The 288,358-nt window shown below is 40.2% G+C and overlaps 4 protein-coding genes and 1 pseudogene across 12 annotated transcripts; 2 read left to right on the top strand and 3 right to left on the bottom strand.

The window, feature by feature from the left end:
• Nucleotides 61,431-99,739, top strand: GYG1 (glycogenin 1). Of its 2 annotated transcripts, XM_018049119.1 has the most exons (8): nucleotides 61,431-61,645; nucleotides 64,350-64,485; nucleotides 66,621-66,795; nucleotides 67,096-67,258; nucleotides 79,454-79,580; nucleotides 96,205-96,424; nucleotides 98,552-98,602; nucleotides 98,879-99,739. In XM_018049119.1, the coding sequence occupies exons 1-8, from the start codon at nucleotides 61,465-61,467 to the stop codon at nucleotides 99,050-99,052; spliced, it is 1,227 nt and encodes a 408-aa protein (XP_017904608.1). In that variant the 5' UTR covers nucleotides 61,431-61,464; the 3' UTR covers nucleotides 99,053-99,739. The 2 variants fall into 2 exon arrangements, with proteins under 2 accessions (XP_017904608.1, XP_017904613.1); XM_018049124.1 differs by lacking the exon at nucleotides 98,552-98,602 and having other exon boundaries at nucleotides 61,519-61,645.
• HLTF (helicase like transcription factor) lies at nucleotides 112,404-172,156 on the bottom strand. Of its 3 annotated transcripts, XR_001918158.1 has the most exons (26): nucleotides 171,932-172,156; nucleotides 170,599-170,806; nucleotides 161,461-161,627; nucleotides 158,512-158,645; nucleotides 157,886-157,983; nucleotides 156,051-156,125; nucleotides 155,695-155,886; nucleotides 152,571-152,666; nucleotides 146,900-146,975; nucleotides 145,566-145,656; nucleotides 143,601-143,683; nucleotides 143,471-143,515; nucleotides 142,523-142,612; nucleotides 135,471-135,568; nucleotides 131,049-131,192; nucleotides 129,551-129,689; nucleotides 128,679-128,814; nucleotides 127,000-127,179; nucleotides 122,910-123,034; nucleotides 122,260-122,438; nucleotides 120,981-121,106; nucleotides 120,563-120,675; nucleotides 119,824-120,004; nucleotides 116,759-116,839; nucleotides 113,419-114,776; nucleotides 112,404-113,301 (listed from the first exon to the last, which is right to left on the bottom strand). XR_001918158.1 is itself a non-coding variant. In XM_013965843.2 (25 exons), the coding sequence occupies exons 1-25, from the start codon at nucleotides 171,949-171,951 to the stop codon at nucleotides 114,624-114,626; spliced, it is 3,030 nt and encodes a 1,009-aa protein (XP_013821297.2). In that variant the 5' UTR covers nucleotides 171,952-172,156; the 3' UTR covers nucleotides 112,404-114,623. The 3 variants fall into 3 exon arrangements, 2 of the variants coding, with proteins under 2 accessions (XP_013821297.2, XP_013821302.2); XM_013965843.2 differs by having other exon boundaries at nucleotides 112,404-114,776; XM_013965848.2 differs by having other exon boundaries at nucleotides 112,404-114,776; nucleotides 142,523-142,609.
• On the top strand, nucleotides 197,950-240,331 carry HPS3 (HPS3, biogenesis of lysosomal organelles complex 2 subunit 1). 3 transcript variants are annotated; one of them, XR_001918157.1, is made up of 17 exons: nucleotides 197,950-198,284; nucleotides 206,693-207,184; nucleotides 207,986-208,157; nucleotides 208,257-208,342; nucleotides 211,700-211,892; nucleotides 214,858-214,939; nucleotides 217,442-217,596; nucleotides 219,248-219,356; nucleotides 223,244-223,425; nucleotides 224,496-224,676; nucleotides 225,855-226,088; nucleotides 227,055-227,240; nucleotides 227,574-227,762; nucleotides 229,234-229,341; nucleotides 233,107-233,282; nucleotides 234,308-234,398; nucleotides 239,016-240,331. XR_001918157.1 is itself a non-coding variant. In XM_013965835.2 (17 exons), the coding sequence occupies exons 1-17, from the start codon at nucleotides 198,068-198,070 to the stop codon at nucleotides 239,141-239,143; spliced, it is 3,012 nt and encodes a 1,003-aa protein (XP_013821289.2). In that variant the 5' UTR covers nucleotides 197,950-198,067; the 3' UTR covers nucleotides 239,144-240,331. The 3 variants fall into 3 exon arrangements, 1 of the variants encoding a protein (XP_013821289.2); XR_001918156.1 differs by having other exon boundaries at nucleotides 233,076-233,282; nucleotides 234,304-234,398; XM_013965835.2 differs by having other exon boundaries at nucleotides 233,076-233,282.
• Nucleotides 220,010-221,256, bottom strand: LOC102172764 (annotated as a pseudogene).
• CP (ceruloplasmin) lies at nucleotides 227,316-287,848 on the bottom strand. 4 transcript variants are annotated; one of them, XM_018049097.1, is made up of 20 exons: nucleotides 287,659-287,848; nucleotides 277,372-277,619; nucleotides 274,861-275,073; nucleotides 274,322-274,495; nucleotides 272,540-272,794; nucleotides 271,103-271,274; nucleotides 265,973-266,112; nucleotides 264,002-264,139; nucleotides 262,534-262,748; nucleotides 260,445-260,595; nucleotides 257,879-258,091; nucleotides 256,429-256,636; nucleotides 254,710-254,849; nucleotides 253,433-253,561; nucleotides 250,122-250,228; nucleotides 248,397-248,613; nucleotides 247,608-247,747; nucleotides 246,397-246,559; nucleotides 232,109-232,209; nucleotides 227,316-227,759 (listed from the first exon to the last, which is right to left on the bottom strand). In XM_018049097.1, exons 1-19 carry the CDS (start codon nucleotides 287,802-287,804, stop codon nucleotides 232,118-232,120), a joined length of 3,261 nt encoding a protein of 1,086 aa, XP_017904586.1. In that variant the 5' UTR covers nucleotides 287,805-287,848; the 3' UTR covers nucleotides 227,316-227,759; nucleotides 232,109-232,117. The 4 variants fall into 4 exon arrangements, with proteins under 4 accessions (XP_017904586.1, XP_017904592.1, XP_005675518.2 ...); XM_005675461.3 differs by lacking the exons at nucleotides 227,316-227,759; nucleotides 232,109-232,209 and adding an exon at nucleotides 241,352-241,488 and having other exon boundaries at nucleotides 287,659-287,833; XM_018049100.1 differs by lacking the exons at nucleotides 227,316-227,759; nucleotides 232,109-232,209 and adding an exon at nucleotides 245,940-246,019.

Here is a 288,358-nt window from a genome sequence, read left to right as displayed (position 1 = left end):
AAAATAAAAATGAAATCACCCAGAAACCACCCTCCATTAAAAGAATACCTTTACCATGAGGTATCATTGTGAATGTGTCATTCTAGACATTGCTGGATGCACATGTAGACAAATGATTTTGACTTAACAAATATGGATCACATTTTGCATCCCATTTCACAATCTACTTCTTTACTGACATATTCTGAGGTCACGAAAGTGTTCGTGCTTTCTGAAGCCATCCCTAACCTGTGTTTCAGCCACCAAAGCGCAAGATGCATAACAAGCAGAGGCGCAATTTTCCTCCAGAACCATCTCTCACCTGACTTTTCCAGCTGGCTTAAGCAAGTGGCCAATCAAAAAACATATTATTTTATTTTTTAGATGGTAGTTAAAATAATATATCTAAGCATATAGAAAATAAGCTAACATTAATATATTGAATATAACTGCATTCAACATATTGAGTTGTTTAATTGCTTAAGATCCACTACAATACTGGATTTAAACTTTGTGGATATGGCATTTTATCCCTGCTTTAATAAATATATATTTTTTATATTTTTTAATATTTATTTTTAATTATATCTATGTGAAAGATTTTCCCCCAAATTATGGGAGATATTTAACTTTCATGAGAAAAATTTTCAAATGTCACCAATCTGCACTTCTCTCAGAAGCAAAACATCACTTCTCCAGGCATGTGTAGCTTGTCCCCATGTTATAAACACAAGGAAAAGAACAGCATCTACTTAAGAGAAAGCCCTGATGATAGGAATGAAAGACAGCATGACCAGATTTAATGTTAAAGGAAAACTTAAAACTCCAGGATGGTACTTAAGCGAGCGTGATGGGAACGTACTGTTTCCTTATAATGATTTGAAATGGAAATTACAATTCAATCACAAATAAAAGTAAATTGTAGACAGTGAGGCGAACAAATCGGTTTCACTCGGATTCACGGTGATTATCAAATTAGCAGCTACTCATTCACCACTAACGTTTTCAGTCCTCTTGTTCCCCTGAACAACGCCGAACTGCAGCTTCGTGGTGACTGCAGTGGCCGTGGCTCATCAGGGCTGTGTTTTCGCTGTGCTTCTCCCTTCCCTGTTTTTCCTTCTTGTTGCTTGGCAAGGTAAGGGGCAGAGGAGAGAGCACGGGAGGAATGACAATGCATGTGTGCTCTTGTTTGAAAAGTTGTGCAACACCAGTTGAAGGCCTAACATCTGGCTGCCAGCCACCTCCTGACCCATCTCTTCTCATCAACACCACCCTAGCCACACTCATTTTCTTGCCGGTTCTCCATGCCAAGCACAAGGCTGCCTCAGGGCCTTGGCACCTGCTCATTCCTTTGGTAGAACACACTTCCCATGTACATCTGCAAAGTTTACTGCTTGGCTTCAACAGGGTCTAAGTTCAGATGCCTGCTCCCTGGAGGGGCTGGTCTTCCCTAATTGCCCCTTTCTAAAATAGCCCTTCCTGTCAATCTCTACTCCCTCATTCTGCTTTTTTTTTTTCTTCCCCAAACATTCATTACTACCCTACATGGCATTACACACCCATTTTATGTTTCTTTATTGAATGAACCCAGTATTATACGGGGAATTCTGATGGAGAAAGTCCAACATGAGTCTGGGAGGACATATATTGAGAAACTCACCAGGAGATTAAAATACATAGCCTGGTTAAGAACCACTGGTTTAATGGATATTATAGTTTTTGGAGTCAGATGGTCTGGGTTTAAATTCCAGCTTGGCAAGCAGGACATTACAACTGTAGTCCCCATGAGAAACATGGTAGCAATGATCCCCAACACCAAGGGTTGTACTCAAGATCATACCAGGAGCAGATTTAGGACAACCTCTTGAACTGGAAAGTGTGATTAAATAAATATGTTCTTATAACCTGTTCTCTGAAGGTGAACTACTTATATTTTAGAGAAAGAACATTCTTTAAAATAATAATGAAATTATGTTTAATTAGAAGTGCAGTCTAACTGAATCAGATTGTTCCTTTCTTGTAAACTCTAAATTTGTATATCCAATTTTATCCCCGGAGGCAGTGCAAAAGACAAATGAATAGAATTTGGCCAGTCCTCATAACTAATGCAAATAATTCCAAATTCTGAAATTCAAAATTGCTAGCAGTGACTTTACCTGCATTAGGCCATAGCGACTGCCATGAAGAGGGGATCTCCCCAACCCCCACCCCTACCCCAACTCCCCTGGGCTGAGCTGTGTCTGAAACGTCCCCGTTTGGGGGGTCACTCCGCAGGGAAAAGCGGCTCAGGGCGCGCTGGGTGCCCGGAACGCGCGCGCGGAGATGATGGTTGCATGGAGTAGGTGGAAGTGCTGTCTGCAAAGACTGGGAGATAGCACTTCCGGAAGCAGCAAGCGGAAATGGGGCCTTTTAGAAACATTTGGCTCTCATAGTCCACTGTGATCTCCAAAGCAGCTGGGTCCAGTGTCATGAAAAGCGATGGATGAATTGAGGAAGCTCCAACTCAAGTGGCCAGGCTGCAGCTCCCAAAAAGTCTCAGAACAAACCTCTCTGATTGGAATGAGTTCTCTGGAGAAATGATATAGGGTCCCCTTTTATGACAGAAGTCGCCAGCAAAACACTTAAGAACACACACGTGGGGACATTTTGTTATTCATTTTTATGTAACCAAGGAAATACCTTAAACATACTTGTTTTTATGAACACTGTTAGCCAGGTTTAGTTGGATCAAGAGTGACACCTAGTGGACAAGCTCTGGTAACCTCTATTTTCTGTTCCCTCTAAAGCAATTTCGTTTCTAAAATTATTCCACAGTAGAAGGAATGATGCTAAAGCTGAAACTCCAGTACTTTGACCACCTCATGGCGAAGAGTTGACTCATTTGAAAAGACTCTGATGCTGGGAGGGATTGGGGGCAGGAGGAGAAGGGGAAGACAGAGGATGAGATGGCTGGATGGCATCACCGACTCGATGGATGTGAGTCTGGGTGAACTCTGGGAGTTGGTGATGGACAGGGAGGCCTGCTGCTGTTGCTGCTAAGTCACGTCAGTCGTGTCCGACTCAGTGCGACCCCATAGACGGCAGCCCACTAGGCTCCCATCTCTGGGATTCTCCAGGCAAGAACACTGGAGTGGGTTGTCATTTCCTTCTCCAATGCATGAAAGTGAAAAGTGAAAGTGAAGTCGCTCAGTGGTGTCCGACTCTTCGCGACCCCATGGACTGCAGCCCACCAGGCTCCTCCGCCCATGGGATTTTCCAGGCAAGAGTCCTGGAGTGGGGTGCCATTGCCTTCTGGCGTGCTGCAATTCATGGGGTCGCAAAGAGTTGGACACAACTGAGCGACTGAACTGAACTGAACACCAAACTGTCGTAAAGCCAATGCCTTTGAAAACCTCACCCCAAATTATATAACTTTTATTCCTGTAAGAACAACAGCAAAAGGACACTGGGAGACTAAAAATAGTTTTGAAGCATTTGTGAGTGAGGAAACGGATAAGAAAAAGAAATAGTAAAAGATGTAAAGATGTATCTTTGTCTCACAACACAGTATGAAAATTTCCCATCAGATGGAAAGAGGAAATTTTTAATTTACTAGGAATCTGTGTGGAGAAGGCAATGGCACCCCACTCCAGCGTTCTTACCTGGAGAATCCCAGGGACGGCGGAGCCTGGTGGGCTACAATCCATGGGGTCGCGAAGAGTCGGACATGACTGAGCGACTTCACTCTCACTTTTCACTTTCTGGCACTGGAGAAGGAAATGGCAGCCCACTCCAGCGTTCTCGCCTGGAGAATCCCAGGGACAGCGGAGCCTGGTGGGCTGCCGTCTATAGGATCGCACAGAGTCGGACACGACTGACACGACTTAGCAGCAGCGGCAGCAGGAATCTGTGAGTAGGACTTTTTGGATTGGAAGCAGGTGAAAAACAGTAGCTACTGCCTCTGGAAGCCTGGCCTGGGGACTTTGGCCCCTTTACCTTGTGGGATCCAAATATCCACCCTTGCAGAATCTGAAAGGTTCAGCAATTCACATGTCCCAGCTTTCACAGAGCAGGGTCATCTGGTGGGCACCTTGGGCTTCTGTCCTCAGGCACTTTCACCACTTTTTTTTCTCAAATGTTTATCCTAAAATCAAGTAACACTGGGATCTCTCTGACCGTCCAGTGGTTAAGACTCCAGTTTTCCACTGCATGGGGCACAGGTTCGATTCCTGGTTGGGGAACTTTCCACATGATGCAAGGTATGGGCCAAAAAAAAATTTTTTTTAAGCAAAATAAAATCTGGGAACATTACCTAATAGTCAGTTACACCATAAGACAAAGCCACTGAACTGAAGGCTGCCCCTGGGAAATTCAAGATATGAGCTTGCTGTAACACACCCATTTTGATCATAAAAAATTTATTCTGCTTCCTAAATGTCCTCTGGGGTAATATCTTGCTCCTCTTCACCTCAGGAAGAACCATTTGCTACTATTCGGACAGAAGATTTTATCAGCCCCTCAGTAAAGCCACTGTGCCTCTCTACTGCTACCAGCTTCCCGTCAGTTCTCATCCTTGCCTAGCACAACTGCAGCTTCCTGGTTTCTCAGGCCTCCTCACCCACACGCCTCCCAATTACCTTCTCACAAGACTCAGGTGGCCCCAGCCCAGGGTTTCCCTCCCAGAGTGCTTCCACCCAGGACCTCCCTCCCAGTTGCATCACAGTGATTCCTCTGAAATTCCCCAAAAAGTGTTAGTCGCTCAGCCGTGTCTGACTCTTTGCAGCCCCATGGACTGTAGCCCACCAGGCTCCTCTGTCCACGGAATTCTCCAGGCAAGAAAACTGGAGTGGGGAGCCATTTCCCTCCTCCAGGGGAATCTTCCCAACCCGGGGATCAAACCCAGGTCTCCCACATTGCAGGTAGATTCTTTACCATCTGAGCCACACAGAGAAGCCCAGAAAATCCCTGAGTAAACATAAATTTGGAGGGAAATAGCTCCCACCTGAGCACCTCCTCCCCACCAGAAACACACACTTTTATTACTCCCATGCCTGGGCCATCGGTTTGCTCTAGCAGCTCTGTTGAGCCTAATGGTGTAACTCACTCCTGTTTGTTTAATTGGTTAAATCAGATAATGTGTTTGGGGCTGGGATACAGTGTGCTCACTTGTGTGTGTTTAACTGACACTCACCCCTGATGCTGAGACCCAGAAGCACAGTTTAAAAATTAGAAGTTTTCAAAGCCACATTGATGTCAACAACGGTTCATAGACTTCACAGCCAGCAAATACTTCAAATAGGTTTAATTATTGAAAACAACTGATCTTCAGGCCCAAGGAGGTATCACTTCCTTCAAGTTTCCCAAACCTGGCTGCACCCAAGTCATCAGAAAACCATCATGAAAAGAAAAAGCCCAGGGCCAGCCCATCTCAAATCTCCTGCACTAAAATGTCTAGGTAGGGACCTGGAATGTGTTTTCACAAGCCCTCAGCCAACCCCACATCACTTCAGTCTAGTGTTTGGAAGCTCTGCTTTGAATCACAGCTCAAACCTCACCTCATTTCAGAGAAGTCTAATTAAGCAAATTCTGCCAGTGTTTCCTGGTATAAAGTTGTGTATGTCATCTTGATTTTTGCCATATCCATGGACCACCTGTACTGCAATTTATATAAGATGTCTGTATCAATTGGCCTGCATTTTTGCATAAATAGATTTCAGGTTTTTTTAAGTTATATCACTACTAGGAAATCATGGCTTTGATGGATGTTAGTATATTTTTTCCTAATACACAATACTTGTACACCATTAAAAACTGTTTTAAAAATGCATTTGCCTGTAGGACTAAACTAAGTTTGTATTCCAATGGGTACACTTCAATACAGGAGAAAACACTGATAAAAAGAAGTAATTTCTGATTCTACCTTTCCTTCCAGGAGACTTTATTGTGGCCCCTGCTGCAACAGGGGGGCATATGAGAACAAACAACAGATTCCCTGACTTGCTAGCTCCTTGGGGAGCTAGCACACTGGTTCCTTCTATGGGGTGAGGGTAGAGGTGTGTCCAAGGGCCAGGGCGAGGGGTGACTTAGGTGTTTCACCCACCCCTTAGGTGGTGGTGGGATGGGGCATGCCCAGTACCCTGCTTTTGCTCCAGGCTTTTCAAAAGTGGCAGTTGGGGTTCCTTTGGTCTCTTTCCATCTTGTGTCCAAAATTTATCTCAACTATTGCATGTCTGCACTTATTTTTAATCTCATAAACTTTCTGTATATTTTGATGCTCAAGGAGAGGTGTGTCCAGGTGCAAGCATTGCAGCGCTGCAGCTAAGAGTCCCAGCCGGTCTCACCGTGACTCCAGAATTCCGGAGAATGCCAACCTCCAGGGATGCCATAAACGCATATACTACAGCGACACACGCAAACATCCGCTACAGAAGGCCCTGGTTTCTTCTCTCATTTTTCCTTCCTTCCTATCTTCTGTTTTTTATTTTTAGTGGCTGAAAACAAATAACATCCTTTTTTCCTTATTTTGAAAGCAAATGTTCAACATAAGAAAAATTAGAGGCAGACTGCTGCTACCCTCTGTTATCAGTCTCGCTTCACCCTGCGATGCAATTGGTCAAATACAGGGTGTGGGGGATGGGACGGGAGGTGTCACGAGCTGGGCGAAGCGCTGACACTCACCCAGGTTGAGGTTAAGAACCAGCCCATGAGCACTGCAGGGGGTAGAGTTGATCCAGTTGATAAGTGCTGCATGTTGTTCTCGACAGAACTGAATGCTCCCAGGCATTAGGGCACCGTTTCCTAGTGGTCAGCATGAAGGGCAGGAACATCAGCGATGACACAGTCCTCTCAGATTATGTGGGCCTGGGACCCCCAGGAGAATGGGTCTGCTATGTCTGTCTGGTTTACAAGCAGGACTGGCCGCTGAATGAGGCAAGCCCATTAGCAGCAGCAGTTATGGAGACCACTGTGGCAAATTCACACTGGAGTCTTTCCTCAAAAGGTGAAAAGTGTGGGACCCCATGACTGGCACGTGTCACCAGGCTGAATGGGATGGCTGTGTGCCCAAACTCTGCAGGCAGCTGTCTGGGCAGTAGAGGAGGAGATGGAAGCCTTCTGGGAATTTCCCAAGCGGAGTTTCGGTTCAGCGATGCATGTAGATTTCACCCCTTCCAGTTCCAAAGCCCTGAGCTGTGAGATTTAGGTTTAGGGTGACTTTTACTTCTGCCTGTTCTCTATAATTCTAGGAGGTTTATGTTTTGATCAAATCTGAACCCCATTTGGGACACTATTTTTGGTGCTATGAGAGGGCCATCAAAATTTTAATATAAGGATAGCAAACTGAGAATTTAATGAAGACAAAAAATCTGGTAAAACGACCAAGTTTACAGTATTCATTCGAATAGAGTATGAGAGAATCTTTAAGTGAGGTTGAAAAAGAAAAGGAAAAAAAAAAAGATGGATTGCCTCCACCTATTTGAGCCTAAGCCCAGATTTGTGTGGGGTGGCATCGTCACGGCTTGTGTTTTCACAGCTCCATCTCTCACCAAGACAACCAGAGGCTGGCATATCCATTAACACCCGCCCCCAACATGGTACATGTCAAGCTGGTTACTGGGTGCCAGTGTCCTGCTCTGGCTCCTTAAACGGCAATAGTGGGGGGAAAAAGCAATAGGGAGAGAGCCACTTCTCTGTTAAAGTGTGGCCACCTAGATAAGCTGCAGGGCTGGGTGAGAGGTTATCAGAAATCTGAAAATCTGTGCCTGTTAAATTCATCACTCCCCTCTAGTATGAGAAAAGCCCATCTGGAGTTGCTGAATGTTGTGTTCATTCTGCTGTTTGCTTTCAATTGGATAAAAATAAAAACAATGTGTGGATGGGAAAAATAAAAATAAGCAATATATGTAAACCTTTTTTTTTTTTTTTGGCTGCATACTGTGGCATGTAAAACTTCCCCAACCAGGGATTGAACCTGTACCCCCAGCAGTGAATGCATAAAGTCTTAACCACTGGACTGCCAGGGTTAAGGTAAACATTTTTAATGATCCACAATATCACCATGGCAAGACATCCACTTTTAACATTTTAGAATATACATTCAGCTCTTTCTAGAATGTGTGCCAGCGTGCAGTTCACAGATTGATGTGTCCTGAACTCACTGCTGTAAAGGAGTGAGTGGTGATTTTTCCTCCTTCATTCCCAAGCCAAGTCTATGTTTGGCAACTGAGCGTCCCAGGCTCAGCAGGTTATTACATTCTGGTAGCAGAGCTAGAAATAGAAGCTAGGAGTGATAGAAAGCTAACAGCTCACCCATCCTGAATGAGGCTGGTGCTGAGACGGGAAGCCTGAACCAGGGGAGAAGGCTCACAAGGGAGGAGGCCAGTGGCAGCGGGTCCCACAGACAGGGAAGACCCATGCCCCAGTCGCAGAGAGCCCTCGAGGAGTGACCTGGCTTCTGCAAAACAGGGACTGAACCCAGAATCTTTGGCCTTATCCTGCAACCTAAGGTCCTTGTAACCAGCTTGGCACAGAGCAAGTGAAGCTGCCCTCTTCGATAACAAGCACCTCAGTGGCTCCCGCAGGGGCCCTAACAGATGGGGCCCCGTGGTTTGCTGCACACAGTGTAAAACTCAAATGGGATTTCCAGCCAGTCCTGGTGGGTGGGAGGGGAACAATTTTATCTCTTTTAGAATTGTAAAAGCTCATTGACTAAAAGCACCAGGAATACACGTGGGACCTCTCAGTAAAGAGGAATTTGGAGAAGTTTCTTATAGGATTTGGGCATTTTATGGATATAATAGTTCCACCTTATGCATGGGGAATACAATCCAAGACCCCTGGTGGATGCCTGAAACCTCAGATAACATGAAGCCCTATATAGACTATGTTTTTTCTTATAATTACATAGCTATGATAAAGTTTAATTTATAAATTAGGTACAGTGAGAGAATATCTGAATTGCCAGCATCAATAACTGCTTTTGAGCTTTGGGGCCATTATTAAGTAAAATGCTTGAACGCAAGCACGATTACTAAGTGACTAATGGACAGGATACCCTGGACGAAAAGATGGTTCACATGATCTGCAGGGCCAAGCAGGATGGGGAGACATTGCATCATGCTACTCAGGACGGTGTGCAATTTAAAACTTATGAATTGTTTATGTCTGGAACTACTCTCATTTAATCTTTTTGGACATAGATCTACCTTGGTTAACTGAAACCACAGAAAACAAAACCACAGATAAGGGGGACTACTGTACTTTCAAGGAGAAATCAAGGAAGCAGAGAGAAAATCTGGATCATCAAAAAAGCAAGAGAGTTCCAGAAAAACATCTATTTCTGCTCTGCTGACTATGCCAAAGCCTTTGACTATGTGGATCACAACAAACTGTGGTGAATTCTTCAAGAGATGGGAATAGCAGATCATCCTACCTGCCACCTGAGAAATCTGTATGCAGGTTAAGAAGAAACAGAGTGGGACATGGAACAACAGACTGGTTCCAAACTGGGAAAGCAGTACATCAAGGCTGAATATTGTCACCCTGCTTATTTAACTTATATGTAGAGTGCATCATGAGAAATGCTGGACTGGATGAAGCACAAGCTAGAATCAAGATTGTCAAGAGAAATATCAATAACCTCAGAAATACAGATGACACTGCGCTCATGGCAGAAAGTGAAGAACTAAAGAGCCTCTTGATAAAAGTGAAAGAGGAGAGTGAAAATGTTGGCTTAAACCTCAACACTCAGAAAACTAAGATCGTGGCATTCAGTCCCACCAGCTCAGTTCAGTTCAGTTCAGTCACTCAGTCATATCTGACTCTATGCAACCCCATGAACCGCAGCACACCAGGCCTCCCTGTCCATCACCAACTCCTGCAGTCCACCCAGACCCATGTCTGTTGAGTCAGTGATGCCATCCAACCATCTCATCCTCTCTTGTCCCCTTCTCCTCCTGCCCTCAATCTTTCCGAGCATCAGGCTCTTTCCAATGAGTCAGCTCTTCGCATCAGGTGGCCAAAGTATTGGAGTTTCAGCTGCAACATCAGTCCTTCTAATGAACACCCAGGACTGATTTCCTTTAGGATGGACTGGTTGGATCTCCTTGCAGTCCTAGGGACTCTCAAGAGTCTTCTCCAACACCACAGTTCAAAAGCATCAATTCTTCGGTGCTAAGCTTTCTTTATAGTCCAACTCTCACATCCACACATGACCACTGGAAAAACCATAGCCTTGACTAGACGGACCTTTGTTGGCAAAGTAATGTCTCTGCTTTTTAATATGCTGTCTAGTTTGGTAATGACTTTCTTTCCAAGGAGTAAGTGTCTTTTAATTTCATGGCTGCAGTCACCATCTGCAGTGATTTTGGAGCCCAGAAAAATAAAGTCAGCCACTGTCTCTACTGTTTCCCCATCTATTTGCCATGAAGTGATGGGACTGGATGCCATGATCTTCGTTTTCTGAATGTTGAGCTTTAAGCCAACTTTTTCACTCTCCTCTTTCACTTTCATCAAGAGGCTTTTTAGTTCTTCTTCACTTTCTGCCATAAGGGTGGTGTCTTCTGCATATCTGAGGTTATTGATATTTTTCCCAGCAATCTTGATTCCAGCTTGTGTTTCTTCCAGTCCAGCATTTCTCATGATGTACTCTGCATAGAAGTTAAATAAGCAGGGTGACAATATACAGCCTTGATGTACTCCTTTTCCTATTTGGAACCAGTCTGTTGTTCCATGTCCAGTTCTAACTGTTGCTTCCTGACCTGCATACAGATTTCTCAGGAGGCAGGTCAGGTGGTCTGGTATTCCCATGTCTTTCAGAATTTTCCATAGTTTATTGTGATCCACACAGTCAGAGGCTTTGGCATAGTCAATAAAGCAGAAATAGATGTTTTTCTGGAACTCTTTTGCTTTTTCCATGATCCAGTGGATGCTGGCAATTTGATCTCTGGTTCCTCTGCCTTTTCTAAAACCAGCTTGAACATTTGGAAGTTCACGGTTCATGTATTGCTGAATCCTGGCTTGGAGAATTTTAAGCATTACTTTATGAGTATGTGAGATAAGTGCAATTGAGCAGTAGTTTGAGCATTCTTTGGCATTGCCTTTCTTTGGGATTGGAATGAAAACTGGCATTTTCCAGTCCTGTGGCCACTGCTGACTTTTCCAAATGCTGGCATATTGAGTGCAGCACTTTCACAGCATCATCTTTCAGGATTTGAAATAGCTCAGCTGGAATCCCATCACCTCCACTAGCTTTGTTCATAGTGATGCCTCCTAAGGCCCACTTGACTTCACATTCCAGGATGTCTGGCTCTAGGTGAGTGATCACACCATCATGATTATCTGGGTCGTGAAGATCTTTTTTGTACAGTTCTTCTATGTATTCTTGCCCCCTCTTCTTAATATCTTCTGCTTCTGTTAGGTCCCTACAATTTCTGTCTTTTATTGAGCCCATCTTTGCGTAAAATTTTCCTTGGTATGTCTAATCTTATTGAAGAGATCTCTAGTCTTTCCCATTCTATTGTTTTCCTCTATTTCTTTGCATTGATCGCTGAGGAAGGCTTTCTTATCTCTCCTTGATATTCTTTGGAACTCCGCATTCAAATGGGTATATCTTTCCTTTTCTCCTTTGCTTTTCGCTTTTCTTCTTTTCACAGCTAAGACCTCCTCAGACAGCCATTTTGCTTTTTTCCGTTTCTTTTTCTTGAGGATGGTCTTGATTCCTGTCTCCTGTACAATGTCACGAACCTCTGTCCATAGTTCATCAGGCACTCTGTCTATCAGATCTAGTCCCTTAAATCTATCTCTCACTTCCTGGCCCCATCACTTCATGGCAAATAGATGGGGAAACAATGGAAACAGTGAGAGACTTTATTTATTTGGACTCCAAAATCACTGCAGATGGTGACTGCAGCCATGAAATTAAAAGATGCTTGCTCCTTGGAAGAAAAAAAACCTTGACCAACCTAGACAGCATATTAAAAAGCAGACATTACCTTGCCAACAAAGGTCCATCTAGTCAAAACTATGGTTTTCCCAGTAGTCCTGAATGGATGTGAGAGTTGGACTATAAAGAAAGCTGAGAACCAAAGAATTAATGCTTTTGAACTGTGGTGTTGGAGAAGACTCTTGAGAGTCCCTTGGACTGCAAAGAGATCCAACCAGTACATCCTAAAGGAAATCAGTCCTGAATATTCATTGGAAGGACTGATGCTGAAGCTGAAACTCCAATACTTTGGCCACCTGATGTGAAGAACTGACTCCTTTGAAAAGCCCGTGATGATGGGAAAGATTGAAGGCGGGAGGAGAAGGGGACAACAGAGGATGAGATGGTTAGATGGCATCACCAACTCGATGGACAAGAGTTTGAGCAAGCTCTGGGAGTTGGTGATGGACAGAGAAGCCTGGCATGCTGCAGTCCATGGGGTCACAAAGAGTCAGAAGCTACTGAACTGAACTGAACTAAGAGTAACTTTGTCTTTATCTTCCAAACTTGATCAGAGTGGCCTTGTCTGAACATTGTTTATATTCTGTGAATATCATTAATATTTACTTGGGAACTTCATGATCAGCTGCCAGCATTGCCAATTTCTTTCTTTCCTGAACAAAAGCATGTATCATCTCTTAGGCCAAATTAATATTTGTTATGTATGTATGTATGTATATATATATATATATATAACAAATATAGGATTATACTACACATACTGTTTGATCATTTATATTACCTAATGATAAATCTATAACAGTCTTCCCTGACAGTATTCATCTGTATCACTTCAAATGGATGAACGGAGTTCCATTGTATAAATGAATCACATACGTTTAACTAATACCCTATTGCTGGCAATTGGAAGGTTTTCCTTTGTGTGTGTGTGGTGTGTGTGGGGGGGGGGTGTGTGTATGTGGTGTGTGTGTATGTGGTGTGTGTGTGTGTCTGTGTGTGTGTGGTATATGTGTGTCTGTGTGGTGTGTGTGTGTATGTGGTGTGTGTGTGTCTGTGTGTGTGTGGTTTGTGTGTGTCTGTATGTGTGTGTATGGATGTATGCACTAGGTCTGCTATGACAAAGTACCACAGACTTAAACAACAAAGTTTATTTTCTCACTGTTCCTGAGGCCAGAAACTCTAGACCAAGGTATCCACAGGGCTGGTTTCATTCTGAAACCTCTCTCCTTGGTTTACAGATGGCTGTCTTCCTCCAGCATCTTTATACAGTCTTCCCTCTGTGTTTGACTGTAACTGAATCTTCTCTTCTTATAAGAACCATTCATATTGGATTAGGGCCCACCCATGCAACCTCATTTTATTTTGATTTTCACTCTAAAGGCTCTATCTTCAAATATAATTACAGTCTGAGTTACTGGGCACCAGGACTTCAACAGATGCATTTGTGAGTTGGTGGGGGAAATTAAGGAGGAGACATAGTTCTACCCAGAATAGTGTGTGTGTGTGTTTGTGCGTGCTTATAATCAGAGCTGAAATGAACATCTCTATATCTAAGATTTTGTTTACATCAATAGTTATTTCCTTAGGGTAAGTTTTCAGAGATGGGATTGCTACATCAAAGTAAGATCACAGTTCTAAGGCCTTTGGTAATATTATCAAATTGCCCTTTAAAATTTATTACAAGGACTTCCCTGACAGTCCAGAGGTTAAGACTCTGCACTTCCACTACAAGGGGGCCTTGGTTTAATCCCTGGTAAGGGAACTGACTTTATTTTTTGGGCTCCAAAATCACTGCAGATGGTGACTGCAGCCATAAAATTAAAAGACGCTTACTCCTTGGAAGAAAAGTTATGACCAACCTAGATAGCCTGTTGAAAAGCAGAGACATTACTTTGCCAACAAAGGCCCATCTAGTCAAGGCTATGGTTTTTCCAGTGGTCAAGTATGGATGTGAGAGTTGGACTGTGAAGAAGGCTGAGCACCGAAGAATTGATGCTTTTGAACTGTGGTGTTGGAGAAGACTCTTGAGAGTCCCTTGGACTATAAAGAGATCCAACCAGTCCATTCTGAAGGAGATCAGCGCTGGGATTTCTTTGGAAGGAATGATGCTAAAGCTGAAACTCCAGTACTTTGGCCACCTCATGCGAAGAGTTGACTCATCAGAAAAGACTCTGGTGCTGGGAGGGATTGGGGCAGGAGGAGAAGGGGACGCAGAGGATGAGATGGCTGGATGGCATCACTGACTCGATGGATGTGAGTCTGAGTGAACTCTGGGAGTTGGTGATGGACAGGGAGGCCTGGCATGCTGCGGTTCATGGGGTCGCAAAGAGTTGGACACGACTGAGCAACTGAATGAGTGAAAGGCACTGAGATCTCACATGCCTGCCATGCATCATGCCAAAAAATAAATCTATTACAATGTACACTCTCACAAAGCAGTATAGGAGACTGATTTTAGCCCCATTTCCTTCAGTGTGCTTCATAACTTATCTACTCCATGTGAATTCAGATGGTCCAAACATGTTACTGAGACCAAGACTATCCATTTAATTGCTTTAGGAGGTAAGAGTTTTTCTAACTAGTTAAGTAAACCAAGCAAAGTCAGAACCCTGCCATTTCCATACACAAAGGACAACATATTAAAGTTTTTGTTTTTTTTTTTCTTTTTTTTTTCAGACATAGACTGGCGATTTAATTCTTACATGATAGTATACATGTTTCAATGCCATTCTCCCAAATCATCCCACCCTCTCCCTCTCCCTCTGAGTCCAAAAGTCCGTTATGCACATCTGTGTCTTTTTTCCTGTCTTGCATACAGGGTCGTCATTGCCATCTTCCTAAATTCCATATGTATGTGTTAGTATACTGTATTGGTGTTTTTCTTTCTGGCTTACTTCACTCTGTATAATCGGCTCCAGTTTCATCCATCTCATCAGAACTGATTCAAATGAATTCTTTTTTACGGCTGAGTAATACTCCATTGTGTATATGTACCTCAGCTTTCTTATCCATTCATCTGCTGATGGACATCTAGGTTGCTTCCATGTCCTGGCTATTATAAACAGTGCTGCGATGAACATTGGGGTACATGTGTCTCTTTCAATTCTGGTTTCCTTGGTGTGTATGCCCAGCAGTGGGATTGCTGGGTCATAAGGTAGTTCTATTTGCAATTTTTTAAGGAATCTCCACACTGTTCTCCATAGTGGCTGTACTAGTTTGCATTCCCACCAACAGTGTAGGAGGGTTCCCTTTTCTCCACACCCTCTCCAGCATTTATTGCTTGCAGATTTTTGGATCGCAGACATTCTGACTGGTGTGAAGTGGTACCTCATTGTGGTTTTGATTTGCATTTCTCTAATAATGAGTGATGTTGAGCATCTTTTCGTGTGTTTGTTAGCCATCTGTATGTCTTCTTTGGAGAAATGTCTATTTAGTTCTTTGGCCCATTTTTTGATTGGGTCGTTTATTTTTCTGGAATTGAGCTGCATAAGTTGTTTGTATATTTTTGAGATTAGTTGTTTGTCAGTTGCTTTATTTGCTATTATTTTCTCCCATTCAGAAGGCTGTCTTTTCACCTTGCTTATATTTTCCTTTGTTGTGCAGAAGCTTTTAATTTTAATTAGATCCCATTTGTTTATTTTCGCTTTTATTTCCAGAATTCTGGGAGGTGGATCATAGAGGATCCTGCTGTGATTTATGTCTGAGAGTGTTTTGCCTATGTTCTCCTCTAGGAGTTTTATAGTTTCTGATCTTACATTTAGATCTTTAATCCATTTTGAGTTTATTTTTGTGTGCGGTGTTAGAAAGTGATCTAGTTTCATTCTTTTACAAGTGGTTGGCCAGTTTTCCCAGCACCACTTGTTAAAGAGATTGTCTTTACTCCATTGTATATTCTTGCCTCCTTTGTCAAAGATAAGGTGTCCATATGTGTGTGGATTTATCATTCCAAGCATCTTTTCTGACCATAATGCATTAAGATTAGATCTCAATTACAGGAGAAAAACTATTAAAAATTCCAACATATGGAGGTTGAACAACACACTTCTGAATAACCAACAAATCACAGAAGAAATCAAAAAAGAAATCAAAATATGCATAGAAACTAATGAAAATGAAAACACAACAACCCAAAACCTGTGGGACACTATAAAAGCAGTGCTAAGAGGAAAGTTCATAGCAATACAGGCATACCTCAAGAAACAAGAAAAAAGTCAAATAAATAACCTAACTCTACATCTAAAGCAACTAGAAAAGGAAGAATTGGAGAACCCCAGAGTTAGTAGAAGGAAAGAAATCTTAAAAATTAGGGCAGAAATAAATGCAAAAGAAACAAAAGAGACCATAGCAAAAATCAAGAAAGCAAAAAGCTGGTTCTTTGAAAGGATAAATAAAATTGACAAACCATTAGCCAGACTCATCAAGAAGCAAAGAGAGAAAAATCAAATCAATAAAATTAGAAATGAAATGGAGAGATCACAACAGACAACACAGAAATACAAAGGATCATAAGAGACTACTATCAGCAGTTGTATGCCAATAAAATGGACAACGTGGAAGAAATGGACAAATTCTTAGAAAAGTACAATTTTCCAAAACTGAACCAGGAAGAAATAGAAAATCTTAACAGACCCATCACAAGCACGGAAATTGAAACTTTAATCAGAAATCTTCCAGCAAACAAAAGCCCAGGTCCAGACGGCTTCGCAGCTGAATTCTACCAAAAATTTCGAGAAGAGCTAACACCTATCCTCCTCAAACTCTTCTAGAAAATTGCAGAGGAAGGTAAACTTCCAAACTCATTCTATGAGGCCACCATCACCCTAATACCAAAACCTGACAAAGATGTCACAAAAAAAGAAAACTACAGGCCAATATCACTGATGAACATAGATGCAAAAATCCTCAACAAAATTCTAGTTTTTGTTTTTTTTTTAACTGACAGAAATAGTCCCTTGATTTTTATCTCAAGCATTTAAAAATCTATTTGTACTCTATGAATCTCAATAAATATCTATTGATTTTCTTTTAATCACCATCTGATTTGATGAGATATCTTTGGGTGGCAAGTGGTAAAAAACTCTAAATAGCTTAAGCAAGACATACTAATAATAAAGCAATATATTGACTCATGTAACTGAAAACCCTGGAACACAGTATAGCCACAAGTGAGGCTTCATCCTGCAATTAAATTCTGCCACCAGGACCCATCTCTGACTGACCGCCTTTGGACTGCTCAATGCCTAAGCTAACTGTGGTAGCTTCTGGCAGCTTCAGACTTTGTCATAATAGTCATAGATAAGTGCAGAAAAATCAGAAGGAAGTCATCATGGATGAAAGTGAAAGTGTTAGTCTCTCAGTCATGTCTGACTGTGACCTCATTGACTGCAGCCCACCAGGCTCCTCTATCCATGGAATTTTCCAGGCAAAAATACTGGAGTGGGGAGCCATTCCCTTCTCCAGGGGATCTTCCTGACCCTGGGATCGAACCTGGGTCTCCTGCACTGCAGGAGGATTCTTTACCATCTGAGCCAACAGGTGGGCAGTAAAGCAACAAATACCACCTTTCTGAGTCTCACAGAATTCCGAAGCATGTAGGAAAGCAGGAATCATCTGGTCCAAATATTTTTGAAAGGTTTTTTTTCTGGGACTGAGGGTCATGTTTTGTTTTGCTGGGTCAGAAAAGATCTTTAGCTTTCCTCAAACAATATCTTAGGGTGAAATCAAATATTTAAAACAGAATAAAACTGTGTTGTTCAGGTAGAAAAAGATGGGGACGCCCTACTTCCACCATGTTACCTCCCGTCTGCCCCTCCTCCTCCTTCCTGAGGTACCCCGTAGCAGCACACTACTGATACCTTTAAGACAGAAAAATGAGCCCCAGAGTGCATCCGTGGCTGACTCCAGGACCCACAGCCCATGAGTGACAGGGCCAGAGGAACTCAGGCTCTCTCCCCCGTCCACTCTGTCCCGCCTCTCCCCTCACCTCTGTTGCCTCCTCATTGCCATTTTGAGTATTGTGTTTAAACTCTATCCTTAATTTAGTACCTCTGCTCCTACCAAAAGATGGTAAACATAATTAAAAGGCTTATTTGACACTTCCCTGTTGGTCCAGTGGTTAAAATGCAGTGCTTCCAAAGCAGGGGGCAGGGGTTCAATCCCTGGTCAGGGATCCCACCTGCCTCGACGCCAAAAAACCAAAGACATAAAACACAAGCAATATTGTAACAAAATCAGTAAAGACTTTAAAAATGGTCCACATGAAAAAAATAATCTTTAAAAAAAAAGGCTTAATTGTCCACCATCAGCGTATACACACAGCCTTATGCCTCCAGCCATAATGGATCATTGAAACTGGCTCAGGACACAGCAGGTTCAAAGCTACATGGAGCCTCAGAGATTCTCATTAAGGTTTTTATTTCAAGTCAGCACACTTCAGTTCAGTCATTCAGTCGTGTCTGACTCTTTGTGACCCCATGAACTGCAGCACACCAGGCTTCCCTGTCCATTACCAACTCCCAGAGCTTTCTCAAACTCAGGGCCATCAAGTCGGTGATGCCATCCAACCATCTCATCCTCTGTTGTCCTCTTCTCCTCCCACCTTCAATCTTTTCAAGCATCAGGGTGTTTTCCAAGGAGTCAGTTCTTCTCATCAGGTAGCCAAAGTATCAGAGTTTCAGCTTCACCATCAGTCCTTCCAATAAATATTTAGGTCTGACTTCCTTTAGAATTGACTGAATAGATCTCCTTGCAATCCAGGGGACTCTCAAGAGTTTTCTCCAACACCACGGTTCAAAAGCATCAATTCTTCTGCATTCGGCTTTCTTTATAGTCCAACTCTCATATCTATACATACATTTGCCATGAAGTGATGGGACCAGTAAGAGAAGAGTGAAAAAGTTGGCTTAAAACTCAACATTCAGAAAACTAAGATCATGGCATCTAGTCCAATCGCTTCATGGCAAATAGATGGGGAAACAGTAACAGAATTTATTTTGGGGGGTTCCAAAATCATTGCAGATGGTGACTACAGCCATGAAATTAAAAGATGCTTGCTCCTTGGAAGAAAAGTTATGACCAACCTAGAACACATATTAAAAAGCAGAAACATCACTTTGCCAACAAAGGGCTATCTAGTCAAAGCTATGGTATTTCCAGTAGTCATGTGTGATATGAGAGTTGGACTATAAAGAACACAGAAGAATTGATGCTTTTGAACTGTGGTGTTGGAGAAGACTGTTAAGAGTCCCGTGGACTGCAATGAAATCTAACCAGTCCATCCTAAAGGATATCAGTCCTAAGTATTCATTTCAAGGACTGATGCTGAAGCTGAAACTCCAATATTTTGGCCACTTGATGTGAAGAACTGACTCCTTTGAAAAGCCCCTGATGCTGGGAAAGATTGAAGGTGGGAGGAGAAGGGGATGACAGAGGATGAGATGGTTGGATGGCATCACCCACTCAATGGACATGAGTTGAGTAAGCTCCAGGAGTTGGTGATGGACAGGGAAACCTGGCATGCTGCAGTCTGTGAGGTAGCAAAGAGTTGGACACGACTGAGCAACTGAACTGAACTGAACTGAACTGATGGGACTGGATGCCATGATCTTAGTTTTCTGAATGCTGAGTTTTAAGCCAACTTTTTCACTCTCCTCTTTCACTTTCGTCAAGAGGTTCTTTAGTTCTTCTTCACTTTCTGCCGTAAGAGTGGTGTCATCTGCATATCTGAGGTTACTAATATTTCTCCCAGCAATCTTGATTCCAGCTGTGCTTCATTCAGCTCAGCATTTCGCATGATATACTCTGCATATAAGTTAAATAAGCAGGGTGAAAGTATTCAGCCTTGACATACTCCTTTCCTGATATGGCACCAGTCTGTTGTTCCAGGTCCAGTTCTAAGGGTCCAGGTCCAGTTCAAGTCAGCACAACAGTCCTCAATCTAAGGACTTTGTGGGTCCCTCTCCAAACTCCCTTTAGGAATTATTGTGTTTAGAAGATATTTTTGGACAAAGCATAATCAGAGCAATAAAGTGAACCAAGGCTGGAGTCCTAGCAAGATCTGTCCTGTGAGAGAGAAAGTTTATTGGTTCCACTTGAAGGGATAGAAATGTTGTCTTTAGTGCACAAGTGAGAGTTTAAAAAAAAAATGAAAGAGAAATTTTAAAAGATGACCAAATTTATGCAAATGCCAAATACCTCCTAACTATTCTAAACTAAAATAAATAATTTAAATAAAATAATAACACCAATTGTGTCTGCTGAAAAAGAGGGATACCCCCCAAATCCCACCACCATCTTTTTTCTGAATTTATAGCCAAGAGAGCTCATCAGAATGGTCTCTCTCCACACCAATCCCCAATCTCTTTCTCCTAGTTTTATTTAAAGTTTTTCTCATGTAGAAGGCTTGGAGCATAGAGAAAGAGAACAAAAATAACACTCTGAAAAATGCATTAATAAATTTTCCAAATAGAACAAAATAAAAGGTTAAGAGTCCCTGGGGCCCTGGGTAATGGTCAGAACCACATATGTACAAGGCCTTGGGTTAGAGCCAGTGAGTAAATGTCACAAGAGAATGGGGGAAGGGGCAAGCCTCTCCCCTTGAAGAACCATTTTTGGAAGGACTCATTAAGTATAACTCTCCTCTTCTGTGAAGGAAAATAATTTCTACCAAAATTATGACTTCTAGCAAAACTCACACATAACTTTTTTCATTGTACAGTGGTATTCTGCAAGAGGGTAAAGCATCTGCCTGCAATGCAGGAGACCAGGGTTTGATCCCTGGGTCAGGAAGATCCTCTGGAGAAGGGAATGGCAACCCACTCCAGTATTCTTGCCTGGAGGATCCCATGGATGGAGAAGCCTGGTAGGCTACAGTCCATGGGGTTGCAAAGAGTCGGACACGACTGAGCGACTCCACTTTCTTTGTTAATTAGTTAAAACTAGAGACACTGAGTCTCTCCAAGTGTTCAGGTTATTTAAAAAAAAAAAAAAAACATTTCCCTGGGACATTTGAATTATAATGATACCAGACTACATATTAATGCAACCCTTTCAGATCTGAAATCATTCCTTGGATTAGTAATACAGAGATATATTAAATCCACCATAACTTGTTCATAGAATCTTGAATTCTAGTGCATAGGAGAGATGTTACTGTCAGGAGAAAAAATTCAGGTCAGGGAGGCTTTCAGTTTTTCCACCTTTGAGTTTGAATAACCAAAAAAGTTCATTCCCCTCTGAGCACCCACTTCACTGTTCACACCTCAGTATTTGTCTCCCAGTGTTGTAACTTGCTTTCCTCGTCCATCTTTCCCATCGCCCTCCGAGCTCAGCAAAGAAAAGGACTGTACCTTTCTCATTTAAGATTCTTTTTAAAAAAAATTATTTATTTGGCTGTGTCAGGTCTTAGTCGTGGCAAGTGAGATCTAGTTCCCTGACCAGAGATTCAACCCTGGCCCCCTGCATTGGGAGTGTGGGGTCTTAGTAGCCACAGGACCACCAGGAAATTCCCTGATTTAAGATTTTGAGAGGCCTCAAGCATTCAAAAACTGAGTAGACAGTAGATGTAATAGAAATGAGGGGCAGAAATTGATCCAATGAATTTTATCAATACTCCCTCCAAGCCTTGAATTGCAGCCCTTCCCCCCCACCCCCATGAATTAGTAAAAGCTTAAGTGTAAATCCCAAAGAAAGGCAGGGCCAGAAGATTCAGAAACTATGGCCAAGTAAGGATGAGGACTGTTTATGAAGGCTCTAGAAACACTGGGTGAAATTAATTTATCCCAACAACAATACCTTTTGCTTTTCTCCACCAATTTATTTAATGAAATGATAAGGAAGCAATTGCCGAGGCAAGGCAGCCAACGACAAATAGATTATACCAACAGAGGGCACTCTTTCCACAGATGTTGACCAACGATGCCTTCGTTTTTTGAACGTTTGCCCACAGCGGGGGCAACGGAGAAAGCCCAGCATTCTTTCCTAAGGAGCTCATCGTAATTCTTACAGCCAAGCAAGAAGGAAAAGGGAAAATACCAACGGTAAAATATTAGTAGAGAAGAATGCCAAAGGTGACTGCTCCATTGCACTCCGGAGGCAGAGCTTTATATGGCTCTCAAAGAACTATCCCTCCTCCTCACTGAAGCTTAATCAACAAAGGCAAAAGTGCCAAGAAGAAGCTGTACCAAGCCAATCCACATTCTGGACTGTATTTACCCTCCCCCTGTCATGCCTTTCACGTTTTTTATTTCCACTTGTTAGAACAAGTCATTTCATTCGAGGCTTAGACCAAACCAGGATGTCTGGGACATTTGCCAGGCCTGTAGTGATAAGAAATAGAGTTGCTGTATCTTTCAGGGGGAGAACATTTGTGCTTTCTCCCCATGGAGACTGCCCAGGCTTCTGAGCTGTGGAAGCAAATGAACTCTGTCTCTTCCTTCATCCTCCTCTGGGACAGTCACAGACTAACGCGCTGAACATTGGGAGAGAGCGAGAGAGCTGTGGTCCTCCTTCTCTGACGACTGCCATCACACATTATTGATCCAGAGACTGGGAAGTAAGTACCCTATCTCATTCTGTCTCAAAGCCCTTTATTCCCCCAAGGCCAGCTCTGTTTGGAGACTTCATTTTTGTCCTGGTCCAAAATACCCCTATCTAGAGTATGACTCTACAATTCCAACGCCATTGCTCTTGTGATGGCTCAGACCCCCATCATTCCCATAGGCATGTAGCAGTCTCCATCCCTGACCCATCCTTCACACTACATTGGAGTTTCCTTCCTGGAAGAGATCTGATCCCTGACTCCCTCAGCCTCACTGCCCACCATTCTTCCAGTTGCTTACTCCTGCCAGATTGGCCTGTGTTGTTCTTTGAATGTAACTGTGTTCCTGCCTCAGGACCTTTGCATGTGTGTTCCCTCTGTCTAGAACAGATGATCCAGGATTCATTCTCTGACTTCGTCCAGGATTCTACCCAAATATCAGGCCTTTCCTGACCTGCATCTGTACCAGCGCCTGCAGTATCCACTCTGCCCCTTACACTGCTTCACCTTTCATCATGGCACTCATCACTCTCTGACACTGTGTTCTACTGACACTGTGTTCTGTATCTGAGTGTTTATTTCTGTCAGTTCCATGGAGGGCAGAGACTTAGTTCCATCCTGTCCTGAATTGTATTAGCAGCACTTGGCACATTAGATGTTCCTAATAATTAATTAATGAATGAAAACATACCCTCCATACCCTGGTGCTCCTCATTTACTCCAGAATTAAACCAAATCCTATGGTGCGGCATTCCAGAATCAAGATCCAACTCTTCCCCCCTTTTCTGGTCTTATCTCCTATCATATAATTCTCACATGCAATGTACCCTGAACTCGAGCCAAACTTTGTAACACACCATCCACTTTCACTTCTGCCTACCTTAGCTTCTGCCTTCTGTTCCACCACTGTTCATTGAAATCTTCTGAATCTCTTAAAACCCTTCAACATGCTCTTCGCATGGTGAAAACTTCTCTTCTCCCTTCCATGCCCCCCATTGACAGCTCTGTCCTTTGATATCCGTTTGTATATCTCTTACATTGTATATCTCTTACATTAAATGATGTCTCCATTTAACTTTTTCCCCATCAGTAGACAAAGCATAAGACATGGATATTCACTTTTAACTCTCAAGGACATAAAGCAGGAATCTCAAGCTCAAATGCCCACAGAAGCGATGCACAAAGTAAATGAGGCACATGGGTGTGTCAGTCTGCTCAGGCTGCCAAAATAGAATAGCACAGACTCAAGGGCTTAAACAACAGATTCAGTTTCTTACAGGTCTGGAAACTAGAAGTCCAAGGTCAAGGTGCCTCCAAGTTGGTTGCTGGTGAAGCCCCTTTACCTGGCTTATAGATGTTGCCTTCATCCTTTGCCCACATGGAGAGAGGAGACAGCTCTCTGGTGTTTCTTCCTCTTCTTAGAAAAGAAAGCTAATCCCTTGGGATTAGGGCCCCCCCCTTATTTTTAACTTTATGTATTTGGCTGCAATGGCCCCTGGTTGTAGCACTCAGGATCTTCCATCTTCACTGTGGTATGTGGGACCTTCAGTTGCATCATGAGAACTCTTAGCTGCTGCATGTGGGACCTAGTTCCCTGACCAGGGATCAAACCTGGGGCCGCCACATTAGGAGTGTGAAGTCATAACCACAGGTTCTACCCTTATGATCTCATTTAACCTCATTGCCTTCTTAAAGGTCCCATTTCCAAATATAGTCACATTGGGCATATGAAATGAAAGTATCTCCTGCCATATCAATACACAAGAAATGTCACAGCCATCAGCGATTTCTCCAAATATGAATGAGGGCTCCCAAAACTGATTCAGCGGATGCCGCTGGTGATTGCAAAGGACCTGGGGGAATGCAAGAAGCAGGATGAACAAGGAAACAGGATTGGCCCCATATTGCTGAGGTGCATATGCAAGGAATGAATTCAGTAAGTCCAGAGGCTTGCATCTTCCCAAAGGTAGAATGTGAAATTCTTTAACTTGATACCTGATCTTTGATGTTAAGACTGCATCCCTTTGTTGGAAACTTGTATATAGCCTGATTTCCCTTCCTGCCTCCTTGGAGCAGTTTTCTCAGAGCTCCTGAGATCCTGTTTCCCTGGCTCGGAGTCCTAAACATTTCCACCAAATAAAATAACTCTCTACTTTCTGGTTGTGATTACATTTCTTAGTCAACAGGGGTTAGGCCTTCAACATATGAATTTGGGGGACACAGTGCAGTCCATCACAGTGGGTGAGGTGGGACTTAGGAGAACTAGAAAGTAGTTCCCATTCACACGACGGGGGGAGTCATGGCGGGTGGGGGGCGGGCAGGCAGGTAGGAGAGCCACTACTCAGCTTTAGCACATGATTCCAGGCCTGACATGCCAGTCTAATATTCCCAACCTATAGAATGTGAAAGAAGTGGGGTTCCCTGGTGGCCTGGTGGTTAGGATTCTGTGCTTTTACTGTTGGGGCCCAAGTTCAGTCCCTAGTCGGAAAACTGAGATCCCGTAAACTACATGGCCAAAAAAAAAAAAAAAAAGTAAAAGAAGCTGGAAATCTGGATAATTCTTAAGTGAACTGTCCTAATTTTAGGATGTCAGTAGCTAAATAAAGCATTGTAAACTAGGTGAAAACTACAAACACTGCCCACAAGCAGCTTCCAACCTGAGCACCAACATGTGGCAGTTTTCTGAATTCCCACAGAAGTACTGAGCCCACAGCTAAGCCGTGTTAAATGCTTTGTGAGGAAATAGTTCACTAACGTTGTTTGGAAAACTCTTACGTGTAAACGATAGGGTGGGTAAAACGTCTGACTTCTAACTCTTACACAAAGATGCCTACTCCTCTCTTCTTTCCCACCTTGTCTGTACACTAACAAGCTGTTTGCAGTCACTGCCTGCCAGTCCACTCCCATATCCCCTGCGGCTGCTGCTGCTGCTGCTGCTGAGTTGCTTCAGTCGTGTCCAACTCGGTGCGATCCCATAGACAGCAGCTCACCAGGCTCCCTCGTCCCTGGGATTCTCCAGGCAAGAACACTGGAGTGGGTTGCCATTTCCTTCTCCAATGCATGAAAGTGAAAAGTGAAAGTGAAGTCACTCAGTCGTGTCCAACTCTTGGAGATCCCATGGACTGCAGCCCACCAGGCTCCTCCATCCATGGGGTTCTCCAGGCAAGAGTACTGGAGTGGGGTGCCATTGCCTTCTCCCATATCCCCTGCTCAGCCTCACAAACCTGGGCAGACCCTTCCTCAACTCAGAGTCTGGTTCTGGTGCATGCAATTAATGGGGAATTGAGAGAAACTACAGTCAGTTCAGAAGCCACGGGAGTGATTAGAGAGCTGAAAACTAAAGAACAGGAAAAGTTAAAGGAACCAAGGTAATTCTGTTTAGAGGCAAGAGGGTTACAGGGTTAGCTAACAGCAATTTTCAAGTGTATAAAAGGCTTATAGTACCTAGGACAGTATGAGATCTTCTCCCTACTGAGAACAGAACAAACAGAAAACAGACTCCAGAGGCAGCATGGGGACTTGGAAGTGCCTTTCCTTACCTTTGTAAGGACTTTCGTATTTGAATAGCCGTTTACAATGGAAACACTCTTTTTTCCATTCCTTATCTCCCTTCTGGCTGTTACAGTTTGTGATTCTAAGAAAATTCTGTTAGAAAAGGTTGTTAATAATGAAAGAAAGAGCCATAAGGTAAAAGAACATTTTTCATTTCTCTAAGAAGCTTGCAATGTGATAGTGCTTAATGAAGAGCAATATTTCTGTGTTTACCCACGCAATCCACTTCAGACAGGAAGCATCCAAAACCCAAATGACTTTGAAAACAGGTTCAAGGTCACAGGGGGCGATAAACAGCCACATTTTCCCCATCGCATTCTTCCCAAGTTACACACTAAGATAGCTAGATTTTCTCCAGTAAATGAAGACTGTGAGGAAGCTATAAGTAAATAGATGTACAGAAACAACCAGAGAGCCTGTTCCTTTAAAAGTGCACTGTCATGGCCTCTCAGGGCAGAGAGGAGCTGCCCTCACAGGACAGCTGGACCTCCCCCAGGGCCTCTGGGATGACTTGCATTTTATTAATTTCCTAAGTGGAAGAAAGAACAAGGGTGAGCTTTTGTCTCTGCAAACTTTGGCAGAGCTAGCGCTCAGTCACCTGGCCTCCGAGGAAGTCCTCGGCAGGATGGCAACATTGATAAAGTCTTAGATGTTTCCTGCGGGCCTCCTTTCCCCCTGGAACCCAGAGCCCTCCTGACCTTGGACATATCCACCAGCATCGATTCCTTTCTGTCAGTTGCCCCCCTACCCCCCCACCCCCGCAGAGAAAATCCGACCCAGAGACCAGCCTAAGTTATCTGATTTCCTTACAGCCTCTCTCAGTATAAGAATTCCAACCAAAGCAATATGGTCTTATTCCTCTTTTGAATAATGCCAGGTGGTGCAGTAATAAAGAATCCACCTGCTAATGTAGGGGCCACAGGTTTGGCTCAGGGAGATTCCCTGGAGAAGGAAATGGCAACTCAATCCAGTATTCTCACCTGGGAAACTGCATGGACACAGGAGCCTGGAAGTCTACAGTCCATGGGGTCGCAGAATCAGACACACACTGAGCATACACACACACACACACACACACACACACACACACACACACTGTCCATAATTCACAGATATGAATTTGGAGGGTTTCCACCCAGCAGGTAAATACATACCCTTGCATTCCCTCTTCACTGCAGGTTTTATCTGCCTGGTCAGATTATTGTCCTCTCTCCTCTTACCACCGCTTCCCAAGATTTACTTCTATACCCTGATATTACCTAGTTATATATGTCTTCTTGTTGGACATGTAAAGGGCTTCAGTATCATATTTTGATATGCTGTCCATGAATAAGAATGATTGTCAACATTCAGTGGAAAAGATGTGTTTTCTGTTGCTCTGTTTCACATGGTAAGACTATATTTAAAGGGTCTGATAAGGGCGGAGTATCTGACAAAGGTCCATCTAATCAAAGCTATGGTTTTTCCAGTCGTCACGTATGGATGTGAGAGTTGGACAATAAAGAAAGCTGGATGCAGAAGAATTGATGCTTTTGAACTGTGGTGTGGGAAAAGACTCTTGAGAGTTCCTTGGACTGCAAGGAGATCCAACCTGTCCATCCTAAAGGAAATTAGTCCTAAACATTCATTGGAAGGACTGTTGTTGAAGCTGAAACTCCAGTACTTTGGCCATCTGATGCGAAGAACTGACTCATCTGAAAAGACCCTGATGCTAGGAAAGATTGAAGGCAGGAGGAAAAAGAGGCAACAGAAGATGAGATGGTTGGATGGCATCACCGACTTGATGGACATGAGTTTGAGCAAGCTCTGGGAGTTGGTGATGGACAGGGAAGCCTGGGGTGCTACAGTCCATGGGGTCGAAAGAGTCAGATATGACTGAGCAACTGAACTGAACTGATCTGATTTAATTTTAGGTGGTAAATTGTTCCTGGACATTTGGAATCAGGAGCAAATATCGCAGGAACTGGCAAGCTGACACACGTGAAGAAGGTTTTCTTGAGACTGTGAATTTGGGAATAGCTAAAGGGGCAGCTTTTTAAAAACATTGATTTGGCTGCACCTGGTCTTAGTTACGGCATGTAGGATCTAGTTCCCTGACCAGGGATAGAACCCGAGGCTCCTATGTTGGGAGTTCGAAGTCTTAGCCTCTGGACCACCAGGGAAGCCCCTAAGGGGGCAGCTTATCTTATCGCTACTACCTCTTATCGTGCCATTAAGTGCAGTGCTATAATGTTCTCAACTTACTTAAAGTATAAAAATTGGGGGATGAGGGCATTGAAACTATTTGTGAGTAAATATCAAATTACTTATTTGGAATTCTGTCACATAAATTTGGAGCCAGATAAACCTCGAGTCAAATCCCACATCTGCCATTTGCTGTGAGAATCTGGTCAAGAAATGTCATCTCTAAAATAAAGATTAAAATAGCAACCTCCAAGTTTTTTTGTAAAAATTAATTTCTATAAGATACATCATAGAACAGTTTTTAGCACATGTTAAACTTGTGATCAGTGGTAGCTGTTACTTTGAAAGGAGAGATCTGGACAAGATTACTTCTTAAATCCTCAGATTACACAGAAATTCATGGCCAAGTGTGAACCCAAGGTTTACTGGCCTGCTGGCAGGAGAGTTTTTTTCAATGACCCCCATCCCCACTTAATTTAATCCCCACTAATTTAATCTTTGTTGGTAGACTATAGGATATTTAGATCTATCTGGAGAAACTGGGTCACTCCCAGCCCAAACACAAAGGCAAACAGTATTAACCTCCTCACCAACCCACTTTAGAAAAGTAGCTGGCCCCTGTCCCCCATACAAATATGGCTAGAAAATTAAAATTAACGTTACTACCTGTTAAGGATATTTATGGACAATCAAAGGAAGCTGGGGGGCCACTTGATCATGGAGGGAGTCTTTGATCAGAAGCTGTGACCTCAGGTTATCAGAAGCATGACAACCTTGTTAAGCAGACTCTTAAGAACAACCCGGGCAGCTGAGGCTTCTAATAACATCTGCCAGGTTTGGGCCAAGTTCGGGCTAAGGTGAACTGACCCATTCAGGCAAGTTTGGGATTTGATGGCTGGTTTGTGAAGCAGAGGACCATTCATGGGACTGATGGCTCCATAAGAGCCCAGTAATGGAATTACAGGCCTAAGGTACACAGCTGGCAATTCTACTCTTTACAGATTACTTCAGGCAGCAATAAAGATAAAGTGCTTTATAATGTATTCATTCATTTCAATACAGTCAATGGTAACATTCGAAAGCGGTTCATGGCAAGAAAAGGCTTAGCTGCATTTGAAAACGAGAAATGTGTTTTCTTAAAGGGATTATTTCAGAGAACCAAATGAATGTGCATGAACTACTTCATTAAATCAGAAGTCAGTTTGGGAGATGATCTAATCTGCTCCTGGCAAAAGTTTGAATTGAAGCAATTGAAACAGTGGGAACAAATGAGCTACAGGTGTTCCTTGTTTTTGTTTGCGGTCTCATTTGGATTATTACGGGGTGCATCAGGTATATTTCCAATAGTTTGCAGTAAATCATTGTGATAAATTGATTTGGAGTTCCTAGAAAGCATCAGATGTGTATCTGATGGACAGTTTAAGAGAGAACACTTGGTTTCAGGGTTGTCTTCGCAGAAAGTCAACAGCATCCAGGTCCACCCTCTATTCCAAAGCTCTTCTCCTCTCCTCTCTCCCAGGAATAAGGTGAGTTACAAGGGAAGTGGGAGGGTGGACTCCTAAAGAAAGTTGAAAACTACTGAGACAGCCACCCAGAGAACAGGACTGTCCTAAGGGGGCTGTCCTGATGCTTCAAAAGGAAATGACCTTTGAAGGGCACAGAGCTGAATCCCGCATCCTTGGGATCCTGCCGATTGCCATGTAAAGTAGCATTTCTTCTAGGACGATCCCTGCTTAAAACTAACTCATCAGGAACTAACAGTGTTGTGTGTGTTCAGTCGCTAAGTCGTGTCCAACTCTTTGTAACTCCCAGGACTGTGTAGCCTGCCAGGCTCCTCTGTCCATGGAATTTTCCAGGCAAGGGTACTGAAGTGGGCCATTCCTGTCTCCAGGGGATCTTCCCGACCCAGGGATGGAACCCGTGTCTCCTGCATTGGCAGGCAGATGGATTCTTTACCACTGAACCACCAGGGTAGCCCAACACAGTGTTGTAGGACAATCAAATTTCAAAAACAAGCAAACTCATAGAAAATGAGGTCAGATTTGTGGTTAGGGGGTATTATGGGATGGAGGGAACGGAATTGAACGTAGGTGGTCCCAAGGGACAAAGTTCCAGTTTTAAGATAAATAAGTACTAGGAATGTAATGTACAACATAAAACACAGAATTAACACTGTGGTGTGTTATATATGAAAGTTAGGAGAATAATCCTAAGGATTCTCAAAATAAGAAAAAAAATTTTTTATTTCTTTAACTTTATACCTATATGAAATGATGGATATTTACTGAGCATAATGTAATAATCACTTCATGATGTAAGTCAAACCATTAAGCTGTACAACTTGTACAGTGCTGCATGAGTATATCTCAGTATTATATCTCAATAAAACAAGAATTAAAAAAGGAAAAAAACTATCTCATTATATTCCACCTCCTCTTCTCCCCAGATTAGCTCCTTGTTTCATTTATTCAATTAAAATATATTTATTAAGAACCTACTATGTGCCAGGCACTGAATTTACCTGGTATTTTACTGCATTAAAAAAAATAAAAATAGAAACATAGTCTGGCTCATATGCCCTTACATACTAAAAAGAAAACCCATAAACTAACTGAACAAAGGGCTAAGTACTTAACACATTTACTCAGCTGTGGAAGCATGCTACAAGGAAAGATCAAGCAGCATAAAGGGAAAATTTGAGGTTGAGCAATCAAGAAGGGCGCCTCTAATGAGGGCATATTTTAGCAGTTTCTGTAACTTAAGCCCTCCATCTCTGCACCTGCAAGAACTTCCAGAAAGAGTAATATTTTCATAATTAGAGGACTGGTTAAAAATTCCAGTGTTTTAGAAGACAACTTAAATGAGTGGAGAGGGCCAGGTAAAGACTGAAAATGAAGAAACAAATCAGGTAGAGACCTGGGAGAAGAGTGTTCAGGATGGAGGAATTGGCATGTCAATCCCTGAGGTGGGATTATGCTTACCTTGTTTCAAGGAACAGCATGGAGGTCTGTATGGCTAGGGAAAGGGAGCAAGGTGAGATGAGGAGCAAGGCACAGACTCTCAGCTCTTAGTCCCTTTCAGGTTGGAAACTGCAGGTGAACGACACTTACCTCTTATGCCTCTCCCCTCTCCTTGATCCAGCTGTATTCAGTTGTCTTATCTTTATATTAAATATAAAGAATTCCAGTTGAGCTATTTCAAATCCTAAAAGATGATGCTGTGAAAGTGCTGCACTCAATATGCCAGCAAATTTGGAGAACTCAGCAGCGGCCACCGGACTAAAAAAGGTCAGTTTTCATTCCAATGCCAAGGAGTGCTCAAACTACCACACAATTGTACTCATCTCACACACTAGAAAGTAATGCTCAAAATTCTCCAAGTCAGGCTTTAATAGTACATAAACTGTGAACTTCCAGATGTTCAAGCTAGATTTAGAAAAGGCAGGGGAATCAGAGATCAAATTGCCAACATCCGTTGAATCATCAAAAAAGCAAGAGAGTTCCAGAAAAACATCTACTTCTGCTTTATTGACTATACCAAAGCCTTTGACTGTGTGAATCACAACCAACTGTGGAAAATTCTTCAAGGGATGGGAATACCAGACCCCCTGACCTGCCTCTTTAGAAACCTATATGCAGGTCAGGAAGCAACAGTTAGAACTGGACATGGAACAACAGACTGGTTCCAAATTGGAAAAGGAGTACGTCAAGGCTGAATATTGTCATCCTGCTTATTTAACTTATATGCAGAGTGCATCATGAAAAATGCTGGACTGGATGAAGTCCAGCTGGATCAAGACTGTCAGGAGAAATATCAATAACCTCAGATATGCAGATGATACCACTCTTATGGCAGAAAGTGAAGAAGAAGAGTCTGTTGATGAAAGTGAAAGAGGAGAGTGAAAAAGTTGGCTTAAAACTCAACATTCAGAAAATGAAGATCATGGCATCCGGTCTCATCACTTCATGGCAAATAGATGGGGAAACAGTGGAAACAGTGAGAAACTTTATTTTTAGGGGGTTTCAAAATTACTGCAGATGGTGACTGCAGCCATGAAATTAAAAGACGCTTGCTCCTTGGAAGAAAGGCTATGACCAACCTAGACTGCATATTAAAAAGCAGAGACATTACTTTGCCGACAAAGGTCCGTCTAGCTAAAGCTATGGTTTTCCAGTAGTCCTGTATAGATGTGAGAGTTGGACGATTAATAAAGCTGAGTGCCGAAGAATTTATGCTTTTGAACTGTGGTTTTGGAGAAGGCTCTTGAGAGTCCCTTGGACAGCAAGGAGATCCAGCCAGTCCATTCTAAAGGAGATCAGCCCTGGGTGTTCTTTGGAAGGACTGATGCTGAAGCTGAAACTCCAATACTTTGGCCACCTGATGCAAAGAACTGACTCATTGGAAAAGACCTTGATGCTGGGAAAGAACGAAGGTGGGAGGAGAAGGGGACAACAGAGGATGAGATGGTTGGATGGCATCTCTAACTCGATGGACATGAGTTTGAGTAAGCTCTGGGAGTTGGTGATGGACAGGGAAGCCTGGTGTGCTGCAGTTGATGGGGTCGCCAAGAGTCAGACACAACTGAGCAACTGAACTGAACTGATATATATATAGTCTAATTTTTTTACAACGTTGTGTTAGTTTCTGCTGGTGCAAGGAAGTGAATCACTATATGTGCACATGTATCTCTTCCCTCCTGTATGTAGAATCTAGAAAAATAGTACAGATGAACCTAGTTCCAGGGCAGGAATGGAGATGCAAACATTAGAACACAGGTTGGGGGGCAGGGGGATGGGAAACAGAAAGGGGAAAGTAGGCTGAATTGGAAGATTAGATTCATTTATCTTTTCTAAAGAATAATTCTCTAAAAGCACCCCTCCCTGCTTCTCCCTCCCCTCCCAGCTAAATTCAGACTCCACTTACTTTCTACCTGGATTATTCAAGAGCCTCCTAACCAGCCTTCCAGCCTCTTGCAGCTTCTATTGCTCTAATCGCTTTAGGCTTCCAGATTAATCTTCCTAGAGCATTACTTTTGTCACTTCCTTTCCTCTTTCATAATAATAGCTTAGCATTACCCGAAGAATAAAGCAGAAGCTCTTCCGTCTGCTCCTCCCCACCCCTGCTTAGAAACTCCATCACTCTGTAACTCTGTTCCCAACTTCCCAATTCCAGTGACCTCCTCCCATCATGTCATACGCTGTGTCCTCACTCTCAACTCTTTTTGAAACCCAGTCTGAGACCCAATTTTGTCTGCTCTGAATGGCCCAACCCAAAACATGCTACCTCCACTCTCAAACAGCTGGGGCACTGTCCACTTATCTGTAAACCTCAGGACAAATTTCCTCCCCAGTGTGAGGTCCCAGGGACCTGGCAATGTCCTGGGAGTTAGCTCTAAAATGATGCACTGAAGGTCCTGCCCCACCCATCTACCGGCAAGCATAAGTGGATGCCACTTTTCCAGGCACCTTCAGATTTGGAGATGACATGGATCGTTCCTGCCACAGTTAGAATCTCTCTCTAAACCAGCTGTCCATAGATTAAAGCAAATAGGGTCAGGTGTACAGGCCTTCCCCTGACAGCTTGGCCCTGAGGAACCCTTTGCTTCTCTAGAAAACACTGCATCCCTCACACCCCAGCCAGACACCTTATAAATGTCAAGAAAAGCATGTCCAAATTAGATCTGTAGTTAGATCCACTTTCTCACATATCAGATTGGCAAAATTTTTTAAATATATTTTATATATCCATCCAATTTAGTGCTTAATATACAACAGTACATAAGGCCCATCGCCTCCTTCTTTGATCCTGGCTCACTGACTGAATCCACTGAGGATAGGAAGTACATCTTCTGCACCCATGCATCATGTGAATCCCATATACATACAAACCACAATCTGTTAATCAATATTAACAAAGAAATATTTCTGAGATGTCAGGCATTGAATTGGGTAGGAAAAATGAAATGCAATGACTATATTTTGTCCTCAAAGCCCTCCTTTTTCTGCAGGCAGAGGGAGCTTTTCAGGGCACGGTCATCTTTCTCTTACTAGGAAGGATGGTAAACTCAGCAGCATGGTCACAAAATCTTATTTTGTTCACCTCCTACATTCAGTAACTAGCTATCTAAGTAATCATATTCCTCATACATTTATATTAAGTACTAAATATATGTAATTATAAACTCTCCAGGGAAACATTACCAACATGGTGAAACCAAATGTAAAAAAAGTACACATCTACTTGGACTTCTAGCAGTTAAGCTAATAGATCTGAAGAGGTTTATAAAAGTGAGAATGAGGGATGAGGGACTTTATAAAAATGAGAATGAAAATAAGGGACTTTCCTGGTGATCCAGTGGTTAAGACTCTGTGCTTCCAATGCTAGGGGCATGGGTTCAGTCCCTGGTCAGGAAACACATGCCCCATGATGCAAAAAAAAGTGAGAATGAGAAGTTCATTTCTTCAATTTTCAGCACCAACATCAAAAACTGGGCCACAGCAATATTTTGCCCACACAGAAAGCTCCCATAGATGCCAATAAAAACAAAAACAAAGTTTAGAAAGCCTGCATTGTTATGGAGAAAATATAAAACCTCATTCTTAAATAGAAAGGCTTCTACAAGAAGCTAAAATAAAAATCCTTTTCACCTTTCTATGTCTGTTGGGCTTGCACAGAGTCACCCAAAGGAACTCAACTGTCAGGACAGTGCTATATGTTCATTCTTTGAAGTTAGTACTTGCCAGCTTCCTTGAAGTTCTGTCATTTAAAATAATAACAGTCACAATACAGTTAAAAAGAAGAGATGCATATAATCTGTATTCAATTCATATTTCACCTGGTTTTGGCAGAATGAAGCATGGAAAGTAGGGCAGGTGAGATTACGTGGCAAATTGCCAACTTCCATGGCCTCTCCTGATTCGCATTCTACCTACCTTTATCCCTACAGTCAGGCTGTCCTGGCCACACCATTCATGTGAAGCTTGGAACAAACCTTGCTCACAGTGAACGTAAGCAAAGGTCTCACCCGACGTGAAATGCTGAAGCCCTGATGTTCTTCATGCCTTCCCAGCGGCTGAAGCCTGTAATTCCATTGTTGTTATTGTTTAGTCACTAAGTCGTGTCTAGTTCTTTGCGACCCCATGGCCTGCAGGACGCCAGGCCTCCCTGTCTCTCACCATCTCCCTAAGTTTGCCCAAGTTCATGTTCATTGCATCGGTGAGGCCATCCAGTCATTATCATTGTATAATTACTACAGCTTTCTTCCTTCTCAGTAAACCTGCAAGAATGTTGAGGAAAGATAATGTTTTAAGCTATCATTTATATCTTAGCACAAAGATTTGAAATTCTCCCATATTTACAGGGCCAGGCAGGGCTGGGAGGGGCTGAAGCAATGGCTTCACTCACATCCAGTCAAATGGAGCTGTGTAATACTGGCCCAGTGCTACTAAGCATTCTGATTTTTCAACAGAAGATAGAAATCCAGATTTTTATGTGAAACCTCCCATTAAAAAAAAAAAAAAAACTTTGGCAACTACAATAAATTCCCTATATATGAACTTTCAAGTTGCAAACTTTAAAAAACAGGAATGTACATTCTATCAGCGTCAAGCATGAGTGAAATTGCAGCTTGTCCTCCTCTCCTGTTGCTGATGAAGCTTCAGCCCTACCATCTCGCACCTCCACTCCCTCCTCCAGTCAGTAACTCGTCTTGCCTGTTGGTTCAGTGCCAGCCCATTTTCCAGCTGTTGTACCGTACTACTGTGCTTTTCAAGGTTCTGTGCTGCAGGATTAAAAATGTTTTCCTTATTTTTTTGTGCTTGTTTTTTATATATCATTTGTGTGTTGTGCTGTGCTTGCTCAGTCACTTCAGTCGTATCCGACTTTTTGCGACCCCATGGACTATAGCCCGCCAGGCTCCTCTGTCCATGGGATTTCCCAGGCAAGAATACTGGAGTGGGTTGCCATGCCCTCCTCCAGGGGATCTTCCCAAACCAGGGATCGAGCCCTCATCTCCAGTGTCTCCTGCATTGCAGGCAGATTCTTTGCTGCTGAGCCACCAAGGAAGAATATTATTTGTGTGAAAAGTATTACAAACCTATTACAGTATAGTACTATATAGCCAATTGCATTACTTGGGTCCCTAGGCTAACTTTGTTAGAACCTACAAACAAACTGGAGTTATGAACACACTCTCGGAGCAGAACTCAATCTGAAGTAGAGGGCTTACTGTATTCTGATTTGTTCAAACATTGTACATATCAGACCAGACCCACCTGCAGGCCAGCAGTAAAACAGGCTTGCCTCAGTACAGGGCAGGAGAGAAGAGAAAAGTTCCATCCACCCAGTGACCAAGGCAGGGGCCAGGGGGAGGGGGAGGGGCACTTCCAGGAGAAACCAGAGGTTTGATGCTGTGTTGAGCCAAAGATGGGCTATATGGCAGCTTGCCTGGGTACCACCCTGCAGAGAGGAGGAAGAGACCAGATGGGAAGAGCAGCTTTGTCCACGCCTATCAACTTCTACTCCAGTCAGGCCCACACCATAATGTTCCTGGGCACATTTTATAAAATATAGATTATGGCAATGCTGATATAAACAAATATGGTCCAGGCTAAATTATATTTGGGGTTTTTCCTTCTGATTTTAAAAGAAACTAAAACATTTTCTTGGGCCCCTGAAAGTATCATGGGTCTTAGACTCTGGCCTTCTATGCCTGAAAGATAGAGCTGAGCTGCCTCCAGCTTAGGTTAAACACTGGTTACTCTTGGTTACTAAGTGTGTGTCACTGTGAATATGACAAATGGGTAGTCATGTTAGAAGGTAGCTATGTTCTTGCAGACATAAGCATGGGCCTTAAACATAGACCATATAGGTTCGAATGCCAGCTCTATCATTTACAATTTAAGTGATATTAAGCAAGTCATTTATTTTCTCTGTGACTTAATCTCCTTATCCATGCCACAGGAGTAATAACAGTACCAACCTGAGGATTGCTGCAAAGATTAAATGAGTTAATATATGTAAGAGGTTTAGAAAAGTACCTGACAAAGGAAATAAACAAATGCTAGATATGTCCTATTGTCCCCTGGTGACTCAGACGGTAAAGAATCCACCGGCAATGCAGGAGACCTGGGTTTGATCTCTGGATTGGGAAGATCCCCTGGAGACTGGAATGGCAACCCACTCCAGTATTCTTACCTGGAGAATCCCACGGTGGGCTACAGTCCAGGGGATTGCAAAGAGTCAAACACCATGACTGAGCAACTAACACTTTCACTTTTTTTCCATCATGACTATAACTGACTGACTTTAAGTTTCTGATAGTAACAAAATTATTGAGTTACCATAGAAAAGCTCTTGAAGAACCAAACATTCTCTGATCATTAAGGCAATAGCTTTATCATGATTTCCTAAAGGTAGCTTATTGATATAAAATTCAAGAGACAGAGGAATGACCATGCAAGCTTGATTCATGTGGTTTTTTTGGGGGGGAAGGGGCCATGTTTCATGGCACACAGGATATTAAGTTCCCTGACCAGGGATTAAACTCACATCCCTTGCAGTGGCAGTACACAGTCTTAATCACTGGACTACCAGGGGAGTCCTAGGCTTGGCTAAATTGTAATATGTTATCTGCCTTCTATCAGCTTCCCTCATTTATCTATGAAAGAAATTCAAAGTAGAGACTTAGGCTTAGAAATTTACCCATGAATTTGTCTTACATCCTGAAAAACTGTGATCTTTCAAGAAATATGCCTTGCATTCAAGTGCCTAGCAGCTTTCAAAGCACTTGAATATAAGACAATGGTAAAATGTCCATTCAAAGCATCTGAAAACCAGAGAATTTTAGAAAACTTCATGCCCTCGGGAAGACTCAGAGTATCAATCTCTACTATTGTGCTGGTATTATTATTATTAGTGATTTATGTTGTGATTCACAGACTTGTTGAGTGAGAAGGAACCTCTCAAGTTACCAATCAATTCCTCATTTGCTGAGGACACTAATGCAGAGAGAATTCAGTTGTTTCTTTGAGGACCCATTGGTTAGTCTCAGGCTCTTTCCCTGTCTCTTCTACCTCTGTCATCATTTTGCATGTATAGTTTATTCTGAATTCTTTTGGACAAATTCCTATCTATAATCCTAGAACTGCTGTAACTAAAGATAGTTGTAGACTTTTGTGCAAATTTTACATTTCTCTCTGGGTGGAAAACAAAAATAGTCAGTGCACAAAAATACTTGTTGAATGAATGAATGAAAATTCTTAAATCTTTTGTTTCATATCATCTTACAATCTCTTTGTTGAATTCCTAACCATTTTATAAAGTAGGAGGAGGAAATGGAGACCCTGGTGTATGATCATTTCAGCCTACATATAGTCCATATGGTTGAAACTACATGTGGTTCATGTATTGTGAAACCATGCAGTATTTCTATTTCCCAATGTTTAAAGATTATATTTAAATGAGTGTTGTTTGATTTCAAAAGAGCTGACAAAGATGTATCCAAAGCCACATGACGCTGTGACTCCTGAAGACAAGAATAAGGGCGGTCTTGTGAACTTGTGGGCTAAGCTGAGCCTGCATTCCTCTGCTTAACATAATGTACCCTTAACTGCTCAAAATTACCAAAAAATTATTATTCTCATCTAATCTGGAGGAAATGGCCTTTTAACTCTCTTCATCAGCCAAGGACAAACTCATTTTTCAAGATATATCTTTTATGGCATAAGTTTCCATTCCCAAAAAACAATCAGCAAGATATCTCTTGCAGATTTGTAAAATACTTTAAAATCGGTAATTCCCTCCCATAGCACTGTCAGCTTATTTGATAGTAAAGGTGCCAAAGAAAGGTAGAGGCATATTATGGGATTTTAGGTAACTCACATTATATTTGCTTGTCAAATCCAGTGAGCCGTGCTGTGTCCTTAATGTACAAGTAGGTGTCTGAATCTTTCTTTGGGCCAAAATAAACCAATGAATTACATCTAAAATAGCTGCTTTGTTAAAAATCAGAGTCATTTGTAAACAGAATGGTTATTTCCTTATGGCAGAGGAACAAAACCCCTTCCTAACCTATGCTCACATCTGACATTCAGCTCTATGGGCCCAAATGCAATTCTGGAACATAAGCCATGTCAGCATTAAGTGCTGAATACAGGTTAATATATTGGGTCTTTATAACTGGACTATTAAGTCCATTAACATTTAATGAAACAATTTTAACTTTACCCACAAGAACACTCACAATGAATTTCCATCAACTCCCTAAAGGCAAAACAATGTAAATTTGAAAGAAAAATAACTGTGGGGCTTTGCTAAGCACGGATGATTTCCACTGGACAGGTTAAGTCCTGGACTTCTGATTCAATGCAGTCCACATTTGATTTTTACTGCAAAGATAAACCCAAACTGGCAATTACCCTTGGGTTACCCTACCAAATAATCTCAGCATGAAAACTCTGATGTTTTTCTTACTACAATGTCACATATAGTGAATCAACTAATGTAATTTCACTAAAAGTCTTAGTAATCCATTTCAAAATTGTGCTGTGAAACATTATCTTTTAAAATATCATGTTAATTCCTTTCCCTTCATAACCATCTCCAAAATTACATTCACTTTGGTTTGAATGATTAATATCTAGAAACCAAAGTCCTTTATAGAGATCCAACTGTCACGCTGCCACAGAGAGATATATATGGAACACAAATAAAGTATTCAGTTGTGCTTTAGCCTGCTACCTACAATGCATGTATACACTAAACTTAGGTTCATTCTGAGCCTCTACTCTGAACCTTTTTATAAATATATTTTTTTCCCAAGGCCTATTTGGAAACTTCTAAGGTAGACAGAAGTGAATTTAGTCCTTTTATCAAGCTCTTAAAAAAAATAATAAACTAATCTAGTCTTCTTTTCCTAGGGTGATGCTACTACTTGGACTGTTCTATAGATTTAACAATCCGATATCCATGCTTGCCAAACTTGATCCCTTTGAAAACAGCTCTCCATCAATTAAAAATAAAGAAAAAGCTGCAAACACCCATGACTTGTAGTCATGTTTTTGGCAAACTTATTTAATAATCTAGTGATTAAAAAATAAGTCACTTTTTTAAAACATCTGTCTTGAAAAACCTCACATGGCAGCTTCAGTGATTTGAATACCTTTGAGAAACCTGAACATCTGAAGGAGTTAGTGGAACTGACGTGGTCGAGGCACTGAACATTTGACGAGGCAATTGTAGAGGTTGTAAATGCACCGCAGTAGGAAGCAGCTTTCCCTGGACTTCAAAGCAAACGGCAGTTAATTATCTAGCTTTCAGGGGCAGCCTGGACCTACCGTGACAGCTGTTAGGCGAGGATACACGGGCATCTCCACCACCGAACATCAGCTCGTGTCATTGTTCAGCTTGGATCTCATTGGGAAGAAATGCTTAAGGTCTCAGCTTGGCTCAATTCAAATTAGTTGAAGAGTTTTCCCAGATGGTTTCTCAGTACAAGCTTATTTCTCAGCCCAGAGCCTATGCTTCACCATCATCTCAGAGCTGCCATCAACTTGCTATTTGCATATGCTTAAGCTTCATTTTTAATGCCATACATGGGATACATCTATTTGAACTTTCTCCACCCCATCATTATTGTGAATTCAACCTGGAGGTCTTCAAACTTTGGTTAAAGAAAAAAATACTGCTTCTTTTTAATCTCTCTCTCTCTCTCTTCCATTCCTTCCCACACACTCCCCTCATTTTTTAACTGACAGACACGATTGACCGTTTCTACTTGGTGCCTAACAGGTGGGGTGCCTTGGGGTGTTCTCCATGGCTGGCCAAGTATAGTGGATCCAACCATTATTTGCCTTGCAGGACTCCTGATGGTCTGGCTTGGCCATGCGTTCCCAAAATATCCACTTCTATCTACAGCTACATCAGGCTCCAGGTCAACCATGAGAAATGCTCACAGCCACTGAGTTCACTCTTGGCCTTTCCTAATGCCACCTCCCAATCAGGGGTTGTGGTCACAGTTGTGTACTTTGCTGCATCTGGCATCTTTTTTAGATCCCAAACTCACCCTTCTTCAATAATATCAAGTGGTCCATAAGAAGAAGGGATCTACCCTCGAGGAGAGAAAGCAAAAAGGAAGTAAAGAATATATTCCTTTGATTAGATCCTCTCAGAGATAGGAGAGCACAGAATTTAAAGGTGGAGGTGGGGAATGAAAGGCAGAGTTATGAGGATCAAACAGCTAATTATGAGAGTCGAGAGAAGGAAAGCTTTTCTTAAAAAAAAAGAAAAAAATGAGGAAAGTTGAAGTTCCAAACTGTTCAATATGACCTAACCTTATTATTTCATTCCTTATAGAAAAGTTCTGTGTTTAATCATTCTAAGTTAGGGAAGTCTTGCTCTTAAACTTGAAAAAAAAAAAAAACTTGAACAAAAATCCTTCAGCAACTGCTGACATCACATTGGCATTTGCTTCAGTTGGCCCCATACTCTTTCTTGACACGTCCAAAATCCCAATGAGGCCTCGCTGATTTCCCACAATTGGTAGCTATGTGAGTATACGCTGAATCATCTGGGGACTTCAGAAACCCGGGACTCTTCTTCCACCTCCAGGAAATAAATATCGAATGCTTTCATCTTTCTAGTGTGCAAAATGTTTTCAAGCTGCCTGTAAGATGTGTGGTACAAGTGAGTCAACAAAACTATGATACGAACATATTATCTTTAAACATGTTTCTTTGCAGTTTTCAGTTCATCTTACAGGAAGTGCTGAGCAGAAATTGGCTTTGTGTCTTAACAGCCAAATTACACAAGAGGCATGAATCTTTAATGTTCTTGGTTTCCTTTCATGACTTTGCTTTCTTCATAAAACGGTTGAAATACCTCTGAAAAGCATGCTGGATAAATTCCCAAAGTGCCAGGCTGCTGGCCAAAAATACTCAAAGGTGAGAGGCCACAGCTGCTTCCTCCTTTCTAGGGGAAAGGATACAAAGGTGCAGGCCACTGGATACTGGACAAATACATGCTTACCAAGTGTCCTGGCTTTGTCTTCTGAGGAGATTCTGGGTAGACTATGTTTCAAGCAAACTGCTTTATATGGAGAATGCAGAGTTAGCCTGACCTAGGTTTTCTAGGCATGGTAGAAAGTGAAGTGCCTCAGCCGTGTCCGACTCTGCAACCACAGGGACTGTAGCCTACCAGGCTCCTCCATCCATGGGGTTTTCCAGGCAAGAGTACTGGAGTGGGTTGCCATTTCTTTCATCAATAAAGTATAAAAGCTGAGAATGGAAATATACTTTAAAAGTCATATGGTCCACAGATTTGATCCAAGAATATCTGATATAAAATTCTTATCAAGGGATCTTATATTTGAACACCATTGGGGCAGAGTATCTACTCTTTGTTAAAATAGTCTGTACACATATATACACTCAATGGAAATTCATATCAAATAAATGGATAATCTTCATAATATGTAAAAAGCTACTATACCTCACAAGAAAAATACCGATAGTCCAATAGAAAAATGGGCAGAGGATGTAGAAAGAAAAAGAAACATAAATGACTCAAATATAGAGAAGATATACTCAACGTTGCTCATAGTAAGAAAAATACAAATAAAAAATAAACTGAGATACAGCTTTTCAAGTATTTCATATATGTTATGAGTATAAATTGGTACAATTGCCTTGTGAAATACACTGTCAAGAGAATGGAAACTTAGGCCACAGACTGGGAGTATGAGTATAAATTGGTTGAATCCCAGTAGAGGGTAATTTAGTAATTAAAATAACAAATACATATATATGATTTTACTCACTATTTCAACACTCTTTCAACTTTTCATTCTTCACGGTTGCAGAATGATCTCTGTGTCTGGTTAGTCGCTACAACATTTTATATACATATATATATCGGAGAAGGCAATGGCAATCCACTCCGGTACTCTTGCCTGGAAAATCCCATAGACAGAGGAGCCTGATAGGCTGCAGTCCATGGGGTCGCGAAGAGTTGAAGATGACTGAGCTACTTCACTTTCAGTTTTCACTTTCATGCATTGGAGAAGGAAATGGCAACCCACTCCAGTGTTCTTGCTTGGAGAACCCCAGGGACAGGGGAGCCTGGTGGGCTGCCATCTATGGGGTCGCACAGAGTTGGACACGACTGAAGTGACTTAGCATAGCATATATACATATATATATATATATATATATATATAATTAAGTTGCTGATCTCTTAAGTTTAAGCCCATTTTAACAACCCTGTATGTTTTCTGCTTGCCCCCTACCAACATTTTCTTGTTTGGACATAATCTTTTATATAATTTTGTTTTGTGTACCCCTTAACTACTTATTGTGGATATAAATGATTGTACTACTTTTGTCTTTTAAGCTTTCTACCAGCTTTATTTATGGTTGACATACTACTTTTACTGTGCATTTGCTTTTTCCTTTTGTAATTCTCATCTTTCTAGTTGTAGCCTTTTCCTTTTTGCTTAGAGAAGACCCTTTAACATTCCTTGTAAAGCTAGTTTGGTGTGCTGAACTCTTTTAGCTTTTGTTTCTTTATGAAGCTTTTGATCTCTCCATCAACTCTGAATGAAAGCTTAAATCAGGGGTCCCCAACTCCCAGATTATGGAGTACCAGTCTGTGACCTGTTAGAAACTGGGCTGCACAGCAGGAGGTGAATGGTGGGGAAGCAAGTGAAGCTTCTTCTGTGTTTTCAGTCACTCCCCATCACTCACATTACTGTCTGAGCTCTGCCCCCAGTCAGATAAGTGATGGCATTAGATTCTCATAGGAGCATGAACCCTACTGTGCCTGAGTCATCCTGAAACCGTTCCCCCGCTATATGTGGAAAAATTATCTTCCACAAAACCAGACCCTGGTACCCAAAAGGTTGGGGACCACTGGCTTAATGTATTCTTAGTTGTAGGATTTCCCCTTTTTTCACTTTAAATATACTATACCAGTTGCTTGGGACCTGCAGAGCTTCTGCTGAAAAGTCAGCTCACAGACTTATGGGAGCTTCCTTGTATGTAATTTGTTACTTCTTCCTTGCTCCTTTTAATATTCTCTCTTTATCCTTTAATTGGGCTTCCAGGGTAGCTCAGTTGGTAAAGAATCTACCTGCAATGCAGGAGACTGGTTCAATTCCTGGGTCAGGAAGATCCGCTGGAAAAGGGATAGGCTACCCACTCCAGTATTCTTGGGCTTCCCTTGTGGCTCAACTGGTAAGGAATCTGCCTGCAATGTGGGAGACTTGGGTTCGATCCCTGGGTTGGGAAGATCCCCTGGAGAAGGGAAAATACCCACTCTAGTAATCTAGCCTGCAGAGTTCCATGGACTGTATAGGCCATGGGGTCGCAAAGAGTCTGACAAGACTGAATGACTTTCACGTTCACTTTCATCCTTTAACTGGGCTTCCCTCGTAGCTCAGTCGGCAGATAATCTGCCCGCAGTGCAGCAAACCTGGGTTCGATTCCTGAGTTGCCACTCCAGGCAACCCACTCCAGTATTCTTGCCTGGAGAATCCCATGGGTAGAGGAACCTGGCAGTCTACAGTCTGCAGTGTTTCAAGAGTCAGACACAGTCCAGCAACTAAATCACCACCATCCTTTAATTACAATGTATCTTGGTGCAGTTCTCTTTGGGTTGATCTTGCTTGAGACTTCTTGTGCTTCCTGGACTTGGATGTCAATGTCCTTTGCCAGGTTGGGAAACTTTTCAGCTATTATGTCTTCAAATATGTTCTCTGGCCCTTTCTCTCTCTCTTCTCTTTCAGAGATCCCTATAGTGTGAATGTTAGTGTGCTTGATATAGTCCCAGAGATCTCCTAATGTGTCCTCATTTCTCTTTACTCTTTTTCTCTTTTCGGTTCAGTTTCAGTAATTTCCACTACTCTGTCTTCCAGCTCACTGATCTGTTATTCTGTATCATCTATCCTACCATTGATTGCCTCTAGTGTATTTTTATATCAATTATTATATTATTCAGTTCTGTTTGATTCTTCTTTTAACTCTATTAAACTTCTCACTGTGTTCATCCATTCTTTTCCTGAGTTCTTTGAGCATCTTTACAATCATTTCCTTGAACTCTTTATCAGGTAAGTTGCCTATCTCCACTTAGTTCTTCTTCTGGGGTTTTTATCTTGTTTGTTCATTTGGAATATATTCTTCTGTCACCTCATTTTGCCTAATTTGCTGTTTTATTTCTATATATTCAGCAGGTTGGATACATTTCCCAACCTTGGAGAAGCTGCCTTTTTTAGAAGTCATCCTATGCATCCCAGAAGCACACTCCCCTCTGTCACTAGACTTTAGGCGTGTCCCTTATTTAGGCTGTGAGGGTTCTTCTGTTGTGGCAAGCTGACGACTATGGGCAGTCTGGAAGTTGTGGCAGGCCCTCAGTCCAGTTGGTTGCTAAGCCCCACCCTGTATGAAGGCTGGTGGGTGGGGCTGGATCCTGAGACAAACGTAAGCCCACTGGAGAGTGGAGCTAGGTCCAGGGTCTCTGACTGCAGGGCCGCGGGGTAGGTTTTGGCCCACTGGTGGGTGGGGCTGGGGCCCAGGTGGGACTAGAACTGGTGACTACCCCCTTGTGGGTAGAGCTGAGTCCCAGGCCTTCTGACTTCAGGGCCCTGGGGGTCAGGGTCTACTGCCATGTAAGACTGCAGACCAGGTGCTGGGCCCTCTGGTGGACAGGGCCGGGTCCCAGGGCAGCTGTAGGCTCAGGGGTCTTAGAGTGGCAGGCCTCGTGGTGGATGGGGGTGCGTGGTTCCTCAGCTTTACTAGTTGCCTGGTCTAAAGTGTCCCAGCACTGGTGCTGACAAGCTGGTGGGTGGGGCTGGGTCCCAGTGCTACGAAACTAGAGAGAAGATTCCGAGATGATGCTTGCCAGCACCAGCGTCCTCATGGTATAACATGCTCCCCGAAATGGCTGCCTCCACCATCTACATCCCCAGGATGAGCCCCAGCTTTTTGGTGCCTCTCCAAGAGGCTGTCCAATATCAGCACAAGGGTCTGACCAGGCTCTTTTTATTTTATTTTATTTTTACTTTATTTTACTTTACAATACTGTATTGGTTTTGCCATACATTGACATGAATCCACCACGGGTGTATACAAGCTCCCAATCCTGAATCCCCCTCCCAACTCCCACCCCATATCATCTCTCTGGATCATCCCCATGCACCAGCCCCAAGCATCCTGAATCCTGTATCGAACATAGACTGGCACTTCATTTCTTACATGATAGTATACATGTTTCAATGCCATTCTCCCGAATCATCCCACCCTCACTCTCTCCCTCAGAGTCCAAAGGTCCGTTCTATACATCTGTGTCTCTTTTGCTGTCTCGCATACAGGGTCATCATTACCTTCTTTCTAAATTCCGTATATATGTGTCAGTATACTGTATTGGTGTTTTTCTTTCTGGCTTACTTCACTCTGTATAATTGGCTCCAGTTTCATCCATCTCATTAGAACTGATTCAAATGTATTCTTTTTAATGACTAAGTAATACTCCATTGTGTATATGTACCACAGCTTTCCTATCCATTCATCTGCTGATGGACATCTAGGTTGTTTCCATGTCCTGGCTATTATAAACAGTGCTGCGATGAAGGCTCTTTTTAAATTGCTTCTTTCTACCTGGGTCCAAGTGTGACATGTACACCCTTTAAGTGTGCAATCTATTTCCCACAGCCCTCTGGTTCTCCTGAAAATAAGTCTTGCTGGCCTTCAAAGTCAAACATTCTGGGGGCTTGTCTTTCTGGTGCGGGACCCCCAGGCTATGGGACCCAATGTCGGGCTCAGACCACTTTATCTTTGGGAAGAAACTTTGCAATTTTAATTATCCTCCCATTTGTAGGTTACCTACCAGTGGTATGGGTCTTGACAGAATCATGGCTCCACCATCTCCTACCTATCTCATTGAGGTTCCTTCTTTATATATATTTTTTTCAACTGAGACAATTACCCAGTGGTGTATTTAGTTTTAGGGCTTCCCAGGTGCCATAGTAGTAAAGAATCTACTTGCCAATGAAGGAGACTCAAGACACTCAGGTTCTAGCCCTGGGTTGGGAAGATCTCCTAGAGTAGGAAATGACAACCCACTCCGGTATTGTTGCCTGGAAAATTCCATGGACAGAGGAGCCTGGTGGCCTACAGTCCACGGAGTAGCAAAGAGATACAACTGAGCACACACACACACACACACACACACACACACACACACACACACACTATTTATTTTAACCTTGAAAGCATGGACTCAATTTTCAATCTTCTTGAAACCAACAAAAGTATAAAGAAAATCCTATAAAGTCTTCATAAGAGAAAAATCAAATCTTAAATCAATGGGGATTCCTGTATTAACCTCTGCCTTCCATTTTTTCCTTATGTAAACTTCACCTTTAACATCAGCCATGTCTTGATTACTTGTCTTCCATTTAAGCCCTTAAACTTTTAAGCCTCCAATCCAAAAGACTCTGTGAGCAGGGAATACATGGTACTGTGTCCCAGGTGTGTCAGAAACACCCAGCTGTCCTTATCAGCTGAGCATATTTCTTGGAAACTGCAGGGCCTTCTGTGCAGTGAAACATTTTTCTCCTGACCTCAAAAAGTATCTAAACACCTTTTCTAGGTAAATACTATTTCTTTCAAAACCTATTTGTCTAGGTCTGTTGGCCAAATTTTGAGAACCGGTATCTTTGGTGAAAGCCATTCTTCTGCTTGCCCCTGGGGTGGGTATTGCCTTTCTCACAGACATCCCCTTGTGAGTTTCACTTAACAGTGGTCACACACTTTTTTCATGAATTTGATTCTAGCCTAACACACCAGAATCCTAAGCAGTATCACTTCAGGGCAGGTGGCTGGGCATCTTTTGCCTCATCTCCCTTTGGGAGAACCCACTGACTTCCAGAAAGGGCTGCCCTCAGTTGACACCAACTGAACATGCCAAGCAGCTCACATGCTGATTTTCTGATATGCCTGGGGAGGTTAGATACTGTCACCCCTCCTAAACTTTGGGCCAGGCCAGAAGCCGGGTGAGTCCTAATGGTGTACCATGGCAGAACAGTTTTTGGCTGTGGGATCCTGTTTGGCAAGGAGAGGTGTAGTATCAAATTCTGACACCAGCCTTTGGCTCGGTAACAGTCAAGGAAGATCCTGGGCTGCGGGAGGGATTTTCCTGATGCAAACTGGCCGCGAAAAATCTTCAGTTCAAGGTCAGTCTGTGCTGCATGGAGCCAGTTCACCCACACACCCTACAACGACTGATTGCAAGTCTTTCTGAAATACAGATGTTAGGAGACTGTGAGTCCTAAATCCTTCCCAATGAAGGTTAACATTTACTTGAGTAAATTTTTACAGCTGTTTAATTCCAAATCAAAAATTATCTCAATCATCCAACAGAACAAAATCTGAAATGTTTGGGGAAATGTTTATCTGGTCACAAAGAACTTGAAAGTCCATCAGAAGCAAAAGTGAAAGCAGCCAGCTGTATAATTTTAAGAGCCATGGCATACAAACCACTCCAGTATTGTAAAGTAATTAGCTTCCAGTTAAATTAATTAATTTTTTAAAAATAGAAGTGAGTATTTTCTAGCTCAAAGACCTTATTTTTCTGTACAAAATAATAGTAAGTCACTTTTTCTTGCCTTACTGGGAAAAAATTGTTTAAAATACATATTTTGGGGGAAAAAAACTTAAATAGTCCTTAAAAAGTTTTAGTACCAGGACTGAGGAAATGTTTGCTTCTACATAACTGCTACTGCTGCTAAGTCACTTCAGTCGTGTCCTACTCTGTGCAACCCCATAGACGGCAGCCACCACGCTCCCCTGTCCCTGGGATTCTCCAGGCAAGAACACTGGAGTGGGTTGCCATCTCCTTCTCCAATGCATGAAAGTGAAAAGTGAAAGGTGAAGTCGCTCAGTCGTGTCTGACTCTTAGCGACCCCATGGACTGCAGCCTACCAGGTTCCTCCATCCATGGGATTTTCCAGGCTTCTACATAAACACCTTTTCAATTTACAAATGACAACAATAGCGCTAGGTATTCATATTTCCAAGAATCATATGTTACTATCATTGCTCTATGTGCAAAATAGTGATACCTCAATCAATGCATCCTCTGAAAACGTGTTGCTTTAGTAGGCACTTTGTTTTAAAAAATCTTCAACAGTCATTTCAAGCCAAACCAGATGTACTCATATATGACAAAAATACCTCTGGACACAGAGTCTTCTTTACTGGCTCACAAAAGGCATAGACACACATTGAAAGTTAACAGTCTCTTAACCTCTCGGTTTCATCATTTTTGTTTACTAAATGGTGCTACTAGTCTTTTGCACAGGCTGCTAAAAAATTAAATGAGATCATATATGTAGGACTTCTTCTTTACTGTGCCTGATATTTATTAGCACTCAAAATAAGTGCCTTTCCTCCCTCAATCAGAATTTACTTTGCTCTCTAACTATAGGTGACATATCTGTCATCAAGAAGAATTTCAGACTCGTGGAGTTATTTCAGGATTTTAGGACTCTCCAAGAAATCATTAAGCCTTCATTCAAATGACCCTTCCCTGGAACCAGAAATATGCAACAGGATCTATTCTAGGAGCTGCTTGGGAATCATAAGGAGGGAAATCATGTATGCCCTTTAACACCAGCTCTTCCAGCCCCTTGGAGCTTGCTTTACTCTCACACTCACCCCTTCTCCTTCTCTGCCTGCCCGTGGGCTGGGAGCCTCCCTCAGGCTCTTTCTTGCATCCATCCATCTTCTTTTACTTTCTACCTTTATTTTTATTCTTAGAGATCTTAGACAGCTTCTTCAAAAATCCAGTGCCCATTCATTCCTCCACTTCCTTTACATCAAAAGCAGCAGCAGATGGTGGGGTGCTATTGACGTATTGTTTGTCTCCATTGGAAATGCGTATCTCTGAGGTCCTAAATTCTGAGGAATGCTTTGCTTCCCACTTACATGGCAGTGAAGCAGCACAGCTTAAGGAGACCCAGGTTTGCTACTCTCTATTAACGTGACCCTGAACAATTTCTTCTCTTCTCCACATCTCTGTTATGTCACTGGTCATATACATTCTGCATGAGCCAAAGAAAGTCATTTTCCTGATGGAAAAGAAAAAGACAAGACAAAAATCAGAAAATGAAACTTTTTGTTTTCAAACATTGTGCTCAATAATACATCCCTCACCCTCATCCTCACCTTAGAGGTTCAAGGTTGAGACTGAATCAGAGATACAATGAGTCTGAGGGATGAGGTATAGTTCAGTGATGTGAAGATGGCTCTGAGTTAGGTGGGGGTACTTGTTACAGCCTTTAATATTTTTAAAACTGGAAGCTTAGTTTTTTAAAAAAGAAGAATAAACCTGTTCTAGATTCCCAGAGTGGCCTTGTGAAAATGGCATGTATCCCGCTGGATTAACAATTGGCTATTTTGAGGATCAAAAGACACAATCCATGGGAGAAAACTTTCTATAATATATATTGTGACCTTGAGGTTTGGTAATGTTTTCTCTCTCCATGTTTTCTGCTCTTTGGGCAAAATCCCTGCAGTTGATAGAGCACTAAGACTTTGGATTGTAATGAACCTTGGGGTCATCTTTTCCAGTCCTTCTCAAATAAGGCCCCATGTGTACACATGCTGGACAAGCAGAAGTGAATGGTACTGCCATGCTTATAAAAAAGAAATTCTCCAGTGATACACATGGGGATTTATGTCCCCTTTTCTCTCAGTGAACTATGAATGGACATATGATCATCTTAAGACATAACTAATTTGTATAAAAACAATAACTTCTGTTCTTCATGATCATAGTATTTAAATTTGGCAATGACCTTTGAAAGTTAACTGCCATTCCTATAAAGTTAAATGTTTCTTTATAAAATTAAATATACCATACTATACAACCCAGTAATCCCACTCCTTTGAATATTCCTGGCAGCTTTATTCATAAAACCCAAGTAGAAGCAGCTCCAATGTCCACCGGCTGAATAATTACATTGTGGTATATAAACGCCAAAGAATCCTACTCAGCAATAGAACGGAATGAATCACTGATATTCAACCACATGAATAAATCTCAAAAGCATCATGCTAAGTAAAAGAAGCCAGACATAAGAGCCTACATACTGTATACATGCATTTCTATGAAATTCTAGAAAAAGTAAATCTATACAGATGGAAATCAGAGCTGTGTTTGGCAGGGGAGGAGAATGGAATTGACTACAAGATACAATGAGAAAGTTTTGGAGACAATTGTGGTGATAGTTATATGATTGTATATTTGTTGAAACTCATTGAATTGTATCCTTTTAAAAAGTGCAACAACTGTATGTAAATTATGCCATCATAAAGCATTTGAAAGAAAAGGTAACCACCAAAGAGATTCTCCTAATTTCAGCCTGATAATTAGCTAATTTAAATGACAATCCATCAACTAAAAGATCATAAATATGATAACTAGAAGTTGAAAGGTGAAAAATATTTGAAATATATTTGAGAAACTGGACAACCTTATCCCTCCCTTTTGACCATTACCATGTTGTTATTATATTACTGGTTAGAATAGATAATAAAACTAAGGCTGACAAATCAAGCCATTACTGTGTCTTTTTAAGATTTTAAACTAATTACAGGTTATTCCCATGTCTGGATCAGTTAAGCCTGTGTATGAAATTTTCATTTTACTGACAGATCACTGCAAAAAACTCCAGTCACCCAAATTGAGCTGAAATGTCCTCTTCCCTTCTCTACTCCCACTAGAAAACTCTGATCACTTTATTTACTAATTAATTCCACATTCTTTCCCCACTTCCAAAGGATCTCAGCAACTTCAGAAATAAATCAGGCAGGGTAATAATGGAGAAAAAAGGTTAAAGCATAAATAAATGCAGGGTGAAGAGCCAAGTAACTAATGGAAAGTTACAAATTTTGCTCTAAGTCTTTTGCTGCTGCTGCTGCCAAGTCACTTCAGTCGTGTCCGACTCTGCAACCCCATAGACGGCAGCCCACCAGGCTCCCCCGTCCCTGGGATTCTCCAGGCAAGAACACTGGAGTGGGTTGCCATTTCCATCTCCAATGCATGAAAGTGAAAAGTGAAAGTGAAGTCGCTCAGTCGTGTTCGACTCCTAGCGACCCCATGGACTGCAGCCAGTGGCCTAAAAAAAGAAAAAACGAATTAATATAACTCAAAATGTCTATTAGATAATGAAAAAAAATAAGTATTAAGGCATACAACACTCTTTCTGATACGAAGATCAAGGTGAAAATTTTCCCATGGAGCCTCTGAAAGGAAATTCTGTGACACCAAGAAACATCTACAAGAGCCCATAGGAGGGACCTATTAACGCTGGTGGTCCAGTGGTTAATATTAATAATCTGCCTTCCAAAGCAGGGGTCACAGGTTTGATCCCTGGTCTGGGAACTAAGATCCTACATGCCTCAGGACATCAAAGCCCACATGCAGCAACTATTGAGCACGTGTACCCTAGGGCCCATGATTAGAAACCAGATGAAGTCACAGCAGTGAGAGGCCTGTGCACTGCAACTAGAGAAAGCCCATGTGTAGCATCAAAAATAAATAAAATTTAAAAAAAAATAGAATCCATAGAATTGATGCTTTCGAACTGTGGTGTTGGAGAAGATTTTTGAGAGTCCCTTGAACAGCAAGGAGCTCAAACCAGTCAATCCTATGGGAAATCAACCCTGAATATTCATTGGAAGGACTGATGCTGAAGCTGAAGCTCCAATACTTTGGCCACCTGATGTGAAGAGTCAACTCACTGGAAAAGACCCTGAGCTGGGAAAGATTGAGGAAAGGAAGAAAAGGGGACAACAGAGGACAAGATATTTGGATGGGATCATTGACTCAACGGACATGAGTTTGAGCAAGCTCCAGGAGATGGTGAACGTCCGGGAAATGTGCTGCAGTCCACGGGGTTGCAAAGAGTCAGACGTGACTACGCAACTGAACAACAACATAGGAAAAGTCACAACAGTGAGTTTTTTTGTGACATCCTTAAAACTATGGGAAAAGTCGAGAAGATAATGCCATTCTAGGAGGGGAACATGGTAGCTGGGGCAGGGGGAAGGTAGCAGGCAAGACTTACTTTTCACCGTACACATATGTTTTTCAGTAGCACACACCTACACACATTGCCAGACAGAGATTAGTACACAGACTGGAGAGGCAAGCCACCTGGTTCAAATCCTAGCTGTACAAATTACTAGCTGCAAAATGTTGGGCAAGCTCTGTGCCTCACCTCTAAAGTAGGGAGTAGAGACTACCTCATCAGATTGCTGGGAAGATTAAATGATTTAATATGTATAAGAAGCTTAGCATCAAGTATGTGTCAGTCATTACTAACAATAAAGCCAAAGTGAAGTTTTGTCAAGGTTGTCCTGTGATGGGCCAAGATATTAGGGCATGTATGAAGTTAAATAATAATCAGATTTTAGCCAGGAATATCAAATTAGAGTATCTAGCAGATATGAAAATCAGCTGCCATGACTGTGGGATTTATATAGCTAACGAGCCTGAATTGTTTGAGTTTTGTTATATGTTTTAAAAGGCAATAGAATAGTAAGCATTGCTGAAAGAAATTAAAGATTTAAGTAAATGAAAAGACATCCTACGTTCATAGATCAGAAGGCTTAATTGTTGTCAATACTCCCCAAATTGAGCCACAAATTCAATGCAGGCTTATCAATATTCCAGCTTCCTTTACTGTAGAAATTAATAAATTGATCCTAAAATTTACATGAAAATGCAAAGATTTCAGAACAACCAAAACAATCTGAAAACAGAATAAAAACAGAGAACTCACCCTTCCCAATTCTAAATGTACTACAAAGCTGCAGAAATCAAGAAACCATGGAACTAGCATTAGGATAGACATATATGTCAATGGAACCGAACTGAGTCCAGAAATAGAACTCTCACACTTACAGTCAAATCATGGCATCTGGTCCCATCACTTCATGGGAAATAGATGGGGAAACAGTGGAAACAGTGTCAGACTTTATTTTTGGGGGCTCCAAAATCACTACAGATGGTGACTGCAGCCATGAAATTAAAAGACACTTACTCCTTGGAAGGAAAGTTATGACCAACCTAGATAGCATATTCAAAAGCAGAGACATTACTTGCCAACAAAGGTCCATCTAATCAAGGCTATGGTTTTTCCAGTGGTCACGTATGGATGTGAGAGTTAGACTGTGAAGAAGGCTGAGCACCGAAGAATTTATGCTTTTGAACTGTGGTGTTGAAGAAGACGCTTGAGAGTCCCTTGGACTGCAAGGAGATCCAACCAGTCCATTCTAAAGGAGATCAGCTCTGGGTGTTCTTTGGAAGGAATGATGCTAAAGCTGAAATTCCAGTACTTTGGCCACCTCATACGAAGAGTTGACTCATTGGAAAAGACTCTGATGCTGGGAGGGATTGGGGGCAGAAGGAGAAGGGGACGACAGAGGATGAGATGGCTGGATGGCATCACCAACTCGATGGACATGAGTCTGAGTGAACTCCGGGAGTTGGTATGGACAAGGAGGCCTGGCATGCTACAATTCATGGGGTCGCAAAGACTTGGACATGACTGAGTGACTGAACTAAACTAAACTGATTTTCAAAAGGTGCCGAGGCAACTCCAAAGAGAAACAATAGTATTTTCCACAGATGGTGCTGGGCCAACTCAATGTTCACACACAGAAGAAAGAAGTTGGACCTCCACTTAAGATCACACACAAAAAATAACTCAGAATGGATTACAGGCCTAAGAATTAAAACTATAAAGCTCTTAGAGGAAAACTTAGGGGTAAATCTTCATGACTTTGGATTAGGCAATGGTTTCTTAGATATGACACCAAAAGCAAAAACAAAAAAGAAAAAAAAAATAAAGTTGATTATGTAGAAATGTAAAACTATTTGCTACAAAATATACTAGCAAGAAAAGTCAACCCATAGAATGGGAGGATATATTTGCAAATTATATACATGTAACATATATCTGAAAAGGACTTGTATCTAGTAAAGACCTCTTTTTTCCCAGATTTTTTAATTGAAATATAGTTAGTTTACAATACTGTGTTAGTTTCCAATGTAGAGCAAAGTGATCCAGTTATTTATATATATATATAGTATACATGTATATACATATGTGTGATTCAGTTTCCTTTTCAGATTCTTTTCCACTATAGATAATTGCAAAGCATTCAGTATAGTTCCCTGTGCTATACAGTAGCTCCTGTTGTTTACCTATTTTATATACAGTAGTATGTATAAGTTGGGCTTCCCTGGTGGCTCAGCTGGTAAAGAATCCTCCTGCAAGTGGGAGACCTGCATTTGATCCCTGGGTTGGGAAGATCCCCTGGAGAAGGGAAAGGCTACCCACACCAGTATTCTGGCCTGGAGAATTCCACGGACTGTACAGTGCATGGGGTTGCAAAGAGTCGGACACGACTGAGTGACTTTCACAGTAGGTATAAGTTAATCCCAAACTCCTATCTTACAAAGAACTCTTACAACTCAAAAGGGTTTCCCTGGTGGCTAAGTAGTAAAGAATCTGCCTGCGAATTCAGGAGACTCAGGTTTGATCCCTTGGTCCGGAAGATCCCCTGGAGAAGTAAACAGCAACTGACTCCAGTATTCTTGCCTGGGAAAACCCTTGGACAGAGGAGCCTGGGGGGCTACAGTCCACAGGGTCAAAAAAGAGTCAGATGTGATTTAGTAACTAAACAAAAACAGTAACTTACAACTCAAAAATAAAAAAAAACAACTCCATTAAAGGATGGGTAAAGGGTTTGAATGGACATTTCTCCAAAGAAGATACTCAAATGGACAATACCACTCCAAACCCATTAGAATAGCCATAATAAAAAAATAAATAAATAACAAGTATTGGCTGAAAAGTAAAGAAATTAGAACTCTCCTACTAGTGGGAATGCAAAATGATACCTACCTATACTTTGGAAAAGTCTAGCAGTTCTTGAAATGTTAAACACAGAGTTACTAACTGATCTAGCAATTCTACTCTTGGTATATATCCAGGAGAAAGAAAAACATATTCACACAAAAGCTGAGAAATAAATGTTCATAGGAGCATTACCCATATAGCTAAAAAACAGAAATTGCTGAAATGCCCATCAACATGTTTATCCATTATATGAATAACTAAAACTGGTATATCCATATAATGAAATATTATTTGGCAATGAAAAGGAATGAAGTACTAATAATGCATGCCATAAGATTGAAGAATCACAAAAACATTTTGCTAAGTGAAGAAGCCAGTTATAAAAGACTACACATAGGCAAATCTCTGACTTCCCTGGTGGCTCAGACGGTAAAGCGTCTGCCTACAATGCGGGAGACCCAGGTTCAATCCCTGGGTCGGGAAGATCTCCTGGAGAAGGAAATGGCAACCCACTCTAGTATTCTTGCCTGCAGAATCCCATGGATGGAGAGGCCTGGTAGGCTACAGTCCATGGGGTCGCAAAGAGCTGGACACAACTGAGTGACTTCACTTCACTTCAGGCAAATCTCTACAGACAAGTCTATAGAAACAGAAGGTAGATTAGTAGCAGTTGACTGAGTGCTGAGGAAAGGGGAAAGAAGGAGGAATGATTGCAAGTGGTTATAGGTTTCCTTCGGGTGATGAAAATATTCTGTACTTAAATTGTGGTGATGTTTATACAACTCTGTGACTATACTAAAAACTAATTGTGTGCTTTTTTTTTTTTTTTCGGTCACACCTCATGGCACATGGGATCTTAGTTCCCAACCAGGGACGTAACCCATGCCGCCTACAGAGTCATAACCACCAAATGCCAGGGAAGCCCCTAATTGTTTACTTTAAATAGCTAGATTTCACAGTATGTGAATTATATCTCCATAAAGATATAATGATACTACTTTAATGGCAAAAGCAAAGAGGAACTAAAGAGCCTCTTGATGAGGGTAAGAGTGGAGAGTGAAAAAATCAGCTTAAAACTCAATATTTTTAAGGGGAAATGGTGGAAGTAGTGACAGATTTCCTTTCCTGGGGCTCCAAAATCACTGTGGGGTGACTGCAGCCATGAAATCAGAAGACAATTGCTTCTTGGCAGGAAAGCTATGACAAACCTAGAAAGTGTGCTAAAAAGTGAAGACATCACTGTGCTGACAAAGGTCCATATAATCAAAGCTATGGTCTTTCCAGTAGTCATGTACGGATGTAAGAGCTGGACCAAAAAGAAGGCTGAGAACCAAGAACTGATGCTTTTGAACTGTGGTCCTGGAGAAGACTGAGTCCCTTGGATAGCAAGGAGATCAAATCAATCAATCTTAAAGGAAATTAACCCTGAATACTCATCGGAAAGACTGATTGTGAAGCTCCAATATTTTGGCCACCTGATGTGAACAGCTCACTCATTAGAAAAGACCTTGATGCTGGAAAAGATGGAAGGAAGAGGGTGACAGAGGATGAGATGGTTGGATGGCATCACTGATTCAATGGACATAAATTTGGGCAAACTAAAAGAGATGGTGAAGGACAGGGAAGCCTGGTATGCTGCAATCCATGGGGTCACAGAGTCAGACATGACTTGGCAATTGAACAACGTAATGTAGCTGGTCACCAAGCTCTTGCAACTTGTGGAGTTGGAACTCCAACTCTTGAGTAAACAATGGACTCCTTTGGGCCTCCAAGAATAATATATGTTGAAACTAAGCTTCCAGTTAGATATGAACAGTGTTGTGGTCACTGGCAACAATTCCAGGTATGGATTTTATGTATTATCAATTAAGGGAAAACTTTTAGGCTGTCAGTTACCTAGTTAGTTCCTGTGTTTGGCCAGATGCAGTATATCTATTCCATGGACTGTCTGTGGGAACTTTTTGTGTCTTAGGACAGCACATTGCCCTTTGCTCTTGATTATATTTCCAGGTCAGTTGTTCCCACCATCAATTAGCATGTGTGCTCAAGGGAATGCAAACTGATTTTGGCATTATCTTAAACAAAACATAATCAGGAAGGTAAGTATCCTGCCAAAAAAAATTACATAATGCATTCCAAGGCCAACTAAAAATTAATTTGGACCAACCATACTGAGTATATGGATTTAGCAAAAGTTTAAATGGTTAATAGTTCTGGGTACTCTTGTAGAATACAGATTTTTTTTTTAACCTCAAATCGTTTTTTAGGAATCAGAAATTCTACAAGTTTAAATTTCACAGAAAAACAATAAACAAATGAAAGTCTCAAACATCTGTCTCGGTACATGTATTAAGGTAGTATTTGCAGGTAGTATCTATCTACTACCTGCAAAGTCTTATAAACCAGAATGTTTGAATACCTACTTGGTCCACAGCCTGGGACATCACCTGAGAGATCCACCCCAAACCACTGAGTCAGAATCTGCATTCAACAAAACCCCCAGGCAATTTGTGGTCACATTAAAATTTGAGATGCTTTGATCTCATAATTCATGAAGCTCAATGTGGAATAGCCTCAGGAAAACTGGTCAGTGGGTCACTATTAGTAATCTCAATTAAGAGAACATGCAAAAATAGATTGTAGCAACCTCAAAACGCCCCTATTTGACTCAATGTGGTAAAAGCTGCAAAGTCTCTGTTTCTGTGACTCTGTTTCATGTAAATGTTTTTCTCATATGAAACACAGGAAAGGAGGCTATGGTGACTGCTTTTACTGAAACACCGAGGGTTGGTGGGGGTGGGGGGGAGTGTGGAGCAGAGAGGAGCTGTTCCTAAGGAAAGCCTGCCAGTTCTAGTCGTCCACAGCGCTTCCTCTAGGCTTTGCCCTCCTGGCCCTAAAACCATACCATGTGTATGAATACTTAGACTTCAAGCAGCAGGTGGTTGAGTGTCATAAGGGTAGGAGGGTTCCTGGGTGAAAGAGGAAAACCTCACTCTCTCGACTCCACCTATCAGTATGGAAAAGAGCAATTCAAACCTGAACGCACCACTCTGTTTTCCCTTTCCCGGTGGATATGTGTGCTGTTATTTCAGTCGTGTCCAACTCTTGGCAACACCGTGGACTGTAGGGTGCGAGGCACCTCTGTCCATGGGCTATTCCAAGCAAGAATACTGGAGTGGGTTGCCATTTCCTCCTTCAAGGGATCTTCCTGGCCCAGGGATTGAACCTGCGTCTCTTAATGTCCTGCTTGGCTGGCGGGTTCTTTACCACTAGCGCCCCTTTCCTCTCCTCAGGTAGGTGCAACTCAACTGTAGCCTTTTATCTTCCTTGCGTGCTTGCTAAGTTGCTTCAGTTATGTCCAACTCTTTGGGATCCTATGGACAGTAGCCCACCAGGCTCCTCTGTCCATGGGATTCTCCAGGTAAGAATACTGGAATGGATTGCCATTTCCTCCTCTAGGGGATCTTCCTGACCCAGGGATTGAATCCTCGTCTCTTTTATCTCCTGCACTGGCAGGAGGGTTCTTTACAACTAGCACCACCTGGGAAGTCTTATCGTCCTTAAAGAGCTCCAACTCTTCTAAACTTGTAGGCTTTGAGTAAGTGGTAACCCACTTACTGCACCTTCTCCCCTCATTTCCACTTCCTTCAAAGAAACTCTAGAATGCCAAGTAATCAGGCGGTTTTCCGAAGTGAATGAGTGGTGTCAATTGCTATGGTCAGGATAGGGGAAAGGATTCAAGAGTCTCCCAGAGATGACATTTAAAATGCTGATTCCTGGGTTCTATTATTCAGATTCTGAATCAGGGGTCTGGACTTAGAACCAAAAATCTGCCTTTTTAACAAGTGTCCCCAAGTGATTCTGATGTAGGTCCAGGCCTACACTTGAATAAACAGTGATATAATTAGTTTGGGCTTCCCAGGTGGTACTAGTGGTAAAGGATCTGCCTGCCAATGCAGGAGACACCAGAGACTGGGGTTCGAATACTGTGTCAGGGAGATTCCCCGGTGTAGGAAATGGCAACCTGCTCCAGTATTCTTGCTTGGAAAATTCCATGGTCAGAGAAGCCTGGTGGGCTACAGCCTACAGGGCTGCAGAGAGTTGGTTTGAGAATAGCAATACCACCTTTACAAATAAATCACCTATTCTAAAGCATCTGTTTGGTTGTTTCAACTGATGTTGTCAACTTCCTGTTTGGTTTCCATTTAGCAGATACTGAGCAACTATTGTTTGCAGCAGAGAAGGCAATGGCACCCCACTCCACCAGTACTCTTGCCTGGAAAATCCCATGGATGGAGGAGCCTGGTAGGCTGCAGTCCATGGGGTCGCTAAGAGTCAGACACGACTGAGCAACTTCACTTTCACTTTTCACTTGCATGCATTGGAGAAGGAAATGGCAACCCGCTCCAGTGTTCTTGCCTGGAGAATCCCAGGGACAGGGGAGCCTGGTGGGCTGCCGTCTATGGGGTCGCACAGAGTCGGACACCACTGAAGCGACTTAGCAGCAGCAGCAGCATTGTTTGCAGAGAATTGTATCAATACTAGCTGCTGCTTTCCTGTGTGACTGGATGGAAGAGATGGGGAGAGAAGGGTATGATCACATTAGAGAACTATTTCTCAACTTCCCAGAAAAATGACAAACTCACCTTTTCATGATTTGTGAAACAGATTATCCTAAAAGACTGTATTACCCAACCCCAGTTAGCATAGTTTACTAACCTTTTGGGCACCAGTGTACCAGAGGTGTCACGGTCTTGCTTGCAAGGTCAGTTCAGTAACAAAACTGCCATGGTTCAAACCCTACTTTCTCCACTTGCATGATACGACCATAGACAACTGACTTTTCTGTGACTCAGCTTCTTCATCTGTAAAGATTATAGAACCTACTGCATTGAGTTAACGTTTGACAATTCAATGAAACACTGAAATATCTAATTGATTCAGAGGACTTTGAGAATCTAACGTACTGAAAATTTATTGTTTTTAGGTTAAGGCCACAAAACCGCTGTGAGAACACTGAGAAATGCTTCCGGAGGGTGATTTGGAATTCCAGGTGAAGAAAGTGCAGTTAAACTTTATGTTTCACACAAGCAATTCAGATGAATTATTCTAACTGGAGTGATCTGGGGTTTTTGTTTTGTAAAGTTCCCTAATCCTTGGCTTCTTTGGGAGTTTGTCCCTGGGATGCCACACTCTGCCGCTAAAGTCCCCCTCCAAATCCCCAGCTCACGGTCTCAGGCAGGTGCCCCGCAGGAGCCGTACCAGGACTAGAGCGGCCGCGGGAGGTGGACGCGGAGCCCAGTCGCTCCGTGGAAAGGCTGGGTGAGGACCGGGGACCCGCAGTCCCGGGGCCGCCTCCCCGCGAGGATGCCGGCGGGCGCGGGGAGCGTGCGCGACCACGTGACGGCCGCTATAAGAGCGCTCCGGGCGGACGCTCGTCTCCCGCCGCGCCTCCTCGCCGGCCGCGCTCGCTCCCCGCGCCCGGCGTCTCCGAGTCACGAACTTGCGGCTGCGGCGGCCGCCCGCGCCCCCGGCTGCACCATGACAGGTACGCGCCGCTCGCCGCTGCCGCAGCGCTTCTCCCCCCACACCCGGCCCTCCGCCCCGGGGGAGCTCCCGGCAGGACGAAGACCGCCGCGAAGTTGCAGGCTGGCCGCAGCCGGGCGTGTCGCTTCCTGCGTCAGCCGCTGCCCCGCCGCCCCGGGGGCCCGAGCGGCCGTCCCGACCCGGAGCGCAGCCGAGGGGCCCCCGCCGGGCAGCGCCTGGGCCCTCCGCCGAAGCCCCCGTTCCTGCTTCCGTCTCCTTGCCCTTCCTCCTGCGCGCACCGTGAAGGGCGGGCGGAGCAGCTGCGGCGGGCTGCGTAGGGGCGGGGAGCCGGCTCCTCGGGGGCGCCCGGCCCGAAGCCCGGAGCGCGGCGGGGTCGCGGGGCGCCGCCCCTACAGCCCGCCGGCTGGAACCTCTGGAAAGGGGCGGCTGCGAGGCGGGCACGCCGGCGGCCCCGGCCCGGCTCCTCGGCCGTCAGTCCCGGCGCTGGCCGCCTCGCCGAGCCTATTTTTAGGCCTTTGGGGCTGGGTTGCGGTAGGCACGAGCCCGGCGAGCGCCCCCGGGAAGCGGGACCCGCGTGGTGGAAAGGCGCCGGCCCACTTGTTGCAGGGTGTCCGGGCCACTCGGCGAGTCTGCCCCCGAGGACCGCAGACCGTGCTGTTGAGTCTAATAGTGGGGTTAGTACAGCCACTGAACTGCGGAAAGATTGCAGAAGTCACCCGGAGCCCGGCCATCTCTGGGAGGGTTTAGCCTCCTCCCCAGCTGTCATTGGTCTTTCCTTTGCTAGGTTTGCCTTGCAAACCTCAGTTCCTAAGGTTGTCCTGCCTCCCTCTTCCTTTGGGAAATCATCCATATCCTTGCTTCCTGAAAGCCTTGAATCCTACTTACCTGTAAACTTTTCTCCTTGATCTCCTGGTGTGTGTATGTGTGCTGAGTGGCTTCAGGCACGTCCTACTCTTTGGGACCCCATAGACTGTAGTCCCTCTTGTCCAGGGGTTCTCCAGGCAAAAATACTGGGGTGGGTTGCCATGCCTTCCTCCATGGTCCTGGAATCAGGACCAGCTTTGAGTTGAAACATCATTCATCATGCCCCAGGTTAAGCGCCCTCGCGGTGGGCTGATTAAAATATTGTTATCTTAAGACGGGTTGAAGAAAGGAGAACAGGCAGAGGTTGATGGATATGTCAAAGGATGGGGGCCCTGTTCTGAGCTTTCCTAGAGTGGCTGTTTGAGAAGCAGATGACCCTGGGGGAGGGCGGGGTGCAGGTAGAAACTCTAGACCTTCTACTACTTAACAGAGAATCCAAGGCTATATGTGAAGGTTGCCCTCAAATCTGCGGCTGGGGAGTGTGCTGGCCCACTGGACAGCCTACAATTTCCTCTTCTCACTGGAATTTGCCCTCAGGCACCACTGGAAAATGGGCAAAGTGAGGAAGAGGAAACCTAAGACAGAATCAGAGTGACTTTGTTACAGTGTCCCAACTGCCTACTTGGGCAACAGTGACCCACGTGAACCCCAGCAGCACTGGATCCTTTGTGTTTGGATGCCCACCAACCTGTTTTAATGTTAAAATCCCTTTCGAGAGGGAATGTGTCCCAGAATCATCCTGGGAAGGACTAAAGAAACCCTAAAGGCTTGGCTGGTGGCCTTGGGAGGGTTGGGCTTGTTCAGGAGGAAGAAAAATTCATATATTTGTAACTAAGTGATTATTGGAGATTGACTTTTGAATGTGCGGGTGTGTGTGAGAGAGAGGGATTCCCTGGTGGCCAGGTGGTAAAGAATCCACCTGCCAAGCAGGAGATGTGAGTTTGATCCCTGGGTCGGGACAGTCCCTGGAGGAGAAAATGGCAACCCACTCCAGTGTTCTTGCCTAAATTATATGAACAGAGGAGCCTGGTGGGCTACAGTCCAGGGGGTCACAAAGAGTCAGATGGGACTGAGCGACTGAGAACAAGCAAGAGTGTGAAAGAGAGGGTTGAGGGGCCCCAGGGTACTGGGTAGGATGTAGTGCTTGCTTCTCCAAGGGAAAGGAGGCAGGTTTGCTAGAGCTTGTGAGGTGGTCCCTAAATCCATTCAACACTGATGGGCCAGTATTCAGATGGAAGCATCAAGGAGGGAAGGCTTCTTGGGGGAAGTGATGTTTAAGAGAGACTCAGAGCGACTCTGGAGAGGTGGTTGGGTGACTGTGGAGTCTTTGCTCCAGGTTGAGGCAAGAGTTGAAAAAGCCTGAGGCTTGGCACATGTGAGCACCAGGATGAAGAATATGGCTTCTGCTTCAGATGCTCTCTGTTGAGGTTGTTGGCTGGATTTGTTCTTGACTGAGAATACTGTCTATGATAGCTTGTAGGACAAACAGAAAATGCACCTCTTGATCTCTTCTCTGCTACCTGGTAATTGCCCTCTGGGTGTTAAGCTACTGTGTAGTCTGAGAATTTAGCATGTCTGGACTTTAAATTAGATTTAATTTGTATAGCCTCTTGAAGGTTGCCAGTGATCTCCTGCTAAAGAATGGTACTGAGACACTCTTAAAGTGGTCACTGGGTTCTCTCTTCCATCCCCCATCCCCCCAAGAGGCTGTTCCTTTATTAATCGAGCAGGTTGATCATAGAGGAGTTGATTTTGCCCACGTATTGGTTGACCAGGGTCCTGGGGTCATGTTTTCTAGTTAGACTGATGTAATGAATACCTTCTGTTTTCCTTGTTTTAAGATCAGGCCTTTGTGACACTGACCACAAACGATTCCTATGCCAAAGGAGCCCTGGTCCTGGGCTTGTCTCTGAAACAGCACAGGACCACGAGGAAGCTGGTCGTACTCGTCACCCCACAGGTCTCGGACTCCATGAGGTGAGGACCTTGCTGCCGGGCTGTTGGCTGGGCTCTGACATCCCCTCCCCTGTTTCTGGCATCAGTGGACCTTAAGGCCAGACCCTTTCCAGAGGTTGAGTGCTGGTGGAGAACGATGAGAGCTGCTGAGTGAAGGATTCCTGGGTCTGAAACCTCGTGCTGGCTCTTGGGAGATGTTCCAGCCATGCTCCATTTGGGAGGTGGAGTTCTGGCCCTTGTGCTTACTGATCCCAACCAGGAGTTGGGCTCTCTCGTAGGCAGGTCCTCTCCGGGTGATCCAAGTGAGTGACTCAGTCCAGCCGTTCCCTCTGTGTCCTCCTGCTTCACCTGCATACCTTTCCGCCAAAGGGAGCAGGGGCTATTGTTCCTGTTTCCAGCCAAGCAAACCTCCCTTGCCTTTGAAAGAAAGTAGCAGTTTTCTCCCGGAGAAGGCAGTGGCACCCAACTCCAGTACTCTTGCCTGGAAAATCACATGGATGGAGGAGCCTGGTAGGCTGTAGTCCATGGGGTTGCTAAGAGTCGGACACGGCTGAGCGACTTCCCTTTCACTTTTCACTTTCTTGCATTGGAGAAGGAAATGGCAACCCACTCCAGTGTTCTTGCCCAGAGAATCCCAGGGACAGGGGAGCCTGGTAGGCTGCCGTCTATGGGGTCGCACAGAGTCGGACACGACTGAAGGGACTTAGCAGCAGCAGCAGTTTTCTCCACCACATCTGACATTAGTAACCTAATGATCTTTACTTAAAATTCAGTAGACGAGATATTTTCCAAAGGTCTTTCTGAATTAGGGGTTCTGCTAGGAGAGACCCTGAAGGGTACACACTGCTTGTTAATTGGGTTAGTTCATGTTACTTTTTTGGAATTAAATTTTGAAGTGTCTGAATCAACTGCCTTGATCCTCATGCTAACTTATTTAAGAGTATCTTGCCACACTAGCACCTCTGTATTGCGTTTATTTTTGCGTTCTTTTATCCCTTTTGAAGTTGAAAATGCCCCTTTTGTGACTCTTTTCAAAAAATGTAAGCACATGCCAAGGACCCCTGAAAAAGAGGCATTATATATGCATACATATATCTCACACAGTCTTGTTCCTAAAGGGTAATTTAGGAAAACCAAATTACCCCCAAACTGTCTCCTATGTGTATGTCCTAATCTGTAATCACTTTAGTGAGGATACTGTAAGAAAGTGGATGTAGTCTTGGAAACCAAGAAACCAAGACCCCTTTCCTGTGGTAAGTGGTACACCAACCATTTCTTTCAAAGAAATCAAGTTTACAGTGTGAACTGGAACATATTTTTGTACAGCTTTGGAGATTACTAGTACAATATCAGTTTTGTTCTCCGTGCTTAATATTGTTATAAACTTTCAGTGATGATCTGTCTTTATCCTGTGTTTTTTCTTGTGCTGAATTTAGTGTCTCACCTAAGAAGTACACCCCCACTTCTCTCACCTCTGGCTTGCTTTCTAAAGTAAGTCTTTAGTTAATTTTGGGCAGAGAGAAGTGTTGTACCTCACAAATAAAAGTGAGTCTCTCATGCCAGGGGTGCTAAGCATATAATAAATGCTGGTTATATTCGATGCAAAAGAATGGAAACCGAGTAATTGAGTCACTCAGCTTCTTTTATGACACACAGCTTCAGGCAGTTGTCAACTGCGTTAGCAAAAATTATTAATTAATTGTAGGCTTCAGTGCAGATATTGTATGCCTTAACTCAGCATCACTTGGAAATGTATTCAGTGGTCAGCAAGAATCAGTTCTAATAAAATATTATCATTAAAGACATCGGCTGTTGAAAAGATGTCTGACCAAACATTAGTTACATTTTTACAGGCTGTTTCACAATTTGCCTTGTAGTCAGTGGTACAATAAAACATACAGAACTTCTTCTATGATAGTGTTTAAGACAAGTAGTTCATCCTCACCATAAGCCTTAGCATTTTAGTGAAGTTAACTGCACATGCAAATTAGAAGTTTGTGCTGAAGTCAATTAGGACATACTTAAGAGACTGTAACATACCAAAGTAATAGATTGCTGTAGTTATCAATAAGCTAATAAGAATGCAGTCTTATGTTATATGGGTCACTTGTTCTGAAGAGATGCTAAGAGCTGTTTTCTGGATTTTATTTTGACAGGAAAACTTTAGAGACAGTCTTTGATGAAGTCATTGTGGTAGATGTCCTGGACAGTGGTGATTCTGCACATCTAACCTTAATGAAGAGGCCTGAGTTGGGTGTCACGTTGACTAAACTCCACTGCTGGTCACTTACACAGTATTCAAAATGTGTATTCATGGATGCAGATACTCTGGTGAGTGTGACTTTGATGGCTGGAGAGATGGATATAGTAACTGAAACCAGTTAGGCATGTGAAGAATGCCGTCAGGACTTGACAGTAAAGTTCAGATAAAACCGCTGTTGTGAAAAGTGTCAGGTGTTGAAGGAGAGTAGGACCAGGCTGCCTCACAGGTGTCATCTGAAGAGTTAAAGACCAGCAACAGATTGCGTCTTGTTTGTTGGATAACTTAAGGAGAACTTAGGAAGGGTTATGCTATAGAAGAACAGTTCTGAAATGCTTTCCCTTCTCCCCAACCCCTTGCCCTTGAATCAGGTCCTAGCCAATATTGACGATCTTTTTGAGAGAGAAGAATTGTCGGCGGCACCAGACCCAGGGTGGCCTGACTGCTTCAATTCTGGAGTCTTTGTTTATCAACCTTCAGTCGAAACGTACAATCAGCTGTTGCATCTTGCTTCCGAGCAAGGTAGCTTTGATGGTACGTATCTGTTTTCCTTGTATCAGATAAGCTGTGAATAACTTCTAGGGGCTGCTCTTCTCAGGGAGTTGCTACGTTTCCTTGTGTCTATACATGTGATATGACGAGCATTTTAAGTCGTGTTGTTCTGGGAAATAGTGCGTTTTGTGTGTGTGTATGCATCTTTTTCCTATAGGTACCTACGCTGTTTTACAGACTTGCCATTCATTGATCTTCCTGTGTCTAAATTGGAGTATGGTTAAAGCAGCCATGATTATTCAGGAATTCAAAAGACTACTAAACAAATGAAAGAGTTTAACAGCTGTCTTAAGCCTGAGTAAACTGAAGTGCAAGAACAGGAGGACCCAGAATTGTCTCCGTGGAAATCTGAGGGATAAATTTAGGCTCTCATTCTCAGAACATAGGCTCTGTGAGTAATCTTTGTCTCCAGATTTTCACTGTCTCTACGGCAGTGCATCAGATAGAGTGGTATCTGCAAAGCTAAAGCATAGAACCTTGGCAGTCACCATCCATTTTCCGTAAGGCGTATGTGTATCTATCTATAGTTGTCAATATATGTTTATATAGAAAGCTTATGACTGTGATTTAGAGCCTCAGATCCTTTGGAGAATTTTGGTTAAATTAATTAGTTAGGTATACTTCTATTTTAGGCCAGTCTCTAAAATAATAAATAATAACTCACTTTTGTTTTTAACAGCACAAACCACAAAACTAGGAGTTAGTATGCAAAAGCAGCTTTTTTGAAAATAAATGTTGATGGATCCTTTGAATTGAGAAAAGACCCAGTTGTATCTAGGTAGAAGGATTTGTACAAGGAGACCCCCTCTCAGCAGTGACTCTCTGTCAGATTCTTGACACTGTGGCAGAAGCTAGGGCCAGGAACATGGGGATAGGCCAGAGCCCTGAGCAGACCCCAGGCCCTACTTTCCACTCCAGGAGCAGGTATGAGATTTGCAGTGAGTAGATCTTTTGACACCAGCAGGAATGACCATCCTCAACTGACATAAAGTTCAGCCCTGGATGCAGATATGGGGGTTCATCTCCATTAACTAGTTGTAAAGTTAAAAATCACAATTTCAAGTTTAAAGTTTTTGAATTAAAAGTACATTTAGAAGTTCATGGGATTGCTGAATATAAGAGATTGGAATTTAAAACATTTTTGTGTGTGTTAGTCACTCAGTCATGTCCAACTCTTTGTGACCCGAGGAACCTTAGCCTGCCAGGCTCGTCTGTCCATGGAATTCTCCAAGCAAGAACACTGGAGTGGGTAGCCATTCCTTTTTCCAGAGGATCTTCCTGATCCAGGGATTGAACCCAGGTCTCCTGCATTGCAGACAGATTCTTTACCTTCCCCGCCAGGGAAGCCCAAAACATTTTTAGTTACATATAAAATTGAAATTGGGTTTTTGTTGTTGCTGTTCACAGAAATTGAATTGTTTAGTCGTTTGAGGATTTGGAGCAGCAGCTATTTGAAATGTCACTGAAAAGGAAGGAGAAATTTAAATCTCAGTCTTGTTTCACTATTTGACTAGTTTATATTCTATACCAGTAGTGCTAAACCTGGGATGATTTGGCCCCACCCCCTGGGGACTTTGGCAATGGAGACATTTTTAGTTGTCCCAAGTGAATGGGGAGACAGGACTGTCATCTAGTGAGTAGAAACCAGGGATGCGGCTAAACATCCTCCAACGCACGCCCCCACACCAAAGAATCATCCTGCTCAAGAGGTCAGTAGTGCCAAGGCTGAGAAATTCTGCTCAATGCCAAGTCATTATGTGCCCTTAAAACAGTGAGCAAAAGTATCTGAGCCGTAATAAGTGGCAGCCTCCGACAGGAAGTGCATTCTTACTTTAAGCAACCTTAAGTGAGAAGTAATGCGTTGAGTGCTCACTGTGGTTATGGCCAAATGTAACTTCTTCACTTCACTGACTTATTTTGTAGCTCCTGCTATTTTCCTTTCATATAAGGAATGAAAGTTATATTGGCATTTGAGTTCAAAACATGTATTTCTCTTGCACACACAAAAATAGTTACCTTTGCACAGAGGAAGATAGAGTATTTTTAGCCAAAGTCCACTGTTTGTCTTAACCTTTGCGTCAGATTGTGGCTTTCTTCACCTCCTCTCATTAAGTTTAAAGGAAGTAGCATAATCCTGCCAGAAATTTCATATAAATTCTCAGATCTAGTAAGTGAGTCGCATGCTACAGTAGATCTAGCTGCCTAAAATGCACGTGATTATAATTGCATAAAGAGAATCCACTTTCTAATTCTGAAGAACACTAGATTCTGTTGTTGCAAGATGAAAGTTTGGATGCTAAACAGTGTGCCGTGATAAACTACTGGGTTACAATTTCAGAATATAAAATGGTTTCATTAGCTGGTAGAAACCAACCTGGATCATGTATTTTTTCTGGAACCAAGAGGTACTAAAGGAATTGATGGTCCGTTGTTAAGAAGCAAGAACGTGTAAAGAGGGCTCAACTAGAAAGCACTTTCTGCTTTTTTCAGCTAGAATCTGAAACCGCAGGAGATTCTCTCTGTGCCTGGGAGCACATTCATTATTCAGCAGCAGGGTTTCCAGGAGCTGGCCTTTCTGGAGGGTGCTCCATTTACTGGCTCGTTGGTGGCAAAGGATTTGAATTTTTTCTGTGACTCGTAGAAATACCTAGTTGAAAGAGTTGAAAATTCAACTATGTAGATAGGAGCTTGTGGTTCTTCTTTTTTTAAGTGTCATTTATTTATTTATATTTTTGACTGTGTTAGGCCTTCACTGCTGCGTGGGCTTCTCTCTAGTTGTGAAGAGAGGGGGCTGCTCTCTGGTTGTGGTGAGAGGACGTCTCATTGCAGTGGATTGCAGTGGCTTTTCCTATTACCGAGCACAGGCGTCAGTAGTTGTGGTTCCTGGGCTTAGCTGAACCGAGGAACTGATGTCAGGCTCTCACTGCAGGCCCTGTCTTGTTTAGATGTCATGCCACAGGCTCTGAAGACGAGCACTTTCAGGCATTTCCTTTCACCTTACCATACATTTTCTAATACTCACAGCTATCTCCCCCAACCCCCAGCCCCCAGGTATACTGAACAGGGGTCTTCAGTCCCAGCGTTTTTACACTGATGCTAAAGAAAACCTGTTTGCAGATGACTATATCTCTGAATGTCTTGCAAGTTCTGCTTAATCTCCTCATACGTTCAACAAAAATTGATGGGGCCTGATGTCCACTGACAAGCCACGCGGGCTGCTGATGGCTGAGTATTTGCAGCTGCTTCTGCAGCCCTTCTAATGTGAAAGAATGTGGCTGTCAAGGCTTCTAATCACCAGTCCTCTAATCACACTGCACCCTTGCCTCTGACCACGAGGATATTCCTAATATGGCAAATCATGCTAGAGGCCTTGACATCTCTTTTCTTCCCCAGTGTCTATAGAGTGTTAGAAATTTCGAACTAGTGACTTCACACCTAATTCATGGCTGGCGTTTAATTTCCCACAATTAAGTGTCTAACTTCCTATGCTGTTAATATTTGTGGACTGTCTTGCACTTACTTCATAACCAACATTACATGTTTTCTGAAGAGTTGTACCATAACTGTTGCAAAACACGCATACAGTAACATTTTATAGACTCTGATAAGATAAGGTCAACTTCAGGACTTAACAGTGAGAAGGAAGAGAGGTGATGATTTCGTAGATACTAGTCAGCAGTTTTATCTCCACACATGAGAGTACAGTAAGGCTGATTCACTTGACTCTTCATTTGATTAAATTAATCTGGATGCAAGTTGAGATTTTTATTTCCTTTCCTCTCATGACTCCAGAGTATCCTAAATTAAGGATGCCTATACAGTTGAAATGGTTGGATGGCATCACTGACTCTATGGACATTAGTTTGAGTAAGCTCCGGGAGTTTGTGATAGACAGGGAATCCTAGCGAGCTGCAGTCCATGGGGTCACAAAGAGTTGGACACAACTGAGCAACTGAATTGAACTGATACAGTTGAAACGTTTAGTGCTTGACAGTTGCTATATATTCAATTTCGTTTCCATGTATTACCTTCAAAAACCTAAGTGAAAAATTAGAATTCATATTTTCCAATTTCAAGTATCCATCTTTTAAAAAAATGGAATTCATTAGTGTAATCTAAATACCCTAAACTTTTTTTAAAGTCATGAAATTTTGGTCTGTAGTTGAATTAAAAAATAGAACAGAGTAAATTGGTGTAGAATGTTAGGTATGGTTTTGCTTCAACAGAATCTAAAATCTGCTGTGAGTTCATTAAACTGTGTGTTCCCTATGCTGATTTTAAGGGGCCACTGAGACCCTTAAACTGAAATTTTTTTCTGTGCTTAGAAATGTAAACTGGGAGAATACGACGAAGTTTTTAAATAATTTTAAAAGAATTGGTTCTAAATTTTAAAGTGTAAAATTGACTCCAGTGCTACCTTCTCTAACCTTTGCGATTAGTTTGGATTCAAGCTGTCCAAAACAGGAGTGAAGGAGAGAGGTATTCCCAGATAGTACTTGTCTTCTGTAAACCAGAGATGCTCAGAAGTTCAGATGTGCCTCACCTGGTCCCCTGATGTGAAAGGTTCCACTTTGACAGGTGCTCATGGTAGGCTTTCCCCAGTTGCCCACAGACTAGGCTACTTGTGGCTATATAGGCCTTAAGCTGTGTTGTCAGTTGCTTTGAAAATTACCCTGTTCTCTTGTGTTTATATCATTCAGTAATTAAATTTTAATTGATAGTTTGGGTACTATCTTGAATAAAGATGAAAAGCAAAAGTCATATCATGTAGCAAAATAAATGAGTACACACAATTTTTAAGAGCTATTTTTATCGCACTGTACCTACCCATGAGTATTTTTTTTTTTAACTTAGCCATCTGTTTCTAGCCTTGTAACCAGCAGAGATCATGAACTCTTGAGAAATAGAGACGGAAGGAAGAACTAAAGTGTTCATGTGTGCAGGCTCTTAGGGGGGTCATTTTACTTCTTTTTCTTCCTTAACAGTTTTGTGAAGTAGTCATTTATTTATTCATTAATATATTAGTTCAGGAGATACTTATTGAAGGCCTGCTATATGGCGTGCTGGGCACCGGCATGGATCCAGTTTGGACAGCCGCTTGCCAGACAGTCTGGCAAGGTCTGAAGCAGACAGTCTTTCTTGACGCTGTGGCTGGGTTGTATGAGTATAGTTTTATGTCTTCTCTTCCAGTGGATCATCACATGCTGCAACATTCGTGAAAATATATCCTGGGAATGGAACAGGATGGAGGAAAATATTACTCTGACTCTATTACAGATTAATTACTTAAAATTCATTGCCCTGACTAGAGAAAGCAGTTGATATATTCCTCATTTTAGAAATGAGGATACTTAAGTCTTCTATCTCTGCAGCTACTGTTTTTCCCCTCTAAACCGTAATGTCTAGAAATATTTTTTTGATTGTTAAAATAGTGGATGTGTTTTATTTTATTAATGAGATATGGTTGATTTATAATATATGTAAGTTTCGGGTGTACAACATAGTGATTCACCATTTTTAAAGGTTACACTCCTCTCATAGTTATTACTAAATATTGGCCATATTCCTTGTGCTGGACAGTCTATCCATGTCGCTTATTTTATACATAGCAGTCGGTACCTCTTAACCCCCTGACCCCTATCTTGTCTCCACTTCCCTTTCCCCACTGGCAACCGTTAGTTTGTTTTCTGTGTCTATAAGTTACTTTGTCTTTTTTAATCAGCAGCACAGTTGATAGTCTCGAATTGTTTCATGGGTTTAGAAGTATTTTTGCAAATGATTAATTTTGTCTTCATTTCTGTAATCCATTCCTATAGTATTGAAAAAAAATCATTTGAGCTCCTCATCTGGGGAAGATACTAAGTTTAAGGGCTAGGAATAGATAAGTAAATAAAAGCTTGTACACTGTATATTTTATGAGACCTTACATTTAACACCTAATTACACAATTAATTATGTAATCATGAATCTGATAAATTCAGAGTGCTAAAAGAATCTAGACTTAGGAGGAGCTGCCTTAAATTGAGACAGTGAAATTTAAACCACAAATAAGTGTTCCCTTGCACCCGTGTAATTATTTAATAGCTTGATTATTTAAAATACTTTTTAAAGTGAGAAAAGCTGAACATGAAATGGTAAAATAAATCGATCGTTCTTGGTTTAAATGGATTGAGGCCGGCGAGATGCAGTGATGCTAAGACCAAAACTCAAAGTACCTGGATTCCCATGAGCCACCTGGGTTAATCCTTCGTAAACCTGATGGAAATATCCCCAAGAGCTGGAATACTCACAAACAGTAACTTAGTACCTTTGGCATGCTCTCTGTAGACAAGAGTGATAACACCTGCTGAGCATGTTATAGGAATTCAGTGTTAAGGACTGAGTCACATTTTCATTTCAGCATTTGTCTATCTCTCGCTTATGTTGTTCAGTCACTAAGTCGTGTCCAGCTCTTTGCGACCCCGTGGACTGTTGCCTGCCAGGCTTCTGTGTCCATGAGATTTTCCAGGCAAGAATACTGGAGTGGGCTGCCATTTCCTTCTCCAGGGAATCTTCCTGACCCAGGGATCAAACCTGCATCTCTTGTGGATTCTTTACCACTGAGCCACCAGGGGAGCCCATCCCTCTCCTATAATAGTAACCATATTTTGCTTTTAATTGTTTGCTTGGTTTATGCTCTTCTATTCCCTGATTAGGCTGAAAACCATCTGAAAGCTGGAACCGATTTTAGTCATCATTCTAGAATACCTATATGTAATTTATATAACCTCAGACATTTTCTATAGAAATGACATTTCTGAGAGTGACATTCTCTGATATAATAAAATTTAAAAAGGGTCATTCTCTAAAAGACCCTGCTGCTGCTGCTAAGTCACTTCAATCGTGTCCAACTCTGTGTGACCCCAGAGACGGCAGCCCACCAGGCTCCCCGGTCCCTGGATTCTCCAGGCAAGAACACTGGAGTGGGTTGCCATTTCCTTCTCCAATGCAGGAAAGTGAAAAGTGAAAGTGAAGTTGCTCAGTCGTGTCCGACTCTTCGAAACGCCATGAACTGCAGCCTGCCAGGCTCCTCCATCCGTGTGATTTTCCAGGCAAGAGTACTGGAGTGGGCTAAAAGACCCTAGACCAGTGCTTCTCAGATTTTAATATGCAAACAAAGCATCTAAGGATTCAAATGAGCATTCTGATTCTGTGGGATTGGGGACTTACTATTCCACAGTTCTGTCAAACTCTGAGGTGGAGAGATCTCTACTTCTGGATCCTTGTGTTGAGCAACATGGTTCTAGGGTAACGTTTCCTTGGGGCTGAGAAATTCAGGTTCATGTTTAAACCAAAATTCATTCTACTCTGCCCTGCTATTCTTAGTAGGCAAGCCAGCTGCCAACAAACTATGGGAAAGCACACACAATACTTAAACACTGAATAGTGCACACATTAGAAAACATAACAGCATGCAATTCCATTTCTGTCTCATACAATAATGGACACAGTTTCTGATAAGTGCTGTGATACGCTCATGTTTATCAGGTTCCTGACTCTGGTCAAAAGACCTGGAAATACTGAGTGGTTGTAACGTTATCACTAGCACTTGGCCAGCCTGGGGGAAGGAAGATACAGAATTCTGATGTTTGCTTTTGTTGCAGAACAGGTGCCATGCGTCTCTTGTTCCATTTCCTTTCTGTCTGTCTCTCACCTGTGTCACCACACCCATGCTTGCTGGATCACAGCTGCTGGCGTGTCTGCTAATCATGCTTGTTGGTTCTGAGCTGATTGAGATGAACAGTGTCTTAACCTGTCAAAAGAAATAAAGTTGCCTCTGGAAGCCTGACTAGAATGTACTGGACAAAAGTCCTGAGGTTTTCGTTGGGAAAATTCAGCAGCCTTCATTACATCCTTGTATGTCTTGTAGCACAGACCTGCTTAGATTTGCATTCTGCTTTAAAGTGTGCTCGAGTTTAGGGACTTCCAATGAAAGGATATTGATAGCACCAAACACAGATTTTTCTAGTGAAACTAAAACATAGCTTTGCATGATCTTGACATGTACAATTGTATATTTGGGAGAAGATGGTTTTTGTTGTGTTGTGTTAGTCACTCAGTCGTGCCCGACTCTTCACGACCTCATGGACTGCAGCCCTCCAGGCCCCTCTGTCCATGAGATTTTCCAGGCAAGGATACTGGAGTGGGTTGCCAGATGACTGAATTAAAAAATTATATAAGAAGCCATAGACTTCTAGGTGGTGTTTAATTCTCTTTTTAATCCACCACTTTTGACTGAAGGGTCACCCTTCATAGTACATAATGAAGTCAGTGGCCATGGAAGTCTCATGGTCTGTATGTTCTGTGCCCTGAGAGATAGGGCGCTTGTTGAGGGTGTAAGGACTAACCAGTTGAATGAGTACCATTGATTCACACGTTTGCTGCCCTGCCTCTTCCACTTCTTGCTTGTTTCCTGTTCTAGCAGTGCTTCTCAGCCCTGCCATGGCACATAGCTGAGGGACTGATGGTGTTTGGAGGGTACCTGAGAGTGAGCGGAAGCGGCCTTTTGTGGCTGGAGGCAGCTGGCCAGGGGCTCTGAGGAATCAACAGAACTCTCGACTCCTGTTTCCCAGGCTCGCGCTGTCAGACTGGGGAGTCCTGCTTTATGCTTAACTCTTCTGACCTTCATGGAATCGGATTTCTTGTCTGCATTACAGTGTCATCAGTAGTCATTTTAAGTGGAATTGCTTAATTTTAAAAGAAAAATCTTAAAATGTGGCAGGAAAAAGCAAGTAGTAGAAAAAGATACGTAGTATGATGCCTAGTTTTATAAAGTTCAAAAACAAGTGAAAATACATATATTGTCTGGAGATAACACACACATGTGCTAAAGGAAATCAAGATAATTACAAACAAATTTCATAATAAATAGTTCCTTCTGAAGTTGGGGGCAGTGAAATTGGGTAAGGGAACCCCCACAGATAATTTAAACAGTGTTGGTAATGTAAGAGTTTTTCAGTTGGATATTGGGTATATTTAGTGTTGTTGTATGCTTTATAACATACACATATATTTTTCTTTTGATATATTTCATACTGAAAATAAGTGAAAAATGGAAAGAAAAGGTCTTGGCACAATTCTCATTCTTTCCCAAATTGTATTATTAATATGCTAGAATTACCAAAATAATGTGACAATATTAAGGAAAAGTTGGAGTGAGGGAACATCGGTAACACCAATCCCCTCACACTACTACTGTTGTTGAATTTATTATCTTCTGGTAGCAATGTGTATGTTCTTGGGGCTTCCTCAGTGGTAAAGAATCTGCCTGCCAATACAGGAGACCCAGGAGATGAGGGTTCGATCCCCGGGTTGGGAAAATCCCCCAGAAAAGGAAATGGCAACCCACTCCAGTATTCTTGCCTGGAGAATTCCATGGACAGAGGAGCCTGACAGGCTACAGTCCATGGGGTCACAGAGAGTCTTACACAACTGAGCACACACACACACACGTATGTTCTTAGTTATAATGTGTCATTGTATTTTTTTTGTATATTTTTATATTATGCAGTATATTGATGGTCTTTATAACCACTGGTTTTAATGGCTGAATAATGTTCAGGGAGTGGTTAGTATCACAGTATACTAACCACTCTTCTATGGTGGAATATTCAAGTTGTTTCAGCTTTTCTGCCATTAATGTCCTTCTTCATGGTTCTTTTGTTCATTCTACAAATAACTTACCCATGTGTAAGGCATTCTGCTAGCTGCTAGAATTACAGTGATAAGCAGAAAGAGCCATAATCTCTGTCCTTGTGGAATCTAGAACCTAATGACTAACAGTTCAAATGCATTTTGCATTTTAGCCACATTAATCTTTGAACTTTAAAAAAACTTTTTTGAGTGAATTGTAGATTTACATGCAGCTTAAAAAAATGTATAGAGAGACCCCATATACACTTCATTCATGCTGTTTCCCCCAGTGGTAACATCTTATGTAATTGTAATTCTGCAACAGGAATTGATGCATTGACACAGTCCACCAACCTTGATTCTCTGTTGAGCTACTTGTCCCTTAAGTAATGGGGGCCTGTCAGAACTTTCTGATACAGAGAGATTGCTCCATGTGAGGTCACTCCAGACAGTTGCTCAATGATGCCTTTGATCCATAGAGTTGATCGAAGGCATTTGGAAAGGATGGGACACACAGAGGATAGGTAAGGTACATTTGGACTTTAAGCCTAATGCCCTGATCTTACTACTGAGCTCTGAATATTAAATACATCTCCAGATCTTTAAAGTCTTTTTCAGAACCAAGAAAAATCAAATAATAATGACAGCCAACTTGGGTATGTTTAGAAAGGAAACTATGTCTTAGTGCAAAGTGAACCAGGGAGGGAAGTAACTGTGCGGTTTACCAGCCTTGCACTTTGAAAGAGCAGGATTCTCCTTGCCTGTCACCCTCCCTCCCTCCTAAGCACGGATACACACACCTGTGAACACCTGCACACCTGAGCTGCTGTTCTGATTCATGGGAGACTCTGGTTCTGGGTGTTTCTTAGGCTCATGAGCCTAAGGTGAGATGCACATGGGCTATGTGGTTGAATGTATTTCGAAGTGGCTTAGTGACTGGTTACTTGTGTGTTTATGATTTAGGTCTTGTTCTTAGCTGTTGAGATTTTTATTGTTTTCTTTTAAATGAGTGGCATGGTCCTCACTATCTAAGAAAAGTGTGAGGTCCAGGAACCCCAAGGGTCTGAGCAATCATTGTGCTAAGTGTTTGTGGCTGCTGTTGACATTAGCCCAGTGAGAACTGACCTGCCTGGAGGTGTGGTTGGTGGCAGAAGGGTGCACCAGGGTGACATGGCCTGCTGTCCATCACTCTTCCATCAATGCTGGGGGCTTCAGAAGTAATTCTACTATCCCAGTTTGCTCTTTTTTGCTTTTGACTTTTTCTGTACCATTTCTCTTTCTTTAAAAAAAAAATTTGCTATCTGACCTTTAAAAATATTGTTATTTATTTGTTCATTTGTTTATTTTTGGCTGTGCTGCGTCCTTTTGCTGTGTGGGCTACTCTCCAGTTGTGATGTGTGGGCTGCTCATTGTGGTGGCTTCTCTTGTTGCAGGGCATGGGCTCTGGGGTGTTCAGACTTCAGTAGTCATGGCTCCCAGATTCTAGAGCACAGGCTTAGTAGTTGCACAAGCTTAGTTACTCCCCAGCATATGGGATCTTCCTGGATCAGGGTTGGAACCCGTGTCCCCAGCATTGGCAGGTGGATTTTTTTTGTTTAATCACTGAGCCACCAGAGAAACCCTGTCCCATTGCTCTTTAACCTAAAGTCTAAAATCTTTAACCGAGAACAGTCTAAAGTCCAAGCCTGGGGTGGTCTAGTTGTTGCCTACCTCTTGGAGACCCACCTGGTGCCAGGTGGCCCCCGCCCTCCTCTGCAGTGCACTTAGCCAGGCCGCCTTCCAGGTCTTCTTCCCATAGCTGCACGTTTTGCCCTCCTCGGGTCTGTGGTGCTGTGTGTTCTGCCCACCTTCTCTCCAGCAGCAGTTGTCAGCCCACCTGTGCATCCCTCGTACACCTGTGTATGTAGGCGGTTCTGGCTGGCATACAGCCTCCGCCTGGAGGCCTTCCACAGCCTGTCAGCCCAAGTCTCAAGCCACTGCCACTTGCCTCATAGCACTCAGAACTTTCCTCACTGCCCTCATCCCCATTTGTGATGGTGTGGATTCTTGATTTGCTGATAGTGGTGCTTCCCACCCTACCCAGACTGTCCTAGAGATGATGGCCCTGTCTCTGCTTACAGTTGATTCTCTAGTGCCTGGACTGGTGTCTGGCACATAGTAGCTTCTCAGTCAGTATTTGCTCAATTAATGAATTAGCTCAGGGAGATGACTACCCTCTAAAATGTACTTCGGAAGCCTGACATAGAATTTATTATTTTAAAAATGGAATTAGTGGGAATTTCCTGGCAGTCCAGGGGTTAGGACTCTGGGCTCTCACTTCTGAGGGCCTGGGTTCAATCCCTGGTCGGGGAACTAAAATCCCACCAGCCTTGAAGCACAGCCAGGAAAAAAAAAAAAAAAAAACAACAGAATTAGTACCTGTTTGTAAAGGTCCAGTTATATATTCCTGTAAAATTATTGACCTGTCCTTGAAGTCCGTGACTGTAATTTGTTTGTTTCTTTCAGGCGGGGACCAGGGTTTACTGAACACGTTTTTTAGCAGCTGGGCAACAACAGATATCAGAAAACACCTGCCATTTATTTATAACCTAAGCAGCATTTCTATATACTCCTACCTCCCAGCATTTAAAGCGTAAGTGCAAAGGGTTTAACTGTGGTGTGGGATGGTGAGGGCACGGGGTGTGGTTCACATTTGGGGTGGGGGGTGCCTCAGTGTCATTCTTGGGGCAAAAACAGGTGGAGACTTTGAGGAAAGTCCTTTCTCTCGTAAGAAACTTGGCTGTGATGGGGAGGGGCCTTGCTGGTATTCATCACTTTACGTTTGGAGGAACCCAGAGGGCACTTTGCTGTCCGTGGGAAAAGGTTCCCATTGGTTCCTGGGATGCCAGGGCCTCTGATGAATCATCTGTCTGTCATGGTCAAGAACACTTCTGCCTTGTACAAGCTGTTGAGCCTCAGCTCTCTAAAATGAGTGTGTGAACAGCTCCCGTGGTTGTGGTGGGGATGACATAAGGTGTGTGGTGTCCTGGTCAAGGGCAGGGCCTGTGGAGCTGGCCTCCCTCACTTCCCATCCTGGAGAAGCCACTTCCTGGATGGTTACTAGTTACTGAACTCGCAGCCTAGTAGGAGTTGGGCTTGTTACTGAACACTCATCCTCAGTGTCCTCCAAAGGTTATTGTGAGCACTAAGGGAGGTGGCTCGGTCAGTCAAGAGTCTTCCTGCAATGCAGGAGACCAGGGTTTGATCCCTGGGCTGGGAGGATTCCCTGGAGAAGGAAATGGCAACCCACTACAGTATTCTTTGCCTGGGAAATCCCTTGGACAGAGGCGCATGGAAGGCTGCACAGCCCATGGGGTCACAAAGAGTCAGACATGGCTGAGCCACTAAACCTGCCTAAGGGAGGCAGTCATGTGAAGAGCTAAGGGAGGCTGGCCTCCCTTTGTTGCTGTGGTTCAGTCACCAAGTCGTGTCTGACTCTTTGTGACCTCATGGACTGCAGCACACAGAGTTCCCTATCCCTCATCAACTCCAAGAGTTTGCCCAAGTTCATGTCCAGTGAATCAGTGATACCATCTAACCATCTCATCCTCTGTTGACCCTTCTCCTCCTGCCCTCAATCTTTCCCAGCGTCAGGGTCTTTTCCAATGAGTCAGTTCTTCACATCAGGTGGCCAAGGTACTGGAGTTTCAGCTTCAGCATCAGTCCTTCCAATGAATATTCAGGACTGATCTCCTTAAGGATGGACTAGTTGGATCTCCTTGCAGTCCAAGGGACCCCTCAAGAGTCTTCTCCAACACCACAGTTCAAAAGCATCAGTTCTTCGGCCTCCCATAGCATTTAGTAATAGCAGGTGATTTGTCCTCTATCTGGGAGGTGGTCTAGCAATGCAGGCGGTCTCTCAGCCTGAGGAGCAGCATGTGTGTTCTCTTTCTGCCATTTCCCTGCAGTGTGGGGAAGGCTCTTGGCTTCAGTCCACCATATGTAAAAGGAGGAGGGAAGTAGTAACCTCCCTGGTCAGGCTGTTGGGATAAAGCAGTTCATATACATAAAGTGCTCGGTGGACATTTGCTGTTTTTGCACTGTGCTCATTTCACCCTGTTCCCTGTGTGTTTCTAATTCAGCAGCTAATACAGCCCAGTTAACAGTGCTTGTCTCGCAGTGAGGGCCTGGGGCCTTCCTTTAGCCTCTGACTCATGCGTGTGCAACCAAGATGATGATTCAGGCTTCTTGAGCAGAGGCCAAGCTGTCAGGTTGATCCTGAGACACAGCCGTGAGCAGCGACACTCTCTGCAGAGTTGGGCTAGGCTCGTGATCTCTACATCCCGCATGGGCATTCCTGAGTGAGCAGAAAACAAAGGGTCTTTCACTCCTTGTGTTTCATTATCCAAAGTCCCCTCTAGATATCTCGCCCCTAGGTATTGAGCATGCCTGGCTTTTTGAGGCGGAAATGTTTCCTTTTGTGTTCTTTTCTGGGTAAACTCTGTCAGTGTTACCCAGCTAAAGATTACAAGTATTTTGTGTTCTTTCCTCCCTAACTGTTCTCTTGGAGTGTGTGTCTCTGACATATTGCAGCCTCTTCCTTTCTAGAACAAAACAGACGGCCTCTCAAACATACCAACTGTGGTCTGAGTAAAGCAAACAGAACACAATTCACTGTCAAGGGATGACAAATAGCAGATGCATTATCTTTGCCTCTAGTCCTCAGCCTTGAGACGTACAAGCCTGTCTTGCTTGGAAGTGTGGACTTGATTTTCTCTAGTTTTGCGTTTAGTTTCAGATGTACAGCAAAGTGATTATTTTTTTCAGATTATATTCCAATAAAGGTTATTACAAGATATTGAGTATAATTCCCTGTGCTTTCCACTATATCCTTGTTGATCTTTTTGATGTATAGCAGTTTGTATCTGGTCATCGTAAATTCCTAACTTGCTCCTTCCCCTCCCTTTTCCCCTTTGGTAACCATAAGTTTGTTTACTATGTCTGTGAGTCTGCTTCTGTTTTGGATATAAATTCATTTGTATAATTTTTAGATTCTATGTGTGAGTGATAACATAGAATATCTGTTTTTGTCTGACTTACTTCACTAAGTATAATATTTTCTTTGTGCCTGATTCTTTGTAACCCTTACTGCCTCATAACTAAGTGTTCCTACAAACCATGGGCACTTTGTGGTGGTTCACTCAGTCGTGTCTGACTCTGCAACCCCAAGGACTGCAGCACACTGGGCTTCCCTATCCTTCACTGTCTCTCAGAGTTTGCTAAAATGCATGTCCACTGAGTCAATAATGCCATCCAACCATCTCATCCTCTGTCATCCCCTTCTCCTCTTGCCTTCTATCTTTCCCAGCATCAGGGTCTTTTCCAGTGAGCCGGCTCTTCGAATCAGGTGGCCAAAGTATTAGAGCTTCAGCATCAGCATCAGTCCTTCCAATGAGTATTCAGGGTTGCTTTTCTTTAGGAGTGACTGGTTTGATCTTGCTGTCCAAGGGGCTCTCAAGAGTCTTCTTCAGCACTACAGTTTGAAAGCCCGCTAGAACTAAATTGCTCCATAAGAGGGCAGTTGCTTAATTTAATTGACTAGCTTCAGCTGAGCAAGCAAAGGTGAGCGTGCAAAAGAGACTCATTAGTGGTGTGAGCAGTTCTGCGCCCCTTTCCACTCAAGTCTGCTCGTCGAGCTTGTATCCTGAGATGACTGTACTGGGGAAACATGAATTTGACATCCTCCCAATTGGACTCGGTTCCCATATCATGTTGATGCAGAGTTTAAAGATTCATATTTTTCATGTAACATGGCCTTATTTCCACTATGGTTCATTCAGAGCGTCCCTCTGATTTTCATTTTCCTACCAATGTTGTACTTACTGTCCCTTTAGTGATAAGCCTGGTTTGCACAGACACTGCTTGCATTCATTTTATTTTGACGAAGAACAAAAAGCAGGTAGAGCTGAGTTAAGTTATTTGGGGAGAAAATAGACTTACTTGCTGGAATCTTGGCTGCCTCTCTCAGAATCCCAGTGGTTTTTATATCTTCTAAATGAATTTCCCAGCACAACAGTTTGGGATCTAAATTACCAAAATGGTTAGGATGATTTCTTCTTCCTCACTCTAGAAATGAGTGCTAATTTTGGACATCTGCTTGGTGTATTGCCATAACCGTAGTGTAGATGACGCACTGGGAGGTTAGGAGCAGGCCCATCACTAGCTCGCCGTCAGCTGGCATGTGACCTGATGGGAGTTAACACTGCCTCCATGCTGCTCTCCCTGGGGGGTGTCGGCTCCACAGTTTGGTAACGAGGCTTCTCAGAGAGATGCCTTGCCTTTCCCCATTGCTAGTTATTTAGGGATGTGGAAACCAGATCACAGAACTCATTTTCCCTTCCCTTTGCCAGAAAATTCTTTTGTTTTGTTTTGCAGATATCCGTCTCCAGAGACATTTTTCCTTACGTTTTTGTTACAACTGGGAAGGGCTAAAAAGGCAGGCAGTTACATTTTCTCTTTTGTTTTAAGTTAATATAAAATTGTGGCCCAAATCTTTGAAGCTTCCCTGGTAGCTCAGTGGTAAAGAATCCGCCTGCCAATCCAGGAGATGTGGGTTTGATCCCTGGAGAAGGAAATGGCAACCTACTCTAGTATTCTTGCCTGGAAAATCCCATGGAGCCTGGTGGGCTGTGAGTCCATGGGATTGCAAAGAGTCTGATACAACTTAGCAACTAAACAACAACACAGACAGTCCTGAACTCTTGGGCTGCCATCTCTACCGGACCAAGAACCCTGTGCACAGCTGGGAACTCAGAGTGAATTCAAAGCCCCACTGCTGGGCTGAGGATGACCTTGCTGGCCTCCAGGACCGGGTGGCTCTGTGGTGTGCTGGCCTTCCCCAGGACAGCACAGGTGGTGGCAGGTGGAATGAAACTAAGGAATGGTTTAGAGGCTTCATGGAAGAAGTCAAGAATTTGGCTCACCACTCCTAGCAACTGTGTGCCTTGAGAATGCCAAGACAGTATTTAGATGCCCCAGAATCTCACCACCTTGGATATCTTACAGCAGTGTAGCCTTTGCTCTTACATGAAGTTTCTGCAAAAGGACGACCTGACATGAATCAAAATTAACATGAATTTGAGCCACAGGGGTAGCATATCTAAAGCCTTTCTCTGCAAACTGTTTGGACAGAACAAAGCACAAAGGAAGCAGATGTACTAGTTTTACCACTTTGAATGGATTCTCAAACGTAGCTTCTGAAAAACCAAATTAATAGTATTTTCTATAACAGAAGATCCTGTTTAATACCGCATAACTTGAGAACCAAAATGCTTGGCTTAGAATTTTTCAATTAATTTGTAATATATGTGTTGAAAAACAAGCTCATAAATGTATTTCTTAATGAAATAATATTTCTGAAAGTGCCTCACATAATGTTTGGGAAATAGCAGGCTCCTAGTTAATATTCGTTTCTTTATGTTTTCTCCATCTGGAGGGCCTGTTTTATCCATATAGCATAGATTTTGGCTTGTACATAATACTGGGCGAAATCTCGTTAGTCTTTTTAAAATCAGCCATTTAGTTCCATTTTTACTTTCTGTTAAATCCACTGACTAAAAGCTGTTAATGTTATATTATGCTATATAAAATTGGCCTAAAGCAAAGATAAAGAACCCTATGGTATTGCTTCAAACTGCCATACATATTAATTGGTCGAATTGATTGACTAAAAAACTCGATTTGTCAAATAATTTCCAATTTAACTTACCCTTTTACTTGAGTTTAAATATGATCTAAGACCTGGCCTAGTGATCTAATCTCAGAAACTAGATCTACAGACCCAAAGTATTTCTTTCCATTAGTTTGCTGCTTTAGATGTTTCAGAGGATGTTCATATCCATTATTTCCTTCCCAGAAATGTAGCTTATTCAGTAAAACCTCTTCAAGCCTCTTTAGAGTCAGTATTTTCTGAAAGTGAAACTGAACCTTTGGTGTCCTCATTTCGGTTGTATACGCATATTTCTGATGTGGTTGTTTTTCCTTGATCCCTAAGAGACCCCTGGTTCCAGTTCTGCCTGGAACTGTTGTCATTGAAGATACAGACCATCTGTGTTCATTTCTTTCCACACTCCTCCATCTTCACCTAAAACCCTGAGGAGCTGTAGTTGGTATGGCTCTTATTTTTTCATCCATTTGTTGTCTTCTTACTGATTATCGAGCATGGAGCATATGGAGGGTGCCTGCCTTCTGCTCACAGAGGACCGGAAGAATGAATGAGGGCACCGTAATCTAATCAACCTGGCAAATGCTTAAGCATGCAGAGATTCCTGTACATCCCATGGTACAGTCCAGCATGGTTTGAGTGTTGGGGAGTCAAGTCTGTGGTTCCACGGACATCTTCTTTCTCCTTTCTGGATGTCAGGGTGCCTGCTGGGCCCCAGGTGCCCCATGTCTCAGCACAGCCATTGGGTCGTTCTGACTTCACCTCTGAGTGCCTGTCAGATGGTCTGTCCTCAGATCTTACTGCTGTGGCCCATTCTGCTACCTGGGTCCTCATCACAAAGCAGGAAGCTTCCAGAACGGTCCCATTGCAGCCTTCAGAGACTGCTCTGACAGTAGGCACAAAAGGGTCTGAGGAATAACGTCTCATGGGCCGGACTCTGGCTGAGAAATGCCATCTCACAGGAGAGGGAGCTCATGGGAGGGGAAGAACATGGGGACTGAGTGGAAGATTCAGGCTTCTCAGCGGTCTCAAGCTGGTGGGCTATAGACTGTATTTGTCCCACAGATATGTTTTGTCTTTCTAACATAATTTTATTTTTAAAAATTCTCTCAGTTATTAATGCTTAAAATTAGGGAATTTCACATGAATTGCAAATTTCTAAGTCCTTAAAAAAAAGTCAGATCTTTAGCAGGATGTGGAAGAAGAATGTCAAAGATATTGTTACCAGCGTGGGACCTAAGCAGCTGGAACAGAGGAACTGCCATTTCCCAAGATGGGAAAGACTGTGAGCAAAGTCAGTTATTAGGAGCAGGGACTGACCAGAGATGTATCTGGTGTGTTAAGTTTTGAGGCAAATATTAAACATCCTAGTGAAAATGTGGAAGAGGTGAGTAGGTACAGGAGTTGGGAGTTCAGGAGAGAGGTCGGGTAAGACATTGCCACAGGAGTGTCAGCATATAAGTGATATTTATAGCTGGGAGACAAGATGATATCAGCAAGAGAGTAGTTATGATACAGAAGAGTCCTTGATACCGAGCCCCAAGACGGGAAAATGTGGAGCAACAGGAACAAGAGACCGAGACCAGCAAGGCAGGAGAAAACCCTGCAAAGTGAGGTTTTGCACAAGCCAAACAAAGAAAACATTTCAGGAGAGGGGCAGTGATCCATCCATGTCAGGTGCTGTGGTAAGCAAGGTCAGAGGACCACTGAGAAGTGGTCCTGGACCTAGAACGTGGGGTCACCGGTGACTTTGGCAGGAACACGCCTGGTGGAGGGTGGAGGAGAAAACCTTATCACAGCAGAGCCAAGGGAAGGGAGAATTGGAACCCTTCTGAAGCATTTAATTAAAAGAGAGAAGAGAAAGGGACTCCTAATTGGATGGGAATGTTGGACCAAGAGACAGTGGTGGTGGTGGTTTTTTAAGATGGAAGCAGTTACAGCATGTTTGTGTGTTGATGGAAATGATCCAGGAGGGAGAGAGAGCACTGAAAAACCTGGAGGGAGACTTGCTGAGTGATGCCCTTGAGTAGGTGAAAAGGAATGTATCTGAGTGCACAAGTGGAGAGGTTGGCTTCAGACAAGGGGAGGACAGTTGCGTGGGCACGGATGCAGGTGGGTGGCTGTGTTTTTTTGATCGAGTGAATGAATGAGCAGTCAGCCAAAAGAGGCTGAGAGTGACACACTACCCCCAGGAGTCTCCTAGTGACCTTACCTCATGGGGCTCTCCCTGCTGCTTTCTGAAGAGCAGCCAACCAGGTAGGTGGCGGAGTTGACAAGGTCCAAGTTGAGGTTGTTTTTTTTTTAAATATTTGTTTGTTTATGGCTGCACTGGGTCTTCATTGCTGCGTGAGGTCTTGCTCTAGATTCAGTGAGCGGGAGCTGTTCTTCACTGTGGCGTGTGGGCTTCTCTTGTGGAGCACAGGCTCTAGGGTGCAGCGGGCTCAGTAGCTGCAGTGCTTGGGCTCAGTTGCTCCGCAGCATGTGGGGTCTTCAGGTATGGAACCTGTGTCCCCTGCATTGGCAGGTAGATTCTTAGCCCCTAAACCACCAGGGAAGTCCCAGGTTGAGCTTATTAAAGTCTGGGTTTGAGTACTGATGTTGTTGGCATTTCCAGGGCACAATTGGGAGGGTTATTTAATTTAGCTTGAAAGGCAAAGAAAGATTGGGTGGGTCCCTGGAGGCTGCAGTTGTTTGTTGCTGGGTAGCAACTGTCTTCTGGTGATGGGAAAAGCATTCACCCCATGACCCCCCCTCACCAGCTCCACTCTCTGCATGACCAGCCCACCCCATGGGCACTTGGCTTTGTAACTCTTGATCTAGATTGTGAGTGGGTAAGAGGAGGAAATTTTTGGTGAGAGAGGAGAGGTGGCTGATCGACTATGGGAATCGGTTTGGGTTTGTGTGTGAGAGGGAACCCAGGAAGATACGAAAGTAAGTAGCCACAGACCAGAGAGCATGAGTCACTGAAATGGTCCAAGGATGACTGGCACAGCGGCCACGTTTCCTAGGGAAGGATTGGGCTGGCAGTGCTGCGTGTCTCTTCTTGGAACCTGCGTGAACACTGCAGGCAAAGAGCTTCATGAGAATTGAAATTGCTCTTGTGTGCACCCGTCATGGGTTAGTTCCCATTCTGCTCTGACCAGTCCTGTCGTCTCATCCACACCTTACCGGCTGCATTTCTCAACTGCTAAACTGGTCGTGAAAATTCTATCTGATCTTTTGGTAACACCAGGTCACAGGGATTATTTTAACGGCTAACCTAAGCAGTATTATTGCTGGATTGGGTTCAAACTATGTCTTGTGATCTGGACGTCACTTTTGAGATTCTATCAAGTTAAAATTAGAACACTTATTTTAAGAGATGTGTGCAAGCTGAGACAAATCCCCAGTAGTGGGTCAGAATGAATGGCTCTCAGTAATTTAGAGACAATTGTGATATGTACCCAGTTTTTTTTTTCCTGGCTGGTAAAATTTGGTGGATAAATCGGGCAGTGAGTCAGTGATTCTTCTGGTTATCCTTGCACTGAACCGAGGTCAGTTGAACTTGATCTTCTGATATCAGCATGTCCCCTTCTTGTTCACTGCCTACTTTGCTTTTGACTAAAAAGCGACCTAAATTCTGACTGTCGTACCTCTTTGGCCTTTGGTAAGGGAGAGAGATACCACTAGAAAAATACTCTGGGTTTCTCTTCTCTAAGAAACACTCCTCCTCCAAATTTGCATTTAAGCTAAATTGTTCTTTTAAGCAGAAGTAATTTTCCCTTTTCTTATGACCTGTGCGCACTCTTATTTCATTTCACATGGTTATTTTGGACTTTTTATAAATGGCTGAAGAGTAAGTTGGTTAAAATAATAGAAAATAATTTTTAAAAACATTCCTCAGGGAACATGATTGTGACAAACATAATTACATGAAATCCATATCTAGATGAATGGAAATTCCAGATTCAAAAACTGAGACCTTTTGCTCATCTCTTTTGCGAACAGACTGTTTTATCATGAAAGTTAATAGAGCAGGCCGTTCAGGCTACTGTGTTTTGTAATTAAATACCATTCTGTTTGTGCAGTGAGACCATAGTTACATAAACTATGTAACTGACAAACCTCCATATGTGGTGGTCAGGGTTAGGCCTAATGAGGCCGCCCCTTTCGTGGAGCCCAGGGCAGCCTCAGGTCATCTCCAGGAACATCCTTTGGGTGACTACGTTTTGCATAACTGCTGAGTCTGTCTTCACTTCCTCCCACCTTTTTGTCTGAGCCCCATGATTCCCACTCAGCAGCTGCATCTCTCCCCACCCTCAAAGGGCCCAGGGCAAAACCTTAAGTGACTCACCAGGCCTGTTCTTCTCATAAAGCATCCTTGCTCTGAAACTTGTTTTTCTCCCATCCCTTTTCATTCCCACAGATCTGTCAGGTGGCACTGAGGTTAAAGTAATACCTCAGCACCTAAAAAACAAGTTCTGATTCCTGACTGTGCAGAAATAGGGCTGACTGTAGTATGAACCTGTGACATCAGAAGCGTCCACACCATGGGCTATAAGCCCAGCATCTTCCTCTCTCACGTATCTCTCTGCTGTCACCTTCTGAATCCTCGTGAACTCTTCCCAGTCTGCCCCCCAGTACCCTAGACCCAGTCATTTTTTTTTTCCAAGACACACCTCATATTGGGCATTTTGTGGCTTGTTTTGTTGCTGGAATTTGCATCGCTGTTGGGGGGGTATGTCACACTGGGCAGCCTACCACAGTTCTGTTCTGCTCACCTCTTGACTCAGCCCCCCCCCCCGCCTCCGCTTACCAGCACCCAAGGGATTCCTCACCTTTGAGCAGGAAGAGCAGTTCACCCCACATTTAGGACCCTTTAAGATCTCAGTTTCTACCTCTAACAGACTTATCAAGAACTCTCTTAAAACCAACACCGCTCTGTCTAGGAAAGGACCCTCTAGTGAATAGAATTTTTCACATTGTTAGGGTGGAATGTGAAGTCTTTGAGAAAAGAAGTCCTTCTCCTGGCCACAGAAGGCAATGGTGACTTAGCATTAAAGAAACACTCAGGCACCATGGATTCATGAAGGAAGAGCCCAGGCCTGAACCACAGTGAAATGCAGGGTATGGACCATCCCCAGTGGCATTCCTATTGACTAGGAGAAGGCCAAGGGCCACGTGGGCAGGAATCTAACAGGCATGAGCCGGGTGTCCAGGGAGATGGCAGAGGCCTCTGAGCCACCTCGGGGCACAGGCAGAGCCAAGGTACGCTTCTGCCTGCCACAGACAGTGGGCAGTCCTGTGGGTAGGGGGGTTTGCTGCTTCGCGGTGGCATTCTGCTATAGATGAGACCATTGTGCCTTCCTCTGCATGTGCTCTGGTGGCCCAGTTCATGGAGTGAGGTGCTGGGAAGGCCCCTAGACACTGTCAAGCAGAGTCCACTTGAGAGTCCCTAAGAAGCACCAACCATTTCTTGCTCTTTTTTCCCCTTTCCCCCTAAACTTTGTGCAGACTGCACCCTTCTGAGAACAGTTTTCAGACAGTGCTAAGTTGCTTGCTCTCTAGCTTTCTTTCCTGTTAATTACTTCCTGCTGCTATGTCCTTGACTATATTGGGGATATTTCCAGGGTTCATTTCCAGCTTTGATATTGACTGTCTCTTGTGTTAGTTGCTCAGTCATGTCTGACTCTTTGCAATCCCATGGACTGTAGCCCGCCAGGCTTCTCTGTCCATGGAATTCTCCAGGCAAGAATACTTGAGTGGGTACGCATTCCCTTCTCTAGGGGATCTTCCTGAGCTTGGGATCAGTCATGGGTCTTTTGCATTGCCGGCAGATCCTTTACCATCTGCGCCACCAGGGAAGCCCGACTGTCTGTAGGCAAGGGGTTAATCTGTGGAGTGATACTCTGAGATTATGTCCTTAATAATTCTGGGACTGTCTTACAGCCTGGCTGTGGTGGAAAACCTTGGCTCTGGAGCCAGACTGCTTTGCTGAAATCCTAGTCCTGTTATTCACCAGCCGCATGATTCTAGACAAGTTAGTTAATTTCTTCCTACCATGGTTTCCTCACAAAGTTGTTTTGGAAATTAACTGAGGTAAACCAGGCAAATGTTAACAGTGCTTGGCACATGTGAGTACTCAATGTGCACACTCAGTCACTTAGGTATGTCCAACTCTTTGCGACCCCATGGACGGTAGCCTGCCAGGCTCCTCTGCCCGTGGAATTTTCCAGGTAATACTCAAGGGAGTTGCCATTTCCTCTTCCAGGGGATCTTCCTGACCCAGGGATTGAACTTGCATCTCCTGAATTGGCAGGTGGATTCTTTACCACTGAGCCATCTAGGAAGCCCTGATAGAGGTTAGCTATTCTGATTACTATCGCTTAAGCATGTGTGAACTATGAGGAGAGTGGGCTGGAAAGGAATAAAGTTCATGCTGTATTCGTGTTTTAGTATTATTTTTCTTAGAGTTGCTGTCTCTCATGTAATGACTGTACATGACATTGAAATTAGGCTCAGCAGATCATGGGTTGAGATATTGGTTGATTAATAAAGGAGAAGCCGATAAGTGCTATTGCTTCAGGCAGGGAAGTCGGGGCAAGAGGGGTGGATATCAGAGGAGGTGGGAGGGGCCCCCCTCCCACGTGTGCTCTATTCTGGTTTAGGCTTAAGTGTTCCGCTAGGCTGAGGCAGTGCCTGTTGTCCCTGCCTGGCCCCCGCTGCCCCAGAACACAAGTATCAGGTCTCTGGGATGGGTTGCCCCCTCATCATTAGAACATTTGTTGAAGACACTTCACTTAATCCTGCTCATCTTTCTCAGGCCTTGACTGAGCCTCTTCCGAAAATCCCCACCTGCAGTAATTGCTTTGGAATGTCCATAGCACTTAATGTCAGCACTGCCCTGCTGGCTCTGCTATGTTGCCTGCTTGTGCTATTGTTTCTTATTTTTATGTGGATGACTCATCTCCATGTTTGGATAAAGGCTCTTGAGGCTGCACACTGACCATAGTAATGGTGCCTTACATGGAACTGTTGGTTATTTAATTGATCACCCTGGTGGTGGTTTAGTTGCTAAGTCATATCTGACTCTTGCGACCCCATGGACTGTAGCCTGCCAGGTTCCTCTGCTCATAGGATTCTCCAGGCAAGAATACTAGAGTGAGTTTCCATTTTCTTCTCCAGGGGATCTTCCAACACAGGGATCGAACCCAGGTCTCTTGCATTGAAGGCAGATTCATTACCTGCTGAGCTATGAGGGAAGCCTGTCTATGCACAAATTTGAGCATTATGATTTATCCCTTCGAGAATAACATTGAGAGTTCTTGTGTGTGATGTGCCCAAGTATGTGCATGCATGTAAAATATACCACATGTATAAAATAAAGAGTATGCTTGGGAATATCAAGGATCCATCATCAGAAGAAATGCCTTGAGGGGAGACAGTTATCCTTAGGAGGAATTAGACAGTAGGCTCTCTTGTTGTGCTTGGTTTTGGAGTAGCAGCATGATAGGATGGTAAGAACTTAGGCTTAAGAGAGGGACAAGACCCCATCACTGCCACTAAATAGCTGTATGACTCTAGACAACTCAGCTCTATGACCCTCCATTTAACACATTAGTAAAAATCTACCTGGCAGGACTATTATTATTCCCAAATGTGTCCTGAAAGAATTTGGACCCCAAACATAGTAAAATGTCAGATGATGTTGTTCAGTTGCTCAGTCGTGTCCAAGTCTTTGTGACCCCATGGACTGCAGCACCCTAGGCTTCCCTGTCCTTCACCATCTCCTGGAATTTGCTTGATACCATCCAACCATCTCATCGTTTGTCATCCCCTTCTCCTCCTGCCTTCAATCTTTCCCAGCATCAGGGTCTTTTCAAATGAGTCAGCTGTTCGCATCAGGTGGTCAAAGTATTGGACTTCCAGCATCAGTCCTTATAATGAATCTTCAGGACTGTTTTCCTTTAGGATTGACTGGCTGGATCTCCTTGCAATTCAAGGGACTCTCAAGAGTCTCCAACACCACAGCTCAGAAGCATCAGTTCTTTGGTGCTCAGCCTTCTTTATGATCCAACTCTCACATCATGACATGACTACTGGAAAAACAATAGCTTTGACTAGATGGACCTTTGTCAGCAAAATGTCAGATAATGAAAGCTATGTAACAGGTCTCTGACATTAAAAACAAAACAAAAAACCTTTAGGAGATAAGAAAGGTTACATGAATAGAGTTTGCATTGTTTTGATCTGCCCATCATGCTCAAGTACTTCGGCTGCCTGTAGGATAACTCCACTAAAATCTGACACTTGAACCCAACACCCAAAGATCTGTCCCATGTTACCTTTCCCTATCAGAGCTTCCTGAAAGTGAAAGTCACTCAGTCATGTCAAACTCTTTGCGACCCCATGGACTATGCAATCCATGGAATTCTCCAGGCCAGATTACTGGCGTGAGTAGCCTTTCCCTTCTCCAGGGCATCTTCCCAACCCAGGAATCTAACCCAGGTCTCCCACATTGCAGGTGGATTCTTTACCAACAGAGCCACCAGGGAAGCCCTCAGAATTTCCTCAGTTCAGTTCAGTCGCTCAGTCATGTCCGACTCTCTGCGACCCCATGAATCGCAGCACGCCAGGCCTCCCTGTCCATCACCAACTCCCGGAGTTCACTCAGACTCATGTCCGTCGAGTCGGTGATGCCATCTAGCCGTCTCATCCTCTGCCGTCCCGTCCCCTTCTCCTCCTGCCCTCAATCCCTCCCGGCATCAGAGTCTTTTCCAATGAGTCAACTCTTCGCATGAGGTGGCCAAAGTACTGGAGTTTCAGCTTTAGCATCATTCCTTCCAAAGAAATCCCAGGGCTGATCTCCTTCGGAATGGACTGGTTGGATCTCCTTGCAGTCCAAGGGACGCTCAAGAGTCTTCTCCAACACCACAGTTCAAAAGCATCAATTCTTCGGTGCTCAGCTTTCTTGACAGTCCAACTCTCACATCCATACATGACCACTGGAAAAACCATAGCCTTGACTAGACAGACCTTAATCAGCAAAGTAATGTCTCTGCTTTTGAATGTGCTATCTAGGTTGGTCGTAACTTTCCTTCCAGGGAGTAAGCTTCTGTTAATTTCATGGCTGCAGTCACCATCTGCAGTGATTTTGGAGCCCCCCAAAATAAAGTCTGACATTGTTTCCACTGTTTCCCCATCTATTTCCCATGAAGTGATGGGACCAGATGCCATGATCTTCGTTTTCTGATTGTTGAGCTTTAAGCCAACTTTTTCACTCTCCTCTTTCACTTTCATCAAGAGGCTTTTTAGTTCTTCTTCACTTTCTGCCATAAGGGTGGTGTCATCTGCATATCTGAGGTTATTGATATTTCTCCCAGCAATTTTGATTCCAGATTGTGCTTCTTCCAGCCCAGCATTTCTCATGATGTACTCTGCATATAAGTTAAATAAGCAGAGTGACAATATACAGCCTTGACGTACTGCTTTTCCTATTTGGAACCAGTCTGTTGTTCCATGTCCAGTTCTAACTGTTGCTTCCTGACCTGCATACTGGTTTCCTGCTTGTGTCTAATTGGAGGACACTCAGTCTGGCATACACATGCTATGCGGCCCCTGCCTAGAAGACCTGTATTAGCACCTGCTACCCAATGCCTGTCTGCTGTACAGGTTTTTAAGTCATATCCTCTATCTCATCATCACCTGCCTCACTGACCTTAGCTGTCAGTGACCTCTTTGCCTCTGAACTCCTAGGGTACTTGCCATTCCCATCTTCCTTTTGGCACTTGTATTCACCTTTATCATTATTTTGTTTTACATATATATAGATTATATACATAGGACAGACAGAATAGGACAATTCTTAACTCTTACTTTTCTTATATTATGATATATAGTGTGTGTGTATTGTGAAATATAGTATATACACAAGAGGATATACAGAAATGTTCAGTTTTAAGAGACATCCACCACCCAAGTTCAGAAGTGGAGTAAAACCAGCATCTTAGAAGCCCCTTTTTGTCTCTTTCCTATCACGGTTTCCTCTCTCTTCTCAAGATAACCAATATCATGAAATTTATATTGATTATGGTTTTCTGCTCTTTAAACAGTACTTTTTTTTGTTTGTCCTTATGTAAGTAGATTCATATGTATGTATCCATATTTACATACATATGAATACATACATGTAGTCATATTTCTATTTGAATTTGTATAGTTTGTTCATATTTTTAAAAATCAGTCATCTATTGGCTACAGGATGTGTATAGCTACAGTTCATTTGTTTTGGTTGCTGTATTGTATTCTGTGATGTCAGTATACCAGAAGTTGTCCTTAAAAAAAAACTGAATGGATAAGTAACCGTCAAATTTCAGTGACATTCAACAGTCAGCAATGTATTTCTTGCTCATATAGTGACTAGATTGGGACAGCTCTGATTGTCTCAGCTGAGTTAGGAGCCAGGCCTCAGGTTTGAGCCACATCTGTTGCGATCGTCTCATTCTTCTGGAACATTCTTCTGCTGGCAGAAGTTGTAGCTTCTCAGGGAGGCTGAACAGAAACAAGCAATGCTTCTAGAAGGCACATTGTCCCTTCTGCCCACATTTCATCAGTGAAAGCAAATCATGCAAACACACCAATATCAGGGAGGCAGGAAAGAGACTGGGCAAAAAAGTGAACGTCTGCAGAACAGTAAACTAACCTGATGTGTGGCCATTCTGGTTGTTTCCAGTTAATGACTATTTCAGGCAGTGCTGTGGCTGTGAACATTTTGATTATGTCTCCTGTTGTGCACATGTAGGTGTTTCTCTAGGGTTCATGCCTAGGAGGTGAGCTTCCTTCTGGGTTGTAAAGCATGAGCATTTTCCGCTTTACCAGGTAATATCAAATGGTCTTCCAAGTGCTTGTACCTTTTCTATCCTTGCATGTGTGCTCAGCCGTTTCAGTTGTGCTGACTCTGTGCAACCCATGGACTGTAGCCCACCAGGCTCCTCTGTTCGTGGGATTCTCCAGGCAAGAATACTGGAGTGGGTTGCCACGCCCTCCTCCAGGGGATTTTCCCAACCCAGGTATTGAACCCACATCTCCTGCGTCTCCTGCATTGCAGGCAGATTCTTTACCACTGAGCCACCGGCTCTATCCTTGGTGGATTGGTATTTGGTTCTTACACTGATCCACTGTTACTTAGGGGTTTTTGTGTATATTTAACATACAATTGAGGACTTACCCGGTGGCTCAGTGGTAGAGAATCTACCTAGAGTAAGAGCTGCAGGAGACTGGGTTCAGTCGCTGGGTCAGGAAAATCCCCTGGAGGAGGGCTTGGCAACCCACTCCAGTATTCCTGCCTGGAGAATCCCATGAGCAGAGGAGACTGCTCCAGTCTGTAGGGTTGCAAAGAGTTGGACAAGACTGAAGCAACTTAGCACTCAGGCACAATGTACAGTTGAATAATTTTAGAAGTAAGTCTTAAGTTTTTTCAGTGAGCTCAACGTTTCTTTTCCAACCACGACTAAAGGATGGAAGGTGCCCTGTCAGTGCTCAGAATTCACTGTTTCATCTTGTGTTCACTTGGCAGATTTGGTGCAAATGCCAAAGTTGTGCATTTCCTAGGACGAACCAAACCATGGAATTATACTTATGATCCTCAGACAAAAAGTATTCAGAGTGAGTCCCACGATCCCAATATGACTCACCCAGAGTTCCTCAGCCTGTGGTGGAACATCTTCACTACCAGCGTGTTACCTGTGCTTCAGCAGTTTGGCCTTGTCAAAGACACCCGCTCATATATACATGTGGTAGGTCCTCTGTTTTTCCTTCAGGTAATTTGGTGTTTTGTTTTTAAAAACCTGGTATACTAGTAGAGACAGACTTTTTAGTGGTATTTTGAACAGAGAGATAAGTAAGCCTTTGCGGAAAGAAAACAGTGTTCATCTTAGAGGGGAGAAATATTATCAGCAAAGATTAAAGCCGAAAGTAGATTTTGTGGCAGATTTCATTAGACTTGGGAGCACAAGAAAGGTTTTTAGAGATTTAGAGTGATAGATGTATCTGTATATATATCCATATGTTATAACTATAAAATTCTTAGTCCATTGTCCTAAGACTGTAAGATTATTCCTAAAGTAGTGGTTTACAAAAACAAAAAATGCCCCAGTTCATGTTTTAGAAGCTGCAGAAATTTTAAATATACCTATTTTAGTTTTGCCATTTGTGTAGAAGAATATTTTTCAAGTGAAAATTACAAGAACAGGAACATACAATAAATACTTTTCTGGGATTATTTTGAGTTGCTTTGTTTTATTCCTCTGGTTATATAGGATTTTAGAAAACCTCTTTATGAGAAAAAGATTGCTTAGTAACATTTACAGTTACCTCCTGCTTAGCATCTTTTCTGACTTTAAAAGTCTTCTCTGAGGTTTGTTCTTTTGGAAGAGCTGGAGGAGGATGGGAAAATAAACTTTTATGTTATATTAAGATATAAAGAATAAAACTAAATCAGTGAATTATAATCAAGTCTAAAAGATCAGTTAATTACCTTGAGACTATAAAGTTAGATTTTAGTCATTTCACTTATGAGCACTGGTGCGGAAATATAAAAAGGAGAAAGTGAAAAACAACACATCTTACACTATTTGCTTTATATGGACCATGAAATAATATTTATACAGTACTTGGAATATTGCCTTGTACGTAGGAAGTGCTTACGAAAAGTTACCTATTCTTCTTTAACCCTTACAACCACTCTGGCAAGTAAGTAGTATTTTTGTTACTATCCCCTTCTTATATATTAAAATTAACTGAGACTTAAAGAAGTCACACAACCTCTCTTAGTTATGTAACAGACCAGGCAGTGGCAGAACTGGGACTCACATCCAGGTCTGAGAAACTGTTGTCCTTGTGAAGAGCATTGTGAGAGGGGGACTCTGCGAGAGGCTGCCTGTGTCATTCCTGTGGCAGGTGGAAGGCAGAGGCAGGACTAATCCAGGGCAAGGACAGGTGTTGCCACAGCTATAATAGAGTCCCGTGGAATCTACCCAAATACCTTGGAATTCTAGAATATTTAAATTCATACATATATACTCATACTTACACATATAGCAGCAGAAATAGGTAATCACATGTTATGTTCTCCCATTTTCTCTGTTAAAAGCTATACCTGTATGTATTCATTTGCCTTCCTTTTTCTCTACTAATGGTTGTAGTCCTGTCGCACCTGAGAGCTTTATGAAGGATAGCCTTAAATGTTCTCTTATGCTACCACTGAAGTTAATTGCCCGTGTGGTGTGTGCTCAGTGGTGTCCAGCTCTTTGTGACCCCATGGACTGTAGCCCACCAGGCTCCTCTGCCTTTGGAATTTTCCAGGCAAGAACACTGGAGTGGGGTGCCATTTCCTATCCCAGGGGATATTCCTGACGCAGGGATTGAACCTGCGTCTCTTGTGTCTGCTTAATTGGCAGGCGGATTCTTTACCACTAGTCCACCTGGAAAGCCTGAAGTTAATTCCCCACCTGTATGTAATGAGAATTGAGCTTAATGCAGAGAAGGCTTGCTCCATTCCCACACAGTTACCTTGTTCCTTCCACACAAGCCAGGGACTGAGGGTTATGAACCAAGGGAAGTAAAGATGGGAAATGAAGATTCATTCAAAGCTAAGCAGATTAACAGAAGCTACAGGAATAGATGCAACTTGGCAATAAACTTGAACAGGAAGATAAGTTTGGTGTAGAGTCTCAAACCATTTAGCTCACTTTTATAATGTGACGGCTATCTATGTGGTGCGGCTCTCTGCTTAGGTTCTTAGCTTCTGAGGTACCATTTTGTTTAAGTTCTCAACCTTTCTGAGCCCACACAGATCAGGAACTTATCATGAGACTTCTGTTCCCTTGTCCATCCATCTTACGCTTTCTAATGAACTGTTGCAGCTTTCAGACTTGGTCTATACACTGGCTTTCTCTTGTGGCTTCTGTAGAAAGGTATGCAGAACTTAAACATTAACCCTACCCAGTTAATTTGTTCCCCCAATGTTTTCACCAAGTCAAGAAGTCTTCATTTTGTTAGGAAAAAAAAAAATCATATGATCCTTGTATTTCTGTGTCTTTGTTTGTTTTGTTTCACGTAATACTTTTTGGTTTTTGCTACTTTGCATGATGATTCATCCTGGTTTTACTCACCTTCCTCAATTTATTGCATTCTTACAATGGTCCAACTTTAAGCTCTAAAGGAGCCTCTACTTATTCTCTCCTTTCTAGGAAAATGTCTCAGGAGCTGTATCACAGCTGTCCCTTGGGGAGATCCCAGCTCCGGCACAGCCTTTTGTATCCTCAGAAGAACGGAAGGAGCGGTGGGAACAAGGCCAGGCTGACTACATGGGAGCAGATTCCTTTGACAACATCAAGAGGAAACTTGACACTTACCTCCAGTAGAAACACTGCCGTTTTCCGTGGACACCTCCACTTCAGAGGCACTTGTTTCTGATACTTGGTACCTAGAGCTGGGTTAAGAAAGGTCTGTTACAGTTGCTAGAGGCTTTCACTAAAATTCATCAGATGTGGGGTTTTTTGCAAGACAACTGGTGAGAACTGGGCAAAAGTTGTTTAAGTAGCAATTCTGTTATGTGAACAACGGTTCTGCTTTTTAACCCTGAGCTTATATTTCACAAATTCTCAATTAAGCTGATTGCCAATGTATATGATAGGGGAAACTCAATCTGCAGTTGTTAAGATAGCTGTATCAACTCTTAAAATGTGCCAAGCCGGGCTTCAAATCAGTCTCCTTTCAGAATGGGACACACACGGTTCATGTCTCTTGCTTGCTTGCTGAGCCCCTCACTAGACCTGCATTCTAGAGTCACCCAGAGGCTGCCAGAGTGATTGTAATTCTGCTTTCAGATAAAGCCAGCCTGTGATAGCACTGCTGAGTGATTCATAAGCATATCGACAAATGGTGTGAACCCATTTCCTAGTCTTAGTGTCTGAAGACGTTCACCAGTTTTCTGTGTACAGTAAGGCGGCATGCTAAAATGCTTTGTTCCGTTCTGTATATCTGAAAACAGCAGTGTGATGGTTCCCTGCAATGGCACCCTGTATGAAAAATAAAGACTTATTGCCATATCTTGGTTGTTTCATTAAGGACGCCCACTCCTCATGGGGAAACAAAAGTATCGGGATTTTTCATAATTTGTAGAATTTGTATTTTAAAAACCAGTGTAAAACTTGACACTGAAATATATGCTTTAGAAGTTGTTTTCTAGATACCTAGGGAAATCTACATCTAGTGTTCTCCTGTGATGGTGATGTACCTGATATGATAGATGGAGGAAAGGAAGATCAAGTTTCTCTCTTCTGTCACTCACATTTCACCTCTATATTAAGTGGGTACTCAAATTTTAGAATATTGTAACCTTAATGAACCTAGGTTCATTGTCAGTCTCTAAACATACTCAATAATCTTTCAGGACTATTAGAATCGGTATCAGACCCAGTGTCTTGTAGCATTTTTATCCGTGGCTTAAAATGATAGAAGTACCAATATAAAACATACTTATTAAATGTGCAGGTGATTCCAGGTTGCACGGATGGCAAGCTAGTGAAGGGCATGATTTAAATGACCTTTTAAATCTGAAGTGAGTAATCACAAATTATTTTGTTGAAGAAAACAAGAGAGAAGACCGTGACAAGACGAAACTTTAGAGGTTTAATTGGCCAGAAGCTGCAGTGGCTTTTAACCTTCAAGCTCAGGAATAAAGATTCCTCTATTTCCACAGTAAGGATGTGAATGAATGTTGGAGTATGGAAACCTGGAGGCAAGACTGGATTGGGGGACCACCTTGGATACTGGCTACCAGAAGAGCTTAAAAAGAGCCTGAGGATTTACCCCAAAGTGTAAACTGTTAAATAACAAATGATTTCTGAAGGTAAAATAAGCTAGCTAGTTGGACTGGTGGAAAGTGAGTTGCTGTGATCTTCAAATACGTGAAGCACTACCAAAAGATTTAAGTGCTTCCGCATGTCAGATGCAGCCATGCAAAGACCCCTCAAGATCCTCCCAGTCCAAAAATCTCTGCATTGAGGGGTATGAGAATCTCTTCCAATGAGAATCCACTGCATAGAAAAGTCTGGCAAAACTGAAATTAAATTCATTACAGTGCAGTTTACAAGTCATACAAACAAGTATTTCTGGACAATCTATTTGTATCTAATATTAAAAACCTTTAGTTGAAGGATAATTGCTTTACAATATTGTGGGTTTCTGCCATACATCAACATGAATCAGCCATAGGTATACATATGTCCCTTTCCTCTTGAATGTCCCTCCCCAACCCCCTCCCCCATCCCACCCCTCTAGGTTGTTACCGAGCCCGTTTGAGTCACATAGCAAAGTCCCACTGGCTATCTATTTCACATATGGTAGTGTGTGTTTCCATGCTAGTCCCTCCATTCATCCCACCCTCTCCCTTCCTGCCCCTGCCGTCCCCTGTCCATAAGTCTGTTCCTTATGTCTGCGTCTCCGTTGCTGTCCTGTAAGTAGGTTCATCAGTAGCATCTTTTTAGATTCCATATATATATGTTAATATACGACATTTGTTTTTCTGACTTACTTCGGTCTGTATAAGACTCTAGGTTCATCCACCTCATTAGAATTGAGTCAAATGTGTTCCTTTTTATGGCTAAGTAATCCATGTACCACTGCTTCTTTATTTATTAATATGTTGATGGACATCTAGGTTGCTTCCATGTCCTAGCTATTGTAAATAGTGCTGCAGTGGACATTGGGGTACATGTGTCTTTTTCAGTTATGGTTTCCTCACGGTAATGCCCAGTAGAGGGATTGCTGGGTCATATGGTAGTTTTATTTCTATTTTTTAAAGGAATTTGTGCCTAATTTTAAAGTTGGTCTCAGCCCTACATTGCTTTCAGAGTCTCAGTGGTTATAAAAAGGTCTAATTTCAAGGAAACACTTGAGCTTATTCCAGAAATTACATCTACCAAAGCATTTATTCAGTCATCTTATTTTCACATCAAACACAATTTGGGTTGACATGTACATTTATACAACACAACTCTGAATAATTCATTCAATAAGCACTTACTAAGTACTGACCATAGCACCCATGTGACGGACAGTAGATACATAGGAATGTATAAGACAGACATATTTCCTTATATTCTAGTAGCAAACAGACTGAAAGAAACTAACATATATACTTGCAAATTATGTTAAATAAAATACACTGACAAATACACTTACACCCGAGCAAGTCCAGCCCTAAGGTCTTCAGGAAAAACCTCCTACAAGATGCTGATCAAGCCAGAAAGAGAGGCTCTCCAGAAGCCAAAAGGGAGTGAGAAGAAGACTATTCCGTTCAGAGGAAATTCTGGGAACGGTAGAACTGGGTGGAAATAAAGGCTTTCAAGACAGGATGGAGAGGAATGTATTGGCTTCATTGATGAACGTTTGGGCTTTGGATTTTAAAATCAATAATGTAATTTATTACATTACTAATAATGTAATTTATTAATAAATGTAATTTATTAATGTAATTTATATGTAATGTTTTATTAATGGGAACTTACATACCAAGGTTCCCTGATGGCTCAGACAGTAAAGCGTCTGCCCGCAATGCAGGAGACCCGGGTTCAATCCCTGGGTCAGGAAGATCCCATGGAGAAGGAAATGGCAACCCACTCCAGTACTCTTGCCTGGAAAATTCCATGGACTGGGGAGCCTGATAGGCTGCAGTCCATGGGGTCGCAAAGAGTTGGACATAACTGAGCAACTTTACTTTCACTTTCACATACCAAGGTAAGCAGAATAGTATAAATAATTCCCATCACCTACTTTCAACAGTTCTTTCATCTATGTCCCTATATCCCCATGAACTCTTCCCCTACCAAACTATTTGGAAGGAAATCCTAGATTTAAAAATTTCACATGAAATATACCTGCTGTCTTTAAAACATAGGGACTTCATAAAATGCTCACACCAAGAAACTTAATTCCAAATTTCCTCCATTATTTTGTGTTTTATTTCCACTTGATCTTATCAGGATCCAAGTGATAGCTTAAGGTGAAGGATGTCAGATTCTTGATCTCCGAAGAAGACTTGAGCTTCAGGACCAGGGGACCAGATTTGATCACTCAAGAGCTTTTGTGTAGCAGAGTTTTATGAGAGTATAAAAAGGGACAGAGGAAGCTTCTGACATCATAAGGGGGACAGAGAGCCCCCCACTCGCTAGTCTTATCAAGGCCTTACATACTTTTACCAGACCCATTCCCACAACATACATCTTAAATTAACAAGATTAGAACTAACAATAGAAAGGTCTCACCAGACCCACTCCCACAATATACCTAAGATAACAAGATTAGTGAGAAAGGTCTCCTTAAGGAGAAACATGTCCTTCAGTTCAGTCGCTCAGTCATGTCTGACTCTTTGTGACCCTATGAATCACAGCACGCCAGGCCTCCCTGTCCATCACCAACTCCCAAAGTCCACCCAGACCCACGTCTATTGAGTCAGTGATGCCATCCAACCATCTTATCCTCTGTCGTCCCCTTCTCCTCCTGCCCACAATCCCTCCCAGCATCAAAGTCTTTTCCAATGAATCAACTCTTCGCATGAGGTAGCCAAAGTACTGGAGTTTCAGCTTTAGCATCATTCCTTCCAAAGAAATCCCAGGATTGATCCTCAGAATGGACTGGTTGGATCTCCTTGCAGTCCAAGGGACGCTCGAGGGTCTTCTCCAACACCACAGTTCAAAAGCATCAATGCTTTGGCGCTCAGCCTTCTTCACAGTCCAACTCTCACATCCATACATGACTACTGGAAAAACCATAGCCTTGACTAGACGGACCTTAGTCGGCAAAGTAATGTCTCTACTTTTGAATGTGCTATCTAGGTTGGTCAACACTTTTCTTCCAAGGAGTAAGCGTCTTTTAATTTCACGGCTGCAGTCACCATTTGCAGTGATTTTGGAGCCCAAAAAATTAAAGTCTGACACTGTTTCCACTGTTTTCCCATCTATTTCCCATGAAGTGATCGGACCAGATGCTATGATCTTCATTTTCTGAATGTTGAGCTTCAAGCCAACTTTTTCACTCTCCTCTTTCACTTTCATCAAGAGGCTTTTTAGTTCCTCTTCACTTTCTGCCATAAGGATGGTGTCATCTGCATATCTGAGGTTATTGATATTTCTCCCAGCAATCTTGATTCCAGCTTGTGTTTCTTCCAGCCCAGCATTTCTCATGATGTACTCTGCATAGAAGTTAAATAAGCAGGGTGACAATATACAGCCTTGATGTACTCCTTTTCCTATTTGGAACCAGTCTGTTGTTCCATGTCCAGTTCTAACTGTTGCTTCCTGACCTGCATACAGATTTCTCAAGAGGCAGGTTAGGTGGTCTGGTATTCCCATCTCTCTCAGAATTTTCCACAGTTTATTGTGATCCACACAGTCAAAGGCTTTGGCATAGTCAATAAAGCAGAAATAGATGTTTTTCTGGAACTCTCTTGCTTTTTCCATGATCCAGCAGATGTTGGCAATTTGATCTCTGGTTCCTCTGCCTTTTCTAAAACGAGCTTGAATATCAGGAAGTTCACGGTTCACGTATTGCTGAAGCCTGGCTTGGAGAATTTTGAGCATTACTTTACTAGCATGTGAGATGAGTGCAAACATGTCCTTACATTGTTTATATTGACTAAGACAAAGCAATGTAGGAAAAAAGTTTGTCCTTTTCTCCTCCTTGAGAACTCCAGACCCCTATCTCCTCCTCCAGAGCCCCAGACCCCTTTCTCCTCCTCGGGGACCCCAGACTTCCTATCAACCTGCCTTGGAATTGACTCTATCACAAGTAAGGCCCTTATAGTGCACCTGGTTGATATCTCTGATTCAACTGTGTTTCCTTACACTCCCTTCTTGTTTTGTTGTTGCCTTGCAATCTACTGAAGAAACCAGATTATTTGTCCTTTAGTCTCGCCCACGTTCTACACTTTACTGATGGCAGTTTGTTTCCTTGTATTCTGTATTTCTTATAAACTGATTCAGAGGACCAGTCAGATTAAGGTGTGATTTAATCTCATTATGATATTAACTGCCATTAATAATCATTGCCTAGATACATTATCTCACTGGGGTTACAAAATGGTAATACTCTCACTTACTAGCTGAAATATTTCTATATGCTTCCATTCATCAACAATCTGGTTATCCTGAGTTTTTCCTATTAAAGAGGCAAGATAAATGCTTGATTCCTTCCCTTTACTCACTAGTCAGTATATAAAATATGCAACTGGTTTCATAGCATCCTCCAAAGGTGGTTTTGAGGGGGTTGGTTCTAGCATCATTATGAATTAATTAATTTTCATATAGTTTGTTTCAGTCCAATGCCAGTCATCTTAAAGAAGGTCTAATTGTCTTACCTTTGTGATTTACATGTTAAGAACACTACTTCTGAAGCTGGTGGAAAACAGCTTAAATGAGAACAAGAGTTGATTAGAAGGCTAATTAGTTTACTATGGTTAGCCTTACTAACTAAGGCTAATTAGTTTACTATAGTTTAGAGACAGTGGTATTTCAACACACCTTCCACCAGGCTGAAGGCATAAAGCTGCTGACGGATTGGATATGAAGAGAGAGGAAGGAGTAAATAAAAACTGGAGGCTTAAGCCTGCAGTGCGGGAGACCTGAGTTTGATCCCTGGGTTGCGAAGATCACCTGGAGAAGGAAATGGCAGCCCACTCCAGTATCCTTGCCTGGAAAATCTCATGGACAGAGGAGCCTGGTGGGCTGCAGTCCATGGGGTCACAAGGAGTAGGGCATGACTGAGCGACTAACACACACTTACTTAGAAGCTTAAGCAACCGAGTCTCCAACCTGGCTGCTCCTGAAAGACACTGGAGTTGTAAGTACAGTCTCTTGGGCTTATCACTATAGATTATGATTCAGTAGACCTTGGTTGAGGTTGAGGCCATAATATTTCTATTCTAAGTCCTATCAAGCAGTGACCATGACCCAAGGGACATTTGAGAACCTTTTGATACATTAAGAAGGTATTTACACTAAATACAACAGGGAGTCAGAGTTTTCAGAAGAGGCATGGTGCAATGTTGTTACATAGCAGGGGATTCAACTTCTATTTAGTAAAGGCTTTCCAGAAGACAAACTTGGCCCCTTGAGTGAAATAGGCAATATTATCATAAATAACATCTATAAATGAATTGTATAATGTTTACCTCTCTAATGCCACTGAAATGTAGGGAATTAAGCTAAGGAATACTTGGTTTCCCCTTAAATAAAAGTCTGCCATAGTCTGCTTTTTTTCTATTACAAATGGATTATTAACATTTTTACACTTGGGTATGTTATGTGATGGGCTTCCCTGCTGGCTCAGCCTTTGATAATTTATTTCTCTGAGTTTCTGATGCTGAAATTTAATCTTCTTTAAGTGAAAACAATCTGTAAGAAAGCAATGAGGAAAGATGGTATTTACTAGGTACTTATAGCTCAATTCTCATATCAGCCCTATAATGTATATATAGATTACTCATTTCTCTGGTAATCAGAGAATAAGAAAGGTTAAAGATTTTGATTCAGATCTGTGTATGTTCTAAATCTAAAGCTATGCTCTGCATTAAACAAATGATCAATACAGACAATGAGATCAGGGAAATGGACCAAGAGATCAAGAGTATTCTCTGTATATACCCAGAAATACAAATGCCAGAAACAAATAATGGAAAAGCTTTCATTTTGCTTTCTATGAAGATAAGGACAATGGCCTTGAAATAGGACTTGGAAAATACTTTTTACAAAAAGGCATTCCTAAATAGGCTGCCTGAAATTGTAATATAAAAATGAATGGGTAAGAAAATTCAAGGATAGAGTTAAGTCATGAATTTTGGCTTGGACACAATTCAGCTTCACAATGTATAGACTTTGTATCTTAAAAGCCTATATAGAATTATCCTGTTTTCACAGTTGTTTTATTGGCCCAGAAGAGGGAAAACTTCTATGATAGGACTATATGATACTGTGGTGTATTCAGGGTCAGCATCCTTTTAGAGATAAGGGCTTCGCAGAAGGAACCCTGGGGCCCGGTGTCACCCCTTCCAACCACCCTGGAAGGAACCCCAAACACTAGACCATCCAACACTTGCTAAAAGGTCATCCTTGTGTCTCCTTTACCTCCTCCAAGGTAATTCCCAGCCATCCCCACCCTTTCCCATTCACAACATGGATGCTCAGCCCCATCTAGGTGCAGGGAGTCAGTTACTGCCCTCAGGCTTATCTTTTCTGTCTCCTGCCCACCTACCCTCAACGCTTATCCTCAGCATTCCTTTCAGGGCAGTTGGTTCCTTCTTTTGTCCATACCCTCCACCTAGGCTCCCTTTCAGACTGTCCTCTACCTCAGCTCCCACCCCACCATCAGTCATGCAGGTCTGTCTGCCAGAAATAGGAAGATCTGTAATCCATTGCTCAAAGGAGATGGGACTTCCTAGCCATCCCCTCCCAGTGCGCTGGACCCTCCCAGCCCAAGTGGTTGTGGGTCTTTCCTGTGCTGCAGAAACCCCTCCTTTACCCACCTCTGTTCATCCACAGCAGGACATTACACCTGGAGTTGAGCTTTTCCTGGTGCTTATGAGACTGAATCAAGATCCAGAGAAGGCAGGGGACCTTGATCTTGAGAGTTATGAAGAATGAAGACATGCAGGTTTTTTTTTTTTCTTCCTCCAAGTTCAGATGTTCTTTTTTTCTTCAGATTTATTGGGATATGATTGACATGTAGCACTGGGTAAGCTTAAGGCGTATAGCATAGTGATCTGATTGAACATACCTCATAAATTGATTAGTAAGTGTAGTGAACATTATCTCCTACAGATACAAAACTGAAGAAACAGAAAAAAGATACATCCTGTTTTCCTTGTGATGAGAACTCTTACAATTTACTCTTGTGACAGCTTTCATACACAACATATGGTGTTATTAATTAGGCTTGTTGTATATTGCATCCCTAATACAGGCTACTCTTGCATACAGGAAGTCCTTCTTGGGATCTGACCACATTCCCTTAAGAGTACTTTATCCACTCTGCCAGTATTTGAGCTCTTGTCCTATAGGGGCTATGTTTTTTACTGAGGCAACAGAGTAATGGTTAAGAGCACAGACTCTGGAGCCAAGTTGTTGGATTCAACCCCTGACTACACCCCACTTAACTAGCTTACTGGCAATTTCCCTTCCAAGTGTCTTGCTTTCCATTAATAGTTCCAGAATCAAATATGGAGTTAATAGAAACCTGCTGATGGCCAATGTATGTGGCCATCGACAGTACCTATCTCTTGGTATTGTTTTGAGGATTAAATGAATTAATCAGGTCAGGTGCCCTTGGACTAGTGCCTGGCACAGAGTAAGGTGTTACATAAGGGATTCATTGTTACTATTAAGGTGGATATGTTTTATCTCCAGTGCCCAGCAGTAGTGCTTCTAAAGGTCTTTTAAGTAAGGACTGACTTCCAATCCTCAGTGTTGAGTACTAGCAGGTGGGATTAGGGGAGGCCACTGGACAGGCTGCTGGCAATGAAGGGGCACAGTCATCCCTGTTTTCTCTCTAGATTATAACTGGTGGACTAGATGGAGTATTTTTCTTTAAATAAACTTTTTATTTTGGAATAATTGTAGATTGACCACAAAGCTGCAAAGACACTACAGAGAGTTCCCGAGGAACCCCTCACAATCTCCCCGCTCCCTGTGGGCATCTTGTGTTATAAAGGTGTTTGTCACAACTCGGGAGGCAATGTCAGTCTGTTTCTGTGACCTACCCCCTCGCCCACCCTGTCTTCTGATTTCACCTGTTCCCTAACCCCTTCGTTTCAGGATCCCCCCCAGGATGCCGAGTCACACTTAGTTTTCACATCTCCTCAGCAACCTCTGGTCTGTGGAGGCTTTTCAGACTTTTCTTATCTCCTGTGACTTTGATGATTTTGAAGAGTGCAGGTTGGGTATTCTGTGAACTGTTTCTGTTTGGTTTTGTCTCATAGACTGGAACTTGGAGAAGGAAATGGCAACCCACACCAGTATTCTTGCCTAGAGAATCCTGTGGATGGAGGAGCTTGGTGGGCTGCTGTCCATAGGGTCGCACAGAGTCGGACACGACTGAAGAGACTTAGCATGCATAGCACTTAGCATACACCTATACTAAGCCACTCAACTCTTGTGATTTACTTATTCTGTGTTCACTTTTAAGTTTCCTTCTATAATGTCCAGTCTACCAGCTACCACTTCTCACTACTGTTTGCCCAGAACAAAAATAGGAAAAGAGTTAAATGTGCAGTAATAGGGCTTTTGAACACTAGGTCCTTTTCTATTAAGTATATGGATTTATTGAACTCTGTTATTTTAGGTGGTTAGAAGCCTTTTTTGGTTTCTCTGCTCCTAGTTGGGAGGAACAGAAACCTAGTCTTCAGATAACTAATACTGCCTTATTATTGTGACCATGTAATATGCAATCCAAATAATTTGGAACTCTCCACCTGTATCACAAGATCACAAGACTCAAATCCTTTTTTTAAAATAAAATTGAGAATATCAAAGCATCTTAACTAGAGAGTGAGAAGAATTAAACATACCATCTAGTATAAACTTTTTGAGTTTACTTATTCCCTTTGGTTCCCTATTTTTTTACACTGCATAAGAGAAAAGCTCTAAACTTAAAAGGCTTACATAATTTATTTTTGGTTGTGCTGGGTCTTTGTTGCTGCACATGGGCTTTCTCTAGTTGCAGAAAGTGGGGGCTACTCTCTAGTTGTGATGCGCAGGCTTCTCACTGCAATGGTTTTAAAAATCCTATGATGTACTATTAGGGAATAGCCCTTCCCTACCCTAACAAAAAGGGTAAATTAGTTTAAACATTCAGGAAACTGTATCCTAGTTAATTTTATCTGCCTTTCTAAGACACCATTGACAGAATGCTGAAAAGATGGCAAACGTACTGAAAACATCTCAAAACATTAGTCCTATCTCTGCTTTAGCAAATGGCCCACATATTTTAACAACATACAATCTCTCTGATGACCTTTAATATCACATCTATCACATTAAATACCCTCTTGGAATACTAGACTGGGTTTCAACTGTGCAAAGACATGCCCTAGAATTTATCTACCAATTTAAGAAATCATTTTGACATTTGCTGTTCTTCTAAGTGACGTCCCAGTGTAGCCTAGTATTATATCTTGGTTCAGATTAATAGAGGTGTCCTGTTCCATACACATTTGAATCATATACATTAAAATCATATTTTCATGTAAAAATTAATTTTCATATTTAAAGGTAGAAGCAGGTTTAAATCTGTCAGAAAATTCTTGATCAAGAAGGTTGAACAGGGAGCTGGAAGAGATTTTTTTAAAATCCCATCTTAAACTTTGGAAGATCTGACTGGGAATAAGAAATCATCTGCCCTTTCAAAAGCAGCATATTATTACGGCTTCATCTAGAAGACTGTTCTCCCTTATTCAGTTCAGTTCAGTTCAGTCGCTCAGTCATGTCCGACTCTTCGCGACCCTATGAACTGCAGCATGCCAGGCCTCCCTGTCCATCACCAACTCCCAGAGTTCACTCAGACTCACATCCATTGAGTCAGTGATGCCATCCAGCCATCTCATCCTCCGTTGTCCCCTTCTCCTCCTGCCCCCAATCCCTCCCAGCATCAGAGTCTTTTCCAATGAGTCAACTCTTCACGTGAGGTGGCCAAAGTACTGGAATTTCAGCTTTAGCATCATTCCTTCCAAAGAAATCCCAGGGCTGATCTCCTTCAGAATGGACTGGTTGGATCTCCTTGCAGTCCAAAGGACTCTCAAGAGTCTTCTCCAACACCACAGATCAAAGGCATCAATTCTTCGGCGCTCAGCTTTCTTCACAGTCCAACTCTCACATCCATACATTACCACACAGTAAGTATAAATATATTAACATGGAAGAAAACATTATGTCTGCTAACAGGGTTTCTAATCAACAGAGTTTCTCCCTCTGAAGTAGACATTACTGCAGGGAAGCCTCCCAACCATTATTCACAGCTATCAGTATCTTGGGATCTTTTTATTTAGAAGTACCATAAAAATGAGGTACTGAATTCCAGAATGTAGAACTTGTAAGGAAGGTTATACATACTTATTGGTGAATCAAATGAAGGGAAAGCTGTTGTATTTCGCCTTTTGCAAATATTTTCAAGTTTAACATGCTGCTGCTGCTGCTAAGTCACTTCAGTCTTGTCTGACTCTGTGTGACCCCATGGACTACAGCCTACCAGACTCCTCTGCCCATGGGATTTTCCAAGAGTACTGGAGTGGGTTGCCATTGCTGTCTCCACAAGTTTAATATAGTTGAAAACCTAAGATTAGGCATTTGAATTCTTATTAATAAGCCAAACATATCATTGTCCTCATGTTTTTGATGAATCTTCTTTCCAAATACTAATGAACAGACCTTTGTTAAGTACTATACAGAAAAGGAATAAAAAACACACCAGTGAGTGGGAATGCAAACTACTACAGCCACCATGGAGAACAGTGTTTCCATAAGGAGATGCCTTAAAAACTGGAAAAAGAACTGCCATACAACCCAGCAATCCCACTGCTGGGCATAAACACCAAGGAAACCAGAATTTAAAGAGACATGTGTACCCCAATGTTCATCAAAGCACTGTTTACAATAAGCCAGGGCCTGGAAGCAACCCAGACATCCATCGGCAAGACGAATGGATAAGAAAGCTGTGGTAAACATATACACAATGAATTATTCAGCTATTAAAAGGAATGCATTTGAATCAGTTCTAATGAGGTGGATGAAAGTGGAGCCTATTACATAGAGTAAAGTAAGTCAGAAAGAAAAACACCAACGCATATTAATTAATGTATATATATGGAATTTAGAAAGATGGTAACGATGACCCTATATGCGAGACAGCAAAAGAGACACAGATGTAAAGAACAAACTTTTGGACTCTGTGGGAGAAGGCGAGAGGGCGGGATGATTTAAGAGATTAGCACTGAAACATGTATATTACCATATGTAAAATAGATCACCAGTCCAGGTTTGATGCATGGGACAGGGTGTTCAGGGCCGGTGCACTGGGATGACCCTGAGGGATAGGATGGGAGGGTAGTGGGCGCAGGGGGGTTCAGGATGAGGAACATATGTACACCCATGGCTGATTCATGTCAATGTACGACAAAAACCACTACAATATTGTAATTAGCCTCCAATTAAAATTAATTAATTTAAAAAAATACACCAGTGAATGCCTTTTGATATCCCCCAAAAGAAAATATGCATTACCTGAGTATAATTTTATTGGTACTTAACTGGTTTTAAACATAAGATGATTATTTTCTTGATATTCCCAATCCTGGAGCTATAATAAGCTATAATCCATAGTGGTATCTAGTATACCACTATACATAGCTGTTATCAGAGCTCCTTTTTTTCTGCCTGATGGGAAAATAAAAATAATTGAAACCAATGCTTTAGATCAAGACACTTAAAATTTTAAAATATATACAATGAGTTCTAAACAAGAAAGTCAGTTAAATTGAAATTTAGTAAAATTAAAAAAGGGTAGGAATATGAGTCAATTTTTCTCAGCTACTTATAGTACTTTTTATGTACTGTCAATAAAAAATAATTATATAAAATAGACATCTTAACAGAAATATGAGATTTATAAAGATTAAATATTCTTTAAAGAAAAAGTACTCATTAAAATATGGCACTGAGAAAGTAATAATTTTTGAAACTTTTATTAATTTTGAATTTAAAACAAAATCCAGTTTGAACCACAAGTGGAAACACAGTATTTTCAAGATATTTCTAAAGCTATTACTCTACATAATAATGAAACAGTGTTAACAGCATAAACATAATGTGAATTTTTCATTCCAGTAGTTTATATATTTTCATAGGATGAATTTGTTTTTTATTTAACACCACTTAACAGAACTGTACAAAACCAAAAAGGTATTTTTTAAATGACTTGTCACATGAATATGTTTAAAAACAGAAGTCTGTAAATGTTTGGGTAAAGAAGCAGTCTTCACTTTACAATGAGTTTGTAAGGTTTTGCCTTTGTAAGCAAGGAGAGTAGAGTTGTGTTTTTTGCTGCAAATTCTTTTTATACTTAATCTTACAGGAGTATTGGTATACTGAGAACCCATATACCTATCATGTTTTATGAGATCCTGATCAACTTGATTTTTTGTGCTAGTTCTTCTCTATCACTCCTTATGCTAGTGGACCAACCTCAAATTATAATTCCATTCTCATCGTTGCAGCAAGGTCTATTGGTCCTTTTCATCACCTGCTGCTGGAGAGAAAAAGGCCTGGGAAGATTCTTGCTGTCTAATCCACTGTTCCCTTAGAGCAAAGAATAGGGCTCAGAGAAGGGAAGGATTTAGCTGGTGATAAAATATGTGTTAAATCTAAGATATGTGCCCTAGAATACAACCCTGCCTCCAATCTCCTCTTATCTTTCAGTCAAGTTACTTCCAACACTGTAAGTAAAATATAAGGTGTTCTTAAATTTGTGTCATCAAACATGAAGCTTCTCCTGTTATAGTGATCAATTTCTTCCTTCTTTGGATTAAAAATAAAGTTTCCCTTAAGGAAAAAACACCACTTATTACCTCGTGTTCTTAAATTTGTGTCATCAAACATGAAGCTTCTCCTGTTATAGTGATCAATTTCTTCCTTCTTTGCATTAAAAATAAAGTTTCCCTTAAGGAAAAAACACCACTTACTACCTAACCTGATTGATAAAGTTATAGTTTGTTTTAAATGTGACTAAAAGAGTTATCAAGAATTCTGTGGCAGCTACTGTTTCATTATTAACAAAAAAGTAGGAAAATGATGACTGATTCTGTAGGTAGGTGTAAGGGTAAATTATTCAAGTTCCAAAATCAAACTCTGATTCTAAACATAATATCAAAGAAAATTCTCCATTTAGGGATTAAGATGTCTTTAAAAGTTGAAAGAATTTTGGAGGTCATCCAGCCCAACTTCCATCCAGATATCATGCCTCTCACATACAGTAGTCTTCTGAATTATAAAAATTTATAAAGTTTTTTTTAAAAGCACATAAATAATATTATCTATATATAGAAATATCTATTCAGCAATTCCATAATTTAAATAGTCAAATCAAATTGGGCAAAACTGGTTCCTTCTCATCCCCACAGACTGTATTTACACACTAACACATCAAGTTACATTTAAATAAAAAGAATAATACCACCTGACTAAATGGAGAAATTGTGCTCTAACACAAACCCTAATTTTTTTCATGAACATAGACTTGTAAGTCACTTATTTGAATTTTATCTCAATGATACTGTGAAAAGAAAAATAAACAAAGAAACCAACACACACACACATATATGAACAAAACCAAACAAAAACCAGGTAACCTGCTAACCTGGACTTTGGTCTCTCATTTAATGTTCTGGAATGCATATGTGGTTTTCAAAGGTCCAATAAAATCAATCTCTTGTATAGTCTGTGTACATATTAATCGTTTACAAGGACTGTGAATCCATAGCATCACAAATGGGAGGCTTTGGTGACTAACCAAATGTGTCAACATAGAAAATAACTCTCTATTTGGTCAAAAGTATAAAAGGTTTGACTTTTTTGGAAATATGAAAAAGCTGAGTACTTGGGAGAGACATGAAAATACTCAGCATAGATAATATGAAAAGTTGAATAAAAGTAACTTTTTCTCCTCCAAAAATTATTTTAGGCCACGGCATATAACAGAACTTATTGCTATTTGAAGTATCATTAAAAATAGGTTCATATATAGAAGGCGATTAGTAATACCTCTTCACTAATATAAAATATGCCCCTTTTAGAAGACATACTCTAGACATCATTTCTAGAACTGCACTTTTCTCATTTCTAAAACTTGTGTATGTATCTGATTAAACTGAGCTTACCAAATTCCACAAATTTATAAATCAATTAAAGTTCTTATTTCGTTGATTTTAGCTTGTTTCATTTCACTCGCGTTTGTTTTCTTAGTTCCAAAGGCTCCAGCTGCAAGTTCTCTCTTTGTGTTTTGTATTTTCAGCATGTTTTCTTCAACAGAATCCTTCACAATGAACTGTAAAAAGAAAAACAAAGTTAAATTGGTTAGGTACTTTATAGGTCACAATACTTAAAATTTTTTAATTTAAAAAATGAGACCTAATGAAAATAATGCTCTACTCTAAAGGAATCTGCTTCCTTATAGTATTATGTAGCTGTCAAAAATGATCAATAATAATCTATTAGAAACTGTTTCACTATCCCTTTTTTTCTCAATATACAATAGTAATATTAGAATATGGTATGATAGCTAGAGAGGAATGCCATTTTTCCTTATCACTCAGTATATTTCTCCTGTATAAAGAATATAGCTGTAAGGACATGTTATAACTCTATCATCAGATAAGAGCAACATATAAAAAAGCAAACTTTATGGACAATGCTGTAGCTGGAATATTAGCAGAATAAATTCAGCATATTTAAAAAGCCAAGTAAGATTTTCCCAGAAAGAATACACCTTCATCTGGTGTAATTCAGAAAATTGAAAGAAAAAATGTGATCATCTCAATAAATATCAAAGAAGAATGTGATAAAGTTCAACATTTATTCCTCATTAAAAACTTTAATTTTAAAAAGAATCCTCATTAACCTAGAAATAAATGTCCTCAATCTTATTAAGGACATCTACTAGAAACTTACCAAGAACACCATACTTAATGTAAAACAATAAAACTATTTCCAACAAAGTTAGGAACAAGTCAAGAATGATTACTATCATTACTACTATTTAACACTGATAAGAGGTCCCAATTACTGTAATAACAAATTGTGTTATAAAATGTTACTAAATTCTTATATGGGAACACTCCTTATTTATAAAGAATACAGTTTTCAAATTAATCATAAATTCAGTAAATCCCAAACAAGATTTCTTAAATGGGATTTGGTAATCCAAATCCAAAGTTCAATTCATGACTAAATAATAAAAACCAACACAATTTTCAAAAAGATGGGTAATGAGAACACTATGCTCTATTAGATATCAAGGCATACTTTATAAAACCATAGAAATTATTAATGTAACATTGTCCTGGGAATAGGAAAAGAGATCAATGAAATGGAACAGAGCCCGGAAAGAGACCCATGTAATATATATGAATTTATGAAGAAGTGACATTTCAAATTGGTAGGAAAAAAAAGATAGACTTAAAAATGATAATGTAACAAACGATTCTTCATTTGAAAACAATAAAGTTAGATCCATATTATGAATCATAAACAAAAAGTAAAATATTTCAAAAGAATCAGAACTACAGGAGACTTTTTGGGGTAACATTTTCCAAATTTTGAATATGACCATTTTTACTGATATTTTTATAAAACACTACTTCCAGTGGTGGATCAGACCGTAAAGAATCCACCTGCAATGCAGAAGACCTGGGTTCGATCCCGGGGTTGGGAAGATCCCCTGTAGGAGGGCATGGCAACCCACTCCAGTATTCTTGCCTGGAATATCCCCATGGACAGAGTAGCCTGGTGGACTACAGTCCATGAGGTTGCCAAGAGTCAGACACAACTGAGAGACCAAGCACAGCACCCCTCCAGTTTACAAAACTTACAGAAGATTCATTTTTAAAATTTGAAGATAAAAGTCTTCTGTTCTAAGCAAGACCTCAAAAATCCAGGAGATATCAAGAAAATGACTGACATATTTTAAATCATAAAAATTTCTAAACTTTCATGATGAAAAAACACAAAGTTCAAAGATAAACAAGAGCCTGGGATAAAAATTTTCAATACATATAACAAAACATTTAAAATCAGAATTTATAAAGTCCTTTATACTATAAAACTATATTTGTTCTTTATGAAAACTTGGCAAAAGATATAAGGAAGCAATTTACATAAAAAAATTAACAAGACCAGAATAAAGATGACCCTCATAGTTTGCTCTGCATAATTCTATTTCAATCTTTTATAACAATAAAGTCACGCACTATTTATGTAGTTTTTAAAATCCTACAACCTAATTTCAAAATAAGTATCTTAAAAACTCACTTTTGTGATAATAACTTCTTGCTTCTGGCCAAGTCTATGGCATCTGTCAAAGCACTGATCTTCAGCAGCTGGATTCCAGGCCTAGTAAGAACATGAATTGTATCACTACCACCCTAATCTGTATGTGTTCTATACAAGTCCTTTTGTTGCAGCACTATTCATTCACCTTTTACCAACTCAAATCTTTCTGAATGAATTCAGATAATGACATATTAATAAATGTTCTAGGGATGAAACAATCCACACACACCCCTGACTGCCTTCCCCAATCACTACTATGAGAGGCAGGTGTTCTCTCCCCTGTCATTTTACTCCACTGCCTCCAGTATCTAATTGAGGGCCTGAAAAATAGAAATCACACAGTATAAATGACTGTTGAGTAGTCAAATAGTATCTTTCCAGTTTCTTCTCAACCCACTTTCAAGTCAAAGTATATCTGCTTAACAGAGGAAGGTTATACACTCTCCAAAATAATTTACATCAGAAAAGATAGGTGAGCCCATTTAATGAAAAAGTTTTCTCCCTTTTTGCTGGTCTTTGGTTCTTTTTCTTTCATTTTCCTCTACTCATTATATAAAAGTATAAAAAAAGATTTCAGGAGTGGTCAAAAGTCCTAAAAATTATTTAAGACTTTGAAATATAATTTTCTGTATATATACTTGAAATCAGTTTGACTTCAAAACTGATCTAAGAAAGTAACGTTAGCTAATTAACATAAGCATTATCATAGGGACTCTCTTATGGTAAAGAATACAACAATGAAGCACTCAAAAGGGAAGACTAAGCAAGAAGGATATAGAGCTTTTCAGCCTAGAAGATAGGAGTCAAGTGGTTTTGAAATAGTATCATGAATTGTCAGGGTGGGATCATTAAATTTTAAACTAAACTATGGAATGATTCTTGAAGCTGAAAATAGGGTTTTTGGAGAAAAGGAAAATTTATACAACAAAGTACCAATGAAAAACAGAAACAAAATCATAAATGAGTAAGTAATGGCAAGTTCACAGTACAATTTATACTTAAGAAGTTATTTTCTTCTTTTTAAAGTTCCCTTGAGATCTAGAGAAGAGGAGATTTTTTAAACTATTAACTTGCTATAATATGATTTTGGGATTGTTTTTTGGTATAGAAGTTAGATTTAAAGGACTTATGTAGCTTATGATTTTCTAAAACTGAGAGTCATATTCTGTGAATATTTTGTAGTTTGCAAGTGGATACACTTTGAAAGCATTATACTAAGAGGCCAGATAAAATGTTCCTTTCTGCTATCTGTATTCTGTCAGGAACCTCACGGTGAGATGGCAGTATATATCAAGTATGACTAAGATGTATAATAAAATTTATTTCATGGTAATAGAAAACCAATAGCTCCCATTCTCATAGGCAGTGATGAAGGAAGCAATTAACTTTATCAAAAGCTCATAATGAAATATCATAATTTATCTTATCTTTTATACAATACTCCATAAAGAGGTAAAAGATTTTCATGAGCAATTTTTTTTTCCACTGAATCTTATTTTTTGAGGACCTGGCTTTTGTCTTAAAGTTAGAAACAATATCTGAAAACTTAAAATGTTCAATGAAAAACAATCAACCTACTATGAAACTACTAACATTCTGTAAGTTTTCTAAAAGTATAACTGTTCAACTGGTCAACTTTATAATAAGAATTAAATTACTGTATTTGGTATTAACAACCTCTTTCTTATCAAGTACTAAGATTATAACAAAAAAAAAATAATTTGGGAATCTGTTCCAAAAATCAGCTTGTTGAATTATTATCTGTAGTTACAATGCATAGTTTTTATAATAACCATAATACCAGAACTTCAGCAGATATTTAAAACTTCATCCACAGAACTAAGGCAAGAAAATACAATAGACACTGCCATCCCCATGGTATTAACATGAAATCCATGAATGCCTGAGTATGGCTTATGGCTGTGATATTACTGGAAAGGTTACCCTCAGGTGAGGAAAAAAAAAAAAACCTTGGTAACAGGTATATGCTTCAACTAGATTGTCTATCCAGAATAATTCAAAATTTGTATCTTAGTAAAATTTCTTTATGTTATGAATTTTCTGAGTTTCAGGCAGTAAGCTAAAACTACAAACCTTAATTAAGTCTGTGGTTACACAGAAATAGAACAGGGTTTCCTCTAGGTAAAACAGAACACAATACAAATTAGAAACTGAATTAGTTCAGAGGGTTTCCAGTCCAAAAAAGCCCTTTGTACCATCAAGAAAAAGTGCTCCTGTGGGGATGCAACTCTAAGTCACACAGTTTGATGAGTCAAGTTCAGAGTGAATTTTAGCTCCCACTCTATCCCTAGGCCTGTTTCACACACAGTGACTGCACTGTATCAGACATTAAAATTTACCTAAAACATCCCATTAATGTTAGCTGTTTCTAAATTGTGATGCTGGACCACCTGCACCTTTATAAAAATGCAGTTTCCTGGGTCTCCTCTAGGAACTCCTAAATTTGAGGACAGAGGTCAAGTTGTATTTCTTAATTCTTATGCACATGAAAGCTTGAGACTATTAGTACCATGAGGGTGGCTACTTTGTCTATTCTGTTTATAGCCAGATTCCACATCTGGAAGATTCCCTGATACAAAATAGGATCTCATTATTCATGGGCCAAATCAATGAAAACACTTCCCTAAAGCATTAGAAATAACAGAAATAGATTCTGCATATAGAAGAACAGTAGAAAAGCACAGCACAATACTTATGAACATGGACTCAGATCCTGATTTGTGTATTACTAGCTGTGTGACAGGGCAAGTTATTTCACATCTCGGTTTCAGTTTCCTCACCTGTAAAATAGGGATAAGTAACAAGATCTACTCACAGAGATGTTGTGAGAATTTCAGTTGATAAATGTAAAGCACTTAAAGAGAAAGCCCTCAAAACACATTTCCTAAATTGTTATCTATTTCTAAAGTTTGCCTAAGAATTTTCACAATCAGTTACAACTATAAAGGTCTTTTAAAAAAATAAACAAAAAACTATTTGGTAAAGAGGTAGTAACAGATCAAAAAGTCTATAAAATTACTTACTGGATCCATTAAAAAAACTCGAGATGCTGCAGAAAGATTCAAACCAACTCCACCTGCTTTTAAGGACAGAAGCATTATAGTTGGAGACCCTGCTTCAGTGTTTTGAAAACACTGAATTGATTCAACTCTTTTTTTCTGGGCCATGGAACCATCCAAACGAGTAAATACAAATCCAGAGGCTCTAATGGAGGGGACAAAAGAAAGTAAGTTACTACACTATAAAAACATGTTAAGTAATTGTAATCTTTTCATTAAACCAATTTTTTCACTCATTTCTTCTGACAAATTATACCAATCATCTACTAGTAAGTCAGGCTCTACAGTCAACATTTTTTCCTATAAATTCAGGACTTAAACTTAAAAATTCTAAGTTCTCAGGAATATTCTTTATTGTTACAGTTATTTTGTGTGTTGTGTTAGTCGCTCAGTCGTGCCTCTTTGCGACCCCATGGACTGCAATCCACCAGGTTCCTCCGTCCATGAGATTTTCCAGGCAAGGATACTGGAGTGGGTTGCCATTTCCTTCTCCAGGGGATCTTCCCAACCCAGGGATGGAACACGGGTCTCCTGCACTGCAGGCAAATTCTTTACTGACTGAGCTACAAGGGAAGCCCTGTTATTTTAGATAGATGAAATAAATAAAACTGCGAAAACAGAAATAATGTCATTTTTTTGCTATTCAAATTAAAACATTTATATAAAATCCTTTTGCTCAAAGTGAAAACACTGTTTAACTTACCTGAGGGGAGTTTCTATTAAAGACAAAAATGTTGTAAACTGAGAAACAACTAAACTTTTTATGTTGGGGTTCTTCTTTCTTAAATCAATCAATGCATGCATTAGAGCATTAATCTGAAAAAAATTAGGACACCCATTAGGTTCCATTTTGAATGAGAAGAGAAAGGTTCTGACATATTACCTCCCCAAAATGCAAATGTAAAAGACCACTAATTTTTTTAAAAAATTGAGACTATCATATTTTTCATAATCTGAACCCTTTCTCTCTCCCCTTAAATTCACCATTAGATATAAACAAAAAGCCAGTAACCACCAACAAAGTATAATACTCGTGACAAGATTAAAAGCAGAATTATTATTTTAAAATATGATTATTTATATAAACATAAATATTCAAATATTTGCACATGTATATTTACCTTCGAACTGGATGTCCATTCCATATTAGACTTTTTCTCAGTGTTGCATGCCAATTCTTCTGGAGGACATTCTATTAAACCGTCTCCATGTATATCACTTCTGCACAAAGGGCACTTAGCATGAGGCTATATAAGAAAGAACAAAGTACGAGTGACACTTAACAAAAGGAACAGAAATATAAATTTGCCTAAAATGTTTAAAAGGCAAGGTAAATTCCATATCCCTAATAGCATTTTATTAAACCTTTTATTAGATTCATCCATTTGAGATAAATCTGTACATGCTGAACTTCAGGCAGATATAATGTTCTAATGCAGAAGTGGGATTGGTAAGAGAGCTAAAGTAGGTAATCCTGACTAGCAGCAAGAGCTTGAAACAATAAATATTATTTTCAGCCAAATAAAGAAACTAGGAATAACAGTTTCTTGAGCTAATTAAAATTCAGCATATTAACTGAAACTACTCTTTAGAAGAAAACCAATTCCTTCTTAATAGCTTATAAAGTAGTTCAGATGTGTTAAGTCCTAGCAGGTTCATTCAAAGCAGTTGTCTGTTGTGTCTATTTTGTACCAAGGCATACCAATAAGACTATCTCTAAAATAACTACATACCAAGTGCCATTATAATAAAAAAGATTCTCAAACTATGTACAATCAAGACGTGCATTTTCCCCTATATGTATATTACCTCTCCACAAAAATGTTTAAAAAAATTGTACCTTAAAAGGGCTGCTTAAAGGATTATTCCACTTCACACAAATTTAGACCTACCTAGCCATAACAGTCCAATAGCCATGGCATGGCAACTAAGCTGTTGAAATATGGCAAAGACAAACTGAGATGTGCTTTAAGTGTACAATACCACTGAATCTTGAAGTTCTAAGTTTAAAAAAAATCATGTAAGGCATCTCATTAATAATTTTTAAATTTTAGATATACTGGATAAATAAAAATGCATTATAAAAATTGATCTGTTTTACTAGAAAATTTTAAATTACCTTTGTGTCTCACATTATAAGTCTATTTCTTAGAAATGACCTGAAGAGTCAGTAGAATTAAAACACTGACTATGAAATATACCTCCAAAGCTATGTCTTTTTATATGACAAAAGCTTAGTTACATGAAATATAAACAGTGATAAAATTAACTATAAAAGGTGCACTAACAAACCCAAGTGAGAAACTCCTTATAGTCTTTGTTGGGCTTGGGTTTTCATTATACTCAACACTGAAACTCCACACCATCAAACACTGAATTTGTACTAGGCATAAAACTCACCTGCTCATTCTGAATGACTTGACAAATACAAGGTTTACAGAAGACATGTGCACAATGTGTTATGACAGGAGCCATTAAAGAGTCCAAGCAAATTGCACATTCTTCATCAGAACCTGAGCTCAGAATTAACTTCATCTTCTTTATTAACTTCTTCCGTAGTTCTTCAGGTGTATCATTCCCTAGGGAAAAGGCTGAATAATTAATTTCAGAGGAAGACTTGTAATACGACTAGACAATCTTAATCTTCCTTATATAGGGAAAAGTTTTGCTTGGGTAGTTCTTAGTCTTTTATTTTTTTATCATAGGTAAGAAGCATGATTTAAATTTGAAATTTTAAGAAAAATTCAGAAGTTCCACATAACATACCTTACACAGAAACAATATTATAACACAATCTGCAGGTACTGCCATAGAATAAAAAGCTGATGCGATTTGATCCTTTCTTCTAAGACTATCATTGGAAATCCTGGAAAACCTCATTAATATTCCACTTCATTGTTAAAGAGATTTTTGAGTATATTTCTAGTTGAGTCCTATACTAAAAATCAATGTTCATTTGACAAACCAAATTTAGGCCACATGAATAATTTCTTATTTTGACTTAAATATCTCTAATAAATACAATGTGTAAACCAATCACATTTACCTACCTGAGGGACCACTGGAAGACACTGCATTTGCAAGAAGGTGTGTATGACAACAAATCTGCCGCAATCTAAGCAAAAGACCCAGGACATCTGCATAGTGTGCAAGGACAGTGCCTTCATTAAAATACCTAGAGGTGAAAATGTTAAATACTATGAAGGCCTCTAAACAATAGTATTTCCTATTCTAAAACAGCACACACACACACAAAATAACATTGTTCTCTTCTTCCCTAGAAATCACTTCAAAACAAGAATGGAAAACAGAAAAGTAAACTCTTACCTTTAATGAAACCACGAGAGATTTACACCAATAAAGCAAAGTATATGAGAAATGGCTGCAAACTACAAGTAATGTCAAACAGGAAAATAATGAGAGATATGACTGCAGATCTCAAGCAGACCTGCCAGAGCACAACTCTTCAAAATAGACAGCATGCCCTAAGGAGAAAGCCACCATCTCTTACATGCAGAAACAAAAACAGGGTGTGTGGCTCATGGCTTGAACATCCCAGGACAAGTTTATACCAGGACAAAGGGAAGACAAACTGAATAAGGAAACACACTGACCTACTGTGTTTTTTCTTTTAGAAAATACTACAAGCACAGCATTCCATATCATAGGGAACCCTAAAGCTTCCAATCTCCGTGGAAAGAACTCACATGTAACACCCTGATATATTTCCTACCAGTCAAGCATACAGCTATGATTCCTGTCCCTTTGTATGATGAATCTCTTGCAAACAGCTAGTCCAGAAAGAACTCAATACATTCATATAAGAGTAATAATCAGCACAGATCAAGGAAGAAAACAAATAGCATCAAAAGAAAACTCACCAGAAAAAAGTTTCCACAGAACAAATTAAAAATTATGGCCAAGAACTCTGCCATAATACCACTCAATAAAACAGTTAGTTCCTCCTAAAAAAAACACCAATAGCTTAAGGCAGAGACAAACCTTTGAAAAGGTATGGCAAAACAAAACAGAGATCAAAAATGAGCTGGTACAGCTAAAGAGTGAGAAAGAGAAAAGTGAACTATCAGAGAAAGCCACAGGAAACCCAGCATAAAAGAGACTGTGTGGGTGTCTGCTCAGTCGCTTCAGTTACGTCTGACTCTTCGCAACCATATGGACTATAGCCCACCAGGCTCCTCTTCCATGGGATTCTCCAGGCAAGAATACTGGAGTGGGTTACCATGTCCTCCTCCAGGGATTCTTCCCCATATAGGTATCAAACCCCTGTCTCCTGCATTGCAGGTGGATTCTTTACCACTGAGCCACTGGACTAGCCACTGATAAAAACACAGGAAAGAATGTGGGAAACAGGATTGAGAAAAGCAAAATTAAACAGAAAAATATAAAAGATTAGAGTAAAATGATACCTATGAAAAAACAAAGACTATCCAACCTACACAGAGAAATAAAATAATGGAGCAGAAAGCAATATTTAAGAAAACTTTCCCAAAGTGGGGTACAGGGGAATCCCGGAGTCTACAGATTTAAATGGTACCACCTGTTCCAGGGAAAAAATAATCAACAGAGAGAGGTCCTGGTGAAATTGCTTGACTTTAAAGAAAAGAATAAAAATAAAATCAAGGTTTTCAAGGGAAAGATTCAATATAAAATATAGAAAAAAAGACAATAAAGTTTCTGAAGGAAGAATGAGTGATCCAAAAATTATATACCAAGGCAATCTGATATTTTAGTATTAAAGCAATAGAAGAAATATAGCCTAATGGTTGAGAGGACAGACTCCAGAGCTAAACTATCTGAATTCAAAACCTGACTCTGTCAGTTTAACTGTGAAACCTTGGGCAGGTTTCTCAATCTGTGCCTTGAGCTTCCTCAGTTGTAACAGTGGCATAATATATACCTAATAGGATTGCTATATTAAAAAAGTTACCATATGCAAAGCATTTACAACAGTGCTGAACTACAATGAATGATATATATGTGCTAATATTGTTAGTAAGGGTAGTAGTATGGCAACAAATGCTTCTCAGTACTCAAGAATGCAGGCTTCCCAGGTGGCACAGTAGTAAAGAATTCACCCACCAACGCAGGAAATGGATACCCACTCCAGTATTCTTGCCTGGGCAGTCTACACAGTCCATAGAGTCACAAAGAGTCAAACGCAAATGAGCACGCACATAACAACAACATTCAAAAATGCAAGGAACAGGCAATATAAAGATTAAACTTACAAATTCTAGAATCAAACTGCCTGAGTTTAAGCACCAGCTCTGTCATTAGCTGTGTGACACAAGGTAAGTCAACTAACTGCCTCCGTGCCTCAGATTCTTCCTCAGTAAAATGTAGGTAATCTTTGTACTGACTTAACAGAACTGCTGTGAATTAATACACATAAAGCACTCTCAGATGATTGCATTAACACCTAGTAACTGCTCAATGTTTGTAAATGTATTACCTAGTAAGATATTTTTAAAATACTTATTTAAGAACAGTTTCAATAAAGATTTTTTTTTCAACCTTTCAAATACAATAACATTTATCAATAGTCTTAACTACTTCTTGGCATCACTTCTTACACTGAAAATCATTATTTCAGTTTAAGAAATTCCTTTTGAGTGCCAGATACTGAAGTAGAAGCCTCCTCCTACCTCACCAGCTACTTCTGTCTTGTTAGAACTCTTCTCTAACTTCACTCACTCTCTTGGTGACCTTATCCAGTCCCCTGGCTTTAATTATCATTTACACACAGGTGACTTTCAAATTTGTATCAAACCAAGATAATTCCTATGAGCTCTAACCTCATATCCAACCGAGTATGTGACATCTCCAGGTGGAAAACACACAGGGATCACAGAATCAATGTGTCCAAAGTGGAGTTTCTTATTTTCCCTGAAAAAATTCTGCTCCTCCCATAGGCATATTCTGCAAATGGCAATTTCATCCTTCTAGTCACTCACGTGAGAAACCTTGCAGTAATCTTCCACTTCTCTCACACCGCACACTATATAAAATCAGCAAGTTCTGTTGGCTCTCCCTTCAAAATATAACAAAATCTAGGCATTTCTCACCCTCCTCATCACTATTACTGCAGTAAGAAAACACCATCATCCTTACTTTGATTACTGCCACTGTTCTCCCTGCACTAACTCACTTCAGTCATGTCCGACTCTGCAACCCCATGGATGGTAGCCCACCAGGCTCCTCTGTTCATGGGGATTCTTCAGGCAAGAAGACTGGAGTGAGTTGCCGTGCCCTCCCCCAGGGGATCTTCCCAACCCAGGGATCGAACCTGTGGTTCTCATGTCCCCTGCACTGGCCGGCCGTTGCTTTACCACTAGTGCCACCTGAGAAGTCCCAACTGTTCTCCCTATTTATGCCTTATTACTAAATAACACAACAGCCAGTGATACTTTTAAATAAAAATAAAATTAAGTCACTCCTGCGGTTCAAAACACTTCAGAGGTTCCTAAATCTCATAAACAGTAAAAGCCAAAGTTCCTAAAATATGCCACAATGCCTTACATAATTGTCACCCGCCTCTACTCCAACAGCTCTTTACCATCATTACTATTTTCCACCTTGCTCATATTATCCAGCCACAATTGCCTCTTTGTTGCTCAAGTTCCTCAGGTTTACTCCCAACTCAGGACCTTTACACTTGCTGTTCCCCTCTGCCAGAAATGTCCCTTAGCCCCAATCTTCTTTAAATCCTTTCCCATGTATCACCTTCTTGGTGAAATCATCTTCCCTGAACGCTATAAAAATTTCAAGTTTTAGTCTTTAATAGGTTTCTTTTCCCTATGTATACTTCTTTCAACGCTTTTAATCTTCTCCCATGTCATAAAAATGGCAATAGAAGCAAGCAAGGTCTTCTGACTAAGCAATTCAAAACTTGCCATTTCACATAAACTTTTTTCCCTAACTGTAGGAGTTACTTACGTGGTGAATTATAATACTATTTCACTCCAATTATTAATTTATAAAAAAGTAGTTTGAATACTTAAAAACAAATTATACTTCAGTGTACTAAAGGCTTTTATAACTTACATTTCTAAAAAGGCTCTTCAATTAAAGTTAACAAAGAAAAAAACTGATTTCTAAAATGACTTTCTTTCTCCATACCTTCCAATAGTAGCTTTGCCTTCATTTTTCACGGACTGGTAAATCTTTCTCTCTTCATCTGAAAGTGTAATGTGCTGAATAAATACTTTACGTTCTGGTAACTCCAAAACAGGTTTTCCTTTAATTTTGCTTGTCTTTGTTCTTCTAAGTGTAATATTTTTAATTAGGGACTGCAAACGCCTAGTCAAAATAAAACAAATAATTATATAACTTTTCATTCCTATATAAGTTGATTCAATGAGAACAAAAATAAATATATTAATCTGCTAGTTTTATAAACTTAGTAAAGATTTGAAAAAAAATGGTTAGGGATTTTTATCCAATCTGATAATGACAGACATTTTCTACAGAGAAAATCAGAGCAACAAAATGCATCTAAATTTGCTCTCAATTCAGTACCTGTCACAGTTTAATCTTTTATTCTGTCCTTATTTTTCTTACACTCATCTCCCCATTTTTCTAATCACTAACCATTTTTATTTGTCAATTCTATCAACTATATCACCCAATGTTTGACACTCAAATTCTTAATAAGCACCTATTAAGCACAAGGCATTATACTAAGTATCATAAGTTCATAAATATGAGTAAGATATGATCTTCAAAAAGTTTCTCCAGTAATATGAAAATCAAGGTACATAAATAAGTAATTTTTATAAAATAATGAATACCAAAAATAAAAACATGATGTGCCAATTCAGAAGAGGGATAAATGCCTTTTTAGATTCTACAGCCTTTACACTCTCTTTTCTCAGTATCAGGAAAAAAGAAAGTGTATCAACTCTTTAAAAAAAGATATTTTCCTAACACTGAAATATACATACAATTTCTTAAATTAGAATTCAAATAGTTGACTCTAAGGAATCAAGCAGACAATACTGCAAGCTAGGTTAGTGGCTTTTGAACCTTTTTCACTATAACTCACAGTAAGAAGTCTATCCAACAAACATATACACAAACACACACAAGACAGAAATGAATATTTCACAAAATATACTGTTTGTGATACACTTTGCTGTTTTATTAAATCTTCTACTCTATTTCATTTTATTTAATGAGCAGCTATAATGCTAGCTGCCATCTTGATGATTTTACAAACTGCTAATGAACCCTAAACCCTGTCTGAAACCCACCACTGTAGCAAAATATGTGAACCACGTTAGCTGAATACCTTGCTTTTAAAATGGCTATCACCAAGTTGACTTTTATGTTCTCAACTTTTACCTATCTCCACCAGAAACAACTTTCTCTCTTGTAGAAACTGTTGGTGATGCCACTGTATTAACACAACATTCAATTATCACTAAAACTATCTAATGTTTAAAACTTATCAGTTATGAAAATTTAGTGCATATTGGATTCTCTGAGCATATTTTTCCTATTACTGTTTATTAATGGTGGTTTTGAGGGTAAGAGCAACACACAAAGACTATATAGCTCTGCTCTTTCTTCACAGTTTTGACTAAAATCAGGGGAAAGTCTGATTAACCTTTTAGTGATAGTTAGAAATTTTCATCTCCATAAACAAGAATCATTAGATTTTGAGAGTCAAATGCATTAAGCTGTAAACATGTTTTGGAGAGGAAAGCCACAACAGTCAGGTTAAAGGGGTAATGAAAGTGGCAACTGGTTCAAGCTGCTAACAATTATTTATAACTATCAGTTGTGAAATTACTTACCTAAGTCCAGCTTCATCTCCCATTGTGACAGGACGCTGTATTGTTCTATGCCACCATTCTCTATCAACAAATGGTTTAAGTTTTAAAAAGGAAAGAAGAGACCACAAGTCCTTTAAAGAATTCTGAATTGGAGTGCCTAAAAAGAACATAAAACTCTTACAACTCTACAGCAAGAGTATACAATCAAAATATCCACCTGGCCCAATTAACTGAGACAACACTTGAAAATGGGCACTTAGTTCTAAGCATACCCACTATTAAGCTGTGACTATAATGCTTTGTTAAACATATACACAATCTCAAAATCCAGTCTGGCTCTAACTTTTAGCTCTCACTTGCCATACTAACAAAAAGAACACAGATCCTGTAAACTTAACTTTCCCCTTATCAAGAACATTTGCTTATCAGATTTTTAAATCAGTAGCACTAGCAAGAAGAAAAAACTAATTTTTGAGTTTATATTCTTGTCCCCATCTTCCAGTATAGGTTCACATGTAGCAAACAAGCTCCAAGATGGGAAGCAGAGAAACCAAGATTCTGATTGGAGCATTAAAGTGTCAAATCCAATAAAAATTTTTTTTTAAAAATAAATAAATAAAGTGTCAAATCCAATGTTGAAAAATTATTCTGGTGACTGTTCTATAAATAAACTATAATTCAAATGTTGCTATATCATGGGCAGTTAAGAAAAACATCAGGTTTATTAAATGATTTCTATAATTAATTTTTGGAGACTTTATATCCACTTCAAATTTACAAGTTACCTCATAACTTACTTAACAATATGTATTTTGGAATTAACTTTTCTAAAGTATATGCTATCTCAAAATCCAGTGAGATAGTATATGTTATCTCAAAATCCATATCATTACCTGTCAAAACCCATCTTCTTTCTGCTTCTAAATCAAGTACAGCTTTTGTTTGCTGAGCATTTGGATTTCGTATGGCATGTCCTTCATCCAGGATCACTCTTAGCCACCTTATGCTATGTAATGGACTATCACCCTTAGTCTAAAATAAATATTTCATATGAATTAAAAACACAGGAAATTAAGATAATACTTTATGTAATTTGATAATAATGAGTTATTTTTTAATATCATCACTTACTATGTGGTAGGTACTTCTTTAAGCATTACATACATTAAATTATTGAATGTTCACCAACTTATAAAGTATTATTATTCCTATTTTACAAATGAGAAAATTGAAGCACCAAGGTATGGTATATGTTGCTCAAAGTACCACAGCTAGGAAGTGCTGAGCTAGCATTCAAATCCAGGTTGTCTAGCTTTCTGCTGAGATCATGGTTCAAAACACTAAGTTATCATGCCTCAGAGTCAAACATATGACATATGATGTCAGCTATAAAAATTATTTGAATATAACAGAATGACTTTTTAATGTAAAAATCAATGTTCTTACCCGAAGACTAAAATGTTTATAATAAAGTATTTTGGAGAACATTTTCACTTAACAACTGGAATTAGACAATTGGAATCCTAAATGAATTGGGAAACTCCTAAGTTTCAGATATTAAAAAAGCTTATTTTTAAACAAACAATTATCAAATCATTGTGACAGAAAACAATATTTCAAATTAGAAAAAGAATTCATTGACGAATTGCTGGATACACTTAAATTCAAATTTATAAATTCAAGTGGTCTAAATATAAAATATTCCTAAATTATTATCTAAAGGAAGTTGAACCTTCTTTTTTTCTGGCAAAATATTAAAAAACAATTTTCTCTTGTGGCGACTAGAGAGGCAGAAGCAGCATCACCCTCTAAGAGGTGACACCCAGGGCCTGCCCTCCACACCTGTACGTGAGGGCCAGGCAGCCCCACACCCCAGAAGATCAGATGACGGGGTCCCCACACTAGCTATGATCACAGCTGGAAGGACAGCTTGATGCTCAAGTTTCTCCATCTGTGCAGTGATGATGTGCCAAATTCCACATCTAAAGAAACCCATCAACTCCTGAAACAGAGATCCTTAATTTGGAGGTAGAGCCCACAGAAGGGATTTAGGGCACTCCCACCAGTTCCTGAAATTATATGCTAAGTTATGTGGATAGGTATGCATGTGAATGGTTCTGAAAAAAGGGTCTAGGGCAGCACTGTCCAACAGGAATGTTGTGCAAGCACATATGTCATATTCAATTTTCCAGTAGCCACACTTAAGTAACAAGATGTAGGTAAAATTAATTTTAATAAAATATTTTACTTAAAAAATTTCCTATTTACTTCTTATATATTCAGAAAGAAAAAAAGTAAGAGTATAAAAGCCCAAATTTTAGAACACTTTAGAAACCTGAAGCAATTTCTTAAATTCAACTTCTGAAAATCTCTGAGTATCAACACACTTACACCATAGTCATGAGTTAAAATATTGTATGTAGTCAAAACAATATCCTGTTTTGAAAGCAAGGTTGGGTCTCTAACACGATCAGGACCATAATAAACATAAAAATTCAAGTGCACATCTGATTTTATGTGTTGTCCAAACTGGTCCTAAAAGAAAATTAGAAATATTTTAATAATGAGAAGATTAGTATCAGGTTTAATATGTACATAAAATATACTGTCTTGGCAGTTTGACGAGTCAAACTACTAAAATCCCATAAAAACAAGTTTCATGAAATCTAAACTAAAACAACAATAACAATACTAATATTTTATTGCCAGAGAAACTGACATATTTACAGTAATAATACATTATATAAATTTTGCCTGGCCCTACCAGTGAGCGGCTGCTTCATCTTTAGAAGTTAAAAGAAGGCAATGGCAACCCACTCCAGTACTCTTGCCGGGAAAATCCCATGGACAGCGGAGCCTGGTAGGCTACAGTCCATGGGGTCGCTAAAAGTTGGACATGACTGAGTGACTTCACTTTCACTTTTCCCGTTCATGCACTGGAGAAGGAAATGGCAACCCACTCCAGTGTTCTTGCCTGGAGAATCCCAGGGACGGCAGGCTGCCATCTATGGGGTCGCACAGAGTCGGACACAACTGAAGCGACTTAGCAGCAACAGCAGCAGCAGCAAGCTCTTTTAAGACAGTAATTAGGTTTTCTTAAATTTAGTATTCTACAAAAAGGATCTTTAATGATTCCAGTTTAATCTTTAAAAATTAAACAATAAAAGAACAGTAAGGAATATTTTCATGAATGTAGGTAGAGTTTCAAGCACAGTATCCACTTTCATTCATTTATTATAAGACTACTATTTGTCAGGTATAAACTAGAAAGATGGTACAGCTAAAGAAAAAAATAAGACCAGGTTACTGCCCTCCTTAACAACACGATCAGTTTTTAAAACTTACAGTGGTTTTTGTTTGGGTTTTTTTAACTTATGAAAACAACAGAGCTGAGAGATTCTGAGCAGGAAAAAAAAAAAAAAAAAGATGAGAAAGAGAAGACACTAAGGAGACATAGCTGGGAAACTATTAGGTGAAAAATGATGAAAGATGAAGACCTAAACCAGAATGGCAAAAGCCCAGAATGGAAACAGCTGGTATGTACATGGACTGATGGGGACTTGAGAACTAATACAGAATATGAAGAAAAGGGAGAAATCAAAAGAAGACTCTGAAACTTAAAAAACTACTAGAAGAACTGTGTGATAATGATACAAAGTTTTAAAAAAAAATTAAGGAAAAACAGGCATAAAGATGAGAAAGAGGTAATGAGTATTACTATTTTAGACATTTTAAAATTTTGGTCACCTTAAAATATCTAACTGGAGAAATACACCACAAAAATTTAAATATTGGCCTATAATGCAAATGTAGATATAGACTTCAAAGTTATCAGTATCAGTACATGAAATCACTGGAATAAATAAGATGCTCTAAGGAAAACAAATACAATGATAAAGGTAGGTTTAGGGAAAGAGGCTAGAGAGAGCAATATTTGAAGGGCAAAGCTTATGCTTCTATTGGAGGATAAGATATGAGGTCTGAGGCACAATTTAAAACATTCCAGCAAAGAAAAATATAAAGCAAATGTGGCAAACTTTTGATTCTTAAATCTAGAGGACTAATATGAAAGAGGAGAATGAAAAAGTTTGCTTAAAGCTCAACATGCAGAAACTAAGATCACGGCATCCAGTCCCATCACTTCATGGCAAATAGATGGGGAAACAGTAGCAGACTTTATTTTTGGGGGCTCCAAAATCACTGCAGATGGTGACTGAAGCCATGAAATTAAAAGACGCTTACACCTGGGAAGGAAAGTTATGACCAACCTAGACAGCATATGAAAAAGCACAGACATTCATTACTTTGCCAACAAAGATCCGTCTAGTCAAGGCTATGGTTTTTCCAGTAGTCCTGTATGGATGTGAGAGTTGGACTAATAAAGAAAGCTGAGCACCAAAGAATTGATGCTTTTGAACTGTGGTGTTGGAGAAGACTCCTGAGAGTCCCTTGGACTGCAAAGGAGTCCAACCAGCGCATCCTAAAGGAAATCAGTCCTGGGTGTTCACTGGAAGGACTGACGTTGAAGCTGACACTCCAATACTTTGGCCACCTGATGCGAAGAACTGACTCATTTGAAAAGACCCTGATGTTGGGAAAGACTGAAGGCGGGAAGAGAAGGGGACGACAGAGGATGAAACGGTTGGATGGCATCACCGACTCAATGGACATGAGTTTGGGTAAACTCCAAGAGTTGGTGATGGACACGGAGGCCTGGCGTGCTGCAGTCCACGGGGTCACAAAGAGTTGGACACGACTAAGCGACTGAACTGAACTGAACATGGATCTCATTACAAATTTTTATAATACTTAAAAAAAAAAAAGCTTAGGAGAAAAAAGGCAGACTACATATGATGTATGGAAGAAGTGGAGAAAAACAATGGTCACTGGGGCAGCAAACAAAATCTTGAGTGAAGGACCAAAGAATATCAAAGTTTTAAGAACAAATACAAGATTAATTTTTTAATTTGTAATTTATGCTCATTCCCTCTATTTACCAAAATGGTTAAAGATGATTTACAAAGTAACACATAACAAAAAGTAATAAAAGGAAAACAAAAAAGAAAGTCAGTGCAGGGGAAAAGATAAAGGGAATTCACTGGACACGGCAACAATGAAGTCTCTGACGAGACTAAGGAAGACAGGAGCAAAACCCAGACTTACTGTGAGCTAAAGAGAGAATGAAATCTGAAACAGCAAAGGCAAAAATATAAAGAAGATAAAACATGAAACATTAAAGGTGAAAATGCAGAAATTTTATTAAGAAATCTTTATCAACTATCAACAGAATTTTATCAAGAATTTCATCAAGTGGAAAAGGAAAGGAGAAAGAGAACAGTATGAGAAAAGTCAATCAATGTGTTAGCCTTTAAATGGAACAGATAATATTTGTGGAAAATTAGACTTGACATAAAAGAAAATTAACTCTTGGTGAAAGAGAACCTATAGTATTGAGTTTGTAGTCACTGCGGTAGGTTGTATGTGTGTGTCTGTCTGCGTGAATGAAATAGGAGTTACTACTTAATTTTCCACTGGGACGACAGGTAACCTAAATAGCCCCCAAAATTATGTGGTGTATTTGGGATTGGTATTTTACTCCTTTAACTGGATTCTCTCCCACATCTGAAGACAAAGAAAGGAAGGAAAGGTTACTTCTAGCCTGCTTATTACAGTACTGTACAGTTATGTCACTGGGGGGCTTGGAAGCCAGCAACTTGCAGAGATTGCAAAATTCTAATTCTTATCCCTATATGCTCAACCATCACTCCTTTAAAATGAGACATAATCATTAAATATGAGACATACTCAAGAGAAAGCATTTGAAAATCAAAAGGATCTGAGTATGCTTCATGAAAGAGCCAGTGGAGAGAGACTGGATAACCAGACAAGAGGAAGAATAACAGACAAAATGCAAAAGCAGAAAGAGATGAAATCTAATGTACAGACTCATGTTCTGATCTTTATAAAGAGTAGGAACTCTTCCACATCTGAGATAAAAGGAGGCAAGTCGAGGACAGATGCAGATAACCTTGCAGGTGGCAAGAATGGAAGTTCAAATCCAGTGGTCTTTATGTTCACAATGCTTTCAACAGTCATTATTTCACTAAAACATGCAGCTTGAAGGTCAAACTAGAAAGGAAATAGAACCAAGCTGCTCCTACACAAAAAAAGGCTCCATTCCAATGTAATATTTTACAACAGAAAAGCAATCTCAGAGGAAAAAAAAAAGACTGTATTTTCTGGCGAGTAGCTTAAAAGTATAGGCTCTAGAGTCAGAATGTTGGACACTATCTCCTTGCTCCATCATTTATTGGCTGGATGACCTTAGGCAAGTTATTTAATTTCTCTGTGTTTTAATCCAGTCACTTGGAAAATGAGAATACTAGTTATGAGGATTCATTGAGAAAATCTATGAAAAGAGTTTAGGAAAAACTGAGCATATAAGAGCTCATTAAATGTAATAAGCTGTTAAAATAAACAAGTTATCATTAGTGGTGCACTTCAGAAAGAGATTTCAACAGTTCATAAATATGGTGTGGTCTTAAACTATACACCTTTCCTACTTCAGGAGACAGAAAGGAAAGAGGCAGAAGTATAAGTCAAATCTTACAATAGCAACTAAAAATGTTTCTTTCTCTACTATACATTTTCAGAGAAAAACTACTTCAATTCAGTAAAAATAACCCCAAGTCAACTAACAATTATTTGAATTTAACTATAAAGTGCTAACCAACCATATTTCTCCCAACGAATGACTCTCTTATAGTGTAAGACAAATATAAATTATATTTTTAAAGGGCTGTAAAGACTTACCATCCAGTTGCTTAACACAGAAAGTGGACAGATGATCAGTGTTGTTCTTGGTTTATCTTCAACATCAGTTTTCTTTGAACTCTCCACTGCAGATGCTCCTAAAAGAATGAATCAGCGACACATCCTTCAGCAGGTTTTTCTCAAACATACATGAAGTCAATAAAGATATGTCAAAAATGTGCCTCTATGAAGAGAAATTAGGAGTAATTAAAAAGAAACAAAAAAACTTCTGTTTCTAACCATAATGAAGTAACAGGAACTAGATTTTACCTTGCCACTTTATACAACTAAAAATCTGAATAGTGATTGTTTATGGGGAATGTAGAGAATGATAACTGAGAAAGGGCATAGGGAAGAAGTCTGGACTATCTCCTAATACTTGTTAGGTTATTCATAGTTATTAAAATTTGTTTTATGCAGTTTTCTGAATTTGTACTATAGTTAATGTGCTATCAGACTCCAAGATGGGCCCATATGGTATCTATTTCCCCAAAGTCACAATCTTGTATAGCCCCCTTCCACATTCAACTAGACTTGGTGTATATGATCCCCGGGAGAAGGAAATGCCAACCCACTCCAGCATTCTTGCCTGGAAAATCCCATGGACAGAGGAGCCTGGTGCGCTACAGTCCATGAGGTTGTGAAGAGTCAGACACAACTTGGCAACTAAACAACAACAACATGACCAACAGGATATGGTAGAAATGATAGTGTATCACTTCTGAGATTGTTGTAAAAGACACAACTGACTCAGATGCCCGCTCTCTCTGTCTAGTCATCTTCTCTCTGATCACTCTCTAGTATCTTTGGGTTCACTGTATGGCTTACTTGTTCTCCAAGGTAATTTACAGTTCCGTACACTGTGTGTTCCTGTTCCTTGCCTATAAACTGAGATTTTTTTGGGGGGTGGCGGGGCAGGCTGTGCCCCACAGCTTCTGAGATCTTGGTTTCCTGACCAGGGATCTAATCCTTGCTACTTGCATTAGAAGCAGAGAGTTTTAACCACTGAACTGCCAGAGAAGTCCCACATTCCTTAAAATTTCTACAGTTAGGGTCAAGAGTAATCTAAAAAGAATTTTCTATTTCTAATTTTCTGATTTTAGACAAAACTTAACTCTTTCTCATCATTCTTTGCTAGTTCAAATATCACCTTCTTAAATAGGTTGTTGTTGTTTAGTTGCTCAATTGTGTCTGACTCTTTGTGACTCTATGGACTACAGCACACCAGGCTTCCCTGCCCTTTACCATCTCCCAGAGTTTGCTCAAATTCATGTCCTTTGAGTCAGTGATACCATCCAACCATCTTGAGCTCGCTCATCCCCTTTCCCTCCTGCCTTCAATCTTTCCCAGCAATAGAGTCTTTTCCAGTAAGTCAGCTATTTCCATCAGGTGGCCAAAGTCCTGGAGTTTCAACTTCAGCATCAGTCCTTCCAATGAATATTCAGGACTGATTTCCTTTAGGATTAACTGGTTGGATCTCCTTGCAGTCCAAAGGACTCTCAAGAGTCTTCTCCAACACAGCAGTTTGAAAGCATCAGTTCTTCAGTGCTCCACATCCAAGGAGCAAGTGTCTTTTAATTTCATGGCTGCAGTCACCATGCAGAGTAATTTTAGAGCCAAGAAAATAATCTGTCACTGTTTCCACTGTTTCCTCATCTATTTTCCATGAAGTGATGGGACCAGATGCCATGATCTTTGTTTTTTGAATGCTGAGTTTTAAGCCAGCTTTTTCACCCTCCTCTTTCACCTTCATCAAAAGAGTCTTTAGTTCCTCTTTGCTTTCTGCCATAAGGGTGGTGTCATCTGCACATCTGAGCTTATTGACACTTCTCCAGAAATCTTGATTCCAGTTTGTGCTTCATCCAGCCTGGCATTTCACAGGATGTAATCTGCATATAAGTTAAATAAGCAGGATGATAATATACAGCCTTGATGTACTCCTTTCGTAATTTTTAACCAGGAACCTAAGGTCAGTATTTATTTCACTATTTTCCTTTATTTTCTTCATGTTTGCTGCTCGCTAAGTCACTTCAGTTGTATCTGACTCTTTGCTACCCTATGGACTGTAGCTCACCAGGTTCCTCTGTCCATGGGGGGATCTTCCTGACCAAGGGATCAACCCAGAGTCTCTTGTGTCTCTTACACTGTAGGCGGATTCTTTACCAACTGAGCTACCAGGGAAGCTCCATTTTCAAAGTCCTTATTGAATTTGTTAAAATAATGATTATGCTTTACATTTTGGGTTTTTCGGCCCCCAAATATGTAGGATCTTAGCTCCCTGACCAGGGATTGACCTGAACCCCCTGAATTAGAAGGCAAAGTCTTAACCACTGCCCATAAGGAAAGTCTCATTCTATGTCTTTTGACTGGAACATCTGGTCCATAATTATTGATATATATCTATCTTCTTATTGCCATTTTGGTAGTTATTTTGGATTTCCTTTTGTAGGTCTTTTTTCCCCTTCTTTTGTTCTCTTATTATTTGATGACTATCTTTAGTGTTATACTTGCACTCCTTTTTCTTTTTTGTATGTATATTTTTTATAGATTTTGGTTTGCAATTACCATGAGGTTTTGTAAATCCTAAAGGAAATCAGTCCTGAATATTCTTTGGAAGGACTGATGCTGAAGCTGAAGCCCCAATACTCTGGCCACCTGATGCAAAGGACTGATGCACTGGAAAAGACCCTGACGCTGGGAAAGATTGAAGGCAGGAGGAGAAAGGGACAACAGAGGATGAGATGGCATCACCATCATTGGATGGCATCACTGACTCATTGCACATGAGTTTGAGCAAGCTCTGGGAGTTGGTGATGGACAGGGAAGCCTGGCATGCTGCAGTCCATGGGTTACAAGGAGTTGGACACGAATGAATGACTGAACTGAACTAATAAGGTTTTTGTACATGATTATTTTAAGTTGCTAATCTCTTAATTTCAAATGCATTTTAAAACTCCCTTATGATTACTATTTTTGAGATATTTTACAGCTAATTGTTTTGTATATTCCTTAACTGCTTCATAGATGATTTTACTACTTTTGTCTTTTAACCTCCGTAACTAGCTTTGTATGAGGATGATTTTCTACTTTAACTGTACATTTGCCCTTTACTGGTGAGTTTTTTCTTTCCGTAATTTTGTTCCTAGTTGTGGACTTTCCTTTTTTGCTTAGAGAAGTTCCTTTAACAATTGTTGTAAACCTGGTTTTGTAGTGCTGAACTCTTTCATCTTTTGCTTGTCTGTAAAGCTTTTGATTTCTCCATCAAATCTTTAGGAGACTCTTGCTGGGTAGAGTATTCTTGGCTGTAGGTTGTTCTCTTTCATTACTTTAAATTTATCAAGCCACTCCCTTCTGGCCTGCAGAGTTTCTGCTGAAAAATCGACTGATATCCTTAAGGGAGGTTCCTTTGTATGTTTATTTGCTGCTTTTTCCTTGTTGCATTAAATATTTACTCTTTAATTTTTGCCATTTTAATTACAATGTCTTAGCATGTTCCTCCCTGGATTCATCCTGTATGGAACTCAGTTGTTCCTCAATTTGGGTGACTGTTTCCCAGGTTAGTGAAGTTTTTAGCTATTACGTCTCAGGCTTTTTCTTTTCCTCTTCTCCTTCTGGGAGTACTATAATGCAAATATTAGTGAGCTTGGTGCTTTCCCAGAAGTCTCTTAAAGTGTCCTCATTTCTTTTTATTCATTTTTTCTTTTTCTTTTAATTATTTTTAATTAGAGGATAACTGCTTTACAATAGTATGCTGGTTTCTGCCATGGATCAACATGAACCAACCATAGGTATACATATGTCCCCTCCCTCTTGAATCTCCCTCCTACCCCACCCCCCCACCCCCCCAGATTGTTACAGCACACCAGAATTGAGCTCCCTGTGTCATACAGCAAACTCCTACTGGCTATGTAATTTTACATAAGGTAATATATATGTGTCAATGCTACTCTCTCAATTTGCCCCATCCTCTCCTCCTCGCACTGTGTCCACAAATCTGGTTTCTATGTCTGCGTCTACACTGCTGTCCTGTAAATAAGTTCATTTTTTTTCCTTTTTCTGTTTAGTAGCAGTGATTTTTACAGAGCTGGAGGAATCATGCTCTCTGACTTCAAACTATACTATAAAGCTACAGTAATCAAAAGAGTATGGCTGTAGCACACAGATCAATGGAACAGTACAGAGAGCTCAGAAATAAACCTACACACTTATCAATTACCTACAACAAAAAAGACAAGAATATACAATGGAAAACAGCCTCTTCAATAAGCGGTGATGGGAAATCTGGACAGCTACATGTAAAAAAATGAAAGTAGAATATTCACTAACACCACATATGAAAATAAACTCAAAATAGACTAAAGACCTAAAGGTAAAACCAGATACTATAAAACTCCTACAGGAAAACAGAACACTCTTTGATATGAATCACTGCAATATTTTTTGGATCCATCTCCTAAAGAAAATAAAAACAAAGATAAACAAACGGGACCTGATTAAACTTAAAAGCTTTTGCACAGCAAAGGAAACCATTGACAAAACAAATAAGCTAAATGGGAGGCCTACTAAATGGGAGGATATATTTGCAAATGATTTGACTAATAAGGGATTAATATCCAACATATAAAACCAGCTCATATAACAACATCAAAAACACAAACAACCCAATTAAAAAATGGGCAGAAGACCTGGACAGACATTGTTTCAAAGAGGAAATGTAGATGGCCAACACACACATGGAAATATACTCAACATCACTAACCATCAGGGAAATGCAAATCAAAACTACAATGAGGTATCAAATACCTTATACCTGTCAGAATGGCTATCATCTAAAAGAATGCAAATAATAAATGTTAGTGAAGCTATAGAGAAAATGGAACCCTCATATACTATTAGTGGAAATAAAAATTGGTACAGCAACTGAAAAACAGTAAGGTAGTTTCTCAAAGAACCATATGACCCAGCAATTCTACACTTGGGTATATACAAAAAGATAAAAACACTAACTCTAAAAAAACACACTCACCCCAGTGTTCACAACAGCGTTATTTATAACTGCCAAGATACAGAGCAACCTAAGTGTCCATCAATAGATGAATGGAAAAAAAAAAGATGTCACACACACACACACACACACACACACACACACACAATGGAATATTACTCAGCCATTAAAAAAGAATGAAATTTGGGGAATTCACTGGTGGTCCAGTGGTTAGAACTCAGCACTTTCACTGCTAAGGCCCATGTTCAATCTCTGGTCTGGGAACTTAGATTTCACAAGCCATGTGGTACAGCCAAAAGAAAAAGTTAAAAACAAATAATGGCAGAAAGTGAAGAGGAACTAAAGAGCCTCTTGATAAAGGTGAAAGAGAAGAGTGAAAAAGTTGGCTTAAAAACTCAACAATCAAAAAACGAAGATCATGGTATCCGGTCCCATCACTTCATGGCAAAGATAGGGAAACAACAGAAATAGTGACAGACCATTTTCTTGGGCTCCAAAATCATTGCAGATGGTGACCGCAGCCACAAAATTAAAAGACTCCTGCTCCTTGGAAGAAAACCTATGAAAAACCTAGTAGGGTAGTAAAAAGCAAAGACATTACTTTGCTGACAAAGGTCCATCTAGTCAAAGCTATGGTTTTTCCAGTAGTCACAGATGTCTGTGAGAGTTGGACCATGAAGAGGTCCAACACTGTGGTGTTGAAGAAGACTCTTGAGAGTTCCTTGGACAGGAAGGAGATCAAACTAGTTAATCCTAAAGGAAATTAACTCTGACTATTCATTGGAAGGACAGATGCTGAAGTTCCAATACTTTGGCCACTTGACGCGAAAAGCCGACTCACTGGAAAAGACCCTGATCCTGGGAAAGACTGAGGGCATGAGAAGAAGGGAACAACAGAGGATGAGATGGTTAGATTGTATCACCAATTCAATGGACATGAGTTTGAGCAAACTCCAGGAGATAGTGAAGGACAGGGAAGCCTGGCATCCTGTGGTCCATGGGGTCTCAAAGACACTGAGTGACTGAACAACAACAAAAATAAATAAAACAATATTATTTTCAAAAAGAAAAATAAAATTTTACTATTTGAAACAACATGACTGGACTTGAAGAGCATTATGCTAAATGAAATAAGTCAGACAGAGAAGACAAATATTGTATGGTATCACTTATAAGAATCATCTAACAAATACAACAAACTAGTGAATATAACAAAAAAGTAGACTCACAGATACAGAGAACTAGTGGTCACCAGTGGGGAGAAGGAATAGGGGAGGGGCAAAGGAGAGATAGAGGAGTAAGTACAAAACATTAGGTATGAGCTACAAGGATATATTGTACAACATGGGGAATATAGCCAATATTTTATAATAACTATAAGTGGAGTAGTACCTTTAAAAACTGTATACCTGTAACATATAATACTGTAAAGCAACCACACTTAAGTAAAAAATAAATTAAAAACATTTTAAATTATGTTTACATGTTTATGTTTCCACCTCATCAATAGACATAAGCCCCATGAAAATAGGCTTGTCTGCTGCATCTTCAATATGTAAAACAGAAGTTACTAAGGTACAGAGATAAAATAATTTGCTAGATCTCTTTAACCACAGTCCAATCTCTTTCCATTTCAAATATTTAGACTCTTAAGCAGTGTCACTTTCTTATGAATTACAAATTATAAAGTAATAATAAATATCACTCACATTTTTAATTGAAAAACAAATTCTCATACCAATAATAAATATTTACAATTCTAATTAATCCAAATTAAATTAAGTTTTAAAACAGCCATAAATTGCTCTGTGCCTTTACTAGAAACAATATCTCTGCTACTCAGATGAGTAAGAGACCTCTGTCCATCATATTTTTGACCTAACTAAAACAAATAGAATAGGAAAATACAAGTACAATAAATTGTACTTTAAAAAATGAGACTATTTTTTCTCTACTTTTTTCTAGTAATATGATTTTATACTTTTGTCATTTAAAATTTTATTTGAGAAACAGAAAAAATAAACCAAACAAAAGCAGATTTACTTACCCTTTTTCAACATTTTCTTTTTTGCTGCAGGGGTAGATGAAGTAAGTGCACATTCAAACTCTGCATCCTCTTGAACCTTAGAAGACCCTGCTGAAGTACAAACCACAGAATCATTAAGAAATTTGAAAACTAATTCTCTCCTGTACTTAAGTACAGATAACTCTCTAAGGATAGGAAACAATACCACTTACAAACTTAAAGAGTTTGTATTATTAAATAAATATAAAATAATTTCTAGTAACCAAAACTGCCTCTTTTGACACTAAGCATCTTTCTAGCGCAGAGAAGAAACAGTCATTCATGATAAACTGAAGCTTCTCCAAAGGAAGAAATATGAAAGTAGAAGCAGTCAAATGCAAAGTGATTCAGCTCCTACGTGGAAGGAGAATATTTTCAATGAAACAGGTGTTTAACTTTTAATGAAGATGCTGCCAAATTTTCAGATCAGTCAAATGGTGATAAGTTATCTTCCAAATGCAACACAATTTCTTAACCTAGGAATATGATACAACCAGATTAGGAGATAAAGTAAAGATGTTTTAAAGACAAAGGAAAAAGTAAAGATACTCAACATTTGTAAATTTGTATAATGCTAAATATAATAGCTGAGCTATATTGACAAAAAGGCAGTCTCACCCCACTTCTGTAACTACAATTTATACATATACAAAACAGGTTTTATTGAAGTCATTTCATAAGCAGTAGAAAGATTTTTGTTTTGTCTAAAGTCAGTTTAAATATTTTCTCTTAGACTTTAATTTGAAACTATTCTTTCAATTTGCTTCATTCATTTAACACCCCTGGTAAACTCCACAAATAGTTTAAATGTAAAAAGTAGTCAAATTTAAGATCTATTACTAAAGAATTCCAAGCTAGACAGATACAAATCAATGATTACTTTAATAATCTTTAAGTGTACATAGGGGATATTGAGATGTATACACATACCTTTTACTCTGATTTTAGTCTCTGATTGTGTTCTTTTCAGTTTGCCTAAAAACAAAACCAAATATAATGTGGTCACACTAGGAAATTAAAATACAGGACACATTATCAAATCAAACTCATTTCATATTACCTTTCATTTTCTGTGGCAATTCACTTGGTTCAACTTCCTCTGAATCACTACTTTCAGTGTACTGTACAGCAGCAGGTTTTCTCCTAAAATTAAGTATACACAATTTTTTTATCAACCCAAAATAAAATGGGATATAAAATCTATGTTTAATAAATGTAATACAAATGCTTTTGTCTTACCCTGGTTTATTTTTTGAGAAAATTTCAAGGGAAAAAAATTTTATTTGACAAATAAAAGCCAAATTTGCTAAAAGCATTTTGCTTTCACAGCCAGATGCATTTAACTGTACATAATACAGTATTATGATTATTAAAATAAATTTGAGAAAGTAAACCTTCTAGAATAGTAATCTCTTCAACACTTTATTCAGTATTTGGTAATTCAATTAAAATACTTGTATAAAACTAGAACAAAAAAGAAGTGATTTTGATTATCAAAGAAAACCCTCCAATATAAAGTAAGCAGCTAAGAGGCAAAAATGTAATTATTTCATAATGGAAACTTTTATAAATTCCGTGTAGAAGCAGTACAGTACTATGTTTAAGTGCCTAGAAACAATGGACTGTGGAATGAGACTGCCTAGATTCAAATCTCCATTCCACCATTTATTTGCTATGTGACTTTTGGCAAATTACCTAATATTCTTCTAAGTTTCAGTTTCCTCACTCGGAAAATAGGAATAAAGATACAATTCAGTCTGTACAATAAAATGTGTTACCACATGTAAAGCCTCTAAAATAGTCCCGGCTATACAGTATGTATATCTCTATGTTTTAATTAATAGTTTAATTAATAGTTTGTGTGTTAGTTGTTGTTTTTCCCATGTCATCATTATTTCCACACCCTTGAACCTAATCCTGTCCAGCTGATAGTGCTCTGTTACCCAGACTCATGTTCAGTTCAGAGTTATATAAGATTTGAGATCTAGATAAAAGGGAAACTGATGAGTCCTGGTTTTATACTCAGTTCAGACAGGTATTAAAGACAGAACAATTAACAAATCCCCAGATTTGAAATCTCTATTTCAAATAGAATAGCTAAGAGGGACTCAGATTTGGGGTCATACCTGCAGGTATTGATAGTGAACAAAAAAACACAAAAGCCAAGTATTTAGATCTACCTCAGAAATAAGTAAAATATATAAACTTAACAATTCAAGTGGAAATCAGAGGGGCATTATGGGTTTTATTCAAATTCTCCTTCCAGTCTACATGAATATAATACTGTCCATAAACAACTTTATCATATTTTATTTCTGCTGCTGCTGCTAAGTCACTTCAGTCGTGTCTGACTCTGTGCGACCCCATAGACGGCAGCCCACTAGGCTCCTCTGTCCCTGGGATTCTCCAGGCAATAATACTGGAGTGGGCTGCCATTTCCTTCTCCAGTGCATGAAAGTGAAAACTGAAAGTGAAGTCACTCAGTCGTGCCCCACTCTCAGCGACCCAATGGACTGCAGCCTACCAGGCTCCTCTGTCCATGGGATTTTCCAGGCAAGAGTACTGGAGTGGCTTGCCATTGCCTTCTTCGTTTTTATTTCTACTAAAGGTGAATTGAGAAACAACTCAAATGAGCAAACAATGCTTTTGTCAAGTCGTCCAATAAATATACATCAGTTCTCAACTCCTTAAATTCACAAAGAAAACTCTTCTTAAGTCTCAATGAAAACAAAAAACCCAAGAGTGAGATCTCAGTTCCTATGTGAAAGAAACAGGAAAATGATAGAAAGATAGTGATTATTAAAAATTACCGATTACTTCTTTTATATATTAATGTTACTTTTTAACCTACAAAATGAGAACAGTCTACCTCCCTAAGTCACAATGATTTTAGCAGTTTCAAATTAAAGAATGTATTTGAAAGAACTATGTTGTGGAGATAATGGTCATATCTTTCTTGCATATGTAAGAAAATAGAGAAAGAGTTTAAACATAGTACATAAAATCAAACCATAATAGAGTTTACCTTTTGGGGCGGGAGCTAGAGAATTCTGATTTGGGATATTTATTCTTTCCCTTGACATCTGAAATACTGGGTTCTCCACTACATCTAGATCCTTCCATTTCAAAGAAAAGGATAAAGAGTATTAGTAAACTATCTCAGACAAGAAACATCTTTCTTAAAACGTTGGTTTTCTAACTCAATAGCTAGTTTCCTAATCTAGTATTTTCTCACAAAAGTAACTTCAACTTTTTTGTAACCTAGTTGTTTCCCCTGTAGTCATCCAATCAGTCCCCACACTAACTGTATTTCCTGCTATACCAAGGCAGCTGAGAGCTGCTGCAGAAAAAAATGAACGGTAAACAAGTGGTATAATAAATGTACACTTCCCAATCTCAGTTGTCAACCTTGTATCACTTAGCAACTCTTCTACCTATCACAGCGCCTCCCTACCCACTCACCTGGAATAGCTATACTATCATACACTGGATCCTCTGCCCAGATTTTAAATTCCTTTTACTCTCAGCAGATGACCTACTTCACTTTATAAAGAAAATCAGATGTCATCTTCTATAAATTAACCAATTTTCCTTTTTTTAAATTTTTTAATTCTTTCAAATATTATATTTTTCCTCAGCATTATTTCCTTTCCTTCTCATGCTAACTCATCTACCTATTTTCTTGATCATATTTCCTCCCAAAGGCCAACAAATTATTCTTTCCATTACATGCAAAATTTTTTCCTAAACCCTGCCCCCACCTCGAAGCCCTCAATTCTGTCTCTCTCTCCATCTATTTTGCCCCTGTCTCAAACATAGCAAAATCAGTAACAGAACACAGATGTTATTTCTATTTCTTCATCTACTAGTCTTATTTTAAAATATCTTCAGTCTTGCTCTACTCTAACCAATCTTCAGAAATTAATTTTACGAAAGTCACTAACTGCTAAATGCAACCATATAACTGCATCCCTTTTCATTTCTCCTCTAATTTGGCTCTAACCTATCTAAATCTGCTGCTATTCATGCCTACCTATTCATATTCAGTTATTTCTTTACATTATAAATACCACAAACTATTCTGAGGTCCCAGAGCAAGATACTCTGTTTTGTTTTGTTTTTACCTGCCCTTTCCTGGGGCTTTTTTTCTCAACCAAAAATGTTCTTCCTCAGATTCTTTAATGTGCTACCACCCAATTTCATCATGGCCTCCTTCATGAAATTTTTCTTGACTACCAGTTTTCATGAGATTCTTTAGAAAAAAAAATCTGAAATTTTTGTACAGTACTAAAGCCAGAGGTGGAATTACATCATTAAATCGGAAAAATCTATAAGGTCATGTTCAAAATGAAGGTTTACCTTTGATTAGTCCAGCTGCCTTTTCACTGGTATTGTTTCCTCCAAATTCCATAGATTCATCATAAACATTACATTCCTAGATGAAAAGGCATATTTCTTACATAGTACTGCTGTCAGTTTTAAGTAAACTTAAAAATATATCCTATTTTATACTGCTTTACTTTATACAATAAAGACTACTTAAATGGCTACCCTATTCTGGAGCAATGCAAGGAGGTACATTAAGAGGAAAAACATACAAATTGAAAAAAAATTTCAACAGGTATCTAAAAAAAGAAAACTAGTCTGTCTCGACCTTTTCAAAAGAAATACAAAAAAGCAAACTTCAATTATAAATGGCATATTACTGTGAGAAACAGTCATGAATGAGATTTACTTCAAAATTAAAAGGAATTCTAACACTAGAAACTTTCAAACCTAGAGTCCCTTCTCAATAGATAACAGATCTATAATGAAGCTAAGCTGCCATTGACATCCCTTTTTTCTCTGTAATTCTTAGAGTGGGTAGATCCAATAGTCAGGTATCAGAGTGCCTGCTCCCCTGCTCTGTCAGGGATTTTCCTGCCAATTCTTTGTTCTTTTCCCTTCCTGTTTCTTTGTTTCAAAAATGCATCTATGTGAGCACAAGAACTTCTATGAAAGCAAACTTTTATACTTCTCTGTGAAAATATTTTCAACTGAGTCTACTAGGGCAGGGTTCCTAGACTTAATTCTAGACTTGATTCTGTATGAAGGAATGACAAATAAAATTGGGTTTAATTAAATTAATTCTTTCAGTTTAAAAAGAAAGGTAGGTATATTGTGAAAGGAAGATCATTATTTTGAACCTCAGAGTGGGTTCAAAACCTCAGAGTGGGTTCAAGATTGGATAGCAGGAGTACAATGTAATTTTTACCTAGAATTAAGGCCAATAAAAGATATTTTATTTTATTTTTTAAAAGATAATTTTAAACATTTTAAAAAATCCCTCTAGAGCTTACATTTCTCTAAAAATGTGGTTAAAAAGAAAATCTATCCCCTTTCAACAGTATGAGTCTAAACAAATTAAAAATCCAAGATATACCATATTTAGAAATATGTGACTAGAAATTAGATAATTAATTTTTAAAAGCATTAGCTCCAAGAAGCAGATGTTAAAAATGCCTTCAGTCAAGACATCTTACCCAGTCTTCCTCAGTAATCAGCATAATCACTTATATTAAATAGCATGGAGAAATAATTTAAAATTTTATCTACAAAACAAAGGATGTCCTTTACATTATTCTTTTCACATTCAATGACTTGGCTCAGCAAACCTTTTCTTCATGAAGGTCAAAAAAAATGTACATATAAAGCCTAAACTATCAAATACTATGCTCCCATCTCATGGAATTTAATTTTTACTCTGTAAGTTTGCAATTTCCAAATCTATTTAACATAATGAAATTTCTATTGCAGTAAATGCCTGGCTGGAAATCACATTTTCAGTCTCAATTTCAACTAATGTAGCAAACAAAATATCGTAAAGCCTTTCTACTACATAACACATTAAATGTATGGCTGATCTTAAGGGGAAAAAAGAATGCCTTACTGTTAAACAGGTAATTAACAATGAAGTTCTACATAGTCTTAGGAACTATTTTTCAGTTTTAATAACTAAAATGTAGGGAAAAAAGAAAGGTAAAAAACACTGGAATATTCAGGGTAGGGGACTGAATCTTACATGTTAATACCATAGTTAAACTTCCAATAAAAGTACAAAGAAGGAAATGCAACTAAGCTTAGAAATTAAGAAAATGGAAAATAATAAACAGCGGTAGGAAACCGATATGCAGCATCTTTGAAAATGAAGAAATCAGAAGAACAGTAGCAGAGAAAAGTCCAAAAGAAAAAAATATTTTGCATATACCTTGTACTTAAATTATTTCCCATTATAAGTTCTTTGGACTTTCAGTTGAGAATGAAGAACAACCATTTCATTCTAATAGCACTTATTTGCCTTATAAAACTAATTCTTTATTAATTCTTCGGTTTGGTTCACTCAGTCATGTCCGACTCTTTGCGACCCCATAAACCACAGCACACCAGGCCTTCCTGTCCATCACCAACTACCAGAGTTTACCCAAACTCATGTCCATTGAGTTGGTGATGCCATCCAACCATGTCATCCTCTGTTGTCCCCTTCTCCTCCTGCCCTCAATCTTTCCCAGCCTCAGGGTCTTTTCCAATGAGTCAGCTCTTTGCATCAGGTGGCCAAAGTACTGGAGTTTCAGCTTCAACATCAGTCCTTCCAATGAACACCCAGGACTGATCTCCTTTAGTAAGGACTGGTTGGATCTTCTTGCAGTCCAAGGGACTCTCAAGGGTCTTCTCCAACATCACAGTTCAAAAGCATCAATTCTTCTGCACTCAGCTCTCTTTATAGTCCAACTCTCATATCTATACATGACTACTGGAAAAAACATAGCCTTGACTAGATGGAACTTTGTTGACAAAGTAATGCTCTGCTTTTTAATATGCTATCTAGGTTGACCATAATTTTCTTTCCAAAGAGTTAAGCGTCTTTTAATTTCACGGCTGCAATCACCATCTGCAGTGATTTTGGAGCCAAAGAAAATAAAGTCAGCCACTGTTTCCACTGTTTCCCCATTGATCTGCCATGAAGTGATGGGACTGGATGCCATGATCTTAGTTTTCTGAACGTTGAGCTTTAAGCCAACTTTTTCACTCTCCTCTTTCACTTTCATCAAGAGGCTCTTTAGTTCTTCTTCACTTTCTGCCAAAAGGGTGGTGTCATCTGCATATCTGAGGCTATTGATATTTCTCCCGGCAATCTTGATTCCAGCTTGTGCTTCATCCAGCCCAGTGTTTCTCATGACGTACTCTGCATAGAAGTTAAATAAGCAGGGTGACAATATACAGACTTGATGTACTCCTTTTCCTATTTGGAACCAGTCCGTTGATCCATGTCCAGTTCTAACTTGCTTCCTGACCTGCATACAGGTTTCTCAAGAGGCAGGTCAGGTGGTCAGGTATTCCCAGCTCTTTCAGAATTTTCCACAGTTTATTGTGATCCACACGGTCAAAGGCTTTGGCATAGTCAATAAAGCAGAAATAGATGTTTTTCTGGAACTCTCTTGCTTTTTCCATGATCCAGCAGATGTTGGCAATTCGATCTCTGGTTCCTCTGCCTTTTCTAAAATCAGCTTGAACACCTGGAAGTTCACGGTTCACGTATTGCTGAAGCCTGGCTTGCAGAATTCTGAGCATTACTTTACTAATGTGTGAGATGAGTGCAATTGTGCAGCAGTTTGAGCATTCTTTGGCATTGCCTTTCTTTGGGATTGGAATGAAAACTGACCTTTTCCAGGCATGTAGCCACTGCTGAGTTTTCCAAACTTGCTGGCATATTGAGTGCAGCACTTTCACAGCATCATCTTTCAGGATTTGAAATAGCTAAACTGGAATTCCATCACCTCCACTAGCTTTGTTTGTAGTGATGCTTCCTAAGGCCCACTTGACTTCACATTCCAGGATGTCTGGCTCTAGGTCAGTGATCACACCACTGTGATTATCTGGGTCATGAAGATCTTTTTTGTATAGTTCTTGCCACCTCTTCTTAATACCTTCTGCTTCTGTTAGGTCCAGACCATTTCTGCTCTTTATTGAGCCCATTTTTGCATGAAATGTTCCCTTGGTATCTCTAATTTTCTTGAAGTGATCTCTAGTCCTTCCCATTCTATTGTTTTCCTCTATTTCTTTGCATTGATTGCAGAGGAAGGCTTTCTTATCTCTCCTTGCTATTCTTTGGAACTCTGCATTCAAATGGGTATATCTTTCCTTTTTTCCTTTGCTTTTCGCTTCTCTTCGTTTCACAGCTATGTGTAAGGCCTCCTCAGACAGCCATTTTGCTTTTTTGCATTTCTTTTCCATGGGGATGGTCTTGCTCCCTGTCTCCTCTACAATGTCACGAACCTCCATCCATAGTTCATCAGGCACTCTATCAGCCCTACTCCCTTAAATCTATTTCTCACTTGCACTGTACAATCATACGGGATTTGATTTAGGTCATATCTGAATGGTCTAGTGGTCTTCCCCACTGTCTTCAATTTCAGTCTGAATTTGGCAATAAGGAGTTCATGATCTGAGCCACAGTCAGCTCCTGGTCTTGTTTTTGTTGACTGTATAGAGCTTCTCCATCTTTGGCTGCAAAGAATAGAATCAATCTGATATTGGTGTCAACCATCTGGTGATGTCCATGTGAAGAGTCTTCTCTTGTGTTGTTGGAAGAGGGTGTTTGCTATAACCAGTGCATCCTCTTGGCAGAATCTATTAGCCTTTGCCCTGCTTCATTCTGTACTCCAAGGCCAAATTTGCCTGTTACTCCAGGTGTTTCTTGACTTCCTACTTTTGCATTCCAGTCCCCTATAATGAAAAGGACATCTTTTGGGAGGTTAGTTCTAAAAGGTCTTATAGGTCTTCATAGAACTGTTCAGCTTCAGCTTTTTCAGTGTTACTGGTCTGGGCACAGACTTGGATTACTGTGATATTGAATGGTTTGCCTTGGAAACGACAGAGATTATTCTGTCATTTTTGAAATTGCATCCCAGTATTGCATTTCGGACTCTTCTGTTGACCATGATGGCTACTCCATTTCTTCTAAGGGATTCCTGCCCGCAGTAGTAGATATAATGGTCATCTGAGTTAATTTCACCCATTCCAGTCCATTTTAGTTCGCTGATTCCTAGAATGTCAACGTTCACTCTTGCCATCTCCTGTTTGACCACTTCCAATTTGCCTTGATTCACGGACCTAACATTCCAGGTTCCTATGCAATATTGCTCTTTACAGCATTGGACCTTGCTTCTATCACCAGTCACATCTTCAGCTGGGTATTGTTTTTTGCTTTGGCTCCATCCCTTCATTCTTTCTGGAGTTATTTCTCCACTGATCTCCAGTAGCATACTGGGCACCTACCGTCCTGGGGAGTTCATCTTTCAGTGTCCTATCTTTTTGGCTTTTCATACTGTTCATGGGGTTCTCAAGGCAAGAATACTGAAGTGGTTCTGAATATAAATATATTATATGTATATTTACTATATATAAAAACACACATAAGTTAAGTATCAAGAATAGTCACCCATACACTCATCAATAAGACAGAATTATCACTATTAACATTTTGGCACATACAGTACGTGTGACTACACTTAAGACATATACAAATATGTATTTACAAATGAAGATTCAAATTCTATAGAAGATGTACCTGGCCTAATTTTTTTAACTTAAAAAGATCATGAAAGTATTCTTCAAAAATAGGATTTTATAGTTTGACAATAAGTTAATTATCATCTTATTAAAAGGTATTGCTTTTCTGCCTTTAAAACAATGCTGGGGTAATAAAGCTGTATTTTTCTCATTGGAATATATTTCTGACAACTTCTTCAGACAATTTTTTTAAACGGCATTATTGAGTCAAAGATTATAAATGCTTTTAATGCTTCTGATTCATATTACCAAACTGACTTCAAAATGTAGTATCAACTTTTACTCTCATCAGCAATATACAAGGCCATTCATCATACCTCTAAAAACTGGGTATTATCAACTTTTCGCCAATAATTTTTTAATGACAAAATAAGTTTTACAATAAACCAGAGAGCTTAGGAAAAGAACACTAATACTTTACCTTCTTCAGTTGATTTTTCTTAACTCTTTCAACAGGAAGAGACTTGCCATCATGGAAGTTGGTAAGAATCACTGCAATGGCTGTCAGAGTTTTGCCCTATAAAATGTTTTACAAAGAAAAACGATCAGATTCTGAAACCCAGAATACCAGGTAACATTTCAAAACCAATTTTTCAAATAAAGTAAAAAAAAATATCAAATAGCATTCAGGGCCACAGAAGTGTCCTGATTATTATGCTAAATAATATATATATATTAATGAAGTTATTTCACTGATTATATTAGGAAAGTCTTACCATTCTGTATTACTGGGAGTTATTAAGTAATTTACTCTAAAATACTATAAGCATCTTTGAGAAACGTTATTTTATTGAACAACTGCCATTTAAAATTTCACATTTAACCCTGAACTAATAACTTTATCATGAAACCACAACTATTTGCTTGCCATATAATTCAAAGCTAACTTAAAATGATTAGTAATTCCAGTATGAAGATGAGTCTTTATTTTATTAAACTTAATTTCAAAACTTAAAGGCTATTCCTTATCAATACAGCATAAAGGACAAGATACTTCTTTTGTATTTTTTAAAAGCAGAAATATAAAAATTTTCATTATTTTCCACTATTTAGCTGAATTTATAGTGAGCAACACAGAAACAAATCTCTTTCAAGTTGGAAGCAGTGTAAAGCAGCCGTTTTCAAAGTCTGGTCCACAGCTCCTAGAAGTTCCCCCTAGGGCCCTTTTAGGAGTGTGTACAGTCAAAAATATTTTGATATTACTCAAACTTTGTGTTGGATATTTGTAGTAATTCCACAAAATTGCAATGGTGGGCAAAGCTGCTGCTGCTGCCTTAGCATGAAACAAAGCAGTTGGCACTGTACTATACCAGGAGTCATCGTATTTCTAACTAACACATACAGTAAAAAGAAAAAAAAATGTTTACTTTAAGAATACTCTTGATAAAGCAGTACATTCATTTTACCAAATCTCACCTCTTTTAAGTATGGATCTTTTAACTATTCTTGTAATAAGATGGGAAGAACACAAAATACTTCTTTTGCATACCAAAACATGAACATTATCTAGAGAAAAATCACTTGAGACTGAACTGCAGCTCAACTAACTACCACACATTATCATTTTCAAGTATCACCATTTTAACTTGAAAGAATGACTGACAGCTAGTTATTTATGATTGAGCGGCAGACATTTTCTTGAAAAATGAATAAAGTGAGCCTATGAGCAAAGTGAGCCCATCAATTCCAAAGGAAAAAACTGACAATGTTTGTGGTTAATGATAAAATTTGAGCTTTTAAGCAAAATTTATATTAGAAAACTTGTATCAACACCATAAGCACAGAAGCTTCCCAAATGTAAATGTCTTTCTTAGTAAGATCAGAAGTAATACCAATGAATGTAAAATTTTTTATATTATATAATGAAATGCATCAACATTTGGCAGATCTGTGTAACTCAGTGAACCAATTTATTCCAAATGAGCAATACCTAATGCTACAAAATCATGCATGGATAAAATATCCATGCAATGTGCAGCTACACCAATGAATTTCAACAGAACAGAGTACAAAAAGTTCACTGACATGATACTTAATTTTTACATTATCGGAATTTCCCTGGCAGTCTAGGGGTTAAGACTCTGCACTCCCAGTGTAGGGAGCACAGGTTCAACCCCTGGTTGGGGAACTAAGATCCTGCATGCCACATGGCACAGCCAAAAAGAAAAGTTCCAGATTATAACTATTAACCTTTAATAGGGATTTCACTGGTGGTCTGGCAGTTAAGAATCCACTTTCCAATGCAGTGGATGTGGATTCGAGCCCTGGCTAAGGAACTAAGATCCCAAATGCTCAGGGGGATCCAGGCCCATGCCCCACAACTACAGAGCCCACATGCTCTGGAGCCCATGCCACAACTACCACTACTAGACAGAAGCCCGCAAGCTGTAACACAGGAGTGGGTAGCCTATCCCTTCTCCAGTGGATCTTCTCGACCCAAGAATCGAACTGGAGTCTCCTGCAAGGCAAGCGGATTCTTCACCAACTGAGCTATCAGGGAGACCCTTTAATAAACTAACACTTACTTAATTTTGATCTTCTAGCAAAGAAGATCCAGTTATCAAAAAAAACTGCTAAAGTACACCTCTTTCAAATACATATCTGTGTGAGGACTAATCTTCTCTGTATATCTCAATGAAAACAACAGAATGAATGAAACAACAGGTATAACAAATCAGCTATTAAGTATTAAGCTACACATTAAAGAGACTTGCAAAAATGTAAAACAATGCCAGTTTTCTCATCAAAACTGTTTTCGTTTTGGAGTGCACTTTTCACTGAAAAATATGCAAGTTCTGTTAGCAAGTAATGAGTTAAAATGAAAAATTCATTTTATTATCAAAACCAAAAAGTATAAAAAATGCTAATGTAACAAATCATATTTTTCCTTTAATAAAACCTATAAAAGATAAGCAATCTTAAATTTCAAAAGAAATTGAGAAACATGTTTATATCATTACTGCCAATTATTTTAATTGTACCTTGGGCAAACAAGCCAAAAGAAAGAAAAAGAAGAAAAATTCTGCATTATTTTAAGTGAAAACCATAGGAAAAACTACATTCTACACTAATAGTGATATCTATTCCAATACCGGCACCAATATATTCCCAACTCTATCTACTTTAAGATTACTTCATATAAATCTTAAGTTACTGAACTTTCCTGGTGCCCAGAGGAGAAGAGCCTGCCTGGAAATGAAGGGGACACAGGTTCAATCCCTGGACTAGAAAGAGAGCACATGCGACAGGGCAGCTAACCCTGTTCTTCATAACTACTGAGTCTGTGCTCTGAAGTCCACAAGCTGCAACTACTTAGCCTGTGTGCCACAATTACTGAAGCCTGTGAGCTCTGGAGCCTGTGCTCCACTACAAGAGAAGCCACTGCAATGAGAAGCCTGCTCACTTCAACTGGAGAGTGGCCCTTGCTTGCCACAAGAGAAAGCCTGTGTGCAGCAATAAAGACCCAATGAAGTCAAATAAATAAAGTTAAAAAAAAACTTAGTTAAAAAATAAAATGTTATGAACTTAATAAAAAATATAATTACCAAACCCATATCATCAGCTAAAATTCCTCCATGAACATTTTCTGGTCGGTCCTTTTCAGAAAAATTTGTTATTGTGTTATAGTATAAGTCACTTCGCTGTTCCCAGAATGGTGGAAGTTCTTCACTGTTTTCCCGTGAAACCATCCAAGCTAAAGCTTGTTTTTGATGTGGAAGCAATGGTGTTTCAATAGCCTGTAAGAAATGTCATAAACAGAAATACAATAAGTCCTTTCTTATAATAAACCCCACAAAGAATCTGGAAAACAGTTGATCTTCTGATCAAAAAAAAAATGTATATAGTAACACTACATTTTAAAATTTTGAATAGTTTTAGATAGAAAATACTGGCTCAGTACCTCAGCTGGTTCCATTTCCTGAGTTTTATCATCTTCTTTTAAATCTTCAAACAATTTGTCAAACTCAGTCTTAAGCTACCATAAAGAGCAACAAGAAACAGTGAAACAAACCAATTAATAATTGCACTTAATTCAGAGACTTAAGTCATTTAACTCAAAGAGTTGCATACCAAAAGGTACATGAAATATATTAATTCTTTGAGATACTACACTGCTCTGTTATAGTTGAAAAAATACAGGATGTAGTTTGAAGTCCTGGGTTTCAGTCACAGCTCTGTCACAAACAAACCTTTATATAACTTTGGGCAAGACATTTAATTTATATGGCCCTGTATCTTATTACTGCAAAACAAACAGAATGAACTAGATTTACAGTGTATCTAAGGTTCCTTCTGCCACTGAAATTCTATGATTCTACTAGCTGTATTCAAACCATTTTAGCATATCCTATCAGGTATATTTGACTTTTTCAAGTAAATGACATTACATTGATTAATACTATAATCAGAAACTTGCTATATGCAACAAAATATTACAATAATTTGAATCTTAATGCTAATTTAGTTGGTTCTTTAAACTGATCTTGTCCAATTTTGTAGTAACATATGTGTTATAATTATTTTTGTAAATTACCAAATAAATATAGAACATCAGTCCAGAAGAAACCATGCCAAGTCTAAAAGTGAAGAAAAGTAATCTGGGGTTTACCCACCAGACACAGGCTCATGCCCTTCTAACAATAAACAGAGAAAACACACTAACTACCTTAGAATATAAAAAGGCTAACACCGCTGCTGCTGCTGCTGCTGCCGCTGAGTCACTTCAGTCATGTTCGACTCTGTGTGACCCCACAGACGGCAGCCCACCAGGCTCCTGTGTCCCTGGGATTCTCCAGGCAAGAACACTGGAGTGGGCTGCCATTTCCTTCTCCAATGCATGAAAAGGAAAAGTGAAAGGGAAGTCGCTTAGTTGTGTCCAACTCTTCACGACCCCATGGACTGCAGCCTACCAGGCTCCTCCGTCCATGGGATTTTCCACGCAAGAATACTGGAGTGGGGTGCCATCCCCTTCTCCAACACTGATGAGTAGAGACCAAAAAAAAAGTTTTAATGTTTTTTAATGTAATTGTGTAATTGGAAGATTGATTTCACTATTTTATATCCATTTTCCCCCAAACTAACCCAATGTAATTCCCTGGTGGCTCAGACGGTAAAGCATCTGCCTGCAATGTGGGAGATCCAGGTTCAATCCCTGGGTTAGGAAGATCCCCTGGAGAAGGAAATGGCAACCCACTCCAGTACTCTTGCCTAGAAAATTCCATGGATGGAGGAGCTTGGTGGGCTACGGTCCATGGGGTCACAAAGAGTCAGACATGACTGAGCCACTTCACATACTTCACATAACCTAATGTAATAGTATCCTGGATCACAAAGTAGATAAAAGTAAGAAAAAGACTAAGGCCAAAGATTTGGAACTAGTTTTCTTTAGCACTGAATTTGCAATCTTACTGAAGGAGTAAGTTTCAAGCTTCAATTTTTTAAAAATTATGAACACTTAAAAATTTTCAAATAATAAGAAACATCAGAACACAATAAAATATTCCAGGTATATATAGCAATGTATGTCTCAATGTATGCCTGAATATACATATATAGATATATTCCTTATCACTGCTTTCTTTATACATAAATATTTACAATATATTTTATTTATTCTACACTTCATAACAATATAAAATCACTAACACTAGCACATGCATACTTATCTCATTTTTAAACATCAATCTTCAACATTTAAAATTCACTTTCAGGTTACAAAATTTTAAAAAAGCACACCTGTTCTGTTGTCATCTGTACTGCAGCATGAACTGGCATACTGTAGCTTGGTCCAGCTCTTCCAGTGCCCCAACCACTTTCCAAACTGAACCCTAAAGCTATAATTTACAAAATGAAAGAATACAAAATTATCTTTTAGTAAATTGTTTTTAAAGCTTGTCTAATAAGCTAAATTAAAACTTTCCTTAATATATGTTTTAAACATTTTAAAGGTAAATTTCCAAGGTCATTCAAAAAATACATTAAAAGAATTTCACATGATTTGAACTTTTGAAACACAAATAATACTTTTTCATTCTCTATTAGGAAATTCTTTTTATCTATTACTTATTAAAAAGAATGTTTAAAATCAGGGATTTCCAGGTATTATCACTGGGGGAAATCTGGGGAGGGCCCTCCCTATACATTTTTCTGTGTGTGTGTGCAACCTCCTATGAATCTATTGTTACTTCAAAACAAAGAAAAAAAATTCAGGGATCTCCTTAAAAATAGTCCTAAAAAAGAACTTGGAGGCTTCAGTACTAATTAGTCAACCAAACTCAAAACTATTACTTAAGAGAATAAATGTTTTATAATTCTGGCATCTTACAGTGTCAAAATAATAGTATATTAAACCCTAAACTTACATTTTGGTGCAGGTCCCAATTTAAATCCACGTTTCTTTAACTCATCTAAAACTGCTTTTCTATTTTCTTCTTTTCCCCAAAATGTCATTTGCAGAGGCATGGTAAAAGTATTGTTTGCACCAAAAGGAACTACCCTATTATAATTGAGGGAAAAAATGAGAAGTTAATAGTTATTTTTTTACATAAAGTCCCATTAAGAATCATGTTAAAAAACTGTCACGTGCAAATTTACTTGGAAGTAAAAGAGAAAGAGATTGTGGAGGACAGAGAAGCCTAGAGTGCTACAGTCCACGGGGTTGCAAAGAGTCGGACATGAATGAGCAACTGAACAACAACAAAAAGTATCTAACTGGGCAGACTAGCAAGAAAAAGAACATGGAGGAGGACCAATAATGAGAAGGGAAGGGCAGTTTTTAGGATCAGAATGCCAGAAGAAACTGAGATAGAAGTGTTTAAATACATAAGATAACCTATTACCAAGGTTGTAAGATAAGTAAAATAGTAAGTTTACTTGAGAAGGTAGAGCTTTCACTAACAGAACCACTGAGTGTAGCAACCCAATCTGAGAAAATGGGGAATGATTTCAAAGAATTATTTCTGATTCAGGATTTATTGAAAGTTTACTCTCAACATCTGAAAAGCCTGAGAAAGGAAATGAACTGAAAAAGGACAAAACAAGTAAATAAGTGAGAAGACACTGCTAAGTATTTATCTTCCAAACTCACCTTTAAATATTCTAAACAATCTACACTAAAATTTAGATCACAAACATAAACGCATACAAAACATAACCAAGGAGACTGAGTTTTAAAAAAGGAACAGGTGGTAAAACTAAGAAGGGATATGCCTAATTAATGCAACAGCTGCTACCTAGCTCCAGTCAAATGATGTCAAGTAGAAATCAGTATCCTGCATTACCAGATCTTCCATTTATCAAGAGAAAACTTTGTAAATAATGTTTTATAATTAGGGAAAAAACAATATGTATAAAGTGCAGAACATCCACATATTTTAATACTGGAAATAACCGAAAAAATTTAAACACTGCAGGCAAAATCAAACTCATCTGGAACTGATCACAGACTATCAGCTTACAACCAGATTTAAACAAACATTCCCAAACTTCTAAAATCAATACACTAAAAGGCCTTTTTTTCTCCTCAAAAAAATTAGAGATACCAAGGGAACATTTCATGCAAAGATGGGCACAATAAAGAACAGAATTGGTATGGACCTAACAGAAGCAGAAGATATTAAGAAGAGGTGGCAAGAATACACAAAAGAACTATACAAAGAAGATAACCACCAAAGATAACAAAGAAGATAAACCCAGATAACCACGATGGTGCGATCACTCACCTAGAGCAAGACATTGTGGGCAGTCAGGTGGGCCTTAGGAAGCATCACTACGAACCAAGCCAGTAGAAATGATAGAATTCCAGCTGAGCTATTTCAAAGACTAAAAGATGATGCTGTGAAAGTGCTGCACTCAATATGCCAGCAAATTTGGAAAACTCAGCAGTGGCCACAGGACTGGAAAAGGTCAGTTTTCATTCCAATCCCAAAAATAGGCAATGCCAAATAATGTTCAAACTACTGCACAATTAAACTCATTTCACACACTAGCAACGTCATGCTCAAAATGCTCCAAGCTAAGCTTCAATAGTACGTGAACTGAAAACTTCTGGATGTACAAGCTCAATTTAGAAAAGGCAGAGGAACCAGAGATCAAATTGCCAACATCCACTGGATCATAGAAAAAGCAAGAGAATTCCAGAAAAACATCTGCTTCATTGACTATGCTAAAGCCTGTGTGGATCACAACAAACTGGAAAATTCTTTAAGGGATGGGAATACCAGACCACCTTACCTGCCTCCTAAGAAATATGTACACAAGGTCAAGAACCAACACTCAGAATCGGACATGAAACAACCGACTGGTTCCAAACTGGGAAAGGAGTACGTTAAGGCTGTATATTGTCACCCTGCTTATTTAACTTATATGCAGAGTACATCATGCAAAATGCCAGGCTGGATGAAGCACAAGCTGGAATCAAGACTGCTAGGAGAACTATGAATAACCTTACACATGCAGATGATACCATCCTTATGGCAGAAAGCGAAGAGAAACAAAAGAGCCTCTTGATGAAAGTGAAAGAGGAGAGTGAAAAAGCTAGCTTAAAACTCAACATTCAAAAAACTAAAATCATGGTGGACAAAGGTCCATCTAGTTAAAGCTATGGGTTTTTCTAATAGTCACATATAGATGTGAAAGTTGGACCAAAAAGAAGGCTGAGTGCTGAAGAACTGATGCTTTTGCACTGTGGTGTTGGAGAAGATACTATAGAGTCCCTTGGAGAGCAAGAAGATCAAACCAGTCAATCGTAAAGAAAATCAACCCTGAATATTCACACTGGATGAACTCATGCCAAAGCTGAAGCTCCAATACTTTGGCCAACTGATGCGAAGAGCCCACTCATTGGAAAAGATCCTGATGCTGGGAAAGATAGAAGCCAGGAGGAAAAGGGAACAACAGAGGATGAGATGGTTGGATGGCATCACTGACTCAATGGACATGAGTTTGAGCAAGCGCTGAGAGGTGGTAAAGGACAGGGAAGGCTGGCGTGCTGCAGTCCATGGGGTCGCAAAGAGTCAGACATGACTGAGTGACTGAACAACAACAAAAAGGCTTTTTTTCCTAAAAGATTGTGTGGACTTTCTAATATTTGAACCAAAGTCTCTTTTTCTCCATGGTAATAATTTACCAGGAAAGTGAGGGAATAGCTATCTGATGGTTAGGGTAGTGCAGGCAGATGATAAAATTAAAACATTTACTGAACATATACTAAAGGTATAGTCACAGAAGTTGTCAGAGCAACTATACATATCCTTAAATTCAAGATCATCACAATTCACAATTATTAAAACTAAACTCCAAAAGTGCATTACCCTTCAATTTGTGCCAATTTGTTGTCCATGATATAGGCCAAGGCAGCTGCAAGATCTTTCTTTATATGACCAACCTGATTTCCATTCACATTGTTTACTTTAATTGCATTCTTATCATAGGGGTTATTCGGCTCTCGTTGTAATGCAACCATTTCATTATTATTAACCTAATAAAAATAAACAGATATGTTATAAATAATAAATATATGATAGATTTCACTGTACTTTATCTGGGATTTCCATTCATTTTTTTAATGCTTGCTGAATAACACCACACATAAGAAATGTACATTTTCTTAGACTCATATTTCTATAGAAATATTAGAGAATATATTTTAAAATAATTCTTTTGCAGTATTTTCCTAATTTACATTAATTGGAAAGTTAAAAAAATCCTTGATATATAAAAGGTATAATCAAAACTAACAGATACACATTATATAAAATTCCCAACATAACTTCAAAAACAGATAATCTCCTGAATGCTTATTACATACCAAACATTGTTCTAAGTACCTTATACAGACTGACTTTCAAAACTGTCAGAACCCTACTGGTAGGTCTTATCATTATCTCCATTTTGCAGATGAAGACACTAAAGCACAGGAAAGTTAAGTAACTTGTCCAAGGTCATAAAGTTAATAAGTAGCAGAGCTTAGTATTTGAATCCAGGCAGGCTGGTTCCTAAGCCTAAGTTCTCCAGAATCTGAAAGGGGAAAAAGGTATTAATTTTAAGTCAGAATGGAAGTGGATCAAGAAAACACATCCAGCCTTCAACTCCTGCCATTATCTGATTCCACTTAATTAAAAACTGCCAATTTTCTAATTGAAAATGAAAGAGTAAAGATTTCCAAAAATTGTCTCTTCCATAAAAGCAATAAAAAACCTGGCAAAAACTGAATCAACTTTTTCAGAACTCTGGAAACTAACCTAAGTGTCACAGAAACCTGGGGAGTCTTAATTCAAGAAAACAGCTGAGTATCAATGCCCTAGTCTCATCTCCAGCTCTCAGTTCATGATAGCCTTTTGCAATAGAACAACCTGCTGGAATTTTCAGTACAGCCTGGTAGTTACCAGAGTAAGCATACTGAAGTAGAATCTTCCAAAGATTCATTTCTATAGAATTGTCATTTGACTGGTATGGTGGTTCCCTAGAAGATTCCCACTTACAAAGCTGTTTCTGCTTGACCTCTGAACTAACCCAGTACATAAAACCTTCTCCCTTCAGTGGGTGTTTATAAAACACAATTTTACAGGGACCTCCCTGGTGGTCCAGTGGTCAAGACTCCACATTCCCAACACAGGGGCCCAAGTTCAATCCCTCGTTAGGGAACTACATCCAACATGCCACAACTAAAAACTAGTACAGCCAAGTAAATAAATAAAAATATTTTTTTAAAAATTTACAAGCAATGACCAATAGCTGAGGCAAACAAAACAATAACCAAAGAGTTTAAAAGGAAAAAGCGGAAAATAAGATATCCATAGGGGCTTTGAAAAGCTCCAGCATATTCCTGGGAATCTAGAAGGGCAAAAGCAAGCACATGGCTATTTGCATGCCCAGCATTGTGCACATGTTCAACAAAGACCTGAGAGGCCCTAAACTCTTACCTCTGGCTAAACTTGAAGATCTGAACAGGCAGAATAAAGGCTAAGTCACAGTTGTCGACTGTCAGTCTGAGTGTTGAAGGAGTGCCCCAAATGCACACAGGTCCTCTCAGTAAAGACTGGGAAATTTACTGGTTCTAGTTCAATCATTAGCTGACCACTAGTTTGGCCACCTCATGAGAAGAGTTGACTCACTGGAAAAGACTCTGATGCTGGGAGGGATTGGGGGGGCAGGAGGAGAAGGGGATGACAGAGGATGAGATGACTGGACGGCATCACTGACTCGATGGACGTGAGTCTGAGTGAACTCCGGGAGTTGGTGATGGACAGGGTCTGAGTGAACTCCGGGAGTTGGTGATGGACACGGAGGCCTGGCGTGCTGCAATTCATGGGGTCGCAAAGAGTCGGACACAACTGAGCGATTGAACCGAACTGAACTGAAGCTAACGAAATACAGCTATCAGTCGCCATAGACAGCAAAAACTTTTACAAGGTTAATTTAGAAAAGTTACTAAACAAACAATAATTACTAAAATCAATAACAACCAGTAACTATGGGGAGAAGGAAGAATATGATTTTGAGAGTTTCCACATTATTTTGTTGTTGTTGTTATTCACATTCTTTATCTCACGTAGATTATTCTTTTAATTGAAGTATAGTTGATTTACACTGCTGTGCTAGTTTCACGTGTACAACAGTGATTTAGTTATACATATATATGTGTATATATATATATACACACATATTTATATGTATAAAATCTGTATTATTTTTCATATTCTTTTCACTTAAAAGTCATTACAAAATATCGTGTACAGGTCCCTGATGCTTATTGGTTCTACAGTAGTGTGTACATTTAATCCCAAACTCCTAATTTATCTCTCCCCCACTTCCCTTTTGGTAACTATGTCTTTGGACCTATTTCTGTTTCATAAATAAGTTCATTTTTATCTTTTTTTTAGATTCCATGTATAAGTGATGTCATATAATACTTGTCTATCTCTGTCAGGTTTACTTCACTTAGTATGATAATCTTTAGGTCCATCCATGTTGCTGCAAATGGCATTATTTCATTCTTTCTTATGGCTGCATAATATTTCATTGTACAGATATACTATATTTTCTTTATCCATCCATCTGCTGATTGACATTTAGGTTGCTTCCATGTCCTGGCTATTGAAAATACTGCTGCAATGAACATTAGGCTGCACAAATCTTTTCAAATTATAGTTTTCCTCAGATATATGCCCAGGAATGGGACTGCAGGATGATTTAGAGTTGTCACATTATGCAAAGTGTCTAGTTTTCAACAACAAAAAAAACATGAGACATGCAAAGAAATGAGAAAGTATATCCACACATAGGAAAAATGCTATCAATTACCTATCCCTCAGGGAGCACAGATAACAACTAGAAAAAACTTAAAGTTTTAATTTAAATATGTTCAAAGACCTAAAGCAAACCATTTCTAAAGAACTAAAGAAAAGCATGAGAACTATGTCTTGACATACAGAAATCTGGAGTCAAAAAAGTACATAGTTACCTAAAGTTTAAAATTCACTAGAGAGGACCAAACAGCAGATATGAGCAGGCAGAAGAAAGAATCAATGAAGCTGATGCTAGGTCAACTGAGACTATGTCTGAGGAAAAGTCAGAGGAACAGAAAAAAAAGAAGAATGAAGAAATATGAACAGATCCTATGGGACAACAGCAGCATACCAACACACACAGAGTCTCAGAAGGAGGGAAGAAAAAATGGTAGAGAATACATGTGAAAAAGTCAAAGCCAAAAACTTCCCAAATTTGATGAGAAAAACATTAATCTACATATTCAAGAAACTGAACAAATTCCAAGTAAAAAACACTTAGACTTCAAACCCAGACACATCATAATCAAACTGTGGAAAGAACACTGAAAACAACAGAAAGAAGCACCTCATCACATACAGGGGCTCCTCAAGAAGATTAACAACCGATTTCTCACCAGAAACCATGGAGCCCAGAATACAGTGGGATAACTTCTCAAAGTGCTAAAAGGAAAAAATTCAACCAAGAATTCTTTATCTGGCAAAATTATCCTTCAAAAATGAAGAAGAAATTAAGACTTCCCAGACAAACAAAAACTGAGAGAATCTATCACTTGCCGACTGCTCCACAAGAAATATTAAGACCTTCAGGCTGAAATCAAAGCCACTAGACAGTAACATTTGTGAATATATGAAGAAATTAAAAGTACAAGCAAAGGTAAATGTAAATACAGGTAAATGTAAAAGACAGTGTGAAATTTCTGGTTGTAACTTTTTTCTCCTCACTAATTTAAAACGACATATAACAATCATTTTAAACCTGTATTGATGAATTTACAATGTATATAAAGATTTAATTCGTATGATAACAGCACAGAAGAGTGGGGAAGAAGACAATGGAACTATTTTAAAGCAAAGTTTTTATAAACAATTAAAAGTAACTTGGCACAAATCCAAACTTATGAATTAAGATAACTGCAATTCCCATAGGCATTAGTAGTTAGTAGTAGTTTCTTAGTAGTAGAAAACAACTCAAAATATAGAACAAAAGAAACAAGAAGGAAACTATTATATATTTAACACAAAAGAAGACAGTAATGGAGGCCAGACCCAAGGGTTATGTATTGTATGATTCTTTTTATATGAAATGTCTAAAGTAAGTAAATCCACAGAAACAGAACATAAATTAATGGATGCCATGGGCTAAGAGAAGAGAGAAATAAGGGTGATTACTTATAATAGTAATAGTATACTATAAAAGTAATAGTATAAGGTTTTTTGGAATGATGAAAATATTCTGGAATCAGACAGTGGGAATCATTGTACAATCTTGTGAATATCTAAAAACCACTGAATTGTACACTTAAAAATGATAAATTTTATGGTATGTGAATTACCTCAATTTTTTAAATTGCCTGAAAAATATGCAGGAAAGCTGCTTAAATCTCCCAGTATCTGTCTACTGACTTAAGAGACTACAGTCTGACTAACCAGATTATCAGACAAATATTACTCCTTCAAAATATTCTGTGAGGCATAATTCTGTTTTCTATCAGCCCACCTTCCCCATGCCACTCTTAAAGCATGATCTTCTTTAAACCATATTAACGCAAATTACAGGAAATAAATAACCAAAAAGTAGGGCAAAATGTGGAGACTATAAAAACAAAGAAAATATGATCCAAGCACAAGACAAAAAAGGATATATTAAAACAAGATTAAGATAACAAAAGGAATCAGGACTAATTATAACAGTATTTTTAGACAAGAAATAATCTACTTTATTATAAAGGCTTTGAAGGGTCAAGAAATAAAAAATATAAACATAAGCAAATGAAAAACATTTTTAAAAAGTTAAAAATGTATAATGCCGATATTAAATAACAAAACCTAGGAGATACAGCCAACGCAGTACTTTGAAGAACATTTAAAAGATTAAAAGCTTTTATTATCAAGATTAAAATTAAGCATTCAAATCAAGAATCCAAAACTAAAATAAAATGAACCTCAGGAAAATAGGATAACAGAATATATAAATCAATGAACAAAGAAAGATGATAATCATTAAAAAAAAAATTCAAGAAAGATTACATGAAAAGATGAAACAGATAAATCTCTATTGAGGCTAATCAATAAAAAACAAGAATAGACACAAATACATAACACAAACAATGAAAACAGGAATACAACCATAAACATAGTCAAAATATTTTTAAGTATAAATGACTATTATGCAAATTTTGTGGCAATAAATTTGAAAATATAAATGGACGCTTTTCGATAAAAATATAAATTGCAAAAACTGACTCAAGAAGTATCTTAATTATGCTGAGTTTGAATGAAACCAGACTTAAAAAGTACATATTGTATGATTCAATACATATGAAGCTCTTGAGAATTCCCTGGCAGTCTAGTGGTTAGGACCCCATGCTTCCACTGCAGGGGTCACAGGTTTGATCCCTGGGCATGGAACTAAGACCCGCATGACTCAGGGAACATCAAAAAAACAAAAAATAAAACAATTTATATGAAGTTCTAGAACAGGCTAAACTATTTACAGTTATAGAAATCAGACTGATGGTTCTTAGGGCAAAGGCAGGGATGAATGACTACAACAGAATAGAAGGGAACTTTCAGGAGTAATGGAAATGATCTATATGTTGATGGGGTAATGATTATTAGGTATATATATATTTGTTAAAACTCAGAATCATGTATTTACAATGTTTGCATTTAAAAATATATATATAAATCACATCTCAATAAAGCATAAAAAAGTTGAAAATAATAAATAAAAAGTATACAAAGATAAATACCTCAATTTTTATTTCAATATTTTTATCAGTGATCAACTCCAAAATGTCCATCAAGAAAATAAAAGGTACAATAAATATTTGTATTGAAAAGACATTATTCCTAATATTTTACTTTAAAAAAGGTGATAATAAAAAAATAAAATAAAATTTAAAAGGTGGTAACATATATAATACGATCCTCATTTTTGTTAATATATAATAAGATTGCAATTCATATGCATGTGCTCTCAAAGTAAAGTGTGGAAGACATAACAAAGTAAGTTGTGGTTCTGGACTGAGGGAGACTTACTACTTTTTCTTTTAGCCATTTAAAAATAATAAATGTGTAGTACTTATAAAATAATACACACTTTATAAAATTAAAAAATTAAGCAATAATAAATTTTAGTCAGCCCAGATCAGCCCATCACATTTTTAATAGCTTACCAGTGCCACAGAAATTATTCTAAGATCAACAAATAGTGATTGTTCTATAATAAAAAACAACCATGATTTAATGGTTGTTTAAATTTAAAATAATTTAAAAACAATATTTAGCTTGGAAAAATTTCACAAATCTAAAATAGGAAAGTCCTGAAATGAGTATGAGAGCTGGAGAACAGATGGGATACATGAACTGAGAACTGATAGACTTCAGGAAAAAAACAGAAAAGAAAAACTACTTCAGAATTAAAGAATAAGGACTTCCCTGGTAGTCCAATGGTTATGACTCTGTGCTTCCACTGAAGGAGCACCAGTTCAAAGCCTGGTTGGGGAACTAAGATTCTGCCTGTCACACAGTGCAGTCAAAAAAAATAAAAAAAACACGGTAAGGGAAATAAATGATGAAAAGAGAAAAGTGAAAAAACATGATAAAAATGATCTCAGAGGAAGTAATTGGCATATGTATATGCACAGAAGATCTAATACAGAAAGAGCAGAATGGAGTACTCTGAAGAAAAAAACAAGCTTTGAAACAAAAACCATTTAAAACTATAATTAGGACTTCCCTAGCGGTCCAGTGGTTAAGAATCTGCCAATACAGGGAACACAAGTTTGATTTCTGGTCTGGGAAGATTCCACTCATTGAGGGGCAACTAAGCCTGTATGCCTTCTTGCCTGGAGAATCCCAGGGACAGGGGAGCCTGGTGGGCTGCCATAGTCGGACACGAGTGAAGCGATGCAGCAGCAGCAGCAAGCCTGTAAGCCACAACTACTGAGACTGCACTCTAGAGACTGCGCTCCGAAACAAGAAAAGACACCGCAACGAGAAGCTCAGGTAGCACAACTACATAAAGTCCATGCACAGCAACGAAGATCCCGGGCAGCCAAAAAAAAGAAACCTATAATTAAAGTTTTCTGAAATAGAAGAAAACAAAGTTATAGAACAATCAACACTAAGACATTCCCTAATGAAAATTACGGGACTTCTAATTCACTTATATAGGAGAGAGATTATATTGGCATTTCACCAACAATATCTTATACAACATCAAGATATCATGGGCTTCCCTGGTGGCTCAGTAGTGAAGAGTCCACCTCCAATGCAAGAGACACAAGTTTGATCCTTGATATCACCAGGAGGATCCCACATGCCATGCAGCAGCTAAGCCCATTTGCCACAACCGCTAAGCCTATGTGCTAGAGCCCAGGAACCAAAACTGCTGAGCCCACTTGCCCCAGCAATTGAAGCCCATGCATCCTAAGGCACATGCTCTGCAACAAGAGAAGCCACCACAATGAGAAACTTGCAAATCACAACTAAAGTGTTGCCCCCACTCTCTGCAACTAGAGAAAAGTCCATGCAGCAACAAAGACCCTTCACAGGCAAAAATAAATAAAAAAATTTTTTAAAGATATCATGGAGAGAAAATAAGTCAAGGATTTTATATTCAACCAAACTGTCCTTGAAGTGTATCACAATTACAAATATACAAAATCTCAGGAAATATTGTTGCTTCTTAAGGAATCTCCTAGACAACACACTTCAACACATTTCAGACAACCACAAAATGACTTGAGAAGCTCTAATATTATAAAGAAAATATGAGAGGACAAAACACTAGACAAATGGAATTCTTCCCCAAGGAATCTCCTGCAAAACATACTTTACACAACCAAAAAATGATTTGAGAAGCTTCAACATAAGAAAAATATGGCAGAACGAAAGAACTGGTAAATCAAATTTCCACAGAACAATATAAGCAGCTTATGCAATAAATCAACGACATAAAACAAAGAGTAGGGAGGTGATTTACATAATAACCAAAGATACTATTATTAACTTGTTTTGATCCTAATTCAAAAAAATTAATTATAAAAGACATTTTAGCCAATTAAGAAAACTGGTCATATACTAGCTCTAGGATATAAAAGGGAATTATTATTAATTTTGCTAAGTACAACAATGATGTAAGAAAATGTCTGACTTTTCTAGAGATACACACACACTTAAATGTGTAAAGTGATACAGTTGGAATTTTTAGTACCAAAGGAAAAAAGTGATGAAGCAAATGTGCAAAAAAATTGTTAACTACTGAATCTGGATCATGGATATATGGAAGTTTACTGTATTATTCTACTTTTATGCATGTCTGAAATTTTTCAAAATTAAAAAAACTAGAGATGTACCATCCAGATAACACAGAGGCATACTAGGCAACCATAACAAAGACAACTGCTTTTTCTGTCTTTGTCTCTGTTCTCTCTCACACACTCACACACACACAAAGCAGAGAATAGAGACACAAAAAGAGAAACAGAGGAAGAAAGAAAAGGACCTAAAAAAGACAAGTCCCTTATCTAGCATCTTCCTAACTTAAAAAAAAAGCATAGAAATGGGCTCAGGGACAGGAGAAGTGAAAGCAATTAACTGACTTAGAAGTCACTTTGCAAACAGTATCTGTGCTTTTCGGGCAAAGCGTTTAACCTCCCTGAGCTTTAGTTCTTCAGTTCCTGAAATGGGATAATAGGTGTTCCATCTACCACAGAGACAGTGTAGTGATCAAATGAGACTACACAGGAAACAGTGCTTTGTATACTGTAACCTTGATATAAAAGTAAGAGAACATTAATAATTAACTATTTGTTATCTCTTGCCCAGATATATTTCAATTATTTAAATATCTACTGCACATATCACCTAATTCTTATTTTCTAGGTTAATAACATCACATCACATCAACTTAATATCTAATGCTATACTCACTACTCCTGTGTAATAGCGTAGTCCAACGACATGGCCTCTCAAAGTTCCAAATAAAACTGAATCTAACTCTTCATCACTTGTTAGGAAGTCATCTGGAGGAATAATATCTTGAAATTCAAAACGAGGAAAGAAAGTTGGATATGAGAGGCGTGGAAAATTTCCATGGACTCCATACTGGACAGTCTGCAAGTACTTCCAAACAGGATCTCTATTAAAAAAAAAAAAGGCACAAAAATACAATATTTAACCAAACAGTCCTCAAAGGCCATACCATATTTAAAGGCCAATTGCTTTCTCACACTTTATTTCAACAAAATAAATCTAACATGGGAAGTGCTGTATAGAGATGAATCTCCTTCCTCTGGCTAAAGCAAGGATTGGAGTGAGTGGGGGAGGTTACTAGAAACCTTACCTGTTCAATAATGCGTCCTCTACCCACAGGTATTCAAAGTGAAAACACCAATAAGGGTTCACAAACCTTGCTTAGTCACAATCACTTACTTAAACTGAAAAATAATGTGTCTGTAATTAATTTTACACCAAAATTTCAATATTGAGCTAGAAGAAACTCGAAAATATAGAACCATTTTTTACGAGGCCACTTACAGCTTTACAAATAATACATTCAGCATCCATTACTTGAATTATTCCCTTCGAAGAGAACCCTTCTTTTATTCAGGAATCTAAACCGTGCCATCATGGGAAGCTTACCCCAAGCCTCCCACTCCCGTTGGTTAAAGGGTAACCTCAATCCCTAGATGGAAAACTCTTTCCGGAACGAATATGTAAACCGAATCGGACAATGAAAAGTAACAGGCAGTTGGCTGGGGCCTTCCAGAAAGCTTCCACTTTTCTGGAACGGATAGAAGCTATTTCCCCTGCGTTTTCCTCGAACGTCGCGCACACCGCTTTTGGCTCCTCTGCAGATAGATATTTGCACGTCTGTGCATACACATCAACTGCGAGGTGCTTGGGGAGAAGCTGTCTTACCCAGCCCTTTCTGCCGAGCACAATGCCCAGCGCACAGTGGGTATCTGATAGGTGTTTCGTGGAATAAAGTACAGGTTGAGACACCGGGTAAGGAGTGAGCTTAGAGCCCCAGGTTCCCCAAATCCCTTGACAAATATTTCCCCAAGGCTCTAGCAGGAGACTCGCCCGAGGATCCTCCCCTCTGCATTTATTTCTCCCGCGGCTATATGAGCCGCCAGCAGGACGAACAGCAGCTGCACAGCTCGCACCCCGAAGGAGAAGGAAACGCTGGGAAGGTCAGGTTCATTTCAGGACTCTTCTAGACGGTTACCGCCGGCGCCCCACCCCCCTCCGCCCCCTTCACCTCTTGAACATCCAGGACATGGCGCTGAGTGCGTGACGAGCGGAACACTCAGACGCCCAGGATCGTTCTCAAGCCGCCTAAATAAGCCTCCTTCCAGGCCTCGCGGCCGAAAAGCCGGTAACAAGTTCCGAGCGCCGGAGCGACAGCCCACTCCACGAGAGTAAGACGCCCCGAAATCTAGTCAGACGTCTACAGTACCGTCTGCTTCCAGCAACAATTTGAGTGACTAGCGACGCTTTGTGACTGGCATCCGGAAAGTCCAATCCCAAGGAGGGACCTACGGAGGCAAACCAATCAAAGCAAAGGAGGGAGGGTAACTCCGCCCCGCGCAGCGATTCAAAGACTGGGGGGTGGTCCCAGCTGCAGGGGTGGTTCCATCCGGGTTCTTCCCCGCCCCCAAAACAGGGCGCGGGAAGGCCACGCGGCCCCGTTAGCACGACTGTGGTGTTCAAAGCTTCCGCGGTTCCTCTGATTACCCACTTCAAACAGAGGGCAACAACTCCCCTTTCCGCTGTTTTCCTCAAGCCGTAAGCCTCGGCCGCATTTTTCAGGCCTTACCTCATCGTCATCCTAATTTTCTCTTCATCTAATGGCATCACTGACTCGATGGACGTGAGTTTGAGTGAACTCCGAGAGTTGGTGAAGGCCAGGGAGGCCTGGCGTGCTGCAATTCATGGGGTCGCAAAGAGTCGGACACGACTGAGCGACTGAACTGAACTGAACGTGACATGTAGTAGGGACTTCCAGTCAATAAGCTCCGCACTTTACGAACCCTACCAGCCAGATACTTCACTTCATTTTCTGTGGTGAATCCGGGTAGTTGCCCTCAAAATATGCTTTTTAAGCCCCACGAATGAATCAATGAGACACACCGGGTTCAGAGAGTTTAATTTCAATTTCGATTTATGGAGTTTTCGTTTCTCTTTCGCTATCGCATTTTTTTTTTTTTTTTCCTTTTAGGGAAAATTCACTTCTACTAGAGGAAAATCGTAGAACGCGATGAGAGCAAAAGAAGCTCGTGGGTGACTGCTGGAAGTGTCCCGGCTTCCCTTGAAGGCACGTGACTATCCCTGCAGTAAGGGAAGAAGCTGATTTTCCTCAGGGAACTGTAGGAAGAGCTCCCGCGTGCCCAATAGCCAGCTTTTGAGAGTCTGAGGAGACTCGGTAGAATTCAGCTTTGAGTAGGTGGGCGAGTGGGCCGGTGCAGCCCAGGTACTGGCCAGAATGGTCTCTGCGCCTTGTCAGCCTTTTAAGTGGTGCAGCAGCAGCACCAGGCTAAGAAGCTGGCCTGACCTGCCCTTCGGATTAGGTGTAAATGTCAAGACAAGTGCAGGATCAAAGAGGAAAGGTATTTGAGAAAGTGATTAGTATTGACCCTCACCCTTCAAAGAATGGTCCATTTTACACTTCCATCAGCAGAGGATTTGGAGAAGGATATGGCAACCCACTCCAGTGTTCTTGCCTGGAGAATCCCATGGACAGAGGAGCCTGGGGGGTCTTCAGTCCATGGGGTGGCAAAGAGTCCGACATGACTGAAATGACTTTGCATGCACAGCAGAGTATTAGAGGTGGTCAGTGAAACAGGTTTTTAGGAGGCATTTGTTCATTATCTTAAACTATCACAATCTGTAAATATGAACCCAGTGTAGAATGAGAAGTAGAATTTGCAGCAACTCAATACTTCATTTTACTGAACATGCAGGGCATGTGAGCTTCCCTGGTAGCTCAGTGGTAAAGAATCCACCTGGCAGTTCGGGGACGTGGGTTCAATCCCTGTGTCAGGAAGATCCCTTGGACGAGGACGTGGCAACCCACTCCAGTATTCTTGCCTGGGATATACCAAGGACAGAGGAGCCTGGAGGACTACAGTCCATGGGGTTGCAGAGAGCTGGACACGACTGAGCATGACTGTGCATGCACACACACACACACACACACACACACACACACACACGTGCACACAAGGCATGTGGGATCTTACTTCCCCCACCAGGGATCCAAACTGTGTTCCTGCAGTGGAAGCACAGTCTTAACACTGGATGGCCAAGGAAGTCCCTCAAATTATTTCCGTTATTTACTTTCTTCTAGAAGTCTTAGGAGGCAAATGGCAGTATAGTTCAATTTGGGGTGTGCCAGATCTAAGTTCTTGGAAAATATGCCCCAAAATGCCCAAATTGAAGATGTTTTGTGTATAAAGTTAATTAGGAGGTTATGCTCATCAGATTGCAGGATAAAATTTCAAATGTCACAATACAGGTAAACCTGATCCTCTCAATACTTGAAACCTGTGAGCAGTGACCATACCATGGTTAAAGAATGGATTGAATGAAGTAAAAATTTGCTAAAGTCAACATTTTTGTCCATATTGTCACTATTTTACATCTCAGATCTCACAGTTGAACTTCAACTTGAGCACTCTTTCACTTAATCATTATTATTTCAGTGTTTAAAAAGTGCAATGTGTACTAGTTTGATTAAAATGTTACTACACTTATAAATTCATAACTATCACATAAGATATTTTCTGAAAAATGAACTTGTAGCTAAAAAATAGAATGGCAGCCGTACAATGGCTTGTGTGTTGGACTGATGTGTAAGGAGGAGAGTGTCACAAAGAGGATAACGAGCCAGATATTATAAAAATTTAAGGTCTATGGTAGAATTTATATTTTATTTTAAATGTAATAGCCATTAAATATTTCATGCAGGAGAATGACAATCTAAATTAGGCTTAAAAAAATTCACTCTGGCAGCTCTGTGGAGAATGGATTATAGGGGAAAAGAACAGAAATGGAGAGATTGGTTAATCAGGAAATGATTGTGTCTAGGTAAGAGATGATAAAACCTTAGAATGGAGAAGTGATGAAGACAAGGAAAGTTTGCTAATAAATTTGGATGTGGGTGCTGAGGGAGGAGAAGGAATAAAAAATTCCTCTAACCATCTGCCTCCTAGTTACAAACATGCCTGCTCATCCTTTCCCCCTCTATGCAAATTAAACACGTCACTTCCCTGTTTGATGCTATCGGCATGAAATCAAAGAATGGCATGTGTGACTTTTTATAATCTGTCCCCTACTTCCCACTCCTATCACTTCCCAACCCACGCTCCCTATAATGACCTTCGCATACATAACCACAAGACCATTCTCACACTCAACAAAATTAATAAATCAATCCTTGGTGTCTTCTAATAACTAGTTCATAATCCAATTTTCACAATTGCCATTCTCCTGCATAAAACATTTAATGCCGTTTCCTTCTCCAGGGGATCTTCCCAACCTAGGGATCAAACCCAGGTCTCCCGCATTGCAGGTGGATTCTTTATTGTCTGAGCCACCAGGGAAGCATCTACAACATAAATAATGTGGCTTTGCAATATACATATTAGAGCCTTTCAGAGATTGCCAGAAATAAGGGTTTTCTCTACACCTCAAACAAGAAAGTAAGCTAAAAATGTTCCTTCACAGGTTCTTAACAAAATAGAATTTTGAAGCCCCTGGCAAAGAAGAGTCTGACTTTTCAAAAGCCTGGCTTCAATACAAAAACTTCTAAGTTTATGTCATTAACTTATGGATTCCAGAAGAATATACCATGCTGGGACTTCCCTGGTGTTCCAGTGGTGAAGGCTCTGTGCTTCTAATGCAGAAGGCATGGAAACTAAGATCCTGCCACGCAGTGTGCATGGTCACACTGCATGCCACGCAGTGTGACCAAAAGAAGAATATGTGATGGTGTAAAAACTTGTTTTTTCAATTCATTCATCCAAAAGAAGATAAAGACAAAAATTCAGTATAACAGAATTTTCAGGAATGATGTAGAAGAGTTCACAGAGCAAATCTCTGAGTAGCTCTTAGGATCCAGCACCACAGAGGGCTTTCCAGGTGGTGTAGTGGTAAAGAATCTGCCTGCCAATGCAGGAGATTCCAGACAGCGGATTCAGTCCCTGAGTTGGGAAGATCCCCTGGAGGAGGAAATGGCAAGTCCCGCCAGTATTCTTGCTTGGAAAATTCCATGGACAGATGGGCCTGGCAAGCTACAGTCCATGCGGTCACAAAGCACCACAGAAGGAGGGATGAAAAACAGCTTAGCTAAGTTCCTGAAAATATAAGAAAGGGAAACTCTGCCTTGTTTTCCAGAGTAGCCTCAAGATTTTGCAGATCTTAGAGAGAGCCTCAGAGGCCCGAAATGTGCCATGGCAGTAAAGGAGTAATTGCTAATGCTAATGAGGTGGCTCAGCTAAGGGGCCCAAAGGCAGTCCTGGAAATCCTACAGGGGTCTCTTATGAGTCTCCAGGATCATGGTTCTAGCAAGCAGAACAGCAGACTGGTGCCTAAAGATGAGGTGAGATAATTTATACCAGCAGTGAGTGGCTACAGAAGACGAATGAATGAAGCCCCAAAATTAAGTCCCCTAAAGGGTAAAAGAAATAAAACTGAATTTTGAAACTTGAATTTAATTGGTATTAAGGATTCCCTGGTGGCTCAGAGGTAAAGAATCTGCCTGCAACGCAGGAGACGTGTGTTCTATCCCTGGGTTGAGAAGATACCCTGGAGAAGGAAATGGCAACCCACTTCAGTATTCTTGCCTGGAAAATCCCATGGACAAAGAAGCCTGGCAGGCTACAGTCCACAGGGTCACAAAAGAGTTAGACATGACTTAGTGACTAAGCAACAACAAAGTCTTAAAATGACTGAAGTACCTGGAAGTGACTAAATCATTAGCTTCCATTAGGCAAACTGATGGGTAAGACAAATTAAGCTCAATAAAAACTTATAGTTTTGTCTTTGTGAACAGTCAGTAATTGAAATTACTACATGCTATACATCCATGTACGCACACATCTCAATGAATTTATATCTAGGTATTTTTAGCAGATACTTCTACTTGGTTGAATTAGGGGATTTACATTTTCTTCTTTTTGCCTATATGCATATAAATTATTCTCTATATTGAATATGTATTGCTTTTTTAATAAGAAAATAATAAAAGTTATAAACTAAATTCTTATAAAGAAATCAAAAATTTTAACTTGCTATTTTAACAATTTTAGACTTATAGAAAAGTTGTGAAATTAGCACAAAAAGTTACCTCATATCTCTTACCCCATTTACTTTTACAACATACATAATCATAGTACAATTATCAAAATCAGGAAATCAACATTTGTACAATAGTATTTCTGAACCATTTTTTCAAATAAGGCAGAGGAAATGATAGAAAATAGTGTTTTGTAACTTATTTACCACCAAATTTTTTTACACTTATTTGGGACCCCTATAGATTTTGGGGCAGATATGTGAGTACAACAGGAACTGATAGGGTAGAGGAAGTAAGGTAAAATGAATGCCAAATAAAATTCTTTTTAATTAAATACTGCAATGAATATCAAGTGCCTGGCAATGGCACCCCACTCCAGTACTCTTGCCTGGAAAATCCCATGGATGGCGGAGCCTGGTAGGCTGCAGTCCATGGGGTCGCTAAGAGTCGGACACGACTGAGTGACTTGACTTTCACTTTCACTTTTCACTGTTCACTTTCATGCATTGGAGAAGGAAATGGCAACCCATTCCAGTGTTCTTGCCTGGAGAATCCCAGGGACGAGGGAGCCTGGTTGGCTTCCGTCTGTGGGGTCGCACAGAGTGGGACACGACTGAAGCAACTTAGCAGTAGCAGCAGCAGCAGCCACCTAGAAGTAAGCACTCAATAATTGCTCTTAAAAGCCCATTCTTATTACCATTATTGTTGTAATAGAGTTATTATCTAATGAGTCTTCTAGCACTTAACAAGGAGTATAGTTGATTGAGGGTGATTTCCTGATGCTCGTCAGCAAGTTGTTCCTAAATAACAGAATAATACTGTTTCCAGAAGCCAGTGATTTTTCCCAGGTGCAAGTCCTTGAAACAGACTGAAAAGTTTCATCAAGAACCGGGAGACACTCTTTTCTCAACTCCCACTCTGAGAAATCTGTTGTGTTCCAGATTACAGAGGCCTTTCCCAGGAGATAATTTTGTTTCCTCCTCCTTTAGGCCTTGGCTCAGTTTGTGCTCCTAAGTGCCGGAAGACCAGAGTGGCTAAAGCATTAGGCCTGCCCTGTGATCTGTCTCCGCCTTTGCCTCCTGCCCAGGATCCTCATCTCAGGTTCAGGAAAGCATTTCTTTGGTCTGTGAAAAAGAAAACCATAGTCCCCAAATGGTGTCACTCATGCTAAAAAAAACCTGATACCAAACCTAGTTTTAATACCTGATTTAACTGCAGTTTTAACCTCTCCCAGAATGTAATCTTAATCAACCAATCTGGAAATTTCTGCTCAAGCACCAGTAATCTGTCACCCTGGCCCTCTCAATCCTCCGGAGAAACAGGCAATCTGCATGATAAAACCCTTGTGGTTCCCTACCCACTCTACCCAACCCCACACCCAAGAAAGATGGGCCTAAAAATAATCCTTTCTTTTCTTTTGCTAATAACTTCCGTGCTACCTCACCCTTCTTTCACCCCTCACATTAAACACCATGCAAACCAAAAAATAAAAGTCCACATCAGACTAAAAATCATTATACAACTGTATAGCTAGGATACTGTTATCCCAGCAGGATTATGGAGAAGGCAATGGCACCCCACTCCAGTAATCTTGCCTGGGAAATCCCATGGACGGAGGAGCCTGGTAGGCTGCAGGCCATGGGGTCGCAAAGAGTCGGACACGACTGAGCGACTTCACTTTCACTTTTCACTTTCATGCATTGGAGATGGAAATGGCAACCTACTCCAGTGTTCTTGCCTGGAGAATCCCAGGGACGGGGGAGCCTGGTGGGCTGCCGTCTACGGGGTCCCACAGAGTCGGACACGACTGACGCGACTTAGCAGCAGCAGCAGCAGTAGGATTATATCATATACAAATAGCTACCTAGTCACAAAATATTCCCCTTCAAAGAGGAAGGAAAGCATTACACATATTGCTGTTTCAGATTTCTATCCTTGAGGTGGTTGGAAGTCCCAAAACAAACACAAAAAAAATATACATTTTTCTTCATCATCACTGAGGATTTATTATCCCAAAAGACCAATGGTCTAAATCCTCATTTCCTGATTCCCAGACCAGTGTAATGTTTTCCCCTAGATCATACATTAAATCTAATAATTGAAAATATACACAGAGAGATAAAAAGTCACACAATAATCCAAAGTTTTAAAAAATGCCCCCAAAGGGGGTGGGGGGTGGATATATGGCATCACATTACAGAACTAAACTTAAAGACACATAACTGTTTTTCTTACTACCGGTATTTTAGAAAGTACTTGAAAAATGAACAGTTTATAAAAATGAGGTAAAAAATTTCAGGTGGGAGCAGAAAACTAAAACATGTCATACTTTGGCAAAGTCTTTAAAAATGTCACATCCTTAAAATGATGTTTTATGAGATTGTTCTGAAGCTGAATCATACATGAGAGAGTTTTCAAGCCATTTCACTTTGCTTTTTCCCTCATATTGGCTTCAAAGTTGTCCCTGTGTAACAAGAAGGAAAGAGAGGGGCAGGGCACAACCACATGGGTTCAAGTCCCAATCTGTGGTAAATCGGGTAAATCTGTTTCACCTGGGGGGCAAAATTATTCTCAGTTAAGAATCCTTGTCACGAATATGCATGTGTGCTCAGTTGCTAAGTCATGTCCTACTCTTTGTGACCCATAGACTAAGCCTGCCAGGTTTTCCAGGCAAGAATACTGGAGTGGGTTGCCATTTCCTTCTCCAGGGGATCTTCCTGACCCAGGGATCAAACCTATGTCTCCTGAATTGCAGGCGAGTTCTTTACTGCTGAGCTACCTGAGAACTATCTGTATACTGATCACTCCCAAACGTGTATCTCTAACCCAACTTCTTCTCTGAGCTCCAGAATCATATGTAATGGACATCTTAAATTTACAAACCTGAAATAGGACTTCTTCCTTTTTTTTGGCTATGCCTCACAGCTTGTGGGATTTTAACTCCCCAACCAGGGATTGAATCCAGGCCCTCAGCAGTGAAAGCACAGAGTCCTAACCAGTGGTCAGCCAGCAAATTCCATGAAAAAGGACTCTTAATTCCACCTCTCCGCTTCCTCAACATGCTTATTCTTCTGGTCTCCCCCATTTCAGTAAAGAGCATGCCGAAAAAACTTGTTGATTCTTCTCTTGCTCTTACACCACACATTTTATCCCTCCTATTAGATCTACTTCCAATATAACACAAATTTGCCTAATTTTCTCCATCTTTATTATTATCACTGTGTCTAAGTCACTGTTCTCTCAGCTGAACTGTAATATTGCAATGGTCGGTCTGAACTCCTTCCTATTTTCTGTTTTCCTCGTTTAACCCTACTCCTACTTGCATTCTCCATTCAGGAGCCAGAGAGATCTTTTTATACTATCAATTATATCCCATCATCCACCTGCTAAAAATATTCCAATAAATTATCTTTGCCTTAAAATGAAATCCAAATTCTCCCACAGTACATTATCTAGCCCTGCCTCTCTCTTTTTTATCTTATTTCATTCCACATTTTCCTGGGCTCCTGATGTTCTAGGAATATCGATCCTCTTTTCATTTATGGCATACATACTGTCAAGATTGTTCGGGCTTCCAGGCTTCTGAAATTCCTCTTTCCTTTGTGTGAACCCACAGACCTTTCCCTGCTGGGTTCTTATGTTTCAGATCTCAGCTCAAAACCACCTCCTCAGAAAGGCCTTCCTTGACTTTCTGACCTAAAGTACTCATTGCTCAGTTACTCTCTCTCCCAGGAGTCAGCAAACTTTTTCTGTAAAGGGCTATAGAGTAAATATGTTCACCTTTGTCTACCTCACTTTGCCACAGTAAGAGAAACGCAACCATAGACAATACTTAAATGAGTGGGGATGGCTCTCTCTCAATAAAATGTTATTTACAAAAGAGGGGGACTTGATTTGCTTGTCCCTACTCAATCACACGCTAATAAAGTAATGCTCAAAATTCTCCAAGCCAGGCTTCAGCAATACGTGAACCGTGAACTTCCTGATGTTCAAGCTGGTTTTAGAAAAGGCAGAGGAACCAGAGATCAAATTGCCAACATCCGCTGGATTATGGAAAAAGCAAGAGAGTTCCAGAAAAACATCTATTTGTGCTTATTGACTATGCCAAAGCCTTTAACTGTGTGGATCACAATAAACTGTGGAGAATTCTGAAAGAGATGGGAATACCAGACCACCTGACCTGCCTCTTGAGAAACCTATATGCAGGTCAGGAAGCAACAGTTAGAAATGGACATGGAACAACAGACTGGTTCCAAATAGGAAAAGGAGTACGTCAAGGCTGCATATCGTCACCCTGCTTATTTAACTTCTATGCAGAGTACATTATGAGAAACACGGGGCTGGAGGAAACACAAACTGGAATCAAGATTGCTGGGAGAAATATCAATAACCTCAGATATGCAGATGACACCACCCTTATGGCAGAAAGTGAAGAGGAGCTAAAAAGTCTCTTGATGAAAGTGAAAGTGGAGGGTGAAAAAGTTGGCTTAAAGCTCAACATTCAGAAGATGAAGATCATGGCATCTGGTCCTATCACTTCATGGGAAATAGATGGGGAGACAATGAAAACAGTGTCAGACTTTATTTTTTTGAGCTCTAAAATCACTGCAGAAATTAAATGAAATTAAAAGACACTTACTCCTTGCAAGAAAAGTTACGACCAACCTAGATAGCATATTGAAAAGCAGAGACATTAGTGTGCCAACAAAGGTCTGTCTAGTCAAGGCTATGGTTTTTCCAGTAGTTATGTATGGATGTGAGAGTTGGACTGTGAAGAAAGCTGAGCACCGAAGAATTGATGCTTTTGAACTGTGGTGTTGGAGAAGATTCTTTAGAGTCCCTTGGACTGCAAGGAGATCCAACCAGTCCATTCTAAAGGAGATCAGCCCTGGGTGTTCTTTGGAAGGAATGATGCTAAAGCTGAAACTCCAGTACTTGGGTCACCTCATGCCAAGAGTTGACTCATTGGAAAAGACTCTGATGCTGGGAGGTATTGGGGGCAGGAGGAGAAGGGGACGACAGAGGATGAGATGGCTGGATGGCATCACCGACTCCATTGACGTGAGTCTGAGTGAACTCCGGGAGTTGGTGATGGACAGGGAGGCCTGGTGTGCTGCGATTCATGGGGTTGCAAAGAGTCCAACACTACTGAGTGACTGAACTGAACTGAACTCAATCACATTATCCTGCTGTGTCATCTTCAGAACTTACAACTAACTGGAATTGCTTTGTTTTCTTGATTACTTCCTGTCTCCTTTCCCTAGATAAGTTCCACCAAAAAAGGGACTTTATCTTGTTCACAGTTTACATTCTGCAATAACTAAAAGGCAGTCTAGGTGCTCAGTAATTTTGCTGATTGAATCTATATAGTAAATAAACTTTCCTTGCATTTGATATAATATATGAAATCACTTTAAGGCAGGAGGAGAAGGGGATGACAGAGGATGAGATGGTTGAATGGCATCACTGACTCAATGGACATGAGTTTGGGCAGACTTGGGGAGATGGTGATGGACAGCAATGCCTGGCGTGCTGCAGTCCATGGGGTCGCAAAGAATCAGACACAACTGAGTGACTAACAACAATGAAATCATTTAAAAGTCAAATTCTATTCTACATAAAAGACACATTCTCTGGGCTTCCCTGATGGCAATTCAGGAGACACAGGTTTGATCATTAGTTCGGGAATATCCTGCTTGACAAGGAGCAACTAACCCTGTGCACCACAACTTCTGAACTTGTGCTATAGAGCCAAGGAGCCGAAATTACTGAGGGCTGCATGCCCTAGAGCTTGTGTGTGCTCTGCAACAAGAGAAGCCACAGCAATGAGAAGCCCACCCACCTCCACTAAAGAGTAGCCCCTGCTTTCAGCAACTAGAGAAAAGCCAGTGCAGCACTGAAGACCCAGAGCAGCCAAAAATAAATAAATAAAAAAAATTTTTAAAGGGTGCTTTCTCTTGTAGATGCTTACATTAATGTAATTGAAAGAAGGTAATAGGTAATCCCCTCAAAACTACTGAGAAACTTATCTGAAACTTTTTTTAAGATATTTCAGATAATTTATCCAAATCACTTCTGATTTCAATCAGATATTTTGCTATTGTTTTATATAAAACACACCTAATTTTCATTTTAAAGAAAATAAAGTCATATAAACCTGACAACCTTAACAAAAATTATATGTCTAGAACAGAGCAAGGGAGGTCTCCTTTACCAGAGAATCTTTGAGATAAATCACATCCCCTTCTCGCCCCATAACCAAATAGTCTCATAATTCATATCCTTCTTTCCTTGTCCTCCTTCTGCTATTCCTTAAGCTCTGGCACTTAGAATGTATGTATTTCTGTGTAGACCAACTACAATAAGCTTTCGGCTCATTCTGTACTTTTTATGGTAGGTGCTACAGATGCTTTTAAGTTTCTTGGGGGCATTTTAGTCCTCTTCAAAGTGTTCCTGGAATTAAACTGTTTACATAACACAGAAGTTTTGAATAGAAGATCCCTGTGTAACTAGCAGTAAATGTTCTGACTTTAAAGTTTCTCATTATCTTTTTGGGAAGAGGAAGTTGTGAGGTGGTTTTTGGACTCTGGATCTAAAACTCATTCCACTTGCCTTTCAAATGAAAGTTTATAAGACTCTTAAAATAGGCATTGACTGCCACTACATTTTTATCTTCTGAAGCTGGAGGTAGGAAAACCTGAGAATACATGCTAAAGGAGGAAGTAATAAATAAAGGCTACACTGAGCCTATTCAAAAAATATTAAGTCAGCGGGCATAACGGATGGTGATAGTGTGACTCATACAGGATATGTCAAAGTTAAGAGAGGTCTCTTCTCCCCAGGCAAGAACATACCTTTATGTCCCCCCAGTTCAGTTCAGCTCAGTTCAGTTGCTCAGTTGTGTCTGACTCTTTGCAACCCCACGGACTGCAACACTCCAGGCTTCCCTGTCCATCACCAACTTCCAAAGTTTGGTCAAACTCATGTCCGTTGAGTAAGTGATGCCAACCAACCACCTCATCCTCTATCTTCCCTTTCTCCTCCTGCCTTCAATCTTTCCCAGCATCAGGGTCTTTTCCAATGAGTCAGTTCTTCACATCGGGTGGCCAAAGTATTGGAGTTTCAGCTTCAGCATCAGTCCTTCCAATGAATATTCAAGACTGATTTCCTTTAGGATGTACTGGTTAGATCTCCTTGCAGTCCAAGGGAATCTCTAGAGTCTTCTCCAACTGCACAGTTCAAAAGCATCAATTCTTCAATGCTCAGCCTTCTTTATGGTCCAACTCTCACATCCATACCCGACTACTGGAAAAACCATAACTTTGTCCGCAAAGTAATGTCTCTGCTTTTTAATATGCTGTCTAGGTTGGTCATAGCGTTTCTTCCGAGGAGCAAAAGCATCTTTTAATTTCCTGGCTGCAGTCACCATCTGCAGTGATGTTGGAGCCCAAAAAAATAAAGTCAGCTACTGTTTCTATTGTTTCCCCATCTATTTGCCATGAAGTGATGGGACCAGATGCCATGATCTTAGTTTTTTGAATGTTGAATTTTAAGCCAGCTTTCTCACTGTCCTATTTTACTTTCATCAAGAGGCTCTATAGTTCTTTGCTTTCTGCTAGAAGGGTGGTGTCATCTGCATATCTGAGGATATTGATATTGCTCCCGGCAATCTTGATTCCAGCATGTGCTCATCCAGCCTGGCCATTTCTCATGATGTACTCTGCATATAAGTTAAATAAGCAGGGTGACAATATACAGCCCTGATGCACTCCTTTCCCAGTTTGGAACCAGTATGTTGTTCTATGTCCAGTTCTAATTGTTGCTTCTTGACCTGCATACAGATGTCTCAGGAGGCAAGTCAGGTGGTCTGGTATTCCCTTTAAGAATTTTCTTGAAGAATTTTCCACAGTCTGTTGTGATCCACATAGTCAAAGGCTTTGGCATAGTCAACGAAGCAGAAAGAGCTGTTTTTCTGGAACTCTCTTGCTTTTTCCTATGATCCAACAGATGTTGGCAATTTGATCTCTGGTTCCTCTGCCTTTTCTAAATTCAGCTTGAAAATCTGAAAGTTCGCAGTTCACAAACTGTTGAAGCCTGGCTTGGAGAATTTTGAGCATTACTAGCATGTGAGATGAGTGCAATTGTGTGGTAGTTTGAACATTCTTTAGCATTTCCTTTCTTTGGAATTGGAATGAAAACTGACCTTTTCCAGTCCTATGGCCACTGCTGAGTTTTCCAAATTTGCTGGCATATTGAGTGCAGCACTTTCACAGCATCATCTTTTAGTCTTTGAAATAGCTCAATTGGAATTCCATCACCTCCATTAGCTTTGTTTGTAGTGATGCTTCCTCAGGCCCACTTGACTTCACATTACAGGATGTCTGGCTCTAGGTGAGTGATCACACCATCGTTATTATCTGGGTCGTGAAGATCTTTTTTGTACAGTTCTTCTGCGTATTCTTGCCACCTCTTCTTAATATCTTCTGCTTCTGTTAAGTCTGTATTGTTTCTGTTTATTGTGCCCATCTTTGTATGAAATGTTCCCTTGGTATCTCTAAGTTTTCTTGATACTTTTTGTTTCCCCCCTCAGACCTCTATTTTATTGCATTAGCTAAGATAGCAATGAATAATGTCTGTATTCAATTATTCATTTAGATATTTTAAAAAGAGTTACTGGTCACCTCCTATGTGACAGAGCCTTCTACTAGATAGAAGGTGTCAAATAGCTGGCAACCTAGTTTATCTGTGGAGGCCACAGTACTGTCAGATTGAATCAATTCTCATTTGTTTGTCAGAGGAAAACAGATTGGGCTGCCTATTGATCAGTCACTGGGAAGAAGGACACTTTAGAAAAATAAATGTTATAGGGCTATAAGGGCTTCTCAAGCGTTAGCTATGTGGGAGGTTCTGCTGAATAACACCCCCCTCCCTCCACTGCCAAATGCAGCCTCAATCCCTCCTTTCCCTAACACACCAGACACAACTTGAACCCATGGATAGGTCTGAGACACTACAGTAAGGAAGGCCTTTTCTATTGGGGAAGATTCCTCTACAAGAGGAAATCCCTCAGGAACTTAAAAACCTCATACAGTCCCCAGAGTCTACCACCCTCTCCTCCAAGCCAAGAAGCCAAGATTTACCATGTTATAAGCTCCTGCTTATTGAACTTCTATGCAGAGTACATCATGAGAAACGCTGGGCTGGAGGAAGCACAAGCTGGAATCAAGATTGCCAGGAAAAGTATCAATAACCTCAGATACACAGATGACACCACCCTTATGGCAGAAAGTGAAGAGGAACTAAAAAGCCTCTTGATGAAAGTGAAAGAGGAGAGTGAAAAAGTTGGCTTGAAGCTCAACATTCAGAAAACGAAGATCATGGCATCTGGTCCCATCACTTCATGGGAAATAGATGGGGAAACAGTGGAAACAGTGTCAGACTTTATTTTTTGGGGCTCCAAAATCACTGCAGATGGTGACTGCAGCCATGAAATTAAAAGACGCTTACTCCTTGGAAGGAAAGTTATGACCAGCCTAGATAGCACATTCCGGAGAAGGCAATGGTGACCCACTCTAGTACTCTGCCTGGAAAATCCCATGGGCGGAGGAGCCTGGTAAGCTGCAGTCCATGGGGTCGCTAAGAGTCGGACACGACTGAGCAAATTCACTTTCACTCTTCACTTTCATTCATTGGAGAAGGACACGGCAACCCACTCCTGTGTTCTTGCCTGGAGAATCCCAGGGACGGAGGAGCCTGGCCAGCTGCCGTCTATGGGGTCGCACAGAGTCGGACACGACTGAAGCGACTTAGCAGCAGCAGCAGCAGCAGATAGCATATTGAAAAGCAGAGACATTACTGTGCCAACAAAGGTCTGTCTAGTCAAGGCTATGGTTTTTCCAGTAGTAATGTATGGATGTGAGAGTTGGACTGTGAAGAAGGCTGAGCGCCGAAGAATTGATGCTTTTGAACTGTGGTGTTGGAGAAGACTCTTGAGAGTCCCTTGGACTGCAAGGAGATCCAACCAGTCCATTCTAAAGGAGATCAGCCCTGGGTGTTCTTTGGAAGGAATGATGCTAAAGCTGAAACTCCAGTACTTGGGCCACCTCACGCGAAGAGTTGACTCATTGGAAAAGACTCTGATGCTGGGAGGGATTGTGGGCAGGAGGAGAAGGGGATGACAGAGGATGAGATGGCTGGATGGCATCACCGACTCGATGGACGTGAGTCTGAGTGAACTCCATGAGTTGGTGATGGACAGGGAGGCCTGGTGTGCTGCGATTCATGGGGTCACAAAGAGTCGGACACGACTGAGCGATTGAACTGAACTAGAGTTAGAAAACTACTATAGCCAGATGATCCTGAGAATGTATCTTCCTCATCCAGGACTATATTTCACAGAAGCCTCTGGCTTCACTCAGAATTAGAAAGTTTTTCTTTCATGGGGGATGAAAATTGTAAGATCAACAAGCATCTTTCCCTCTACCTTGGAAACCAAGGCAGTCCCCACCTTCTTTGGGATGCCGTTTGTGAAGCCTCCTTTAGTCTTGTTACAATTTGTTAGATCATGCTGGCAGCATTAGAAGTTCCGAGAAATGGAAATTGGAGAGGGAGTAGAAGAGGTGAGGTTGGCCACAGCAGCTCCTGAAACTGCTTACTACCTAATGGAGGCAGGTGCTACAAGAGGAGGAGGTCCTTCTCCAACTCATGCTGGCCTGAAAGGTCTCTTGGTTCCCAAGGGTTCTAGTTCCCTAGGCATTACACGTTGGTGGCCACTGGGCATCCGTTCCAGAAGGAGAGGTCAAGGCAGTGGAACCACTGGCTGTTCTCAGTCTCCAAAGAAACTACCTGAATGGAACTCCAGACTCCCATTTTCCCTTGCTCTTGATCTTCAGTCACAAATTCCATCCTTTTTTTTTTTTTAATTTTTTTTTTTTTCTTTTTGGCTGCATTGGGTCTTTGTTGCAAGAGCAGCCTTCCTAGTTGTGGCATGCTGGGTTAGTTGCCCTGGTTGTGGGATCTTAGTTCCCTGATCAGGGATGGAACCCACATCTGCTGGATTGGAAGACAGATTCTTAACCACTGGATCAACAGGGAAGTCTGTCCACTCTATTTTTGCTTCAGGGATTCAACTCTAACAGTCTGTGTGTAAGGATCCACCCCACCCCCACCCTCCAGTCCCTAAATCTTCAGCCTCTACTGATATCCTAGCTTCTCTTTCAGACAGTTTAACTCCATACTTTGTCTTTGTACTCCAGCATCACTCCTCATTACTTTATATTGAGAATGCCACATCTCTCATGTCGCATTAATGTTGGAGCTACAGATTTGCCAGGGGCTTTCAGAAGCCTGCCTGAAGAGGATAGTTCATGGGCTTAATTTCCCCACTTGATATGAAGTGTGTTGGAGTCAAGACAGAGAAAAAGGGGTATGATGAGATGGATGGTCTAGGTAATATTTCTTTTGAGCCTTATTCTCTTTATTTGCAAAATGGTTATCCTAACCAGAAGGCCCAGTCCATCAGACTTCCCTTACCAGGCCTACACCCTTTGCCTCCTACTCCAAAGGAGCAATCAAAACCGTAGGGCATAGAAGAGAGAGATCGTCACTCCAGGCACTTCTGGCTTATATCAGTTATGTGACTGTGCTTGGCATTTGCAAGAATCAAGGTCATGCTTACAGGCTAGAAATAGAATCTGGAAGCTATCGATGCAGTATGATGGTGCTCATACTGGGAAGTTTTAAAGATGAGCTCATTCTGAGGGAGGGTACCGTTGAGAGGAAGGGGAAGTTGAAGGACCTGTCAAGTTTCAGTTCCATAGCTATCTATGATTCTTGTGTGATCTCGGGTCAACGTACTCTCTAGGCCTTGATTTTCCTTTCTAGATAATATGTGTATGTCATAGAGGGGCATGGAGTAGTGGAGAGTGGTCACTGACACCTTTCCTCTGTGTTAAGAGTATTCCTACTTTGTCCTTCGCCTACAAATGTCTGTATAGTCAAAGCTATGGTTTTTCCAGTGTTCATGTAGGGATGTGATAGCTGGACAATAAGAAAGGCTGAGTGCCGAAGAACTGATGCCTTAGAACTGTGGTGCTGGAGGGAAGACTCTGGTGAGTCCCTTGGACAGCAAGGCTATCAAACCAGTCTATCTTAAAGGAAATCAACCCTGAATATTCATTGGAAGGACTGGTGCTGAAGTTGAGGCTCCAATATTTTGGCCACCTGACGTGAAGAGCTGACTCACTAGAAAAGACCCTGATACTGGGGAAGATTGAAGGCAGGAGGAGAAGGGCATAACAGAGGATGAGATGGGTGGACGGCATCACTGACTCAATAGGAATGAATTTGAGTGGACTCCAGGAGATGGTGAGGGACAGGGAGGCCTGACGTGCTGCAGTCCACGGTGTCGCAAAGAGTCAGAGAGGACTGAGAGACTGAACAAAGAATAAGAGTATTCAGGTAGGAACAAAATTAGATTGTTATTTTAGGTTCTCAGCACACCACCAGAGGTCACTGTTGACTAACTATTTGTCTGAAGAGCAGTTAGTCACAATTTGAAAACAGCCCTGTTACTTTCAGTAGCTTAATACATATTACTTAGAAAAATCAAACGATGTCTTAGGTAAAGGTTTTGATTTATACTGTACCCTTAATCAAAAAAGACAGACAAGTCTCTTAAGACAGTGGTTCCCAAACTTTGTTGCACAGTGGAATCTTTAAAATTACTGAAGCATGTGAAAAGATGCTCAATGTCACTAATTCAAGAAATTCAAAGCAAAACTACGATAAGTACCACCTAATACAGGTCAGAATGGCCATCATCAAAAAGTCTACAAATCACAGATGCCAGAGAGGGTGTGGAGGAAAGAAAACCCTCCTATACTGTTGGTGAGAATGTAAACATACTGCAGCCACTATGAAACATGGAAGTCCCTTAAAAGACTAAAAATAGATCTAACATATGATCCAGCAATGCCACTCCTGGGCATATATCCAGAAAATATGAAAACTGCAATTCCAAAGATACATGAATCCCAATGTTTGCAGCAGCACTATTTATAAAAGTCAGGACATGGAAGCAAGCTAAGTGTCCATCAACGAATGGATGAATAAAGAAGATGCAGTGTGTGTGTGTGTGTGTGTGTGTGTGTGTGTTGCCTGTGTGTGTGTGTGTGCAGTGAAATATTACTCAGCCACAAAAAGGAATGAAATAATGCCATTTGCAGAAATATGGATGGACCTGGAGATTACCATGCTAAGTAAACGAGACGGAGAAAGACAAATATCGTTTGAGATCACTTATATGTGGAATCTAAAATTTGAAACAAATGAATTTACATATAAAACAGAAATAGACATACTGAGATAGCAAACAAACTTATGGTTACCAAAGGAGAAAAGGGAGAGGGACAAATTTGGAATTGGGGATTAATAGATTTGTTCTTGTGAAAGTTGCTCGGTCATGTCTGACTCTTTGTTGACCCCATGGACTGTAGCCTGCCAGGCTCCTCTGTCCATGGAATTCTCCAGGCAAGAATACCGGAGTGGATTGCCATTCCTTTTTCCAGGGGATCTTCCTGACCCAGGAATCAAACCTGGGTATCCTGCATTGCAGACTGATTCTTTACCGTCTGAGCCACCAGGAAGCCCCTTAATAGATACACAGTATCATATATAAAACAGTGAGTTGGGCATGGTGTGATTTTGAGAGCAACTCTCCATTTCAGTAGAAGCCATCAAGCTGATCTAAACTCTAAGAGTAGTAAGACTTACTTGAGTAAGAGATTAATATCTTATGTCACCTTATTGTCCAGGTGCCAACCTCTGAATGCCCTAGCTTTGCCCATTCTGGTGTCTAAGTGCCAGATCATCAGTGGAGGTAAAGAAAGCCCAGTGAGTCCCTAGCAATCTTCCAAGATCTCTACAGCTGAAACTCACTCCTGCTTGAGGCTTCTAAAATTCCTAATAATAGCAAAGATTCTATTAAGATAATACATGCCCTAGGGTTTCAGCTGAGATTACTGCTCTTGCATTCAGCAAACCCATAGAGAAGGAAAGCTAGTCAATATGGTCTTCAGGCTGTCATCTACTGAGATGTTTTTTTTCCCCATTGATTTTCCACAGTCAGTCCTCTCCTTGTGGGTGTGAGGTTTTTCTGATGCTGTTTCCATCCTTATTTCCTTTCCCTCCAGTCCAGGACTGTGGGAAACCAGAGGGGCTGAGTATGGCCCCCATCACCTCCCCACTATCCCTGGCAGCATGGGGTACAGGGAGGCGTGAGGCTGCTCAGACCCCACTGTCTATCTATCCTTACCTCAGTATCACTTCTGCATGGCCTTTGGCATCTCTGCCTGCCACCTCTTTATTTTTTTGTTGTTTTCTAGTCCTTAGCTCTTAGATTCTTTAAGTCTCAGATTTTTGTCATTTCATCCTCTCCTGTGCCCCTCTTGTGTGATGCTGCAGAAGGTGGGTTTGGGTAGAGCCAGCATTACTTCAAAGGGACACATACCTGCTTTTAACTCCATTTTCCCTTCAAACCCTCTCTCTCACCTCAGTTTAGCACACTTTGAACAGTCAGAGTGGTTTGGGAGGCAACTAGTCCAGCCTGATGGCATAATTTCCCAAATCCTTTTGTACTGCAAATCCATCTAAAATTTTAAAATTTAAAAGATATGAATTAGATTCTCTGGTTCTTCTCTCATTCTTTCCCTGAGGGCAGTGAGTATATAATTCCGTGGTTTCTGCTGCCTAAATTGGGGGAAAGTCTTGGTCATAGAAAAATATCAGAAATAACAGTTAATACACCAACATGTAATAGAATAAAGGAATGTGTGAGATGTCTACCACATGCTGAGCACAGTGCCAAATATCCACTGAATGCAGAGCTCCAAACAGCAAGGAGAGATAAGAAAGCCTTCCTAAGTGATCAATGCACAGAAATAGAGGAAAACAATAGAATGGGAAAGACTAGAGATCTCTTCAAGAAAATTAGAGATACCAAGGGAACATTTCATACAAAGATGGACTCGATAAAGGACAGAAATGGTATGGACCTAACAGAAGCAGAAGATATTAAGAAGAGGTGGCAAGAATACACAGAAGAACTATACAAAAAAGATCCTTTCACGACCCAGATAATCATGATGGTGTGATCACTCACCTAGAGCCAGATATCCTGGAATGTGAAGTCAAGTGGGCCTTAGGAAGCATCACTGAGAACAAAGCTAGAAAAGGTAATGGAATTCCAGCTGAGCTATTTCAAAGACTAAAAGATGATGCTGTGAAAGTGCTGCATTCAATATGTCAGCAAATTTGGAAAACTCAGCAGTGGCTCCAGGACTGGAAATGGTCAGTTTTCATTCCAATCCCAAAGAAAGGAAATGCCAAAGAATGTTCAAACTACTGCACAATTGTACTCATTTCACATGCTAGCAAAATAATGCTCGAAATTCTCCAAGCTAGGCTGTAAGAGTATATGAACTGAGAACTTCCAGATGTTTAAGCTGGATTTAGAAAAGGGAGAGGAACCAGAGATCAAGTTGGCAACATCTGTTGGATCATCGAAAAAAGCAAGAGAATTCCAGAAAAACATCTACTTCTGCTTCATTGACTATGCTAAACCCTTTGACTGTATGGATCACAACAAACTGGAAAATTCTTCAAGAGGTGGGAATACCAGACCACATGACCTGCCTCCTGAGAAATATGTATGCAGGTCAAGAAGCAACACTTATAACTGGACATGGAACAATGGACTAGCTCCTTGTTGGGAAAGGAGTACGTCAAGGCTGTATATTGTCACCCTGCTTATTTAACTTATATGCAGAGTACATCATGCAAAGTGCCAGGCTGGATGAAGCACAAGCTGGAATCAAGATTGCCGGGAACAATATCAATAACCTCAGTTATGCAGATAACACCATCCTTATGGCAGAAAGCGAAAAGGAACTGAATAGCCTCTTGATGAAAGTAAAAGAGAAGAGTGAAAAAGCTGGCTTAAAGCTCAACATTCAGAAAACTAAGATTATGGCATCTGGTCACAACACTTCATGGCAAGTAGATGGGGAAACAATAGAAACAGTGACAGACTTTATTTTCTTGGGCTCCAAAATCACTGCAGATGGTGATTTCAGCCATGAAATTAAAAGATGCATTTGCTTCTTGGAAGAAAAGTTATGACCAACCTAGACAGCATATTAAAAAGCAGAGACATTATTTTGCCGACAAAGGCCCATCTAGTCAAAGCTATGGTTTTTCCAGTAGTCGTGTATGGATGTGAGAGTTGGACTATAAAGAAAGCTGAGCACTGAAGAATCGATGCTTTTGAATTGTGGTGTTGCAGAATACTCTTGAGAGTCCCTTGGACTGCAAGGAGATCCAACCAGTCCATCCTAAAGGAGATCAGTCCTGAATATTCAGTAGAAGGACTGATGCTGACACTTAACTATGGCCACCTGATCCAATGAACTAACTCATTGGAAAAGCCTCTGATGCTGGGAAAGATTGAAGGCAGGAGAAGGGGACGACAGAGAATGAGATGATTGGATGGCATCACTTACTCAATGGACATGAGTTTGAACAAGCTCTGGGAGTTGGTGATGGACAGGGAAGCCTGGGGTGTTGCAGTCCATGGGGTAGCAAAGAGTCAGACATTACCGAGCAACTGAACTGATTTATCTGAAGATGGATAATTTTTTTTTCAGGTTTTTACTACTACATATAATGTTAATATGTGTATGAAAATGTGTGTACAAGTGATTTTAAGGATATATGCCTTCAGTCCTTTTAGGTAAAAACCTAGGAGTAGAACGGTTGGATCATATGGTAGGTACACGTTTAGCTTTCTAAGAGACTGCCAAACTGTTTCAAAAGTTATTGTACCATTTGACACCCACACCAATTTTTCTATATCCTCATCAGCACTTATCATGATGGATCTTTTTAGTCTATAGTAAACGTATCATGGTCTCTAATGGTGGTTTTGTTGTGTATTTCTCTAAAGACTAAAGATGCTGAGCAACATACAGAAATCCTATAAGCTGTTAGTTGCTCAGTCCTATCTGACTCTTTACAACCCCATCGACTGTAGCCTGTGAGGCTCCTCTGTCCATGGAATTCTCCAGACAAGACTTCTGGAGAGTGGGTTGCAGATTCTGATTAGTGCTCTTACAAAAGAAATCCTACAGTGCCCTCTAGCCCTTTCCAGCTCGACAGTACAGAGCAAGGAGTCAGCAGTCTGCAAACCGAAGAGGACTCTCACCCATATATGCTGGTACCTTGATCTTGGACTTCAGGCCTTCAGAATTGTGAAAAAAAATTTTTTTGTTGTTTAAGCCATTCATTCTGTGGTTATTCTGTTATGACTGCCCTAGCAGACTAACCTAGCCTCGAACAAGGACATGATGGCATGCCCACTGTTGTCTCTGCATTTGTTACAGGAGGGCAAATAGGCAGCTCTTGTTTAGAGCTATGGACAAATGTGAAAACCAGGCAACACTGCCACCTTCCCTTTGTAGGCATGTCTGAGCTCTAAGAATCTTAGATGAGCCAGACACAGGTGTAAGGGAGAAGTGGCTGTCTCTAGAAGGGACTGGAGTTCCAGGCTTTGAGCAAATTACACTTTTTTACCCCAAATAAACATTTTTTAAAAATATTTATTTTTAACTGAAGGATAATTGCTTTACAACATCGTATTCGTTTCTGTCATACATCAGCATGAATCAGCCATAAGTATACTTACATCCCTTCTCCTAAATAAACATTTTGATGTAGGTGAAATTACAATTAAATTGTAATTTTAGTCTCAAAATTTTAATTTAGCACTAAAATTATCATTTTCAGCCTTACAGGAGAAAATCAAAAGAGGATCATAAGACAAATATTTGTGAAGGAGTAGGCATGAGTGTTGTATCTAAAAGAATGCGTTGTGGGCTGTGTTAGGCTGGTTATTTTCTGTAAGAGCCTTCCATGAGTTTTCAGCCCTAGCTGGCTGACCAGAGCAAAGCTCCTTGTTCACTTCCTGGTCTCACTGAGTTTGGTGAACTGTTATTTCACCGAGACCCTAGTGGTTGGGTGAAGCTGAATTTATTACTGAGGATAACTTTATTCATCAAGAGAGTTTAGGAAATGGAGGTGGGATTTAATTCATTTTAGTCCAATTGCACCTAATTTGTAAATTCTTAGCAGAAAAAAGGTCATGAGAGTGACAAAAGGAAATTTTGCTTTTTCTTTTCAGTCCTGTTCCTGCATGCCAAAAGTAAGGCAGCATCCCTCAATCCATACTTAGATTTTTTTTCTTTCCTGGATGAATTGGAAAGAGTAGCTCCAATACCTGCTTCATCTAAATCATGTTGTTGTTTTTTTAATGAGAATTTGCAACCACGAGCTCCACACCGAGATGTCAGGAACAGACACAGAATACAGATTAGATAGAATAAACAGAAGAACTATACAAAAAAGATTTTCATGACCGAGATAATCACAATGGTTTGATCACTCACCTAGAGCCAGACATCTTGGAGTGCAAAGTCAAGTGGGCCTTAGGAAACATCACTACAAACAAAGCTAGTGGAGGTGATGGAATTCCAGTTGAGCTATTTCAAATCCTAAAAGATGATGTTGTGAAAGTGCTGCACTCAATATGCCAGCGCATTTGGAAAAGTCAGCAGTGGCTCCAGGACTGGAAAAGGTCAGTTTTCATTCCAATGCCAAAGAATGTTCCCACTACCACACAATTTCACTCATCTCACACGCTAGTAAAGTAATGCTCAAAATTCTCCAAGCCAGGTTTCAACAGTTTGTGAACCGTGAACTTCCAGATGTTCAAGCTGGTTTTAGAAAAGGCAGAAGAACCAGAGATCAAATTGCGAACATCTGTTGGATCATCGAAAAAGCAAGAGTTCCACAAAAACATCTACTTCTGTTTTACTGACTATCCCAAAGCCTTTGATTCCGTAGATCACAACGAACTGAGGAAAATTCTTCAAGAGACAGAAATACCAGACCACCTGACCCGTCTCTTGAGAAATCTGTATGCAGGACAGGAAACAACAGTTAGAACTGGACATGGAAGGATGTGGGGCCCTACATGGTAAACCTTGAAAAAGAAGGGCTAGCTTTGCGGTTTAGAGCTAAGATGGCGCCTGGCGGAAGAGATGAGGGCGTGGCATAAGTTGTTTGTCAAAACTTTTGATTGGCTCTCTTGATTTCCATGCACGTGGACAGCGCGTGATCACCATAGACTCCTGTTACAATGAAGCGCATGACGACTTGAACTTTAACGTGATTGGTGCAACTATGGTATATTAAGATTTGACCTTTAACGTGATTGGTGTGACTATGGAAAGTCCCTCCCAAAACCCCATTGCTTGCCTATATAAACCAAGAGTTTGTGGCAATAAAGCGGAACTGCTTAGGTGGAACCTCTGTCAGGTTTGATTGTCTCTTGCTTCCCCAAGGGGCTGGGTTGGCAGACAGCAGGCTCACCTCTCCTTGGGACCCCTGGGCTTTGCTAAGGGAAGTTCCACTGCCTCTGTTTCTGTGGAGCGCCCCCCACAGAAGGACAGACTGGTTCCAAATAGGGAAAGGAGAACATCAAGGCTACATATTGTCACCCTGCTTATTTAACTCATATGCAGAGTACATCATGAGAAACGCTGGGCTGGATGAGCACAAGCTGGAATCAAGATTGCTGGGAGCAATATCAATAACCTCAGATATGCAGATGACACCACCCTTATGGCAGAAAGTGAAGAGGAGCTAAAAAGCCTCTTGATGAAAGTGAAAGAAGAGAGTGAAAAGGCTGGCTTAAAACTCAACATTTAGAAAACTATGATTTGGCATCTGGTCCCATCACTTCATGGCAAATAGATGGGGAAACAGTGGAAACAGTGACCCACTTTTTTTGCTGATGGTAACACTAGCCATGAAATCAAAAGACACTTGCTCCTTGGAAGAGAAGCTATGGCCAACATAGCATATTAAAAAGTAGAAACCTTTGCTGACAAAGGTCCATCTAGTCAAAGTTATGGTTTTTCCAGTAGTCATGTATGGATGTGAGAGTTGGGCCATAAAGAAAGCAGAGCGCCGAAGAATTGATGCTTTTGAACTGTGGTGTTGGAGACGACTCCTTGGACTGCAAGGAGATCCAACCAATCCATTCTAAAGGAAATCAGTCCTGAATGTTCATTGGAAGGACTGATGCTGAAGCTGAAACTCCAATACTCTGGCCACCTTATGTGAAGAACTGACTCATTGGAAATGACCCTGGTACTGGGAAAGATTGGAGGCGGGAGGAGAACAGGACAACAGAGGATGAGATGGTTGGATGGCATCACCAGCTCAATGGACATGAGTTTGAGTAAACTCTGGGGCAGGGAGGCCTGGCGTGGTACAGTCCACCGGGTCGCAAAGAGTCAGACACGACTGAGCGACTGAACTGAAATGAATCTTGGACGCACTGGAGTGAGAACCAGTGGGTACCATCCTCAGTCCTATCCTTTGGGCTCGAACTAATCTTTTTCAAATATTTGGAGTTCATTAGATGATATCCACGCTTCTTCAGCAAATATTTTGCCGAGCATGTTCTAGGAGTTCCTCTTTCCAACCAAACCATTCTGAAATGTCCAGTGCTTTTGAGCAACTCTTCCGTTTAGCCCGAAGTTGAGCTGTGTGCACTCCACTTCAGTTTTTGCAGCCCTGTTCTCCAGAAGGTCACAGGCTGCAGCAAGTAGAAAAGGGTACAACAGATGATCAAGTATTTAAACGGCCTCAAGGGCCTAAATATCTCGCCTGGCCCAAAGCAGTATCATAAAAACATGAAGCGAAAGACACACTGGTTCCCAAGCCCGCTAACTCTTGGGCGGGGAGGCTCGGTCGCGGGCGGGCCGGTCCTCACCTCCGGCTCCACCCTCACGGTGTAGCTGCCTCTTTAAGAATCGGCGCCGCAGGCTGGTCCGCCTGGTGCTCACGTGACTCGGCTCCCTGCAATCGCTCGCGGAAGTGGTCCAGCCTCCGCAGACCGCGCGGGGTCTCCCGGTGCCCGGCGGGGCTGACTGGCCGGAGCGGGCACTGCCGGGAGGCCCGCAGCCGGTCGCCAGAATGGTGCAGTTATACAACCTGCATCCGTTTGGCTCGCAGCAGGTGGTGCCCTGCAAGCTACAGCCCGAGCGCTTCTGCGGCGGGGGACGCGATACGCTATTCGTGGCGGCTGGCTGCAAGGTGGAGGCGTTCACTGTGGTCGGCCAGGAGCTGTGCCAGCCGAGATGCGTCTTCTCCACGCTGGGCAGGGTGCTGCGCCTGGCCTACAGTGAGGCCGGTAAGTAGTGGCGGAGGAAGGGGCGCTTCGGCCCCTCCCTGGGGCCTCCTTAGAGGACCGAGTGACGCCAGCAGCTCTGGGTAGGGAAGGACTTCCTGCTTGTAGGATGGTCTCGCCCAGTCCGGCGACCGAAGGAAGGTGAGAGCTGTGCAGTTGTCTTGGCAACCGCAGGTGAGAGCGGGCCTCTGGTGGGCCGGGGGAATGCTGCTTCTTTTTGCACTTCTGGTGTCCTCGCTGGAAAGGCCCGTGGTTGGGTGACTGGATTCCACTCAACTGAGACACTTGAAACCAAAACAAACCAAGTAAGATTCGTTTATTATAGAAAGCAGGTACAAACAAAAGTAGGGAGAATGGTATCCTGAACCCCCGGTTAATCCCATCTTCAACAATTATGCCAACTCATGGCTAGTCCTTTATCTATTTCCTGTCGATTTTTGAAAGCTCACATGACCTGCTGATTTTTAAATCTGTGTAAGTAGAGCTCGGGTCTTAGGCCCCTTTCCCTCCAGAAAAGTAGCATCCACTACTCCTTTTCCACTAGAAATGTGAAGCAGTACCAAGGGGATACTGAGTAGGCATATCCCTATTTTAGAAATATCCAACATTTAAAAATGGGTACTTTGGGACTTTCCTGGTGGTCCAGCGGTTAAGACTCTTCACTTCCACTGCAGGAGGCGTGGATTGATCCCTGGTGGGGAACTAAGATCCTGCATGCCAAGTGCAACACCCCCTCCCCACCCCCAGGAAAAGATGCAAATAGGTAGAAATAGGTACTTTGGTTTACAGAATAATTCACCATAGGATTCTTTTAACTGTCTAATAATACACTTAAAATTTGAATTCTGCTTTTCAATAGGGGTGTAAATTGCAGTATTTAAGATGGAAAAGCCTGTGACTGAGGTATTTACTAATAAAGTGAAGAGCATGAACCTGGAGAACTGTAGAGCTCCGTCTAAACTCTCTGTCCACAGCTGACTTTGTGCGAGTTTAGTCTCTCTTTGTGTTTAAAAAAAAAGAAAGTGGAAAATTAGATCAGTGATTTCCACTCCTTGGAATTTTGTGGGTCAGCAAAAAAACTGCGGGGCTACCGTACGTGGTATCTGACTGTTCATTTTGTCAAGTAAAGCTACATGTTAAAAAAATGAAAAGCCCTTTTATTTACTGTCATTATTTACATAAAAACACCTAGCTCCAAACTTTGGATGCCTTTGCTTTATGAGTAACTTATTATATTGTTACTACTTTTTCTTTTTGAATAGTTTAGACATCAATAGTTCTGCAGACCGGTTTGAAAAACACTTATTAGATCTGTAAATTCTCTGTTAGCAGAAGGCTCTGATTTTGGTATTTTTAATGATATTGCTCTCCTAATCATTTCACAATATTAGTAGTTTTCCCCACCTCCTTTTTAGACCTATGAATTCTTTACCTTCAAGAGCTCTATTGAGTGGCAAGCTCACCAGTTTCAACATTAGTATGTGTGTGTGTGCCGGTGGGGGCCAGATAACCACTGTTTACATGATTGTCCCCATTCTTCCAAATGGACATTTAATGTAGAATTGTAAGTGACCGGCACTGTGTGAACCTCTAGCTTTCTTGCCTGTCAGTAGTGGTGATTCTGGGGAATCCTTTGATGCCTCTACTGGTGTTTAAGAATCACCTAGGGTGGCTTAAAAAGATTCCTGGACCTCAGAGAAACGATGATAATAGTTTCCTGGGGTGTGGCCCAGCATTGGGTGAGTCTCCTGTTTAGTCAGGATTGAGAATCACTGACCTAGAGCCGTATTGACCGCCGTAGGCAGTGAGTAGCATGGTGGTACTGATGCCTTGAAGTTAACAAAGATGCTTTTGTAATTCCGTTGACTGTCTTTAAAAAAGTTCAGGAGTCATGTGGTGTGGTGTTAGCATAAGTCAGATAGCTCAAGGGTAACTTTCAGCTTGAACTTAATGCTTGGGTGCAGCTTCTTCCAAATTGTAGGTAGAGGACTGCTAGATATGCTGATATCCAGATAACCCCTCTTACACATCTCAGCTTTTTCCTTTAGCTTGAACTTAATGCTTGGGTGCAGCTTCTTCCAAAATGTAGGTAGAGGACTGCTAGATATGCTGATATCCAGATAACTCCTCTTACACATCTCAGCTTTTTCCTTTTGGTCTCTTTCCTCCCACTAACACTGGCTTGGACTTGGGGATTCCTGCTCTAAGTCCAGTGTCTCCCCTACTCTTCTCACCCCATCAAAAAGAAAGTGAATCTTAGATCAGCAATTTCTATTCACTATAAATGCTTTGCAGATTCTTACACAAGAAGAAAACATTTTCAATTTATTTTTGTCTCTAAGTAGCAGGATGCCAGGTTCCGTTCATAAAGATTGGAGGTGGTAGAATGTAGGTTGAAATTTTGAAGGATGGGCCCCTAGTATCATCATCAGTAATTGAAATTATTTTAGGTTTTGTGTGTGAAGGGAGAAAGAAGAGATTTGGGAACTCATTGCTCTCAAGGAAGAAAGATCTCTGTGGCCAGAGTTGAGTGCTGTGTAGGGACTTCTGGTGCTGGACACTTGTTTATGGGATGTCTGGAGGTGTGGGGCAGAGAGGACAAGACCACATAGCACAAGTGCATGAAAGAGCCCCAAGAATGTCTGTTATCTCCCCCTAGGCCCTACTGTGGATGGAGATGGTTAGATAGCATCACTGATTCCATGGACATGAGTTTGAGCAAACTCTGGAAGATACTGAAGGACAGGGAAGCTTGGCATGCTACAGTCCATGGTATCGCAAAGGGTTGGACCAGACAGGACTTAGTGACTGAACAACAAAGCCCTGCCCTCCCTCAACTTTTTAAGTCATAAAACATATTTTGATTCATCGTATATCATTTCTGCCTTCTGATAATTGTTTTGTCATAGGAGTGCAGCCTTTTATTTACGGATTAGTGTTAATCAGGGTTATGATCTTGCCACATAAAAGGAAAAGTTTACTTTTTGTTTTTTTTAAATCAGTGACTCTCAGCTTGAGAATAATTAGAATAATGATTTTTAACTTTACTTAATAAAGACAGAAGCTGTCATAAAATAAGTAAAATAAAGCCCTGAGCACATAATGCTTTGAAAAGTTTAATTCCTTTCTCTTATGAAGGGCTAGAATCCTCCAGACTTATATCTCCTTTCTAACATTTTGAGAGATGCATGGAATGACCATTGACTTTGGAACTAACCAGATCCAGATTTAAGCCCAAGTGCCACCATTTGTTGGCTGTGTTGCCTAAGCAAGATACTTAGCTTATTTGAGGGCTTCCCCTGTGGCTCAGCTGGTAAAGAATCTGCCTGCAATGTGGGGCACCTGGGTTGGGAAGATCCCCTGGAGGAAGGGAAGGCTACCCGTTCCAGTATTCTGGCCTGGAGAATTCCATGGACTATATAGTCCATGGGGTTGCAAAGAGTCAGACACACTGAGCAACTTTACTTCACTTAGCTTATTTGAGTCTCAGGTTCCTGATCTATAAAATGGAGAAGGGGATCTTGCCTTGAAGGGTTGTGAGGATTAACTGAGAGAACTCTAAAGGTCTCTTTATAAGGCTTATCAGGAAGACACACTTAGCAAGTTTTAGTTCATTGTTTATAAAACAAGTTATTAATTTGAAAACATAAGACAGCATAGGTACTATCTATAGTTTGCAAATTACATATAAACAGTTGATATATAGACTTTACCAGTAATAGGCATGTATTTGTAGATGTATGAAAAAACGCTTATATTTTTCTAAAATAAAATGTATAAAACCTTTTATTATAACTAAACGAATTATTCTTAGTTTTAAAGTTGGTTAAGTAACTAGTAACTTGAATATGACACCAAAGCAGTGACAACACAGAAAAAATGGAAAAATTGGCTGTCATCAAAATTAAAAAATTTTGTGCATCAAAGGACACTATCAACTGATTTGAAAAAGCAGTCTACAGAAAAGGGAGAAAATATTTGCACAGCATATATGCAATAAGGGATTAGTATTCAGAAGAACTGTTATAACTCAGCAAACAACAAAACAACCCAATTAGAAAATTGGCAAAAAAAAGAAAATTGGCAAAGAGTTTAAATAGATATTTATCTAAGTTGTGAACCAGCACAGGACAAGATGCTCAACATCACTAATCATCATAGAAACACAAATCAAAACCACAAAGAGATACCATTTCATACCCATTAGGATGGTCATTATAAAAACAAATAGAAATAATAAGTGTTGACGAGGATGTGGAGAAATTGGAACCTTTGTACCTTCCTGGTGGGAGAGTAAAATGATAGAGCTGCTATAGAAAACAGTATGTTTCCAGAAAAAATTCATAGAATTTCCGCATGTGAAAGTCGCTCAGTTGTGTCGGGCTCTTAGCAACCCCATGGACTATAGCCTGCCAGGCTCCTCGGTCCATGGAATTCTCAAGGCCAGAATACTGGAGTGGGTAGCCATTCCCTTCTCCAGGAGTTTCACTTCTGGGTATACACACAGATTAACTGAGAGCAGGGGCTTGTGCACACATTTGTACACAAGTATACATAGCATTTTTCAGAGCCAAGAGGTGGAAGCAGCCCAAGTATTCATCGACAGATAAACAAAATGCAGTGTATCCACATAGCCTTAAAAAGGGATGAAATTCTGGTGTGTGTACAACACAAATGAACTTTGAAGACATTACACTAAGTGAAATAAACCTGACACAAAAGGACAAATATTGCATGATTCTACTTATGAGGTGCCGTAGAATAGTCAAATTCATAGAGACAGAAGTGAAATGGTGGTTGCCCGAGTCTGTGTTCATGAGGCACTGTTTCTGATGTTCTGATGTTCAGTCCTGGTTTTCACTTTTACTCTACACACATTTAGTTTTGCTTTCAATTTTATGTACCTTAGTTCTGAGTTAGATCTGCAGATGTGTACAAATAGTTCATATTTATGTATTTGCACGTAACCCATGCTCTTCAGCATTGATGCTTTATTGTATTATGTAAATAGTAAAAGACATACATGTACATAGGGTGGGAATGTAGAGTTATTGTTGGTGGATTCAGAGTTTGGGAGAAGATGAAATCAAGTTTTCAAGATGGTGGTAATGGCTGCATAACAGTGTGAATGTATCTAATGCCATGAATTGTACACTTAAAAATAGTGAAAGTGGTAAATTTTATGTTATGTGTATTTTTATTTTTATGTATTTTACCACAATAAAAATTTTTTTTTGTTTAATGTATTTACCGAGAGAGTTTAAGGAAGATGGAGGCCACGTGGTATCTTCTGCTCTCAACTCCATCAGACCTTCTCTGGAACAGAGTGAGCCAATGTATGGAACCCACAGGGTATAGTTAGGTATTCTACCTAGATTTCTTGACGAAGAAAATGGCAACCCACTCCAGTATTCTTGCCTGGAGAAATCCCATGGACAGAGGAGCATGGTGGACTACCATCTGCGGGATCTCAAAAGGGTCGGACATGACTGAGTGACTAAACAACAACCAGGATCTCTGGGGAGAAGATAGATGCAGGATTCATGTCTGTGGCATTAAAGGAACCAGCATCAGGAGAAGGTTTGCCTGTCTTGAAGCCAGGCTCAGTCCAGAGGAGAGGGGGTCTGGCCAGCCCACTGAGTGTCTTCAGAAAAGGGCTGCCCCCACTTGCTTGCTGCATCTGTCTGTGGGAAGCAATTGTGCTAACCACAGCATTTCAGTGTCAGTTCATTGGAGGAAGGCTTGTTTACATAGTAATGTCTAGCATTTAGTGAGTTCTCTATTTGAAAGAACCTTGACTTCTCCCCTCCAACCCAGAAAGTTCTAAAGATTAAAAATTTAATTTACCACCTGCCGCCCACCGACCGCCCCCCCCGCCCCCACCGCCAAGGGCTGCCGTCTGTGGGGTGGCACAGAGTTGGACACGACTGAAGTGACTTAGCAGCAGCAAATAGAATATGTAAGAGTGTGTTTATGTAGTTTGACACATGCAAGAGACTGTTTAAACAAGTCAGGAAACACAGAAGCCAAGGCGGAAAAGATACATATCTGGTTCCATATGGTAAAAGATGTCAGACAAAGTCAAACCATAGCAAAGTCAGAAGTCAAACTACAGACTACCAAAAGTGATTTGCTTTTCATGGCCAGCAAAGGATTAATATCCTTTTTACCCAGAGAGCTGCTATTCCTTGATAAGAAAAACCAATACAATAATTTTAAAAAGTGGATAACTTGTAGAAGAGAAACTGTACATGGCTGCATAAACATATAACAGCTTTATAAGTGGTCTGGAAAATATAAATGATATTTATATCCATGAGAGTCTCTATTTCCTCCATCATGTTGAGTCATTGCTGGTGAGGATGTGGGGGAACAGGGCTGTTTAAGCAGCACTGGTGGAAATTTGAATCTGTAATATGTAATTGTGTTTGTAATCTGGCAATATCTATTAAATTTTAAAATGTACTGACCCTTTGACTGATTGTCTTACTTTTGAAAATCTACACCATTGAAATTAACACTCCAGTATTCTTGAGCTTCCCTTGTGGCTCAGCTGGTAAAAAATCCTCCTGCAATGCAGGAGACCTGGGTTTGATCCCTGGATTGGGAAGATCCCCTGGAGAAGGGAAAGGCTACCCACTCCAGTATTCTGGCCTAGAGAATTCCATGGAATTTATAGTGTAGTCCATGGAGTCGCAAAGAGTCGGACACTACTGAGCAGATTTCACTTTTACTTTCACGTAAATATGTAGGTATAGGCCTATTTATTACAGCAAAGACTATAGTGGCAAAAACAAAAATGGAAATTTGGGGTTAGCCAAAAGGATTGTTTGGGTTTTTCTGTAAGACACTGTAGAAAAACCCGAACAAAGTTTTTGGTCAACCCAGTACTTAAATGTAGTATATCAGTAGGGGGACTGCTGAATAAATTATAACACAGGTATATACAGGATGGATATTTTGCAGATATTGAAAAGAATGTTAGACATCCATGTATCTACCCTGGAGGGAAAAATATGGAAATCTTGATGATAAATTGGTAATTTTTAAAAATCATTTTATTATTTTTATTTTATTTTTAAAATTTTTACAATGTGTTGCTTTCTGCTGTATAACAATGTGAATCAGCCATAATTATACATATATCCCCTCCCTCTTGAGGTCATTTTTTAAGTTGCAGGTTGTTAAATATATTTAATGTAATTCCATTTAATTAAAAGCAAGAATGACAAACTACCACTCTGTGATCTATGTTTCTATGAAAGAAAGGTTTAGAAGGACACGTACCAAGCTGTGTGTATTAACGCTGGCCCCTCATGGATTGGACTGCAGGGGAGAGATCATTCTGTTTTTCATTTTGTATCTCTTCATCACTTTGACTTCTCACAATAAACAACTCCAAAATTACTTTGTAATTTAGAAAATCCAGGAAAATCAACAATTAAGGGAAAACTGGCTTGGATTGAAATTTTACTTGGTATATGTGGCTTTATGCTATTTCTCAGAGTTGACATGAAAATATGACTTGTGGGGATGGGAGAGGTAGCAGTATATATTCTGCTGATCTCTTCAGAGTTCCTTATACCTAATTTTAGCATCACTCTGATATCAAACTCTTTATGTCAGGAGAGGTTTGTTCAAGCTGTAAATTCAGAGCTACAATAACTTGTAGAGCTATCATAGGAATTAGTCATAGAATTTCTCGGTAAGCTACATGAATATTTAACAGGTCGTCTTAAGATACTGTTTTCCAGGTGGCTCAGTGGTAAAGAATCCCCCTGCAATGCAGGAGGCATAGATTCGATAGCTGGGTAGGGAAGATCCCCTGGAGAAGAAAATGGCAACCCACTCTAGTATTCTTGCCTGGGAAATGCCATGGACAGAGGAGCTTAGTGGGATACAGTCTGTGGGGTTGCAAAGGAGTTGGGCACGACTTAGCAACTAAATAAGAAAACATTAAGATGGGGTGAGATTGTATTTCAGAACCTAAATAAATGCCTATTGTCAGTTAAAAATACACCCAAGATCCTGTTACTTAGAGTTCTGTTCTCTTGTTCAGTCACCAAGTTGTGTCTGACTCTGCAACTCCATGGACTGCAGAACGCCAGGCTTCCCTGTCCTTCACCATCTCCTGGAGTTTGCTTAAACTCATGTCCATTGAATCGATGATGCCATCCAACCATCTCATCCTCAATCACCCCCTTCTCCTGCCCTCAGTCTTTCCCAGCATCGGGGTCTTTTCCAGTGAGTCGGCTCTTCACATCAAGTGGCCAAAATGTTGAGCTTTTGGTTCTAGTCAATCTTTAATTCAACCATTCACATTAGGATTCTGTTTTAGTTCCTTTTCATGATGCAAGGTAAGTTGTGGTTTCTAATTAGAAATTCTAAGTGTAATCTTATTTCCTTCTCAGGAGATTATTTGGTAGCAATCGAAGAGAAGAACAAAGCTACATTCCTGCGTGCTTATGTGAACTGGAGAAGTAAAAGGACTGAAAACTCCCGAGTGTGTATCCGGATGGTCGGGCATGACATGGAGGCACCCTTCAGCGAAACCTTCAGAGAGCAGATGTCTGTTGTGGAAATGCCGCTTTCTGAGGCCCCCCTGTGCATTTCCTGCTGCCCTGTGAAAGGAGACCTTCTTGTTGGCTGCACCAATAATTTAGTCTTATTTAGTTTGAAGTATCAGATAATTAATGAAGAATTCTCAATTTTGGACTTTGAACGTTCTTTAATTATCCACATAGATAACATCACCCCTGCTGAAATTTCTTTTTGTGTTGGGTATGTCGCTGTCATGTCAGAGTTAGAAGTCTTAATCGTAAAACTGGAGTCAGACCCCAAAAACAGAGAGAGTGTTAACCACCATCCACGGAAGACCACCAATCCCATGAAACAGGCAGAAGGTAAATAATGAATTTAGCTTACTTTCTTGTTTGGAGTATAGAGAAAAACCCTTATTTCTGGCAGTCTCGGAAAGGCTCTAGTATGTATATTGCCAGGCCACCTTATTTATGATGTGGTTGCTTCCCTGGTGGCTCAGACGGTTAAGAATCCACCTACAATGCGGGTGACCTGGGTTCAATCCCTGGGTTGGGAAGATCCCTGGAGAAGGAAATGGCAACCTGATCCAGTATTCTGGCCTGGAGAATTCCATGGACAGAGGAGCGTGGCAGGCTACAGTCCATGGGGTCACAAAGAGTTGGACATGACTGAGCGACTTTCACACAAATAGATGTTCCTAATACATGGGACTTGGGTTTATGATCTGGCTGTCCGTATCTTTTCCTGTAGCATGTGATGTATTCTGTAGCACATAAATGTATTTCAACATATATTTGTCATTAAAAATAATGAAACATCTGCTAGAGGAGCAGTTTCTAAAATTCCAGTCCTCATATTTACTAGTCGAATGACCTTGGGTTAGAAATACCATCTCTGAGTTTCTGTTTCCTTATGTATAAAGTGGGTATGATGATCATGTCCTGACTTACTTTGTCAGTTATGAGGAAGGAATGAGCAAGTGCTAAGACATTTCAAAACCATAGTGCCTTATAAATACATGGGATGTATGTGTATAAATACTGTATTTAATTGGTGGTATTTATTTATACTGTATTTAATTTATTTAATGTGGTGAAATCTAATTGGGTTTCAGAAATTACTTGGAGTTACTGCATAATTTTCTTCAATTTTAATTTTTTAAGGCATCAGTAATGAAACTTCACAGCTTGAGTCAGATGATTTTGTTATCTGCCAAAAGCCCATGGAACTTCTTGGTGAAAAAAGCAAACAGTCAGGAATATCTGTTACACTGGAGTCAACGGGATTAGCTGATGAAAAAATAAAGTATTTCCACGTTCGGCACCTGCTCTATAGGTACTAGATAGCTTTTTATTCACCAGCAGTTAATATATATTTACTGGCTTAATGCAACGGAAATTAGATCTCCTCTCCTCTGTCTCTCTGAATTCACAGACGTTTCGCTCCTGATATTTCTTGCTGTCTCTTGTCTGATGACGTCAGGTTGCATTCACTTCAGCTTCTACCCATTTACCAAACAGGTGAGTATGAGAGTGCTGCAGTGCAGTGAGCTGGAAAGGCACTGGGCAGAGTGGGGAGTCCGATGTGAGTAATGGGTTAGGTTTCTCTGAGTTTCCCTGTGGCCTTAGACAGATTCCTTAGCAAATAACAGTGAATCCACAAAGTGGAAATCATGTCTGCCAGGAGAAGCCATGGAGAGGAAATGCCTGACAAAACCCATTTCTCTTTCTGAAATGGTCAGTAGGCCCCCAAAAGAAAATCAGGGCCCTGTTATAGCTGAGGTTCATCTGGGTTCCAGCTGGGTCATTTGGCAGAGCTGCTAATGATGGCTTTGTAAGCCAGATGGGAAAATGTGGGCTGGATGGAAATTCACTTAAGAGCAATGGTTTCCAGCCTCGCTGCACATTGGCCTTACTTGGATGCTTTTTAAAACACTGATGCCCAGTCTCAACATACTGGAGAGTCTCTTTTTTAGACCATGCTTTGCAGCATATGGGAATCTTAGTTCCCCAATCAGAGATCAAACCCATGCCCCCTTCCCTGGGAGCATAGAGTCTTAACCACTGGATGGCCAGGGAACTCCCCATACTGGAGATTCTGACTTAATTGGTCAACTGATGCCTGAGCATCAGTATTTTTTTTTTTTTTTTGAACTTTTTAAAAGGTAGTTTAATTTAAAATTAAATTTTAAATCCCACTGCATGGCATGTGGGATCTTAGTTCCCTGACTAGGGATTGAACCTGTGCCCCCTGCAGTGGAAGCACAGAGTCTTAACCATTGGACCACCAGGAAAGCCCCAGGGCATCAGTGTGTTTTAAAACCTCCCCAGAAATATAATGGGCAACCCAGATTAAGAATCATTATTGAATTCTGTACTTAGTGCCGGCCTGCTTCACATGTTCAGGTGATGGCTACGGAAAGGTGTAAATATTACTCTGATTAAACTTATACATTTTTTTTTTTTCTTGTAGTGACCGTGTATTGAGTACCTACTGTGTTGGGTCTTGTGCTGAATACTAGGGCTCCTGTAATGAGCAAAAGTAGGCAAAGTACTTGCACTCATGGAGCTTATTGTCTTGTGGGGGGAAGCAGGCCTGAATGGAATGAACATTAGAGGGAGTATACAGTTACACACTGATGGGAGTGCTCTGTGAGAAGAATCCTGCCTTGAGCATGTATAACAAAGGATCCTGACCTCACTGGGGGTCAGGGAAGGCTTCCTGAGAAAGAGGATCTGTAGAATGAATGGGGCTGATTGGTGGGCAGGTTTGATTGTGGCCAATGCAGAGTCTTTGCTTGAGGAACTGAAAAGCCAGGGAGAGGGAGGTATAACACAAGGCAGGAAATCAGAGGGCCCTCAGCCACCTTAGAGGGTTAGCTGTTATCCAGGGGTTTCCCACAGCACCCGGAACAAAACCCCAAATCCTCTCCATGGCCTGCATTACCCTGACCCTGAGCTCTTTTTGTCCTGCTCACCCTCTTGGGCTTTTGTGTGCTGCTAGGTTACACCAAGCTCACTCAAGTCTAAGATCTATTGTTTACTCTTCCAGTGCTCAGAACATAGTACTTCCCTCAGAGCTTGCGAGAGTAGTGTCTTCAGCTCACAGCTCAAGTATCACCTCGCCACAGAGGACTTCCCCGACTTCTCAGTTTAAACTGTTCCCTCCTTGCACACTGCAGAGTTTATTCTCCACCCCGGTCCCCCTCACTAGAACGAATGCAGTTACTCTGTCTTGTGCGCTGTGGTATCCCCGGAACCCAGAACAGTGGCGTGTTGTAGGTGCCTGATGGATGTTTACTTAGTGGATAGATAAGGGGTTGGGCAGTGCCCATGTGAGCTGGGCCCTGATGGATAAGTAAAATTTTTAGAAGATAAATTTTTTTTTTTTTTAGAAGATGGAGATTCTGGTAAGATTCTACCTCAGGGAAAGCAACATGTAAAAGATCATCATGTATGTTTGGAGATAAGCGAGCAGCTCTCTGTATGATTAGAGCACAGATGTGTGTATGAAAGAAGAGGAAGTAGAAACTGGATCAGTTGTCTTAGGCCAATTGTGGAGAGTATAGTAATTGGATTTTCTTTTTTTTTTTTCTGTAGGTTCTCATTAGTTATCTCTTTTATACATTCTTCTGTTATTAATGTATCCTTGAAGGGCATCAATCAGAGCTATATTAAAAAAAAAAAAAACTTTGATTATGAAAAGTTTCAGGCACACAGATACAGAAAAATAGTACAGTGACCCCTAAGGTCCCCATCACACAATTTCAACAGTGTTGCCTTGTAATCACCTCCTGCCCTGTGCCAGATTGTTTTGATGCAAACCCCAGAGCTTATACCTTTTCATTTATAAATATTTCAGCATATGTTTCTAAAGGAAAGGGATTCTTGTGTTTAAATAAAAACCCCAAATGTCATTTCACATTTTTAAGAAATGGCTTGATATCATTCAATACCCATCAGTTACTCAAATTTCCCTGATTGTCTACATTTTTTTTTCTGCAATTTATCAGATTCCAAGAAAGGTTCTATACCTGCAGTTGGCTCCTATGTCTTTTATGTCTCTCTGCTATATAGGCTCTGCCTTCCTCTCTCGTTTCTCTTTGAGGGTTAGTTAGCAGGAAACTGGACTATTAGTACAGAATTTCCCACAGTCTGAATTTTGCTGACTGACTCCCCACAGTGTCATTTAACATGTTCCTGTATCCCCTATACTTCCCTGTGATCTAAAGCTGTACTGTTCAGTATGGTATCTGTTTGTCAGTATTGCTGTCGAGCACCTTGAAGTGTGACTAGTCTAAATTAAGATATGCTTTAAGTGTAAAATTCACACTAGGTCTTAAAGACTTAGTACAACAGAAAAGAATATAAACTGTCTCGTTAATTTTTTATTGATTATGTATAAAAATGATAATATTTTGGATATGTTGGGTTAATATATTTTTAAAATCTTGCCTGTTTTTATTTTTTAAAGACCAATTACTAGAAACTTTGCAGCACATATATGGATCATATTTTATTTCTATTGACAGTGCTGGTCTAAGTCTTGATCAGATGAGGGTGATTTTTTTTTTTTTTTTTTGGTAATGCAAATAGTCTTGAGTTCTCTTAGAAGTACGTGGTATCAGGTTGGCTCTTTTTTGTGATATTAACAACTATTGATGATGATTACCTAGATCTGTTAATTTATTAGGGTTTTCAAAATGTTGATATTCTAATTATATCACTCTTTTTTCATTTTTTTACTGGCATTCTTATATAAGCACCTAAGCAACTCTTTGGTTATCTGTTTATAGATGTTTTTACACAGAAAAGTCAAAATATTGGTTCCTTTTATTTACTGGTTTCATGGTTTGTTTGTTGTTTTTTTGCATGCAGGGTCTCTTACTTCTGATAGAAAAAATTCGTCTCAGGAAAAAGTGTTGCTGAGTCTGTTTTGTTTTTTCTCATTACCTCATGTGGGCTACCTGTACATGATTGTCAAATCTGTTGAATTAATGTCGGTTTACCAATATCCCGAGAAATCTCAGCAGGCGGTGCTTACCCCACAGTTTCTGCATGTCATCACAAGGTATGTCCCAGTCCCTTGCTGGCTTTTGAGTCACTTATTTCTCTGTAAATTCCTGAGGTGCTTTCTAAATCTTTAAATGAAAATTATGTGAACCAGTGGATAGCACTATAAATTAATGATACACACCTGGGGTGTGAAAGTGAAGTTGCTCCGTCGTGTCTGACTCTGTGTGACCCCATGGACTGTAGCCTACCAGGCTTCTCCATCCATGGGATTTTCCAGGCAAGAGTACTGGAGTGGGTTGCCATTTTCCTTCTCCAGAGGATCTTCCTGACCCAGGGATTGAACCTGGGTTTATTTTATTTATTTATTTTTTAAATAATGGCTCATAACTGCCTTTTCAACATCAGAGATTTAAATTCTGGTTTGCCTTTGTTTTGTTTTCTTAAACTGGATGGGGATCTTTCTAAGAACGGGTAAGGTTCTTCATGAGGGAAGATGTTCATAGGGAATTCTAATGAAAAGTCAGTGGGGGCTCTTGACAACAGTCACGGCATCTCTTCAGTTTTAGGTTTCCTAAAGTTTTTTTTTTCACTGCTGTCATATCTTTTCTATGTGAGTTGAGTTCATTGATATGGTTTTGGACTGTAAAGGGTCCAGAAAGCCTGCCTGATTCTACCCTCTGAGTAGTGTAGATTGGGAGAGAGTCCAGAGGTTGGGGTTGGTCAGGCTCATGTGGCTAATCGGTGGTGAGTGTCTTCTGAGGTGCCTTATCCTCCTAGTAAGCTGGCATGTAAACTGGGTTCCTGAATTTAATCTCATTTCCTTTTATCTCAGCAGCTAGTAATGCTTGTGGTTTTATTTCCTGTTTTTTTGAGTTCAGGTTCTAGGCAAGGCACTGCATTGAGCCCTCTGGCCAACCAACCATGAGTAAGGCGCAGCCTCTGCTTTATGCAAACAGCAACGTAAGAGAGGATGAAAGACACGTACAAGGGACACAAACACTAGGAGATTTGTGAAAAATGTCCTCAGACTACATGGAAGTGTCGTAGGCTATGGGAAGAGAGAAATTACTTCAGCCAAGTCACACGGGCAAGGTTTCTGTGTTGCAAGTGAGGCCTGAAGGCTAGTTAGATTTGACAGATAGAGACTGAAAGTGAAGAGCGTTCCAGATAGAGGGGAGGCTACAAGCAAAGCTATGTCCAGGTTTCTTGGAGTTTCTGATAAGTAGTTGCATAGGACAGTGCTTTTTTTGTTTTTCCCGATTGAGTGGTAATATCAAAATCTCCAGCAGGTGCTGTGGTGTATTTCACACAACACAGGACCCACCTGAAGATTCTGGCACCCCCTCCCAGTGGGGATGCTCCCCTCTCTGCCTACTCTCTGGCATGAGGAACAGTGTAGACATCTCTGGTCTTTTCAGTTTCCAAAGGGTTGTGTAGTAATGTCCTTTAAATGTAAAGTTGCTGAAACAAAAATGGGGAAAATAGTGCCTGAGAGGGAACTTGGGGCTTTGGAAATTAAGGAATTTTTTTAGATTTTGAGCAAAGGAAAGGATGTGAATAGAGCATTACTTTAGGAAAATGGATGGTAGCCACAGTGGAGGATGGCTTGAACATACTAATGAGCTATTGGGATAGTTCAGTGAGGATAGTGAGGGATTGTATTTGGGCAGAGCAGTAGCAGTGAAAAGAGAAGGAAGCATGGAGAGGAGAGACTTATAGGACTTGATGTCTAGTGGGATACTGGGGATGGAGGAGACATGAGAAAACCCATCAGTTTTGAGCCTGCTTTCTTTTTTTATTTTTTAGACTTTTTTTGTGGGGGAGGGGGGATGTGTATCATTTTTAAAATCTTTATTGAATTTTTTATAGTATTGCTTCTGTTTATGTTTTGGTTTTTTGGCTATAAGGCTTGTGAGATCTTAGCTCCCTGACCAGGGATCGAACCTGCACCCCCTGCATTGAAAGGTGGAAGTCTTAATCCCTGGCTGCCCAGGGAAGTCCCGAGCCTGCTTTTCTGAAAGACTGGAGGCTGGTGTGGTGTGGGGCAAAAGAAAAGTTTGGTTTAGATATTGGAGTTTGAGGTGCTTAGGGAGTATCAGAAGGAAACCTATCAAGGTTTTTGTACACAGGCACTTACTGTGAAGTCTCCAGATTGCTTTGCTGTGCAGAATGTAGCCTGGAGTTGTTAAAAGAGGAGTGTGAAGAATGAGGAGACCTGGGTCTGATTTGATTTCCATTCTCCAAAGAGGACTTGGACCAACCATGTACTTTGCAGGCTCTAGTCTTTAAAAACAAGCTTCTGGACTACATGATTCTGAAGATTCCTTCAGAGAATTTGCCTAACCTAAGTGTGTTGCCCAGCACAACCCAGGCTGCATTTCATCCTGAGATAATAATAAAGTTGGGTTCTAACCTTGGCTTTGATAGTCACCTGTCTGAACTTTGGGCAGGTTCCCTAGCCATCATTTTATAAATAAAATAAGGGTATTGACCCAGATCCATGGTTCTTAACTAGGAGTGTGTGTCACACCAGGAGCTTTGTAGAAATATACATGTCTAGACTTAGCCCCCGTGGGCTTCCTTGGTGGCTCAGATGGAAAGGAATCCACTTACAGAAAGGGAGACCTGGGTTGGGAAGATCCCTTGGAGGAGGGCATGGCAACCCACTTCAGTTTTCTTGGCTGGAGAATTCCATGGGCAGAGGAGCCTAGTGGGCTACAGTCCATGGGTCACAAAGAGTCTGTGCGACTGAATGACTAAGCACAACACAGATTCAACCCCAGAGGTTATGATTTGGTAGGGGTGCAGTGGGGACCAGTTATGTGTTTAAAAAAAGCACTCCATAGGATTTCTGAGGTAATCTTCTTGTTCAGAAGCAGCCTAACTTGTCAGCGCTCGATGAGTACTGGGGTGTTCAGCCACCCGCCTTGTCGCTCCGTGGTCCTGTGACATCCTCCCAGCAGTGGGCGTGTTGGTTCCTGGCCTCCGCGTTGCTCAGTGGCCTTTCTCCTCTTCCTCAGTAACAACCTGCAGTGTTATACAGTGCGGTGCAGTGCGGCGGCCGCGAGGGAGGAGGACCCGTATGTGGACACCACCCTGAAGGTCAGAGCTGGCTAATGACAGTGCAGCCTAAAGATCAAACATGAGTGCTTGCAAATTTCGCTCTTTGCGTCTAAGCTGGGCGGACATTAAAGTCTTGTTTGTTCAGTTAGAGCTTTGGGATGTAAAATGGTAAGCATTTTGCAGTTTGTGGTTTAGATGGTAATTTTTAAGATTACTTTGAAAACATGTCATTCAGAATTTAGATATAATGCATGTTTTTAAAATTTGGTAAAGAATATGTATAGTGTAACTTCATAGAGGGCACATCACAACTATAGTATACTACAGTTTTATTCATTTTGATAAGAAGTATTGGTGTTGGCAGTTGTATAGAGCTATTAAAACAGTTCAGAAATCTGTATGTCTAAGAGCACAGAAGTGAATGCATGCATTCAGATGATTTATTTATACCATTATTGGATATACTGATAATTCTTTTGTCATTTTACAAAGCCTTCAACAAGTGTTCTGTATTTCCATAGTTTTGATCTAGTGTTATTGATATTCTAGATCAGTAACCTCGTTTTTAGTGAGAAGTAATCTGCTTAGTCTCTGAAAAGCTTTTGATCACCAAATAGACAATTTTATGATGAAACTCTCTATTTTCCGACCTTGAATTTTTGTTCTCAGAAATGCGCTGATGGTTTGCATCATGTTCATCATGTGCAGTTTCACCTCTGAGATGGGTATTTGTTATGCATATCCATGCTTCAGGGAACCCCCAAATCATGATGGCCTCTGTTCACACATTATTGTCCATCTGGCACCCGGAACACCTTCTTCTGGAAAAATGAGTGTCCAGTGATGATGGTGTTTAGTGTGTAATGTGTCTGAGACACTTTTCCACTATCACTGTCACCCAAATTGTGTGCTACCTTTTTCTGGAAATCACATCCAAGTTCTCTTTTCTTCTGTGGGCTGCCTGTCACATTCTGCTGCTGACAGGCTTACTGCCTACCTTCAGCCTCTTGGGAAATCAGAATCACAGCTTTCCCATGCCCTTCTGTTTGTGTTTAAGATACACACATAGCCTTTTCAAGAGATTACTTTAAAAATAATGGTTATGTCCCTAGTACCCATGGCAAGGTGACAGCCTCTTTGTCTCTTGCTTCCTCTCTCTCCACCCCATCTTGCCTTGTGTTTTGTTTTAAACATCAGGAAGACCGAGGCTTGTGTAGGTATGATGGTGGAGTGAGGGGTACATAACACATTGAGGCGGCATCAATCTGCATTTGAAAATAAATCTCAATTCCAGGCCTTCTCATAGTCTCATAAAACCAGAGGGAAGAAACACAGAAGAGAGAAAGGGAGAAAAGAGGGGAGATGGGCAGCTAGTAGAGGACGCTGCCCCTGAGGCTAGTCCTTGAAGGTGTCAGAGGGAAGGACAGTGATAGTCACACCTCCTGGCTCCCCCTTCCCTGCACATCCACCACCCTGAAATCCTAGATGCCCCTGAACGGAGCACGCCGTCATTTTGCTCCCTTGCTGACTCAGGCTTTGGAAGCTGTGGTGTCTGAGAAAGGTTTCACAGCCTCAGAGAGAGGGCCATAATGCACGCTATCTTTATTTCCCTTTCCCCTGAGACTCTGGCTCAGCATCACCAAGGCCACCTTAACTATTCATAAGTGAAGTGAAAGTGAATTCGCTCAGTTGTGTCCGACTCTTGGCGACTCCATGGACTGTAGCCTATCAGGCTCCTCTGTTCATGGGATTTTCCAGGCAAGAGTGCTGGAGTGGATTGCCATTTCCTTCTCCAAACTATTCATAGGAGTGACAAAAACAGTTGGAGGGTTATCCCCATGCACTTTGTACAAAAGGGACAAGGAAGATGACTTTGGAATTGAAACACCATTAATGGAGGAGCCAGGGAGACCTGGCAGCCTCATTTTGTGCATCCCAGAAAGAGCTCCTCAGTTAGCTTCTTATCCATTCTGCTTGGGTGAATGTTTGCTTACAAGGACAGGAGCCTGTCTGCTGGTCTAGGGTTTCCTCCAGTTTGCCTGGCAAACCTCCAGCCTGTTAGCCATTCTAGGCAGTGTTCGTACCTGCAGAGCTAACGGGCCATCTGAATGTGCCTGCATTTCTATACACCCATCCACTAAGAAACCTTTTTATGTATTTTACGAGCAGTAGAATGCCCTTTTATAGTGTCTGATTTTGACTAAAAGCCCATTTGAAGGTACCACCTGAGCCAGGTGGGGATTCCCTGTTAGTGGGGATTCCCTGTTAGTGGGGATTCCCTGTGTGGCAGTAACCCGCTCAGGGCAGGGCTCCTGGAGGCTGTCTGCTTTCATCAAGTCAGGGTCAGCACATACTATGGGGCTCTTTGGCGGACATATGAAAGAGATAGTCAGTTATATAGTTTAGATAAGATAGCCTCTTGCTCTGATAGGAATAGGAATTTGGATTATTTGAGTAGTGGGGAGAGACAGGAAAGTAGAGATTGTAGTTTTTGAAGTTCATGCACTTCATTGGCTAAATTTGTGAATTTTTCCTTATTAGGCTTGCCCACCTATCAGTATGGATGTCTGTGCTTTAAGAATACAGCTTTTCATAGGCTTGAAAGCCATCTGTCACTTTAAAAACCACGTTGTACTTCTGACCAAGGCAGACCCTGAAACCGTTCCAGAGAGAAGAGAGTCACCCAAGAGGTTTCTGTAAGCATGCCCATCACCCCCAGATATCCTTGCCAAAGTTTCTGGAATGAATTGTGTTACTGGTATATTTTGTGTACATCTTCACTAATCTTTTTAAATCAAAAATTTGAATGATCAGATGGGTTTTCTAGGTGTTCTTTTTTCAGAGTAACAAAAGAAGGTTTAATGTTCTTTATAATATCCTTTGTAATTGACTGTGAGCTTTCAGAAGAAAATAAATTATAAAACTGTTTCAGTAAAAATCTGTGGTATTGTATAATAAGAATTTAAAGGACATGTTTTTCTGTGTAATTAATGAGCGAGATCGAGCCTGTTAGGCTAATCGAAACTACAAGGCTGTTTATTATTTTTCTTCCTTGACCTTTCGGTGGCAATATTTTTATCCAAAGTTTTTTTTTTCTGGTATTTCAACTTGAAAAGAAATTAACTAATGCATTTCTTACCTGCAAGCACATTTGTGATGTGTAAATTATGTGTTAATCTACCTTAAAATAAAAGTGCATTCTTCTAATCTTAGGTTAATTCTAACTTCAGTTTTCTGCTTTCACATTATTTGGGATAAAATGGTTAATTCCAAAGTGGTTATGCTTCTAGTCGATGTTTCCTAAGTTCCTGTGAACTTAGTGGTTGGGAATGCAATCTAATATGAACATTCTTCTATGGAAATTTTAAGTAGGAGAGAAAACTGTTGAGGGCAGGGGGTGAGGAACATAGAGTGTATTTCAAATCAAACACTGTAGTTTTTGCATTTTTGAGTTATTTGTGTCTGTGCTTTGTTCCACCAGCAGAAATAACCAGGTTGCCATGGGTAACTAGTCACCTAGAGTGTGCACAAAGTGGTCTAAAAATGACTGATCCTAAAAGCTTTCTGGCAAGAGGAAAAATAACTTGCAATCTTATACATTTGATGTCTTAATAGTATTATATTTTTTAAAATGGTTTAAAATTTTTAATTTATTTGAAAATTCATTTGGCCAAAACTTTGCATTTTAGAAAAGACTGCATACTATAGAAAATGCTTCGTACAGTGAAAACTGGAAATATGATAGTGCTTTAAGTTGACTTATAGTTCTGTGTTTTACATTTTCCCAGCAGCCCTGGCCTCACGAAGGCCACATGCTGGAGAGAGCCAGGTTGCAGGGATTTTCATGGCCAAGTCTCTGTTCTTTTTGAGAGGTCTTGCCTGTTCTTTGAGCTTATTGCCTATTTAAGAATACTTGTGGAATGAATTGGAAGTGATTGGTTGACCAGTCCACGAGAGTGTAGTACATGAACTGCTGTTAGGCCTATATAGTGTTGTACACTAATGTTCTCTAAAAATCTACTGTGTAGTTAAATCACCAAAGTGAAAGTGAAGTCGCTCAGTCGTGTCCAACTCTTTGCGACCCCATGGACTATAGCCTACCAGGTTCCTCCGTCCATGGGATTTTCCAGGCAAGAATATTGGAGTGGGTTGCCATTTCCTTCTCCAGGAGATCTTCCCAACCCAGGGATTGAACCTGGGTCTCCCGCATAAATCACCAAAGAAAATACTAAATGAAAATGGTATCAGAGTTACAATATTTTAGGTATCTGGTATTTACCATTTAAAATCGCCATTTATTAATAGCATGTCTTGTCTTACAATTCTTGTCCTTTGTTTTGCTTTTAGTTCTAGAAAAGGTACCAGTGTTAATCCCAAAACACCTCCTGTAGCTGAAGCTGGGTGGAATTTGTATATTGTGAATACGGTCTCACCAGTGCAACTGTACAAAGAAATGGTACTCCTTTCAGACTTCTTATGTGTAGAAGTTTAGAGTCTAATTGATCATTAGAAATTGATTCTAAGTATCACGCATTCAGAATGCCACAACCAGCCAGCTTCAAGGCTGTTACAGAGAACTGTATATCTTCACCTTCTTGTTTTCACAGCTCGTGACATTTGAGGATCTAAGAGAAATTCCCATCACTAAAATAAGACTCCCTTATTCATACCTACTCTCCTATGGGAATTGATTAGCCAGTCTAAACATAAATAGCCTTCAACCTTTACTTTGAACCCTGGCAAGAGAATCATGAAATGGAGCGGAAAGAAATCTCAGATCATATGTCTGTGTCTCACACTTCTTTGAAATATTAACAGATGGTCCTAGCATACCACGGCACTTGTAGTATTGTCCTGTGGGTATCTTTATTCCTTTTCTAAGAGTGACAGCTGTCTGCTTATCCCTGATGATTTTTATAAACTATTTTGAAATAATTTCAAATCTACAGAAAAGTTGCGAGAATAAGAATAGCACAAATAAAATCATTATATTCCCCACATCAATTTACCTGTAGTCAACAGAATCAACATTATACCACCTATGCTTCTATCTCTCTCTTTTTTTGTTTTTGATGTCTCATCTTATTTATTTCTGACTCTTAGAACATCTCATTTTTGACTGGATTCAGACTCAGAAGGAAAAGTTCTCTGAGAGGACAGCCTCCATCTCTTTCTCTCTCTTTTCAGATATTTTTATTTATTTATTTTTATTTTTGGCTCTGCTGGGTCTTTGATGCTGTGCGGGCTTTTCTGTAGTTGCAGCGAGCAGGGGCTGCTCTCTAGTTGGGGTGCAAGGGCTTCTCATTGCAGTGGCTTCTCTTGTTGTGGGGCACAGGCTCTAGGGCCTGCAGGCCTCAGTAGTTGGCGCCATGTGAGCTCAGTAGTTGAGGAACATGGGCTCAAGAGTACAGGCTCAGTAGTTGTGGTGCACAGGCTTAGTTGTCCTACAGCTTGTGGGATCTTCCTGGATCAGGGATCGAACCCGTGTCTCCCATGTTGGCAAGTGGATTCTTTTCCACTGAGCCGCCTGGGAAGCCCAGCCTCTGTCTCTTGACAGTCTGTTGCTGGTGTTTTTCTTTGGCCTCCTTCATTCTCTTGGCCGAAAGCTTAGGATATTCTGCAGCCTCTTCCATATATTTCTTAGTACACTGTTTCTTTGGAGCAGCACATCCACGTTTGTGCTGCAGAACACATGGAATAACAGGACAATGAATCTTGAGTGCTCTGGTCCTAGGTTCCTTACCTTCTTTGTTTAGCGGCTTTCTTACAACATACTGGCGGACTTCATTTTCTTAGGAGAGATTGAAAAGTTTTCGAGTTCTTCTAGTTCTTTTGGTCCCCAGGCGATGAGGCACAGTAGTATCAGGGAGTCCAAGAATATCCTTTTCCCTTTTTTTTTTTACAATGACCTAATTGAGAACACTCAGGTCAGCATCCACCATGCAACCCCATCAGACTTGCACTTTCTCCAGTCCTTCTTGGCTGTAACAGAAATGCCCCTTACTCAGCAGCAGGCAGACTCGGCCATGGGTCAAGACACCTTGCTTCATGGAGAAACCCTGTTTATCATTCCCAGCACTGACTGGGACCACATAGCCCTTCCATTCTTCACCCAGAGCCTCAGCAGCAACTTCTGTGGCCATAAGCTTCTCATAGAAGGTACGAAATTTTTGTTCATCATCCACTTCAATGAGCTTCTGGAAACCAGTGACCAGAAAGAGATGTTCAACTTCATTCTGAAGCCTCTCTCTCCCTTTTTGCACTCTTGTGCTTTCTAAATGCACAGTCATGCCTGCATATTTTCTTCTGATCCATTGGGACGTATATTGCATACATCCTGGCCCAATGCCCCTAAATATTTCAATGCATGTTTCCTAAGAATTTAGATATTTGCTTATACAATTATAGCACACACATGTGTTTCAGTAAATTTAACAATGACAATAATTTATCTAGTCTATGGTTCATATTCCATTTTTGTCGATGGATTCAGTAATGGCCTAGTAGCATTTCCCCCATCCTCTGGCCCAGGATCCAGTCTAGAAATCAAGTAATGTATTTAACTGTCATGTCTCTTTAGCCTCCTTTCATCCAAAATATGTTCATAGCCTTTGTTTTATTAAAAAAAACTTTTCTTGTTTTCTTTTTGTTATTGGTGAAGTATAGTTAATGTCCAGTATTGTAAGTTACAGGTGTAAACATATTGATTCACAATTTTAAAGGTTATAGCCTATTTATAGTTATTGGCTATATTCCCTGGGTTCACTTCAGTTCAGTTCAGTTCAGTCTCTCAGTCGTGTCCAACTCTTTGTGACCCCATAAATTGCAGCACGCCAGGCCTCCCTGTCCATCACCAACTCCTGGAGTTCACTCAGACTCGAGTCCATCGAGTCAGTGGTGCCATCCAACCATCTCATCCTCAGTCGCCCCCTTCTCCTCCTACCCCCAATCCCTCCCAGCATTAAAGTCTTTTCCAGTGAGTCAGCTCTTCACATGAGGTGGCCAAAGTACTGGAGTTTCAGCTTTAGCATCATTCCTTCCAAAGAAATCCCAGGGTTGATCTCCTTCAGAATGGACTCGTTGAATCTCCTTGCAGTCCAAGGGACTCTCAAGAGTCTTCTCCAACACCACAGTCCAGTATATTCTTGTAGCTTATTTATTTCATATGTAGTAGTTTGTACCTCTTATTCTTACTCCTTTATCTTTTCCTTCCCCCGCTGGTAACCACCAGCTTGTTCTCTGTAAGACTGTTTGTTTTTTGTTTTTTTCACTATTTTGTTGCATTTTTAGATTTCACTCTTTGTTTTATAACAGATAGGTTTGAAAAATATTTCTCCTCCTCCACCTTTTAAACATTTATTTTTCCATTTCATTTCATTTCGTTTTGTTTCTTCTCTCATGATTAGATTGAGGTTATGTGTTCTTGGCTGGGTTCTCTGGTGACTCAGACAGTAAAGAATCTGCCCGCCATGCAGGAGACCCAGGTTCGATTCTTGGGTCGGGGGCGTCCCCTGGAGAAGGGAATGGTTACCTCCTCCAATATTCTTGCCTGGAGAATTCCGTGGATAGAGGAGCCAGGCGGGCTGCAGTCCATGGGTCACAAAGAGTTGGGCCAGAACTCTGTGTAGATGCCGTTCCATCTTTCTCAGAGTTTCACGTGGGGAGGTGCAGAATATTCATTTGTCCTTCACCGGCAATGTTCACTTTGGTCATCAGGTGAAGGTTTTGCCTGATTTGTCCCTGGCATTTTAATGCTGATAAATTTATCAGCTTTGGCCTGTGTTTTCAGTCTTACTTAATTGAAAGTCTTAGACATCATCCAGATGATTTGCCTATTGGAGTCTAAAAATACTGATTGGCTCAGATTAGCTAGTGAAAATTTTTATAAGCCCACTATGAGTTATAGAATTAGATGTAGTAGAATCTAAATTCACCAATTGAAACTAAGATAAAGGAAGGATGCTCAATCTGAATTTGAGAAAGATTGAAATCATAGAACTTTAATAGTTAAGTCTTTCAGATATGTTCATTAGCTGTATCAAATTGTGATCAAATTATTGCTCAGTTAACAGTATCATTAGTATTACAGTACTAATTGCTTTCTCTGATGATTAACGTTGTTTAACAGAGTATCTACAATCATGTATGTGATAAATTGGCTCATACATTGTGGGGGAAAAGAAAGCCACTTTAGCCAAGCCTTATCAGAATGATAAATAACCACTTTTTATTTCTTAGGATGTAATGTGTTCAGATAGTAACTTTATAAACAACTTACAGACCTGGGAAACTTTGGGGCGATGTTTTCAGCATCATGAACTGCTTGCCTTCTTTGTGTATTAGGTAGACTACAGTAATGCCTACAAGACTGCAAAAACCCAGAGCTGCATCCACCTTCTCAGCGAGGCTCACTTGTTAGTGAGAGCGGCCCTGATGGATGCCAGTCAGCTGGAACCTGGAGAAAAGGCAGAGCTTTTAGAAGCATTTAAAGAAAGCTGTGGGTACCTTGGCGACTGCTACAGCAGGTTGGTGATGCTGCTTTGGAAGCTCATTAAAGAAGCCACCTGAAAAAAAATAAAGAAGCCACCTGAGCTTCAGGTGTAACTTATCAACGTTTCCACCTCCGGCAGTTCCCTGACAAATGGGACAACACATGAGGGGCTGTGATTTATTTACTCATTTATTCCACAGCACTTGTTGAGCACATCCTGTGTGCCAGGTGCTGTGCTAAGCTTAGAGAGATAAACATGACCTGTTCCTACTCAAGGACTTACAGTTTATTAGATGAGCAGTGTTTATGTCTCCTTCAAATTTAGAAATTTGAAGTTTCTTTTCAGGCCTTTGGGTGGTGGTGGGGCATGACCAATGACCTGAGACAACTGTATTACTCATCTATTGCCTATTAGCTTTGAGGCAGAGATCCTAGTTGGACAGTCTGTGATTTTAATCTTAGTAATCAATGGTTTTATAATGTCAGAAAAGGACACTAGGAAGAAGAATGATTTCTATTTTTGAGAATGATCTTTACAATTTTTTTTAATATAATTGTTTTAAAGGCTTATTTGAACCACGGGAGTCATAAATTAATGAAAGGCTTTTCCTACTTATGGTCTTCCCCTGGTGGCTCAGATGGTAAAGAATCTGCCTGCGGTGTAGGAGACCCAGGTTCAATCCCTGGGTCAGGAAGATGCCCTGGAGAAGGGAATGGCTACCCACTCCAGTATTCTTGCCTGGAGAATTTCACAGACAGAGGAGCCTGGCGGGCTGTAGTCCATGAGGTCACACACAGTCGGAGATGACTGAGCAACTACCACTTTCCTGCTTATAAACACCATTATTGTAGAGCCGCATTATGAATATTAAAATTCACTTGTTTCTCTGATTTTATTATGAGCAAGCAAAAAGAAGCTATATTAGTTAGAATGACTTCGCAGAACAAACCTTAGGAATTTGTTCCAGCTCCTATTGGCCACAGAAAAGTATTTGTGTCTTCTGGAAAGCATGATCTGGTTTATTATCAAATGTGTTAGACATCCAAACTTAAAATTGACAAATCTGAGGGGTTTTTTTTTTCCCCCCACTTCCTTCCCTTTAGGCTTGAAACCCCGCATTCCCACCTGGCCTTGCCATACTATAAGATGTCTGGTTTGTCTATGGCGGAAGTTTTGGACCGAGTAGACTGGGCAGTGGAGGATGGATCACAGAAATACGAGCGGGGATTAATCTTCTACATTAATCATTCACTTTATGAAAACCTGGATGAAGAATTAAGTGAAGTGAATACAACTTCCTGCTTAATTAAATCGAATATTTTTAACTTTTCACTTTAGCTGTTTATGCAATTCTGTTTAAAAAATTAAGTTCCCAGTATTTTCATTGGTAGCATAGTCTTTTTTCCTAAAAAAGGTAACTAGGGTGCACTTTTTCTTCATTAATAATACTCATAGAATTACAGCTTGAAAAAGAACTTAGAATCATCTTCTCATACTTTCTCATTACATAGACAGGGAGATGTGGTCCACTGTGCTTGAGTGACCTGCCCAGTGCATCAGTGGCATGTCTTTAGAAGAATGTCAGAGAACCTGGGCCTTGCCTGCCGCCTTCTCATCCACAGCCCTTTTCAAAACCCTAGTTGCTCCTCTCTCCAAGTGTCTAAAACTTTTTTATAAAATCCTGGCCCAGTGACATTTTTTAAGAATTGTTTTTAGCCCCTGGTGTATTTTTTTATGTTTTGGTTGTTCTGGGTCTTTGTTCCTGTTCAGGCTTTCCCTCGTTGCACTGTGCAGAGGCTGGCCTTTGTTGTGGTACATGGCCTTCTCATTGTGGTGGTTTCTCTCGTGGAGCACAGGCTCTTGGGTCCCTGGGCTTCAGTAGTTGCAGCCCTTGGGCTCTGGAGCATGAGCTTTGGTAGTTGTGCATGAGCTTTTAGTTGCTCCACAGCATGTGGGATCTTCCCAGACCGGGGATTGAAACTGTGTCCCCTGAGTTGCCAGGTGGCTTCTTATCTGCTGCACCACCAGGGACGTCCTCCCTTTTGTGTATTTTCAAATAGTTGAATGCAGATATACAGAGTTGGGTATTGTGATTTCAAATATTTTAAGGTTTTAAGAGAAATGAAATTTTCTTCTATAAATATTAAGTATATTTTGTACTAAGTAGTAATTCTTTATAATGGACTTTTGAGTGGCATTTAATCCAGTATTTGTTTTCTTCTTCTGAACACCTGTTAGTATTAGAAATACTGACCACAGCTTGGTACAAAGAGATCATTTTAGGTCACCTCAGATCTCCCATGCTATCATCATCAACTCTCTTTTTAAATCAAAACATAGTATAAAATTTTATATTAATTGGAATGTTGTATCTTGCTTTTTTATCCTTTTTTAATTTTTTTGCTGATTTTGTGCTTTCTATCGGCTGACTGACCTTTTATTTCTTGTTTTGCTCACCAAAGGAATTGTCAGCAAAAGTAGTTCAGATGATTTATGCGGCTGAGCCGAAGCAACTGCCACATATTCTCTGTAGTCCTTCTATGAAGAATATTGATCCTTTAACTGCCATAAAATATTTAAGGAAGCTGGAGACTTCTGGATTTTCATCAGTTTTAGTGACATTGGCCAAGGCAGCAATGGCTTTGAAAATGGGAGATCTTGACATGCACAGGGATGAAATGAAAAGCCATTCAGAGGTATGGCGCCGTACCTAGCATTAATAGTCAGCTAACGTAGGACCCGGTGGTCCTGAGGTGTTTAGCTTTTTTCTGGCTTCTGTGTAGCTCATTTTTCCTTAGTGGTAAAGGAAAATAGACTTAATATTGTATTAAAAGGAAGTGACCCAAAGTGGGAGTGCTTGGGCTTTGGATTTGGAAATGAAAAAGAATAATAAATGATAAATGGTAGCTAGGGGTATCCAAAGACTTTTCAACTTAGTGTCAGATTTATTCAGAGCACAGCGCTTGGTACTGAAGAGCATATAGGCTCTGCCCTAAGCTGACAGTGTGACGTGGCATGAGGAGGTGTGGGGTGTGTCCCTAAATACAGAACAGTGATATATAGTCAAGTACAGCAAGTGGGATGTTAACCTTGAGCCTTAGGCATCCAGCAGTTGAGAAGATCACAAATGACTGTGAAAGACTGGGGATTGAATGGTGGCTTCCCAGGTGGCTTCCCCCGGGAAGAGTGGCCCTGTAGGGAAATGAGCCAAAGAGATTAATCAGTCGAGGAAGAAATGAAGAAGTGACATTAGCTGAGTACTTATTGCTCAGGTGTAACCAAGAAGAGCAGGAGTTCTTTACTGCTGCACAAATGGCACATTTTGTTATGGTGAGGAGAGCAAGTCAACACTGACATGTCCTCTACTTTGAAGAGTAGAATTCTAGGAAGATGAACTTTCATAATTTTGAAGAATCCTAGATAGACATAAATTTAAAGCTGTCTATAATATATGACACTTTGATGCTTAACTATGTTAATAACGTCTAGGAAGACAGTTATTAATGATGTTCTTAGAATTGTGTTTGTAGTTAAATTAAAAATTGAGATTATAATAAATTGTTAATGGCTTATCAGTGAGTCTTGAATGCCATAGCATGTATTTCCAAGATGAATGTAATGTATATTCGGTTCCTAAATTTTGTTTTGTTTTTAATCTGAAGATGAAGTTGGTATGTGGCTTCATTCTGGAACCTCGGCTGTTGATTCAGCAGAGGAAAGGACAGATTGTTCCAACTGAGTTTGCAGTTCACTTGAAGGAGACTCAGCCTGGATTGCTTGTGGCTTCAGTCCTGGCCCTACAGAAGAACAACAAAATTGGTATTGAAGAAGCAGATTCCTTCTTTAAGGTTTGTCACTTTGAACATGTTATTTTAGATGGCCCGATGAAGTTGATGGGAAGTGAGGAGTAGAATAAGAGAAGCAAGTTTTCATTTGTTTATTGAAATACCAGACTTACACATAATCACTTAAATACAGGTTAAAAAAATGTTTCTTGAAAAATTCTGTTCATGCAACTGGAGTATATTAAAATGTTTAAATTGGCTTTTCCCATGGCACTAATGCTAGTGGATAAATTGTTGAACACGTGGTCCGCATGATGGAGTGCTTTTTAGACCAGCTGTAACTTGATCAGTGCTATATTTATCTGAGCTGTAGGGGCTTGTTTCACTGTTCTCAAGGTGCTTTGTGGTAAAGATGGAGACACGATCCCTCAGCTCTTAGTGGACTTTTGGGAAGCTCAGCTGGTAGCCTGTCTCCCAGATGTGGTGCTTCAGGAACTTTTTTTCAAGCTCACATCACAGTACATCTGGAGATTATCGAAGAGGCAGCCTCCTGACACCACACCATTGAGAACATCAGAGGACCTGGTAAGATAATGCAATAGTACAGTGAATCAAACTTTATGTACATTCCCTGGAGAAGGAAATGGCAACCCACTCCAGTATTCTTGCCTGGAGAATCCCATGGATGGAGGAGCTTGGTGGGCTACAATCCATGGGTCGAAGAGAGTCGGACACGACTGAGCGACTTCACTTTCACTTTCATACATTATGATAATGTCACTTATTTTTAACAGTATAACATCAAACATAATATTACCAGACTTTTAAATTTTATTATTTATTTAATTTTATTTTTGGTTGCACTGGATCTTCATTGCTGTGTGCATATTTGCTCTAATTGCGGAAAGCAGGGGCTACTTTCTTGCTGCAGTATAGGGGACTCTCACTGCAGTGGCATCTCTTGTTGTGGAGCACAGGCTCAGTAGTTGCGGTACATGGACTTAGTTGCTCCATGATATGTGGAATCTTCCTGGACCAGAGATCGAACCCATGTCCGCTGCATTGGCGGGCTGATCCTTATCCACTATACCACCAGGGAAGTCCTACCAGATTCTTTCTTTAAGCAGGAGTTAAAAACACACCTATAACTTGCCTGCGAGTGACATCCGCATTTGAAATTTTATATGCTAAGGAGCGCCTCCTACCACTCCTTTATCATTTCCTTGTAGTGGTACCTCAGTAGCCAAAGTGTGGGGAACAGGGCTTTCCCCCAAACCCATCTGCACGCCCTTAGGTGATGGTCATGAAGTAGAACGTGAGAGAAGAGACACCTGCAGACCTCCCTGCTGGGAGAGGAACTGCAGAAGCCCTGTGGGAGAGAGACTTCCTCCCTAGAGTTCCACTTCCTGTCGGCTGCACAGACTAGAACTCTTTTGCAGTCTGAGCCGCTCTGACAACTGCTCTTAGCTTCCTGTTCTCCTCACCCCCTTTACCCCTTATGGATGCAAGGCTAATGTGGATTTTCTTGAATAAGGGAGTCTTTATGGGAATTCTCTTCAGAACTTACGGAAGAGGTTTTGACTCCCAAGGAAAGTAGTAGAAATAAAAATCATTTTCAGTGTTACTGTTAACTTTATTTTTGGCCACGCTGCATGGCACACAGAGCTTGCCTGATCATGGATTGAACCCGTGCTCCCTGCAGTGGAAGCGCAGAGTCTTAACCACTGGCCCACCGTGGCAGTCCCTTATTAACTTTTTTTAAATGTAATTAGCTTAAAAGAAGTATTACCCTTTTTGTTAGAAACTGTCTCTTTGCACTCTTTTGAAAGTTAAAATATTAGGAAATATTTAGTAAAGATTTGTTCATTAAGAAGCAGCAAGGCTGAAACATTTCCCAGGGGAATACATTCTAAGACTTTGTTCCCATTCCCAAGAAAATGTATAACTAATTTTGGGACACAGCAGAAAGTTGGAGACTGCTTACTTTTTGTGGGATGGATGAAGAAGACCTTGTTTTATTGTACTTTGTTTACAATAAATTTCTTTTACATTTTAGATAAACACCTGTAGTCATTATGGCTTAATAAATCCATGGGTTAATGTCTTAATCTCATCCGAATCTTTAGTCGACAAAAATTATATGGAAGACCTTTCAAAATTACAGGTAAATAAAGATGCCTCTTTTTCTTATGAATTTGTATATTATAACATAGTATAGGACTTAAATTTGGTAAGCTCCCGGTTGTCCTGTTAACTGAGAGTGTATAGTTTGGGCGACAGATCTATAGTGAGGCATCCTCAGCAGCTCTGCAGGGAATTCCTGCTGCTTCTGCCTGAAACTGCTGAAGGAAGGCCGGTTTTGTTGCTGGTGGGTGGGCGAGTGAGCTTCACCGAGTCCTGTGACAGTCTTGCCTCATTTTCAGGATGTGCTTGAAAATGCATTGTGAAATAAAAGTACGGCAAATGCTTCGTGGTGTTTTCATTGTGATTCACTTTTTTAAAAAAATTTAATTTAGTTAATTAATTTTATTAATATTAGCATTCACTCATACAGTTTAGGCCTCTAGCCCAAGCCAAGCGCGCCTATCTATCTTATAGGAAATAGATTAAAGTGGCCAGCTTATCTGGTTCCTTAAAGAGTTTTTCCCCCCAGATATTTATTAATTTATATATTGGGCTACATAGATCTTAGTTGCAGCATGTGGTATCTTCAGTCTTCCTTGTGGCATGTGGGATCTAGTTCCCTAACCAGGGGTCGAACGCAGGCTCCTGCACTGGGAGCTTGGAGCTTAGCCACTGGGCCACCAGGCAAGTCCCAGATTTTTTTTTAAATTAATTAATTTATTTTAATTGGAGGACAGTCACTTCACAACCCTGTGGTGGCCCCTGCCACACATTGACACAGATCAGCCATGGGCACACATGTGCCCAGATTTTTTTTAAAGTAAGAACTATGATCAAGAGAATGTAGCCCATCCCGCAAGAATTCTGACCTTGACACTGTTTTGACTGAAAGTGAGAAATGAAGTCCACATTTGACCTGGTGGGTGGGGCTGGGCTGCATGTGTATGTGATTTTATTTGATGGAGTCAGCGGCCTGAGGACTGAATATAATGCTCACATCTGTTGTGTTTGGTCTGCTAACATGTGAAAGCTGAGATTTCAAATGAAGAAGTGTTGAGTTTCAAGTTTCTCTTTGAAAACCTCAGCAGCACTTTGATCCAGCCGTAATCCCCGGCCCTCACTGCCTGAGACCTGTGGGCTGGAGCCCCTGGTGGTTTCCCTCCTTACGCAGGGCTCACGCAGTCCTGGCTGCCTGACGAGCTTACGCTCGTCTCCAGTTTCCCTGGTCCAGAGGCGGAGTGTCTGGCGTCCATTTTCCTTATACCCAGCTGCCTCTGTACATTTTCGTCATCTGGTTTGGCCTTGTTAGGCTTTTTGCAACCCCTGATTTATGCTGGGAACTTGGTGTAAATGTAGTTACTGCTTTTAGAAACCAAAATGTCAAATTAGAAGTGGAGGTCAGGAAGGGAAACTCAAGAGACCATATTGCTTAGTTTTAGCCTCTAGACAGCCTATGATGTCTCCAGATAGAGAATTACTTACATTTTTTAAAAAATTGCCAAAGAAGATTCTTGCAGGTTCTTATCTCTAGTACTCTTATGATACAGAGGCTGCTGAGGGCTGAATCTCAGATGTGTTCATTCCACAAATAGTCCTTGATCATAAACTATAAATGTGATTGATGTATAGCATTGAATGAGGCAGGCAAGACCTTGCCCTCTTAGAATATACGTGTTAATTAATATATTTAAAGTCATAATATGTGCTGTTAAGTATCCCCTATAAAGCTTCAAAGCATACTTAAAATCTCGGCTTGAAAAAGTATAATTCATTGACCTTTAGAATCCATTTTAAAGTATTTAAAAGGGAGTGTTTACTGATACAGGACAGAAGGTTCAGTTAGCCTAAATTTTTCTAAATCCTTTTCCTAACTCTGACTCTTTTCTAAATTATCTGGGGTCAGTCGATCAATCTTGTCATTTAGAAAAAAAGAACTATCAAGAACAAAAAGATCTCATCTCTTCTTACCTCAGAATGAGATTCAGAATCACCTGGAGAGCTTTATCAAAATTGTATGACTTCCCTCTACCCACCAGCTAACCACCACCACACAGACTTAATATGTCTCTGTCACTTGTCCTCAGAAAACATTGTAATAGTATATTTGTGCAAAAATTAATATAAAAACAATCTATAAATCTATCTATAAAATCTATCAAAACAATCTATGTGTCAAAAAAAAAAGCACTACTGTGTTTAGAACACAGTAGCTAGTAAATGCCTACCTTTTACCAGAATTGTCCTGGTCCCCTCCCCTCACCTTTTTGCCATTTCCCCCCTCTTGGAGCCACAGGTGTGATCGTGTAGAGAATTCTGTGAATTCCAGTCCCAAGGAGATCAGAAAAGGGAATAAATAGTGCCTGTGTTGAGGGTGGAGAGTCCATTTCCAATATTGGGGGGAAAAAAAGGAACACACTGGTGAGAAGCAGACAACACTGAGTATTTTAAAGAGTAGTAGTAACCTGCGGGCCATTTTTTAATCCAGTGATGCATGTCTGGTTGTCTGGTAATTTTTTGTTTTTTGGCCACATCTTGAAGTTGCAGGATCTTAATTCCCCAACCAGGAATCAAACCTGTGCCCCCTGCAGTGAACGTACCACTAGACCTCCAGGGAATTCTGTGTCTGGTGTTTCTTATTTTTAAACTTCTTGATGATATGGATTCAACTATCTAAAAGTTCCTGGGTAACCCATTTTGTACCAAGCTTTGATTCATTTCACTTTAATCATCTTATTTCATATTTGCTATGTTACTGTCAGAAAATTATTCAGATGAAAGTGAATATTGCAGGAAGGAAAGAGACCAACCTTATTCTCCTAGCCATTCTTCGATAATTGGAGTAAAATCATAACGCTGACTGTAAATGGATAGTTCATGTTCCACATTCTCCTGTGAGTCTGAGAAGATGCTGTAGTAAAAAGGATAAAAGAAGAAAATCAGGATATGACTATTTCATTTTTATCCAGAATAAAGGGGAAGCAGAGATTATTTTGGTGGTATAATCAAAAGTAGTATTAATATTAGTAGTTTAAATGCTTAAAAGTAAAATGTTGTTCACGTTCTGAATACTGAAATAACAGCTGCTCTAAGTCATTTAGCTTGCAGCAAATGGTATTGATACAAATTATTAGTTCTTAGTTTGCTTAGTTTTCTTAAATGTTAAATTTTATTTTTGGTTTATATATGGTACATGTGTATTATAGAAACCTTGGAAAGTGTGAAAAAGAAAGCAAAAGTGGGCTTTATCCTTCTATGCAGTGAACTGGTTTCTATTTCAAATTTCAGTGCTCTTCCAAAGGCATGTACCTATATAGATTTTACAGAATTGATCATGCTTTGAATATAATTTTGTATTTTTTTTTTTACTAATTTGATCATGAGCAGCATTTTGTCCTTAACTGCCTTTGAAAACAATTTTGATAGCTACAAAATATTCCATCATTTGAATGTACCATAATTTATTTACTCATCACTTCTTGATGAATGTTTAGATTTCTTCTAGTTTTTCAGTATTATGGGTATTCTTGAGTTGACATCATTGGACATAAATCTTGACCACCATGTTGATTATGTCCTTGGGATAAAGTCTTAAAGCTTTCCCATTCATTTAAGTACACAGTCCACTCCAAGCAAGCGTGTGCTCTAAAATTGCGTGTTTTTTTTCTTTTTTTGGCAAATGAGATTTAGTCTTTTTTAAAAAACTTGTGTTCTGTTATGTTGTGCTTTAGTGTTTTGGGTGCCTCATTCCATAACATTTCACTTTTCTGTTCATAGTCTCTTATATGTGGTCCTTCATTTGACATAGCTTCCATCGTTCCATTCTTGGAGCCACTCTCAGAAGATACTGTTGCTGGCCTCAGCGTCCATGTTCTGTGTCATACGCGTTTGAAAGAGTATGAGCAGTGCATAGACAGGCTGTTAGAGAGATGCCCTGAGGCAGTCATCCCATATGCTAATCACGAGCTGAAAGAAGAGAATCGGGTATGCTTTTCAGATTGTGTTTTTTAGTCTTTATCTGTGATAATCAAATGATAATTTTGTTGCCTTATCTGCAAAATGGGGACAGATTATGCCAGTCCAACCTCACAGGACTATGTGGATCAAAAGAGCATGTATGTCTAATATGTTACATGTTTTGAGTACCATGGCACCCCAGTCCAGTACTCTTGCCTGGAAAACCCCATGGACGGAGGAGCCTGGTAGGCTGCAGAACATGGGGTCGCTAGGAGTGGGACACGACTGACTGACTTCACTTTCACTTTCATGCATTGGAGAAGGAAATGGCAACCCACTCCAGTGTTCTTGCCTGGAGAATCCCAGGGACGGGGGAGCTTGGAGGGCTGCAGTCCATGGGGTCGCTGAGGGTCAGACACGACTGAGCGACTTCACTTTCACTTTTCACTGTCATGCATTGGAGAAGGAAATGGCAACCCACTCCAGTGTTCTTGCCTGGAGAATCCCAGGGATGGGGGAGCCTGGTGGGAGGACACATGGAGTCGCACAGAGTTGGACACGACTGAAGCGACTTAGCAGCAGCAGCAGAGGCTGTTAACATGTATTGTGCTGGTATGTTATTTTCACTAAAAATCTCTTGTTTGGAGATGAAGTCCGCTATTATCTGAAGATTTTGAAAACATAATGAATGATGAGAAAATCTTTTGTGGATTATCTGGTCTTTAGAGATTAAAAGAGTTTTTGATTTTAGAAATTTTTCTTTTGTTCCTTCCTTCTTTCCTGCTACCTGAGAGATGAAAACAAGACATGCCTATGTTTCTTCTTGAAAATAGTGGTATTACATATATATGTACAGTGTACATACTGTTAAGATTTTCAAGGTAAAAATCTGACTTATGTTATAGTTTAAGCAGAAGACTTTGAAAAAAGTCTTTGCCTTAACCAAGTTGATGTATTTTTGCCCTGTGCTTCCTTGCACAATCTTTTTCTTCTTGTTGGAAATCTGAGTATAAAATGCAAACTTTAAAAGTACTCATTTTTTCCCAAGATAGACTTTGTGGTGGAAAAAATTGCTGCCTGAACTTTGTCAGAGAATAAAATGTGGTGGAGAGAAATATCAACTTTATTTATCATCACTAAAAGGTAAAATAATCTTTTTTTCTTTATTATAAATTTGGGAGTCTTCATTTCCATAATTTGCTGAAACCTTGCTTTCTCATGTATTTTATGTGATTCTCAAGTATGGTGAAGAGGGTCTGAGCTTGAGGGTCTGAGAATTACCCGGAGAGCTTACCTTATTCACTGATATTTTTTAGCTCTTCCCTGGGCTTCCCTGGTGGCTTAGACGGTAAAGCGTCTGCCTGCAATGCGCAAGACCCGGGTGTGATCCCTGGGTCGGGAAGATACCCTGGAGAAGGAAATGGCAACCCACTCTAGTACTCTTGCCTGGAAAATTTCCATGGACTGAGGAGCCTGGTAGGCTACAGTCCATGCAGTTTGCAAAGAGCTGGACATGACTGAGAGACTTCACTTCACTTCACTTTTAGCTCTAGAGCTGATTCCTCTAGGTTAATTTTTTCAAACACTTAACAGTTTATCATAGAGAAACTCACAGCCTCAGTATTTTAGAAATTGGAATAACCATTAAGACAAATCCATTTTGTTTAATGATCTGGGTGCTTAATTTACTTCATGCAGGAAATTAAGATTATTTATTATTATTAGTCACAATTATAACCAAGTACTGAGGAATGACAAGTTTCTCAAAAATTTAGATGCTTAGTATCTCTAAATTACACAGTATTTTATAGAAAAGGTAGTTACTGTTTGAATTTTTATAGTTTATAGTCATTTATAAATATTGATAGCTATATGGTTTTGTTTCTCTTCTTTTGTGTGTTAATATCACTTGCTAATGGTTGGCTTGATGACAAAGGTATGGTTCTATTGATACCAATGTGCCTAAAATATTAGAAGTTGACAGTGTGGGAATTGTATTTTCCAGCTGAGGTCACTGACTTTAAGTGTTAGGCAAAGCTAGTGGCCATTGGATGGTGCTTTTCTGGAGATCCTCATTTAAGTAAAGGTGTATGTTTGTGACTGGGAAGACAAGGAGGAACGTTCATACTACTTGTCCTACCCACCTCTCTGTGTGATACTTTCATTTTTACAAGGTAGCAGTGTCAGGTGTGGAGAAGGCAATGGCACCCCCCTCCAGTACTCTTGCCTGGAAAATCCCATGGGTGGAGGAGCCTGGTGGGCTGCAGTCCATGGGGTCACTAAGAGTCGGACACGACTGAGCAACTTCCCTTTCACTTTTCACTTTCATGATTGGAGAAGGAAATGGCAACCCTCTCCAGTGTTCTTGCCTGGAGAATCCCGGGGACAGGGAAGCCTGGTGGGCTGCCGTCTATGGGGTCGCACAGAGTCAGACAAGACTGAAGCGACTTAGTAGCAGCAGCAGTGTCAGCTGTTTGATTGCCCAGTCCCATCTGCATCATGTAATTTTGAGCTGATTATTCTTGTTGGTGGATCTCTTTCTGGGACAGGTACCTCACATCTTCACACCCCAGTAGTGTTATTATCTTAGGCAAGACTCTTCCTTCTTCCTTTTCTGATCCTCATTAACAAATTCTCTACCCGTAACTTAAATAGTCATTCCTCCACATGTTCATTTTTCTGTATCTTTAATATGTGTGTGTTCACACACATGTGCATATAGTGTGTGTGTGGCTCACAGAACTAAGTGCTGTGTGCAATTTAACCTTTATCAGATTGTATGTATCTTCAGGGCTGGAATCGTGTTTTAACATTTTTCATGTTACACTTTCCTTGCCAGCAATGTGCTTCTCCATAGGAAGAGTCTATAACTAGTTACTGATTTGAAGGGAAGACACCTGAATAACCTCAAGTCCATTTTTATTGGGGGGCGGGGGGGAGTTGTCTTTCTGTTGGCGCCTGTGGTATATCCAGAAGAGACCAGGATTGGAGTTAGAATTGGAGGTGAGTTCCAAGCCTTCTACTTACTGAGTAAGCCTGAGGCAAGCCAGTTTTTTAAGTGCCTGGGACTAATGAGAAGTTCAAGACTGACTGTGGAGTAGAATGCTAGGCAAAAATTGCAAGATGGTATGGTTGAGATGGAGATCATGGATTTATATATTAATAATATACCATTATTAATATAATAAATATTTAATATAAATAATGTAGATATATAAGGTTTAATATAATAAACCACCGCCAGTATACTTAGGAGCTTGGATTTCTTTGTAGTGCAGCATTTCTCAGCCTTGTCAGTACTCACATCTTGAACCAGATAATTTGTGTGTAGGTGTCTCCTGTGCATTGTAGGATGTTACCAGCATCCCTGGCCTCTACCCACTAAATACCAGTAACACTTGCCCAGGTAAAATGGAAATGTCTCCAGCCATTACCAGATGTCCCTGGGGGTGGGGGTGTGGCAAAACTGTGATTGTTGAGAACCACTGCACTAAAACAGAGCCACTAAAACTGGGGTTAGTGATTGGCTTGTTTCACAGAAATACTACTATTTTTGAGTCAGTGAACTGTGCTTAGTAAAAGTTCTACCACTGTAGTAAACTATGAAGTTTAAAAAGTCAGTTTAAATTCTAGCCAGAGATAACCGTTTTTAACATTCAACACATATTTTTTAGACACACTGGAGGATTTAAAGTACTCTACAGATTTATGATATTGACCTTGTTCTTGTAATCTGTATAAGTGAAGTGAAAAGTGAAGTCGCTCAGTCGTGTCTGACTCTTTGTGACCCTATGGACTGTAGCCTACCAGGCTTATCAGTCCATGGGATTTTCCAGGCAAGAGTACTGGAGTGGGTTGCCATTTCCTTCTCCAGGGGATATTCCCGACCCAGGAATCAAACTTGGGTGTCTAATATTGTAGGCAGACACTTTACCCTCTGAGCCACCAGGGAAGCCCCCTAGAAAATACTGGAGTGGGTTGCCATGCCATCCTCCAGGGGAATCTTCCCAACCCAGGGATCGAAGCCAGGTCTCCTGTACTGCAGGCGGATTCTTTACCGTCTGAGCCACCAGGGAAGTCCTAACCTGTATAAGCCCCTCACTAATTGGCAGAAGAGGAGAATAGGGCAGTGGCAAGATTTTTGTTGGCTCTATAATTACAGTGGTTCCCAAATCAGTTTTTTTGTATGTAGGTTATTCTTACAGGTTCCACATTTAGACAAAATAAACTAGTTTAATAGGAAAGTGTTGATAATTCATGAGTTTTGCAAGTTAGTAATTATTGTTTATTAAGATTCTGTTTTATGTCACTATGTCAGAATGCATCACTGTCTTTTAAATAATTCTCCAAGGACTCTGGAAGCTAGTAGGTGGTACCACTACATGATAGATGAGGAATCTGAGACTCAGGAGTTTGACCTTCTCAAAGTCACCCAGAGCGTAAGTCGAAGAGTGATCCCTGCCCAAGTCTGTCTTGATTCCAGAGCCAGGCATCTTTCTCATATGTTCCTGTCATACCATTCACTAACTTTTTAGAAACAAGAGCATGTCATTCCTTTGTGTAAGGGGTGATTTAGATTGTGTATATTGGACAGCTGGCTTTGGAAGGACGCACACATACCTGAGCAGGAATTTTTATATTTCAGTTACTCTGCAAATAGGATAAGTGGTAGGCATGTAAGAATCAAACAGAGAATGGCACTGCAGAAGGTTTAGAAACATTGTTCTTAAATGTCATTCCCTTTTCTTCCCAGCAGAGGGCTGCGTGTATCAAGAACAATAGAGTCATAAAATTAGTTACCTTTATAAAAATGTTTACTAAGTTCCTTAATATTTAATATTCATTAGAACACATTTTACAGTTTGAGAAAAAAAGTAAATGGTCTTGAAAACAGATTTATGCCTATTAACATGAAAATCACAATAGAGAGGAACAGATTTAGGAAAATGGCATCTAACACTTAGGGCTTCCCACTAGCTCAGATGGTAAAGTGCCTACCCACTAGCTCAGATGGTAAAGTGCCTACTCACAATGGGGGAGACCTGGGTTCGATCCCTGGGTGGGGACAATCCCCAGGAGAAGGAAATGGCAACCCACTCCAGTACTCTTGCCTGGAAAATCCCATGGACAGAGGAGCCTAGTAGGCTACAGTCCATGGGGTCACAAAGAGTCGGACACAACTGAGCAACCTGACTTTCACTTTCATCTAACAGTTAATGCCCTCTGTGTATGTGTGTGTGTGTATGTGTGTGTGTGTGTTCAGGCGTGCACATACTCGTGTGTGCATGCATGCATGCTTAGTCATGTCTGACTCTTCACGACCCCATGGACTGTAGCCTGCCAGGCTCCTCTGTCCATGGAATTTCCCAGGCAAGAATACTGTGGTGGGTTGCCATTTCCTACTCCAGCGGATCTTCCCAACCCAGGGATCGAACCCGTGTCTCTTGAGTCTCCTGCATTGGCAGACAGGTTCTTTACCGCTAGCGCCACGCAGACAGTCTATAAAGGAGCTGCAATATAGTCTTAACATTAAAAACAGTGTTCAGTTGATTGTATTTTCCTACAAATGATTCTGGAGAGAGTAAATTGTTAGAACTGTAAAGCATTTTTAGATTTAAAAGACTGGGTTTTTTTTTCCTCTTTCTTACCATAGTTACAACATTTTGTCACCTGAATTAGCTTCTCACTGGTTGAGTGATGAGAGAATTGGGTGAAAGGCAGAATCTCAGTTCTAACTCAGATATCCTTTCTCACAAACAGAAACACTGTCAGTTGTTGCTGTGGAACTAGAACTAAGGGATTTCTTAAACGTCCTCCCAGAAGATGGCACTGCAGCGTTTTTCTTGCCGTATCTTCTTTACTGCAGTCGAAAGAAATCATTGACTTGAAAGTATCATTTGAAAGGTGCCACAATGGCACATGGCACTGAATCTTGAACAGCTGAATGCCATATAAAATATATATATAAAGGATTTTTATATTGAATATGTACATACACTGCAAATGTTTTCAGTCTGCTTGCAAAGTCGCTTCAGTCGTGTCTGACTCTGTGCGACCCCATAGACGGCAGCCCACCAGGCTCCACTGTCCCTGGGATTCTCCAGGCAAGAACACTGGAGTGGGTTGCCAATTCCTTCTCCTTCAGTCTACTTACCTCAGTGTTATTACTAATTTCATAATTTATGACCTGAGTCCATTTAATTGTCCAGAATGTTAAAAAGCTACAAGACATTGGAATTCCCTCAAAGAAAGCACATATTTTGAAAGATAGAGGCTGACTTTTATACCAAGAAACATCAGTTTACTGTTGTTGGAGCCACGACAGTCTTTTTCATCCCAGGAACATAAAACAGTTTGTAAGTGTGTTCAGAAGAATGTCCTCCCAAGTAGTCCAGATTTTTCCAGATTTTTCTACTGTGTCACTTTTAAAAACAGTAATTTTCCTTGAGAAAGATTTTATTGTTTTCCCACAGTAAAAGATATCAAAGTTTATTTTCTTGTTACTTTCAAAGCTCATGCTGAGTTTCTCTGAATCAAATGAAATAAAAGTTTACAAAGCTGACTTTCTTCTTGTCTGGCTACTTACATAATTTGTTGAATGCATGTCTTTCAGTCAAAGTTTTGTTTCCATTTTTTGTTGATGTGTACTCTTGCTCTTTTAGCTAGAGTGTATGTGAAAAATAAAGAAATATAAAGACCTGTGTCTTCTTTTTTTAGCCTCTTATTAGACAATTCTGAGTCCAAGTTCAGCTCACTGATTGTGTGCTTGACCTTAGTTAAGACTGGGCAAAAATGCTACTCACTTGGTGTTTCCACAACCATATTATAAAAACTTTTCTCATGATGGCAGTGTTTGTTTTTATCAGAATTTAATTTATAGATTATTTCTCAACTCTGTCTTTTTCCAGTTCCAGATTAACATCCTTTTGACTTCAAGGGTTCACAAAATTCAGATAGGGAACATTTTATTTTTAAATGTTTAAATAAATATTTTATTTTTAAGATATTTTAAATCTTTTAAAACTAAAATATTTTATTAAAAAAATGTTTAAAAAAAATAAAAATTTTAACAGCTTTGAAAGTGTTAGTTGTTCATTTGTGTCCAACTTTTGTGACTCCATGGACTGTAACCCGCCAGGTTCCTTTGTCCATGGAATTCTCCAGTCAAGAATGCTGGAGTGGGTAGCCATTCCCTTCTCCAGGGGTTCTTCCTGACCCAGGGATCGAACCCAACTCTTCTACATTGCAGGCATATTCTTTAACTTCTGAGCCACCGGGAAATTCCTTTAACAGCTTTATTTAGGTATAATTGATATATAATAGCTTCCCAGATGGCGCTAGTGGTAAAGAACCCACTTGCCAATGCAAGAGATGTAAGAGACACTGGTTCAATCCCTGGGTCGAGAAGATCCTCTGGAGAAGGAAATGGCAATCTACTCCAGTATTCTGGCCTGGGAAAACCCATGGACAGAGCAGCCTGATGGGCTACGGTCCACAGGGTCGCAAAGAGTTGGATACAACTAAAGCAACTTAGCATGCATGACATAAAATAAATGGTATATCTTAGAAGAGTATCCTATTGATTTTTTATGGCTGCTGTAACAAATCATCACAAGCTTAGTGGCTTAAAACAACACAGAATTATCTTACAGTTCTGTAGATTAGAAGTTCAATGTTGGTCTCACTGTTTTGAAATTTTTATTTTATTTTGTCTTGTTTGATTTTTTATTTTACTTCCTCTACATTGATGCCCCTTTGTCCACTGGTCCATTAGGAATGAAGTCAACAGTACATTAGAAGGATTGATAAGCCAAATTTTAGAAACATTTCATTGAATCTTATTTATTTTTATTGAAATCATTGAATCTTTAATAGTGATCCTTTAAGGACTGTCCAGGACAACATCTAGTCATAGATTTTTTTTGTAACACAGTTTTGTAAAGCCCTACCTAATGGTGGTATGAACCACCTATATTAATCAGTTATATTACCAGATGTATTGGAGTCAGTTGTGTCAAAATACAGTCTATTGATCTTTACATATGAAACAGTGTGACAGTTTTCTGCACAAATGTATGGCATGTGTATTTTCCGTCTTTTTTTTTTTTAATGCTTATAGCCATTCCAAAGTAAGCCTTCTATTCAACACTTTCACATACATTGTTACAAATCATTGTTTTTTCTTTTTTTTTCCACTTATCACCAATTTATTTCTTTCATCCAGACTTGGTCTCTATAGAAAAAGAAATTTTAAGACCATTATTAAAAATAGCATATATCATACAGTTAAAAAGATTAGCACATGGTGCTTTAAATGTATTCTAATTTTTAAAGGTTATGTTGTTTAGTTATTCTTGATTCATTTATATATGTTTAAAACACTCCTCTCATTCTGCTGCTGCTGCTAAGTGGCTTCAGTCATGTCGGACTCTATGCGACCCCATAGACGGCAGCCCACCAGGCTCCCCCGTCCCTGGGATTCCCCAGGCAAGAATACTGGAGTGGGTTGCCATTTCCTTCTCCAATGCATGAAAGTGAAAAGTGAAAGTGAAGTCGCTCAGTCGTGTCTGACTCCTAGCAACGCCATGGACTGCAGCCTACCAGGCTCCTCCATCCATGGGATTTTCCAGGCAAGAGTACTGGAGTGGGGTGCCATTGCCTTCTCCGCCTCTCATTCTAGTACTGCTTTATTTAAAGAAAAATTAACTTTCCTTCCCATAAGAACCTTATTAATTATAAAGGGAAAAATAGTCACTTTATAGTAGAGAAACCTGGCAGACATGTCCTTAATCAAATGCTCAAAATCAACACAACCAGGAAGTGAGCAAATCAGCATCTTGTCTCGATGTATGTGCTGAGAAAAAAACAATGAATAACCTGAATCTGATCATGAGGAAACCTTGTTTAGTCGCTGAGTCTTGCCTGACCCTTTGCGACCCCATGGACTGTAGCCCGCCCAGCTCCTCTGTCCATGGGATTCTCCAGGCGGGAAGACTGGAGTGGGTTGCCATTTCCTTCTCTAGGAGATCTTCCCAACCCAGGGATTGAACCTGCCTCTCCTGCATTGCGGGTGTATTCTCTACCACCAAGCCGTGTGGGAAGTCCAAGAATACCTTAGACAAACCAGAACTGAAGGACATTCTACAAAGTGACTGCCCTGTATTCTTTAAAAATGTCAAAGTGGTAAAAGACAAAGACCAAGGAACTGCTCTAGACCCAGGAGACAAGAAGACGTGTCCGCCAAACATAGCGCATGAATCGGAGTTTCTCTTTCTATGTGGAACATGGGTAGAAAAATTGATGAAACACGAAAAGGGTCCTGATTTTGGTAGGTATACTGTGTTTATAAGAACAGTCTTGTTCTCAGGAAATAGGAGTATATGTATTTACAGTATCTGTAGTCTTTGTGGTTAGGGAGATAGGAGAAAGGATGAGAAAATAGATGATGCTGGGCAAACTGCATCATTGGGGAATCTGGGTTAAAAATATACAGGGATTTTTTTTGTACTGCTCTTGCAACTTGTCTGTAAGTCTGACATGGTGTCCAAAAAAGTTAAAAATTCCTTTTTATTGAGTTAGTATGTGGTTAGATATTTGCCAAGCAGAGCACTGAACTGGATTTGGGCATCTACTAGAAGTGCAGAATATACACTCCCTGTGTATCAGGAACTTAAAGCTAAATAAGGTTTTCTCAGACAGCTTCAAGAGGTTATCTGGCTGTTGTGGCAGTGTCAGTTTAAACAAAGTACTGTTTGTATTTATTAGGGGAGGTCTTTATTATGTTTCCTCGGGTAGAGGAAATGAGGCATTACTTTAAGCATGACAGGATATCCACAGTTCTTTTCCAGTGATATTTTTTTCTTTGTGGAGGAAATTGTCTGTCTCCCTGTGCATATTATTGAAAAGTTTCACTATAACTTGATTTTCTCCCTTGTCTGTGTCATGGTAGGCTGAAATTCTCCTAAGATTTAGAATCAAGGTAGACTTGGCCAAAGCTTTATCAGACTTTCATTTAAAGATAATTCAGACTGACCAATGTGGCTCCCCATTTTTCTGTGAATCATTCAAACTATCTTTTTTGTTCATAATTGCTTCTTTCAGTCTTTGAAAAGCCGGATTTCTCTTTAATCTTTTTTTCCAACTCATGTTTTACCTTCACATTTGCTGTTTGTTCCACAGTTTTTAGCAGGACTTTTAAAACAGTTTCCCCTTTCTTAACCTAGCAAAGTCACCTTAATCAAAGTCACCTCCCTCGTCTCCTCCTGGGCTTATCCTACAAGAGGAATCTTTTCCTTGTCTCTGTTGTGTAGATTTAGCCTGTAGCAGCTTTCTCTGCATATCAGGCATTTGCATACTTGAATTTCCAGAATGCCTGCCTCCATATTCCTTCACTCTGGATTATTTCCCTAAACAGGGTGATACTTTCATGTGGTTTCCATGTGTGCTATTTTTCTTTAAACCTTCTAAAGAAAGGTTTTCTTTCTCATCTCTGACTCTGCCCTGTTCAGCAGTTACTGGCATTACATGCAGTGGTTGATGTTTTGTCTGAATCTTTGGTGTTCTGATGCTCTCAGTACCACACTTTGTAATCAAGGGTTTTAATGGAAGTAGTTTTTCATATTATGAGGTCTTTGTGTAGGAACAGGAACAGAAACCTTCATTTGTACCAGTGAGTAATCTTTCAGTGATTTTTAGTATTTGAAATATATATACTTCTATATTTTCTTTCATTTATGTGTTCCCTTTTATGCCAGTTTGATGGGGAAGTGCAAGGAGTTGTTTTCTCTACATCATTTCCCCTCATTGGATTTGCTGTTGCCAATTCCAACAGCTCTGTACTCGGAAGACTCAGGAAACACCAAAGCCTGCAACCATAAAGCAAGAATTTTCCTTTTTTCTAATCTCAACTTTTAAAATGGAAATATATTTAATTTACAATGTTGTGTTAATTTTAGGTGAGTAGCAAAATGATTCAGAGATATATATATATATATACGTATACATTTTTTTCAGATTCTTTTCCATTATAGGTTTTTGTATTAAGTACAGTATAGGACCTCTGCTATATAATAGGTTCTTGTGTACATATTTTGTATATAGTATTGTGTATATGTTAATCCAAAACTCCTAATTTATCTCCTGCCCCCTCACTTCCCCTTTGGTAGCCATAAATTTGTTTTCTATGTCTGTGGGTCTGTTTCTGTTTTTTAAGTTCATTTGTATCATTTTTTTATATTCCACACGTAAGTGATATGATATTTGTCTTTCTCTGACTGAATATGATTATCTCTAGGTCCATCCATGTTGCTTTAAATGAGATTACTTCTGTTTTATGGCTGAGTAATATTCCCGTGTGTGTGTGTGTGTGCGTGTGTGCGTGTGTGTGTGTGTGTGTGTGTGTGTATGTATATATACCACATCTTCTTTATCCATCCCCTGTCCATGGACATTTAGGTTGCTTCCATGTCTTGGCTATTGTAAACAGTGCTACAGTGAACACCGGGGTGCATGCAACTTTCTGGATCGTGGTTTTGTATGGATTTATGCCCAGGAGTGGAATTATAGGGTCATGTGGTAGCTCTATTTTTAGTTTTTCAAGGAACCTCCATACTGTTCTTCATAGCACCTGTACCAATTTACATTCCCATAAAAAATTGTAGGATAGTTCCTTTTTATCCACACCCTCTCCAGCATTTACTATTTGTGGATTTTTTTGATGATATCCATTCTGACCGGTATGAGGTGATGTCTCATTATAGTTTTGTTTTGCATTTCTCTAATAATAAGTGATATCGAGCATCTTTTCGTGTGCCTGTTGGCTGTCTGTATATCTTCTTTGGAGAAATGTCTATTTAGATCTTCTGCCCATTTTTTGGATTGGGTTGTTTGGTTTTTTGATATTAAGCTGTATAAACTGTTTGTATATTTTGGACATTAATCCCTTGTTGGTAGCAGGAATTTACTCTTTATGTAACACATTTCTTTGGTATTTAGTGTTTATCCATCAAAGGGCTATTTGTTTTTCTGTGATTTTATCGTGTGCATGTGCTTACATAGGAGGGAGTGTTCTTGCTGGGATGGGCAGAGCAGGGAATTTAGGTTTGTTTTTTTTTTCCTGGATCATTGCTATGGTCTAATAAATATTTGTGTATCTTCCCCCCACCCACTCATATGTTGAAAGCCTAATGCCCAAGGTGATAGTATTAGGTTAAGTCTTTGGGAAGTGTTTAGGTCATGAGGTTGGAGCCCTGGTGAATGGGAATAGTGCCCTTATAAAAGATGCCCGTGGAGAGCCAGCTTGTCCCTTCTGCCATTTGAAGATACAGTGAATCTTTAACCCAGAAAACGACCCTCACACAACTGTGTTGACACCCTGATCTCAGGTTAACAGACTCCAGAACAGTGAAAATCAATTTTTGTAACATGAACTTGGGCAAACTTGGGCAAACTCTGGGAGATGCTGAGGGACAGGGAGGTTTGCAGTGCTGCAGTCCATGGGATTGCAAAGTCAGACACAACTGGGCGACTGAACAACAATGTATAAGCTACCCAGTCTGGTATTTTGTTACAACAAAATGGACTGAGTTTTGTTACAACAAAACTCAGCCTAAATGGACTAAGACAGTCATTGTCAAACAATAATCAGTAATGCCTCCCCTCCCCACAGAAGCACAGAAAGACTCTGTTCTGCCTGATTGACTATTTGAAATTATATTTGTTATATGGGGTTGGTGGGGGGGTGGTTTTCCTGTACCAGGTACTACCTGGAAAAAAAAGTGAACGTTTTCTATTTAAAAAGACATTAAATTTTAAATGTGCCTTTTGTTAAATCACAACTACTCTCTTACACATATCGGTTTTAGGACTATGAATTACACTGCATCAAATTGGTGTCAATTTGTATTACTCAAGAAACTATTGGTGCTGTATCAGTACCAGCTATCAGAAGATAAGCAGTGTCCCACACCATTTAACAGTAGGAAAAAAAAAAAAGAGAGAATCCTACTTGGAGGTAGAGAAAGAAGAAATCAGGGTAGCAAATTCACGAATGCTTCATTTGGGGGCAAGTATATAGACAAAATTGTGCATCTTAATTATACTCATGATATATGCCTTCTAGAATCACTAAAAGAATATTCACCTTCGTTTGGTAGAACAGTGTAAGTAGTCTCCATTCCGGCATGAATGTGGTCAGTCACATGGCAGTGGAGTAACCAGATTCCAGGTGTTTTTGGAGTCATTTCTAAGGTTTGGTATGTCCCAGGGAAGAGGTCGAATACATCAGAAGTATAAATGCCCCTGTGCTTAATTAGAAAAATGACCAATATTGTATATAATGTTTATTATATGAGAGAGTTCATTCAAATAATCTTTCATTGGCTATCTCAGGGATATTAGAAAAATGACTAAATCCATTAAAAAAAGAAAGAGACCCTACGTATTTCTGTGTGTAATACAAAGATAAGTGATCTTTGCTAAACCCTTGGCACTATGGACCAATAAATGGATGTGAAGGGAAGATGTGATAAAAGTGAATTCAGCAGTCAGTAACACCTGGCTGTTCTGTCTTTTTATCAGAGCACTGGAGTTACACAAGGGAATTTAGCTATGACCTCATTTCAGTCTTAATATCACTCTTGCTAAACCTATCCTAGACGAGCTGTCTGTGAAACTTTAAGACTGGTGGGTAGTGAGGGGAGTAGGAAAGGAGGCCAGTGGAGAAGCCAAGACTGGGAGCAGTTCAGGTAGAGTCTTGACAGAGTACTTGGGATTTCTACAGGGATGGAATTGAAAGTCTGCTAAGGAATAAAACAAAAAGTGGTAATAAAATGGTTCTGTACTGTGCTTTGTGGTAGCTTCTGAATTTTCTACATTAACTCAAAGGTAAGACAAAGCGTTTCCAAAAGGATTGTATATTCCTGCTGAAACCAGCACTGGGTGAGAAGTCAAAGTAGGATTGAGACCTGGGAACCAATCAATTATTTGACACCAAACTGCTGATCTTGTTCATTTCAGGCTATTTACAATCCAGAACTTAGAACAGGCAAAGGTTATAATAAGTTGTTTCTACTCTCTAATCCATCATTACGTGAACATTCCTACCCGCTCTGCTAATGATTCTTTTCAAATACCTTGTCCATAAATATGTGAGCAGAACTCCCAAGAAAAGCCAGTAAAAACTAAATCCAAGGGAAAGCCCAAGGTGTAACAAAGGTTGGGAATGCCAATTGAAATAGCTGTGTGCCACACTCTTTGAAAATAATTTGTAACTTTTCTGAAGTCTGAGGAGATATGTCCTTCATTTGCATTAAAGCACTTTCAAATGGAATAATGACTGTGGTTGGCCCTTACCTGGTATTGGAAGCTGTGGCCATGGAAATGTACCGAGTGCAAGTCTACTTCATTGCCCATTCCCATCAGATACCAGTTGACTTCATCTCCCACATGCATCGTGAGGCCTTGCAGGTTCCCAAACATCCTTCCATTAATAGCTGGGGAAAACATACACATTTTTATTGCCTTCCAAGATACTTTAAACCAACAGCTATTTCACAGAAAAGAGGTTTTTAAGGTTAATGTGCTGTGCTAAGTTGCTTCAGTCATGTCCTACTCTTTGCAACCCTATGGACCATAGCCTGCCAGGCTCCTCAGTGATGGGATTCTCCAGGCGGGAACACTGAAGTCGGTTGCCATGTCCTCCTCCAGGGGATCTCATGACCCAGGGATCAAACCCAAATCTCTTAGGTCTTCTACATTGGCTGGCAGATTCTTTACCACTAGTGCCACCTGGGAAGCCCCATTAGGTTAATATATGGGATCTTTTTGAGGTACTAGAACTTATTTCACTACAGAAAAGGGAAATGGGTACTTTAAGGTCAACATCACACTGCTTTTCTAGTCACTTAGCGCCAAAAGTCTTCTTAAGTTTATGAGTTTAAGAAGGAATGAGACTTTGGAATTGGGAGCGAAGTTGATTGATGATTTTGAATATAGCCCCCTTTTTGCTTTGAATAGAATTCTTTCACATGCAACTGTGGCAGAAGTGGTTTATTATAAAATAAAACAAATGAATAGTTTCCCAAGTAATTTTATTTGAAAGAAGAAGAGCGAAAAAATAGGTTTTAGGATAATATACCATACCATGCATTTTATTGCTTTCCATGAATTCCTCATTGGCTTTGTCTACTTTCTCAGGGTGATCAGAGTATGTTTTGATGTTGTCATCTAAGTACCAAGATTCATTCTCATCAAAAACAAGAAACAGAAGGGAAAATTCCAGTTTCTTTATGGGATTGGATACTTTTAAGTAGTGCTTCCGACAAACAATCAGTGGGCCAATTAATCCACTAAAGAGATCCTGAAACCAAGCAAAAACTTAGTCATCTTTGTGACACAGGTTGGGATTTCAGAGAACTGGGACCTTATTCCCCATGACCTCAGGATTTTAAGTAGCACTTAAAGTAAGTACTACTTAAAGTAGTAAGTCTACTACTTAAGGCAGAGACTGATATAACTAGTAGACTTTGCCCAATGTGTTTCAGTCAAGTCAGTAACTTTCCACTTGGAGTAAATTGGAACAAGGGTGAGTCATAGGTACGTTGTGTGGTTGATGGTGCAAGTAACAGAAATGTGTTGCAAAGGCCAAATATTGGCTCAAGTAATGAGCAGCAGTTGAACACAACCCCAAATAAATAGTGCTGGTTTGCCTATTCCATAACCTAGGCACTATGCCAGCCATTAAAAACCAGCAGGAAACAAATCCCCTGCCTTCAGGAACTCAATCTAGTAGGGAAAATAGATGAATAGAAGAAATGGCCCACTTTCTGCAATGGAGGTACATAAAGTGATAATGAACGTGGGGAAGATTGTAATGGACTTAAACTACGAGAAGTTTGATTTGACTGGGCTTCAGTAATGCAGATTTGATCTTAAATGGCCTTTGAGCTGTACTATGTTTGGCATTTTAGATTTTGTCTTGTGGGTCATAAGTAGCCACTGAAAAATTGAACATGGAGTGGCAGTATATTTGCATTTTAAACCAGTGATCCTAGTGGTGGAGTGAAGGAAGGCTTGGATGGGGAAAAGACTGGAGACCAGGAGGCCAGTGCAGTAGTTGAGGAAAATTAATAGCACCTGATCTGTGCAGATAAGAAGGAATGGACAGAGCTCTGTGTTGGTGAGCCAAGCGTAAGAATTAGATATTCTATATCCAAGGTTCTAGCTTGAACAAATGACTAGGTTTGTTTCTTGTGCTATTTATCACAACTGGGAATAAAGGAAGAAAGAGCTAGAGGAAGACCTCAAGTTCTGTTGTAGAGTTCCTGAGTTTCTGTGCCTGTGGAACATGCTGGTAGAGATGTTCATAGGCAGGTATATAGACAGGTCTGGAACTCAGAAGAGAGATTTGGACTAGAGGCTTAATTCAGCAAAAGAGTCTTGGTACATGTTCTGATTTTTAGTTGTTGAGGGCTTTTTGGCTTCGAAATATTTAATCAAACAGCAGCTCTAGCTGTGCTGTGATTGACTGTTGACATCAGCACTTTTATTACCATGTAATAATAGAACTCTGAAATCATACCTCAGTTCTTTGAGTTTAATGTATTTTCTTATCAAAAGGGAAATGATACTGTATTAATATTTAATTCTGTGGTATCCTTAATCACAGTTATAAGGTTGATACATTTATAACTGTAAATGTACAACCTTAAACCATAAAAAAGAAAAGCCAAAATGAATTGCAGAACAGCTTACTTTGCTGTGATTTTTAACATAGAACTGGACCACAGGAAAACCCTAACCTCATCTTCCTTCAATTGTGTGTCTATTTTGGGAGTCTGCACAAAACACAAATGATTTAAAGTTTACCTTAACTCGATCCACAGTTGAATAGTAAACCCATGGAATACAAGGAGAATCACCCATTCCAGCTCCAGATCTTTCTGGGATTTTCCATATGTAAGTGCGAGTTTCACCTAAATTAATCAAGTGTTAATGTATCTGGTTACATTTGATATGTGCTTGATATATGTATTTCAAATTGTTAGCAAAGCCTTGAAAAACAGTGACCCAGAAACTGGAAATGTCACAAAGTAATTCATTTTAAAAAAGTAGCAGTATTCAAAGTTGTTTATAAGAATTTAGTTTTACTATAAGGACACATAATGACCTTCATTATTTCAAAGATGATGAAAGTCAGGAGCACACAAGATATTTGTCCTAAGATATAAAGCTGCTGCTGCTGCTAAGTTGCTTCAGTCATGTCCGACTCTGTGCGACCCCAGAGACGGCAGCCCACCAGGCTCCCCCATCCCTGGGATTCTCCAGGCAAGAACACGAATAGCAAAAAGTACAACTTAGATCACAGGCATCCCAGTGCCAAGACCTGTGACTCTCTGTTACTATTTATGGCTTCTCAGAAAATAGGCAGGAGTTTCAATATCTCCAATGATGAGAAGAATATTAAAAACGAAATTGTTATACCTCTGACCTAAAGGATAATGAAACTAACAATTAAAAAATAATTCTTTCGAAATAAATTCTGTCTGAATTTGAAAAATAAAGAATTTAGTTTTAAAAACACCTGTAAGACACACTTTAATATCTTCTTTGTTGGTTGTGAATTAACTACCCATGACACAGAAGCCACATCACAAAGCTAGGAGATGAGAATTTCAATATCAAAATTTGCAAAAACTTTGCAACAGAACTTTCCTTCACTTGGAGTCTGTTTTTAAAATTTATTTATTTTCTTATTGAAGGATAATTGCTTTACAGAATTTTGCTGCTTTCTGTCAAACCTCAACATGAATCAGCCATAGGTATACATATATCCCCTCCCTTTTGAAACTCCCTCCCATCTCCCTCCCCATCCCACCCCTCTAGGTTGATATAGAGCCCCTGTTTGAGTTTCCTGAGCCATACAGCAAATTCCCCCATTGGCTCTCTATTTTACGTATGTAAAATTTCAATGTTACTCTGTTTTTCTCTTCAGCTCTCAAATAAGAGTGCTAACCTCTTCCCTACCATCTTCTCTGTATCTGTGTTTCTGGACTGCCCTTGTGTAATTCCTACAGTTTCACCACCACCTGCCTTTTCTCTTTTATCACCATTATCCTCAGTGATTTCACAGTTTCTGGCAAGGAGTCATCAGACCTCTTGATCTCATGGTCGCTGACCTGTCAGTGACCTCTCTTGTCTGCCCCCTTCTGTCATACCATACACTGTTCCGTTCCAACTGTGTCACACGCAGGACATGACCACACCCTGGACCTTCACACTCTGAACCTTCACACTCTGAAGACAGCCAGTTGCTCCACCCTCCTATCTTACCAACATCTTTACCTGCTTCCATTTGCCCTGGGCCCCTCTCCAACCCGATCCTTGCTGCCAGTCACCGCAGGGCTTCCTGCACAGCTGCTCACAAGACCCTGACTTGCAGCCATGGCCACTTACTGTCCACTCTATTTATGCAGATCTCACCATTATATATTCCTGCTGTCAGAGCTTAATTAACTGGAATCTGACAAACCTTCACTAGGGAATCACGCAGGACGTGAGGGATAATGTCAGAGGATATGGCAGACTTTTTTTCCTTTTTAGTCAAGTCTTCCATTTTACCCGCTCCTGCGTCCTCACCCTTTTATAAGCAGAAAATTTCACTGGGAATATAAAGCATAGATTCATCACCTGAACATATTGTCTTTTCATTAAACTCCTATTCTCATAAGCCAAAAAAATAGCATTTTCTTCTCTTCTTCCTTCCCTGCCCCAACCTGCTCTGCCATAAATGGTCAATGCCCAAACCTTGGGCTTTCCTGGACTCCACCTTTCCTAACATTCCTTAATGACCACTCTTTCAGCAGGTCCTTTTAACACCACCTTTAAAATATTGGATTAGCCAGGCATTCTGTAAGATATTACAGAAAAACCTGAATGAAATTTTTGGCCAACCTGATAGACCCCAAATACAACTAACCACTTCAACTGCTTCTACCTGGGTCCAAATCTTATTCATTTTTTACCCAAATTATTGAGATGGTCCCCTAACCAACCCTTGATTTCTACCCTTATCCCCTATAGACACTTATTCACATACCAGCCAGACCAGTCCTTTAAAAACTATTCATCAGATCATCACTCTTCAACCTAAACCCTCACATGGGATTTCAGAATGAAATACAACATTGTAACCGTGGCCTCTGAGGTCCCCTTCCCTCCTCCTACACCTGGCTCCCTGCCCTGCCTGGATCCCATCTCGTCACATTCTGCCCCTGTTTACTCTGCCCTGGCCTCTGGCCTCCATGCAAGAGAAGTGGCCTCCACAATTCTACTTCCATCTCAAGACCTAGAATGCTCTCCATCTCCAGCTCCCTGTGACTCATTACTTCTCATCGTTTATGTGTCTTTACCAGTGACTCCTCAAGGAAGACCTCTTGACCAACCCCCTGCCCCCCCCACCCTAAAATAGCACCCTTGTTATTTACTCTCTCTCATCCATCTTAATCTTTTTCATAGCCCTTTCTATGACTTGATATTATATTTACTTGCTGCTTATCTTGGAAGAATATGAGGATCATGTGGGCAGAGCTTTTTATTTCTATTTCCTTGTATTGACAAGACCAACTCTATAGAGTATTTTTTCTCACTTGATAAATATGAGAACTGCTAAGTTACTGAGAAATGGTCCTTTCCTTGAAGCCAACTTTCCAATGAATAGAAGAAAGTTATAGTTCTTATTAAAGAAAATGCATATTTATATATTTAATCGATTGCAGTTTTTAACCCTGAATTAAAGAGATATTTAGTAAGCCAGATATTGGACTAGGATTTAAAGTTCCAAATGGCAGCCTCTGCCCTTAGGACCCTGTCTTTGGACAGAGGCATGGAAACAGTCAGCCACGTGGTAGGTGCTGTCCAGGATGTATTCTAGCTGAGCCTGTGGAGATGATCTCTGCTGATGCAACCTTGAGTATGTGTTCAGAACCATCAGATTCTTTTCCTTACAATTCTGTGGTTTTTAAACTTTTGGTATGTGCATACATTCACACAGATGCAACCGCCTTTGTGCCCTCTTAGCCACCTCCTTCACTCCCTCAAGACGAACTCATATGGATAGCAGTTGTGTGTGGAAAGCTGTAAAGTCTATTAAAACATATCCCTCCCCCCACCATGAATACCTGGTGCAGCGGGAGTCACTGTAGAACTCTCTGTTTTCACCCCATGGGCATGGATTGAATAGGGCCTTGTGGCCATGTTTTTAAAGATGATATTAACTTTGTCTCCAACATCCGCATGAAGTTGTGGACCTGGGAAAAGTGAAAAGAAGACTGGCTTATATACCCATCAGATTGGAAGCTCTAACTCAGGTAACTTTTTTTAAGTCATTAAGGGTGTTGTTTTTGTTTTTCCCCTCTGGCTTCATGCAGTAGTACTCTTGGATTGATACCTGGTCCCCAACGACTTAGGATGAAAACACTAGTTATGGCTGTCTCTAAAGATAGAGACTATGGGTATATCTCTAATCAAGAGTCCTAGGGGAGGTTTTAGCCTGAAATTTCCTGCAGGATAGTGGCCTAATCATAGCCATCAGCTGTGACCCTACCCTGGCCGGGAGTCATTTCTCATCAGAACTTCTAGACCTTCCTATGAATTAAGGACAGTACTGCCTTTGAAAGGATGGGTGGGGTATCCATTCCATTCCTGTCTTCCAGCCAATTTTAGCTTCTCTCCTGACAAAAAATTTCTGTGACCCAACAACAATGCCACTCTTGCTTGGATGTCTTACTCCCGGGACTGAAGATAAGAAAGCCCAGGGAATTCTGTTAGTGTAAAAACACAGTGGGCTTGGGAGCAGCATCCCCTGCACTTAACAGTTTTCAAGAATATTCCCAAGACCAGTGTCGGAGAAGTTCTTAGACATTCGGTCTTAAAGTGATTTCTGAAAAATTGAAGGCAACTTTCCCCTGGCTGTGTGCAACATAACACTTTTTTCCTTTTCCTTATTTCCTTGTTTATATGTATATTTCTTCTTGAGGTTAATCATTTACTTCTTAAAAGTAAATAGCTATGATTTATTTTTAGTGGACTAGAAAACTGGAGAATTTGGTTAAGAATCTCGGTACAAAGTGATCTCTAGCAATTTCATCAAAACTATAGGCATCCATTTGATAAACACCAAATATATATAATTTTATTAGTAAATGGGATATAATGCCATTGTTTCTGATAGAAATAAGTAATATTTTCTTATGCGATATTTTTAGTAAATATAGGCTTCTCATTGTATTAAGTAGCTTCTATTTTTTATTTTTACAAATGAATGAATAAAAAATTCATTTTATGAATAACATTAATATATGAACTAAGAACATTAAGCCCATAGACATGGACTGACTCACCACACAGAGCACCATATCACCAACCCACACCTGATAAATTGGAGCTGGGACAGTACCTAGAATTCCCAGGTGTTCTTCTTCACCCTTTCTCTCCACAGGAACTTGAAATGTGCTGTCAGTGAATTGCCGATACACAACTTTCTTGTACTTGGAGCCTATGTAAAATTCTTCCTTATCTAAAAATGCATTTGAAAGACTAAACACACACACACACACACACAATTAAGGTTAGTATTTGTCTTAATAAAAGTGAAAGTTGAGTTTTAAATTTTGAATAAAAATAATTTTCATTATGCTAGTTTTTAATATCACTGTCCCATTTGAACAAGAAAGAATAAGACTAACAATAAACAAGTGTCTCCAATAAAACGCAGTAGTAAAATTTAAATTTAAAAAAAGCCCCACAATAAACAGGTGTGGTAGAAAGTCTAGCTAGTCTTTACACCTAGCTAGGAGTGGAACCCTAGGAGTCCTGGCCCTGACTGTCACCAGCTAAAATGACCTCCAGCTACTCATTGCCTGTTGGAGCCTCCATTTCTTCACCTCTAAAATGAGCTATTTGGTGAGACTGTCTCTAAGGTTACTTTATGGCTCTGAAATGTTATGAGTCCAGATTTCATCAGTGAAGTGTTCTCTGGTTCCTGTAGTATTTTTAGGCTATAGGAACTGAGTAGCCCTTTTATCCAGCCATTCCCTTTGTCTAAAGCTTTCACTGACTCCTAACGACTCTGTATATTTTGACAGTTCTACCTTAATCACTGAAATGGCTATCTACTCCCTTACATCACAAATCGTACTCATAGGACTTCTCTGGTGGTCCAGTGGCTAAGACTCCATGCTTCCAATGTAGGGGGCCCAGGTTCAATCCCTGTCCAGGGAACTAGATCCCATATGCCACAACTGAAAGATCTTGCATGCCGCAACTAAGACCCAGGGCAGCCAAATAAAAACAAAGAACAAAAGTCCCCCAAGAAATCATACTTCTCATGGCAGTCAAACTGACCAGCTAGGCATCATTTAGCTACAAGTTACCGGTCATGTTGTACATCTCAGCTCTGAACACATTCCACCCCAGTCTCTCAAATCATATCCCCCAAGGGTTAGTGCCTGATGAGATGGTAAAGGGGAGAGTACTTGGCAAAGTATAGAAGAGCTACCTGTAGAAGTGTCAGGCGATGTGTCTCTAAATGTATTGTTTCTGAAGCTCCAATAACCACCCTTTATTTACGCTTATTCACTGAACTCACTTTTACATTTCCATAGTGTACATGTTATTGGTAGTTTTGAACCATATTTTCCTGTAAGTTCTGGTAGGGCAGAGACCATATCCGCTCTAGTGCCCTCAAGAATTTAAAATATGCTTCCATACATAATAGTTTCCAAAATGTGAAGTAACATTACTAGACTCAGAATGAAATCTTTGGAAGAAACATAAGCAACAAATCAAAAGGTTAGTAAAAGAAAATTATTTTAGCTCTGAATGTAGGCATTGATTTTGGTTTAAGTTTGAAAACAATGACAGGAGTATGCAGGTATGAGAAGACAGTCTAACAGAAAAGAGAGTAAGATGAGTGACTACAAAGAATCAAAGGAGATCAATGGAAATTTTTCTGAGAGATAGTTGGAAGAAGCAGAAATGATCGAGAAAGCATTTTGTTGTTGTTTTGTTGTTATTGTGCAATGCAATTGTTCACTGCTTCTTAACTTAGCATAATTCTTACTTCTCTGAAAGAAAAAGCTAAAAAATAATTGGGAGTCAGAGTCTAGAGAATTACTTTTGTTCCTGTAAATGATGTAGCTCCTTTTCCCATTTCCTACTTGGGGAATAATCCCATTCCACTTCCACCGCTGCGATGTAGTAGGTCCTTTCTCCCAGGTAGAGGTATAAATCCTCAGACCTCTGCCCGCACTGGCTCACAGTGTATTTTTGTTTCATGCCACCTGTGTAGTGATCAGTTGTGAGGCATTCCACGTCAAAAGTCCCTGGAATGGTAAATAAAAAGGCGGGTCACCTCCTGTGAGTATTTTTGACCACTATCCCTCATCTGTCATCAGCTCCTTCCCCTGCCCTATTTTTCTTCATAGTACTTATAACCACTTGATACATATATATGTGCTTGTGTGTATGTTAATATACTTGCGTATTGTCTGTCTCCCTGCATTAGAATTTCAGCTGCATGAAAGCAGACACCTTTATCTCTTTTGTTAATTGTTGTATTTACATTTGTCTAATAAAGGAAAAGGTGACATAGGGCCTGTCTTGCATTTTAGTGGCATTTGATGAGCCAAATAAAGCCTGAGGCAAGTTAGCATATTTTCATGTTTGGATAAAATTCTATTTTGTTTTAGTTTTTAATTTTATTCATTCAGAGTCCGTATCTCTGAATTTGCATGTCTATAGTTCCAGTATAGGATATTCAATTGTAGGCGACTAATAAGCCAACACTTCATCTAGGATTGGGAATGGCTTCCTAGGTGGTGCAGTGGTGGCCTTTCCTCTCCAGTGCAGAAGAGGTAGGTTTGATCCCTGAGTTGGGAAGATTCCCTGAAGAAGGAAATGGTGACCCACTCCAATATTCTTGCCTGTGAAATCCCATGGACAGAGGAGCCTTACAGGCTACAGTCCATGGGGTTGCAAAGAGCTGGACACGACAGCACACACACACACGTAGGATACAGAGACATGACACAAAGAGCCTTTATGGGAGACATTTGTTTTCTAGTCTGATTTGCCAGCTATCTTTAAAGGTACATAATTGAAAAGGAGACCATCTTGAGGGTTTGCCTAGGTGGAAATGGGCTTCCCAGGTGTTGCTAGTGGTAAAGAACCTGCCTGCCAATGCAGGTTAGACATAAGATACACCGGTTCGACCCCTGGGTGGGGAAGATCCCCTGAAGAAGGGAATGTCTATCCACTCCCCATTCTTGCCTGGAGAATCCCATGGACAGAGGAGCCTGATGGGCTCCAGCTCTTGGGGTCGCAGAGTCAGATGCGACTGAGTGACAGCACCAATGGGAGAAACCTCAGTCCACTCTTCTCAGTCCCTTCTCGCCCCACCACAGAAACAGAAAATGGACCTACCTGGCAAATACTACAGTAACCAAGGAAAGAAAGGTAGTTAGGAGGCTTGGGGAAGGGATGAGCTAGCACCCAACACAGCATTTTGAACCAAAACCACACAAGTAGACCCAACAGAAATTTGCCTTGATGTTAAAGGAATTCACCTGCAGTATCTGGCTGCATGAAGAGACTCAAACTTGTTTGAGGGAAGAGGTTTGCTGTGTCTCTCCTTTCTCCTCTTGACAGGTAAGTGTTTCCTGAGAAGTATATCCCATGTATATCGACCTCATTTCCAGCACTGAATAAGTACCACATGACCGAATCTCCTTGGCACATGCTGAGACCAGGCTGATTCCCATACATGAATCCATTCATGGCTATAAAAGTTGGAAAATGATATTTTGAAACTGGTTAAATCATATGCCCTACTTCATGACAACCTGTCAGACTTTTCAGAGCCAACTGGGTTTATTTAATTTTTGAAAGACCCATTTGTGCCTGCCCACCCCTTTACATGTCAACAATGTCTCTAAAACTTCTTGCTGAACTCAACACTTCCAGGCAAGCCCTGGGTGGAAGACATAGAGCTGAATGCATGGTTCTTCTTCCTTTTTTAAATATGTATTTGGCTGTGTAGGGTCTTAGTTACAGACTGTTCAATGTGTCATGCAGGATCTTTCGACGCAGCGCACAGACTCTCCGGTTGTGGCGCATGGGCTGTCTAGTTGAGGTGCACGGGCTCAGCAGTTGTAGTGCCAGGGTTTAGTTGCTCTGCAGCATGTGGGATCTTAGTTTTGCAATCAGGCATAGAACCCATGTCCTCTGCATTGCGAGGAGGATTCTTAACCACTGGACTACCAGGGAAGTCTTATGAATGCTGGGTTCTTAAATTTCTGGGCCCTGGGAATCTCACTGTTCTCAGTGAGTCATTTCTCAGTTCTCCCAAGGGCCATATCTGTGAGCACCCAAATGGATGATGAATAACAGTTCTTCCTAGGTGCTGTAGACTGCGAATGTGTTTGTTGCCCTAGATGGAAAATTCTCTGATTCATCTTGAATAACAGGGAAGAGTATGTGCAGGAAGTTCCTTCTCATTGCTGTTTTTAATAGATAATATTCTTGACTCCTCCGAAATGCAAAATAAAGATTGATATGGGTAGTGTGACTATTATCAATCCAATCTGGAAAACAATGTCAGTTTGTATTGGGCTTCCCAGGTGGCACAGTGGTAAAGAATCCACCTACCAGTGCAGATGTAGGAGACATAGATTCAGTCCCTGGGTTAGGAAGATCTCCTGGAGGAGGAAATGGCAACCCACACCAGTATTGTTGCCTGGGAAATCCCATGGACAGAGGAGCCTGGCTGGCTACAGTCCATGGGGTCACAAAGAGTCAGACATGGCTTACCATAAAAAGAAGTTCAAAGAGGAGGAGTTCAGTTTGTAATACAAATTTACTTTTTTTTTCTTCTAGTTACAATGATTTTCACATGTTGTGCATTAGTGGTGTGGACATTTTGAACAATTAGTTCACTATCTCTAAACTCTAACTGCATTTTAGAATTATACTAGGAACTAAAAAGTAAATCCGATGCTGTTTCACTGAAGTAAAAAATCTCTGTCGATTGTGTTGAGCATTTAAAAAACAGTTTTAATAGTTTTTTTTTTTTTTAACTCTCAGGGGATTCTTATGGGTAGTCAAAGATGAGAATCATGTAAGTTTATTCAGAGTAGAAACCATAAAAGAAGCCTGCCTTTATTAAGCCACAGGTAAGAAAAGTATCTAATCCAGTAACTCTCAAATTTAAGCATACATCAGAATAACAGAGAGGATTTGTTAAACACAGGTTTCAAGCCCTACACCTAAAGTTTCTGATTCAGTAGGTTGGGGTTGGAGTCCAAGAATCTGCATTTCTAACAAGTCCTGGGTGATGCTGAAACAGCTGACCTAGAGACTACATTTTAAGGACTATGAATCTTATTGGAAGAAAAGTTATGATCAACCTAGACAGCACATTAAAAAGCAGAGACATTACTTTGCCAACAAAGGTCCATATAGTCAAAGCTGTGGTTTTTCCAGTAGTCAGGAATAGATGTGAGAGTTGGACTGTAAAGAAAGCTGAGTGCCAAAGAATTGATGCTTTTGAACTGTGGTGTTGGAGAAGACTTGAGAGTCCCTTGGACTGCAAGGAGATCCAACTAGTTCATCATAAAGGAAATCAGTCCTGGGTGTTCATTGGAAGGACTGATGCTGAAGCTGAAACTCCAACACTTTGGCCACCTGATGCGAAGAACTGACTCATTTGAAAAGACCCTGATGCTGCGAAAAACTGAAGGCAGGAGGAGAAGGGGGCGACAGAGGATGAGATGGTTGGATGGCATCACTGACTCAATGGACATGAGTTTGGGTAAACTCTGGGAGTTAGTGATGAACAGAGAGGCCTCACACACTGCAGTCCATGGAGTTGCAAAGAGTCAGACATGACTGAGTGACTGAACTGAATTGATCTAATTGGCATATATTATATGTTTTGTTATTCTGAGTTAAGTGAAACTAAGATTCAGTTTACTGATATGTCAAATAATTAACAATATTACCCTTAGAGCACTATGGTATTTAATCATTTATTAAAACAATCTGTGGGAAAGCTATTAGTATTTTAGCTTAATCAAAAGCATTACATGTGCAGTGCTGAAATAGCTTGATATTGGTGGATGATGCAGTACTTACAGTGCATCTTATTAGATTCCTGAAAATCTTCATTTTCCTTATCCACCTGATCGGGTGCTGTTGTAAACATTTTAATATTATCATCCAGGAGTAAACTCTCATTCTCATCAAACACTGTAGGAAACAAATAGAACTCCTTGTCTACATTTTTCTGAAAATCAAAATAAGAACAATGAGATGAAGACAGAATGAGTAAAGCAGAAACACTTCCATATGCACAGTACTATTTATGCATAAACCTGCTAAAAGAAGGACAAGAGCTGAAGTTTCTATTCCACTTTGTAAATGGAACTCACAAAATACTCCTGTTCACCACCAGAGGTTTTTAATTTGTATTGGAGTATAGTTGCTTTACAATGTTGTGTTAGTTTCTGCTGAACAGCAAAGTAAACAAGTCATACATATACATATATCACCCCCCTTTTTGTTAGTTCCTTCCCATTTAAGTCACCACAGAGCATTGAATAGAGTTCCGTGTGCTATATAGTAAGTTCTCATTGGTTATCTATTTTATACATAGTAATGTGTATATGTCAATCCCTGTCTCCCAATTCATCCCATCTCCCTTCCCTGCTTTGATGTCCGTACATCTGTGTCTTTATTTCTTCTTTTCAAATAGTGGAAATGTTCACCACTATAAAAGGGAAAGCTTACTCAGATTCAAAAATTTTACTGAAAGCAAGACAAAATTAGTAATATAGACCTATACCTAAAAATATCCTGCTACAATTTTTGGATTTCAGAGATAGACAAATTTCTAGAATAATCCATTTTAAAAGTTATGAACATCAGACTTCTCTAGAACAATAAATGTCAGAGTAAGATGGAGTACCAACTACTGTTTTGAGAGGGAAAGATTATGATAGAAAAATTTGACACCAAGCAAAGCACAACAAAGTGACATTTTCAGATGTGTCAGGATTCCAGAAGGGAGCTGCTATAATCTCTTACATGCTGACCTACTGAGAAAACTTCTCTTTAGTTTCTTCAGAGAAGAAAACTTCTCTGAAAACAGAGAAAATTTACAAGTCATATTTCCTAATTATAAGGCAATAAAACTGAAAATTACTCATAAAAGGACAAAAAGTTAAAAAAGTAAAAGACCATATTTGGTTCAAGTAACTTAGATCAGAGAAAAATAAAAATGAATTTCTAAGAATTTAATAAGTAATATCTATGAGAATACTATAAGTCACAATGTATGGAATATAATTAAACATAAACTGAGAGTCTGAAATGTTTTATTTTAAGCAAAACCAAATTAAAATGTATGTTTTTTTGATGCTTTAAGGTGTGGTAATTGTATTGAATGCATTTTCAAAGGAATCTTTCTCTTTTAAAGATTTATATTGCAATATTTATTTTAGAGATAAATACAATGGTTAGATTAAGTATTTCTATTTCTAGATCAGAAGGTTATTTTCTCATTTCTAAAAAATATTTATGGATGTGTGAGCAGTGTTATTTCTTACATGTTATACAAATAATTGAAGCTTAATTAGCAGTATAAGTAAATAGTAATATGCCAGTCTCCTTCAGACAAATATAAAAAATATTTAAAGCAATATTTTCCTCAGTGAATGTTAACTGACTTATTGTCATTAATAGGTGATTTTTTTAAATGTGTGTGTTGAATTGTATCATAAAAGACTTTGGATTCCAAGGAAAATCTTGTTTCCAACTCATTTTGAAGCAATCCTGTTAGTCAGAGAGTCTCCACACAATACAGATATAAGCCTAAGAAAAAAACTGTAACAAGTATTATGTGTGGAACTTGGGCTTCCCTGGAGGCTCACTGGTAAAGAATCTGCTGCCAATGCAGGAGACGCGGGTTTGATCCCTGGGTAGGGAAGATCCCCTGGAGAGCATGGCAACTCACTCCAGTATTCTTGCCTGGAGAACTCCATGGACGGAGGAGCCTGGTGAGCTACAGTCCTAGGGGTCACAAAAAGCCGGACATGACTAAAGCTACTGAGGATGCATGCATGCATGTGGAACCCTCACTGTCTCAAACAGCAGAATTTTCCTTATAATAATGATAATTCAAAGGGATTTGAAAATCATTTTCATTTTCCCTCATTGGACTTACCAGTCTCCCATTTGCAAGTAAACTTCCATTCTGGCATATTTTCATTGGCCCGATAAGCCCAGTAAATATATCTTTGGTGGGATCCACAGCAGAATAATACATCTTAGCCAGACAGACAGGATCTTTGTAGGTGGGTCCCACTTCCCTGGGGACAGTCCACTCATAGGTGAATGTTCCTTTGGGTGCCACATGGGAGCCTGAAGGAGGAGGCCCACCTGTAAGAAAGGTCACATGGGGGAGGTTAAGTTTTCTTTCTAATGTGGTCATTTGAGCCATGGAGTAGACTGGGTTTAGCCTAGGATAACCTACTTTTGTGCTCCTTTTATAAATTAGACTGGAATCCCACTGGTGTCAGGTCACAAATAGGTATGATTTCCCTCAGGAAGTCTTCTCTATACCTCTGTCTGAGATTGGTGCTTGCTATGGTCTGAATGTTTATGTTTCTCCAAAATTCATATGTTGGAATCCTAATGCCCAATATGATAGTATTTGAGGTGAGAGGTGATTAGGTTATGAGAGTGGAGCCTTTCTGAATGGGGTTATTGCCCTTACAAAAGAGATCCCACAAAACTCCCTAGCCCCTTCTTACATGAAAGGTTACAGGAAATCAAAGACCTGGAAGAGGGTCTTCATTGGCTAGCCTTGACCTACAAAAATACCTAAATACTTTCATATAGTGGAATATTTTGTATCATTAAAATTATACCTATAAAATATTTATCAGGTAAGAAACCAAACTCTGAGTACAAAATTATAGCAATAAGTATATTTATATACTAGGGCTTCCCTGCTGGCTCAGACTATAGACACTCTACCTGCAATGCAGGAGACATGGGTTTAATCCCTGGGTCAGGAAGACCCCCCTGGAGAAGGGAATGGCTTCCCACTCCATTATTCTTGCCTTGAAAACCCCATGGACAGAGGAGCTTGGGTGGGGGAGGGCTATAGTCCATGGGGTCACAGAGTCAGACATGACTGAGTGACTAACACTTTCACTTTTTCATATTTAAATACTATGATATCAAAATATTATGTGCACAGATGGAAGAGTGAAGGACTTATACAAAAATATAATGGTGGTTGACTATAGAACTATGGATATTACGTTTGGCTACAAATTTTATATTTTTAAAACATTCTAAAATGTACATCTAATAACTACAAGAATATTTTTTCAAATTTAGCAGTTACCCAAATAGAACTCTGGAAATGTGTAATTGATACAATCCAAGTAAGTTACTTTCAGTATTGTCAATAATCACCCAATTAAGATAGGACAGAATCCCACAAACCAACTGCAAATGGTAGGAGAAGAGATTGACTTGCTTCCTGGCATGATGCCTGAGGATGGTATATAAGAAGATTCCTCAGAAGTTCCTGCCTTTGGTTTTTTCAGGGCTGTTTTCCTGGAGTGACTAGCACAGTGGGTTATAAACATTATTGCTTGATTACCAAATGTTGTACTCACTTCCACTCGGTGAATAGTATGTGCCCTCGTTGTTCTTATCGACTCTCACTCCAATGGGCTCAATACTGAGGGGATGGGCTGCTTTGTTATGGAAGGTGACTCTGATGGTGTCTCCCACCTCTGCAGCAATGACGGGACCTAGGGATAAAGAGAGAATTATTATCCTCCCTGATATCTAACCTACAGAATACCTAAGACAGTTGATTTCTCTGTCTTGTCCTCTAAAAAGAACCTCTGGAAGCAACATGCTTATTATGGCATGAGGAGTCTGGAAAGAGATGAGAAGGGTTTTTTGAGTTAACTTCAAGTAATGAAATTTGTTGCCATGTTTAACCAAGTCAGTTCACAAGCTTCACACATCTATAAAACTACTCGGTACCTGCACTCTCCTCATCCTAGTTTACTGTGGACCGGACGTGTGCTATTTGGTCCCAAGAGCCAAGTTCAGTTCAGTTCAGTTCAGTCGCTCAGTTGTGTCCGATTCTTTGCGACGCCATGAATTGCAGCACACCAGGCCTCCCTTCCATCAACCAACTCCCGGAATTCACTCAAACTCATGTCCATTGAGTCGGTGACGCCATCCACCCATCTCATCCTCTGTCGTCCCCTTCTCCTGCCCTCAATCCCTCCCAGCATCAGGGTCTTTTCCAATGAGTCAACTCTTCGCATGAGGTGGCCCAAGTACTGGAGTTTCAGCTTTAGCATCAGTCCTTCCAATGAACACCCAGGACTGATCTCCTTCAGAATGGACTGGTTGGATCTCCTTGCAGTCCAAGGAACTCTCAAGAGTCTTCTCCAACACCACAGTTCAAAAGCATCAATTCTTTGGCACTCAGCTTTCTTCACAGTCCAACTCACATCCATACATGACCACAGGAAAAACCATAGCCTTGACTAGATGGACCTCCAAGAGAATGCCGTAAACATTGACCACCCAAAGGGGGTAAGTTAAATTTGTCTTGGATGTGAAAAGCAACACTGTTGTGTATTTTCCATCACCAAAATTAATATTATTACTAAATAAAGAATAAAAACAGATATATAGTACACATGTATTTTATGTAATATATAAAATGATATTTATTGAGCGTTTCCTATGTGTTCTCCTCAGTATTTATGTGAATTAACTCATTTAATCCTTATGACTGCTTTATGAGGTAGGGACTATTGTTGTTACTATCATTCTTGTTTTATAGAAAGAGGGCAGGCACAGATAGTTGAGTATTTCAAAGGTCACATGGCTAATAGGTGAGGACAGACAGTGAGGACAGTCTGAGTCCACGCACTTGCTATTCTGCCCATGAGCCTTCGCAAGAAGAGATCCCTGGGTCCTGCCTGGGGAGAAGGAGGCTCTAAAACAAACCCAACTGTCTCATTAGTAGCTGGATTTTATTTCTAAGGGAATGTACCTTTAACTAAAACTGGAAGCTAATAGCATCACGGTCTATTAAAACAAAGTCACCCCTTACCTCTTTGAAGAAAGAAAAAAGACATTCAATTGAAGTCAGCCTGGCTTTTCATGTTGAAGATTTACTACGGGTAAATTTACATTTGGGAAAGTGATTGGCTACTGCATTTTATTGATGTTTGCTCCTCCACGAATAGTTTGTATGTAGAAATCATGCTTCAGATTCCGAAGCTTCTGTTCTTTAAGTTGGTTGTAGTTCAGAGGAAGAGCACATTGTTGTTGTTTAGTTGCTAAGTTGTGTCTGACTCTTTTGTGGCCCCATGGACTGTAGCCCCCCAGGCTCCTCTGTCCATGGGATTCCCCAAGCAAGAATACTGGAGTGGGTTGCCATTTCCTTCACCAGAGGGTCTTTCCCAACCCAGAGATAGAACCTGCATCTCCTGCATTGGCAGGATATTCTGCATTGAATTGAATCTGCAATTCTGCATTGGCAGATTCTTTACCAGGAAGCCACCAGGAAGCCCAAGCGTACATTAGTATTTACGTATTCTGTGCAGACTTACCCAGGATGCCAAGATGTTCCTCTTCAGGGCCTCTCTCTTTTTGATTAGAGAAGGAGGCATCTGTGTACTCACGATAAACCAGCTTTTTATATGACCCTCCGATTCTTGTAGGACCCTGTTCAAAAAATGCCTCTGAAGCACTGCCAAAAGAGAAAGGGTTTAATTCTGGAGCTGAGAGCAGAACAGAGCCCAGTAGTCACACAAGATACTAATTGAAAAGTTCTGACCAAGGCTTAGAATTATTACCCACGATTTGTCAAATACTCAAACAAGCAGATAGTACTAGGCATTCTGTAGAAAGATGTTAAGATTGGGGGTGGAGATTTATGGCACAGAGACTTAAATTTTTTTTTTTTCAAGTGAAGTGAAAAAAAATTTCAAGAGGACCCATGTTGACCCCTGAAAGTTAATAACTTGTCCTACGATAGAATCTTTTAAATAAATTATGAACTGTCTAAAAATAGAGTAACTACTGTTTATTGCATGTTAGCACTCAGAAACGTTCATTTATTGTCTGAAACTCACATGACGATGCAACAAAATTGGTATTATTCGCCCCATTTTACAGTACTCTGCATTTCTGTTGATAGTCTTTCTTAATTTCTTCAGTATTTTCATGATATCTTTTCTTTTTTTTTTTTAAATTTGTCTCTATTTTTGATTGGAGGATAATTGCTTTACAATGTGGTATTTCTTTCTGCCATACATCAACATGGATCAGCCATAAGTATACATGTGTTTCCTCCCTCGTGAATCTCCTTCCCACTTCCCACCCCATCCCACCCGCTAGGTTGTCGCAGACCGCCAGGTTGCGCTCCTTGCATCATACAGCAACTTTCCGTTAGCCATCTATTTTACATATGGCAATGCACTTATTTCGATGCTGCTCTCTCAATTCATCCTACCCTCTCCTTCCCCTGCCGTGTCCAGAAGTCTGTTCTCTATATCTGAGTCTCTATTCCTGCCCTGCAAATAGGTTAATCAGTACCATTTTTTCTAGATTGCATAAGTATGTGTTAATATATGATATTTGTCTGACTTACTCCACTCTGTGTAACAGGCCGTACGTCCTTCCTCACTAGAACTGACTCAGATTCGTTCCTTTTCATGGCTGCATGACCACGTTTTTGAACCTAGTGTCTGTTACACTGCACTGGTCTGCCTTGTTTGTTCCTCCAGGTGATTTCTCTTGGTCTGTTAACTGGAAGTGGTTCCTCTACCTCTTCATTGTACTTGCATTTCCCTCACTCTGAGTTTGGGAGAAACGGTGATCTACCGTAGTCACGGAAGGCTGTACACACGCGGAAGCGCTCCTGCATGGCTTGTGTGGGTTTAATACTTTTGGGCCCAAGGGCTGCTTTGAGTTTGGATGCCTTCCACCTCTTTCCTCAGGGTGTGTCCCCATTATCCCCTGAAGGGAGTGTGCAGATGTGGTGGCCTGCCAGCACTCCTGGGATCCTGTGATGTGTCCCATTGCCTGAGAGCACACAGGGAAAGATGCTCCTCTGGGGGTCCCACCTCTCCCCTACAGCCCCCAACAGTGGCGCTCTACACTCTCAGTCACTCACACTCCAGCCCCTGCAGGCTGTCTCTGGTGCATCCCACCCCAGTTCTCCCCCTGGGTCTGACCTCTGAAGCCTGAGCTTCAGCACCCAGCCCCCATATGCACTGGGCATCTCAGGCTGGGGAGCTCAGGGCCTTGGTATTGACTGTCTATGCAGGCAGGCCTCTCTCCATTTCTCCTTCTGCAAACTGGTTGTTGCGCTCTTCTCTGTGGTGAAGCTCCCCCTCTGTCCCACCAATGAGGGGACTTCCAGAGTCCAGGAACATTTCTTCTCCCACAGCTCCCTCCGAGCGGCACAGATCCTGTCCCAATTCCTTTCTCTCTCTCTCTCTTTTTTCTTCATTTGTCTTACCCAGTCATGTGGAGATTTTCTTGCCATTTCAGAAGTCTGAGGTCCTCTGCCAACATTCGGTAGATGTTCCGTGAGAATCCACACCTTGACACAGTTTGGATGGATTTGTGGGAGGAGGTGAGCTCCAGGTCCTACTCTTCTGCCATCTTAATCACTCCCTCCCCAGTCTCTTCATCTTACAGATGAAGAAATTAAATCTCAGAAAGGCATTGGGCCTGACAAAGCTGCCCCTTTTATCTCTTCTCCTGTACAGACAAATGTACAGAACACCTGCCCTTTGCCAGGAGCCCTGTCATATGATGATGACATACCCATAAGCAAATGGACCCACCATTGTCCACATGGACTTTGCATCTGTCCCAGAAGACAGACTACAGACTGTTCAAAATAACAGCATGTAACAAGCACAGGGTGTTATGAAACATTTCTCCTGGAGTTACGGAGGGCGGGGAGAGGCCTCAAAGCCTTTCCAAAGGAAGAGATTTTAAGAACTAGCTAGAGGAGAAGTGGCACTAAAAAGATGGAATATGTGTGGTGGGGAGAATGGGGCAGGTGTTTACAAAGAGGGAACAGCCTGTGGGAAGGCTCAGAGAAGAGCGTGAGCATAGCATGTCTTATAAAATAGTGCAGGACCATTGCACGCAGGGTAAGACAGAGGATTGGAGAATGAGGCTTAGAGAGATGGGGGATGGGTGGGAGGAACTGCTTAAAGTTTCGGTACATCTCAGGGCTTTGAAACATGTAAACATTAAGGATTAGTGTTTTATGGGATGTCCCTGGTGGTCCAGTGCTTAAGACTCTGTGCTTCCAATGCAGGGTGTGTGGGTTTGATCCCTGGTAAGGAAACTAAGATCCCATGTGCCACACTGCATGGCTAATATATATATATATATATATATATATATATTATATATATATATATAGGAGAAGGAAATGGCAACCCACTCCAGTATTCTTGCCTGGAGAATCCCATGGACAGAGGAGCCTGGTGGGCTAGAGTCCACAGGGTTGCAAAGAGTCAGACACAACTGAGTGACTTAACTTTCAACTTTCAAATTATATATATATATATATATACACATATATATATATGTAAATTTTTTTAAAAGGTGCCAGGAGCCAGCGTGGGGAATCCCCCCGTGGCAAAGGTCATGAGGAAAGGGGCCTGACAAAACGCAAAGGCGAGATCAGGCCTCGAGGAAACCCCCCTGGGCTTTCTCAAGCATCTACTCCCAAAACCAGAGTCTGCCTGCCTTACTGCATTATGCTTTCCACCTATTCTTCTGGCATTCTTCCTCGACCACCTTTCTCTGGAAAAAGTTAACTTAGAGCTCCAGTTAACAGTCTCCTGCATATAAAAGGAGTGTTTCAGATCAAACCCCTCTGATGGCTCTCTAACTTGCCTTACCTGGACTTTTACAACTATGCATGTGATTGTTTGCAGCCCCGCCCCCCCAACTGTGAGAGGCACAGGAAGCCTAAAACATAGAGCCTTTCAAAGAGTTAAAAGTTATTAGATTAGTGCTGGTGTAGGATTTCATTACTGGGCCAATGCTTGTTGCTAAGATCCCATATCTCTTATCCACTGTGCACCTGGGAGTGCGTTAGTTAACATAGTTGGAATGTAAGAAAACAAAATAGTAGCCTTGAAACTAAGCACATCAGACTTTTGAGCTAATTGGTTCTTTCTTTGTTGTAACTCGCTGCACCTTTGCTTTGTGAAAATGTAACTTTGTTTGATACTTTCTGAGGTTGACATAGATTAGAAACATAAATAAAAAACACTTCAAGGGAAAATAAGTTTTCTGGTTGAGCAGCTTTTATCAAAAGAGGGTCTTAAAATGTTCACAGGCCTCCAAGGCCAGAAGATAATGTACACAACATCATTTGTGGGAAAGGTATAAAAGTCCTTTTGAAAATAAAGTTATTGGGCCTCGCTCACCAAAGCAGCTTGGTCTGCCTGTGTCAATCATTTTCTCTCTCCCTCTCCCTCTCTTTTTCAGGCTGATCCCTTGGAGCATAGAGGCTCCCTGCGTTCACTTATCTGCCTGGGTTTCTAAGACCTGAACGGGAAGACGTTCTGTGTCTTCACTCCCTCGGGAGACCGGGAGGGCACCTGTGGCCTCCATGAACAGGGCAAACTTCTTGTCTCGAAGTTTTATTGGTTATCTGTGTAAACCAAGGAATATCAGCCTCTTTTTCTCCACTAATTTTCCTACTACACTATTCTTTCCTAATCAAATAGTTCTTACTTAGGACGCCGACTCCGTCTCCCCTTCAAATTCCCTGGATCTATCGGGGCTGGACCCCGGCAAAAAGGATTAGTGTTTTAGGAGGATTCCTTAAGTTGTTGGAAGACCGTGGTAGGGAGCCAAGTCAGTAGGCTTCCCTTAAAATCTCAATGAGGGTAGTGATGACTTCAGAGGTACTAGCCAAGAGGTTAGAGAGATGCATACAAACTTCCTGAGATATTTTGGATATAATGAGGCAGCATTTGATGAGAGAAGGAGGGATTGGTGAAGGAGGGAAGGAGTCAAGTGTAATGCTGAGGCATTGGGATTTGAGTGATGGATAAATAGCAATACCATTCGTGTAGAGGAGAAAGCTCAGAATTGTGTGGAAGACAGAGGATTCAAGCTTGGACATATTGATTTGGAGAGGGCCTCATCCAAGTGGGGTGTCCACTAAGCAGTTCAGAATGAAAATCTGCCATATATAAGAGCCTTCTGAGCTGGAGATACAGTTTAGGGAATCATTATATCTGGCTGTCAGTGTAGCAGGGACTTAAATCTCTGCTTCAGAAGTCACAAGCTTGGGTAGAGCTCAGCTATTGACCTGTTGAACAGCATTTCTACTTGAAATGATGGGAGTTCTGAGAGTCACAGTGCTGATAATTATACAACCTTGTGAATATACCCAGTGCTGCTAGATTATACAAGGCTGGTTTCAGGAATGGAAAGCTAATGAATCAATCTTGTTTTCAGCATTTTCTGAGGATTTTCTTGAGCATCTAACAAATTTTCTATTCTTTTTCATGGACTCAGAAGTCCTATTTCTCTAACTTGGACTCACTACCAAACACCTCAATAATTACTTAGCAGTCTAGTTACTCAATTTCAAGTATCAGTTAAAATCTTAATTGCTGAATAGCCTTTTATGACTTGTTGAGGAGGAGGCATATTTTGAAATAATATCTTTTTTTTTTCTGAATTACCTTCCCGGTGCTCTTAAATTTTCTTTGGTGAAGGCATCTATCCCGGAGGGTGCATAGTTCCAGATGACTTCTTCAGCAGCAATGTAGTAGTGTCTAACATTTTTGCCATGGATATTGTCCTCAGATGAAGACTTCTTACAGTCTTGTACCCAGAAAAAGGCCTGCAAACCAGCTGAAAACCACACAGAGGCGCCACTGTTTAATGAAGCCATTGTTATCTCTCCTATTGCCTTATCAATGCTGCCGGTGAAATGACAGAAAGAAACTGAAGAGACAGACAGCTACAAACAATACTATGAATGAGTAAACAGCTGCAAATGAATCACTCATGGAAAATTCAAGCAGTGAAAAAAAGCCTATATTCCACAGAGAAGTGGTATTACTTGTGTTTTAAAAAATGTGGAACAAACTTCAGTGGGATTTCACTATGACGATCTTTTGATGAGAAAAAAAATAGGACACATTAATAGATAAGTGGTGTGGGGAGAAATGCACTTTCACTGTTTTATTTCACTGGGGTTTTTTTTGGCAACGTCACGTGGCTTGTGGGATCTTAATTCCCTGGCCAGGGATTGAAGCCTTGCCCTCTGTTGTGAAACGGCAGAGTCCTAATCACTGGACTGCCAGGAATCCCTCACTCTTTTACGTTATCAGTGAGTCAGCATTGAAATAGATAATGCTTTAATGAGGAAAAATAAATGGTGAAGAGAAGCTTTGCCATATTTTAAGGGATATGATGGGATAGATGAGGAGGAATAGAGTGATCATGTATTTTTATCCCTCCCTTAGATAAAATGGTTTTGCACCTGCTGTGCTGGGCCTGCTGCAGCCAAGGTCACCTTTGATGAATGAGATTATATTTGAAGTTCAAAGTAACCTACTCAAAGACCCACATTAGACCTAATTTCTTCAGGAAATCAATATTACAAACCAATATTTTTCAAGAACTGGGGATATTTCTTTTCCTTATATTAAAGAGATGGAAAAGAGATTTAGCATGTAAAACCAAGGAATAGCTGGACTCATAAAGAACAAAGTTGGTTGTATTTAACAGAATCAAGTCAAAACACAAGTTACTTTTCAGCACCAATATACACATCTTCTGGTGTTTAAAATATTGTATATTTTACAAATCTGAGTAGCTATAAGCAGTGTTATACATTTACGGTAAGACTATACTTCAGGACCAATTTTTGTTTTCCAAAAATTAATGTATTTTCAGCTTTAATTACTTTATAATTGCTCCAGTCTTTGTCTATTTTAAAAAATTAGATGATCCATACTTTCAGAGGAATAAAACCAACAATTCAAAGTTCAGATCATTCCAAAGATATTTAGCTTTTAGATTCTAATTTCCAATAGTCACCCCATTAATATTGTAACAGAGACATGTTTCTTTTCTCAACTGACAGTTAATTTCAGGTAAAGATGCCTTACCTTTCAGATGGTTTAGATTCTGACAGCTAAGCATCCATTGTCCAGGGTTCTGAGCCACCATAAAAGCATCAAAAAGGGTAGCAGGAAAGAGATTGATTGTATCAACGCGGTAGTTCTTGTTAGTCAACACTTGCCCATGGAAGAAAGCTGCGTGCACATCAATTTCATTACCCATACCAAAAAGATACCATTTTACTCTGTCCTCAGCACACATGGAGAGTCCTGGGAGACTTCCAAAAGCATATCCATTCACAGCTGTAAGTCAAGAGCAGAGACTGTGACTAACATATATTGGTACCTGGAATATTGATAGTTAGCACTACAAAAATAAAATCAATTTGAGATGGAAAATACCTGGCACACATGTCACTACTCTTACCTTTTGTACCCACATCAGATATTATTAATCAATCACAGCATTCTTCATTTTGGACCTGAATTTAGCCTCAGGTTTTTTTTCAACACAGTATTAGCACATGAACACTGAAGATGAAACCTATTTGCTCTCCTTGTTATAAACTATACACCTTGGTAGGTTCATGTGTATATTTGCAAATACAAATGTGTGCATACATACATACATACATATAAATGCACACACATATATAGTAAATAGAAAAAGGACATGTTTATTTATGAATCAACCATATGCATCGTGTTGGTAATGGCAGTATGGATGATGTCAAAGTTTTCTTTGCTTATTTATCAGAACTTTTCCAATTTTCTACAGTGATGTGAGTTGCTTTTTCAATAAGAACACAAAGGAAGCTTTTTTTTTTTAACTTGTAAGACACAAAGGAAGCTTTTTTTTTTTAACTTGAAAGACAAAATTGGAAGAAATGTGAAGGAGGAAAAGATCTAAAAGGTCAAAAGCAGGATGGCCTGAGATTCTTCTAAAAAACTGAGAGGCACTGTTCAAACTGGGAGGTCTTAGAGTTAAAGCAGAAATCAGTTCTGGGAAGTACTGTGAGTGAACCAAATGCAACAGAGATACCAAACCAGGCTTAGCCAGACTGGAAGTTTGAGTCTCTAACATCTATTTTGCTTAGCACAGAACAGAGGCTAGATTAAAGTATGGAAAGAGGATCTTCCAGCCAGAAATAAGAAGTTAGAACAAAAATCTGTCCTGTGTTTAATTTGTTTATTTTTCTGCTTTGATAGTACAGTTATTATTGTGTTCTCAGTTTCTGCATAAGAGCTATTTTTAAGAAGCTAAACACAAACAAAAATCTATACTTATTGGTCTAGTTGGTATTAAGGGATTTAAAATTTTATGCAAATTCTAAGTTATAGACTATCTTAATAAACCCATTGTTTTGTGTCTGAGAATTAAGAAGAAGCCTAGGCAGTAAAGAAAGCATTTTTAGAAGAAATAAAGTGAGCTAAAATGTAGGGAAAAATGATGCAAAGTTGAGGGTGGTAGTGAAGGATAATATGTATGTAAAAGAAATATTTTAGAATTAATGGTTTGAACTATTTTCTTAACTATAGTGCAATGCTTTAAAATATAATTTAATAATTTTAGGCTGCTTTAATTTTTAGGAGTCGGGAGAATATTTATTTATCCTTATTAGTTTTGAAATGGTTTGATGTATCTGGCTTTCCCTGGCTTAGAGTTTTGATTGGACCTGTTTAGCTGAATATCTATTTGCATACCCAATATACTTTGTTACCAAGGGCATAGATTAGAATACACTACTTATTCATGTAAGGTAATAAGCTTAGCATAATTCATGGACTGAGAAAAATAAGATAAAGTTAACAGATCCTGTGTAATCTTACAATACATTCTGTTACTCTCCTGGAAGTCTTCATTATCTTGTTCAGCCTTCTCTGGTTCAGAGCAGTAGGTTTTAATGTTTTCTTCTAGGTACCAGCTGAGATTTTCATCCACCACAGAAAACATTACCACAAATTCCTTGTCAATATTTTTTTCTTTTTCTTCATCCAGAGAATCTGAAGTGAAAATTACTATTTCAGTAGAACTTAATTTTTAGCATGAATTTTAGCATGTGATTCATATAGTTTTAAACAATTTTAGTATTTATTTTCCTAACAGACCAGAAATCTGGACCAGTCATTCCTGTTTTATAGACTTGGAAATATTTAGGGAATTTGTGTTCGATAGCCTAAATGTGGCTTCATGCACCCTTTTTTCTCCTTACCCTTGCCTACTCTTCCGTTCCTTTTTTTCTAGACTCACCACCCCTCTGCCTTCCCTACTCAGTCATAACACAGAAGACTTAATGTCTATTTAAAGAATAAACCTCCCTGTCTACTGTCTTTGGTAATTTATTGTGACTAATAATGAGAAAGTGTACCTTTTTTGCAGTGTATTAAAGGCCCAATGAGTCCTGAGGCAATGTCTTTTGGGGCATCAATGTGGGAATGGTAAATCCGGGTCACACAGTTGCTGTCTTCCTCACCAGGACCTTGTTCTGGGTTGGCATGCAGTATGTACAGACACTGTTCACCTGGCTGCACCTTGTCATCTACTTTTTGCAAATCTGTGGTGTTATCAGGATAAATGGCCCCTAGGAAACGACATGCAATGAAATGACAGGTTGAATTTGAATGTGTTTGAACTTAAAAGAAAAAAAATAGATGGTCTGTTAATTCATTCAGCAAACATTCATTCAATATCTAGTATGTATCCCCTTGGGAATGCAGTGATGTTTACTTGAGCACAGAAGAATAAGAAGCTAATGGCAACAAGGTCTGGAAGTTTCACAGAAAATGTCATTTTTTATACTTGACTGAGTCTTCAAGAAGCAGTAATAGATTAATTAGGAGCATAGTGACTTTTGGGTGCAGAGTCATGTCTGACTTTTTGAGACCCCATAGACTGTAGCCTGCCTGCCAAGCTCCTCTGTCCGTGGAATTCTCCAGGCAAGAATACTGGAGTGGGTCGCCATTACCTTCTCCAGAGGATCTTCCCATCTCCTTCATTGGCAAGTAGCTTCTTTACCACTGTGCCCCCTGGGAAGCCCCATAGTGACTATGGGTTTGCAATTAAAAAAAACACTTTTTCTGAGAGTTCAGAATTAGGGTCACATTAAAATGCCATACAATTATATTTAAAAAACAAAAAAATGTTTTTGCCCCGGGGTTATGGTATGGAAGTAAGAGCAAAATGGCTACCCTCTCCTGTAATTTGAAGCTTCTTATATGATATCAGGTTTTTGCCTATGAAATAACCATGAAATTGTTTTAATTTTTACTTTAATTTTGTATTTTTCCAAACATATGCAAAAATTAAGAGAATAATATGATAAACTTCCATGTGCCCCAAATCTCAGCTTTACCAGTGATCAACTCAAGGCCAATCTTGTTTCATGTGTACTCTCACCCACTCTAATCCCCATCATCAGTGAATTATTCTAAAGTGAGCCCCTGACTCATGTAATTTCATTTATAAATAACTGAGTATGTGTCTCTGAAAGATAAGTACTCTTTTTTCTTCTAACACAGCCACAATACAATGATCATCCGTAAAAATTATTTATATCCTAATAGAACATGAAATAGTAAAAAATAAGATGGCAGTAAACTTTTATGCTATGAATATAATTATTTTGTTTAGAAAAACACATAAATATATAAAAGAGCAAAACATTCACCTTGTAAAGCAATCCCTCTTTTAAATACAAAGCCAATAATTAGTTAGGATGAATTTTATCCTAATTTCCAAGCTTGATCCTTATAATTCCCATGAAGTGTAGCATGGCCTCAGTATTTTTTTTTTATAGTAACTGACATTTATAGAGTTCTTATTATATACTGTCACTGTTCCTATTTTATAGATGAGAAAACTGAAGCATAGAGAATTTAAGTAACTTGTCCAAGGTCATTCAGCCAAGTAAAAGCCAATGCTGCATTCAAACACAGGTCAGTTAATTTTGAAGTCCTTTCTTTTAACCACAATAGAACATCATCACCTGTCATCATCTTCGTCTCCATCATCATCATCACCATCATCACCATCATTACCATCACCATCTACTAAGAATGAGATCACAGGCACCAAATATAATCTTTGTTCTTCCCGTACCATCTTTAAGGATTCCAAGTCCTATAGTTAAGTGACCTTTTGGTTAATTGTGTCTCATGTATGACTCCAGGATCATCCAGCCATGTGCACTATCTGGTTACCGTGTGAGACGACTGTGCTGTGCCTTAGCTGGGACAAAGTTAGGATGGACGTGAAAGTGAAGTCGCTCAGTCGTGTCCGACTCTTTGCAACCCCATGGACGGTAGCCTACCAGGCTCCGCGGTCCATAGGATTTTCCAGGCAAGAATACTGGAGTGGGCTGCTATTTCCTTCTCCAGGGGATCTTCCCAACCCAGGGATCGAACCCTGGTTTCCTGCATTGCAGACAGACGCTTTACCGTCTGAGCCACTAAGGTGACAATTGTTACAGTAAGTTCACAAGTAGGAACTTTTGAGATAAGACAATCCCCATCTGAGCCCTGTTTCTTCCTTCAGGATTTTTGTCTTTTCCAGGCTTTAATGCGCACTGCCTATTTCTCTTAGTTTGACTGTTTATCTGGAAAAGTGTAGGGCACTGAGAAGGAAGTCCAGCTCTCTTTGACTCTCGCTATGTGAGTTCACCCAGACATCCTATCACATTCACACTCCACATAAGCAAGCACAACCAAGAGAAGCACGGCATTATTCGGGTGAACCAAAACACTTATTCATAAAATAGTTCAGAGCTAAAGAACATTGTTACGGGTCTTATCCAGGAGGAAAGTCCATAAACTTGGAAGTTAAAAAATGCCGCTACTGAAAAGGAAAAGAGAATTCCAGCAAGATTTTGAGTTGAACTGACCTTCATGCTCCTTATAGTAAGTTAATCCATGTGCATGAAATGTATAAGGCCTAGAGGCAAAGTTCTTCAGATGTACATAAACTTTATCTCCAGTTTCAGCTTTGATAATAGGGCCTAAAAACCCTAACCAGACAGGTTTTTCTATAACAGTCCTGAAGTTTTCATCTGTGTACTGAAGATATACAGCCTTCTTGTAAACACTTCCAATTCTATTGGGGCCATTTTGAAGATAGATATTGGAATGTTCCCTGCAAAGGAAAAGAAGACAACGTTATTAGAAGCCATCATTTCCAGGGATAACATTATAATGAAAGAGAAATGAATAACCATATCATATTAAATGTTTGCTGTTGTTGTAAGGATGCTTCCAAAAAATGAAGAGGAGAGCTGGCATTTAACCATATTATTTTAATAATGTGAGGTGTCCTACATTAGCTATATGGCAGACAACCATGTGTGAGTGCTCCATAAAAATATAATACATCTCACCAGAGTATTTCTTACAATATTTTAATGTTGAAACACAGAGACCTAATGAATACATATAAATATATAAATTTATAGACTATAAAATTTAAGTGAAATGTAAAATAAAGCTAAGACATTTCTCACTTCTTGTGCACTTCTTTCAGTCATGAAGAAAACTTGAGTTTACAAGCAATCAATCTGGATGTGTGAGATGTCAAATTGTGTGTATATATTTGTTTTCCTAAAGCAAAACTAATAATGCTAAGGTAATGCTATTGTTTTAATTCCTTTTAGCAACACTAAATCAAAGTTGGAATTGATGCATATAAAGTATATGGGTTTTAAAATTACCTTTGATTTCAAATTACCCCTGTGGTTTTTTTAATCCCTTGCTAGCAGAAGTACTTGAACATTGAAAGTTTATATTCTGGTTAGTGGCTGATTAATAGTTGCTTAAAACTTCCCTGAAAATATCAGCAAAGTGAATAGTAGCCAGGAAAAAAAAAAGAGAGAGAAGAAAAGAAAGGAAAAGAAAGAAATTGAGCTTGATATTCAAACTTTTGAACTGATTCTTAAGTTATTGTCTTTAATGGAAGCCGGGGTAGGTCAGTGGAATCTACCTGTGGGCAGTGGCTTCTAGCTGTTCAGGAGAACCCACTTAAAACCTGGACTTTGGCAGCCCTTCCACACTTGAGGTCTCTTCCACTAGAATAAAAAATGCTAACATTCTGGCTGATGACCTAGGGTGTGTGTGTGTGTGTGTGTGTGTGTGTGTGTGTGTGTGTGTATGTGTGTGTTGCCTGCTTTGATCTCAGTGACTTTGGGTGCCTTACTATTTTCCACTCAACCCTTGTGAGGCTGTATAACCTGACTAAGGAATAAATTTAGGCTTGTTTTCTCAGTGGTAAGCTCATCGGAAAGAGTGAAGAATATTTTTCCTTTTTGTTTTTTCAAGATGAGAGCAGAGCTTGTGTGGGAGTGTTGATCTTTGTCTGTTGCAGAGTTTAAAGGCCTGTTTTTATTTTTTAAATCTAAGGCTCTGGCCTAATGTTTCTTAAATTTTCACATGCGTAGGAATCTACTGAGGACCTTGATAAATGCAAGTTCCTAGGCTCCAGCCCCATTGATTCTGCATCTGTGCTGCTGGGGTGAAGTTTGGGCATCTGCATTTACTAACAAATAACCCCTCTGTGTTCTGATGCCTCTCTGTGCTCATGGGCAACCCGAGTAGAGGAGGCTCCAGATGCAGGGGGAGAAAGCTGCCCAATCCCAGAGACAGTGGGATTCCTGGATGCCTTGAGACAGAAAGGTGGCTGGTTCTGGTCGTGGCCACATCTCTCCTGGCATGGTGGCATGGAGGTACCAGATTGAGCTTGAGTGAGGGGACCAGTAAGAAGGGTCTCTGAGCTGCATTTGGGCAGCAGGAACAGATGTTGAACATAGCAGAGCCCTGTGCTCTGGATTGACCAGAGAGCTTCTACAATGAACACCTTATAGTTGTCATGCTGGATTGTTTAAGCCCTGGGATTCTCAACTTGTTCACTGAAAAATGAATGAGATGTGAGTCCCTTTCCCCCATCGTGGTGGGAGAAGGGCCAAACTGGAAGTTAGAAAAATAAAGTTACATCTTTTATAACCAATACGGCAAATCCACGCTTAAGCTGTTATTTGTCATATTTGTTTTCATTTTCTAATTGTTGCAATTTCCATTTTGTTAAAACAAACCAAAAAAAAAAAAAATTGAGAAAAGCTCTGAGAGACTTTGAGCACATTAAAATACACGAAAAAACAGTGAGAAGGGGTGTGACTTCTTCCCCCTAAACTGCCACATTAGTACCATCAGAAGTAATCTTAATGAATAGATGTTGTAACAACAGCAACATTCCAAAGCACTGAAGGTCACTGAGATTAAAGACAGATTCATCCAGTCCACTTTGCTGAGAGGAGGTCAGGAAGAGGGCAGTTCAGTCAAGCACACAATGGCAGCTGGAAACCTTATAGCTCAAAGATGGAATTCCTCTCAGGTCACATCAGAACCTGGGCCACTCAGGCTCACACAGACCTGTCTAAGCCTAGCGGAAGGTTTTCACCAGTGTCTATGAATCTAAGAGATTCACCTTCAGTGATATTTAAATAGAGGTTCTAACCTGCGTTTCACCATGCCCTGTTGATCCACATCTTGCTGTTTTATTGACTAAGTCATGTTCCACTCTTTTGCGATCCCACAGACTGTAACCTGCCAGGCTTCTCTGTCCATGGGATTCTCCAGGCAAGAATACTGGAGTGGGTTGCCATTTCCTTCTTCAGGGGATCTTCCTGACCCAGGGATCGAAACTTCATCTCCAGGATTGGCAGGTGGATTCTTTACCACTGAGCCATCAGGGAAGCCTGATCCACATTTTAAATAAAGCCAAAGTTTAAAAATGGCCCTCAAATTCTTGAGGCTTCCTTTAGATACAATGTGTATTTATACCTCCTGAATGTGCCTCTGAAGCATTAAGGAATATGTCACATTTCACTTCCATAAACTGCAGCGGACTTTGTCAAAATGCTTTCATTGCACTGAAATTCTCCGGTATTCATTATTTCCTGAAATAGGGGGAGTATTGCCTAAGCTTTGGGATTCTTTTTGTGTATACAAAGATTTCTTTTGGAGGTGGGGTGAGGTGGTGAAAAATACTTTAAAAATAATTGATCTGAACTTATAATCTATTCAGAAATTTTAACATTTGGATTTCTTGTGTATACATAGCAATGTGCAAAATGTGTTTCCCATCTTGTCTTTTTTTCTGAAGCAAAATTAAGTCTTAAGCAAATTGGTAAATATTTCACGTAATGTGATAACTTGGGGGAGGTCTGTTTGTTTATGCTCTGCCTCCAAAGACACATCAAAGGGTCATTAGGGAATGTCTATTTAACATCAAGAGCACAGCTTTGGGGACAAAGGGTCAGTTACTGGAAGCTTGCAGGAAGCTTGCCAGTCAGATATCCAGTCAAAGCGATCTATTATTGTTGTTCTTTGACCTGAACAAATTATTCACATTAATTGTTGTTCTTTCTGTTGGCAATTGTGATATGTTGTTTTACTTCATTTCAATAGATATGTCCCCCTCTCAGTAATCACATCCTTCTCTTTAGCTTCCCCAGTTCTTAAAATTCTATAGTGAAAGTGAAAGTGTTAGTCACTCATTCATGTCTGACTCTTTGTGACCCTGTGGACTATAGCCCTCCAGGCTCCTCTGACCATGGGATTTCCCAGGAAAAGAATACTGGAATGGGTAGCCATTTCCTTCTCCAGGGGACCGAACTTGGGTCTCCTGCATTGCAGGCAAATTCTTTACCATCTGATGAGCCAGCAGGGAAGCCCTATAATCCTATAGCAATTCTTCTGATTTCTGGTAGGCTCAGATCCAGAGGTGAGTTTTTAATGGTAGGGTAATTAAAACAATTTTTATACTGCCTTGGTAAAACAATAATAATGCTATTCCCTCCCAAAAATTCAGAATGTACTCAAGGAGGTCTTGGTTTATATTTAGACATGATTACTAAAGTGTGGGTAATATATGTGAAAAGTCTCTGGATACTTGGCCTCATTACTTGAGACATAGTATATTAGTTTTCTATTGCTGCATAACAAATGATCACAAAGCTTTAAACCACACCTATTTATTAATTTCATAGTTCCATGGATCAGCAGTCTGGCATGGCATGACTGGATTCTCTCCTCAGGTTACCAGAGCTGACATCAAGGTGTTGGCTTGGCTGAGTACTTGTCTGGAGGATCTGTGGAGAAGGCCACTGCCAAGCTCACTCAGCTTATTGGCAGAATTCAGTTCATTGTGGTTATAGGACTGAAATTCCTGTTTCTTTGCTAGCTCACAGCTGAAGACTTCTCCCAGTTCTTTAAGGCCATTTGTATTCCTTCCAAAGTGACTTCTTCCATCTCCAAGTCAGCAACAGTTTGTTGAATCCCCCTCAAACCTTTTTGAATCTCTCTGACTTCCTCCTCTTCCACTAGAGAATTCTCTGCTTTAGACTAGGCCCACCCAGATCATGCCCCTAGTTTAAAGTCAACTGTATCCTTGAATATAACAAACCATGGGAGTGATATATCATCATATTCATTGGTTCTAGAATTTTAGGTTTAGAATGTCTTTGGGGGCAATTAAAAAAACTCTGCCTACTACACACAGGAATCACAAAGAAAAGTCCAAAAGTAACTGGTAGGCAAAGACTCAACCTGGGTTTATATAGCATACACTTGAGTGAGCTACAGGTTCTAACTAGCCTGGCTTCACTAGAACAGCATGAAAATTCTATCTAGGTGTTAGCCCTCTTTTGGATAGGTTCTTGGGGAAAAATAGCAACTGTGATAATAAATTGTAGAGCTTAAAAGTGTGAAATGGTATAGTTACTTCATTAGCTTCTGCACGTGGACTGTCTTATGTGAAATGTTTATACCACATCAGATTTTGCTTACTATGTATTATTTGGCAGCCTTGGAGTATAAGGTATTATAAATGACTTCCAGATAACTTTAGCTCATAATTTTACCTCTTTACGGAGAAGGCGATGGCACCCCACTCCAGTGCTCTTGCCTGGCAAATCCCATGGATGGAGGAGCCTGACAGACTGCAGTCCATGGGGTCGCGAAGAGTCGGACATGACTGAGCAACTTCACTTTCACTTTTCACTTTCATTTATTGGAGAAGGAAATGGCAACCCACTCCAGTGTTCTTGCCTGGAGAATCCCAGGGACGGGGGAGCCTGGTGGGCTGCCGTCTATGGGGTCACACAGAGTCGGACATGACTGAAGTGACTTAGCCACTTAGCCACTTACCTCTTTAAGAATCATTTAAAAACTTAAGACCGTTTTGGAAGGGGTAAAATGAATGCCTTTGTGCAAGTTTTTTTTTCTTTAAAATGTTTTGTTTGTGTCCTTGTGTTTTTAAACATCATGTACTGGGAAAAATTCAACTTCTGTTATGATAATAATAGTAAATATAAACATTTACTGAATGGTTATGTTACCCTGATCACTCAATATCATAATACTTATGATTATATAATAGAGTACAATGTTGTTAGTTTGTTCTCTATTTGGTCAAAATTTGGGCCTTCATTTTTTTCTTGGTCATTGAGTCTGCTTATGTATACTACTTCACTGTAGTATTGCTGATTTATTTCTCAAACCTACAATAGCCTGGAAAACTAGGTTTAACAATGTTTGCAAGAACTGTGTTTAAAATCACCAAGCCTGAGTAAGAGCCTATGAAGTTAGTGTAAAAGGGTTTTGTGATAGTTCTTCTGTTTAAGGAAGTTTTCACTTACTTGTATCTTCCTATAGGTCACCAGGAGAAAGAAGTAACCTGAAGAAAACTGGACCATTGTTACTTATTGCTACTGTGTAGCTAACAAAATCAATACACATTTAATTAGCCTACCATGGGCCCAGATCACAGTATTGCGTTTGCTAATTGTTTTTATATGTATGTCTTTTATTCTTGGTGGTGGTGGTAGTTTAGTTGCTAAGCTGTGTTTCACTCTTGCAACGCCATGGATTGTAGCCCACCAGGCTCCTCTGTCCATGAGATTTCCCAGGCAAGAATATGGGAGTAGGTTGCCATTTCCTTCTTCAGGGCATCTTTCTGACCCAGGAATCAAACCTGGGTCTCCTGCACTGCAGACAGTCTTACATTGCAAGGAGATTCCTTACCAACTGAGCCACCAAGGAAGCCCTTTTTATTCTTGTGCTTAGTTGCTCTCAGTCGTATCTGGCTCTTTGTGACCCCATGGACCGTAGCCTACCAGGCTCCTCTGTCCATGGGGATTCTCCAGGCAAGAGTATTGGAGTGGGTTGCCAGGCCCCAACCCAGAAATCGAACCCAGGTCTCCCTCATTGCAGGTGGATTCTTTACTGTCTTAGCCACCAGGGAAGCCCTTAAATACAAATAACTTATTCCATGGACAGAGGAGGCTGGCGGGCTGTAATAGTCCATGGGGTCACAAAGAGTCGGGCACTACTAAAGCAATTAAGACTTTAACTTTCACTTCAATTTAGGAGTAGAAAATATATTTCAAAGATCTTCAACAGTTTATTGATGTGTTAAAGTGACAGATAAGGCACTGATAAATATAAGGAAATTCTACTTTACCCCATAGAAAAACTATGACCAACCTAGATAGCATATTAAAAAGCAGAGACATTACTTTGCCAACAAAGGTTCATCTAGTGAAAGCTATGGTTTTTCCAGTAGTTATGTATGGATATGAGAGTTGGACTATAAAGAAAGCTGAGTGCCAAAGAATTGATGCTTTTGAACCGCGGTGTTGGAGAAGACTCTTGAGAGTCCCTTAGACTGCAAGGAGATCCAACCAGTCTATCCTAAAAGGGAATCAGTCCTGAATATGCATTGGAAGGATTGATGCTGAAGCTGAAACTCCAATACTTTGGCCACCTCATGTGAAGAGCTGACTTATTTGAAAAGACTCTGATGCTAGGAAGGATTGAAGGCAGGAGGAGAAGGGGACAACAGAGGATGAGAGGGCTGGATGGCATCACGGACTTGATGGACATGAGTTTGAGTAAACTCCTTGAGTTGGTGATGGACAGGGAAGCCTAGCATGCTGCAGTCCATGGGGTTGCAAAGAGTTGGACATGACTGAGCGACCAAACTGAACTTATCCCACTAGAAAGAAATACTTCTGATAGAATAAAAAGAAGTGAACTCTTATTTTCCTAGTTAAAAGAATCCACACATTTTCTCCTTTCTATCTGCCAGTGTTTCCTGTTTCACTAACTGATGTATAACTCCATAAACTGACTTTTCTTATTTCATTCTATCTTCTGATTTAGTCTATGGTGTAAACCTTTTCACACTAGAAGCAAGGGGAAATTTTGACAATACAGCCTATAATTTTGTCTAGCTTCCTACATACCTTTTATTCATTCATTTTCATTTATTTAAAAATATTTTAGTGTCTCCAAATTCTAGGTACTAGTGATCACCAGTGAATTTAGCAGATGGAGTTTCTGCCATCTCCATACACACTTTCCGCTTCCTTGTTCCAGATCTTCAAGGTCAACTGCAGCTTAAACCTAATTCTCTGCCTAACAACCATCTTGACCTCTTTCAACCTGTTTCTCAGCCTAATTATCTGCACTCCTTTTTAGCCTTCACAAGATGAGTGTCAATAATTGTATCTGGTTATATCACATCATCCTTTGGCATATTTATGTCCTATCCCCCACTATATGTTGAAATCCTAATCACCAATGTGATGGTATTAGGAGATGAGGTCTTTGGGAAGTGCTTAGGTCATGAGGGTGGGGCTCTCATAAATGGAGTAAGTACCTCCTTATAAGGCAGTTCTGTAGAAGAGGCTCCGAAGATATTCTTAGTCCCTTCCGCCAAGTGAGGACGCAGTGAAAAGGCTATGAACCCAGAAAAGAGATCTTGCTAGAACATGACCATGTTGGCACCTTGAACTTCCCAGCCTCTTGAGCTGTGAGAAAGGGATTTCTGTTGTTGCTAAGCTATCCTGTCTGGTGTATTTTGTTATAGAAGGCTGAATGTATTAGCAGCTGGACATTCTGCAAATCTGGTGCAAAGAAGCAGCAGAAAGTTACCACCTAAACTTATCTATCTATCTATCTCTCTATATATATATAAAAGTCACTTCAGTCGTGTCCGACTCTGTGTGACCCCATAGACAGCAGCCCACCAGGCTCCCCCGTCCCTGGGATTCTCCAGGCAAGAACACTGGAGTGGGTTGTCATTTCCTTCTCCAATGCATGAAAGTGAAAGTGAAGTCGCTCAGTCGTGTCTGACTGCTAGCGTCCCCGTGGACTGCAGCCTACCAGCCTCCTCCATCCATGGGATTTTCCAGGCAAGAGTACTGGAGTGGGTTGCCATTAAACGTTAGCATAGTATTGGCAAAATTGCTGAAGGTCTAGTCAATATTTGCTGTTCAGATATATTAAAAAATATCACAGAGTGAGCAGTGCCATCTATAGTTTGCACAACTGTAGGCTGTTGTTGAAGCAAAAGATGATCGAGCCAATGTTGTATAACCTCCCCAGCACACGCAGGACACTAAGCTATTTAAAAATAAAAAAATTCTCTTCCCTCCCTGCAAAAATATTCTTACCAAAGCCCTTTTCTTTTCTAAATGTCTAGAATTAGAGACTTTGTTAAAGTATGGTCAGGCCAATGTCTAGCACTTGGTTGATACACAATCAAACTGATTGGATTTTTGACCATAAATAATGACAACAGGACGGATGAGGGCATGGAGTAGGACTGTATGACAGTATTTTTTTTTTCCTAATGTATCTGACCTTTTCAAAAAATGTATCTAGATTTCTTATAAAAAACATATATAATTGTTTAGTTAGGGAAAATGCTGAAGTCATACAAAATAATGGTTCTTGTGAAGCCTAAGAATATGTCATCTCCAAAAGAGAACACTAGCTCAAAACCAAGCTTAAAAAAATTATTGCAGGGACCTCCCTGGTGGTCCAGTGGTTAAGACTCTGTGATCCCAATGCAGGGTTCCAGGTTCGATCCCTGGTTAGGGAACTAGATACCACATGCAGCAACTAAGACCCAGCAAAGTCAAATAAATGAATATTTAAAAAATATAATTGCAAAACATACTAGTTTTATTTACAAACAGTTATTTTTAGGTCAGAAACATCCCTCACCGATTATTACTAAATTAATAACTTAACTATTAGGTACTATCATCTATGCATTTATTTATTTATTTATTTTACTTTGAAAAACTTTAAACATACATAAAATTAATGAGAATAATGTATCCCCATCAACAGAGTCAACATTATGAAATTTAGCATATTTTTAAGCTATTTTTTATAGATACAGTGTTAGCAGCAAATGGTCATTGGGCTCATTTGTCACCATTAACAAGCATTTCTAAGTATCAGTATTAAAATACATTTATCACCATTAAAATACATCTTTAAATGTAAAGAATATGGGTTTGAGTAACAAATTTTAATTTGGTGTTTAATGTTTAATTAACATTATTAAAAGTGGTAACCTTCATATAGATAATCTTCCATTACAAAAATCTTCAAGAAGAACTTGTTTTTTTGTGGGATGAACTTTGCTTGAAATAAGGGACTTTTCAACTGAAACAAAGAAAACCTTTAATAAAGAAAACCTTAAAAAAACCCCGTAAGTTACATAGAGTTTGTCTGCACATGAATGATGTGCCGAGCACTGTAAGAAGAGCTTTCCATGCACCCACTCTTTAAACAGCCCTATGAAGTATTCTTATTGTCTTTGTCAACAGATTAGGATGCAGAGTCTGAGAAAGATGAATGTAGTTATCTGTCCAGAGTCATCCAACAGGTATTAGGTGGAGTCATATTAAGATTGTATTTGATATATAAAATAAATGTTTTTTTGAAGGATTAAAAAAGCCTTTAATTTTTACTGCTAGTAATCAGAAATGGAATAGTAAACAGAAAATTTTATGCAGTCATTCTTTGGATGAAAGAACTTCTGCATAAACAGACAAAGAGCCTGAACCACGATGGGAGATGTAACGACCAGAAGGGGTAAAAAGAAACCCACACAGTTCCTCAGGACCAAGGGGGAAGGAATAAGGCAGCATCCCAAAAAACAAACAAAATCCCAGGAATTAGAGATTTATTAGTGTCCAGAGTTTCAAGTCCATATTTTTCAGGTTTTGTATATAACAAATTAAAGAAATATTTCATCTTATTGGCTTTATTTTTTAACTGATAATATAGGTTTGGTCTACAAAGAAGAAAAAGCAATGACTTACGTGTCAACAGAAATAAGTTTCTTTTCCCCATGGTCAGAGGCATAGTTCCAGGCTGTTTCAATAATTCCAATGTAATAATGCTTATCTTTCGCCCAGACTGAGGTACCACATAAAATTAGAAAAATACAGAGCAAGAAAATCTTCATTTTTTTTTTCCCTCTTGGAGCCCAAGAAGCAATGGAATGAAATCAGAAGCAGGCAACTTTATAAATAAGGCTTTCTTTCTTTATTTGCTTGATTGGCAGAATGTTATGTTGCATAAGATGGAATTATTTAGTTAAAGCAAATAACATTTTCCACTTGGGTTCAGTTCTCGTAAACCCGGGAAAAACCTAGTCTTCCACTGCCTGGATTCTCTAATTACAAATAAAAAGTCAACAGTTATTGTTGGAGGCAGTGGAGTGTGCATAAGTCTGTGTTTCTACCATTCATTGTGTAAATTCCAGGAAGGCAGAGATCATGTCTAAATGTTCCCTTTGTTCTTCCAACAATATGCTACAATACAATGCCCTGCACACAGTGAACTTTTGATAAATTGGGATGAAAATTATGCAAAATGAATCAAAATAAGCAGCTCTTTACTTTGGAAAAGTCTAACAATAACCTAGTTACATATTCAAGATACAAAACATGATATTTAGCATGTCCAATTTAAGCACCCCCCAATAAGAATTTATTTTGAAAGTTTTACTTGTTTTGT

The sequence above is a fragment of the Capra hircus genome, chromosome 1 (assembly GCF_001704415.2).
Source record: "Capra hircus breed San Clemente chromosome 1, ASM170441v1, whole genome shotgun sequence".
Taxonomy (NCBI): Eukaryota; Metazoa; Chordata; class Mammalia; order Artiodactyla; family Bovidae; genus Capra; species Capra hircus.
The sequence above is the reverse complement of the archived record's forward strand: the minus strand, read 5'-3'. Positions and strand labels throughout refer to the sequence as shown.

Bases quoted from the DNA above. Each gene is read 5' to 3' on its own strand.
- CP (XM_018049097.1), bottom strand. From the start codon at position 287,804: ATGAAGATTTTCTTGCTCTGTATTTTTCTAATTTTATGTGGTACCTCA. The intron at 250,229-253,432 runs GTATTCATGGTG...TGATTAATTTAG, and splicing joins AGTGACTCCCGCTGCACCAG to GTGAAACTCGCACTTACATA. The intron at 232,210-246,396 runs GTGAATATTCTT...TTTTTACTACAG, and splicing joins CACTGTTCTACCAAACGAAG to CATCTTCTCAGACTCACAGG.
- HPS3 (XM_013965835.2), top strand. From the start codon at position 198,068: ATGGTGCAGTTATACAACCTGCATCCGTTTGGCTCGCAGCAGGTGGTG. The intron at 208,158-208,256 runs GTACTAGATAGC...CTGAATTCACAG, and splicing joins GTTCGGCACCTGCTCTATAG to ACGTTTCGCTCCTGATATTT. The intron at 234,399-239,015 runs GTAAAATAATCT...TCTCACAAACAG, and splicing joins TTATTTATCATCACTAAAAG to AAACACTGTCAGTTGTTGCT.
- GYG1 (XM_018049119.1), top strand. From the start codon at position 61,465: ATGCCGGCGGGCGCGGGGAGCGTGCGCGACCACGTGACGGCCGCTATA. The intron at 61,646-64,349 runs GTACGCGCCGCT...CCTTGTTTTAAG, and splicing joins CCCCGGCTGCACCATGACAG to ATCAGGCCTTTGTGACACTG. The intron at 79,581-96,204 runs GTAAGTGCAAAG...TTCACTTGGCAG, and splicing joins TACCTCCCAGCATTTAAAGC to ATTTGGTGCAAATGCCAAAG.
- HLTF (XM_013965843.2), bottom strand. From the start codon at position 171,951: ATGTCCTGGATGTTCAAGAG. The intron at 128,815-129,550 runs GTAATGATATGG...TGTTCTTTTTAG, and splicing joins AAGAAGATGGGTTTTGACAG to GCACTCCAATTCAGAATTCT. The intron at 114,777-116,758 runs GTGAGTTTTTAA...TTCTTTTTACAG, and splicing joins AAGAAGTTATTATCACAAAA to TTCATTGTGAAGGATTCTGT.